The sequence below is a fragment of the Notolepis coatsorum genome (genome assembly GCF_963971535.1).
Source record: "Notolepis coatsorum genome assembly, chromosome: 16".
Classification (NCBI taxonomy): Eukaryota; Metazoa; Chordata; class Actinopteri; order Aulopiformes; family Paralepididae; genus Notolepis; species Notolepis coatsorum.
In genome coordinates this window covers 88687964-88976321 of record NC_140180.1, presented here as the reverse complement: position 1 = coordinate 88976321, position 288358 = coordinate 88687964, and the positions used below count along the sequence as shown (strand labels likewise).

At 43.5% G+C, this 288358-nt stretch overlaps 6 protein-coding genes across 10 annotated transcripts; 2 read left to right on the top strand and 4 right to left on the bottom strand.

The window, feature by feature from the left end:
• Positions 1 to 5571: 5571 nt before the first annotated feature.
• Positions 5572 to 94413, bottom strand: b4galt1l (DP-Gal:betaGlcNAc beta 1,4- galactosyltransferase, polypeptide 1, like). 2 transcript variants are annotated; one of them, XM_084331507.1, is made up of 7 exons: positions 93372 to 94413; positions 70956 to 71191; positions 68266 to 68334; positions 38882 to 39069; positions 16342 to 16464; positions 8103 to 8207; positions 5572 to 6244 (listed from the first exon to the last, which is right to left on the bottom strand). In XM_084331507.1, the coding sequence occupies exons 1-7, from the start codon at positions 93703 to 93705 to the stop codon at positions 6115 to 6117; spliced, it is 1185 nt and encodes a 394-aa protein (XP_084187633.1). In that variant the 5' UTR covers positions 93706 to 94413; the 3' UTR covers positions 5572 to 6114. The 2 variants fall into 2 exon arrangements, with proteins under 2 accessions (XP_084187633.1, XP_084187634.1); XM_084331508.1 differs by lacking the exon at positions 68266 to 68334.
• An 18373-nt stretch (positions 94414 to 112786) lies between these two features.
• On the top strand, positions 112787 to 129503 carry rest (RE1-silencing transcription factor). Of its 4 annotated transcripts, none has more exons than XR_014620620.1 (7): positions 112787 to 112906; positions 114644 to 114956; positions 115782 to 116330; positions 116685 to 116845; positions 120968 to 121051; positions 122413 to 125594; positions 125633 to 129503. XR_014620620.1 is itself a non-coding variant. In XM_084331536.1 (6 exons), exons 2-6 carry the CDS (start codon positions 114709 to 114711, stop codon positions 124563 to 124565), a joined length of 3195 nt encoding a protein of 1064 aa, XP_084187662.1. In that variant the 5' UTR covers positions 112787 to 112906; positions 114644 to 114708; the 3' UTR covers positions 124566 to 129503. The 4 variants fall into 4 exon arrangements, 1 of the variants encoding a protein (XP_084187662.1); XR_014620621.1 differs by having other exon boundaries at positions 122413 to 125757; positions 125802 to 129503; XR_014620622.1 differs by having other exon boundaries at positions 122413 to 126009; positions 126248 to 129503.
• Positions 129504 to 129510: 7 nt separating this feature from the next.
• On the bottom strand, positions 129511 to 147420 carry noa1 (nitric oxide associated 1). The gene is made up of 8 exons (XM_084331537.1): positions 146092 to 147420; positions 142582 to 142746; positions 137119 to 137247; positions 136676 to 136767; positions 135731 to 135862; positions 133051 to 133167; positions 130749 to 130866; positions 129511 to 130196 (listed from the first exon to the last, which is right to left on the bottom strand). Exons 1-8 carry the CDS (start codon positions 147326 to 147328, stop codon positions 129964 to 129966), a joined length of 2223 nt encoding a protein of 740 aa, XP_084187663.1. The 5' UTR covers positions 147329 to 147420; the 3' UTR covers positions 129511 to 129963.
• Positions 147155 to 188098, top strand: polr2b (RNA polymerase II subunit B). The gene is made up of 26 exons (XM_084331535.1): positions 147155 to 147254; positions 147765 to 147880; positions 148387 to 148459; positions 149169 to 149319; positions 150264 to 150376; positions 150624 to 150843; positions 151871 to 152029; positions 153442 to 153606; positions 154350 to 154546; positions 154908 to 155027; positions 155148 to 155334; positions 155536 to 155679; positions 160000 to 160139; positions 162408 to 162519; positions 162786 to 162940; positions 163530 to 163728; positions 164807 to 164975; positions 168143 to 168239; positions 168369 to 168463; positions 169172 to 169422; positions 170758 to 170847; positions 172002 to 172109; positions 173770 to 173883; positions 174348 to 174508; positions 181286 to 181481; positions 187050 to 188098. The coding sequence occupies exons 2-26, from the start codon at positions 147862 to 147864 to the stop codon at positions 187137 to 187139; spliced, it is 3525 nt and encodes a 1174-aa protein (XP_084187661.1). The 5' UTR covers positions 147155 to 147254; positions 147765 to 147861; the 3' UTR covers positions 187140 to 188098.
• A 1063-nt stretch (positions 188099 to 189161) lies between these two features.
• igfbp7 (insulin-like growth factor binding protein 7) lies at positions 189162 to 215782 on the bottom strand. Its single transcript, XM_084331538.1, has 5 exons — positions 215271 to 215782; positions 205086 to 205195; positions 196023 to 196130; positions 193328 to 193454; positions 189162 to 190134 (listed from the first exon to the last, which is right to left on the bottom strand). Exons 1-5 carry the CDS (start codon positions 215752 to 215754, stop codon positions 190112 to 190114), a joined length of 852 nt encoding a protein of 283 aa, XP_084187664.1. The 5' UTR covers positions 215755 to 215782; the 3' UTR covers positions 189162 to 190111.
• A 4042-nt stretch (positions 215783 to 219824) lies between these two features.
• On the bottom strand, positions 219825 to 267900 carry cox18 (cytochrome c oxidase assembly factor COX18). The gene is made up of 7 exons (XM_084331687.1): positions 267761 to 267900; positions 262364 to 262817; positions 252816 to 252916; positions 249809 to 249975; positions 241956 to 242071; positions 229295 to 229402; positions 219825 to 221302 (listed from the first exon to the last, which is right to left on the bottom strand). The coding sequence occupies exons 2-7, from the start codon at positions 262808 to 262810 to the stop codon at positions 221135 to 221137; spliced, it is 1107 nt and encodes a 368-aa protein (XP_084187813.1). The 5' UTR covers positions 262811 to 262817; positions 267761 to 267900; the 3' UTR covers positions 219825 to 221134.
• Positions 267901 to 288358: the final 20458 nt, after the last annotated feature.

Genomic DNA, 288358 nt, shown 5'->3' with positions numbered 1-288358 from the left:
AAACCACACCGCTGCCATTTGCTATTCTTGACCTCAAGAATAAACATGTTAAGATAAAAGATTTTGAAGAGAAGTTAAGCATAAAGGGCCAAACTCCATCATATGTAGCTCAGCCGTCGACTGTTAAGAAAGGTATATGGACCAAGTTAGGGCAGCTTCTAAAAATGTCAAAGTTTTTGTGACCAGAATATTAATTGTAATATCAAAGCAAATGTGAGTTTTAGAACTCTGACTATCTTCAGCATTGTAATATCTGCACAAATATAGAAAAAAAAATAAAAATAAAAATAAAAAAGGCAGCACTGAAATATTCCACATGTTCAGTGACGGTCTGTCATTTAATCCAACCACAACCACTGTACAACATACAACTACATCTCACACTCCCCCATTTCTTTTCCTGTTCATTCAATGTTACACATTTCAAATATGCAACATAACATACGAATACATCAAGCATTAGGATGCGTTTCAATCATCTACAATCCTTCCTTTCCTTGGCTGTATTCCAAATCAACCAGTAGGGACCTGTGGACTGGACTACGGTATAAAAGGAAGATGACCCAAATCCATGACTTCTTTAAAGGGGCACTTCACTTAAAAAAAAACAATGCCAATTACATTTGTACATAATTTCACACATCCAAAAACTCTATTTAGAGTAAATCTTGTTTGAATATGCCCACCAGCAATGTGGTGAGTCCTTGTGTTGTTAATTACAGCTACGTGAATTGATGTAGACAAAATAGCAATACCTTGTCTTATAGGGACTGCTACCTTACTGCTTACCCTTGTTCCCTGGGCCTAGTGTAGCCGACTCACAGTACTGAGGTGTGGAAATACCCTGTATCATCTGTAGGCAGCAACGTGGGCCAAAGGTCCAGCTACACCTGCACCCATGGCCTCCTTAAAAAGGAGAATGTCACCTATTTTAAGAAATCACATGGTGTTCTCCCCGTGCCCCAGGAGTTCATTCAATATGCTTAAACATGCACCACTCTCTGCTAAAGCTAGAAGTCAAAGGGAGAACCCTCAAATTTGTGAGGTCAACCAGCGTGAAATCTGGGGCGGCGTCATAGACCTTGAATGGGGCTCGGATTTTGTCATACAATCTTGGCGTGAACTATTGCACCCAAAAGAGGTTTCAAGTCTGGTTCAGACTTAGACTCAGCGATACCCGATTTGAGTGTGAAACATTCAACGTAATATTTTAGCGCTTCTTAACGTCAAGTTGCCCATTTATTGATATTACATCAAGGTGACATCACATTTCCAGCTTCAGGAGAGAATGGCGCAAGTTCACCAACACAGACCGCCCTGGGGCACAGGAAAAACACATTCTTAAAAATGGGTGGCATTGTCCTTTAATGCAAACCTACTTCTACTTGAAAAGTTATTGTACAACTCGGTTGTTCAGAACCTCCACTGACGCGATGTACACGTTCATCTTCCTTGCGTTCTGGCCGAGAGGACATACAGACATGTTCTTTAACCCTTTCACAACCACACTACAGAAGGTTAACCCTTTCACTACCACACTGCAGACGGTTAACCATCTGTAGTGTGGCAGTGAAAGGGTTAACATTCTGTAGTGTGGTAGTGAAAGGGTTAAGACTCGGAATACAGCCTGGGGTTTCCTGAGAGAGCCCACAGGGCTTACTGCTGGAAGGAAACCCCGAACACGCCACGAACATTCCCCGGTAGTCAGTGGAAAACATATGAAGCTGGCGAATATGGCTGGGGAACGTGAAACGCTCCCAATGTGGACCCAGTGTGAGCAGCCAGCCATGCAGCAGGTGAGCATGTTGGAAAACAGTTCTACCTGGGGGGATTTGGCCCAGCACTCCCTCCTCGCACGTTACAACAAATTTAACTGGTTTAGCTGGTTTATTGCTATTAAGTATTTGTGTTATGATAAGGCAAAGTGGCGCTGGGTTTACAGTTCTTTTGATGGTCTGGTGAAAATGAGAGGGAGACATTTTTTTGGTAACAAATACCTCTAGCTAGTTAAGGGTGACTATTCATGAATCTCAATGGCTTTTTCCACTCCCACATACAAGTTTTGAGTTGTATATTATGTGCAACGTTACGCCACAGTATCCAACATTCATTCTCACTTATTTTCAATAAGTGAATAAAAAAAAAAATAACTACAGAAATCTTTACACAGACGGAAAAAACAAAAACATGTTAAAAATGATTTCAGACAACATGAGTTAAACAGACAAGAGAACCGATACTAGTAGCCACACAGACATCTGAAGAATTTAAGGCATGATTTCTTTAGTTAATTTACATAAAGCCATTTCTGTTGATTTCATTCAAATGATATTCATCCAAACACAAAAAATATATATATTTTTTAAAATGTACATATATATTTTGTTTTACTCTTCGCAGCATTTCCGAATTGGATTGTTTAAAGGCGTGATCAAAGGCCAGGCGGTGTATTCTCTGGAACATACAAACACAATAGAAGACGAGTCTCTCTGAAGAAGGCAGGGAGACGTCAGTACGACCACAAACACAATCACGTCCAGTCATTCATAAATATATATATTTTTTTTAAACAGCATGAAAAAGATTTAATGTGGGACCACGCGGGGACGGACTCAAACAGGCGTCCCTCTCGCGCACACGGCTGAGGTCAATTGACTTCTGCTTCAAATCTATTCAGAAGGTTAAACAGGAACGGCGTGTTCATTCTCAATGGTCTCTCAATAGGCTGGATGTGACAAGCATTCCAAAAATGATTCATTATCAAGAGTAGAAAAATGAAATACACTTTCTGAATCGACCGACAGTGTACTGAACCCTACACTGATCTCGCGAGGCCACACTCTCTAACCGAGAGGTCTGGGAGAGAAATTATCGTCAAATATTTGCCTCGCCAAGAAGTCGGGGGAAGTAATTAGTCGAAAAAGAAAGCGACTGTGGGGTTATCGTCATGAAATCCTAAATCTGGCTTGAGTGAAGCACAGCAGTAAAGAAGAAAGTACCCAAGTGCCTCTTCCAGAGGCATGTGCAAGGTGGGTCACTGTTGAAAATGGCATTTTAATGCCAAATTAACTCGGGACTATTTCGCCATACCTGATAAGAGTCAGAGGTGTGGCCAGCAAGATTACCAACCCTGTTACGTGTGAACACACACTCTCTCTCTCTCGCTCTCACGCACCACTGCCAGGTAAATACATTCAGGCACCTCCACCCCACCAGGGAGAGGCTCCTTACAGGCTACCTGAGACAGTAGTGCGGTTTCACAGGCAAGAGGGGAGAGAGCCGCCCGACTACCGGCTAGCAGGCAGACCTGGGCAAGTACTATGTAGAAAACAAGACCCAGCATGTGCCTGGTATCGGTGGGGCGCCCCCTGTTGGGAGGTGATTGTTGTGCCGGTTTGAGGTTGAGTTGTGCCTATAATTGACCCCATACTGTATATAGTAGATCGGGCTGCGTCTATATTTATCACAGCCGAAGAGTGCCGAAGCCACCAGGGCCCTCCTGCACAGTAACTATTCGCTAGCTAGCAGAATGTGGCTTTGCCAGGAGACGTAACAAACAAGATAAATAATAGATGATCTATTATTAGTTAACTCTTTCAGTGCCACGCCTGGTTTTCCGTTTTACCGCTTGAATGCCACCATCGGCGCCAATGTTAACGTTAATATCGCCTAAACTGTTTTAAATTATGGCTATGTGTCTAATCTGCCCATCGCATTATCAAAGACTATTTTCCAGTCAGTGCTGTGAAGACAGATTGTTTTTTTATCGCGTCGTTTCCATTTCAGAGCAGTTAGAAAAGCCCCCGTTTTGATATAAAAAACAGCTCATTCTGGAGCATTCTATGAAAATCGTCTTTTAGTGGAATATTCCACAAAGTTGATATTCGTCGGCCTTTTTATGAATCGTTTTCAAATAAACGCTAGATGATCAATATTATACGTGCACGCAAGCCCATTACGGCCGCGCACTGATAATCGCTCCGTTGATTACCTCACGGAGTTTTACAGTGAAACCGAAAGAAGACATTTCACAAAACAGCTTATAACTTCATCAAACTTACTCCGATTATCCTAACACTGATAACATAGAGTCCTTACCTGACATCAGATGGTATCCAACTGGTATATTCCAATTCCTGATCACCATTCGAAAAAATCGATACGTGTATGGATCCAACGCGACACAGTAGATCTCTATGATCCGCGGGGATCTGAGGCTCCAGAATGAACTCTGGTAACCCCGGCTGGATCAGTGAACTGGAAAATGTGGAGTACCGGATTTTTTTCCCCATTCATTTTCATTGAGTCCATTCCAAAATCACTTATGTCATCTGGGAGACGACAGGGGGCGCTTTTTTCCACAGTGATCGTCGGTGCCCCTCGGCTATACTCGGGTAGGCTCGGGTGATGCAATAATTTTTCAGATCGCAAAAAAGAAAAAAAAAAAAAATCCGAGAAATCTCGTGAGTGGCTAGCAACCACCTATAAAAAAACACGAGAAATCTCGTGAGTGGCACTGAAAGAGTTAATAGATGGCGAGTTAACTTGATATTGTAGCACTGCGGCCATCTTGAGATAGGGGGCCCTAAACAAGATAAGAGGACTTTAAAACTAGGACTAAGACTTAAATGAAAAGGTAGGTTGAAATTAAATACTGATTTAAAGGTTTAAATCATGGTGAATCAATGACACTGGCAAAGAAATACCAACTTTAGGTCATTGTCTTCATACCGAATGGGGTAGAAAATGGTTTTGAAATTGATCACTTGACATGAGAGTATACCTCTCAAAATTCCAAGGCCTGTGAGAATTGTGAATATCTAAGGTGAGTTTACGCAAGTAATAAAAAATCTTTTTATAAAAATAAATCACATGCAAATTAAGGTAAATCAAGTATTCCTCTTGGTTTTATTTGAAGGGGATTCGTCAGGTCTGCCGGCAAAAGGGCTGAGTGACTAGGGTTTGATTAATTGATTGCCAATGTGATTAGAAATTCAAGCACTCATAACGACACGTGGGAGTCAGGTTTAAGGCCGACGGCCATATATCTTATAGCAGGGGTCGCCAATTAGGTTTGGCCGCGGGCCGCCTATTGCCGATCCCTGTCTTATAGGCTCCTCCGGGAAGCCTAGCCAAGCGAATCAGCTAAGATGAGCTGGTTATTGTTATCAAACTATAATTTGGAGTGATTTGGGTTGCTATGGTTTCAAAACCCTGCTTTGCTAGCAGAGAGAGCTCTCTCTCTCTCTCCTCTCTCTCCTCTCTCTCTCTCTCTCTCTCTCTCTCTCTCTCTCTCTCTCTCTCTCTCTCTCTCTCTCTCTCTTCTCTCCCTCTCTCTCCTCTCTCTCTCACTCTCTCTCTCCTCTCTCTCTCTCTCTCTCTCTCTCTCTCTCATCTCTCTCTCTCATCTCTCTCTCCCTCTCTCTCATCTCTCTCTCTCTCTCTCTCTCTCTCTCTCTCTCTCTCTCTCTCTCTCTCTCTCTCTCTCTCTCTCTCCTCTCTCTTCTCTCTCTCCCTCTCCTCTCTCTCTCTCTCTCCTCTCTCTCTCTCTCTCTCTCTCTCTCTCTCTCTCTCAAAACATAGATCACAAGACACAAAACGCCCTAAATCAAACCCATTACAAACAGAACAAAGAGATCATCAAACCAAAGACCGGACATTGATTTGATATTTCACAACGACATCCGTTAAGGTAAAATGGCTCACGCAGGATGTCTCAAGAGCAGCCACCAAGGGACCGAGAAAGGACACGTACAGTGTCAACAGTAAGATCTAGTAGGGCTCTCCATGAGTTTCAGGATCCAGCAAAAAAAGAAAAGAAAAAAAAAGGTAAAGAAAAACTACAATCCCAGTCGAGTTCGTCCTCGTTGTGCAAAGGCTGAGGAAGAGAAAAGCAAATCGACGAACGTCCTCGCAGATTTTATTAGTCCAGTATTCCTGGTCCAAACGAGACCAAAAGCTAAATAATATAATAATAATTTCAAGTGTCAAGGCACATTTTGGTTTGTATATTGTATCCACAGTAGCAAATTGCTTCTCCAAGCCATTTAGTTATTTGAAAATTGTTCTTCCTCCTTTTCGTTCGTCAACTGGTTCGTCAAGTAATTTGGTTGGTCAAGGTTTCCCCACTTCCACTGATATTTTGGTGAATAGTTGATCCTTTTCTATCTTTGTTACTTTGTATTCAAGGGAGTTGATTCCGTCTTTGCGCATGGTGTCTCTGGTGTGGGAAATGCGGTCGAATCTGGAAACGGAAACAAAGCAAAACAGTTTTAACAAATCTGCCTTCAATAGAATATCGACTGGTCTCCTGGCTGTACTTAGCTGCCTTCAATAGAATATCGACTGCTCCTGGCTGTACTTTGCTGCCTTCAATAGAATATCGACTGCTTCTGGCTGTACTTTGCTGCCTTCAATAGAATATCGACTGCTTCTGGCTGTACTTTGCTGCCTTCAATAGAATATCGACTGCTTCTGGCTGTACTTTGCTGCCTTCAATAGAATATCGACTGCTTTTGGCTGTACTTTGCTGCCTTCAATAGAATATCGACTGCTTCTGGCTGTACTTTGCTGCCTTCAATAGAATATCGACTGCTTCTGGCTGTACTTTGCTGCCTTCAATAGAATATCGACTGCTTCTGGCTGTACTTTGCTGCCTTCAATAGAATATCGACTGGTCTCCTGGCTGTACTTTGCTGCCTTCAATAGAATATCGACTGCTCCTGGCTGTACTTTGCTGCCTTCAATAGAATATCGACTGCTTCTGGCTGTACTTTGCTGCCTTCAATAGAATATCGACTGCTTCTGGCTGTACTTTGCTGCCTTCAATAGAATATCGACTGCTTCTGGCTGTACTTTGCTGCCTTCAATAGAATATCGACTGCTCTCCTGGCTGTACTTTGCTGCCTTCAATAGAATATCGACTGCTTCTGGCTGTACTTTGCTGCCTTCAATAGAATATCGACTGCTTCTGGCTGTACTTTGCTGCCTTCAATAGAATATCGACTGCTTCTGGCTGTACTTTGCTGCCTTCAATAGAATATCGACTGCTTCTGGCTATACTTTGCTGCCTTCAATAGAATATCGACTGCTTCTGGCTGTACTTTGCTGCCTTCAATAGAATATCGACTGCTTCTGGCTATACTTTGCTAAGGCGCTGGTGGTAAAAATAAAATAAAATAATAAATAAATAAATACACACAAACGTAACAGCTTATTTCAGAATATACGAAGCAATACATCATCATACTGAACTGAGACAATTTTTTTTATGTCAAGCTGCATATTTGACCCTTGACATAATTGACTCCTTAATCTCTGTTAATAGACATTAATGTGGAACTGCAGTCTATCAGCTACTCATTCTTCAGAGATGATGAACCATTTCCTTAAGAGGCTGGCGTGCGCAGAAGTGGTTTATGAGAAGAGTTTTATTCGATCATCAATTACAATCATTTCAATTATTTTGAACATTTGCTTTGGCGTGCCTTGGGTACAAGAGAAGGATGACGTTTGAGCAAATCCAATTGGTTCTATTATGTAAGGAAATCAATTCCAGAGAAGTAAGTGAACTCAAGTGAACTCCTATATCCTATGCAGAGTTCCACTTGCGTTCCACTGTCAAACATCTCTGTCCAAAGAGGACGTAAACTAACCAGTGCTACCTATACATTATTTTCTCTTAACATATTTAATAAATAATATATTATTGTCCAATATTTTGTTGTCTCATTTATAAATAAAACCCGAAAATGATCATCGAAAAAGGTAAAAATAATAAAATGTCACTGTGTGTGCAGCCTCGTTTATTCACAGCCTTGTTTATAGTCTGTTTACTTCTTTGATAACAACATCACTGCCTAACTCATAAATGTTCAGCCAAGAACGTTAATAAAGAGAGGGAGGCGGAGAAGGAGAGAGTGAGGCGGAAGGGAGGAGAGAGGGAGGCAGAGGAGGAGAGAGGGAGGCAGAGGAGGAGAGAGGGTTAGCGGAGGAGGAGAGAGGGAGGCGGAGGAGGAGAGAGGGAGGCGGAGGAGAGAGGGAGGCGGAGGAGGAGGAGAGAGGCGGGGGAGGAGAGAGTGAGGCGCAGGCTCCAGCTTTACCTTTGTGGGTTTGGTTCGTTCTTCTTGTCCCGGTCGTGCCGGATCATCCTGCACTTCCCCACCGCTCCGCTGGGCCGTGAGATGGACATGCCTTTGGAAGCCAACCTAGAGAGTCACAGAGAATATGTAGAAACAGGGGTGGTGAATTAATCGTTTTTTTTTTGGTTCACTGAAACTAACCTCTGTAAAAGTCTAAATAAAGTATGATATATCTTTAGTATTGAATACATTAAGTGTTACAAGAGGAATAACTGGATCCCGGGAGAACTGTTTGAAAAACAGGAAATGATCTGATTGGCTGTGGTGCTCCTACCAGGGTTACCACATACATTGCAAAACGAAAATCAAGGACTTCCAAGTACTTTTCCAAGCACAATTTTTCATTTTAACAGGGCATTTAAAAGGATACAATTCACTTTTAAATGCTGTTTTTATAGAAAATAATTGGATACAATATTTATGGCTTAAAACCAAATTCCCAAAAAATACACTTCAAGTAAAAAAATTCAACTTCTTGATTCAAAATTTTTTATCATGGATGAACAAAACTTTCAATGCAAATGGTTGATTTGAATTTCAATGACTTTATAAGCACCTTGTTTAAAAATGGGCTGTTTAAGGAATTCCAGGCCTCGACACTTTAAGCACTTGAGGGATCTTGTGCGAACCCTGTCCTACCCTCTGATTGGCTGTGGTGCTCCTACCCTCCCCACCACCTTTACTACACAAAGAAGCATCCGCTGAGTGCAACGTCGGTTCACTTTGTTTCAAAGGGTGATTTTTGTGGGGGATTTGTGTCAAGATCATAAACAATATTCAAGCATTTGCATCTGTAACAAGCTTTTGTAGGAGGTAACATCTTTCTTCTCAAACTACTTGGTGCAGCTTTAACATCAGCCGCTGGCCAAATGCTCGAAAAATACAATCCACCATGTAGTAAACAAAATAGACAAGTCACCTGGAAAATCTTTTAGAATGACGCTCCTTAACAGCGAGAGTAACTTATCATAGTACTTCTACACCGTCTCTAGACCACTAGACTAATCTAAATCTATTTCATTATTCTTTATTGCACTGTTGTTACGTGTAATGTTAACTGCTGTGTCAAACTAATTCCGATCAACCCATTTAATTTTTTTAGCTGAACACGGATGTCCTTTTTCCGGCTACGCCCCGCTTCACACTGGAATAGGGGAGAGCAGCCCAGTACAACCACAGTCTGACGTCGCTGAAGAAGGACATCCGCGTTCCGCTAATCTTCCCTGGATAAAATGAATGGGGGGCAAAGGGCATCTATTTTAAGTAAAGACAAGACTATCAGCTCTCGGTTGATAGGAATGGATGTTTGTGTTGAACATTAGTTCAATAGTCCATCTGATTAGAGCCTCCCGACAGAGGAGGGAAAGAAAAGGAAATTTTCATCACCAGGCGCCATTTATAGGACTCCATAGAACATAAAATAAGAGATAATTAAATACACATCATGACTGCCGATCCAGCTAACGTCAGGCACAAAGAGAATACATGATGCTAACAGTGAACGTCACCTGAAACTATGGCCGGTTCCCCTCTTAACTCTTATTATTGCTCAGTCTAATCTTGTTTCTCTCTAGTGTGCTGTTCATTGTGGCGAGTCGGAGATAATAATTGTGGCCACCTCTGTGGCTTTAGCAGCATGATGCTTCAACATAACGTTTCTATGAGAAAGTCTACCAGTAAGACGAGTCCACCACTAACATTTGGTTCACAAACACTGAAATGATAAATTAGTTCCACTGTGTAAATACATTAGTGTGGATAAGCAATCTCTTGGTATTGCGCTTTGTTTACATCTCTTGGTCTTTTATGATGCGTTTGTTGGAGTTCAGTGGGTATGGGGGAGGTTATATACTGCTTGGCCACACCTCAGGCTCTGCCAGGAAAGGTCTGGAGAAATTCACAGTATAATAAGTTACTAAACTCCAACCCACACATCAGCCCAGACAAAGCGCAGTACCAACCTTTTGGCTAGAGGTCAGTGTTTTGATGGCATTACTACTTTTAACGTCTATGGAGGGCCCCTACTTAAGTGTTCAGGAGAGGAGAGGGGATAAAGAGCAGCGTTTCTATCATTCAATATAAAGCATAATATTTGCCATCCACGTTTCACTGAATACATTTGATATTATGATCATCACATGAAAACTGTTGTTTGCGAGTATGTTGTGGGAGTGATGAATGAGGTTGTTTACAGTATCCGTAACGGTGTTTTCAGTCACGCACAGACCTTGAACAGGCGGAAAAGGAAACTTCCCGGAGGTTCAGCATAATCTAATCAGACCAAGACGACTTCTAATAGCACCGTGTTGAAAGTGCAGTAAATTAAATGTTCCAATACAATGTACATTTTTCATGATATTGAACACGATTACTCATTGATGTGAGAACATCATATGATGACGAATTAATTTGACCCTTCTTCTCGACCAAAGGCTGCTTCTCTGTCATCTTCTACAAGTTACCAAATATGTTTAAAAATATCTGGAGAAACGTGGCTCCCTCCTCCCTCTCAACATGAGCTGAAACAACCTATAGGCTTGAGGGGGAAGGGGCGGAGAGCAGTGCTGTGAAGGAAGGGCGCGCTGCATTTACAAGACAAATTGAGAGCAACACAGGATGAGGCACAATAATAGTTTTATCTCGATTATCATGTTTTCATGATCGTTGGAACCCAAAATGGTTATTTCAATCGTAATTGAAATTGAAACTCGGTTAATCACCCTGCCCTATGTTGTTGTGTGGATCTTCAGTCAAACTCGTGACCCCTAGGGCGGCTAAGTGGCGCAGTGGGCAAGGCGCTCGCCACTAACACTGGAGATGCTGGGTTCGAGCCCAGCTCTCGGCGTTGCTTCCGGCTTGGCTGGTCGTTCATACTAACACAATTGGCAGTATTAGGGGGTGGGAAAGCCGGTGGGTGGGGATCGGACGTTGTGGACAGCGACTCCTACAGGTCGGTTGGTGCGCCTGTACAGCAGAATCAGGAAGTAGCGGGGGCAGCGTGAGCCTCCGACGCGCTACTCCTCGCCGCTGAGAGATCGCACTGTGCAGGTGAAAAGATGCAATGGTTGCCTCCTCGTGTACCGGAGGGGACACGTGATGCAAGGCTTCGTCCACATTGCAGCCGACCAGTGGGAGGCATGGCCTAACAACGTTCGAGACAGGGGAGGGTAAAATTGGATAATACGAAATTGGGATGGGAGAAAAATGGGGAGAACTCTTGTGACCCTAGACTCTCTGGTAGCCCCTCTTGATTGATTTGAACATGTTCATGCTACTGAATATTTACAGTTTCCAACTGTGAGACAATACTCCTGGCCAGTGTTGTAGTACTCGAGTCCAAGTCCTGGACTGATTTTCAGGACTCGTGACTCGACTTGGACTTGAGCACTGATGACTCAGACTTGGACTTGAGCACTGATGCCTCAGATTCGAGCATTGGCTGCATTCGGACTTGGAAGGAGGACTCAGACTTGTTCATTGATAAATACAGTTATTTATTTTTTGGTAATAGGCCCTAATCATTTGGCATAAGATATTGATGACTAGTGCATTTGTTTGGCTATTGTGTCACTAAGTAAAATAAACTCCCTTCGAAATGTGTCATTTATGTTTAATGTACCCCTTTTTTTATTTGTATGTCAGCTCTTTGACTGCCAGAGTGGAGTGGACTCAACCTTGATGACTTGGACTCGGACTAGAATAGAATAGAATCTTTATTGTCATTGTTGGTACAACGAAATAGCCCGTGGATAGAGGCTGTTGGTCAGTCTGCTAGTTCCGGACTGGATGGCTCTATACCTTCGACCAGCAGTTGAAAAAGATGGTGTGCTGGGTGGTATTGGTCCTGTAAGATGTTATTCACATGACGTAGGCAGCGGGAGGTGAAGACTGTGGAGATATCTGGGAGGCTAGCTCCAGTGATCCTCCTTGCAGCCTTGACCACTCTGTGGAGGGCCTCCTTCTTTGCCCTGGTGCAGCTGGAAAACCACACCAGTAGTCCGTACGTGAGCACACTCTCTACTGCGCAGTGGTAGAAGTTGGCCATCAGTCCCCGTGGGAGTTTAGCCCATTTAAGTTTCCGCAGATAGAAGAGGCGCTGCTGTGCTTTCCCCACAGCAGAGGTAATGTTGATCCCCCAGGACAGGTCATCAGACATTGTCACGCCCAGAAACGTACATTTTGAAACCCTCTCCACCTCCTCATTTCCAATGAGGAGTGGAGAGTGGCTGAGGTCACCAGTCCTGCGGAAATCAATGATCATTTCCTTGGTCTTCGTGGGGTTGAGAGCAAGGTTATGACCATCGCACCACTCCACTAGTCGCTCAACCTCCCTCCTGTATGAGGTCTCATCATTTCCTTTGATGAGGCCAAGTACTGTTGTGTCGTCTGCAAATTTGACTATGAGGTTAGATGGAGAGGAGGAACAACAGTCGTGGGTGAAAAGTGTGTAGAGAAGTGGGCTGAGTACACACCCCTGAGGGGCCCCGGTGCTAATGGGCAGGGTGGGGGATGTGTGCTTGCCAATCCTAACATGTTGTGTGCGATTTGTAAGAAAGTCCAAGATCCAATTGCATAGTGTGGTGTTCAGTCCGAGTTTGTGTAGTTTACTGTGAAGCTAGGGTAATGGGGACTCGACTCGGGCTCTTCTTTGGTGACTCGGACTCGAACACTGGGGTCTCGAGACTCGACTGGGACTCAAGATTTAGTGACTCAACTACAACACTGCTCCTGGCACACATTTGCTGTCATCACTCTCCAATGTTGTCTCATTCCCCCAACATGTGGAAATGACTCGCTGACTCCAGTTGGCTTCCTATATAATCTAATCTTAGCCTGTACTCCAGTCGGCTTCCTATATGATCTAATCTTAGCCTGTACTCCAGTCAGATTCCTATGATCTAATCTTAGCCTGTACTCCAGTCAGATTCCTATGATCTAATCTTAGCCTGTACTCCAGTCAGATTCCTATGATCTAATCTTAGCCTGTACTCCAGTCAGATTCCTATATGATCTAATCTTAGCCTGTACTCCAGTCAGATTCCTATGATCTAATCTTAGCCTATAACTCCAGCGAGACTTGTGCTTTTCACACTCAACCGTATTTTGTAATCTCATAATACAATTTAATAACCAGATTTTTTATCTTACTCCTTCATTCAATACACCGTTGAATCTCTTGTACCGAACCATCCCTCATTTCCATGATATGATCAAAAATGCTATGGCAGCCATCTTTAAATATACTAGTTAATTTGACAAACAGGAATCTTGATTTCAATTAGAAAATCCATTCTATGTTAATAATAGATCAAATTTATATAGCGCCTTTCATAGAACCCAAGGTCGCTTAATGCCTCGTGCAGAGCTGTACAATCCTTTTAAATTAGTATTTGTAAAGCCGAACTCACAAGTTAATGTCCCCATGGGCCGGACAAGTCTTCTTTAAACAAGTCAAGAAGAAACATCACAATAAAGCAAGAACAAAAAAAACCCACCATGAAATCCAAAATAAAATTAAAATAAATAAATGCAACACTCCGAGACATACCCCAGCGAAGGTAAGGAAAAACTCACTAAAAACCTAGCAATAGGAAAAAAGCACCACAGGCAATGTGGAGGAAAGAAACCTTAGAAGGGCCGTGTTGCTATGGATGATCGCACGCTTTTTTTTTTCTTTACAAATGCTTGGACACCCATTCTATCCACTGAAGTTGTGCCTGAACGCCTCTGCCAGGGCTTCAGGGCGACAGGGTTAGGCCGGTCGGCCAAAAAGACGTTAAACAGCCGGTTCTCAGAGGGCAGGTTGTTGAGGTGTGGAGCCAAATCAATAATTCAGACCCTGAAGACAATGTATAGCATGTAACCCTAGATCCGTCTTTCACCGCCGCGTATCGGATGACAGGAGAACCTGTGCCGCCTCTACGTGAGTCTGTCACAAAATCCAACCTTCCTTCTAATGGAACTTGTGTTTTCCGCTGAAGTCCACATGAGCGGCCCACCGTCGTGGTATTTATTCACACGGCTGTGAGTGGAACATCGCCACGCCTCAGTGTCTTCAACAAGCGTTGCCCAGTTGCCTAGCAACAGTGTCCTCACGACCATCGACCCACTTGAAGTCGAGACCACGGACTCACAAGTTCCATTCGAAGGCAGCATTGAACCAGAACTATTTTCATTGTCAAGCATGCGTTTGTGAAGTACCGAGCATATGACGGGTTAAATGAGACTTGGTTGAGGTCCGGTTCAAGGTCCACTGTGGAGACATGCAAAAAAAAAAAAAAAAAAAATCCTTGTGAATCGAATTACGGGGTGGAATTGATATACAAATCATCATTTTGGGGACAAGGTGCTCCTTTAATGACCATAAAGTATCAAACCCCTTCAAAGCCCAATGTATAATGACTTCAAAAACACACAGGTGTCAATCTGAGAATTGGGTCATTTTTCTTAAGTCCCAAGAAGTTTACTCTTCTGGAGACACAATGTTTTCTCCCGACGGCGGCTACGTGTCTCTTTCATTACACATCTCTCCCCACACAGACGCAGGTCAAACATCCTCCCTCGTGTCAGCTAGTCAACATCAGACAGGCTTGTAAAGTCAGCCAGTGAGGACTCGGCTAGAGGGGGGCGTCTCTACCCTCTTCAGAATGATAAAACTCAGGACTCCATTAGGAGGAGAGGAACAGGCTGCTTTTGACAAGAGACTTATAAACAGCCTCACAGGCCAGATAGCAGCCCTGAGAGGACAGAACCGGGGAGGGGAGGGGAGGGGGGGTCTGGAGCGGTGCAGCTTTCCAAGACTGAAACTCAAAACCAGCAAACAAAACATCCCCTTGAGACGGGACTCGATATGGCTGTTATACTATTAAAAGTTGCCCCTGACGATGTCACAAACGGGTTTCCCAAGGAACAGGTTTCTTGAGTTATTACAAGTGTATCACATACACACATTAGGGTTTTTTAGGGCTGACCTCGACTAGTCGAATGTCGACTAATCGATCGTAAGGAGCCGAATAATCCAAATAAGCCAGTCGACTAATCTGCACATTTTGGCTAATCAAAGTCTACTATACAAATCCTTAGTCGGGGACAGGCCTAGTGGCTTTACATATTGTGGTGTGTTGTTGCAGTGACCACATGATCTTCTCCCCTGGGATAATAAAAGTTTGCATCGACATTCCTGATGCTAGCCATTAAAAGATCCGCCCTACAATGGAAAACATGTGTCATTTCTACAATATTGTACAGCTCCGTTTTTATTTCTGAATACATACAAGTCTCTCTTTGAGCTGAATATCAGAGACAAGAGTCTCTAGTGATGATGTCACCAAGAGACTAGTCCTGGAGCTGCTCCATAGACGGTGAATAGTGGAACAACTCCCAGAGCACTGGGGCAGTAACCATGGTGATTTAACTGGGATATGAGGACACTATGACAGTAACCATGGTGATTTAACTGGGATATGAGGACACTGTGACAGTAACCATGGTGATTTAACTGGGATATGAGGACACTGTGACAGTAACCATGGTGATTTGACTGGGATATGAGGACACTATGACAGTAACCATGGTGATTTTACTGGGATATGAGGACACTATGACAGTAACCATGGTGATTTGACTGGGATACAGGTACATTTTCTAATTCAGGGCTATAAGCCCTACATTTAATTTCCTATAAAGCCCCACAAGATTTCCAACTTAGGGAATAGGGAGACAGTTGTCTGTTTATTGATATTGATTGAACCGTCACAGATCATTGGAGTGGTACACTGTGTGTTAGGGCCGTCACAGATCATTGGAGTGGTACACTGTGTGTTAGGGCCGTCACAGATCATTGGAGTGGTACACTGTGTGTTAGGGCCGTCACAGATCATTGGAGTGGTACACTGTGTGTTAGGGCCGTCACAGATCATTGGAGTGGTACACTGTGTGTTAGGGCCGTCACAGATCATTGGAGTGGTACACTGTGTGTTAGGGCCGTCACAGATCATTGGAGTGGTACACTGTGTGTTAGGGCCGTCACAGATCATTGGAGTGGTACACTGTGTGTTAGGGCCGTCACAGATCATTGGAGTGGTACACTGTGTGTTAGGGCCGTCACAGATCATTGGAGTGGTACACTGTGTGTTAGGGCCGTCACAGATCATTGGAGTGGTACACTGTGTGTTAGGGTGAGGATTCTCAAGTATGTTACCTGTTGTAAATGTCGTCGTCCTCTCCACCCCAGCCCCAGTAGTTGTTGGGGAAACCATTGATCTTTAGGAACTGCTCCTTGCTCATGGAGGACACACCTCCAAAATACTGGTTATAAGGTAACCTGGAGTGAGACAGAGACAGAGAGAGACAGAGACAGAGACAGAGACAGAGACAGAGACAGAGAGAGAGAGAGAGAGAGAGAGAGAGAGAGACAGAGAGAGAGAGACAGAGAGAGAGAGACAGAGACAGAGAGACAGAGAGACAGAGAGATGGGAGAGACAAAGAGACAGCGATTTGAGTTTGCATCAACTTTATTGCATCCCTTTATTGCATCACCATCAACAGAACAAACGTTCCTGGCCAAATTCCCAATCAGGTCTCTGACATCAAGGCCACCTAACCATCCCTCCCTCTTAATTGGCTGATATCAATCCCCGTCTCCTGAGCCTCTCAGCCACTATGTAGTCAGTGTGATGTAGTGCCGGGTGCCAGTGACTGGCAGCCATTGAGCCCACTTAGCCAGAGGTTGGTGCTACACAGTGGTGGTGAAGATCATCCAACATGGCCCTCCTGACTGTCCCTCGCACTAAGAGGTGAGACGGATCTTTAAAAAAGTGGATATCAGGAAGGCAGCAGGACCGGACGGCATCCCCGGCCGCGTCCTAAAAGTCTGTGCCGACCAACTGGCCCCGGTATTCACTGACATCTTCAACCTGTCCTTGGAACAGGCCGTCATCCCCACCTGTCTGAAGAAGTCCACCATCATCCCTGTACCCAAAAAATCTACGCCCGCTTGCCTCAACGACTACCGCCCTGTAGCCCTCACCTCCATAGCCATGAAGTGCTTTGAGAAGCTAGTGAAGGGCTACATCTGTTCCTCCCTCCCCATCAACCTGGACCCTCTGCAATTTGCATATCGCCCCAACAGGTCCACGGAGGACGCCATAGCCCATGTGCTGCACACAGCAGCATCACATCTGGACAAGAGGAAGGGGAACTATGTGAGAATGCTGTTCATCGACTACAGCTCAGCATTCAATACCATAGTCCCCTCCAAACTCATAGCCAAGCTCAGGGACCTGGGCTTGAACTATGACCTGTGCCAGTGGGTCCTGGACTTCCTGACGGGCAGACCCCAGGTGGTAAGAGCCGGCAACTGCACCTCCTCATCCATCACGCTCAACATAGGGGCCCCCCAGGGCTGTGTTCTGAGCCCCCTCCTCTACTCCCTGTACACACATGACTGCGTAGCACAGCGGAACAACAACACCATCATCAAATTTGCTGATGACACAGTAGTGGTGGGCCTGATCTCTGCCAACGACGAAAGGGCCTACCTGGAAGAGGTAGAGAACCTGTCACAGTGGTGTCAGGAGAACTGCCTCTCCCTGAACGTCAGCAAAACAAAAGAGATGATTGTGGACTTCAGGAGGTCGGGGGTCAAGGACTACAGCCCCCTCAGCATCGACGGGGCACCAGTTGAGAGAGTGAACAGTTTCAAGTACCTCGGAGCCCACATATCCGAGGACTTGACATGGACCACACACATTGACAGTGTTGTGAAGAAGGCACGACAACGCCTCTACTTCCTCAGGCGCCTAAGGAAGTTCCAAGTCAGTCAGAAGATCCTTAGGAACTTCTACTCATGTACAATAGAGAGCATCCTGACCGGCAACATCACCTCCTGGTTTGGGAATAGCACTGCACAAGACCGTAGCAGACTACAAAGAGTGACACGTTCAGCCGAACGCACAATTAGAGGGGGGCTTCCCACCCTCCAGAACATTTACAACAAGCGGTGCAAGGGGAAGGCTAAGAGAATTATTAAGGACTCGAGCCACCCGAACAACTGCCTCTTTGAACTGCTGCCGTCAGGCAAGCGATACCGGAGTCTTATGGCGAGCACAGAAAGACTCAGAAGGAGCTTCTATCCCCAGGCCATCAGGCTGCTAAACGAACAATAATCGCTAAACGAACAATAATCACTATGCAACAACCATCAAATGCACACAGCACACACACCCACACGCACACACACACTCACTCAAACAAACAACACACTGCAGCACCCACTCTCCACACTTTAGATCACACAAACACACTTACACTTTATATTTATTGATAAAGGATTTGCACTACAACTCGTACACCTACTGTGAATTGTACCTAAACTGCACCTCGTCCATTTATGCCTTGCACTATATAGTATTGTATATTAGTACACTGCACAGTATTGTATATTGTATGGTAACTACGTCTACGAACATTGTACATATGTCTAAACTGAACACTGTGACCTCTTTTTTTTTTCTTCTAATTTTTACTATGTTTTTATTTCATACTTATCTTGTCATGCACAGTCTCTGGAGCGCAACAGTAAGAAGCATTTTGTACAAAAGTATTCTGTACTTCTGTATGACAACTATTAAAGAAACTTGAACTTGAAACTTGAAGACTCGAGGTGACCGCTTGTTTGCAGGCTATGGAATGGTCTTCCCCCAGACATAAGATCTGCTCCCTCTGTGGATGCTTTAAATCCCACCTCGAAACCCACCTCTACTCCATATCATTTGGCTAGGATTAATCCTCGCTCCCTTACCATTCTCTCTACAATATTCTCTGTCAGCCTGGTGCTTATTCTGTCCCCCTGGTGTTGCTGTTCTGTGTTCTGTACAGTGTCCAGTTACTTTATTGTCATTCCCTGTGTCTTATGTCTTACCGTACTGTCTGTTGCATAGTCCTACTCCCATAACATATCATCTAGTCTCCTATGTCTTACCATATTGTATATATTGTATTGTAGTCTTTGTGTCATAACATGTCTACTGTCCTATGTCATACTGTATCGTCTGTTGTATACTCCTAGTGTCTTGTGGTCCTACTGTATTGACTGTCCATCCTGTCTTTTGTCATGTTGTATTGTCCTCTGTTACACTGTGTGACTATGTCTATAGTTTTTTATTCTGTAGTTACTGTACATCTCTGCACTTTGGTCGGCTCTCTGAGCTTTTAAATGCGCTATATAAATAAATTACTTGAAGGAGGCAATTTCCTACATTGTAAAGAGCTTTTGAGTGTCTAGAAAAGCACTATATAATTTAATTCATTCATACTAATCACACAAAGATACATTACAAAAACAAGACTAGGCAAGTCAAGTTAAACCTAGTTAAACCGGACCTGGATACATGCCAGTTACTCCAGTGCCGGTCGCTGCAGAGTGAGTGTAGCGTTGGCCGGTGTCAGAACAGAAGTACACTATACCTACTGTAGGCAGTAAGTCAACGTGACATGCGTCTCACTTTATTCTGCTCAACTGAAGTTGCCGTGTTGTTCATGCAGTCTGCTATTATACACATTATGCTGTTTTCTACAAAGAGTTTGTGGTCTTGAGAGTGGAGACTCACGCATGCGTGTTTCAACAATGGGGCCACTCAGCCTGTCAGTAGGGTAGGCCCCATGATATTATCACGATATTGTAATATATTACCTTTTTTCAACAACAACTTATGTCCCCAACGGAAAACGTCAACATATAAAATAGATAGTGTATACTATATACCTATATATACACATCATCTGTTTTCAAATCACAATTTTGAGCCCTGACCTCGGCCTCTTACATTCCTTGTCATTTTCACGCGACTGTATGAATCTGTATTTGATTATAACTCAGAGGTTGGAAGATCTGACTTCCTACTAGGAAAAATCACAACGGCGCATCAACCCAAGAGTTCCTAGTTGCAAACTCAGGGCTGATCCCTCAACCCCCAGTTCAAGCCTCAGCATCATCATTTCAACATGACCACTCACATCGTATAAACGTTAATGTTGTCATTAGCCGTTTTAAGAGTACATTTTAAAGTGTATTAGCTATATTTAATTGTAAACTATCTTTGTGAGTTGTAGTTCATGGAAGATTATTATTTTTTGTTTCCGACTTTGTAGCTTGAATGCACGTAGGTCGGAGACGACGCGTTTCCCCACCAACCTCCGACCATAAACACATGCAGCATAATTGACTGATCCGTTTGTCCAAGGGAAGCAACAGTTGCGACTGGAGGATCAAGAAAATAGGGCGGGTTTTGAGATATGGATCAAGTGTGGCTGCACACTTAAACATTTTAATTACCGTATGCATCTCATTCCCTCTTACCGTAGCTCGATCTCACATTCTGTTCTCTATTGCACACCGCAATATTTTATATTTGATCGTTTGAAATAAGAACCATGTAGACTCAACTTAATGTGCTGATGAGTTCAAAGGTTCCATCAGTAAGATCTTTTGATCGCTTGGAATGAGAACCACGTAGACGCAAACTAAGTTAAATTTCATGGAATAAGCACATAATTTAATGGAAAGTTAAGAGTCTAAACGGCTTTCAAGTTACATACCCCGGCTGGCCTTGGATCAGATCCCACCAGAATTTATCTTGTGTCTCCTACTCCGTCTCCCTCTCAGCTGTCCTACTGTCTCAATAAAGAAGCTTCTCTCTTGTGTCTCCTACTCTGTCTCCTCGGCCTCTCAGCTTCCTACTGTCTCAATAAAGAAGCTTCTCTCTTGTGTCTCCTACTCTGTCACCCTCTCAGCCTTCCTACTGTCTCAATAAAGAAGCTTCTCTCTTGTGTCTCCTACTCTGTCACCCTCTCAGCCTTCCTACTGTCTCAATAAAGAAGCTTCTCTCTTGTGTCTCCTACTCTGTCTCCCTCTCAGCCTTCCTACTGTCTCAATAAAGAAGCTTCTCTCTTGTGTGTCCTACTCTGTCTCCCTCTCAGCCTTCCTACTGTCTCAATAAAGAAGCTTCTCTCTTGTGTCTCCTACTGTCTCCCTCTCAGCCTTCCTACTGACTCAATAAAGAAATAAAGAAGCTTCTCTCTTGTGTCTCCTACTCTGTCTCCCTCTCAGCCTTCCCACTGACTCAATAAAGAAGCTTCTCTATAATAATAAAGAGGAAAAAAACTAACAAAACAAACAAAAACCAGTTGATGTTTATCCAACCACAGCCTTACAGCGTGAGGGCACAGCACCCCCTGTAAGGCTCAGCAAAGATCAAAGCAAGCTCAACAGGCCCTTTGTCTCAAATACGACTCATACCTACTGCCAGGCAACACCTATGTTGTTGTGTATTGTAGTGTGTGTCTACCCTGAGGCCATGAATACCATAGAACATTTCAATCTGAAGGAGTTGAGTTCAGGTGCGTGCTCATCTACAACTTCTGAACATGTAAAGACTGCTTTTTGTGCTCCCAAAAGAAATGGAAGGAGCTACATTGTATGTAAAAAATCAACACCCTCATTATTTTTTAGACGTGTTAGAAACATAATAATTGTTCTTTAAAATGTTTTAACTGATGACTAGTTTTTTACTTAATTGTGAACTTTCTTTTAATACATCTTTATTTGATATACTTTCTTTTTCTTGCCAAAATGTAAACTTGACTTCACTGTAAATGAGGGCCACCCTCAGTGATTTTACAAAGGTCAGAGAGCAGAGCAGCAAACAATTTATTAGAGCTCTTGATATAAGGACTGACTTGTGATTAGGGCTGTACCGAATGTCATTTTTTAACATTCGAAGCTTCGATTGAAGTATTCGAACGAAGCTTTGAATGTCTATAAAAAAAAAAAATACTTAAAAAAAAGATTAATTTTTATTAATTATTTTTTTTACTGAATCCTCAATTTAAATAAAGTGGTTAATCTGATTAAATTAGTCTTTTTCTTTTATTAAATCAACTTTCTTTAATGAATATAACTAATCAGTTTTGTCAACATAAATAATCCAATAAGGGCACAGTTGGTATGAAAGTGATGGTGACGTCTTATAGTATAATATTAGTGTAGCCTAATCTTTAACTGCAACTGTGAAGAAAACCCCCATTGGTTTAAACAGATTGAATAGACACAAAAGAAATTGATAAAAAGAGAAAAGAAAAAAATTTATTTTATTTAAAATTCGAATGTTGATTTAGAATTCAAATGTCAACATTATGATCGAAGCTTCGAAGCTTCACAGCATTCGGTACAGCCCTACTTGTGTATTTTTAATACTTTTGGAGCGCTAAGGAGACAAGTTGTTAAAGTAGTTGTAAAGGTTTGTCAATAATGGAATAATAATAGACTTTAAAACATGTACTTTCAATAATGATGAAATAAACATGAACATTTCCATTAACAAATCTGATTGTAATTTTTTTTACATCATCAACGGGGAAGGAACACCTCAAAACAACATACATCTCATTTAGTTGAGCATATAGGTGTCAGTTCTCCGGATTGGAAAGAACTGACGAACAACGTCGTGCAGATGCCTGCTTCTGAAGTCCGGTTTTCAGGATCCGTTATGTCCACATTATGCTTGGGGGTAATTTTTCAAAACCACAACACTCTGAGCATGTGATGACAACTCTCTTACGGGTATGAGTTTCTGAAACACGTTCAGGAAACCCGACGACTCCGTTTCTCCCATAGAGATGCATAGTGAGCATTTGTGAAAAGCCCTGTTCCTCAGGGCCTGACCCCATGTGAGTCAGAGGACCTTCTTCTGCAACAACAACAACTGGAGGGGCAAGCGACAGTTCCGATGTGTTGTATACACACAGGAGCGCTTAAGTCCCCCAAGCGCACATTTTTAGGTGTCTACAAGAGCCTTATGCCATTTCAATGATGTATGCTACAAGTTACCAGTGTTAATTCGGAACTTTGGAATACTTTTTGTGCTCCCAAATACACAGAAGGAGCTACAGTGTATCCTGAATTACCCTCATTATTTTTGAACATTCTAGAAACATGATATTATTAAACCTCCCCATTTCAGTCAGCAAATGTTTTTAACCGATTACCCTCACCATTGTTAATTTTATTTAGTTTGTTTATTTAAAACCCCGCTCCTTGTGGCCCGACGCCGTGCGAGGCAGAGGATCTTCTTCTACAACATGTGGTGGCTGACTGCTCATGTGTATAGTATACCGCCACCTAGAGGCTTCCATTTATTCTGTATTGAGGTTACAGATCCACATCACCCTTTCCACGGTAATGGAGAAAATGTAGTGTTCCAAACAACCACTGAATCTCAACACGAGGAAGAAGCAGCGGTGTCTTCTGGGTAGAAAGACCAGCTGAAATTCCCATTATGTGCCCCCTGGAGTCACTTTCAGTCAACCTGTACAGACAGAAACAATCTATTCTGTAGGTTATAGTGATAAAACTGCTTTTTAGTCGGACAAGTTTATAACCCATCTGTTACTGATATCCCACTGTTTGATTAGCCATCTTTAAAAGAGCTCTAGCGGTGCTCTGTGTGAATTATACTGTGGCATCATATGAAACTAGAGATCTTGAGGAATCCAAAGCTACCGAGGCCAGGTCATGCTAGCTTACTGGCAATGGGGGTCGATTTTGCTCCAAAGTTAAATGTGATGTGAGAGGAACATGGCGTGGACATTTTTCAAAAGGGGTCCCGCCTCGACTTCTCACCTCAAGATATCTGAATGGAAATTCTTACGTCTGCAATTTATGCATTGTTTTTTTATTCTGTCAATTGTGTGCCGATTTCTATGCCTATGTTCATTTTATACTATTTGCTGTGGGGAACTCTGGACTGCGATCCATGTGTGAAAAGTGCTATATAGATGGTTATTCATATTTATTATTATTATATTGTAAAAATATATGCATTGAAATGTCCATAAAGTCTTGACAACATTGAAAATGAGAGTGACCTCAATTGTCTTTGATTGATTGAAATGGGCTCAATACATGCACACAAGACCTCTCTTTACAGCCAGGCTAGTTTATGCTAGTCACATGCGGAATTAGACCCAAACCAGGCAGAGTCAAATAGTTTTTGTCATACATCATAGAGTGTAGAAAATAAGCTTTTTCCTTGGAGCAACTTCACGTCTAATGGCCTGGAGCCACAGTGTTCATGAATGAGGCTCTGTTTTAGGATCAAACATCTGGATGTTTCCTCTAATTAGAGGTGCATCCAACCACTTAGCAATTTTTTGGCTTTCGACAAAAAATGAAAAAAGAAAATCCCTTTTTAACTCCATGGGAAGAACCCGCACCTCTCCTCCAAACAAAGGGTGTGACTTTGAATACTGTAAATTGTGGCGCGACATTGATCTATGACTATTGAAACCTATAGAGTTCTAGAATCCCGACAAAAAAACAGTGAAAAATATCGACACCTAAAACATCAACCGAAAGGAAGAAGAGGCCCTGCGTCAGTTCAGTCACTGAGGTCTTAGTCAGCAGTGAGGAAATTACCCAACAAGGTTAAACCAGCCAGGTTCCCTGAGCCACACGTCTGTCAACATCCAGGCTGGTAATGGACTGGCTCAGGAAGAACATCTCTCTCTCTCTCACTCACACACACGCACACTGCATGTCCAGACACAGAAACAGAAACACACACAAATACTGGTAACACTAGATTTGTGAAGACATTCCATTGTAACTACAGACCTTTCCCCAACCACATCCTAGCCACTAGAATCAGGTTTATTTACTTTTGTTTGTTTGTTGTGAGGACTTCTCTACCTTGCAATTCGAGCTAAACTTTGTAAACACACACCCTGAGAGCTTTGTGCTTTACTTGGTCTGAGCTAGGAGCGGCGAGTGCTTTGTGTTGTGCTTTACTTGGTCTGAGCCCTATTTTTCTCTTGTCCATTTATTTTGTTTGCTTTCTAATTTAAAATACCGTTTGAAACCGTCTCTAGTACACAGTAGGCTATGTGTGCTAGCAGAGCTAGTCTCCAGTCGCAAGTCATGGTGCATGTGTGTTTGGTTTGTCCACCAAAAAAGCGCCAAAAGATAGAAAAGAAACTAGCAGAGCCAGAACTGTTCCAACTGCCCTGGAGCCACAGCCTTTTTTTGGTACTTTCGCTTTCAAACCAGCTGCAGCCTGAGAACTGAGTGTAAGGGGCTGTAACACTAAAGATGGCGGCAACGACAAAGAATTGCTGCAAAATAAACATACATTTGTTGTTTAAATAATAATAGTTGTAAAAATAACGTTTATTTTTAATACTAATAAAAATATAGATAATTATCGATATCGAACGATATGACATTTTTTATCGTGATAACATTTTTGGCCATATCGCCCAGCCCTACTTTCAGGTAAAACTATGCTAAAAGAGAACAACACACACACTGATCAAACAACAAACATAAGCAGTACCTGGCCAGCCACACATGATGCCAACAATGTCGACAGAGGGAAAGATTAGTCAATTCCTACTTTGTCATCTATCGAACAAGAACCAACAGCTCTTTCCCACGCACACAGAGAGCCCCTCCCTCTTCAGGCTACTCTTTCACGTGAGTGGGGCAGCTAAAGTCAACGGTGGTTTGCTACCGTACAAAGGTCACTACAGAGACAGACCCCCCCCCACCCCCACACACTCCCTCTAGTATTAGGACAAGGCTTATTGTAAGATTTTGTCCAGGTTTCACACGCTCTTTAGTTTAACTGCTTGTGGCAAAAACAGTCCGCAGAGGAAAAGACTATTGTGTCAGTCTGGGAAATCCCCAATGATATATCCATGTGTGGGAAACAAAACAAGAAGAACGTATCATATCGCTGCTGGCGGGACAAAACCTCATAACTCCAAAAACCCAACTTTTCAGCAGATGAAAAAAAACACAGATTTGAGGGCGAATAGAGTTACGAGGTTCAGACAGATGATTGGTTTAATGCTTTCCCATTGTGTAGACTTTGTAAAACCACACACACATGGAGGATGATCTACTGAGTTGATAAAAAAAAAATATATATATGGAGTTAGGAGGTTTTGTCCCGCCAGCAGCGATATGCTCTCTCACAGGCTTTCCCATCACACGCTCATATGGAAACATAAGAGTTGAGACTTTGATGCAAATGTATCCATTTAAATGTCATCACATCCTAGTCACCCCCCGAAATCCCTCTCAGCCTAAACGAAGTGGTCCAAAATACGCTAAAGAGCTTCGCCACTTCAAACCAAATGCGGATCTGCACATCAAGGCCTCCTTGAGGTTTAAGCACCAAAGCTGCTGCCGAGCCAAATTCTTATAAGAACGTGTACGTTTCTGTCCCCACAATGCTCCCCCTTTCTTTTCTCACCGACTCTTACATGTGTCTCTAAACCAGTCTCTAAACCGGGCCGTGTGTCTGTCTCTAAACCAGTCTCTAAACCAGTCTCTAAACCGGGCCGTGTGTCTGTCTCTAAACCAGTCTCTAAACCAGTCTCTAAACCGGGCCGTGTGTCTCTAAACCAGTCTCTAAACCGGGCCGTGTGTCTCTCTAAACCGATCTCTAAACCGGGCCGTGTGTCTGTCTCTAAACCAGTCTCTAAACCAGTCTCTAAACCGGGCCGTGTGTCTGTCTCTAAACCAGTCTCTAAACCGGGCTGTGTGTCTCTAAACCAGTCTCTAAACCGGGCCGTGTGTCTGTCTCTAAACCAGTCTCTAAACCAGTCTCTAAACCGGGCCGTGTGTCTGTCTCTAAGCCAGTCTCTAAACCGGGCTGTGTCGGTCTCTAAACCAGTCTCTACTCTCTAAACCAGGCCGTGTCGGTCTCTAAACCAGTCTCTACTCTCTAAACTGGGCCGTGTGTCGGTCTCTAAACCAGTCTCTAAACCAGTCTCTAAACCAGGCCGTGTCGGTCTCTAAACCAGTCTCTAAACCGGGCCGTGTGTCGGTCTCTAAACCAGTCTCTAAACCGGGCTGTGTGTCTGTCTCTAAACCAGTCTCTAAACCAGTCTCTAAACCAGTCTCTAAACCAGTCTCTAAACCAGTCTCTAAACCAGGCCGTGTCGGTCTCTAAACCAGTCTCTAAACCGGGCCGTGTGTCGGTCTCTAAACCAGTCTCTAAACCGGGCCGTGTGTCGGTCTCTAAACCAGTCTCTAAACCAGTCTCTAAACCAGTCTCTAAACCAGTCTCTAAACCAGTCTCTAAACCAGTCTCTAAACCAGGCCGTGTCGGTCTCTAAACCAGTTTATACAATGGCATGCAAATTTCTTGATTCTGATTGGCTGAAACACCTCTTTCAGCCGTTGTTATTTCTCGTAACACACTCACGTGATCCCAGAACCCGCCAACAACCGAATTACTTTGTTTCCGAATCACTCCGCCGTTTGTGTTTTTAGGAATGAAACCAAGATGGCGGACAATAATCTTTATGAATGGATGTATTGATATCGTCATAACGACTCATGCAAAAAACGATTCTGTCACGTGGAATGTGTTAGTTGCTTACACAATGTTGGATTATGTAATTGGTTGGTCATGACTCATTGTGAAACAAAATATAAATCGCGGGAAGTGTGGTGTTAGATGGCATTCGTTGTAGAACCTCCCTCTCCTTCAAAAGGACACTGTCATTTCACTGTTAATAAAATGTTCAATCAATCAATCAATCCAATAACAACCGCTAGCTTCACTGTTAGATGGCATGCTTTGAAACAACCTATGTATAGATGTAGCACTGTCTATCTGTATGTCATATGTTATGATGCATTGAAAATGGGGGACCCTGATGTAAACAAGACGAAAGTCTTTTTCTGGGCTCTATTCCCCGTACCTGGTTCAACTAAGTCGATCAAAAGTCCCATTATCCAGATTCAATTAACCCGATGTTTGAATCCGGGCTTTCCCTGTTCCTCGAACGCTGATTCAGTCTCGTTAATTCGAACCAGACTTGATACTCAGGATAATTGCGCGCGGCCGCCTCACCTGAAAAGACAGCAGGTGTCGATCGCAGAAATCCTGATTTTCTAACGGAATTGATTGATTGATTGATTGAAAACTTTATTAACAGATTGCAGAACGGGTACAATACAGTACGGCTCAATAGCCTCGCCGAAAAGTTAAATGCATAATCTATAGGCTAATGTTAAATCCCTCATTACCCCAATCAATCAGATTATATTTCTTTAAATGTGCCTGCTGGCAGTAGGCTTAATGGAATGAATAATCTAATGAGATCTTGCTAGCGAAAATAATTTGTTACTCTTTCAGAATAAGTAGATACAAACAAGCCCAAAGAGTATCTAATTGATACGAAATAATAGATACTTATGAGGATATCTGTACTGTATGTGCTTGGCTTAGGTATCAAGCGGCACGGTGGTGTAGTGGTTAACACTGTCGCCTCACAGCAAGAAGGTCCAGGGTTCGATTCCCGCTTGGGGACCAGGTTTCCATGATGCCAGGTACCCAGGTGGGGTATCTCCCAGGCCTTTCTGTGTGGAGTTTGCATGTTCTCCCCGTGCTCGCAAGGGTTTCCCCCCCGATAAGATAAACCCAATGGAAAAACATGCACAACAACAGATCGCTAACGCTGTGGCGTCCTTGACGAAGACGGACAGGAGCACTTGGATTGGTCCCCTGGCGCGCGGCTCACGTTGACGCCTGTCTGCTCCCGGCTGCCCTTGGGGGGAAGGACGACGGGATGGGTTAATCGCAGAGACGAATCGCATCAGCGATCCTACAGACAATGCATGCGTGTGTGTTCCGGTGTGTGTGTGTGTTGTGGATAATAGCCAATGCCAATTAAAGACCTCTGAGCAGGTCCTGCATTATTATATGTACTTTATATATAAACAACGTTTTCAAGGCGCGACCCCCAAAATAACGGTGTCAGAGAGGCTTGGAGGGAGGCTATACAGTTTCACTATTAATCAGGTTTTAATCTGTTTCGGACATCAGGAAGGAATTGATTAACCTTTGGTTTATACCAGTGACACCTCATGTTCATCATCAGATAACGGTGCTTAAACAGATAAATGCATTTTCTCAAATTCATTCGTCAAAACGTCAACGGCTCATTCAATTTCTCAAATCCGTCAAACAGCGCATCTCAGACATTTTAATCCCAGTTACAATATCACAATAACGTGTGAGTGACAGTGATACAATTCAACAATCCACAGATTCAGATTCCTCGTAATTCATAATCCACAGCTCACGCGGCACGCATAAATACACTTCAATTTATGCTTTAATGAAACACAATCCGGGCGCTCCGTTAAGCAAATACATCAACAGCGGAGAATATGAAACGAATCAGAGTCAAACGCCCGATAGGTTTCATTCATTAAAAATATCCCCGGCGGGATTCACATTTGCAATGCTCCGCGTTATTAAAATAACTACATAGTGTGTGTATCGCACCTCGCAAGCACCGTATATATGACGTGCATTATTTAGGACAAAGTTAATTTATTATCAGCATTTTAGGTCTATTATTTTACATTTCAAAAGCCCCCTCTAGAAGAACGAAGCACAAAAACATAATTCAGAATGGTATAATGGGATCTAGACTGTGAGAATTATTTCAGGAAGGGAGCTAGCATTTCTTTGCGAGGGTGTGGCCATGGTTTATCCAGCTAACTGAACTAAACCCTGCCCTCGACCAGGTTCAAACTTTCTGATATGTTGCCATAGCGATTTAGACAATGCGACGTCGGGGAAAGGTCTGGCTTAAGTCAAGCTATCCTGAAAATTATCCGGCTAACACAGTTAGCCAGGTACGAGGAACAGGGCCCTGGTCTGCATCCCCTTAACAATTGTATGTATTGAGCTGTAGATGCATTCGTTGTAGAACCTCCTCTCCTTCAAAAGGACACTGTCATTTCACTGTTAATAAAACTTTCAATCAATCAATCAAATAACAACCGCTAACTTCACTGTTAGATGGCATGCTTTGAAGCAACCTATGTATAGATGTAGCACTGTCTGTCATATATGTTATGATGTATTGAAAATGGGGGACCCTGATGTAAACAAGACGAAAGTCTTTCTCTGGTCTGCATCCCCTTAACAATTGTGTGTATTGAGCTGTACTGTATTGTACCCATTCTGCAATCTGGTAATAACATTTTCAATCAATCAATCAATCATTCCAATAACAACCGCTAACTTCACTGTTAGATGCCATGCTTTGTAGCAACCTGCCTCTGCAAAGGACACTGTCGCACGATGCGATTTCACTGGATGTCCCGGACACAATGGAAGTATGGATATATTCGTAACAAATAATTTAAAGGTCCCATGCATTATAAATGTCATTTTTCAGTCTCTAGCATTGTATTATAGTAATAGGAGTTCGTATCAATGTGTTTTAGGGTCTAAATACCATATTGGCGAATTGCTCCGTTTCAGCCCAGCCCCTCTGTGCCTCTAGTAAATCGGGTCATTTTGATTTGAAGTCCCGAGTCACGTCACTGGGCGCTGTGGATAGTGCACAGTGATGCGATTGGCTCTGTGGTTGGAGCTAATGCCCGCCCCCATTCTACCTAGACTAGACAGCGAGTGAAGCTGCGGGCCGTGCGCTTTGGAGGGAGAGAGAGGAGCCGAGAGGGAGAGAAAGGAGAGAAAGGAAGAGAGAGGGAGGGAGGGAGAGAGAGGGGGCACTTGGGGGGGGGGGGTACCTGCCGGCCGCGCGCCACACGGGAGATTGAAAGAAAGAAAAGAAAAAAGTTGCCCCGTCTCATCAGCGAGAGCCGAGTGGGAGAGAAAGGAGAGAAAGGAAGAGAGAAGGAGGGAGGGAGAGAGAGGGGGCACTTGGGGGGGGGGGGGGGGTACCTGCCGGCCGCGCGCCACACGGGAGATTGAAAGAAAGAAAAGAAAAAAGTTGCCCCGTCTCATCAGCGAGAGAAAGGAAGAGAGAAGGAGGGAGGGAGAGAGAGGGGGCACTTGGGGGGGGGGGGGACCTGCCGCACGGAGGTCCGTGCGACACACACCTCTGAACGGGAGAGTGATAGAAAGAAAAAAAAGGAAGAGAGAGGGAGGGGCTTTTCTCTCTCTCTCTCTCTCTCTCTCTCTCTCTCTCTCTCTCTCTCTCTCTCTCTCTCTCTCATGGTATAAATGATTATTTGTGTAAATAAGGTTATACGCCGACCATTAAGAAAATACATGTTAGTTTAGGAATAAGGGGCAGGTAACTATAAGATGTATTCTTCTTCCTGCTCCTTTTGTCCATGGAATGACTATTTATGATTTTTTAATGAAGAAACTATGATTGTATTATTCCATGTGGCAAATAAAAACTCTGAACTGAACTCTCTCTCTCTCCCCCCCCCCTCCCTCCCTCCCTCTACCAGTGCAGACTGTGGTCTGACTGTCACTCAAAGTGCTTATGGGCGGAGCCAGGCCATAACAGCCTGATTTCTTGAGGCTGAAAAATGATGGTTTCGAGTACTTGATTAGAAATATAAAACAATGAATTTTTTAAAAAAAAAAATTACATATGTCTTCAATAGACTAACAGGAATTGTGTAAAGTTGCCCAAATAGTGCTAGGAATAGCAGTGCATAGCCCCTTTAAAAAAAGATACCGTTAACTGGAATATGTTAGTTGTTTACACAATGTTGGATTATGTAATTGGTTTTGTTAGATGGCATGCTTTGAAACACCGCACCACAAAGCGATTTCACTGGATGTCCCGGACACAATGGAAGTATGGATATATTCATAACGAATAATTAAAAAAAGATACCGTTAACTGTAATATGTTAGTTGTTTACACAATGTTGGATTATGTAATTGGTTTTGTTAGATGGCATGCTTTGAAACACCGCACCTCCCAGCTGCTTCTAGACACAGAGGCAACTTCACACGGAGGAAACTTTTTTAAATTTTTTTTACCTACTTTTTCTGCGGATGGTTTTGTGAATAAATCTCCATTATGCTTCAATTACTGTGTGTTTATTGTATAGCAATAAGGTTGGATGAATTCGGCCATTGTATAAAAGCACTACATCACGCGACAGAGTGTGTTATAGAAATAAGATCACGCCTATGGGGGCCTAACAACCACTCATAGGCGTGATCTAATTTCTATAACACACTCTGTCGCGTGATGTAATGCTCAACTCTAAACCAGGCTGTGTGTCTGTCTCTAAACCAGGCTGTGTGTCTCTAAACCAGGCCGTGTGTCTGTCTCTAAACCAGGCCGTGTGTCTGTCTCTAAACCAGGCTGTGTCTGTCTCTAAACCAGGCCGTGTGTCTGTCTCTAAACCAGGCTGTGTCTGTCTCTAAACCAGGCCGTGTGTCTGTCTCTAAACCAGGCTGTGTCTGTCTCTAAACCAGGCTGTGTCTGTCTCTAAACCAGGCTGTGTGTCTGTCTCTAAACCAGGTCGTGTGTCTCTAAACCAGGCCGTGTGTCTCTAAACCAGGCCGTGTGTCTGTCTCTAAACCAGGCTGTGTCTGTCTCTAAACCAGGCTGTGTCTGTCTCTAAACCAGGCTGTGTGTCTGTCTCTAAACCAGGCCGTGTGTCTCTAAACCAGGCCGTGTGTCTCTAAACCAGGCCGTGTGTCTCTAAACCAGGCCATGTGTCCGTCTCTAAACCGGGCCGTGTGTCTGTCTCTAAACCAGGCCGTGTGTCGGTCTCTAAACCAGGCCATGTGTCCGTCTCTAAACCGGGCCGTGTGTCTGTCTCTAAACCAGGCCGTGTGTCGGTCTCTAAACCAGGCCGTGTGTCTGTCTCTAAACCAGGCCGTGTGTCGGTCTCTAAACCAGGCCATGTGTCGGTCTCTAAACCAGGCCATGTGTCTGTCTCTAAACCAGGCCGTGTGTCTGTCTCTAAACCAGGCCATGTGTCGGTCTCTAAACCAGGCCGTGTGTCTCTAAACCAGGCCGTGTGTCTCTAAACCAGGCCGTGTGTCTCTAAACCAGGCCGTGTGTCTCTAAACCAGGCCGTGTGTCTCTAAACCAGGCCGTGTGTCTCTAAACCAGGCCGTGTGTCTGTCTCTAAACCGGGCCATGTGTCGGTCTCTAAACCAGGCCGTGTGTCTCTAAACCAGGCCATGCGTCGGTCTCTAAACCAGGCCGTGTGTCTCTAAACCAGGCTGTGTGTCTGTCTCTAAACCAGGCCATGCGTCGGTCTCTAAACCAGGCCGTGTGTCTGTCTCTAAACCAGGCCATGCGTCGGTCTCTAAACCAGGCCGTGTGTCTCTAAACCAGGCCGTGTGTCTGTCTCTAAACCAGGCCGTGTGTCTGTCTCTAAACCAGGCCATGCGTCGGTCTCTAAACCAGGCCGTGTGTCTCTAAACCAGGCCGTGTGTCGGTCTCTAAACCAGGCCGTGTGTCTGTCTCTAAACCAGGCCATGCGTCGGTCTCTAAACCAGGCCGTGTGTCTCTAAACCAGGCCGTGTGTCTCTAAACCAGGCCATGTGTCCGTCTCTAAACCAGGCCGTGTGTCCGTCTCTAAACCAGGCCGTGTGTCCGTCTCTAAACCAGGCTGTGTGTCTGTCTCAAAAACCGGGCCATGTGTCCGTCCCTAAACCAGGCTGTGTTTGCCATAAACAGATTAGCACTCCAAGCTATTCCGACACACCCTCTATGCCAGAGGGGACGTCATGTGAGGGCATTCTAAAAGCCCTCAGCTATTCACCGAGCAGACAATCAAATTAGGTATAAATCAGTGGCATGTGTACAAAGTACTTGACTAAAATAACACGACCGACTTCTCTTTAAGTGAATTTCAGACCTGCCTCCATGTTAAAAGGGTCGTCTGAGCAGCACACTGAGTGTCGAGGCCTGAGAGCTTAATTTTCACCCCACAGTGACCAACAAAAGAATCCAATCATGTGAGCTCCTAACATGAAACCGCTCACAGCGAGGCCTGTGGATTTATCTCCAGTGTAACTGGGTCATCATTTCTGGAAAGAGATGTTGTGCTTTTGAGTTGTTCAATAGGTTTTTGGGTGAACTACTTCTTTAAAAAAAGGTATGGCCCTACAGCTGTTGTTCTCAACGTGGGGTCTGGGAACCCCCAGGGGTCCTCGAGGGGGTTCCAGGGGGTCCCCAGAACTGGGAACTGTTTGATTTGTAAGGCAAATATAACTGAGAGGGCATACATACCCTCATCTTGCACCTTGTTGCCCATATGCGCATGTCCAGAGTTAATTATATTGTTATATTGTTTACACTGCCTTTTTTTATTCTATTAAATTTTTTTACTTCCCTGTACTATAATTCTATAACCTATACCATGTCTTCTACTACCTGTACCTCCCCTCCCCCTCCTGCTATGATGCCTGAATTTTCTGCCAGATCATAAGTTTCACTCCCTCTACTGTCTGACATCTCCTCAACTACAGTAGGGTAGATAGTTATGGAATTTCTAATAATTTCTAAAAACAAATATCTTCTAAGATGGGGTTAACCGAGACTAAATGTTAATGTGAGGGGGGAAATGGAGGTTGGCAGTCTAATGTCTATAATTTTACGGGTGCTTGGCAAGAAAAAGGTTGAGAACCAGCTGTGCACTACAGAGAACGAGGAACGAGGAAGTATAAAGACAAATAATGATAAGGTTACAGGTAATCTGATAGCAGACCATAAAATAACATTTTCAGGTTTGAGCATTTCAAATGGAAGGAAGGATCTCAACATTGTGACACATCAGATGTGGCCTAGGCCTATCCCGGACAGTGTCCCTCTGGGAACCACCACCATCATAACTCCCTCTCAACAGCCAACCGATAAACGGGGAGTGTCACGATACCCCGTCACCACCGGTATTAAGACACCCATCAAGTGTAATCCCATACATAATCAGAGGTTATTTTTTCACTGCTTTGCTGCACTCTCACGTGTGTCCTCGCCTTAAAATAGCAACTCTGGTTGGTAAATTGTGTAAAGTGAAGCCCTGTTCTTAGGTTATGAAGATAAGATGCGCAAAAAGAAAAAGGCGGACGCAGAAGGGCTCTCGTTTGTCAAATATGAGAGGTGTCCCGGAGAAGTCCCAGACGAGACTGAAAGCCACAATCCGTGATACAAATGTAAACAAATGGACTGCCCAGATACCAAAAATAAAACATGTAAACAAATGGACTGCCCAGATACCAAAAATAAAACAATCAGCTAGAGCAGTGGTTCTCAAACTATGGGTCACGACCCAAATTGGGGTCATGCGTAGGAGACAGTGATAAAGAAGTATGTTCTGGCAACATATTTTGGCTAAATATGCCTTGTTTTATAAATGTGTATTGATGATAACATAGTGCTGTAATACAATTTTTTTTATTTTTTTTATTGATATTTTTGCACAAATCTTTCCAATATTCACAAGACATCTTTCCACAGCATAATATGCAACATCCAAGATTTGTCTTTTTCGTAACATCATATAAAACATACAAAAGACTCATACAAACACATTAACAACCGACATGGAAATTAAAAAAGCACTTACAAAAAAAAAAACATTACCGTACTATACATTGTGCATATATATCCCTGATGCACATACGTTACATGTAGACCGATCTACTGTAATACAATTGTATAATAAATATGCATGATCAAGTTCAACAACGTGTGCTTTTATTTTGATATTCCTTAATTCCACATTGAAATTCCACGATACATTAAGTGTGGGGTCGCCAAAAAAATTCCTAAATAAAATGGGGTCGTGGTATAAAAAAGTTTGAGAACCCCTGAGCTAGAGGATGAAAAAAGGTCCCCATTCCTATTTAGTATATTTTGGCGGTGGGGCAACCCAGTTGTTTCACATGGATCTCGGATTGGGCCTTTAACTAAAAAAGACCCTGTCCGGCTGCATTCCTGTTTTTAACAAGAGAACAAAGCTGTCTGCAGGGCATAACTTTGAGGAAGTCGCAGCGTCCATAAGGAGTTTCTTGGAGCATAATGTTGTCTTCGCGATTGTTGCCATTTACCGCATTAACCAATTTCCTCCTGGGGATTATTTAAGTACCTACCTGCCGACAGTTAACGACCTGGCTTTCTTCTGTCGGCTAACGGTTGAAATAACATGACGGCGGCTTTGAAAAGCTCATTCCCTCTGTGAGAGAGAGTGATACAAGCCTCAGGCTGTATGTTTCTGTGAGAGAGAGTGATACAAGCCTCAGGCTGCATGTTTCTGTGAGAGAGTGATACAAGCCTCAGGCTGCATGTTTCTGTGAGAGAGAGTGATACAAGCCTCAGGCTGCATGTTTCTGTGAGAGAGTGATACAAGCCTCAGGCTGCATGTTTCTGTGAGAGAGTGATACAAGCCTCAGGCTGCATGTTTCTGTGAGAGAGAGTGATACAAGCCTCAGGCTGCATGTTTCTGTGAGAGAGAGTGATACAAGCCTCAGGCTGCATGTTTCTGTGAGAGAGAGTGATACAAGCCTCAAGCTGCATGTTTCTGTGAGAGAGAGTGATACAAGCCTCAGGCTGCATGTTTCTGTGAGAGAGAGTGATACAAGCCTCAGGCTGTATGTTTCTGTGAGAGAGAGTGATACAAGCCTCAGGCTGCATGTTTCTGTGAGAGAGAGTGATACAAGCCTCAGGCTGCATGTTTCTGTGAGAGAGTGATACAAGCCTCAGGCTGCATGTTTCTGTGAGAGAGAGAGTGATACAAGCCTCAGGCTGCATGTTTCTGTGAGAGAGAGTGATACAAGCCTCAAGCTGCATGTTTCTGTGAGAGAGAGTGATACAAGCCTCAGGCTGCATGTTTCTGTGAGAGAGAGTGATACAAGGCTCAGGCTGCATGTTTCTGTGAGAGAGAGAGTGATACAAGCCTCAGGCTGCATGTTTTTGTGAGAGAGAGTGATACAAGCCTCAGGCTGCATGTTTCTGTGAGAGAGAGTGATACAAGCCTCAGGCTGCATGTTTCTGTGAGAGAGAGAGAGTGATACAAGCCTCAGGCTGCATGTTTTTGTGAGAGAGAGTGATACAAGCCTTAGGCTGCATGTTTCTGTGAGAGAGAGTGATACAAGCCTCAAGCTGCATGTTTTTGTGAGAGAGAGAGAGATACAAGCCTCAGGCTGCATGTTTCTGTGTGAGAGAGAGAGTGATACAAGCCTCAGGCTGCATGTTTCTGTGAGAGAGAGTGATACAAGCCTCAAGCTGTATGTTTCTGTGAGAGAGAGTGATACAAGCCTCAGGCTGCATGTTTCTGTGAGAGAGAGTGATACAAGCCTCAGGCTGCATGTTTCTGAGAGAGAGAGTGATACAAGCCTCAGGCTGCATGTTTCTGTGAGAGAGAGTGATACAGGCCTCAGGCTGCATGTTTCTGTGAGAGATAGAGAGTGATACAAGCCTCAGGCTGCATGTTTCTGTGAGAGAGAGTGATACAAGCCTCAGGCTGCATGTTTCTGTGAGAGAGAGTGATACAAGCCTCAGGCTGCATGTTTCTGTGAGAGAGAGAGTGATACAAGCCTCAGGCTGCATGTTTCTGTGAGAGAGAGAGATACAAGCCTCAGGCTGCATGTTTCTGTGAGAGAGAGTGATACAAGACTCAAGCTGCATGTTTCTGTGAGAGAGAGTGATACAAGCCTCAGGCTGCATGTTTCTGTGAGAGAGAGTGATACAAGCCTCAGGCTGCATGTTTCTGTGAGAGAGAGTGATACAAGACTCAAGCTGCATGTTTCTGTGAGAGAGAGAGTGATACAAGCCTCAGGCTGCATGTTTCTGTGAGAGAGAGTGATACAAGCCTCAAGCTGCATGTTTCTGTGAGAGAGAGTGATACAAGACTCAAGCTGCATGTTTCTGTGAGAGAGAGTGATACAAGCCTCAGGCTGCATGTTTCTGTGAGAGAGAGTGATACAAGCCTCAGGCTGAATGTTTCTGTGAGAGAGAGAGTGATACAAGCCTCAGGCTGCATGTTTCTGTGATAGAGAGTGATACAAGACTCAAGCTGCATGTTTCTGTGAGAGAGAGAGTGATACAAGCCTCAGGCTGCATGTTTCTGTGAGAGAGAGTGATACAAGCCTCAAGCTGTATGTTTCTGTGAGAGAGAGTGATACAAGCCTCAGGCTGCATGTTTCTGTGAGAGAGAGTGATACAAGCCTCAGGCTGCATGTTTCTGTGAGAGAGAGTGATACAAGCCTCAAGCTGTATGTTTCTGTGAGAGAGTGATACAAGCCTCAAGCTGTATGTTTCTGTGAGAGAGTGATACAAGCCTCAGGCTGCATGTTTCTGTGAGAGAGAGAGAGTGATACAAGCCTCAGGCTGTATGTTTCTGTGAGAGAGAGTGATACAAGCCTCAGGCTGCATGTTTCTGTGAGAGAGAGTGATACAAGCCTCAGGCTGCATGTTTCTGTGAGAGAGAGTGATACAAGCCTCAAGCTGCATGTTTCTGTGAGAGAGTGATACAAGCCTCAGGCTGAATGTTTCTGTGAGAGAGAGAGTGATACAAGCCTCAGGCTGCATGTTTCTGTGAGAGAGTGATACAAGCCTCAAGCTGCATGTTTCTGTGAGAGAGTGATACAAGCCTCAAGCTGCATGTTTCTGTGAGAGAGTGATACAAGCCTCAGGCTGCATGTTTCTGTGAGAGAGTGATACAAGCCTCAGGCTGCATGTTTCTGTGAGAGAGAGAGTGATACAAGCCTCAATGCTGAAACGTATAAAAGGGAACCCGTGTTGAAAAACCATTGTGCCCCCCCGAGAACATTTTATGCCCCCCCACTAATTTGTTTCTGCAGCCTGGTCTGGAGTGATACAAGCCTCAAGCTGCATGTTTCTGTGGGGATAATAAAAAGAATGCAGTCCATTATTCAAAGTAAAAAGTCAGAGAAGCGAGGTGATGATCTTACCTGAAGCCAAACTTGTCCATCGAGACCGAGAGGTGCCGCGGCTGACTGAAGCATCTGTAGGTGTTGCGGTCGTCCATGGGAATGAGGTCCACGTCGCTGAAGACGAAGCAGTCGTAGTCGTACTCCTTCAGAGCCTCTGTGTAGCCAATGTTGAGCAGTTTGGCCCGGTTGAAGATCACATCCCCGTCCTGCTCCAAGCGAGAGAAGGGAATGATTAAAAAACGCCAGTTGAAGACTTTCAAACTATGGGTTGCTTTCATCTGTGCCATTTTAGCAATTTAATTAGCCTCAATGCTTAATTGGAGGGGTGTCAAATGGCAAAAGGCCACATAATGGACACTGAGGCAAGGTCTATAAAATCCAAGGCTGAGTCATGATGTGTTTGAAATTAAAAACACATGGGCCGTCATGATGAGACCAGAGAAGAATCCTGGTCCCAATTCCGGTCATATGGTTGCAGTGCCATCAAGGAAGGGTCCAGATGAAGAACCTTTCAAAAAAAACATGGGTCCCCCAAGAAGAAACCCTTAAAAAAGACAGAGGTCGATCAGAAAAAAAACCTAAACAAAAGACACTGCCCCTCAAGAAGAAACCTTAAAAAAAGAGATGGGTGGCTCAGGAAAATACCCTTAAAAAGACATGGGTGGCTCAAGAAAAGACCCTTAAGAAAACGTGGGTCCCCCAAGAAAAAAACCTTTAAAAAGATGTGGGTCCCCCAAGAAAATACCTAACCGTCTGTCTATAGTGTGGTAGTGAAAGGGTAACTTTCTGTAGTGTGGTAGTGAAAGGGTTAATATACATACATGTTTTCCCCTTTTTATTAGTAATGGTTTCTTTCTCTCAAGGTGCAACTGAAATCCAACAATGTCACCAGTAGTCATAGTCAATATTGAATGATAAGACCTAGTGGTACAATGTGACCACTAAATAGTTATGGCCAATGTGAATGATAGACCTAGTGGTAGGAACTGTGCCAGCTATGACAGGTTGTCATTTTGTTTCTGTATTTATATGACAAAAGGGGAATTCTACACCGTCCAACTGCACAGTAATCATTATGACAAACGGCAAGTTCTACACACAGTAATCATTATGACAAATGGTCCATGTCAAGTGTTAATGGATGAAGTACAGCCTACAGTAAGTCATTATTCAAACTTGGTTAGGAAGAGGACAACAGGGTCTGAAGAGAAGAACGGCTGATTGTTTTGACAAACACAAGTGAGTAGGGTGCAGTTGCCCAAAAAGCAAACCAGACATTTATTAAGACACATCATCTCACAAAACTGTAAAACAGACATGTGCCATATGGCATCATATGGTTTGAGAAGTACTGAGAGTTTGAATTTCCCCTCTTTGAGAGACGCAATCTGGAAGGCAGTATTCCATGTTACAAGCATTTAGGAGCGTAAAACGTTCCTCAGCCCTTCAGAAACTTGGAATATTTGAATCATGAAGAAAAGGCACAAGATCCTGTTGTATCTAAAGCAAAAGGTGCATGGGGAGTGTTTTGAGCATCCTTTACAGCATTATATTGTGCATGGGCTGTGTTTTGAGCATCCTTTACAGCATTATATATTGTGCATGGGCTGTGTTTTGAGCATCCTTTACAGCAGGGGTCAGCAACCTTTTTGACATGGAGTGCCTGTTTGAAATATAGTTGTAACTAGTGTGCCTCAACAATATTCCATGCATCGTAATTTTTTTCTCATAATCAGGTCTTTTTAATGATAATTTTTACATTATTACATCATTATTGTTATTGTTATTATTAACAATATTATTATGATGGTTGTATCAACCCTACATCTGAGTTGGGGGGTGGGGGAATGCAATGCAGACAAACAGCTGCATACAGTGCGACCATTTCACTCACATTTGCCCATTCATTTTTGGACACATCACACACCATCGGTGTGTGTACTGTACGTGTGCTGTCATAGCTCCACCTACAGGCCTAATGGAGAACACCAGGATGTGAATGGAGGGTGAATGTGAGGTATATCGTGTAAATAAGTTTTGATTGATCGCAAGACTACACTGTAAAAAAAAAATTATTAGTTACCAGAACTTAAAAATATTGAGTTCAGTTACTGTGCATTAAGGTTTTCAGTTTTCAATCCATAATAAGTTAACAGAAAAATAAGTACACAACCACATTATTTCAACCTAATAAAACTATGTTTATTGTCATTGTTTTAAGAACACAAGTTGACTTGGTAATACTCACATTTTGAGTAAAAAAATGGCTTTTAACATGTGCAATGTTCAATGAAATAGAAAAATAAATTATACAATTTGTTGATTAATCCCACTGGTCACAATGGTGACCGTAATAATGTTTTTGTTATAAGGCTCTGCAAATGTTACTGAATGATGTAGCAATGTATTTCCAGCTAAATTGAAATAATAAACAAATAAAGGGTCTCAATTAAATATGTGGAAGTAAAAAGAACCTGTGGGAGGATTTCAACAAGATAAATGCGACAACAGTGCAAAATAGTTCACTATTAAAAAAAAATTATTATTTTTAGTGCTGCCCCCTGTGCCTATGCAAATGCCCCCGCGTGCCTATGCAGGCACGCGTGCCTAGGGTTGCCTACCCCTGCTTTACAGCATTATATTGTGCATGGGGGGCGTTTTGAGCATCATTATATTGTGCATGGGGCATGTTTTAAGCATCCTTTACACTTTACAGCATTATATATTGTGCATGGGCTGTGTTTTGAGCATCCTTTACAGCATTATATTGTGCATGGGGCGTGTTTTGAGCATCCTTTACAGCATTATGTTGTGCATGGGACATGTTTTGAGCATCATTTACAGCAGTGTTGCGCATGTGGCACATTTTAAGCATCCTTTCCCTAATTAATACTTCAAGGTTCGTCCCAGTCTCGTCCCTGATCATTTAAAGGAGTATACAGCAATGCAGTATTTATTTTTCTTCAAGATTTCAGAATTTCCTTTAGACATTAGCACTTCCAAGCATAAATCGCCCCAATATTATCGCTCTTTCAGGTCGTTGTGTGCCGTTCCTTGTTTTGTGCGAATCCTCAAATCCTCATCCCTTTGTGAAACCGGTCTCAATACCACCGTAACCTCTTTGGAAAGACAGTGGGGGAAACTCTAACTTGAACCCTCTCAACCAACGAGACTTGGAGCTCTTCCTTCAATGCAGGGCTTATCTGTCCTTCCTCATCTCTCCCTCCTCTCCTGCCCCGTCTGAATGAGCCCAGGGGGCATCAACTGGAGCTGATGCGCTTAGGTGTCTATGGATGTCTCTCGCTGTAAAGAAGCCAATGGGGGCGGGGAGACGGGGCATTTTGTTCCGTCTCAATCAGGACAGAGCGTCTTTCTTTTAGGGAGACATAAAGGCAAGGGGCTCAGGTTTCACCATCTTTATCTGACAGGCAGTTCACCTGACCGGCTCCTCTCGTCCTGCCAGACGACAATCAACTGTGCAATTAGGGCGACGCGGCCTATAAATAATATTGCGATGTGCACCGAGGGATGAGAACACAAGTCAACTGGTCGCCGGGTGAGGTACTAGACACCAATAGAAACTCACCAATTACATTTAACCTGCAGAGGTGCCTGAACAAAGCACATTTCTACAACTCATTATAAATGATAACAAATGACAACTATTGTATCATTTATCGTAACGTTTTATTACATTTACCAAGGCATCACCCAGACCCAGGACTTGGTTTGTGCAGTGTTTATGTGATTTTTTTTTAAACAATATGTTTATTGGATATTTTTTCTTTTTTGTCAGTTTTACAGCATCAGTTCAACAGTTCAACATCAATAAAAAAGGAAATGCTGTCAACTGGCCCCCCTCCCCCCTTCACCCGAGTTGAATTTGACACGCCATCCTAATTTAACTGCCAAAAATAGTCTATTATGTTGGGTTCCATGACTCTTAAATAACAACGTTGGTCAACGGCTCCATTCCAGAGATTAGATAACACAAGTTGCTAGGCTACACATTGATGTGATCAGACCGTCTGAAGCTCACCTTGCTGATTTCATATATAGCTTGCATTCCAGTAGGCAGAGGTTGTTTTGAATGTGGCACATAGACTAAAAGGTAACCCATGTGTGAGATATTATTAGAATATATTTGTTAAAGTCAGAGGAAAGTAATAAACGTGTTCATGAGTGGAACACCACAAGAACATGTGTAATTAATCAGCCAGACAAATATGAATGATTAAAAACTTGAATAACTACTAGGGGTGTAAATGTACACGTACCAATGTACCAAACCATTTCAGTGTGTACCGTACCGTACCAAACGGCTGTGTACCGAATGGTATGTTAACCACTAACGACCGCCCACCGGGGGCTGTTTTTTTCACAATCTAATATAATTATTATTTGATTTTTTTTACAAGTCGATTATTAATTTCAATATAGAATATTCGTTGACAGCCCTACAAGTACAATTAGTTACTGCACACTACATCACCCCTGAGTGGAACATGTACCGAAAACCCGTACCGAACCTTGACTTCAAAACCGAGGTACGTACCGTGGTTTTGGTGTACCGTTACACCCCTAATAACTACTATAAAACACAGCTCATCTGGTTGCTCGGACCATGTATTTGGATTGTGGGGGTGCGGTCACACTTGATCGACAGCTCCCTTTCATCTCAAGTGCCATTTTATTTTTCCTTTTCAAATCACTCAAACGTTTAGCTATAAACTACCAAATCTATCAAATGCATCCTACTTGGTTAGAAAGCTTGACTAACTAGCAAACTAGGTTAGTTTGCTTTTATTTAACTACACCTTCCAGAGTATGGCGCTAATTGTTTTAGCATTTCCCATTCACATACATGAAACGGTTAGCATTAGCTTTGCTATGCTACACCTTAGAGCAGGGGTGGGCAATTATTTTTCCCGGGGGGCCGAATGAGCAACTGAAAATATGTTGGAGGGCCGGGCCAAAATGCCAAACTCAATTATGCATAATATACATTTTATTTCTATATAAAAAGCAGTAAATGGCATTGTTTTGACCCCTGGTAAGAGTGTATGTTATTATTTGGCAATTAAAAGGTGAGGTTAGCTTTCAAAAATATCATTTATTCAAATAGAATTTATTTCCAAAATGATAAACAAAATGTGAAACATTAATAACAAAGGGCATGTATGAAAAAGTGCTATACAAATAAAGTTATTATTTTGAGTTTCATATACTATTGAAACAAGGATTTTCTTAGCTTTCTAAAGACATCACATCATCTTATAGCCAAAATAAACAAGACATGTCACTGAACTGTGTAAAGAAAAGTGTCCCAGTAGCCTTTTTTACTTTACATGCCTATATTAAACATTTAATGTTTTCAGAACTGTGCAAAAAAAAGGGAAAAAAAAGATCAAGTGTCCCATTTCACTTGTTATATTTCCACATTTCAGTGTTCTTCAGCTCTTTTTTTTCATTCAGTGTGATAAATCCAGTCTCTGTTGAGCTTTAACAAGTCCATCAAAGTCAGGTTGCATGTCTGAGGTGGAGATGTGAAGCACAGCTGGCAGATGTTCATCAGTGAGAGAGGATCTGTACCTGGACTTGGTAAACGTCATGACTGAGAATGTCTGTTCACATATAGGTGGATCCAAAGAGAACCAACCTCTTCTGAGCATGTCTCCTCATGTTTGGAAAGTTCTCCTCCTTGAGAGCAGAGTAGAACTCTAGCAGTGATGCTGACTTAAAGTGCTCTTTCAGTAGTGAATCAGACTGCAGGTCAATGAGTTCAAGCTGAACATCAGTGGGTGCACTATCAACACTGCAGGTAAAGGGAGAGGAAACCAGCTGCATTTCATCCTCAACCTTTTTGAAATCTTGAAAACGCCTTGAAAATTCATCATGCAGTGCTCCCAACATGGATGAGTACCTGTGCCGGTGATCAGCTGATGGTTTGACTTCTTTCAGGGTTTTCATGTGTTTGAGATTGTTGCTGCCTAGTTGCCTTGAAATTAATTGCAACTTTGTCATGAAGGCTTTCACATGGCTATGCATTTCATGAGCAAAAATGCCCTTGCCCTGCAGTTGTGTGTTCAGTAGGGATGGGTACCGTTCACATTTGAACCGATACGGTACCGGTACCTGTGAATCGATACCGGTACCCAACGGTACCTTTTTTCTGTACTTTAGTCTCAAAAAATGTAATCTACCTACAGTAGGCCTACCTCAGTTGTGAAAAAAGAAATCCAAACTTCAAATAACCACACTTTCGACCGTTTTCGGCTTGCCCCAACTGCTTTGTTGTTGAATCAAGTCAAATCCTAGGTAAGCGTATATTGTGCGTGTGAACGTTGACATGAAAAAAAAATTAAAAAAAAAAATTAAAAAAAATTAAAAAAAAGATTGGTTTTAATTAAAAAAAAAAAATTATCATGTAATCTTTCGCGGGCCGGTCAGAATCATCCCGCGCGGGCCGTACAATGCCCAGGTCTGCCTTAGAGCTACCATCAACCCTGGGAAAACCATGCTAATGCGCTCTAGTTTGTATAGTGTTAGGGGAGCGGCTATGCTAAGGATGGCTCCAGTGTGTCATCGAACCATGATTTCAGGCCACACCAAAAATCAATAAAAAAATTTTGAAAAACTGTTTAAAGATCTGACTCCACAATGCAGTACTACATAGTTCAGTCTTTTCACACGTTTTCAGCAACTGTTTTCTAACATGTATAATGTGTTTAGAAACAAATATATGAATTTGCTTTACCCAGACTTTAAATGTTGTGATGACAACAGTGCGTACTAGGGCTGCACGATTCTTGCTCAAATGTGAATCACGATTTTTCTCCCCAAGAATTGAGATCACGATTCTCACACGATTCTTATTTTTTCAATAAAAACATTTATTGCACTCTTTCTTAAACAGACAACATAACATATATCAAAGTGCTTGACTTAAACTTAAAAGACTCTTGTAACATACAAAATAACGTCTCTTTTCCTCTCTTACGCGCATGCACGGGTCACGCGTGCGTCGCAGCACTTTGCATTTAACTACACCTTCCGGAGTATGGCGCTAATTGTTTTAGCATTTCCCATTCACATACATGAAACGGTTAGCATTAGCTTTGCTATGCTACACCACTTTGCTCTCGTCAGTCAGCTCCAGGGGTCATTTGACAACCTCTCCTATCTCTCATCTGGAACCCAAAAACAGGAATCTGGCGACAACTAAGTCAACACAAAAGTAAGAAAATATATTGAATGTTGAATTAATAGTGTGTTTTGCTTTACATCGTGTAAGTGTGATTGATATCGCAACTGGGATTGTTCCGAAGCAAATAAGTCAACACGTTAATGCAGCGTGACGTGAATGCATAGGAGCAAGTGTTTTAATGCAACTGATCTCCATTTTGACGCAAATGCAAATACATCAGAATCGGCGTGATTTAGAAATTAGATCGCATAAGTCTATGAATCGAGATCGCGATTTTTTCCCTTGCGCTTAATCGTGCAGCCCTAGTGCGGACGTACATTCAGCGACCGCAGTGAGCTGCTGCTGTTAAGTGTACATATAAACCTAGTCTCCTACCCACCGCTCTAGGAGAAAGGATTTTGGTTTGTGGATGATTAAAGCACAAGAAAGAGCTGCCAAATTACACAGAAGATTGTTACCAATTATTATAACAAAGGTTACAACACGACTGATTTCACTGAGGGGAGAACAATCGGTAGCATCTCGGAAGCAGAAGAGCCCAAAGACATCACTGTGAGTCAGTAAGAGCGGGCTTACACTACAAGACATTTTAACTCATTTTGTGCCAAGTTTGCTGTCCCACACAAATTCTCTAGATCTCACTACCGTCCGTTGAACTGTGACACGATATTTCTCAATTTGTGTGAAAAGCCTAAATGGAGCAAAATCTCGTCAAATGCCCCAACATGTATATCAGCCCTAAGAAAGATGCAAGAAACAAGTCAGGAAAGAGAAAAGAAAGAAGCCCACATTACCAGTAGGAACCCTCTGCCAACGGGTCCCGCTATTGGCCAAGAGCAAGAAAGGGGCGGGCCTCACCTCGTCCAGCGACCACGGCATTGGCCACAAATGCCTGACATGCAAGGGGGGGAGGGGGGTTTGAGCAAGGGAAGCAGGGTCAGGAGGAAATAAAAAAAACAAGGGAGGAAAGGAGAGGAATGGCAAGGAAGGACACAGGAGAGAAGAGAGGAAGAGAGTGAACATAGATAGCCAAACACACACCCAACCATTAAGCCATTAAGGGAATAGGCAAAAGTATTTTTGAAGATGAGGAAAAGCTATTCTCTGTCTTCACTCCACAATGGTGGATAGAACTTCCCACCAGTCAGGAGTCAGGACAGCTGAAACCCTCCCAAAACCTCCGCCGTCGACTAAAAACTCTTCTTCAATCAATACCTGAATACAAAAATGTTTAAACTAACTTACTGTCTTTTACTATTATGTACTTTGCTATTATGTCTATACTACTATGCTATGATGCCTATACTACTACCTACTATGTCTCTACTACTATGCACTCAAGAGTGAAGCACTCAAGTTCGACACCGTTTGACAAACAATACCTCTTACCCTTAGCCACCAGAGGTGTACCCCTCCTGCTGACTTGTTGTACAATTTTTTTTTAAGTTGCTTTGGATAAAAGCATCAGCTGAATGACTAAATGTAAATATAAAGCAGTCCCAAACTCTTCTTCCATCATGTATATTCATGCAGTGTTTCCTCTAGTATACAGTACACACAGTAAGAAGTAAGAACATTACCAGTACGAACATTACCACATCACTGTAAGAACATTACCACCCCACAGCTACATACAATTAATAGAACATTCAAATGTAGCTCAATTTCCCTCATAATGCACAAACAATAATAGGCCTAGTTTATAGAAGTAGTGCTCGGTCCACAATAATAAAAATCTAAATATGAAACATGTTAGTGCTACAACCTGTACTAGAACCAGAACTAGAACAACAGGGATGGAGGAGGAACAGACACGTGGTTCTAGTTAGGGATGGGTACCGAATCACGTCGGTACTACAGAGTACCGATTCACGTGAGATCCGCCGGTGCCACATTTCGGTACTGTAAAATCTTATTTTTTATTGTTTTAACATTTTTTAAATGTTTAAGTCCGATGACGTCAACGTTTCGTTTACAGCTAAACGAAACCTATGAAGTGTGCCTCACGTTCACAATACACGCGTACCTAGGATTTGACTTGATTCAACAAAGCAGTCGGGGGGGTTTGGCAAGCCGAAAACTGTTGCAATTGTTGTTACACTTTACAAAGCTAGATACAGACAACGCTCGCTGCAATATTATTAACAAATTGTTTTAAAAAGAAAATAATCTGCTGAAATACCGCGGACACCCTCTTGACCAAATCACATCTTTTGACAACAATGGTATTGGCATCAAGCCTAACTGATGTCTCTTTATGGAGAACACATCCTGTCTTCATGGGTCTCGTTAGTGTTTATATGCCAGTAAGATGTCTCTTTATGGAGAACCCATCCTGTCTTCATGGGTCTCGTTAGTGTTTATATGCCAGTAAGATGTCTCTTTATGGAGAACACATCCTGTCTTCATGGGTCTCGTTAGTGTTTATATGCCAGTAAGATGTCTCTTTATGGAGAACCCATCCTGTCTTCATGGGTCTCGTTAGTGTTTATATGCCAGTAAGATGTCTCTTTATGGAGAACCCATCCTGTCTTCATGGGTCTCGTTAAGTGTTTATATGCCAGTAAGATGTCTCTTTATGGAGAACACATCCTGTCTTCATGGGTCTCGTTAAGTGTTTATATGCCAGTAAGATGTCTCTTTATGGAGAACCCATCCTGTCTTCATGGGTCTCGTTAGTGTTTATATGCCAGTAAGATGTCTCTTTATGGAGAACACATCCTGTCTTCATGGCCAAAGTCTTCTTGAACCACAGTCACTTCTTCTGTGTAATAAAGAGAAATAAAACAACTCATTAGCCTTTGAACAGTTGTGTCCCTGACAACACCTGGTAGGTTGTTCCTACAGCAACAGCAGGGTGCATTGGCACAACCAAAGGCCTGCCTGTCACAACTGCCTGCCTGCCTGTCCAAGAGTAGAACCCGCCAGAATGCCACTTGTATACTTTCATTAAAAAGGTACAAGTGTTAAATAGCTCTACATTCCAACAGCCATCACTGATATAGAGTGTTTGGTCAGTAACGTGGGTCTCCCAGTCCCTCCACTCTGCAGTAACAGAACATACATTTTCTGGTATCCCTTCCCACTGTATCCAATCAGGAGAGAGAACCCTAGATATTTTTTTACTTATTTCAAGAAATCTTGCCAAGCCAAATTTGCTTACTGCACGGGTAGATTACTTTACTTGTTTCAAGTACATATTTATTTCTTATTTGTGTTCCCTCTCCTGGTGGGAAAGGTTGCCGATTCGATCCCGGCAGCGACTCAAGGGGTCCTTGAGCAAGACACTGAACGGCTAACTGCTCCGAGTGCGCTTGTGGCAGCCCACTGCTGTGGTTAGGATGGGTCAAATGCAGAGCAAATAATTTCCCCTCTGAAAACAATAAAGTACTAATTATCATCATCATTATGTGGGATTAGTGAACCACAATGGTGCGAGATTAGATGGAAGGCAGATATTAAACAAATACCTCAACATTTTACCCAATTGTGGCTTCCTTTGACTGAGCTCACAGAGTATGATATACACACACACAGGCCTGCCACGATAACACATTTTGCTGGGCGATTAATTGCCCCCGAAAATATCGCGATAAGCGATATTATTGCGACCGGTTAGAGAATTTTTTTTGAGAAATTTATTTCCCAAAACTTTTATTTTGAAGCCCACCGCTCCGTCTTTTCCGGTTTTAGACTTTTATTTTGAAGCCCACCGACCGGACCGGAAGTATTGTTGCGATTATCCTAAGCAGAACATATGAGCCGACAACATGTCTCGTCCGGTTGTTTTTGAGCTAATAACAAATGTTGAGATTGTTGGTGAACAACTAACTTTAGGTTAGTTTTAACGTTAGCTACTAACGTTAGATGCAGCTACTACAGGCAATCAACGATGAGGAGGAAGCGTCAAAGCAGTATATAATAGAATAGCTGTGGTGCGTAGGCACTGCAGCACGACTCGAAACTACCGGAGTGTTATAATAAATTAATTCGTGTTTAACTTGTCCCCGTGTCCAGTCCTTTGACCAGCCCCACCCGTTCATTGTAAACAATGATGCATGTAATTGTATTAACGTTATTCTGTGTTGTACTTGTAGCTATGCTATACGTTGTATTTCGTTTGTTAGCTAATGTTAGCATGGAATGAGAATCAAAGCTCTATCTTTCATCTTTATTTAGCAGTCCAGTTTCTCCGGGCAGTAGCGAGTAACTACTTGGGTCTAAAAATAGCTAACGTTACACTACAAATAATGCTACTTGGTTAAAAGGAGCCACACTATTGAGAAATGTAGTTAAGCTGTGGCGTTGCCCCACGGGGCTCCCGTGCTGTACTCTAGTAACGTCAGCGACCCGCCTCCCAACACGGACAGTGACTGACAAGCGGCACTGGTTCCGCCTCATTAAAACAAACGCGCAAATAGCAATTAATCGCGCCCGTCAAAATCATTGCATTCATTTTAATTATCGCAGCAATTAATCGATTTATTGCTTATCGCGGCAGGCCTACACACACACACACAAGTTTTCAGCACCTCTCTCTTTGCACAGTGAATCCATTATTCTACAAATAGGGCTGTTTTTATTTAATCACAATATGGACTAGTACAGTATCCAAATTACAGGGGGCTGCAATATTTTATAGCCTATAGGTAAAATGTGTGTAAAAATAAATCTTAAGTAAAGTATTGTGGGAAGCAACAGTTGTGATTGGAGGATCAAGAAAAGAGGGTGGGGCTTGAAATTAGTGAGATGTAAGAAAACATCTTTGTTTCATACAAATCACATCACAAATGAAAATAATGACACAAAAAATAACATTCCCTCGAATATCGTTAATCATATTGCAATAGACCCATCTCAGAACCCTGCCCTCTTTTCTTGATCCTGTAATCACAACTGTTGCTTCCCTACACACTTTGTTTGACAGGTCAATTGCAACAACTGTCAAAAGAAATATATATATTTTTTACCTTGACTTCTAATTACTAACACAACCAATGACATTTTTTTCAGTGCGAGTAAAATGTAGCCTGTGTTTTTCATAAAATAAGATATTAGACAAATAACCTTAACCACTACTACTAACAATCAATGACCAACTATTCAGAATAATTTAAAACACACTCGTGATTTTGAGCTAAAATAAGATATTATGCAGATTAAGTACTAACAACCAATGACTACTCATATCAGAACACCGCTGTGTCGACTTTTAAGTCCCAGCTCAATGGCTTTTAATGTTTGTTGTTTTTGTGTATTTTATCCCTCTTTTTGTCTTTAGTTTTTGCTATCTTGTGTATTTTTTGTTTACTTCTTTTTGTGCTGCTTGTGAAGTACCTTGTGCTCTTATGCTTGAAAGGTGCCAATATAAATAACATTTACTTAGTTACTCACTTACTATCAACATGAAATAAAATAGCCGGTCTAAACTTCTCGTTTGTCCCGACCTCTATTCTGTCTGCTTTGAACCGGTCAAACCAGTAGATAAGATTCCATGCAAGAGGTCTGAAAATGGCTGCTATGGGCTGGAAACACAAACATGATATGGTTTAATGAACAAGCTTGTACTGTTGACAGACAGACACAGCAGGATGTTGCGCGCCCACAGCCTGAGACAGCTGGTACTTTATCTTATGATAACACATGTCGGCCAGGCCTACACTTAATCAGTGAATATGATGTGTTTTTGTATGCATCTGTACATTAGGTTTGAGGTATTCAGCTTTTACTGCTAAATAAAGAAAAGCACTGGTTACTACTACAGTATTAAAAGATAATAATAATAGTATTAAAACAGTTCTGCACCCTCTACCATTTATACTATGGCTATTATTAAGTACAACTGCTACTAAGTTACATCTGCTGCACCAATTGACCCATCTCAAACCCGCCCTCTTTTCTTGATCCTCCAATCACAACTGCTTCCCTTGTAATTGGAGGATCAAGAAAATATTACTACTTCCTCATATTTCTTGTGAAAATAATCTCTCGAAACCAGCTTGTGACTGGTTTCCATGCGTGTCATCAGGGGGAAAGGCAATTCTACGATGTGGCCACCAGTTCCATCAAAATGTTAGGATAGACGTGCGCTACGATAAAAAGGTGCCCCATCACTGTGTGGAAACCTGTGTTTCTTGGCTCGGGAGCCACAACCACTGTAAATAAAGAGATGGCCTTAGGGTGGGAAATTAACCAAATGCTGGTGAATTTCAGAATTCATACATGTGTATGAATGAGTGTTAAAAGCCAAACTTATGATGTCATCAAGTATAAAGTCTGAAGCTGCTCCATAGACAATGGACTGGGAAAGTTATAGTTAGCCTATTTATAGATGACACAGAGCACAGAGGTACATTTTCTGTTCCAGAACTGAGATCACCATTATAGAATAAACACCATTTGATATAAAAATTATAATAATAATGAATTCTAAAATGTTCTGTGGGTCCACAAAATCAGTCTCTCGTTCATTGTCAATGGAGCAGCTCCAGACTTTATGTCTTTATACAAGTTTGATTCTTACTTCTCTGGTTTCTGGCTTTACGAGAGTAGCTCATGTTCATTGATTGAACCGTCTTAGTCTATGGAAATGTTAATGAGTGGTGTTCCCCCCTTAACTCTGTGTGGCTGTTAAGTTGCTCTACTCTGCTAGAGGATGTTAAGTTGCTCTACTCTTCTCTAGAGGATGTTAAGTTGCTCTACTCTGCTAGAGGACGTTAAGTTGCTCTACTCTGCTAGAGGTTGTTAAGTTGCTCTACTCTGCTAGAGGATGTTAAGTTGCTCTACTCTGCTAGAGGCTGTTAAGTTGCTCTACTCTGCTAGAGGATGTTAAGTTGCTCTACTCTTCTCTAGAGGATGTTAAGTTGCTCTACTCTGCTAGAGGACGTTAAGTTGCTCTACTCTGCTAGAGGCTGTTAAGTAGCTCTACTCTGCTAGAGGCTGTTAAGTTGCTCTACTCTGCTAGAGGCTGTTAAGTTGCTCTACTCTGCTAGAGGCCGTTAAGTTGCTCTACTCTGCTAGAGGCCGTTAAGTTGCTCTACTCTGCTAGAGGCTGTTAAGTTGCTCTACTCTGCTAGAGGATGTTAAGTTGCTCTACTCTGCTAGAGGATGTTAAGTTGCTCTACTCTGCTAGAGGATGTTAAGTTGCTCTACTCTGCTAGAGGGTGTTAAGTTGCTCTACTCTGCTAGATGCCGTTAAGTTGCTCTACTCTGCTAGATGCCGTTAAGTTGCTCTACTCTGCTAGAGGATGTTAAGTTGCTCTACTCTGCTAGAGGCCGTTAAGTTGCTCTACTCTGCTAGAGGCCGTTAAGTTGCTCTACTCTGCTAGAGGCTGTTAAGTTGCTCTACTCTGCTAGAGGATGTTAAGTTGCTCTACTCTTCTAGAGGCTGTTAAGTTGCTCTACTCTGCTAGAGGATGTTAAGTTGCTCTACTCTTCTAGAGGCCGTTAAGTTGCTCTACTCTTCTAGAGGATGTTAAGTTACTCTACTCTGCTAGAGGATGTTAAGTTGCTCTACTCTTCTAGAGGATGTTAAGTTGCTCTACTCTGCTAGAGGATGTTAAGTTGCTCTACTCTTCTAGAGGCCGTTAAGTTGCTCTACTCTTCTAGAGGATGTTAAGTTGCTCTACTCTGCTAGATGATGTTAAGTTGCTCTACTCTGCTAGAGGCCGTTAAGTTGCTCTACTCTTCTATAGGATGTTAAGTTGCTCTACTCTGTTAGAGGATGTTAAGTTGCTCTACTCTGCTAGAGGTTGTTACGTTGCTCTATACTCTGCTAGAGGTTGTTAAGTTGCTCTATACTCTGCTAGAGGTTGTTAAGTTGCTCTACTCTGCTAGAGGCTGTTAAGTTGCTCTACTCTGCTAGAGGATGTTAAGTTGCTCTACTCTGCTAGAGGATGTTAAGTTGCTCTACTCTGCTAGAGGATGTTAAGTTGCTCTACTCTGCTAGAGGTTGTTAAGTTGCTCTAACTCTGCTAGATGATGTTAAGTTGCTCTACTCTGCTAGAGGCTGTTAAGTTGCTCTACTCTTCTAGGGGCTGTTAAGTTGCTCTACTCTTCTAGAGGATGTTAAGTTGCTCTACTCTGCTAGAGGATGTTAAGTTGCTCTACTCTGCTAGAGGCCGTTAAGTTGCTCTACTCTTCTAGAGGATGTTAAGTTGCTCTACTCTTCTAGAGGATGTTAAGTTGCTCTACTCTGCTAGAGGATGTTAAGTTGCTCTACTCTTCTAGAGGATGTTAAGTTGCTCTACTCTGCTAGAGGATGTTAAGTTGCTCTACTCTGCTAGATGCTGTTAAGTTGCTCTATACTCTTCTAGAGGCTGTTAAGTTGCTCTACTCTGCTAGAGGATGTTAAGTTGCTCTACTCTGCTAGAGGATGTTAAGTTGCTCTACTCTTCTAGAGGCTGTTAAGTTGCTCTACTCTGCTAGAGGATGTTAAGTTGCTCTACTCTTCTAGAGGCTATTAAGTTGCTCTACTCTGCTAGGGGCTGTTAACACATTCGGGGCCAACCACGGACATGTCCGTGTTTCGGAACCAACGGTTGAGGACCAACCACGGATATGTCGGTGGTAAGGTTGTTTTGGCTTTTATTCCATTGTAATATCCTACTCAATGTCACCCTGCGGCACTGCAGATTTACCCTACTCTTGGAATTCCTAAAAGTGTATTACCGGCCAGATCCTCATAGGGGCGCTGTCTCGATAATGCAGTGTTCCCTGTTACAGACCAATGTTTTTTTTTTTTTAGTATGCATGGCTTTTTCTGTTAGCCTAAAGCTATGCGTGTAGCCGATGGCCTGGAATAGTTTTTGGGACGCTGAATTCAGTATGCAGTAAAGGAATATATCATCAGCCAATGGCCATATGGATCTACCAGATGGCGATCGATAACTGGGAAATCCTTTTGGGGATCCAACCAGCCACAGGTAAGAGCTTTTTCACGTAAATTACATGATGATCAGGCCTTGTTATCATAGCCAACCAGCCGATCAGCGAATAAGGCTACTGAAGCTAATGCCGTTATTGGTAATCAATAATCAGAAATGACATCCCCTGCCTCCGCCCTTTCATGCATTCATGGTGACCATGATACCGACAATATTCATTTTGAGTTTTAGCTCTAGCTGGTCTATAGCCAAAACGCCATTCGATTTAACGTTATTAGCTTAGCGCCCTATATCTCGCATTCCAGGAAATATACCAGAACATTCCGGTATATAGTTCATATTCACGACGCTATAAAATGGGAACGTATTGATGAAAAAATTATTTGTATAAGGCATATTGAAGGGATGGTTTATAGTGTCAATTGACAATGAGAATGGACAGATAGCAATAATATAAAAGTATAGATTTAGCTCTACAAACAGCCTCACGCACAATGAAAGTTTATTATGAAATGCTGGTCGTATAGAGTGGGATTAGACGGATCCCAATGGCCCTGAATGTGTTAAGTTGCTGTACTCTGCTAGAGGCTGTTAAGTTGCTCTACTCTGCTAGAGGATGTTAAGTTGCTCTACTCTTCTAGAGGATGTTAAGTTGCTCTACTCTTCTAGGGGCTGTTAAGTTGCTCTACTCTGCTAGAGGATGTTAAGTTGCTATACTCTGCTAGAGGCTGTTAAGTTGCTCTACTCTGCTAGAGGATGTTAAGTTGCTCTACTCTGCTAGAGGCTGTTAAGTTGCTCTACTCTTCTAGGGGTTGTTAAGTTGCTCTACTCTGCTAGAGGATGTTAAGTTGCTCTACTCTTCTAGAGGATGTTAAGTTGCTCTACTCTGCTAGAGGCTGTTAAGTTGCTCTACTCTTCTAGAGGATGTTAAGTTGCTCTACTCTGCTAGAGGCTGTTAAGTTGCTCTACTCTTCTAGGGGTTGTTAAGTTGCTCTACTCTGCTAGAGGCTGTTAAGTTGCTCTACTCTTCTAGAGGATGTTAAGTTGCTCTACTCTGCTAGGGGCTGTTAAGTTGCTCTACTCTGCTAGACCCTTTGGCAGGTAGATACCCAGACTCTTTTCCGCTCTTGAAATTCTATTTGGCTGATGGAATAATGAATCGAGCCTTCAAATGCAGGTTCATCTGATACAGGTGCACATGAGAAGAATGTTGAACCCGGATACCAAAAGGTGACTTTTATTTCCCCATCGTTGGCCATTATCTTCAACATGACGCAGCCTAGGGGATGTAAGGTTTATTACCTAACAATAGGTTATATTGACTTTATTCGCCAAGAGGACATTTAGTCTTGGACATGTATATAGTAGCAGGGGCGTCATTTTGGTATGGCAAGTTATACAACGGCATGCAAATTTCTCGATTCTGATTGGCTGAAACAGTCCATTTACACGTCTTTATTGGCAACAATCCACGGTCCTGGGCTCAGGACCCGCCCACAACCGAATCACATAATCACTCCGCCGGCTCACTCCGGGAGAATGTTGATAGCGCCAGAATGTTGATAGCGCCATAACGACTAAATATGAAGCGATTCTGTCAAGGGGAATGTGTTAGTCCTTTAAACAATGTTGGATGATGTAATTGATGGGTCTTGAGTCAATCTAGAACAAAAGAAAAATCGCGGATTGATTGATTGATTAATTGATTGATTTAAATTTCTACTTCCTTCCCACTGACTGCAGCGTTCACTCTCACACTGTCCGACGCTGGCGTACCCACAAACACACACACACACACACACACACACACACACACGCACACACACACACACACACACTCCTGTCTGCAACAGCGGGGGAGTCAGACTGAGAGAGAAGCAGCGCTGTTTTAAGTGAGCATGGTCTATTGAATTGATTGATTGGTTGATTGCTAATTTTATTACTGTACCCCTGGTTTCCAACTGGTTAAGTTTAGGCTAAAAGAAATAAATAAAAAAATAGGGCGAAGAAAACGTTTTTTTCCCTATAGGGCAAAGAAAACTTTTTAATTTGTTTTACCTACTTTATATAGAAGCATCTAAGAATGAAGTTCTATGGAAAGTAGGTCTGCATTCCCTTAACAATTGTGTGTATTGAGCCGTACTGTATTGTACCCATTCTGCATCTGGTAATAAAATTTTCAATCAATCATTCCAATAATACACAGTTGGACGTGTTAGTTGGTTGGATGCACTTCAAGCTGCTTCCACATGAGGCAACTTCTCTCAATCATTCCAATAATACACAGTTGGATGTGTTAGTTTGGTTGGATGCACTTCAAGCTGCTTCCACATGAGGCAACTTCTCTCAATCATTCCAATAATACACAGTTGGATGTGTTAGTTTGGTTGGATGCACTTCAAGCTGCTTCCACATGGAGGCAACTTGTCTTTTTTGTAGTTGTGGGAACTACTTTTTCTGGCGGATGGTTTTTTCAATAAATCTTCGATTAATGTGTGTTTATTGTATAGAAATAAGGTTGGATGAATCTGGCAGTTGTATAAAAGCTTTACACCACTTGCAGTCGTGATTTGTGAACAATAAACCATGCCTAGGGGGGTCTAACGACCACCCCTAGGCATGGTTTATTGTTCACAAACCACTCCTGCGCGTGATGTAATGCTTAAGTATGGCACTCGCCATACCTTGGAAAATTAAAAATAAAATAATGTTTTTTTTTTTTTTTTAATATAATTAAAAATGTTTTATGTTGATTTAGAATTCGAATGTCAACATTATGAACGAAGCTTCGAACTATTCGGTACAGCCCTAGCATGTTTTGATATTGTCAATTATCTCACTTTTACTAGGTGACTTTTACTACTAACTCAAATATGCCACAAAAAAAGGAAAATGGACAGACGTTTTTAATCAAAGGGCAGCAGAGACAAGTGATACAGTCACACAGGTAACGTCTTACAATGGCTTAGTGATTATAACAGTGCAGTTCAGCATTCTGTAACCCATACTTTTTGTGAACGTGTTTTTGATACTACATTCTGTTGAACACACACCTCAAAACCGTACCTAAGGAAAATTGGCTCAATTGCAAGAAAAATAATAGACAGTTATGATATTACATTCTGCATAAATTTTATGCAAAATATTGTGGTTCCCTGCTTTAGTCTGTTGACACATTTCTATACTAAAAATGCTTGTGTAGTCCTGTGTCATACCTAAATGTCATATAAGTGAATTGTATAGAAACAACTCACCAAAAGTGACTATTGCGCAACTGATTTGACAAAAAAAATCTATATATCTGTATGTTGTGTATGTCATAAATGTCATCATTATGAATAAAAAATTGGGGACCCTGATGTAAACAAGACGAAAGTCTTTCTCTAGTCTGCATCCCCTTAACTCATTCTCTGCCACGCTTTTTCCCAGGATATGGCTATGCGCTGCCTGCCACGTAGGCCTGCCGCGATAAGCAATAAATCGATTAATTGCTGCGATAATTAAAATGAATGCAATGATTTTGACGGGCGCGATTAATTGCTATTTGCGCGTTTGTTTTAATGAGGCGGAACCAGTGCCCCTTCAGTCACTGTCCGTGTTGGGAGGCGGGCCGCTGACGTTACTAGAGTACAGCACGGGAGCTCCGTGGGGCAACGCCACATAGACATTTCTCAATAGTGTTGCTCCTTTTAACCAAGTAGCATTATTTGTAGTGTAACGTTAGCTATTTTTAGACCCAAGTAGTTACTCGCTACTGCCCGGAGAAACTGGACTGCTAAATAAAGATGAAAGATAGAGCTTTGATTCTCATTCCATGCTAACAACATTAGCTAAATATCTAACAAACGAAATACAACGTATAGCATAGCTACAAGTACAACACAGAATAACGTTAATACAATTACATGCATCATTGTTTACAATGAACGGGTGGGGCTAGTCAAAGGACTGGACACGGGGACAAGTTAAACATGAATTAATTTATTATAACACTCCGGTAGTTTCGAGTCGTGCTGCAGTGCTTACGCACCACAGCTATTCTATTACTGCTTTGACGCTTCCTCCTCATCGTTGATTGCCTGTAGTAGCTGCATCTAACGTTAGTAGCTAACGTTAAAACTAACCGAAAGGTAGTTGTTCACCAACAATTTGTTTTATCATTAGCTCAAAAACAGAACCGGACGAGACATGTTGTCGGCTCATAGTTTCTGCTTAGGATAATAACAATACTTCCGGTCCGGTCGGTGGGCTTCAAAATAAAAGTCAAACACCGGAAAAGACGGAGCGGTGGGCTTCAAAATAAAAGTTTTGGGAAATAAATTTCTCAAAAAAAATTCTCTAACCGGTCGCAATAATATCGCTTATTGCGATATTTTCGGGGGCAATTAATCGCCCAGCAAAATGTGTTATCGTGGCAGGCCTACTGCCACGCATTAAACCAATGGAGTCAGTCACCTTGTTTGCAGGGCTATAACTATATTCTATATTATAGCTATGGATGCAATACTATGGCCCATTTGACATAGAGTATCTATCGTTCAAGATGTGAAAAAGAAATCGTTTTTCCATCCATACATTCCCGTTTTATACCGTGGTGAATATAAGTATGGTTTTAGAGCGGTTTAGGGTATTTCCTGAGAGGCTAGTAATAGCCCGCAACGTGTATTATATTAAATCCATTGGCATTTCGTCCCTACACAAGCTACAATTAAAATTTCAAATGCATATGATCGGTATTATGTTCCATCATGAATGCATGAAAGGGGGGGCGGTCGTTTCTGATTAATTGATTGTCAATAACGGCATTCGTTAGTACAACAACATACGCTGATCAGGGCGATGGCTATGAAAACAAGGCACAATCAAGCTGAAATTGATGTTAAATTGCTCTTACCTGTGACCGGTGGGATTCCAAAAAGAATATTCCAATTATTTTATTGCCATCTGGTAGATCGTATGTCCATTTGGCCCACGACATAACCCACCACAGCATAATGAATCGGGGGTCCCGAAAAACGATTCAATGCGATCGGGTGAAGCTCTAAGTTCAGGTTATTAGAAATGTCCGCCAGGACCAATATAATCGACGCACAGCCCAATACACAGACTTTCAAAGGAAGTGCAATACCGTCAGCATCCCACCAGGCGGCGGTATTGGACTTTTGCGATCTCAGACTCATTCCCTATGATAACACCAGGCTCCCTGGATAGATAATGAATGGAAATAGCGAATAAAATTAATAACGATCAAATAACGAGTATACTTGTTGTTGGTGTTCAACGATTGGTGGCCAATAACGAGTTTAATCATTGTTGGCAGAGAAAGAGTTAACAATTGTGTGTATTGAGCCGTACTGTATTATACCCATTCTACAATCTGTTAATAACGTTTTCAATCAATCAATCAATGACCGACACACAGAAAGACAAGACAAGTCTTAACTCGGCACTCAACAGAAGAACAAGCCACAGCTGATGCCACAATCGTCCATACATCATTGTGAATCCTGTTGCCCAGCCCAAGGCTTCTTTACATTTGAGAATCACTACTAGTACTTGCTACTTGGTAGAGCAAACAACTAAATAATGACTACTTGGTAGAGCAAACAACTAGATAATGACTACTTGGTAGAGAAAACAACAAAATAATCACTACTGGAAAGCTGGAAATGGTAACAACAGATGAGGTACTCAATAAACTGAGCGCCCTCCAACCTAACAAGGCCACTGGCCATGACAACATCCCCTCCAAATTCCTCAGAGACTCAGCAGCCGCCATCACCCCAATCATCACACACATAATAAACCTCTCCATAAAACAGGGACACGTCCCCAAGGACTTCAAAATTGCGAGGGTGACCCCTCTGCACAAAAAGGGCAGCAAATTAGACCCAGGCAACTACCGCCCTGTTTCTATTCTCACCTCCATCTCGAAAGTCATGGAAAAAATAGTCTACGAACAGGTCGAAAAGTACCTAGCGGAAAAAAATCGAATCTACGAATTCCAATCTGGCTTCAGAACATCCCACTCCACTGACACATGCCTTCTCTATTTGAATGACCACATCAAACAAGAGGTGGACGCAGGCAAATACTGCGGCATGGTCATGCTGGACCTACAAAAGGCCTTTGACACGGTCAACCACTCCATTCTGATTGACAAGCTAAAAGCAATTGGTTTTGATATCAGTGAGCTGGATGCAATCCTACCTTGAGGGGAGGGAACAGATGGTGGAGGTAAACGGTACCCTATCCCCCCCCCTCACAGTGAGCTGTGGTGTTCCACAAGGAAGCATACTAGGACCGCTACTGTTCCTAATTTATGCAAATGACATGTCGTCAGCTTGTGACTGCAACTTGTTCCTGTTTGCGGACGACTCAGCCCTGCTGGTCTCTGACAAGAACAAGTTACAGGTTGAAAAAACCCTCAGCTCGGAACTAGGCAGAATCTGCATATGGCTCGCTGATAACAAACTATCATTACACATGGGCAAAACAGAGTCCATTCTCTTCGGTTCAAATAACAAACTCAGCAAGACCGACGGCTTCTCAGTTACAGTGAGTGACAATATTGTCACAAGGAAAGATGAAATTACCTACCTGGGTTCCATCCTAGAGGCTAATCTCTCCTGTGACAAAATGGCATCCAATGTAATAAAAAAAGTCAACCAACGAACTCGATTCTTGTACCGGATCTCCTCTCTGGTAAACAAGAATACCCTGAAGACTCTGGCAGGAGCACTCATTCAGGGGTACTACGACTATGCTTGCACCTCATGGTACCAAAGCACCTCAAAGGCGCTAAAAACAAAATTACAAACATCTCAAAACAAACTGGTAAGACTACTGCTTGACCTTACTCCTAGAACCCACCTCACCCCTGCCCACTTTGACAACCTAGGATGGCTTAGAGTAGACGACAGAGTACAGCAACTTGCAATGGGCCTGGTCTACAAGATACACTACACGACCAAGGTACCCATGTACATGTCAAAATACTTCCCAAAGGTCAGTGAATACCACGATCACAACACCAGAGGGAGCTCCACAAATCATGTTAAACCCAGATTCGGCTCAAATAAGGGACTAAACACGTTTCGCAATTATGCCACATCAATGTGGAACGCCCTACCCAAAGCTGTAAAGGAATGTGGATCACTACCCACTTTCAAAACCTCTCTCAAGGGACACCTACGGGAGACTGCAATTCAACACTGGCCCCTGTAAATATCCTAACCCAACCCCCTCCAATGTACAGTCATTTACCTAGTATGGTTTTGTCAATAGTCCAATGTACAATTTTGTTTGTTTGTACAGTGTCTCCTCCCCCCCCCCCCTCAATGTACAGTTTTACTTGTTTATACAGTGTGCCCCCCCCCCCCCCCCCCCCCACCTCCAATGTAAATTACCCAGTATGGTTGTCAATATCCCAATGTACCCAACCCCCCCCACCCAACCTCCTCCAATGTACAGTTTCTACGTCAAATGTATATACTCCCTTTTCTTGACTCCTTCTGTATCACAAACAGTACTGTATTTGCAAATCTGGTATGTCATAAATGTATAGATGTAGCAGTACTGACTATCTGTATGTCATGTATGTCATATATGTCCTGATGAATTGAAAATGGGGGACCCTGATATAAACAAGACGAAAGTCTTTCTCTGGTCTGCATCCCCTTAACAATTGTGTGTATTGAGCTATACTGTATTGTACCCATTCTGCAATCTGTTAATAAAGTTTTCAATCAATCAATCAGTAAACAACAAAAGAATCACTACTTGGTAGATTAAACAACAAAATAATCACTACTTGGTAGAGTAAACAACAAAATAATCACTACTTGGTAGAGTAAACAACAAAATAATCACTACTTGCCTTGGTAGAGTAAACAACAAAATAATCACTACTTGGTAGAGCAAACAACATAGTATTTTCTAGTAACGTATACACTATGCTAAGAAAGCTACTGATTATTCCAAGATTAATTTCTGATAAAGTACATATAGACAGATTTACTAGATGGGTGATATCCGAGTTTACTCCCAACAGGAAGAGGTCAAATATATGAGATCTACTGTAGAAAACACTAATCCCTCATACCATGATCTAGGATGTTGCTTAGGCGGCAGAAAATGCATTCCACTTCAAAGAAAACGGATGAAATGGAAAGCAACAATGAACCCTTTTCCTGTACAAGGAAGAATGTTCTTGTCCAGAAGCCTAGGCTATATCCGGACTTAGGCCTACATGGTTTATCAAAGCCTTCCCTGTTGCATAAAAAGAGACACGTCAGACAAACAACGACAATTTGAACTAAGGGGGGAAAGTCAGATAATGACCCCAGAGACGGTTCAGGAGAGACGCCGCAACTCCCGAGTCACTTCCTGTAATTCATCAAGTGAGGAGCTACACAAGGCAAACTAGCTAGCTCTGCTGTCCCCCCCCCCCCCCACCTTAGTAGATCAACAGACATGCAGCAAAGGTCTCCGGGTCCGGGAGTCGAACCTGGGAAGGCTGCGTTGCACTGCAGCGCAGTTATGTGGTGCGCCACGCCACCCTGGCCCCCGCATCTACTATCTTTTGACAATCCCTGAACAAATAAAAGTGCGGTCTCCACTCTCCATAGGGTCACACAATAAGCAAATAGGCCAAGTCTTACTTACTGGCAGAGTGAGTCAATAGCGGCATCATTTAATGTCAACCCGATTTGTCACATGGGGGGGGGGGGGGGGGGGGGGGTTCAATTTCATGACGTTTGAAACCCCAACACGAAGGAGGGACCGAAGGAGGTCTAACATAGGAGAGCTCCTGAAATGAGTGGAATTTCCCCTAACAGCGCAGACACACACTAGCCACGCACGCAGGCACTCGCGGGTTCCTGTGTGACTGTACTCCTGAAAAAGTATAGTAATATGGTTTATTTGTATCGGGAAAGATACAGACACATTAGCTGGTTGAACAACATCTATATGTGTGGTAATAAATAATGGAGATATTGAGTGTATTTCTGTGAAAATGCACATGGCGCACGGCATGGCCGCCTAGTTATAGTTGAAAGTGGGGGTGCATAATATTTTTTTTTTTTTTTTTTTTTATTATTATTATTATTTATTTTTTGACAGGCAAGGGGTGGTCCGGCACGACCCCCTCCACGGCAGATATTTTTTTCATTTAATGAACCTGTACATATATATATATATACTGTATATATACTGTATATTGATTTTTCGCTCTTTTATTTTTATTAAATCAATCTCCTTTCAAATAGTTTTTAATAAGAAAGAGAGAAAAAATACCAACAAGGAACAATAACAGGATCTGCTGTAAATATAGCCTATTTTGTGTCTTAATTTGTTATTGTAACTGAGGGGTACAATTCCCTGACTGTATTGAATAAGTATGGTATCATTAAACCACTACTGACTTATGTACATTACTACTGGCCATACAGTACACAGGTATATGAGATGAACACTTCCACAATAACACGGCTTCACAACAAATACTGTTTAGAAGAATATTTATTAGCAGCACGAAGATTATCTTACATTACTTTACTTATCAAGATTGAGAGTTGCGCTTGTAAGGCGAAGAATGTGCATGAATAGGTCAAGAGCGTAAGTCCATGAGCATATTACGCAGGAGATAATTAATACCACCTGTATCATAAGAATTATATATGGTACACTAGTAGGGCAGCTGGATTCTCCGCTCCATCAGCTACAGGACCAAAGCAAATATAATCCAGCCGAAAAGGGCTCTGTAGTCGCCGGTGTAGGTTATCCAGTGTACATATCCACACGGTTCTCGTCTAGGGCTCCTCGGATGATGGCACCAGGTTAAGCCGCCCAGCCTGGATAAGCACACTAGCTCGGTACGAGGAAGCGTTGGTAATGCTGGTCACTGTAGAACGGTAGCCGCACGATACACTATATATAATAGACTATTACTTAATAATAGAATAGGTCGAACTCGACGATACAGCGTTAAACTCTGACACTTCAGCTATCAATTCGCACGCGGTCTCAAGGCTCTATTTCGGGGCAAAACGGGCCCACTTCACAGCACGTTGTATCGTGGTGTGAGGCTTCAACTTGTTACTAAGATTACTGCTGTATCCACCTGCGCCGTATTTATACGTTAGGTGAACAATCTAGTACAGGGGTGGCCAACCCGTGGCTCGCGAGCCGCATGCGGCTCTTTGCCCGTCAATGTGCGGCTCTTCCATCCATAAAAAAAATAAAAAATAAAAAATATTCAAATTTTTTTTTTTACTTTTTTTTTTTTTTTGTCACTCATTCCACAAGGACGTAGAATAAACATTTAATTTCTTTTTTAAATGGTCCATTTGCATGTTCTTGGTATCTGAATCTAGGGAATTTCTCCACCATTTTTCATCATATTGCAACACCGTTTTTTGCAAGACGTTCACAGAAAGGTAGAGAAACTAACTGCGTTCTGTTTTATGGCAATAACGTTCAGGTTTGTGGGAGATAATCCCAAAAAATAAGAGAAATAAAAAAGTTAATCCAGAAGTCAGATGATTGACAGGGGCTGGTGTGAGCTGGGTAGGGTCGTTTTTCAAAATTTGAAAGCCCTGCGTCTCTTCCTTCAAAAGACTACACTCACTTTTGGATGTGCCACTTCCTCCTGTCAATATGCGCTGGTTTCCGACTCAATGCCCTGAGATTTCTATAATCTTATATTTCACTAATAACAGTTAAAATAATTGGTAAACAAACGTAATGCTGAAAATATACACTTTTACTGTATATCTCGGGCTTAAGAGGTTAACCCTGTGAGGCCCAAATTAAAAAGACATTAGCAACTTCAGAGGCCAGAGGGTGGGACATAATAAACACATTTACTATCAAATAGCATTGTGAGGCTGAACAACAGGACCAATTGACTATACATGTGCTTAAATGGGAACTATCTTATAAATGGCCTTTTCAGCGTTTAGCATTGTTTCCTAGCTATGTGGACTTATATTAATATGATCTATGTCTCTAATTCTCATATTGGCGCATTCTTCCAATTCTCCTCTCACAATATTCACCCTCACTGAACTGAGTCATATGAAAATTTGCATATCTGTGATGTCAGAGATTTCTCAGCTGCATAATAATGTGGCAGTTGATGTGGCAGTTGGCACCAGGCCACACAGTGGTTGGAGCCCAGCCTGAGTCAAAACGGCTTAAGATCTTGAGATAGAAAAATGCGGTTTTTGAGTACTTGATTAGAAATACAAACCGTACGTTAAATCTAGAGGAAGGAAGGACGTGGTACTTACCTCACCATTTGAAAAAAACCTAGGTGTTCCATAGACTCACAGGAATTGTGTAAAAGTGCCCAAATAGTGAAAGAAATAGTCAAATAGTTCCCCTTTAACATTTTTTAAATAAACATTCTTTTTTTAAATGGCTAAAAGTGATTTTGTAATTTTGCAACCGTGGGTCTCACAGGGTACTTTTAACCCTGTGAGGCCCAAATAAAAAAGACATTAGCAACTTCAGAGGCCAGAGGTGGCCATCGGCGTATTTAGACCACTATCAGTAGGGCACGTGCCCTACTGATGATCATCTGTGCCCCACTGATTAAATTTTTATTTTTTTATTTTATTTTTTTTACAAATGTTTTTTATTTCCCCTTTTTTAACATGATCAAATGATCATTTAACATGATCAAATAATTATTATAATATTTTTTACTTCACTTTGAAATATTAGTGAAATATTTTGCAATGTTGTCGCATTTATCTTGTTGAAATCCTCCAACAGGCTCTTTTTTGTAAGTTGACTGGTTTGCACACCAATAATACAGTGCAATAATAGAATAGTAGAATAGATAGTAAAATTATGCAATAGAATGGCCAGAGTAAAATAGTGCTACAGTACAATCAACAGCGGGGTGTATTAGAAGGCTATGGTGAAGAGGTACGTTTTTAGCTTATTTCTGAAAATATTAAGAGATCTAGCTTCCCTAATGTCCATAGGTAGTGTGTTCCATAACTTTGGTGCATAGTTAGCAAAGGCTGCATCCCCGATTTTCTTTAGACTGTGGCTTGGAACCTTCAATAGTAGATGATCGCAATGTTTATACTTTGTATATAAGGAGGAGGACCTTGAAATCAATTCTAAATGTTACCGGAAGCCAGTGTAGGTTATTTACTTGTAACTTTGGGTTTGATCCAAGGAGTAAGTTGCCCCATATTGCTCTGTAACATTTCTCTTTTTGTTATAGGACCGACTAGTAGGATTTCAGTTTTGCCCTCATTTAATTTTAGGAAGTTGTTCGTCATCCATTTGTTTATTGCTAAGAGACAGGCGGAAATGGAGTTTATAGCTGTGTGATAATTTGGTTCAGCGGAGATGTACAATTGTGTGTAATCTGCGTAACTATGGAAACATACATTGTGCTTTCTAATGATGTCTCCTCAATGTTCAATGTTCAATGCAATGTTCAATGCAAGTAAAGCACTTTAAAGTATGACTAAATGCTTTCTTGACTATATATATAGTAACTGTTCCAAAATGCATAGATTTCTATGTATTTTAGGGGTTTGGGGGGCTAGTTCTTTTTAATATAAATGTCAGATTGTTTTATTTATTTCATAGATTTCTATGCATTTCAGGAGTTTGGGGGGCTGGCTCCCCCAAATAATTAAATAACATAACCCTAACCTAACCCTAAAACCGAAATAAAGTTTAAAAAAAATAGTTACAATATCCACCCATTTTCGCCCACTAACCGGCCAAATTTTTTTCGCGGTCGCGCTACGCGCTCCCTCTTCATAGTTTTTGGTGCCCTTCTGTGCCCTACTGAAGTGCTGGGTCGAGATACGCCCCTCACCTATAAACACATGAAGGGTGCCGTGACTGAAAAAAAAGGTTGAGAAACGCTGGTATATGGTGTGGCTCTTTGTGGTACCACAGTAATTTTTGTGGCTCTTAGTCTCTGACTGGTTGGCCACCCCTGATCTAGTACCAGCCTTATTTCTGTCTCGTATTCTTGCGCAGAGCCGGTCATGTCCAGGCATGTCTTGGCGGTGACTTTGAACTAGACATTGGGGGTATGGCCGTGGCGCCTAGGGGATCGCTGTCCAATAGGAGAACGAAATATTATGGTCTGTACTAGGTAAAAGGGATATTCCGTGTATATGTACAAAGAATATACAAAGGATATCAGACGATATTCAAATACTATACAATATATCTCAAGTAATAAATATATATATTCGGTTTAATCTGATCCTTCGTAACAGTTATGTTATCCTACACTTTAAGCTGTCTGATATTTCCATTACCTGTAACTCTTGGGTCTCTTTCTCTCCTTCTCTGCCTCCTCCCTGAGTCTGCACAGTCACCATATCATTCTACATTAAGGAGAGCAATACACTTATGAATACACTGAACATCATTATGAAACATTTCTATTGCACCCTTACTTACAATTCATTATGAATTGAAAATGGGGAACCCTGATGTAAACAAGACGAAAGTCTTTCTCTGGTCTGCATCCCCTTAACAATTGTGTGTATTGAGCTGTACTGTACCCATTCTGCAATCTGTTATTGATTGATTAAAAATGTTATTAACATATTGCAGAATGGGTACAATATAGTACGGCTCAATACACACAATTGTTAAGGGGATGCAGACCAGAGAAAGACTTTTGTTTTGTTTACATCAGGGTCCCCTTATTGCATTATTATTATTATAAAAAAAAAAAAAAATTAAAGTAAAAAAAAATATTATTTTTTTGGGGGGGGCCTCATCACTAAAGGCCCACGGGCCGCGGCCGTCGTTAATCCGGCCCTGCTCGTCTGCCATAGCGAACGTTAAAATTTGCAAACGAAGTCAACGTTATCCAGCTGACGACACCACATATCTAGATATATGACAACGTTAGCTAGCGGCTAGCACTAAAGCTAACGCCAACCAGAGGGAAACTTTGTTATTATTATTATTATTATTGGTATGACCAGATGGCATTTCGGGACGTGAAACACTTTTATTGTATTGCGTGGTAGAACTTCTACCACTCAATAGAAGACATGTCTAACATAAATAATCTTAACAATCATAAACAACTTACTGGAAAATCCTGCCTGCCACCAAATGACACACTTCTGTGGCCTTTATTTACACTCAGCCTACCTGCAGCGCCAGCGCCGTGCGCCGTCTGCTCTGCTGGGGGTGGGAGAGGCACTGGATCAAACCATATGGGGGAGCAGGGGGGGGTGTCGCAATCTTTGGAAACTTAAAAACTTGCTATTAAGTGTCATTGCGTATTATTAATTTGATTGAAATTACGTAGTTATGGTTAGAAATATATATTGGGGGGGGATATATCAAATTTTTCATATGATCAAAAAGTGGTGGAGCAAGAGCATAGCTTTGCTCCCCCAAGTTCAATAGTCGGAGAGCATTTGCTCCGAGTGCTCTTATGGCCAGGCGTCTATGGCGCACGGCACGCCTCTGAATCCAACCAAAGCGTTGAAAACGATCGCTTCCAGCCCCCGAGTCGCGCAGCCGGTGGGCACAGCTATGTCCGTTAACATGGGAGCGAAAGTGAAGCGCTGGTCGGTCGGTCGCCCCACCCCGCCCTGCCCTGCCCGCCTTCGCGCACGGCTGGTGTGTCTGGGCTGTGAGAGCTTATGGGGACTGAACGTTCACCGGTTCATTATGGTCACACCACCTGGTTCACCGGCTCTTCTCAAGGAGTGACACACACCCCGTAAAACAAACTGGGACACGAAGACATGTATTTCAAACAGAGTATCCACTCCCACTCCTTTCAACAGACCAGTTGTGTAACATTAGCCTAAAACTGATTTAGTTTCATATTTGTAATTAAACTAATATTTTTTTTATAGTTTAATTAACTGCTCAAAACAAATACTACCAACTATTTCCATTGCTAGAAATGTCATCATTATCATCATCAAATCAAAACATAGTGGTCAAGTCAAATACTAAAACATTGTTATTTCATGTTATTAACTAATGGCAGAATTTAAGGTTGGCACACTGGTGCGGGTGGGAGAGGCCTGCCTAGTTATTGCTGGATAGATCGTTAGTTCCAACAGCACTGAGAAAACAGCCGCAGTGTGCTCCCAAGCAAGGGCATAATGACCCCCACTAACCTGCTCCAAAAACTGGTATTGAGAATTAGCCAACCAGGGTGGGAAACACCAGCCACCACATGACACCAAGTTCCTCTACTAGACCACACACTTTGCCTTATAAAACAGAAGACTCTTCTACACTAAAATTCAGTCTGAATAGACCAGTGCAAGTATTCTGAAATCATGGGAGAGCGGGGGGAGACAATTAATGAATGTGGATGAGAGCCTTGACATTAAGTGGTTGTAGCTACGGCTGTAGGGGTTCTGGAGACATGATCCAATAGACTTTATTTTCTTAAATTGTTTTACGCCTGGGTCTCCTGAACATGGAGAGACCCAAGTCGATCTGCACTTTCTCGGCCGAGCTATAGTCACTTTTCCACACCTAGTCCCAAACTCCGCAAGCGCAGATTGATAAACCTTGCTCTGGACAATCCAGAGACTCCGTGGGCAATTTGCGCATGTGGAGTTCGGGAGTAGGTGCGGAAAAGTGACTATAGCTCGGCCGAGAAAGTACCGTAGCTTTAGAAGTCTATTGGATCGTGTCTCCAGAACCCCCACAGCCGTAGCTAGAACCACTTAATGTCAAGGCTCTCATCCACATTCATTCATTTTCTCCCCCCGCTCTCTCTCCCATGAGCTCAATGTAACGCAGAAGTGCATTGGTCTATTGTAAAACAGTCAAAGCGTCAGGTCAATGTATGACTCCTCCTGTCACTTTGGCCAGTGGATGGTTAGTGTCCTGCCCTGTTTTAAGTGAACACAAGCTAAAATACTTTGATACAACACACATTTATTTTATATAAATTAACCTCGACTACCAATCTCAATTTCATTGTTACTATGATTATCCATTGCTGCTCTACCTGATTGATGATGTAGACCCCATAGTCCATCTGCTGTCGCTGCAGGATGGGGTGGAGGTAGTACAGCCAGTATTTGAGGTGCTCCTCCCGCTTCCGGAAGGGAATGATGATGGCTACCTTCTGCTGGGCGATGCAGTCTTTGGGCCGGTACCTGCCGCCTGGCTCCACGTTGGGGTTCTCATTGCGGGTCACATCGAGGCTGATCGGAGAGTTGAATTCCACCCGAAGTGGGCCCACTATAGTGCACAGGACGATAGGAAAAAGAAATGGATGAAAAATTAGAAAAAAATGGAAAGTTGATGACTCATCTTGCACGCAGAGGTTTATATGAACTCTGCGTCCAATTAAATACTTTTACAAGTGTTATGTCCCTCCTCCACCGCTATAGATTCGGCCAGGACTTGCAAGCGGTTATGTATCGTCGACGTTGTGTTTTTGGCTGTGCTAATTTTCACAATATTTTCCCCTTTCATTCTAACCATTGGTTAAGAGATAAATGGCTGGAGTTCATACATTTTGAAGAAGGGGGGCTTTGCAATAACCCGCGTATATAAGACAGGCATTTTTCAGAGGACTCCTTCGACAATATGGGAATGTACACTGCAGCAATGGCTAGCTACCTTTCACTGTCGGAAAACTCGATCCCTTCGGTGTACACTGTAAAAGTAAGCACTCTAGTTTTCAGTAATAGGTTGACGCTAATTAGCTAATGCAAGTTCCGTGGTTATGAAATGTATAGCCAGCTACCAGAGATGTTGGATGTCAGTGGGAAGCGGCAAAGAAGAGCGTTTGCTCAGTGTATCTTTTATCATTCCTCAAATATGCCACCATTGCCTCCAGAGATCCCAGTGGAAAAGCCAGCCGTATGTTGGAAACATCCCAGCTGGGAACATACAGCTTCCAGCTGTGGTGGCTTTCAACAGTGCATCATTCATTCAAGTCCACAAGGTAAGTTGAAGTGTAAAAGTCCATTTATACTTTAACATCAAAATGCCACTCGTCATCTCTCTTCAACCAGCTTGGGCTGCAAAAATATAGGCTGATATAAATAACTGCTTCTGTTCTAATCTGTGGAATTGATTACTATACATCTTGGTATAGTGACTGTTTTTCTTGTTGTTCACTTAGACCAGAGCTGGAGGGATGACAGAACCCATTTGTCCAAGGACACATTTTCTCCCCCAAAGAGCCCACCTCCAGCCAACCATCCTTCAGCAGTGGAAGGTGGAGCAGGAAATTACTTTAGGAGGGGACATGAGAGCAGCCTCTCCAGGTTAGTTTAACTGCTTATACCACTCATTCCTTGCTATTTACATATAGACACAAATGCAGTCATTTCATTCTCTCTCTTCCCATTGTATTTATAAAGTATTTATTTACAGGTGCAATTTGCCACCCCCTTTAAAAGGCCTGTCCAAGAAGTTGAAAGCACTCTGGAAGGATCGTGGCAGTGGAGGAAAAAGTGCCATCAACCACCTGTACTGCAGCACATCCTCATGAAAGAGTGAAGAAGCTGTAGCCAAGTGGAATTCCATCACCAACCACGTGCAGAACATTCACCACCACCACCACAACGGGGTCTTCCCCAGCTGTGCTCACCCCCTCCTTGAAGACAGAACCTGGCTTACACCAAGTGAGAAACGTACATTTATAGCACGTAAATGGTGGATGTTTTGTTCCTCACATTTCACCCATTCACACAAAAGGCACAATACAACCATGCAAGGTGCCAACCTGCTCAGTGGGAGCAATTAGGGGTTAAGTGTCTTGGTCAAGGACACTTTGACACGCTGCCCGGGAGGAGCGGGAATCTAAATGGGAACCTTCCGATTACCAGACGACTTCGTGTTGAAGGATAGTCTGTGGAAAGCTCAGTCCCCAGTGACTGACTACCACTTACTTTTTCATACCTGCATCTTTTTATATTTAAATAGCTTTTAGCAGGAAAGCTCGGAACACAGATGGAGGCCACGGTGACAGTCCGGTACCCCAAGTACAAGAAGTAAGTAGCAAGTACTACATAACCTTTGTAAAGAGGAATCCCACATATAGTAAGTTCCAATGAGGGGTGATAACTTATTTTCATGTGCATCAAACATCCAGTTAAAATAATTGGAAAATGGGGGTAAGACTAAACCGTACAGAGAAGGACAGAAAGTCACATCTGAGAATAGAAACAATTTGATGCCTTTAACTTGTACAGCAAGTTCTCTGTTCGGTAGGGATGGGTACCTTTCACATTTTAACCGATACCGGTACCTGTGAATCGATACCGGTACCCAACGGTACCTTTTTTCGGTACTTTAGTCTCAAGAAATTTAATTTACCTACCTCAGTCGTAAAAAAAAAAATTCAAACTTCAAATAACTACAATTTCGACAGTTTTTGGCTCGTCATTGCTCCGACTGCTTTGTTGTTGAATCAAGTCAAATCCTAGGTAAGCATATATTGTGCGTGTGAACGTTGACATGAAAAGAAAAAAGTTACAAAAAAATTTATAAATTTTTTTTTTTTTTTTTTTTTTTATTTTTTTTTTGGTTTCTCACTTGATTCGATACTCGGTAGTACCGACGTGTTTCGGTTCGGTACCTCAAAAGTACCGAATTCGGTACCCATCCCTACTGTTCGGTGTCTCTTCTTTTGCCGTAGACTATGTGAACACTTTATAACAGCTCCTGCAGGAAGTGGCTATCAACCCTGGTCCCTATCAGGAAGAGAGGAAGCACATTCAAGTGCTTTGTGCAGAGTCTGAGAGGGCTGATCTTCAAGAAGCACTGGCATGTCAATGGTCACGGTTTGCATCAGACTAATCATTATAAGTCAGGGATACAAACAGGGAAGGCGTGGTGTCATCCATCCCTTATTATTCTCAACTCGTATTATTATCATCATTATTGAATCTGATGCCGTCTAAATACAACTGGGCCTGAAGACAGAGCTGGGAATGAAAAGTTCTTCCGAGTTGTCAAAATAAACTGTGCCCCCGTCTCAAACTTTGTCTATTAGGAGGATAGAAAACTATTCCAATATGCGTACTGTACATACATACGTCTTCTCCTGTAGTTTTCCTTACATGTATTAATCAGTGTTTCGTAGTTGGTGCCCCACCTATTTTATGTGAAAAAGCCAAGGGGAGCTTTTTTCGTCACATTTTCACTCATGAGTTTGCATCCCTGGTAGATAGTCACTGTACATATTGGGAATAAATAATCATTGTAAATATATAGTGAATAAATATTGTAAACATTGTACATAAAAATGTTATATAGCAAATAATTCTTGTAAATTCATAACATGGACAAATCACAAACACAAGAACCTTATGTAAAGTTATTCTTTAATAGTTAACTAGAGAACATTTTGCAAAAAGATTTTAAATAAATAAAAAGCTCATGAGTTTAGTTATCTTGAAGCCACATAGGCTCCGGAATCTACAGGGAAGGCTGTCTGGATCTTGGTCACAACACAGGATGGAATGACCCTAACATGTCTTCCAGATAACAGATTCCTAACAGGCTCCTTGCCAATCAAAGTCACTTTCCAGGTCTGGTATATCCCTCCTCCAGACAGAGTCTAGTTGGAGGGTTTCATACGAGGACGTTTTATACCGTTTTGAATATGAGTATAGTTTGTGATTCTTAGTAATCCCAGGAAGACGCGATAGCGTTTTAGTGGAATACAGTTATCACGTTGTAATTATTCGCCATGATTATCGAATCTTCCTGAAATCAACGCTAGATTATCATTATTATGGCTCCTCGTGCATACATGAAATGGCCCTCGCTCGGCGGTATTTGCCCTTTTGCGAGCTCAGACCCATTCCCAATGGTAACATCAGGCTGGATGGATGAAAAATTAATGGGTATAGCTAATAAAAGAAATAACGATTAAAACCCAAGTGTTCTCATGATTGGCGCTGAACGGTTGGCGAGTTAACCTGACTTTTCTCGTGACTGGCGCAGAATGCGTTAAGCTCGCTATGGAGAGAATTCCACAACTGGTCTGGTAAGTGTGTGCCAATACTGCCAATACTGCCACTTGAGCAGCAAGACCGTCCTACAGATGATGTGTTTATCTTACAATACAATCTGACATGTGATAATAGATGGTCTGATGCAATAAAACTGGGGTATAATTTAACAATTTGCAATGCAAAATATGACTTGATTATTTATTTTGCCACAAGTATTTATAATGGCATTGGCTTGTTAGGTGGAAATGTCATAGAAATATGATTATTTAATGTTGAGGAAGAGCTTGTGAAATTGTGATGAGTGAGCCGTCTCAATCAATTACTACAGCATGGTAAAATGCATCGAATATCACATAAGATTCAATTCAATTCAAAAAACGTTATTAGTCCCGCAAGGAGCAATTTAAGACATGAATACGTCAAACAGCTGCACTTATACACATCCAAGAACGAACAGGAGACAAGACAAGAGACATACATGACCCTATTAACACTTTGGATGCCACCAACGCTATAAGTCGTTAGTTCATGCCGCCAGTTGAGTGCCTGCCAACGACATATATCGTTTGTTTGCCTTTTATTTTTTATTGGCGATTTTGAATTCATATTTCATCAATCGAGCCTCGAGTTAGTGCTGCAGAGTCTCTCTGAGCTCAATTGGGAAGATACCGCCCCCTATCGTCTGAATGAATGAATGAATGAAAACTTTATTTAACAGATTGCAGAATGGGTACAATACAGTACGGCTCAATACACACAATTGTTAAGGGGATGCAGACCTGAGAAAGACGTTTGTCTTATTTCCATCAGGGTCCCCCTGTTTCCATCCGTCTTTCCCTGTGTAACTGCACCCCATCAGTTCAGACTGATGCAGGGGGAGTGGTTAGTTTCCTCATTTAATTTTTCCCTCAAGGCATCTGAAGTATCGATTGTGCTCACCGGCCCGGAAAACGTGTGGATTATGTATTTACAGGACTCAACACTGTAATCAATAAGCGTGATCGATATTTGGAATGGCGATCAGGAATTGGAATAATCTTTTTGGATAACATCTGATCTCAGGTAAGGAATCTATTTTACCAGTCTTAGGATAATCAGACCTGTTTTCACGGAGATATAAGCTTTTTCCTTATGCGTGTGTGTGTGGCTGTGATCGCTGATGAGGAAATGAGAATATATTTTTCAGCCCGCCTCTATAGCGTGCATAAGTACACATATACTATCGATAATCTAACGTTTATTTGAAAACGATTCATAAATAGGCAGAAGAATTACAACGTTTGTGTATTCTAGAATATTCCAGTAAATGCCTTTTATCACGGAATCTTTATATTTTCCTTGAAAACGAGGGCTTTTCAAAATGCTATAAAACGAACATGAACCAATAAAAAAACAATCCCGTTTCGACAATGTTGACTGCAAACAAGTCATTGATAAACGACTAGAGATTAGACACATAGCCATAATTTAAGAGAGAGAATATGCGTTCACAACGCTATCATTGAAGTCGTGGTGGCATTTAACAGGGTTTTACCATGTTCACCAGTGGTAATCAAAGTGTTAAAGCACAAGAGACATGACACTGTTAGAACAGGATCCTTATATTGTTGATTTGTCAAGTCTAATAAATAAATTCGGTCAGTACAAAGAAAGTGCACTTTCGTCAAATAAAAAAATCAAGGGATCAAAAGGTGCATTAGATTAGATGTTTCTCCCCCCACAATGCATATTATAACACTGTTAGCATGGCATTGCATTGTATTATTACATTTCCATCTTGTACCTTCCCAGTAAACTACTTGTGCCTCTAAGGCTTCTCCTTGAGATGCTGCAGATGCACCACAACATTGTCCAGAGCCAGGGTGCTGCGTGACACCTGTCCAGAGCCAGGGTGCTGCGTGACACCTGTCCAGAGCCAGGGTGCTGCGTGACACCTGTCCAGAGCCAGGGTGCTGCGTGACACCTGTCCAGAGCCAGGGTGCTGCGTGACACCTGTCCAGAGCCAGGGTGCTGCGTGACACCTGTCCAGAGCCAGGGTGCTGCGTGACACCTGTCCAGAGCCAGGGTGCTGCGTGACACCTGTCCAGAGCCAGGGTGCTGCGTGACACCTGTCCAGAGCCAGGGTGCTGCGTGACACCTGTCCAGAGCCAGGGTGCTGTGTGACACCTGTCCAGAGCCAGGGTGCTGCGTGACACCTGTCCAGAGCCAGGGTGCTGCGTGACACCTGTCCAGAGCCAGGGTGCTGCGTGACACCTGTCCAGAGCCAGGGTGCTGCGTGACACCTGTCCAGAGCCAGGGTGCTGTGTGACACCTGTCCAGAACCAGGGTGCTGCGTGACACCTGTCCAGAGCCAGGGTGCTGCGTGACACCTGTCCAGAGCCAGGGTGCTGAGTGACACCTGTCCAGAGCCAGGGTGCTGTGTGACACCTGTCCAGAGCCAGGGTGCTGCGTGACACCTGTCCAGAGCCAGGGTGCTGCGTGACACCTGTCCAGAGCCAGGGTGCTGCGTGACACATGCTGGCAGCGAGTCCACCTGCTCACACTTATCCAGTACCTGTTGGGAACAAAGAGACCAGTCATGGAACAGCTCTTCTGAATCCTAACACTCACCGTAACCATTAGCTAGTGCTGCCTTACAGTCGACAGTTGTGTCATGAACATGCCGCTCATATAATTACATTATAGCAAAGACAATTTATGGTTTCAAACGACCAGTACTCTACTGTAGTGTTTGTTTAGGGTTGTTCATTCGAATATTAGGGTGGATCATTAGAGTAGAATATTTTATCTACTAGAAGTAGACCTGTTGTTCCATCTAACGTTGTGTAAAGGTAAAAAGACAAAAGCATGAGCAGATAATATATAGACACACTCCTACCACTGGGATGCATCAACTCCATCACAGGGATCATCCTCTCCTCCTCCTCCTCCTCCAGCAGCAGCACCGCTGGCTTCAGATCAGCCGTTGGCGCGAACATGTATGGCCTCACTCCAAAAACCACTTCCTCTTGGTCGTCTTCTTCCTCCCGTTTCATTCCAGTCTGATTCGGCCAAAGCTGCCGGTGGAAGTCCTCAACAGCAGGGAGCAGGCTATCCTCTTGGCTGTTGTCTGGCGAGACATCTGGCGAGGGGGGCGTTGCGCATGTTCAGCGCTATTGGCTACTGTAAACGGCAATCAATATCCGAACAAGCTTTGAACAAGTCCCTCCCTAGCTTGCCGTTTCTACAGGAAACACTTTTAGGTCAACTTTAAGTTTTATGACATTATCCAAGAATTATAATTTCAATGTATCAATAATTTACCCAGCAATGCCTTGAATTCATGAAGATCATGCATGTCTGTCTCCACGGTGAACATAGAATCCAAATAATGGTAGAAATACTTGATGAATTGAAGTTAATGGAGATTTGGTTTAACAGCCACAAAACAATCATCTGTTTACAAACTCTCACATTTTTGTGCAGGATAATCCAAGTCTCATTTGTCCAGTTGTATACCCAGTACTTAACTAAATCAAATCAAATCAAAATCAAATCTAATTTATTTGTAAAGGCCGAAATCACAAGGTAATGCCCCCATGGGCTGGACAAGTCTTCTTTAAACAAGTCAAGAAGAAACATCACAATAAATCAAGAATAAAATCCACCATAAATAACTTAACAACTTAACTTTAACAACCGGAGTCTCATTTATCCAGTCGTATGCTCAGTACTTCACAAACGCATGCATTTTAGCTAAAACCTTTCCGGTTAAGTGCTGCATTCAAATGGAACTTGTGAGTTCAATACGTTAGTCAAGTACTGGATAAATGAGACTTGAAGTTGTGAGAGTTTGTAAATTGATGTTTTGATATAATTTTGCTGCACCAAATTTGCATTAACTTCAATAGTATTTCTACTGTTTTTTTTTTTATTCAACGTCCACCGTGGAGACATGCGAGAAGAAAAAAAGGATCTTCATGAATTCAAGGCGTCACAGTGTAAGTGCTCCTTTAAATCTGAAAAAAAAATTGATCTTTTTTGTATTTTTTTACGTTTAAATAAACTAAGATTATGATCCATCTATCCATCTGGGTGTTTTCACATCCTTGCCTCTGAGTATTGTGGCCTTGCACAAGTTGAAAATTACTTTAGTTGCATCAGTTGGGCTGATTGTAAATAGTTTTTGCTTGATTGATTGATTGAACATTTTATTAACAGATTGCAGAATGAGTACAATACAGTACAGCTCAATACACACAATTGTTAAGGGATGCAGACCAGAGAAAGACTTTCGTCTTGTTTACATCAGGGTCCCCCACTTGATGGCAGTGCTGCAGACTCAATCCATTACTAGCTTCACTTTGCTGTCACTCAAACTTGAAAATACAAATCACTATGCTGTCACTCAAACTTGTAGCTGTCTGTTTAAATAACATGTCATAAATCTGGAGCAAGGACGAGGATACAAGTGATGGATAAGATGGATAGACAGGACAGAAGTGAGCACGAGAGGTCCTGTATAACATTCCAAGTCTCAATATGAATTGCAACAACTCAATACCAGCTGGACTGCTGCACCTAAACCTGTACCCTAGGCACAACCACAGGCAGTCTGCAGTAGGACCAGCGATACTGTGTGGAGTTTGCATGTTCTCCCCCCCAGGTAAAGACTCTATATATCCAATAATTGTATTGATCCAGCGTGTGTGTACAGTATAACACATATTCGCCGTGGCACCAAGGTTCCAGAATGAACTCTGGTAGACCCCGGTTACATCAGTGAGAAGTAAAATGTGGAGTCAGAAATCCGTTCTCCCATTCACTTTCATTGAGTCCAATCCAAAAGGGTGATTTACCATCTGGGAGACGATAGGGGGCGCTTTTTTCACATCCGAGCGCCGGCGGTGCCTGGATATCCAACGGTAGGCTCGGGTGATGCAATATGATTTCAGATCGCTAATCATTTTTAAAAAAATTAAAAAAAGAGAAATCTCGTGATGGGCATTCAACGGTCGGGGCGTAAACCCGAGATATCTCGGGCGTGGCATCCAAAGTGTTAAAGACCTCTGCGACAGGTCCTGCATTATTATTATTATTATTATTATTATTATTATTATTATTATTATTATTATTATTATTATTATTATTATTATTATTATTATTATTATTATTATTTGAAAAACAACAAGAACCCAACATGAAATATCTAGACTAGGATACAGGAAATAAATAAAGAGCTTCCCTTCCAGCAAGAGAGAGGGAGTCAGGAAGACTAGAGGATATGATCACGACAATGTGGAGAATCAACAATGTCTCACAAATCTAAAGTGGGCTAAAAACTGCCCAATCAGCTTCATTAGATAGATGTGCAATCTTTCAAGTATTTTACTGCTTTCGGTCCGGTTTTCAAGAGGACCAGAGTTGGGTTGTTTGGGCTGCATCAGAGTTCGAATGAGCTTTCACACCACCCAAAACCAACCAGGGTTCGCTTAAAACGGTCCAAAGAGCTCAGGTGTGAAAGCACGATTAAATTGCCTGTACCGGCTTGAACAATCACATTTATTGTTATTGGGCTAAGGAAGTTAGACAGTTGTAACAGATTGCTACGGACACTGGTCGCCATTTCTAGAGGATCACTTAGCAGTTAACCTACAATACATTTGCAATGAGAAAATGCTAAAAACAGCTAAATGTACAAAGAGGAAGGGATTGAGAAAATGAAGAGTCAAGGTTTCTCCCATGATGGTTGTGCAGAGACCACCACAACAAGACCATGACAACCACAACAAGACCATGAACACGACACCACAACAAGACAATGACGACCACAACAAGACCATGACCACCACAACAAGACCATGGGCAATAAAGTTCAATAATAATTTATGGTATAGATCATAATGATTAAATTATGATATTATTGTTGCGCACAACTCTGTGATCTAGGCTAAATGCATGATAACCACATTATTTGATATATTTTAATTTTGATGTTATTTGAAAACAACATGTTTGATATATCAAACAAATTATTTTCAATTATTACATGGCGTTTTCACATTCCCCGAAATGCTTGCTTGTGATTGGTCAATAGCGCGCGTCAGAGGTCAGTTATCAGACAATAATGACCGCTGTGGCCTGTGGGACAATAATGACCGCTGTGCGCAGCTGTTCGCAATCAAGCCCACAATAATGACCGCTGTGCGCAGCTGTTCGCAATCAAGCCCACTGACATCAGTGCAAACTGCCGGCTGCCGGGGAAGCAGCTGGGGGGCGGAGCGACGAGCACTCAGCGGAGCCAGAACCAGTGTTACTGTTGCGAGTCGATGTAAAATGAATTAGGTATATTGTTAGTAAGTTAGCCATGTAATAAGCGGGATAATGTATAGCTATACTCGATCATTGTGGCAAAATAATTGACCTTCACTGACGTTTAAAACACCTCGCTGAGGCGGCTCGGTATTTTAAACTCCGTGTCGGTCAATTATTTTGCGACAATGACCTCGTAGCTATACATTATCCCTTACATAACATCCAAATTAAAAAATTTTTTAAAATTGATAACTTTACATTATCAGGCAATTATGTGATGAACACCAATTGGATTATTGATTGGACTATTTATCTTGTGATTTTGCATACGTGAACAGATATTGTGATGTACTATATCAATATCAGGGGAAAATCCAGATGATTATTGTGATATGACTTTCTTCACAGCCCTACCACTACAGCTCAAGAATGAATAGTTTTGTTATAATCTGCACTAGATACAAAACTACAAGCTATATATATTATGATGTTAAGTCATGATTTGCCTGAAGTGTGTTATACGATTCATGAACTGACAACGGACCTGTGTTCTACAAGGCAGGACCTGTGTTCTACAACCACTATATATATATAAAAATATATATATCAAAGAGTGAAAAAAACATATAGCACAATAAAGACCTAGATTTTTGGGGGGTAAAGGCCTAACTTATACGCATAAAGAATTATTGACATTTTTGCAATAGAAGTCAGTTCGTTTTTCAATCCGTATTTTGCTAATTCAAGTTCAAGGTCAACTTTGATGAAAAATTAACACAGAGGTTGTATTCAAGAAGGCTCAGTCAGGACTATTCTTCTGAAGGAAGCTTAGATCCTTTTGACATCAACAACATTCTTCATGTTTTTTAATCAGGGGAATCGTAGCTAGCTAGTGTCTCTTTTAAGCTGTTCTATGCTGGGGGGCAGCATCACTGTGTGGATGATAAAAATAAAAACAGGATCAATAAGATGATCAGAAAGGCTGGCTCAGAGAGACTTATTTGAGGTCAATGTAGAAAAGAGAACAAGGGCCAAACTAAATACTGTGTTTTGAAGGCCATCCATCACAGTGTTTTTAACAGACTCCGAAGCTCCTTCAGTGAGCGAATAGCAATGCCTCAATGTTCTACTCAGAAGGTATTTTGTCCTTGTGAGTCGTGTTATGGGCTACTTCTATAAAAAGGTACTATGTCATTTATTTTATACTTGTAGATATATATAAGTATAAAATAAATTATATAGTATATATATGCATGTTGGATATTATGAATTATAATTGTTTGCACATTTGATCCTATTTACAGCCAATCCTCACCCTGTCTTTCGTAACATTTCATTAAGCAGATCATCTGCTTGACTGCTTCCTCTGAAAATGTTGACTTCCTGGATAAATAAAGGTTAAATAAAACATTTGAAATATTAGTCATAATGATGCAACTGCAGAATTTCCCAGTGAATTAAAAAGGGAAGGGGGGGAAAAAATCACAATCGTCCATCGTCCCAACCCTACTACATCAGTCTGAGAAGTGAGAACACTTCTTTTGTTTGGTTAGAGATGTGTCACACAACCATTGGCTACTGGTGGTGGACATTGATCACCAAAGAGCTATCGGAGCCTTTCCTGACGTCTTTGTTGTTAGTAATGTTGCCATAGGGGTAGGTTTTGTAGACTCTTGAAGAGAATACATATTTATAAGCAAACACAATACTCTAAATAGAACACATTCTGAAGCCCCAGTTCAGCATATGAGTCTTTCTATGCCAAGAAAACACACACAATATTTTTGCACGACATCTAGGATTTCAAATGTCTGGAAAATTGTTTTTAGTTTAAATACTTCCTGATGGACTGGTAAATATGCTCATGTTGCCAGGCAACCACCACAAAGGAAATTTGTTTTACCAATACTTCCCAATAGACTCGATATGCTCATGTATATGCTAATATTTTACTATTATATACTATGCTACTATACCTCACAATTTCTAAGTCGCTTTAGATAAAAGCGCCAGCTAAATGACTAAATGCGAGTGTATGTAAATTTGCTATAGGCTACTCTTTTTGACAGGGATTAAGCTCATTCGTTTGAACAATCCCGATTCCTGAGCCTATTTCATGCAAAAGGTTGATATTGATTTACATATATATATATATATATGTGTGCTGGAATGGAGAGATAACACATAATAACACAGATCTACAAAATTATGTAATTCACACCAGGGGTGTAAATGTACACGTATCCGTACCGAACCGAACAGTTTCAGTGTGTACCGTACTGAACGGCTGTGTAGTGTACCGAACGAATACAACGGTATGTTAACCACTGTACCCATTGTTTTTTTCACAATCTACTGTAATATAATTATTATTCTTTTTTTTTTTTTTTTTTTTTAATTTTTTTTATTATTGCAAAACAAAACTTATTAAAAGTCAGTACTCCACACACAATGTATAATGAAACTTTCAGTAAAGGTGGTTAAAATATATGCAAGTACAGAAACAGGATAAAACAAAAATAGTCAATAATAACATTTTAACCGTATACAGTGTATATCCAGCGAAATTACAATTATATAAATGTTAGTATATAATATACCCCTAATACCTATTTTCTAAAACCCTACACACATATGCTCCAGCTCAAACCCCCCCCTCCCGGACCCCCTCTTGGATAGTACCTCCATTATCCCTCACTCCTAACCAGACACTACCATTATAGGCTAGCTTTTATTCTCTCCACCACTTCTAACCACATTGACATTTTGGATTCATTGAGCCCCAGAATTCTTGCTGTAGATATTTCTTGATATATCACATCGAGATATGTAAGAAACCACACTTTCCGGCACATTTTTTCCGGTTGAAACCAACGTGATGCGATCAGTTTTTTAGCTACTGTGATACCCGATAAAACTAATCTTTTTAGTTGTGGATTCACTGCAAACTCAAAAACATCATTCAATAGCAATACCGCGGGGTGTACAGGTATATTCCAAAATACGAGTATTGATAATTGTTGGGACACATCTTTCCAGAATGCCTTAACTGGTGGGCAGTCCCAATACATGTGCATAAATGTTCCTTCGTCCCCATTTGTACATTGGGAGCATTTGGAGTCTTGTATAAGCCCCATTTTGCACAGCCTTATAGGAGTCAAGTATGTCCTGTGAATATAGTTCAGATTGATTTGTTGATGATCCGGGTTCCTTGATGTAAGTCGGACATTTGCCCAGGCTCCTTGCCAATCAAAGTCATTTTCCAGGTCTGGTATATCCCTCCTCCAGACATTGTCTAGTTGAAGGGTTTCATACGAGGACGTTAGTAATTGATAATAAAAACCTGATACAAAACCTCCCAATGTATCTCTTTCATAGAAAAATTTGTGGTATCTGTGGTGTTCAATTGGTATGAGTAATGGAACACCGTGAGATCTCATACAAAGTCGTAACTGTATGTAAAAAAGCCATGTGGACTCGGTGAGGTTAAACTTTATGCATATTTCGACATAACTACAGAGGCCCTTGTTATTAAAAATATCCCCTAATGAGTGTATGCCTCTCTCTTCCCATATAGGGAATCTTATAGGTCGTTTTCCCATTAAGAGAGCATTGTTATTGAATATGGGAGTGTGATTATGCCATACTTGAGGGTTAGGAAATTTCCTTTGTGTTTCCCGCCATGTCCTGATTGCATGGGTAATTATTGGGCCAAATTCTCGCTCACAATGCTTGATTGAAAGTTTAGTGTATGCTATGTCTTTCAATCTCTGTGGGGCTACTATGTTTTCTTCTAATTTTCTCCAAGATACCAAAGCCTCGGGGTCAAACCATATCTTCTTCAATGGTCTTAATGTGAAGGCATTAAAATATTGTAAAAAATCTGGGACTGCCATGCCACCGTCTGCTTTATTTCTCTGTGCGGTGGATCTTTTTATGCGAGGTGGTTTGTTATTCCAAATAAATTTGTATGTGGAGGTTTGTAATCTTTTCCAGTAGCCCTCTGGAGGAGGTAACGGAAGCATTGAGCTGAAGAAATTGATTCTTGGTAATACATCCATCTTAACTATTGATACCCTTGCCTGTACTGAGTTTTTAAGTTTTGCCCACCTGTCCAGGTCGTCTTTGATTTTGTTCTGTATTTTTGTGTAATTGTGCTTCACCGTTTGTCTTATGGTGGGAAATATTTCCACACCCAAGCATCTGAAATGTTTGACCATGGGTATCGCACCTGGGAGGGTTGTCTCTTTTTTTGCACTGGTGTTAAGGGGAAGAAAAGCCGACTTAGGCCAATTTATTTTAAATCCCGATAAATCACCAAAGTTCTCTATCAACTTGAGTATATGCGGCAATGTGTTGTTGGGGTTTTGCATGAACAATATTACGTCGTCCGCATATAAACTAATTTTATGATGTGTGCCCTTGATTACTATTGGTTCTATGTGTTGGGATTGTCTTATAAATTGTGCTAAAGGTTCTAATGATAGATCGAATAGTCCGGGACTAAGAGGGCAACCTTGTCTGGCTGAGCGTGATACCGGAAAGATATCGGAGATGAATGTGCCTGTTGTAATCCTGGCCGATGGGTCCTTGTATAGTACTTTAATCATATCAATGAAACCTTTTCCTAACCCCATCCTTTCCAATACTGCCCATAGAAACGACCATTCCAACCTGTCAAATGCTTTCATAGCATCCAGGGATAGTATCGCCTTAGGTGTGATGTCCTCTTTGTCTGTATCTAGTACGTGCAGTATTCGCCTTATGTTATCATTGATCAGGCGACCTTTTATGAAGCCTGTTTGGTCCGGATGAACTAAAGACGTCATATGCTTTTGCAATCTGATGGCTAATATCTTAGAGTACAGTTTGACATCGGTTCCGAGGAGGCTTAAAGGACGGTAACTACCGCACTCAGTGGGGTCTTTGTCTTTTTTGTGAAGAACTGAAATGAGTGCGGTATTTTGGTGTTCAATGAAGCTTCCCTCTTTGACTGAGTATAAGATCATATTTAGTAATAAGGGTCCAAATATGTCCCAGCAAGAAATGTACATTTCTGATGGGATACCGTCAATTCCCGGAGCTTTGCCGTTTTTCATTCCGGATATGGCCTTCTTGAGTTCTTCTAATGTGATCGGTACTTCTAACTGTTTAGCGTCTTCCTCCGTAAGTTTAGGGAGAGTAATTTGATTAAGATATGTGTCTAATTTGTCTTGATCAAAGGTCGTTTCTGAGTTATATAAATCGGAGTAGAATTCTTTGAATGTATCGTTTATTATTTTGGGTTCTGTTACTAGAGCTTGTTGTTTCCTAATGGCAGTTATATCTGCAAATTTTGCATTAATTCTTAGTCGCATGGCTAATAGGTGACTAGGTTTAGAACCTTGGAAGTACTGCTGTTGTCTTGTGCTGCGTATTTGCAATTCCGATTTTTGTCTGTACATTGCTTTGATCTCTGTCTTTAGAATGTTAACTTGGTTATCTAGTCTAGTAGAGTTGTTGTATTTTAAAGAATTAAAAAGCGTTGAGTAAAGCGTTTCCATTTCAGACAGTTTTGTGTTTTGATTTTTGCGCAATATGGAGGTAAATCTATCCGAGAAATCCTTGATCATATTCTTTACCGACATCCATAATATTCTGGGATCTTGCACCGAGTTAGCATTATCCCGTAGGAATACTGTGAGAGCTTCTTTAATTTGTGTAATGAATTCCTTGTTGTTAAGCAGCATCGAATTAAAACGCCATCTTGGGGCCCGGGCAGATAGTGTACCAAATGTTGCTTTCAGGATTAAGTAGCAGTGATCTGATAGCGCATTGGGTGTCATTTCCACTTCATATTTATCAAATATTCTCGGGGATGCAAAGACGTAATCAATTCTGGATAGTGTGTTGTGTCTCGCCGAACGACAGGAGTACTTGCGGGTCATGGGGTTAAGTGAACGCCATAAATCAGTTACTCCTGTTGATTTCGACCAATCTTTTAATGCTTTAGATGAATTCTTTTGTTCGCTGGAGAAGGAAAGGTAAGTTTTGTCCATCCTTGGGTTCCAAATGGCATTAAAATCCGCACCTATTATATATGAGTACTCGGGATGGTTTAACATTTCTCCTGTTAGTGAAGTGAAGAAACCCACTTCGTACAAATTCGGGGCATATACCGCTGCCAATGCAATTTTCCTGTTATTGTGTATAATCCTAGCTATAGTTATGCGCCCCTCAGCATCCGACCATACCCCTTTCAATTCGATATTTAATTTGCGTCTGACGACTATGGCTACCCCTCTAGTTCTCGTAGCAAAAGAAGAGTGACTAATATTATGGTATATGTTATCCGCTAACGTATTTATGTCTCCCTCTAAAATGTGCGTTTCGCTTAATAGAGCCACGTCCACATGTTCTTTTTTCATCAGTGTGAGCACGCTTTTGCGCTTGTGTTGTTTGTTTATCCCACCGGTGTTCCATACCATTATATTCAAACTAGCCATAGTCTATGCATGTTTTCGTGTAGTTTTTGGTAATGTTTCTGGAGTATGAAGCTACAATAGATGCACATCCAATTAATGAGGTCCCGTTGAGAGCTGAGCTTAAAAACATATATATATACAAATAAAAATCCCCTATTTTCCCCTCACCCAGAAAGTCGAACATGCCTGTGTTCCAAGAACACATCCTCCGCGATTGACTTTCTCCCATGGTCCACCGGATTGCCCAAACTGAGCATTGTAATCCTAATTTTCCTATGCTAATTGCCATAGGATCTAACATTTCCATTCTATTGCAATAGAATGTCGCTTTTGGTCTTGCACCTTCCCTTACTGTAATGAAGTATTGTGATAAATAACATAAAAATAAAAATAAAAAATAAAATAAAAAAAGAGAATAAACCTTTATCGACATATTCCTTTGAACCCTCCACTAACGTGGGGGAAAAAAAGGAAAAGATTGTAGAGCAATATTGACACCTTAATGTGAAGAACATTGGAAAAGAATAATGTAAGTTAAAATATATTTAAAAAATATAGAGTAATATTGACACCTTAATGTGAAGAACATTGGAAAAGAACAATGTAAGTTAAAATATATTTAAAAAATATAGAGTAATGAGAAGAAAAAATTAAATAAAATAAAAATCAATGGAAAGATATAGATAAGGAATAAGAGATAAATAATTATCAACGTGGAGAAGCCACTAGAACCGATTTAACTGATTAGATAAGATAGAAAAGCAGCGCCTTTTAGCGCTTCAATGTGCCTTTAATGGAGTGATTACTTAAATTGTTAGAATAACCTTGCTGTGCTCATACGTTTATGTGTGGTTAAATTTTTAAAGTATTATTAAGGACTGATTGCACTTCATTTAATTTATTATCTGCTATGTGTATACACACCGAATGTTATTGTTAGAGTTGTATGCTTCGTTGTCATGGTGCCTTATATTCTAGAAGGTTGTAGAATATACTAGTGCCTAGACTTTTTTACTTTCCAGAATGATAAAGAGACCCAGGGCATTTGAGCGATAAACCCAGAATATTCCAGATAGATCTTTTTGCAATGATATTTATTTGTCCCCTCAGAGACCAGAGACTGAAATTATAATGTATTATGAATCGTATTATACACAGTACATGATGAACACAACAATGTCATTCCAACACTGGTGGAATGACCTTATTGATGAACACAATAAAGTCATTCCAACACTGGTATATATTGAGAGAGAGGCTTAACTGTTTCCGGCATTTTCGTCATGCTTTGGGTTATTTGCTCCATTTTTTTGATTCAGGAAATCCTCAGCTTCAAAAGGTGTATATGGACCTGACCTGCGGCCGTTATTGCCCAAGAATGATAACAGCGCCGGATATGATAGCCTTGGCTTGTAGCCGGCTTTGTACAGCTTTTGCATCACATCTTTGTATGGTAGACGTCGGATGATGGCCTCTTTGCTCAAATCTTCGTAGATAAATATTGGTTTATCACCATACTTCAGCTTCCCACGTTGGTTGCGAGCATATTTGATGATGTCATCCCTTGTTGTAGTTTTCCGCAGAGTGACAATGATGACTCTCGGCCCGTTGATACTTTGCCCCTGGGAACCGATTCTGTAAACTTGTTCCACTTCTGGCACTTTGTTTGGATCGGTGTTATCCAAAATCGTTGATAACTCTTTTGGAAAGTTGGTATCTTCGCAGTTCACTGCTTCATCAAGCCCCACAATTTTTTTTTTTTAAATACAAGTCGATTATTAATTTCAATATAGAAAATATTCGTTGACAGCCCTACAAGTACAATTAGTTACTTCACACTACATCACCCCTGAGTGGAACATGGAAAGCCAAACTTTCCCCCACTGTACCGAAAACCTGTACCGAACCGTGACTTCAAAACTGAGGTACGTACCGTACCGTGGTTTTTGTGTACCGTTACACCCCTAATTCACACACATAACACTGAAAGTGAACAAACAACTTTCTTTCCTGATGAATCCACATTCTGAAGCCTCAGTAGACCCTGCCCAACAACAGCCAGAGACGATTGATGGGACATGTTGTGAGTCGTTTCTTGCACCAGGATGACAACTCAACCGTCATCAATGGCAAAACAGGGGAAGTCCGCAAGAAAGGACAAGTGTTCAGGAAGAGGGCACTGACTGACACTATGGAGAGACTACATGTTAAATGTCTCAGTCAGCACCCTCGCTACAAACTCTCAAGGGCTCAGTTCTGCAGACTGAAGCCCTTTTGGATCGTGAGACCCAACGTTTCCCAAAGAGAAACCTGTGCCTGCAAAATCCACGAGAATTTCCTATTCAAAATCAAGAAGCTTCACCAGCTTGGGATTGTTGCCACACCATCCACAACTGAAATAGTTGAGTCCTGTGTCTGCAGCTCAAGTGATGTGGAATGCATGTACAGAAGGTGCATTCAATGCCAAGGCAAAACCTTCCCTACAACTATTGATCCATCAACCAAGGGAAACATAATTTCCTGGGACCAGTGGGTTACCCGGACAGGTAAAATCACAAAAAAGGGAAAAGATGGTGCACTGGAGGAGACGAATGTCAAAAACACAGCACTGGAGAAGACACACACATCTATCGACAAACTTGTTGACCTCACTAAGGACCATGTAAATAAACTGGCCATTCATGTGTATAACATCCAGCACCAGTTCCAGAGGCTGAAGTCACTCAAGGAGAACCTTACTGAGAAAGAGGTGGCCGTCCACATTGATTACAGTGAGAACTACAGCTGTAAGTACACCAGGGAAGTGAAAGACACCCACTTTGGTGGCGGGAACCAGCAAGTGACGCTTCATACTGGGGTCCAATACCTGAGTGGGGGACGTGTGGAGTCTTTTGCGTCTCTGTCAGCGTCCCTAAAACATGATGCTGTTGCAACGTGGGCTCATCTTAATCCAGTGCTCAAGTCCATCCGGGAGGAACATCCAGAAGTGAAGCACATCCATTTTATTTCAGATGGACCCACCTCCCAAAAATTCAGGTTTCCATGAAATATCACAAAAATGAGGTTGTCGACTGCAGAAGATGTTGCGGTAATGAGAGTAATATGACAAACTATTCTAAAAATGATTATTTAAAAATATATATTATTTCATAGTTTCAGGTATGTGTCTATGACTGTTAATAATCAATTCTTAAAACTTTGAAAATGTATACACTTTTCTTATTGTCTTGAAGTTTTAAGACTGTTGCGGTAATGCAAATTTGAAGGACTTATTTTGGAAAATGTGTTCAAAAAGGTGTTAAATTGTAAATAAATATTTTCTAATTATTATTCACATATACTCTAGACCTGGCTTATAGTGCTTGAAAAGGAAATTTGTTGATGCAAGTTTGTTAAAGAAAATTATGTTTGAAATTCTGAAATCAAGATTTCTTTCTATGCCAAGAAAACACACAATATGTTTGCAGTTGAGAGATAACACAGAGATATACAAAAAGCTATTCATATTTTTTTTTTTTTTTTTAATCTACCAGCCACCTTAGCTGATAAACCAAAAGGTTACTTTTGTTCCCTGGCCTGTAGGTGACCTGGAATTCAGCCTTGGCGAGTTATTATGTAATTTACACACATAACACTGTTTAACAAGCACTTGTCTTTCCTGATCAATCCAGCACCCTCTTTCCATCTCTTTTTTGGTTGAGCTCTAGGTAGAAATAGGCTGTTAAAAAATTGGGGGGGGGGTCACTGATAAGAGCACACACACACACACACACACACACACACACACACACACACACACACACACACACCAAACAGCAAGAGCTACAGCTGAGGAAACATCTCAACATCTGAAAAAAGAGGAGCACTAATAATAAACAAGCCTGCGTATAAACAAGCCTATGCTCAGGCTAGGATGGAACACACAGACCGTCCATTAGAAACAGGGTGGGAGAAGAACTTGGCCACTAGCCAAATGCTGGCACATTTTGGCTATGGCTGGTCTAGTTCATCTACACACAAAAAAACTGTGGCAGGTAACAAACCATTAATTTGGAGGCCAGCCAGAGCATAAAAACAAACTTCCAAGAATAAAATAGATTACAATTTTTTTTTGTATCCATCCAGTTTTGCTGCATAGGACTCCTGAATGTCCCTAACATCATGAATCTCTCTCTCCCTGAGCACTGCAGCAGGGAGTGAGTGGTTGCTTGGTGGGTCCCCAAGCTGTCCACGCCCCCCAAACAGATCTGTGCATGACCCCCATGGACAGTTCATGTTGATTTGGTCCGAGCCAGCACTGCTTAGAGCTTCTCTTTGTGTGCCAATATCGAAAGTGAATTAACTAGCAGTGACATTAAGCAGTATTTCTCTCTTCGCTGGGGCCCCTGTGGGTCCCACACATTGGGAAGCACTTTAGTTTACAGGCGTGTCGAAACATTGTCTGGGTGGAAGCCTTTTCCCCTGTCAATTTCCTTGTCCTACCCATTTGTTGTTGTTGCTGTTGGCAAATTCAAAACCAAATTTAACCCATGACAGGGAAATTTACCAACACACTATTTCTACCCCTCTTACGATCATACATACAGGCACACACACATAGCCTTCACTCCCAGACATCTATCTATCTAGGATCTACACACACTACCCTCTACCCCCCTCTCTCTACACATAGCCCTCAACTTGTACACATGCACAGTGCACCCACAGCTGTCTCATAAGTATACGTCATTATCCAGATATCTCTGTAGTGTCTGTACATATCTATCATTCGTATTAGGTATGTCAGTCAGTGGTCCATTTGTTTTGTCTACTCTCCTGTATACTTTGTTAGCTCACCATTCTTTAGATATCTAGGCTATAGGGCCATTGCTGTATTAAACCTAGGTCTCTCGTCTCAATGTTGCAACATGTCACTCTGTCAGTAAACTCTATCAGAGTAAACTCTATCCATAATCAAAGAGTGTGTTGTCCGCCACCATGAATCATATCTGGTCAAATTATTCCACATCACCTGTACCTTGATATGTATCGTAATGTATTGTAGTGCCAGATTAATGCCAATACACACAGCCCTGGTTCAGACATCAGGAGGAGATCACAGCCAGTCAGATCTTAGATGAAATCAATCATACTTGTTGTGGTGCAAGACGGTATAGCCAGCCTTTCAAACCTGTGATAAACTCAACTCTTGCATGACCAGTCATGTGACAAGTGACAACACTACACAACAAGTACTTTAGTAGGCTACACTTAGCAGTGGTTGCTAGCGGGGTCCACAAGCCGTTTGATGTGCCCCCCCCCCATATAGAAATGTAATGTTGCTTTGGTGCCAGGCCAGGTACCCTCCACCTGGACTGGAGTGACTTTTAATGTTATATAATGATTCATCAGAGCTGCTTCACTGTCTCTACTGCAGGGATGAGATGAAAGCAGGAATAGATTATCACTTTTCAGATAGGCTTTTCAGATAGGCTAAGTTGTATCAGTGTGCCAACAATGTCCAATAGTGAATTAACTAGCAGTGACATTACTTCTCTGGGGGGCCCGTGGCGCCTGAGGGTCCCACACATTGGGAAGCACTTTAAAGTTTCAGTCTTGTTGAAACATTGTCTGGGTGGAAGCCTTTCCCCTGTCAGTCACACAAGGAACATTATGTACAGTTACAGTAGAGATCGGACAACTTACCCAACAATGGCGATGTTTCCGGGCATTTCTCGAGTCTTTTGGGAACCGCTTCCACTCCAGTGGCAGTGCCACTCCAGGAAAAAGAGTTTTTTTCAATATGTTCCTCCTGTCGTTTTGTGGTTATTCTATGTCCTTCGTTCGGGCTGGTGATGGTGACGTCCTCCTTCGACCTAAACGGAACTGTAACCTGCTGATCGTGCACAAAGGCTAATCGAATGTCCAAAGACCTCACGTAGAAAATCAAAGTGACCGAAATGTGAAGAAAACACAGAAGCACGACCAATTTACACGTTCTGTTAAGAACATTAAAGTTGACAACCGAATCTCCCGGCATTGTTGTATGTATGTTGTTGACCTAATTCAAACCCCCAACCCGTGTAAAGAATATAGTTGACCTAATCTGGCCAATTTAAACCAACGAAACTTAAAAACACAGTTATTCCAGAGACGTCAGTCAGCGGGTCGGCCCTCCTCTGCTCGCCGCCCCGCTAGCTGCTGGTCGCGGGTTCCATGTTCGGCTCCAACGGTCTCTTCTATAGAAGCAGCAGCGAGGAGCCACGTTATACAAATGTGACCTTTTCTTCTAGGAGGAACTGGAACTGGAAGCGGAGCAGCTACTTCACCTTTCAGAATATATTCTCCCCTAAAGTATTCCGTCCGAGGAAATATAATAAACTTTGAGGCAAAAACTTTAACCTCTCACTACTTCAGCCCCCTATCTGTCTGTCACCCGCAGCCACAGCCAGGTCCAGCTAGCCGGTCGTGGGTCGGTGGCTGTCGGTCGGTTGGTGGCTGCTCTCGACTCACCGACACACCGACCGACCGACCGAGCGAGTTCAGTTCAGCAACACGTTGACTCGTCGCGTCTAACGGTACAGTACAGTTGAAAAATCATAAATTTTTTAAATTAAAATAAAAAATTAAGTCAAGATGCTTTAAGTTGCATTTGGAAAATGAAGTGTGTCCCGATATGGATATTGTTCGAAATAATAAACCGCGATATCTCACTATTGATGACTGACTACACTTTAGTCTCGGACTCTTGCCGTTGGCTCTACTAGCGGAGCAGCGGAGGCATCTTCCGGGTGTGTGCCAGGCCAGGCAATAGTATCCAGCTGCAGAGCCGCAGCGCGGCGCTCTCAGGTTTTCGCTGCAATACTCTTAACCAAGTCCAGTCGGGTGGGTGGCGCTGCTGAGCGGTCCTCAGACGAGTAGGGTATATCTGCAGAGCTGCAAGCCCAGAGACAACACCATTCTTTAGTCCAAATAATACCCTACTTTATACTATTTTATTGTCATTCGTTTAATGTAAAGTCAGTCTTACATTGGCACTGCTTTAACGTTGCATTTACCCATAATCCATTACTGTATTAGACCCATGTGCCAGTATAACTTTTGTAATATGAATGAAGAGCAAATGTAAAGTTAATCAATACACAATGAAACAATATCTTTATCTATATCACATGTCAAAACTACTTTAATAAAAGAAGATTTCCGTTTTTCATTTCTACTCATTAATCCAAAACAAGACATCAATTCTACTTCTGCATGCACCGGGAGAATTGAGCTCATAGCACAGATTTGGAGTTGATAGAATGGACATTGCTGTTCTTAGGAAATGTTGCACATGGTGGAAATAATGGAAATTAACATTTCTAACATTAACATTTAGTGTATGTTTAAAGTTGATACATTGAGGCATGGTAGAATTTCACTTTATATTACAGCAGTATCCGTTTTTAACATTACAATTAGTGTCTGACACTATAGACACCAGTGGCGGACTCAGGCTGTTTGAAGGGCAGGGGCGAAAATAAAAAAGGGCACCTACTGCACAACATGGGACCCCATCAGTAAGCAAAAAGCTATGATGCGTCATGTATGATGAAATAGTCTTCATCCTTGATTAAGATTAACATTAGAATAACATAGACAATCCAGATTAATAGTATAACCACACCTCTATGATAAAAACACACAGGGAACAATACACCTTTAACATTTTTATTTCATAAAACAGTTTAACAGTTAAAGTTAATTCGAGTGCCGTTGAGCTTCTTCCTTTCTCTCTCCTCTCATTCTCTCCTCCTGTCCTCTCCTCCCCTTCTCTCCTCCTATACTCCCCTACTCTCCTCCTGTACTCCCCTTCTCTCCTCCTATACTCCCCTTCTCTCCTCCTGTCCACGCCTTCTCTCCTCCTGTCCTCTCCTCTCCGTCTCTCCTCCTGTCCTTTACTCTCCTTCTCTCATCCTGTCCTCTCCTCCTGTCCTCTCATTCTCTATCTCTCTTTCTCTCCCTCCCCCTCCATATCTTCCCCATTCTCTCCATTAAACTTACTATATTGTACCACCTGACTCCTCCCTCCTGCCATCCTCTGTCCTCTCCTCTATCACCTCTAATGAAAATATGTTGGTTATTTTCATGGACAGATTTGTATGTGCTGGCTCTCCATTACTGCAATGGAAGGGAGATGGTGGGTGGGGGAGTCATAGCAGAATTCGTCTTTTGGTCCTCTGTTTATATATGTCAATGACCTCATTATGATCAATTGGGATATCCCTCTCAATTGAAAGCAGCATAAGATCAGAGAGCCTTTTTTTCCCCACATCGGTTTCTGAGCTGGGTTTTGATCAGCTTCAGTTTAGAGAATGATCGCTCTACTGAAGCAGTTGTCACTGGTATTGTAGCATATGTTTTGAGGAGCATGGTTATATTTGGGAAAACAGATTCCACATCATTGTCTTTAAGGCACTTAAGCGCATCTTTGACATTGTTGGAGGGGAGAGCATATGAAGAGTGGAATACCTTGAGTTCGGTGACAACATTCTCTTCCTCTACATCATAAAACTGGCACACATCTCTGACAGATACAGCAGCTGTGTTGTTTGTCATGCCCTTCCAGTGACTTGAGATGGTAAGGCAGTGAAGACCTGATAGGATTGACCCAGTAGGCGTGTCATCCTTCCCTTTGAATCTTCGGTGTAGCTCATGGGAGAGTATGTCAAGAAAGGTAAAGAACACCTTTCCCTGGTAGTGCTCCTATAGTCTTGGACTTGGTAGTCCTCCGTAGCAGATTGAGAGCTATACCTGTACCTTTGAGGTACCTTCCTGCGTCTTGTTTGTCCAGGTATTTCTTCTGGCACCTCAATGCCTGCTGCCTCTGCTTGCCCTTTTGCTTTTGAGAAAAGGACCTTGAACTCCTCATCCTTCCTCATTGCTTTCACTATTTGTATGACTCCCTCCACAATGGTGTATGATGCTGACAAGTCAAGGTCTTTTCTCTGAAGTGAAGCAGATGCGATGGCAGTCTCATTGAAGACAGGTGTGGCAATCTCCATGCATAGCATACATTCAAAATCTATGCTACGCAAGAGCATCCGGGCATCACCTGCTGCAGAGTCTGGTGGATCACTATCAGCCATATTCTGAAGCAGCTTCACCACAGCAGAAAGGACCTTCTTCAGGGATCTCAGAGCATCTTCTCTACACGCCCACCATGTGTCAGACAGCCTTTTCAGTTCACAGAGTCTTTGGCCAGGGTACATGGTCTGTTGCATTTTCACAAACGCAGCGTGGCGTTTTGGAGATCTGGATATGAAAGTGTACAGATTTTCAACTAAATTGAAAAACCGAACAAAATGCTGGCTTGATTTGGCACTCTCCACCAAGACCAGGTTGAGACAGTGGGCATGGCAGTGCACGTATAAAGCTTTCTCATTGTGGCTCTGAATTCGCGACTGCAGACCGTTGTAGCTTCCGCTCATATTTGCGGCTCCATCGTAGCTTTGGCCCCTGATGTCTTCCACTTTTAATCCATTCTCCTCAAGGAATGTCATCACAACATTCTCCAATTATTTTGCTGTTGTTCCACTCACATCACAAACTTGTAAAAATCTCTCCTTGATTTCCATCTGATGGACAAAGCGAACAACAAAGGACACTTGTTCGACATGAGAAACATCAGTTGTCTCATCCAAGAGAATGGAGAATATTTTGGAATCTTCCATTTCTTTGAGAATTACTCTTCTGACATAGGTGGCAAGGGCACTGATTATGTCATTCTGTGTCTTGTAGGACAACAGTGATGTCTGTGGTTTTTTCTGTTGAGACTGGATGTGATTGATTTTTATCAAGGTGCATTTTGATGGTGGAGTCATATTTTGCAAGTAGCTGTACAAGTTCAAGGAAATTCCCTTTGTTCAAAGATGTACCACTTTCATCATGACCCCTGAACACCCCATCTTGCCGTGCAAGATACAATGTGATGTCTACCAGTCTTGTCATTAGCTCCCTGGTTCTTTGTCGTTCATGTTCTCTTTTGGCTTGGCCTTCTACGTCTGCCCTCCTGAAAGCCTCTTCCAGTGGTCTCTGTTTGAAGTTGCTCCATCTTACCATGCTTACCATATGTGCTTCTGTTTGTTTATGCTCCTTAATTTTCTCTGAGCCTTTTCTCCAATTATTAATTTACCCTTAAAATGAAGATAACAGTGTATAACGTTTTATATATAGTTATCCCCAAGCATACCCCATATTTAGCATAAATGTTCACGTTTAACCATTAGAGGGGCACCAATAGGGCATGTCCTCTAATTTTCTCCACTCAAAAGGGCACTTTTGCGTGACATTATTTAACCGTCGGGGCACATGGTCAAGTTTAGACCATTGGAAGGGCACCAATGGGCACGTCCTCTCATTTTCAACACTCAAAAAGGGCATTTTAGCGCAATGTTTTCAACTGTGGGGGCACATGGTCACGTTTAACCATTAGAGGGGCACCAATAGGGCACGTCCTCTAATTTCTTTCACTCAAAAGGGCACTTTTGCGTGATATTATTTAACCATGGGGCACATGGTCAAGTTTAGACCATTGGAAGAGCACCAATAGGGCACACCTTCAAATTTTTCGCCACTCAAAAGGGCACTTTAGCGTGCATTTTTCAACCGTGGGGGCACCAATAGGGCACATCCTCTAATTTCTTTCACTCAAAAGGGCACTTTAGCGCACGTTTTTCAACCGTGGGGGCACCAATAGGGCACATCCTCTAATTTCTTTCACTCAAAAGGGCACTTAAGCACGCGTTTTTCAACCGTGGGGGCACCAATAGGGCACATCCTCTCATTTCTTTCACTCAAAAGGGCACTTAAGCGCACGTTTTTCGACCGTGGGGGCACCAGGGGGGGCGGTTGCCCCCCCTGCCCCCCCCTGAGTCCGCCAGTGATAGACACATGTTAAAAGTCAAAGTCAACTTTGTCATTTTCCAATTTGTGAAAGACATACAGAAAAATTCAATTACGTGCCCCCCTTCCCACGGTGTATATAGAAAGAGACAATAAACAAAAGTAACATAGGACACAATATACAACACACAGGACTATGTACAATATAAACAGTGCCTACAATTAAATTAATGAAGGAATTAAATAAGAGGTAAAAGAGAACTTAGTGTAAATATTCTTTAATTTGTGTCAACGTTATAAAAATCCGTTATACGTTATACACGTTATAAAAAAAAGAGTTACAATTGTATAGGAACCAGTTTTTCAGGAACTTGGCATGTATTTTTTTATCATGCATATCTTGTGTTACCTATTTTTTCTATGCCTATTTTTATTGTATTTTGCACAATCAATGCAGGCGTGACCACCCGCATTTCACTGTATGTATGTGACAAATAAACCTCTTGATTCTTCTTGAGTTGTAGTATTAATATGTAGCCTACAGTGATGAAGGTATAAAGATACTATGGTAATACATTGATTGATTGCTAACTTTAACAGATTGCAGAATGGGTACAATACAGTATGGCGCAATACACAATTGTTAAGGGGATGCAGACCAGAGAAGGACTTCTTCCCCCATTTCAATTCATCATAACATTTATGTATGAATTGTATGATTTCTATAAATATGAACATGTTAATGCTATACTACTACATAAAGTGAATTTATACTGAATTTGTCTTCATTTAATGCAGATGTTCACAGCATTTCACTTTCAACCAGGTATCTGATTAATTTAATGTAGCAACTAGTAGTTCACCCAGTCCTTGTTGGACTGATAAGTGGTTGCCTAGTGGAGGGGGGGGGGGGGGGGGGCAAATTAATGGATGTGGATGAGAGCCTTGACATTAAGTGATTGCAGATACGGCTGTGGGGGTGCTAGAGACATGATCGAATAGACTTGTATGCGCCTGAATCTCCTGAACATGGCGCGAGACATTCCTAATCGATCAGAACTAAATTGGCAGCGAAAAAGACCGCTTTTAAGCATCGATTCCCCATGCACATGCGCAGATTGGCCACGGAGTGTGACGCAACGCACATCCACCCTGGAATGTTCCATTAGAGGGGGTGTTGTGTTGTGAGAATGATAAGATAGAATTAAATATACAGTAAAAGGAATACAGTACAAATATACAGAAGTCTACAGTAAGTGTAATATTGCACAGTGTTGTGCATTTATAATCAGTAGCTTAGGCTACATAGTAGGCTAATGACAGCCTATTCTAGTCTAGCAGGTGCTGGTATAGATGTATAATATATGACACATATGACATATATGAAATTTTTTGCCTAGATATAAAAATGTCATAGATGACTGAAAATCAACATTACTAGGGGAATCGATGCTTAAAAACGGTCTTTTTCGCTGCCAATTTAGTTCTGATCGATTAGGAATGTCTCGCGCCGTGTTCAGGAGATTCAGGCGCATACAAGTCTATTCGATCATGTCTCTAGCACCCCCACAGCCGTATCTGCAATCACAGCCTAATGTCAAGGCTCTCATCCACATTCATTCATTTGCCCCCCCCGCAATCTCCTCCCCGATTTCAGAATCCCGGAAGTGTTGCGGTGGTCTATGTTTGACTGTGCGTGGGCGGGGCGTCGTGGCTTGTACCTTGTTTTGTTTCCTGTAAAACCCGGAAGTAGTCAGTTTGTGCTGTTTATTTTTAACCCTAACCTTAACCCTAACCCTAACCCTAACCCTAACCTTAACCTTAACCCTAACCTGCAACACGGAACACAGAAATGCAAATGCAGTTGAGTCTTCACTGCTTGTAAAAATAAACAGCACAAACTGACTACTGCACAGTCAAACCGAGTACAAGCTCAAATGCACAGTCAAACCGAGTACAAGCCACGAAGCCCCGCCCACGCACAGTCAAACTAGTCCAAGCCACGAATACCCGCCTCAAACCTAGTCCAAGCCACGAAGCCCCGCCCAGACATTGGACTTGCGGCTCTGCAGATATCCCTTATTGTCTCAGACCGTATGAGGTCCTCGCTTGGTTCAGGGCCCGCGTCCACCTGGCTCACAAAAACACTGATAGTGCGCCGGCAGTGCTGGCATGAAGCGCATCTTGTAGATGACAGAAAGAAATCTACAGCCATCCTTTTATCGTTTTTTCATGCCGCGGTTTTGCACATATTATAGCATATTTTAATAACTTTATTGTATATTAATTATATATATAGTTATTGCCTGACACCACAGTTCGCCCTTTGCTTTTTATTAGCTTTTTAGTAGTGTATTCGTGTAGTTATTATTATTAGTGTATTTGTGTTTTGTCGCGAATCTCAATGGCCCGTCTACTGTGGGAGACAGCCAAGACAGGCAGGCAGCTCCGGTGTCAGGTTACAAACAGAGTGGTAGATATGAATGGCTGTGATTGGTTGTCTGAAAATGAGCTCAGCGCATCGCTCTGAAAAGTTAAAAAAGTTTCAACTTTCGGCCGCACAAAAAAGCTGAAAAAAGAAGCCGACTGCAGCGCACTTCCTATAGGCGGCGCATGCGGCCGCACACGCTCTCTCCCCATTGGGATACATTGAAAAAAGACGCGTGCGGTCATAAATATGAGGCAGGTGGACGCGAGCCCTCAGACGCCCCATTCAACACGGTTAATCACACATGATGCCAGAACGCGCCGCATTAAAGCCTTTGGTTCATATTAGCAACGCTGGTCGCAACGTTCATATATGTGTCTACGCCTTCTTGCTGTCATTACATCCACATGTGCATCTTCTGTGTTTGTTTCCTTATTTGATCAATTGCAGGTATGAAAAGTACAGGTACATTGAGCGCCTCTACAGTCGCAGAGAGTGCTGGGCACTCAGTTACCTGGGCGCTGGGCACTCAGTTACCGGGGCGCTGGGCACTCAGTTACCGGGGCGCTGGGCACTCAGTTACCGGGGCGCTGGGCACTCAGTTACCGGGGCGCTGGGCACTCAGTTACCGGGGCGCTGGGCACTCCGTTACCGGGGCGCTGGGCACTCCGTTACCGGGGCGCTGGGCACTCAGTTACCGGGGCGCGCGCGGTCTCCTCACCCCGAGAAATAACACAAACAATTATGCTGAAGCAGCGATGCGGTTATGCGGTCCTCGTTTGGATAATATGTAAAGTACAGTTGACAGCTGCGTTGTGTTAACGTTGCAATGTACAGGGAAATAACGTCATGGCTCCCCGGTGAGTGCCCAGCGCCCCGGTAACTGAGTGCCCAGCGCCCAGGTAACTGAGTGCCCAGCACTCTCTGCGACTGTAGAGGCGCTCAATGTACCTGTACTTTTCATACCTGCAATTGATCAAATAAGGAAACAAATACAGAAGATGCACATACATGGATGTAATGACAGCAAGAAGGCGTAGACACATATATGAACGTGAATGAATGAATGAATGAATGAAAACTTTATTTAACAGATTGCAGAATGGGTACAATACAGTACGGCTCAATACATACAATTGTTAAGGGGATGCAGACCTGAGAAAGACGTTTGTCTTGTTTCCATCAGGGTCCCCCATTTTCAATTCATATACGTTGCGACCAGCGTTGCTAATATGAACCAAAGGCTTTAATGCGGCGCGTTCTGGCATGTGTGATTAACCGTGTTGAATGGGGCGTCTGAACCAAGCGAGGACATCATGCGCATGCGCAGCGAGGAATGCGGAAGCGCTCTTGCACTCTTTGGCTGGGATTAATATAGACGCCGCCGGACCTAAGAGCTCTGCGGCTCTGCAGTTGGATGCTTCTCGGCAGAGGGGAGGGTGGGGTGGGGGCGGGGCAGCACCTTTGGACACTACTGCTCCACTATACACTACACAGCCATGTGTCATGTGTCCTCCATGGTGTTCGATCGCAGACATATTGGTCGCAAACAACAGGTGATTGTTGATCAAATAGGCGATTATCATTCAATTACAACTGTCGAATCCTGATGAATTGAAAATGGGGGACCCTGATGTAAACAAGACGAAAGTCTTTCTCTTGTCTGCATCCCCTTAACAATTGTGTGTATTGAGCTGTACTGTATTGTACCCATTCTGCAATCTGTTAATAAAATGTTCAGTCAATCAATCAATCGCTCTGCGCCATATTGCATTGCAAAACGACGTCTACGAATTTGTACCCTCAAAGAAAGGTGTGTTTGTCATCATTTCAAGAAATTATATTTTCCGTACAGTTGCAAGGAACACGTTGAATTAATCAATTAACTACCTTGGAGTGAATTATTTCAGACAACATATTGGATGCAGTCATTCATTCGTTTAATGGTGTATCTGTTATAGATTCGATAAAGTTGGCGTTTCGTTTTTACAGCTTTGTCCCTACAGGTCAGGGGTAAGCATTGTGTTCATGAAGTAACATAAGAACGCCCCCTTGTGACACAATGGAAACATTGAGATTAAAGGGTGAATTCAGATTTATTAATGTTTTAGCCCTTTTCTAATAGACAACATAAACATTCTACGGTTGAATGAATGAAAACTTTATTTAACAGATTGCAGAATGGGTACAATTGATTGATTGATTGATTGATTGAAAAGTTTATTAACAGATTGCAGAATGGGTACAGTACAGTACAGCTCAATACATACAATTGTTAAGGGGATGCAGACCAGAGAAAGACTTTCGTCTTGTTTACATCAGGGTCCCCCATTTTCAATTCATCATAACATATATGACATACATGACATACAGATAGACAGTACTGCTACATCTATACATTTATGACATATCAGATTTGCAAATACAGTACTGTTTGTGATACAAAAGTGTCCAGAAAAGGAGTGTATATACATTTGGCATAGAAACTGTACATTGGAGGAGGTTGGTTGGGTGGGGTGGGGTTGGGTGGGTTGGGTGAGGGCTGTACATTGGAGGTGGGGGGGGGGGGGGTGGTTGGGAAGGGGACACACACACATTTTACACTGTACATTGGAATATTGACAAAGCCTTACTTGGTCATTTACTGTACAACTAGGTTATGACATTTGTAGGGGCCAGTTTCGAATTGCAGTCTCACGTAGGTGTTTTTTGAGAGTGTTTTTGAAGGTGGGTAGTGATTCACATTCCTTTACAGCTTTAGGTAGGGCGTTCCACATTGATGTGGCATAATTGCGAAACGTGTTTAGTCCCTTGTTTGAGCCGAATCTGGGTTTTACATGATTTGTGGAGCTCCCTCTGGTGTTGTGATCGTGGTATTCACTGACCTTTGGGAAGTATTTTGACATGTACATGGGTACCTTGGTCGCGTAGTGTATCTTGTAGACCAGGCCCATTGCAAGTTGCTGTACTCTGTCGTCTACTCTAAGCCATCCTAGGTTGTCAAAGTGGGCAGGGGTGAGGTGGGTTCTAGGAGTCAGGTCAAGTAGTAGTCTGACTAGCTTGTTTTGAGATGTTTGTAATTTGTTTTTTAGTGCCTTTGAGGTGCTTTGGTACCATGAGGTGCAAGCATAGTCGTAGTACCCTTGAATGAGTGCTCCTGCTAGAGTCTTCAGGGTATTCTTGTTTACCAGAGAGGAGATCCGGTACAAGAATCGCGTTCGTTGGTTGACTTTTTTTATTACATTGGATGCCATTTTGTCACAGGAAAGATTAGCCTCTAGGATGGAACCCAGGTAGGTAATTTCATCTTTCCTTGTGATAATATTGTCACCCACTGTAACCGAGAAGCCGTCGGTCTTGCTGAGTTTGTTATTTGAACCGAAGAGAATGGACTCTGTTTTGCCCATGTGTAATGATAGTTTGTTGTCGGCGAGCCATATGCAGATTTTGCCTAGTTCCGAGCTGAGGGCTTTTTCAACCTGTAACTTGTTCTTGTCAGAGACCAGCAGGGCTGAGTCGTCCGCAAACAGGAACAAGTTGCAGTCACAAGCTGACGACATGTCATTTGCATAAATTAGGAATAGTAGCGGTCCTAGTATGCTTCCTTGTGGAACACCACAGCTCACTGTGAGGGGGGGGGATAGGGTACCGTTTACTTCCACCATCTGTTCCCTCCCCTCCAGGTAGGATTGTATCCAGCTCACTGATAAACTATCAAAACCAATTGCTTTTAGCTTGTCAATCAGAATGGTGTGATTGACAGTGTCGAAGGCCTTTTGTAGGTCCAGCATGACCATGCCGCAGTATTTGCCCGCGTCCACCTCTTGTTTGATGTGGTCGTTCAAGTAGAGAAGGCATGTGTCAGTGGAGTGGGATGTTCTGAAGCCAGATTGGAATTCGTAGATTAGATTTTTTTCCGCGAGGTACTTTTCGATCTGTTCGTATACTATTTTTTCCATGACTTTCGAGATGGATGTAAGGATAGAAACAGGGCGGTAGTTACCCGGGTCTAATTTGCTGCCCTTTTTGTGCAGGGGTGTTACTCTCGCAATTTTGAAGTCCTTGGGGACGTGTCCCTGTTTTATGGAGAGGTTTATTATGTGTGTGATGACTGGGGTGATGGCTGCTGCTGAGTCTCTGAGGAATTTGGAGGGGATGTTGTCATGGCCAGTGGCCTTGTTTGGTTGGAGGGCGCTCAGTTTTTTGAGTACCTCATCTGTAGTTACTATTTCCAGTTTGAAGTCGTCTTTGTGGACGCCTAGGTTCATGTAGTATGCTACTATGTGTTCTACCCCATACTGCCCTGAGTGGGAGGGTAGTTTGTTTACCAGTGTTGTGGCTATGTTTGTGAAGAAACTATTTAAGTAATTGGCTACATCCAGCTTTTCTGTGATGAGCGTGTTGTCCGTCTTTATGTTTATGTTTGAGAATCTGGTTTTAAGTTTTTTACTGCAGCCTAGTTGGTTATTGAGTAATTTCCAAAGTTCACGCGGTTTGTTTTTGTTTTCCTCGGTTTTGTCATTGATGAATTTTTTCTTTGCTGTTTTGATCATGGAGTTTACATCATTTCTTAGTCTGTTTCTTTCCAGTTTGAGTTCAGTCACGTGGGCTTGGAGTTCACTGCTCGTGCTTATGTTAAGCTTTGACTGACTTTTACGAAACTCAGAGCATTTTTTGTCTCTGGTTTTCATAGCGGTCAGTATTTCAGCGTGCATCCACGGCTCAGCGCGATTTTTTACCCTGGTGGTTCTTAGGGGGGCCATGTTGTTTAGTATCGTTGAAAATTTGGTTTTGAAGCCAATTGTTAAAGGAAAACTCCAACATTTTGGGAAATTAGCTTATTTGCCATCTACCCTGGAGTTAGACAAGAAGATTTTTCTTCTCTCTGCATGCAGTAGGAGTAGGAAGACGTCACGTTGGAAACTAGGCTAATGGAGGAACCTACTTCCAGTGACTGGCGCTAAGCTATAGGCTAACGGTGCGCGTCTTCCTACTCCTACTGCATGCACAGAGAAGAAAAAAGGTATGTATCTTCTTGTCTAACTCCAGGGTAGATGGCAAATAAGCTAATTTCCCAAAATGTTGGAGTTTTCCTTTAAGGGGATGCAGACCAGAGAAAGACGTTTGTCTTGTTTACATCAGGGTCCCCCATTTTCAAATCATAGTGTAAATTAAAGTTAAAGGGGCTAAAGTAAATTTCCTGTTGCAATGTTTGCTAATGCTGACATGAAACAACAGTTGCTATGTGTTGATATGAGAAATATATCAACTAAAATGTAATACATTTGTGTTTTTATTACTGGATCTTATAAACAAGTCACAGTGTGGAACAGTAATAGCATGCTTTTCCATTGTTTGACATACTCTACCTGCACTAGTCTCACGTAGCCATACCTCTCTCCAGACTACATTATTTTATTTAACCTTTATTTTACCAGGTAGTCACTTGAGATCAAAGATCTCTTTTTCGAGCACCAATGCACAGACTGTAGTAGTCTGTTCTCTGTAGTCTGTGTGCACGGTTTGTTTTCGGAAGCAGATGCTGTGCTTAATACTGGATACCCAGTTCCTCCTTTCTTAGCCACAAAATAATGTAAAGTTAATGGGGCCACACACACATACTTTAATCATTAATTAGTCTTTAGGTTCATATTCAACCTCTGCTGTGTGGTCCCCTCCTGCTTCAAGTCATCCACCATTGTCACTACTACTAGAAACGAACAAGGTAACATGCTTAAATGGCAGTGAAATACTGCTCAAATTGGACCCTCACCAATTTGCTTAACGGCAAAACAGATCCACAAACAACTAGCCACAACACTCCACAAAGCCCTCACCCACCCCATATTGAAAGAATTTCAATATATATAACACCAAGCTCAGGGACCTAGGACTCAACCCCAGCCTGTGGGTTCTGGACTTTCTGTCTGACCATCACCAGGTGGGGAGGATGCAGAATGGGCAGCGACACCTCTGCCCCCCTGACCCTCAACGCAGGAGCCCCCCAGGGCTGTGTCCTGAGCCCCCTCCTCTACTCCCTGCATATCCATGATTGCATAGCCACGCACAGCTACAACATGGTGATTAACTGTGATTATCTGTCTGATCAAGTGATGTTTGGTGAAAGTTAGATTTGCACTTTATTAATCCCAATAGGGAAATTCATTCTTGTTTGATGATCAAGAGGCACCTTTTATTTGTTTTAAGTGAAGTTTGGTGAAAAAGCAAGTTATTGCACTATTAATCCCAATAGGGACATTCATCTTTGTTTGATCAAGAGTAACCTTACTATATATATATATAATACAATTTTTTAAGTGAAGATTGGTGAGAGTTAGGTTTGCACTTCAATCCCAATAGGGAAAATCATCTTGGTTTGATAATTTTTGTGTCAAATAAAAACAAAGCTTATTTGAATGATTTCCTTGGTGTTTCTAGTTTTTAAGAGAAAAAATCGATTAAAATCGTAAATCGGATGTGGTGTGAAAAAATCGGAGATTAAATTTTTAGGCCATATCACCCAGCCCTACCAGAGAGGAGATCCGGTACAAGAATCTTGTTTTTTGATTACTTTGGTTGCCATTTTGTCACAGGAAAGATTTGCCTCTAGGATGGAACCCAGGTATATAATTTCATTAGTCAGAGACTACTTGCCTACTTGCTCATATGCGCATACTCAGAGTTAATTATGTTTACACTGCCTATTTTTATTTTTACTTTTTCAATGTACTATAATTGTATGACCTGTATCATGTCTTCTACTATTACCATGTACCTGTATCTCCCCTCCTCCCCCCATGCTGCTATGATGCCTGAATTTCCCCAAGGGGATCAATAAAGGAATATCTTATCTTATCTCCACAGACATAACAACAGTGATAGGTAATAGTGAATGAGGAGACGGCCTACAGGAGAGAGGTCAATGTTGTTGGCAGCGGATCTTCTACTACTTTCAGAATATTCTCCCCAGTATTCCGTCAGAGAAAATAAAAACATTGAGGCAAACATCTCCAAAACTTTAACCTCTTAGTCTCACTTCAGCCCTATCTGTCACTCACAGCCAAGTCTAGCTAACCGGTCAGTCAGTCGTTGGCTGTCAGCCTTTACAGTAAAGAAGTCATGTTGGCTAATTGCTGCTGCAGAACTCACCCGACAGACCGACCAAGCGAGTTCAGCAAACGTTGACTTGTGTCTAATAGTACAGCTGATATCAAGTTCTCCCAAGTATTCTGGTCCCTTTAAAGGAACATGCCAACATTTTGGGAAATTAGCTTCTCGTCTTCTCCAGAGAGAGCCAAGAAGATATACCAGTTCTCTCTCTGTGTGTTCAGTAGAAAGCTATCTGGCTGCTTATGAATACGATACATGTTAGCCTAGCTTAGCACAATGAATGGAAGTGGACATGACCGCTTAGCCTAGGCATTGTCCAACTCACACCTCTCCCGAAGGCTAACCGGTCATGTTCGCTTCCATTCATTGTGCTAAGCTAGGCTAACATGTATCGTATTCTATTACGATTATTTATTCATAAGATGAAAATGGAAGGAAGTAAACCTCCTTTATCTGTAATTTATGTAGGTTAAAGAAAAGTATGCAGGCATTATTGCGAGCACAGGGAGAACATGCAAACTCCACACAGAAAGACCTGGGTACCTGGCAACGCGGAAACTTGGTCCCCAAGCGGGAATCGAACCCTGGACCTTCTTGCTGTGAGGCGACAGTGTTAACCACTACACCACCATGCAGTGAATATGGTTCAGCCACTGTAATTGGTGGATGAACATTTCAATATCGGTTTCCTATCCTGGTAGCAGTGGTGGTGCAGGGGGGGGGGGTCCAGTAGGCTACTGTCTCAAGCCTTGGACTCAGAAGTCCACAAACAGACCTGTGTAAAATTATATATGTTGAAGACCTTATTTTCATAAATTATAATTTAGGGCTCATGGTCAAACTTTGTCTTGGGCGCTGGGATAGTGCTAGGATATGCAACGAAAAGATGCACCCGTCTTCAAGTCCTTCAGTAGGTTTTGTGATCTGCACGGCTTCAGCCAGCTAATCACCCAACCCACACGAGTATGTGAATCAACACAGACTTCCATTGATCTCATTCTGACCTCTGACAATTCCAGGATCTCCAATAAAGGGGTTATAGCATGCAGGTTAAGCGATCATTATATGATATTCTGTATGCTCAAAAAGCTAAAATAAAAGGCCGGCTGTCACAAAACAGTCACATATAGAGATCTCAAAACCTACTCTAGCGAGGCCTTTAACCTAGAACTGGAGAGTCTGGACTGGTCAGAAGAGCTCAGTGGTACACTGGTTGAAGAAACATGGCTAGGTTTCAAAACCAAATTCTCAACAATACTTTTTTTTTCATCCACTTTTTCTCCCATTTTCTATATTTTCTCCCATCCCAATTTCGTATCATCCAATTCAACCCTCCCCTGTCACGAACGCTGTTTCTTGCCTCCCACAAGCCGGCTGCAATGTGGACTAAGTCATACATAGCACAAGTCCCCTCCGGTACTTGAGGTAACAGCAGTCGCATCTTTTCACCTGCGCAGCTCGATCTCTCAGTGGCGAGGAGTAACGTGTGGGAGGCTCACGCTGCCCCCGACACTTCCTGATTCTACTGCGCAGGCGCACCAACCGACCTGTAGGAGTCGCTGTCCACAACGCCCGATCCCCACCCATCAGTTTCCCACCCCCTAATACGGCCAATGTGTATTAGTATGAACGACCAGCTAAACTGAAAGCAATGTGGAGCGCTGGGCTCGAACAGGCGAGCCCAGCGTCTCCGCATTCGTGGCGAGCGCCTTGCCCACTACGCCAAGTAGCCGCCCTAATTCTCAACAATACTAAACAACATGGCCCCCTTAAGAACCACCAGGGTAAAAAAATCGCGCTGAGCCGTGGATGCACTCCGAAATAATGACCACTATGAAAACCAGAGACAAAAAAATGCACTGAGTTTCGTAAAAGTCAGTCAAAGCTTACCAAGGATCTCCTCTCTGGTAAACAAGAATACCCTGAAGACTCTGGCAGGAGCACTCATTCAAGGGTACTACGACTATGCTTGCACCTCATGGTACCAAAGCACCTCAAAGGCGCTAAAAACTAAATTACAAACATCTCAAAACAAACTGGTCAGACTACTGCTTGACCTTACTCCAAGAACCAACCTCACCCCTGCCCACTTTGACAACCTAGGATGGCTTAGAGTAGACGACAGAGTACAGCAACTTGCAATGGGCCTGGTCTACAAGATACACTACACCACTAAGGTACTCATGTACATGTCAAAATACTTCCCAAAGGTCAGTGAATACCACGACCACAACACCAGAGGGATCTCCAGAAATCATGTTAAACCCAGATTCGTACCAGCTGGTCAACTCCGATACCTTCCTTGGCCACGGGGGTTCCCAGTATTTGTATCTGCTCTGGGTGTCCTAAACCAAATATCTGCTGGGCTTACCTGGAAAAGAGAGATGAAAGTAGCGGTGTATATATATATAGGGTATATATAATGCCAATCTACCTGATGACCATCCCCCATTTTTTTAACAAATAATCCACTAAAGCATGAGAGGAAATTAGAACTCTTTGAAGCAAACACCTAAGTATCACACGTCTCAGCAGATGCAGTAAAATGCAAATGAGAAGAACTTCAGGTGCAAATAGTGGTGGCAAGAATAGTGTCAAGGAAGCGGATACAGTGACAACTGTTGGCCAAAAACACTTCCCCCCAGAGCTAGGCTAGTGGTCCGTATCTGCTTCCATTCAGTTGTGCTAAGCTAGGCTAGCTTGCAGCCGGATAGCTTTCTACTGTACACACAGAGGAAATAGGTATCTATCTACTGTAGTTATCTGACTCTGGAGAAGATGGTAAGTGCTTTTCCCATGATGTTGGCGTGTCCCTTTAACTCTTTTCTATAATTAACTAGTTAATAGAGGCTTTTTTAAATCGTTTTATTTGTCACCCCATCTCTAAAGAGTACCTTCTACAACTTTCTGGAGTACTTCTGGACATGTTGCTGTTGGCCCGGGATCCTAACACAATTTCCCCCTTGGGACCAAGAAGCCATGAGACGTGATAATGTTACCCAGTGATTTAGTGTAGAGGGAGAAGAGAAGGGGTCCTAGGACCGAGCCCTGGGAGACACCTGTCCGCAGGGGGGCGGGTGGCCGACAGGGTCCCTCTCCATGACACTTGGTAGGAGCAGTCATTGAGGTATGATGTCAGCCATGTCAGCGCAGAGCCAGCCACTCCCATTCCTCCCCATTCCCCATCCCTGTGGGGAAATATTCATCTGCATTTGACCCATCCTAACCATTTAGTAGCAGTGGGCAGCCACAGACACCCTCTGGGGCCAACTAGTACTAATGCCAGGCTCAAGGGCAATGGCAACGCAAACATTAAGTAAGCAGTAAGAAGCATTTTGTACAAAAGTATTCTGTACTTCTGTATGACAACTATTAAAGAAACTTGAAACTTGAAACAAGGGAGGACATGCAAACTCCACACAGAAAGGCCCCCCGTCAGGTTCAAACCAAGGACCGATGTGAGGCAACACATGCCGCCATGCTGTGGCTGGTATCAGTTTGTCTTGTCTACTAGCCAAGGTAACCAACCAGGCTCTTTTCTATTCTGTCACTCCGTTTCTCTGGTCAAGTACTGAAAGTGGCTGTAAAATGTTGGAATTCACCAGCGTAACTGGTGGATGTAAATTGACTGTCCGGCCCTGTCAATAAACCTGCCTAACCACCATTTCAGTTTCTCTCTGTCACCTATTAAACCCAGATGTGAGTACCCCCCCCCCTCCCCCTGCAGCTTTCTGTGAAAAAATTATTTATCCTTTAACTTTCAACCTGGTTAAAAGCCCTTAGACTCTGGTGCTCTTGTCACATCTGCCTTACCTCTGCCCCAAAGATTTATATTTTAAAGGCTGAGTAATCTAAAATAGCTATATTTTAGCATGCAAGATAAACCTTTAAACCTTTTGCCCCAAAATCACAGAGATAAAAATGTCAAGAGGGTCCCCCCCAAAAGCAATTAAGCAAACATATAAGCACAGGTAACAAAACTGACAGAGGAAAGACAGGCCATTACATTAGAAAATGCTCTCACACACACACACACACACACACACACACACACACACACACACACACACACACACACACACACACACACACACACACACACACACACACACACACACACACGCATGGGCAAGATAACAAAATATCATAGCAGATCTATAGTAAAATGTTCCAATAAAGTGTTGTACAGTGTTCTGCTTAGACAGCCCCAGGCATTATTTTAAACGTATACATATTCCATTATATTACAATAGGTACACACAGGCGCATCGACAATACCTTTTAAAAAGACCACAAAAAACAAAGATTGCATAATGCTGCATAGATATGACACAAACTGGCATTATAACATGTAATCTTTGTTTTTTTTGTGGTATTTTTAAAAGGTATTGTCGATGCGTATTATATTTGCTTAATCATTTAAAGTAAAGGCATATATTATATCAAATTGTGCTATATTGTTTAGATTCATTAATAAAGTACAGGAAAGTTGCCTTTGTCCCTGACAATTTTTTTGTGTCATGAATATGAATTTTCTATATTCATTCCATATATATACAGTTTACATCATGCTATTTGAGCTTGGCTAAAAAAATATATAGCATTACAGATCAAACACATCTGTCTCAACATTCACCTCAGCCCCAGGCAGACAGAGGGACAGGCCGGTGACGTCACGGTCACAGTCCCTGACTACGCAACAGACACATAACCCGATGTGGAGGAATGTGCGGAAACTTCTCTCCTGAACACTTTCTCATTGTTCGTCCTAAACAACACAGCGAAACACAACCGAGTGTGGATTCAGATAGAGAGGGTAAGTCCTGGACTCGACTGTTAAATCATATTCGCCGATGTTTTGTCGTTTGATGACGATCACACGAAACTATAACTTTGTAAAAAAGAGTTTGGAAAATGGACGACAGTTGGTGTGGTGGTGGGGGTCGTTGGGAAGGAAGAGGCGCTGTCCAGCACACAAGCTGCTTCAGGACCATGGCTAACACTCGCCGAACAAATACTTTTAATGGACACATGACGGACGTTTATGTACATGTCACATACATGTTGCAAACCGACAGCGAGTACGATCCCTGCGTGTTTGGAGAATCTACGAGTCTGAACTGAAGTGTTTCATTCGAGGTTTGTGCTTCTTGCTGCGGGATAAGTTTCAGACTCGCTAGAGGCGAGGCGGGCCTCCTCGTGCTGCCGGACGGCTATCTGCTTTTCGGTCACTTCAATTCATCACAGTAAACGGGTTTTTTCTTTAACAAAATGTTTGCCTTGATATCCTCCCTATCAAATCAAAACAACGAGTTGTAAATCACCTAATAATAGGCGAAGCTTCATCGCCAACAATGCAAAACATGCAGACGTTCTATCAAACTCACTGCACCAATGTGACATTATTTGGCGTGCAATAAATAGTATAATCATCAGAAAGCAGTTTACTTATTTTTTTGGGCGAAAAGGAATATTTTGTAAATGTTGTTTTGACTGAAAGTCCATTGCCCAGGAAGGTCAAAATACCTATTCAATAACTTTGTTACCATTTTTTTTTTTTTTTAATATACATACAAACAAGCTTGCATGGAAAGTCTTTACATTATTCGCCCGTGTTAGGCGTTGTATAATACTTGTAACCGTATAGGTCTCTAACTATGTGTATATATTATTCATTGTTTTGGAGTGGAATGTACTTGAGTTGTTGGGCGCTGTCGAATAAGTTGTGGTGCTGTTTCAAAATGGCCGAATGCAAAATGTCTGAGCATGCAAACACAGTCCTGGAGAGTTGGTGAAGTTAGTTAGTGTGCATGGATACAGTAGGCGTACGCTTTGTATAACCAGAACATTGTCATATATTGGCGTTAATCTATTAGTGTTAAACATCGTTACTTATTCCATGGCATGCACATTTGAATGAATGCATTAATGTATTTGATGATTAGGAAAAACACATAACTCTGCAGTCATCATTACATACATATTTGATGTACTTAAGCAAATATTAATAGACTGATCAAAACTAAACGTGATCAAAAAAGTTTGACATATGTATGCTCACTAATCTGATTAGCCTAATAAACCAGCTGGTTGAGAGAAAGTGACAGATCAGATTACGTCAACTCTGATTCAGCCCAGGTCAGTTTCCTTGTTGTGTGTAGGCCTAGTAGTTACTCCCATTACAAACGTAAAATATATTTACTTTATATTTGAGCCAGATTTTTGGCATTTAATTCAGCCACACTATTTAACTAGGGTAATGAGCGCTGTAAAACGACCTGTAGAATACTAGTAAACCGGTAAAGGTACAAATGCATTACGTGGCCCATAATGAATAAAATAAGAATAAAATGTCTCCCTGGTTCTAGACAGCCCATCCCATTCGCCTACTTATATCATTTGGTCATAGGGGATGTTGCGGCCTTCAAACTTTTGTTAATAAATACATTTCCGATACATTCATGACAAAAGTGTTAATTTTCAAAGAGACCCTCCACTTGTGTGTTTTAGCGCTCAGTAACATTTAGTTCTTCTAACTGGTTTTCTCCTGCAGTGGAGGCGTTCTTCATGCCGTGGCAGCCCACCTGCTGAATAAACCTAAAGGAGACTGCACTCAGAATGGCTACTCAGACAATGTTTGCAATGGGGTCGTACCCCGTCGGTGTGCCCATGGTGGTGGAGGTGCCCCAGAGTCTGAGCGAACTGGCCCACAGCGACCTGCCGGCCCCTCAGCTGGTGATGCTGGCCAACGTGGCGGCGGCAGAGGGCGGGGGCTGCGACGGCAGCATGGCGGACGAGAAGGAGATGATGGAGCTGAAGACGGTCGGCTGCAGCTACTCTGACAGCGAGGATGAAAATGTCATCAGGTAATTACTACTATGACGACGACTACTACCACAACTACTACTACCACTTCTACAGTACTATTACTAGTACCACTACTACTAACACTACTATTAACTACTACAACAACAACTACAGAGTACTACAGAGGCATTTGTTTAGTTTTTACTACTACTAATATTACCACTACTACCATTACCACCACCACTAGTACTGTGCTGTCCCTATCAAATAAACTAAACTAAACTACTATTACTACTACCATTACCACCACCACTAGTACTGTGCTGTCCCTATCAAATAAACTAAACTACTATTACTACTACCATTACCACCACCACTAGTACTGTGCTGTCCCTATCAAATAAACTAAACTACTATTACTACTACCATTACCACCACCACTAGTACTGTGCTGTCCCTATCAAATAAACTAAACTACTATTACTACTACCATTACCACCACCACTAGTACTGTGCTGTCCCTATCAAATAAACTAAACTAAACTACTATTACTACTACCATTACCACCACCACTAGTACTGTGCTGTCCCTATCAAATAAACTAAACTACTATTACTACTACCATTACCACCACCACTAGTACTACTATTACTACTAATTTCTGACCCTATCTTAGGGGTGGATAGGTACAGATTACAGAATACTAATGGAGGAGCCCAGTAGAAAGTAGAAACCTCATAGTTAACCCTCTGTGAATAGATTGTTACCATCCCAGAGTCTTGTACTTATTATTATTATTATTATTATTATTATAAGAAAGACAAATATACCGTGATATACATTTTAGGCCACCCACCCATACTAAAGTGTTCTTCTTCCTCAGGTACAGCTATGACAAGGACAGGGACCTCTGTATCATCGAGTATCCCGAGTGTCCGCCGGGGGTCCGGGCCGTGGTTGTCGGGGAGCACGAGAGAATGGAGGAGGAAGACCAGGAACCCCAGGAGGAGGAGGAGGAAAACCTCACTGACCTGTCCAGCCCCGCCGAGCCACGGCCCGCGGCCGGCCCAGAGCGCCCGCGACTCCAGATCAGCCACTTGATCACGAGGACGGCCAAGAAAAAGAAGCCCTTTCACTGTAAGCCCTGCCACTACCAGGCAGAGTGCGAGCAGGAGTTCGTGGAGCATCTGGGAACCCACAAGACGATGAGGGTGAACCACGCCGAGGGGAAGAACGGGCTGACGGGCAAGGAGGACGGCCTCGCCGGACCGCAGGCCGCCAAGGGGGGCGCGGCGGAGAACGGCAGGGACGCGGCGGTGAAGACGGAGAGCAAAGGGGTGATACACTGCCAGAGGTGCGGGTATAACACCAACCGCTACGACCATTACATCGCTCACCTCAAGCACCACAGCAAGGAGGGAGACGACCACAGGTATGGACATGATTGACGTCAGAATTGACTGTTATTTGTGTAGCACTTTATTTAAAAAAATTAAATTCAAGGAATTAAATAAAGGAAATGTCAGAAATATTCTAGGATGTGATTACTTTACCACCTCAGCCCAAGCCTGCAGGAACGCCATGGAAACATCAGAACCATGATTATTTCAAGTAATGCAGAAATCAACAAGCAAATATTTTTTTCTTTTGTTTGTTATGATTTAAACTATAACAGGCTCATATGTAATTTTTTTCTCTTTATAAACTATTCCTCTCTAATATCTAGATAGATATAATAAAACTTGGTTTATTTTTTTTTAAATAAAATGTTTTGCTCTTTTCACAGGGTCTTCAAGTGCACGCTGTGTCCCTACACCACAGTGAGTCAGTACCACTGGAGAAAACACCTGAGGAACCACTTCCCCAGCAAGCTCTACACCTGCACCCAGTGCTGCTACTTCTCCGATCGCAAGAACAACTACATCCAGCACGTCCGCACACACACAGGTAGGTCCCACGGTGCATGACCTTGGCATCGCAAGGTTCCATCTGACATTTTGAATGAATGAAAGAATCGTTGCCTTTCCATGGTGCTTTTGTAGACACTCTTGTGTTCATTTATAAGTTAATTAATCCCATCCGTGGGGAAATCATTCCTCTGCATTGAACCCCTCCTAACCACTTAGGAGCAGCGGGCAGACAGGCACCCGGGGACCGACTCCCACCTGTATTGCCAGTGCCAGGCAGCAGTGTGCTTAGCATGCATGTCTTTTGGATATCTTTCTGCAATGTGTAGCGGAAACTTCCTCCTTCACCACCCATGTGTTGCAGGGCAATCAACTTTGGGCTAGGCAAGCTCAATGGCTGTTATTTCAATATTTTATTGACCATATTTTTACTAACTGTATGAATGATTGAATATATATCTTTTTCTTTTTTGTTTACACTGTTATCCCAGACTGAGGCAGCACTGATATTCCTAGTAAATTTTCCCCTCTGTGACAATAACGTTTATTCTTGTCTTATCTTATCTTAGATTCACAATGCAGCCACTTTGCTCTTATGTCATGCTCAGGTTGGGATAAACTAAGAAGAATACATTGTTATTTAACCAGGCAGGTTAACAAAGAACACATTGTTATTTCGCCAGATAATCTAACAAAGAACACATTGTTATTTCGCCAGATAATCTAACAAAGAACACATTGTTATTTCGCCAGATAATCTAACAAAGAACACATTGTTATTTCGCCAGATAATCTAACAAAGAACACAGTTATTTCGCCAGCCAGATAAGTTGATTTAAGAACACATTGTTATTTAACCAGATAAGTTAATTAATAACGCATTGTTATTTAGCTAGTCAAGTTAACTAAGAACTAGTGGTGGGACTCGATAAAAAAATAATACGAATAACGTATTCGTACGTATTAACTTCGTATGTAATAAACAAATTAATTTGATACTTTATAGTTAATTAATCTAAATGTATTGCATTTTAAACGCATATCAATATTTTATGCGAAAAGCAAACATTTTCAATTCAAATGGATTTTGGTATACGAGTGAATAGTAGTAGTAGTTTATTCAGTCACAATACAATATACACAATCATTTAACCATTTAACAATATTTGATTCAGGCAGAATCAATGAGTATACATGTGTTTAAGCAGCAACATCTTGTTTATTAGCTACTACACAGATCAATGCAATTTTTAACAAAGTGCAGCAATTTTAAGAATATATATATATAGCGCAAAGGACCTTTTGTAAACTCTTCGCTTCAGAGGATGAAGAGGGGGCTAACAGTGCTCTGGTCCTCTACAGCTTCTGTATTTTTGTGGTCTACAGTCTAGGGCTGAATGATTAATCGATTTTAAATTGAAATCGCGATTTGAAATGATGCAATTAGCAAGTCGCAAATACATATTTACATTTATTTTTTTAACCAGGAAGTCCCATTGAGATACAAGATCTCATTTGCAAGTTGTTGTTATTGTTGTAGGAATGGTTTGGGAGAGGGAGGTAAGGGGTTTTAGATTGTGTGTTGTGAAGTTTAGACTTCAGAGAGGGAGAGTAAAGTACAGAAAAAAGGTACCGTTGGTTACCGGTATCGATTCCCAGGTAATAATAAACATTTTCAGGCTCGGTGTCCCGAACAGACCCACCGTGTAGGCCAGATGCAAGCCGCATTTTACAATAAACCTCTGTGGAGTTGCTTAAAAAATAATTATTATAATCGCAAATTTAATCGCAATCGCAATATCTGTCAGAAAAATCGCAATTCGATTATTTCCCAAAATCGTGCAGCCCTACTACAGTCCACGGCAATCCAGCGAGCCAGTGTGTTTGTTACTTCATTAGCCATGGTCTGACTCGTCTTGGCTCTGAACCCCGTCATCTGGTCTAGTGTGCAGGTTGGCGACCCTGCTTGCTCATACTAGGGCTAACATTAGCCTGACCAGCATTAGCTCTAGCATCCATGGTAGCTGCAACATGCTTAGCATTGAGGTGACACCATAGGCTTGAAATGCTCCGGTGATATGCAAAGTCTTTGCAAACACAACCGCTCTCGTATCAAAACTTCCATCTGTTTTTTTTATAAATATCTAAATCTCCCACGGGCCAAGCAACGCAGTCTGAACTTTTCCCATGTAGTCTACAACTGTCTGACGTCATCCAATGCACGCTGTGCAACTGTATAAACGGTATGCCTGGAACTCATCCACTGAGAAACTTTCTGCGTGCAAACAAATTATAAAGTGCGATAAAATGCGTCATTCTTTTTAACGTAAAACATTTTCTGTAGTTAATTAATTGAAATGAACGCCATAAAGTCCCAGCCCTACTAAGAACACATTGTTATTTAGCCAGATAAGTTGATTAAGGCCATGTCCAGACGAAACCGATTCCGATCGTATCAGTCAAAGTATTTGATCGTATGCACCTTTCATCCACACGGGTCCCAGAGTGGGAAATTCTGAAGACGCTCCCCTTGCGTCGCTGTCTTTACAAGCAATACAAGTCTTTTCCTGAACCGATTACGTGATATCCCACCTCTCCCTTAACCCGCATGTGCAAACTCAGCCAAACATCACAACAACAATGGCATGTACAGAGTAGTTGCGTTCGTGTTACAGAAGCTATTGAGCTTGATTTGGCTTTTACAGCTAAATGTACTGCGCCTGTACTACCACCGTCGACAACAGATTGACATCTCCCTTAACACATTGGGTGCCATGCAGTATGCCCATCTTTACCACTCTCTGCCAGTGCTGTAAGCCTATGGAGTGCATGCAAACCCAGCCAACAAAAAAAGAAACATGATACATATATGTCTTATGTCCAGATATGTCCTGGCTAGAAGTGTTTATTAAACACCGGGAGGCTACTGTGATGAAATACACGTTACTAGCTAGCGATTAGCGTCACATAGTGGGCCTTTTTCTGAAAACCCAAATAGTAGCCAAGCACATACTGTTCCATAGCATACGCCTTCTGTTGATCATGACAAATCCTCTCTTAACTTGATGATTAAAAAGCCTCCATAATTTAGTAAATAGTATTCCCATGGCTGGTGTTGAGCTGTAGCCAGCCAGCTAGCGTTGATGCTATTCAATGCTATCAACATTAGCTAAATAGCCAACCAACTAAATACAATAGACAGTGGTATCCTGAGGTAACGTTAAATACAGACAACTTTTGCTACAATAAGACAGTGGTATCCTGAGGTAACGTTAAATACAGACAACGTTTGCTAGTCGAAAGGACTGGACACAGGGACAAGTTAAACATCAATCAATTAATTTAATACAACGGGTAGTTTGAGCTGCGCGCACCATATTATATACGGCTTTGAAACGTTCTCTCTCTCCTGCCGATTAAAATCCTCATCATCGATTGCTGTAGGCTGTAGCTGCATTTTGTGCATGTGAGCCGCGGTCTCTCTCTCCACTCCTTTGGAAACTAGCGTTACGTTAGCTCAAAACCACAGAACCGGACGACAAAAAGTTATTCTGCTAGCAACAAAACAACGATAACACTTCCGGTCAGGGGGTTTCAAAATAAAAGAGCGCAGTCTAAAACAGGAAAGACATTTATTTTGTAAATTTGTGGCACGCACTTATTTCTCAAGGCAATTCCGTTTTTACGGAAACCTTTTTTTAAATGAAAACTAAATGAAAACGGAAAAAGATCAAAATCGTTTTCGTCTGGACATGGCCTAAGAACACATTGTTATATAAATCCATTGTATTATTATTATTATTATTGATCAAGGGAGAAGGCTAGACAGAACTTGAGTATTGGAGAACAATAGTCGGTGTGGGGGGATAACAAATGGGAGGGGAGGACAACATACAAAAGGGTTGATCAAGGGAGAAGGGTAAACAGAACTTGAGTATTGGAGCTTATAGTAGGTGTGTGGGGGGATAACAAATGGGTGGGGGGGGGGGGGGGGTGGGGGGTGACGACATCAATTTCTCCCACAGGGAAAAAAGAAAAAAACAAAGCATTACAATTTTGATTTAGGCATCGATTCCTAATCCTATGGCTGCGATTTAAGCTTAAATGCATTGGAGTCAGACAGAGCTATTTGTAACCATATCTGTTTTATTGTTTATATCAGGAGAGCGTCCTTTCCGATGTGCTTACTGCGACTACTCCAGCTCTCAGAAGACACATCTCACCAGACACATGAGAACACATTCAGGTGAGTGAGTCGGCCCCATCAGTTGTGTGTATTGATGAATAGTATAGAATATTTATAGGCCTGTAGCCAAACAGATTTCTTTAGAATAAGCTACTAGATTCTGTATGATACCAGTTGATTGATTGAATGTAATAGAATAGACAGTATCCTGTATAAAAGCTAATTGATTGTAAGAATAGAATATAATTAAATAGAGTTGTCTTAATTGACCCACCATTTGAAAAGCCATTAAAGTAAATGTGTAGGTAGCTATTAATAACAGCATCATGAGTTGGCAGCAGCAGCCAATGGTCAGTTGTAGATAATTTGACTCATTTCAGATAAAACCAACACAAAGACTTCTACAAAACATATCATAGCAGTGGTAGACACACTGTAATAGGAGAAGGACTAGTAGTCATAGCAGTGGTAGACATACTGTAATAGTAGGAGAAGGAGTAGTAGTCATAGCAGTAGTAGACATACTGTAATAGGAGAAGAAGTGGGCGGCTAGGTGGCGCAGTGGGCAAGGCACTCGCCACCAACGCAGGATATGCTGGGTTCGAGCCCAGCTCTCGGCGTTGCTACCAGCTTGGCTGGTCGTTCATACTAATACAATTGGCAGTATTAGGGGGTGGGAAGCTGGTGGGTGGGGATCGGACATTGTGGACAGCGACTCCTACAGGTCGGTTGGTGCGCCTGCGCAGTAGAATCAGGAAGCGACGAGGGCGGCGTGTCCCTCCCACGCAGACCCTCGCCGCTGAGAGATCGCGCTGTGCAGGTGAAAAGATGCGACGGCTGCCTCCTCGAGTACCGGAGGGGACACGTGATGTAAGGCTTCGTCCACATTGCAGCCGGCTTGTGGGAGGCATGGCCTAACAACGTTCGAGACAGGGGAGGGTAGAATTGGACAATGTGAAATCGGGGACAGGGGGAAAAATGGGAGAAAAAGTAGATACAAAAATAATTATAGGAGAAGGAGTAGTAGTCATAGCAGTGGTAGACATACTGAGTAGGAGATGGAGGAGTAGTGGTGGTGGTAGTAGTAGTTGTAATAGTAACAACAACAATAACTAAATAACACATAATGATACTTTATTTACTTCTTGTGGCTTGCCTACCACTCACTCAAACATGCAACTTTCTGTCCTTTGCTGCACTTTCTGGAGCAGTCTGTGGGATAAGTATGGTAAAGTGGTTTGCAATAGGCCTAAGTGTTGTGCATTGCCTTGTGCTCCACTGCCTGTGTGGTGTTGTTTCGTTTTGTATTGTCCTCATTTCCCCTGCATGAAATACAATAGTCTCCCTACTTACTGTAAGGTAATATTCAATTGACTATATCCTATGTGTTCATTGTATCCTGCATCATCTTTTCCTTACAGGCGAAAGACCTTTCAAATGCGAGAGCTGCAATTACTTGGCGGCTAACCAGCACGAGGTCACTCGTCACTCCAGGCAAGTCCACAACGGGCCCAAGCCTCTAGTCTGCCCCTACTGCCATTACAAGACTGCAGATCGCAGCAATTACAAAAAGCATGTGGAGCTCCACCTCAACCCCCGTCAGTTCCTCTGTCCGGTCTGCAAGTACGCAGCTTCAAAGAAGTGCAATCTTCAGTACCACATAAAGTCCAGGCACCCGGGTTGCGACATCGCCATCGACGTGTCGAAGGTGAAACTCCGCGTTAAGAAGATCGGTATACGTATCGTAAACGTATCGTCCAACTTTGAAGAGGATGATTATGATGATGATGATAATGATGACATGGAAGAAGACGAAGGGCTGGAGTCTCCCTATAAACAGTCACGTCCCATCAATCTGTCGATCAAGAAGGGCAGCGAGCTGAACCCTGGTGAAGCTGTAGAAAGTGAACCAGTCAAGACTCCAACCCAGTGTGAGGCTACTCCTGTCAAAGAGAAAGCTACAAAGGCAAAGGACAAAGCGGAGAAAAAGATGACACCCAAACAGAAGAAGAATCAGAAGATCAGTGAGAATGCGAAGGAGAACTCTACCGTGAAAGACCGCGAGATGGAGACTGCAGCTGCTGTCGAAAGCACCGTAAACAACAAAGCAAAGAAACGTTCCAAAAAGCAGCCTGCCGAGAAAACGGCAGTGCAGGACAAGACTATAGCTGTACCGGACAAGATAACGCTTCTACAGGAAAAGACGACAAGTGGCAAGGCACACAAGGCTACATGTATGGAATCGGTGGAGAAAGTCCAACAGTCAAGTTTGGAAAAAGACCAAGTAAAGAGAGAGAAATCCGATCCAAACCAAGACGGGACAGAGAAAGAAAGTGCTGAGAGCAAGAAAGAGGGAGAGAAAGAAACAGCCAGACTTCAGAAGAACAAAGAACAGCCAAGGAACGAGAGCAGCGGAAAGGAGAACAAAATCGTTAAGAAGCCAAGGAATGGTGGTTCTAAAAACACTGAGAAGGTTACTGAAACTGTCAGGGAGGCTCCACGGAAACAAGAAAGTCAGGCGAAAAATCAAGTGGATAAGGTGGTCAAGACGAAGGCTGTGAAGAGGAAAGTGGTGGAGGCCTTGGACTTGTCAACGAAGACATCGGCTGCCACAATGTGTCAGTGTGCTACCAAAGCAAAACGGTCGAAAGCCAAGGTTGTTGCCAAGCCACCGTCTAGTACCACCAGCAGTTCCAGGACAGTTGAGCCTTGCCCGGCCGTGCAGAACAACCAGGCGGACGAGACGGCGCCTGCTCCGGTAAAGCTGAAGAAAGCCAAAAAGACCAACAAGAAAACCCCAGACCCTAAAGAGACTGTGGTTCTCACTGACGTCAAGAAGGCTTCAGTTGGTGTGGACACTCCTAGTTCTCTTGAACGCAAAAAGGGCCCTGGCACAGAGCTACCCAGGAGAGCTTCCCCTCCGAAGGTCATCCCAACACCCGACAACACCAGCACTGAGCAGAATTCTCCAGAAATACACGTCACGCCGCAAAACACCCCCACAGATAAAACGTCAACTTCCACAACGCCAGAGAAGATTTCAGACAAAAGCGAGGAGAAGCAGGCAGTCAACTGCAGCTCAGGTGAGGAGACCCCGTCTCCTGTTGAGGACGGCCCGTCTCCAACCTTCAGACGCCCGCTGGCGAAACCCACAACGCCCTCTCTGGAGCTCAAACCCACAACGCCCTCTCTGGAGCTCAAACCCACAACGCCCTCTCTGGAGCTCAAACCCACAACGCCCTCTCTGGAGCTCCCCGGGCAACGTGGGAAACCCGCAGACACAGACGAGGACGAGGGCGTCCACAGCAGCCATGAAGGAGGAAGTGACATCAGCGACAGTGCCTCCGAGGGCAGCGACGACTCCGGCCTGAATGGCACGGCACCCGGCACGGGGAAGATGCCGAATGACCCCGAAACCCCCACGGACGAAATCCCGACTCCGACCGAACTCAAGAGTCACATGTGTGTCTTCTGTGACCGTACGTTCCCCTTGGAAGTAGAGTACCGTCGCCATCTGAACCGACACCTGGTGAATGTCTATTACATGGACACTGTAGCCAAAGGGGACAAGTAAGCGCCTACAGGAAGCATAATAGACTATTCCCCTCTTTTTTAAGTGCCAGAATTGCCCTGATGATTTATTCTATACTATAAATGGAAGAACGATTAAGGCCCGGATGCCTATATTTTTAGACACATTAACAATGAATTGCCTGTCTCATAACGGTGGTCAGACACAGTGATGTAGAGAAGAGTCGATGTAGAGAAGAGTCCCTTCTTTTTTGAAGGCCTTGCCCAATTTCTGCCAATTTAGCTGAGATCTAATGTCAAGTTTATCCAGGCTCTCAGTTGTGGCAGGCTACATCAAGGAGAAGTTGTGAAATATTCTTTGCTTGGTATGATAAAAATGTATTGAAGTCCATCTGTAGGATGTGTGAAGTTTGACAGCCACATTTAGCTCCAAATGACTACTTGGTTAAGCCAATTATAATATCTCCCTAATTCTTATTTGTTCTTTTTAAGTTCAATAACACATATATTTGAACCCTTTCAGGTGCAAGTTAACAATAGCCAGTATGCCATCATCATCAGAATGTTCAGTTCTCACAATTCCAATCGCATATGTGAGATCATACAGCTGAAAGGGTTAAAGGATCAATAGGCGGCTGCCACTTGTTATTATATCTCGACAGTAATCGTAGAGGGCCGTGGCTTTGGAGGCATTCTGATCGGGAAGGGTGATGTCGAATTCTGTTCATGGATTTGAAAACATTTCCAGATTCTGCCCATAATCAATGGCCGCCTGTTGCTCCTTTTAATATGTAAATAATACTGTGACACAGGTTATATTTCCCTCTTTTGAGAAACGGTAACATCCACCGCTCTAGACTCCACTGCCAATGCCACCGCTTCTCCATCCGTCAGCCCTGGCGAGGAGCAACGTTAGCAAATCCCACCATGAAAGGAAGGGTGACACTGAACCAAAGAAAACCCCCTCGGTTCCCGCAGGGAGATGAGATCAGAAGGACTCAGGTGGTTCAGAGTGTAATGGAGCTCTCACTCATTGCATGCCAATTCACTCCATTAGAAGTGGCTTATGCAGGTTAGTGTGTATAGGGTTATTAGAAGTGGCTAATGCAGGTAGTGTGTATAGGGTTAGGGTTATTAGAAGTGGCTGATGCAGGTTAGTGTGTATAGGGTTAGGGTTATTAGAAGTGGCTGATGCAGGTTAGTGTGTATAGGGTTATTATAAGTGGCTGATGCAGGTTAGTGTGTATAGGGTTAGGGTTATTAGAAGTGGCTGATGCAGGGAGTGTGTATAAGGTTTAGGGTTATAAGAAGTGGCTGATGCAGGTTAGTGTGTATAGGGTTATAAGAAGTGGCTGATGCAGGTTAGTGTGTATAGGGTTAGGGTTATTAGAAGTGGCTGATGCAGGTTAGTGTGTATAGGGTTATTAGAAGTGGCTGATGCAGGGAGTGTGTATAAGGTTTAGGGTTATAAGAAGTGGCTGATGCAGGTTAGTGTGTATAGGGTTATAAGAAGTGGCTGATGCAGGTTAGTGTGTGTATAGGGTTATAAGAAGTGGCTGATGCAGGTTAGTGTGTGTATAGGGTTATAAGAAGTGGCTGATGCAGGTTAGTGTGTGTATAGGGTTATAAGAAGTGGCTGATGCAGGTTAGTGTGTGTATAGGGTTATAAGAAGTGGCTGATGCAGGTTAGTGTGTGTATAGGGTTATAAGAAGTGGCTGATGCAGGTTAGTGTGTGTATAGGGTTATAAGAAGTGGCTGATGCAGGTTAGTGTGTATAGGGTTATAAGAAGTGGCTGATGCAGGTTAGTGTGTGTATAGGGTTATAAGAAGTGGCTGATGCAGGTTAGTGTGTATAGGGTTATAAGAAGTGGCTGATGCAGGTTAGTGTGTATAGGGTTAGGGTTATTAGAAGTGGCTGATGCAGGGAGTGTGTTTAGGGTTATGTGTATAGGGAGGGAGTGGGTCATAAAACTCAATTACTAGTAGGGATGCACTGACCGGGCCAATGTCAGACTAAAATAGGGTATTGGTATTCTGAAAATGTCCCCAAATATAAAAATCTGATGCCAACAAAATGTAAAAAATTTATTTCTGTGCGATTGACTCAGAAATCTCTAGTGGTGAAAAAGCGATTATATTAATGTTTCGATTGAATCGGTATCTTCAGTGGAGAAAGTGGTAGGCCTACTAGTAATGATCAGAATCGATATCAGCAGTGGAGAAAGTGGTAGGCCTAATAGTAATTAGTCAAGCAACTACAGTACAGAGGCTACGGGATTTAGAATTGCAACAAGCCAGTTAAATCTTTTGGCTGCCTACTGGCTGGTAGAACTGATGAGTGTTCCCTGATGGGTGGGAACAGGGTGGAAAGGAATCTCAACGTGAGCGTGACATAAGAGCAAAATGGCCACCGTGTGAATATGGCCAATATGTTTTTTGGGAGTTGCCATCTTCCCATCATGTGGATCTTCTCCTTTTGGAAAGGAACTGCTATCCCATCAAAGCCTTGTAGATTAGTAGCATCAACAGACTTCTCTTTTCAGAAATCATCCCAATTTCAGAGTAGTCCAGTCAGCTATGTTGGGAGATCTTGTAATATTTTGTTTTGTATTACAAGCATTGTAGCTAAAAGCCTTGTGATCGTCACTTGGCATGGATCCTTTATAATGAACTGAGGTCAAAATTACTTTATTCACAGCGCATATTGAACAGAGACTTTATCTTTTGCAGTGGGATTGTAAATATGATTTTGCCCAGGGTGCTCTGGTGTCAACATGCAACCAAATGAAAGTGAGTTGGGCTTTCATTATCTTGTCATAAATGATGGTAAACTAGCCATGAACTAATTGGCCCATATTAACATATGTCTGTTACTTGGACTATGTGAGAATTATACACTGGGATTATCTTTGGGCTCAATGTCTGAAAGATTTTAAATATTATTGCTCATATAAACAGTAATGTGGGACCTAAAGTTTGTTAAAAAAAAAAAAAAAAAAATTGGCTGTTTATTCATCTACAATGTAATACAAATGGAATGTAAGCGAAATAAACGTAGATGTATATAGACAAAAAACAACCAACTCACCCCAATACAGACTACATCTTCTAGCTTCAGAGAGAACATTGTGCTTAACGTACCCTAGACAGTGTCAGAAAGGTTGCCTTGATCAGAGAGCATTTTCTAGGTGACGTCAAGGCCAAAGATTATTTTATACAATTAGTCGTTTTATTTTCTTTTCTTTTTTATTCTACAGTGCCTTCGACTTTGTTCTGTAATGTAACTGTTTTGTCATGTTTATGTATAATTTTTTCTGAGTAGGCTTACTTAAGTGAATGGAGACATTCCCTTTGTAAGTGTATGAGTTCCTCTGCTCATTTATTCTATTCTGTTGAATTATATATGCATCTGTATGACCATTCCTTGAGGTTTAGTAGTAATTTTTTTTGAGTACATTGGGTGTGTTTCTGTGGTTTCAGCTGCTTTAGTGAATAATGCGGAAATGGACCCCAGGACCAGTCTCAGTACAAACTGTTTGAATCCCAAGGTGGTTATACTCCTCTAGCAGGCCGTCATTTAAAATTACGAGGCACAAAGTATAACCTTCGACAGCCTGCTAGAACAGCCTTGGGATTCAAATAGTTGGCTTTTAAAATATTTTCTTTGAAAATACATCTTGACAAAAAACCCATTCAACTAAAACTGTTCCTGGGTCCGCTACCTGGAATTCCCTAATGCATTTCCTTGAAAGGTTGTTATGGTGTATATTAGGAAAGATATCTGGAACTAATTACAAAGATCTGATCATTCGCACAAAAAATATATCAAAGTGATACATTGTCATTTTTAATATTACCACCTAGAAAATTTGAAATGTCAAGGTATCTCTTAAAACGCAACCCAACACCAGTGTAAACCTGTTTCCATAACAATCTTGTGCACCCAAAACAAACTTATTTTTGTGACATCAAGACAGCGAACACCTCTGCTGGTTTAGCTGTGTTAATTGGATTCAGATGATAGTTGAGAATTGTGAATTCAAATATTGTATGTGTCCCTGACCCTATAGATCAATTCTGTGCAATATTGCCTTTTAGTTGTGATGCCAAAGTGAGAATATCAAGCTAAAAGTACTTTTGAACTCTTGTATAAATGCACTCTTGTTTAGGTGGTTATATCCCCTATAATTGTACATATTCCTTAAATGAACTCTTGATTTGAAGTGTATTGTGTTGTGAGGCATCATTAGCACAATGTAAGCATATTGTATATGCATTATTATATTAACATAACATAACATGGATGCTTTTAACCAAAGCGCCTTATAGTACCATGAGTCCATACTTTTTCTTTTTTAATGGCTGTTCAGTCATTCCGGGAAGTAAGCGATTCATTTTTGCACGTTGTGTATTATAGTGTATCCTATCAGGTTCTACTTATGATGCACTCATAATATGCCTATATTAACCTATGATGCCTTCCAAGCAACACTTTAAGTTAAGGGTTACCCATCTTTTACATTCTACATTCATTGATCTATTTTCTTTGTCCACATCATTTTATGATTTCCTGAAGTGGGTTCACATTGTAATCATCTTAGTATTATAATCAACTATAGCCTTGACCCGTCATGGGTTGTTTGCAGTTAGTGAAAAACGATGTCCGTTTCTTCCATTCATTATTTTCAACAATCCACAGACTAATATAGTTGGGTGCAACTCCCCAATCCTTCTGTCCACACAAAGTTTAATCAATGAGATGTAGATTCAACTATTCTGTGTTTCAAAAGTAAAAAATCCTGTATCATAGTTTTATTCTGCTCTGTACATTTTTAAATAAAAATTGCAAAAATACAGACCTTTGTTGTGCTCCTGTCATTAAACGGTCTCAGCGGTTAAATTAATATATTGTCTTAACTCGGTTTTGTACTCTATGGATAATGAATACAAGTTATTGAGTCAAGTCTGGAATTTATATAATAACTGAATCACTGGAACATATTTTTTAATAACAGGATATACAGGAGTCTTACTTGCAGACTTTACAAGAGACTTGTCCAACTATGTGGCATGACAAAAGCTTTGAGCTTACACAAACATGATTGAAACATTCTATAATGTATATTATACATAAAATGTTCTTCGATGGATGGATATAGTCAAGATGTGGGGAAATAATGTCTAGTTAATGAATTCATATGGTCACTCCTGTGTCCTAGGACAGTCCAAGCGATATCTGTGAACATGAACAACTCGTCCACACCCAGTGATGAGACATCACTGCAATCTCGTCCTTGACTTGAAACTCAGCGTGATGTCAATCAGAAGTGAAATTGACCCATCTCGAACATAGTTGATTGGAGGATCAACTCCAAGTCCATTGGGAGCGGCTCCATAGAGAAGGCATCGGGAAAGACAGTGAAGGTCGATTTGCAAGTCTTCACTTCCTCTTCTTCACCCGGAGCCTGTCGGCTCCTCTGTGGGACATGGTGGTGTCGACCAGGGCGGAGGGTTTCCTGGGCTTGTAGGCCACAGACTTCTTGATGCGCTCCCCCTTCAGAGTGACGATGTGTGGGAGCAGCGGCGGACTCCTCAGGGAGAGGCCGGCTCCCTCCGGGGCGTGAGCCCGCAGGACGATCTGATCCCCCTCCACTCCCGTCACCGCTACCCAACCTGCAGGGATTGATTGATTGATTGAAAACTTTATTAACAGATTGCAGAATGGGTACAATACAGTACGGCTTAATACACACAATTGTTAAGGGGATGCAGACCAGAGAAAGACTTTCGCCTTGTTTACATCAGGGTCCCCCATTTTCAATTCATAACATTTATGACATACACGACATACAGATATACAGTACTGTTACATCCAGACATTTATGACATACAAGATATACAAATATACAGTACTGTTTAAGAGACAGAGATCCTAAAAGAAAATATATACATTCGAGGGGGAAGAAACTGTACATTGGAGGGGGTTGGTTGGGTGGGTGGGTTTGGACATTTACCGGGGCCAGTTTCGAATTGAGGGAGGGTAAAGGAGTTTGAGTACACGCCTTTAAAAGGAGCCTTTCTGATCTGTCACATTATTGGGAGGTCCTTTCAGTTGATTCAAAAGGCACTGGCACCAGTGTTTTAGTTTCAGAGACGTTGGAGGCATCGTAATAAGCATGTAGTGGAAGTCAACGGAGGGCACAAACTTGACTTCCGGTGAGTTACCTGCGGAGGACAGTTTGACGTCAGCGGAAGCCTTGAGGTATCCCTGGCCCTCCAGCTTGAAGTCCTGAGAAACCAGCGGTGGAAACTCCTTCATTCGTTCCTCTCCACCCATTGGTACCTGTACAGTCACAGGTGACACTTTTAACTCATCTTACTCATTCTATGTCGGCACGTTATGCATTGCTTTTATTTGGTCAGATACCTGCTAATAGTCCTTTTAATGTCAGAAATCTATCATAATCAATGACAAATCTATAAAAATAATAATAATTGTAATTCCATAATTATGCTCATTTTATGACTACATCACTGCTGTGAAGCACTCTAGGCTGTAATTATTGTAAGAAAGGTGCTATATAAATAAATATTATTATTTTTCACTACAGTTGTCAAAATCTTACTTTAGTCTTTTGTGAAATGGTCCTGGGCAACAAATTGGCCGTAGCCAATTATTATGCATGAACTGAAATTAACATTTATGTATAAATGAATGTGAAAACAAACACTTATTTTTTGGTTGTTTCCAAAAACCAGTGCAGTCCACAGACCTCATCTTCTCATATCAAATGTGCAGGCGCCTTACAGGCAAGGGTGTGTGTAGCAGGGCTCCAGACTAACTTTTTTCACCACCGTCCCAGAACCGTCCCGAAATACATTTTTAACCGTCCCAAAGTGAATGTAACCGTCCCAAAAATCAAATGTAGTTTCTTTACTTTGGTTTTGTCGTCTATAGTTGTTATTACCATTCAGAGAAGGGGAGAATACATTGATTTAGTCAAAAGGCTCCCATGGTGGAAAGATTTCACAAGAATAATTATGATTAAAAATAAATGTAAAAAAAAGTGTTTAACAAGGTGCTATGGGATATTTGGTCAAGGTGCTGTTATAGTCAACCAATTGGAGCCATCTTGATTATTCCTTCCATAGGAAAATATATTTAAATGTATTTGTATTTTATTTCGTTTTAGTTTTTTTTGTTATTACAAATGTGTGTTTATGGTTGAAAATGTTAGAGATAAATAAAGATCAAATCTAACTGAATAAGTTATCCCTCTTCTAACAAGAAAGAAAAACGTAGTTTAGCTTTAAACTATATAATGTCATTGCGTCCAGAGATTCCACCTTTGATAACTAAAGTAATGACACTTGACTAGTAATGAAACATGTCCCTTAGATCGCGCTGTCCTCCTGAGTCCTGGTCGATATTGATAACTGCTGCAAAATTCCAGCGGGCCCTCCTCACTGAATATGGATTCATTGTGTAGCTGCAGAGTGAAGTTTGCCTATAGCCTGTCGTCTATTTCTCCTCGTTCGTTTAGATAAATGTAACGTTATGCCAATTAACTCGCAATGGTAGTAACATTACGTGTTAGTATAGAATCGAATAGAAATCCTTTAATAATCAGTGGCAGTCTGCACGTTAGTCAGTAACGTTAGCTAGCAATAAGCAGCTATAACTAGAACGCGTCGATAACTGTATACAGTTCCAATAGACTAACATTACACTTCTGTGATTTAAATGTGTCCTCACCTTAGACTCAGGGGTAGTATTGCATTTGCTGGATGCAGTTCCCTGTTGGTCATTTTGGGTCTGTGTTTATCCTCTTCAAATAGCGCAGCATGTTTGCGGTGCTCTCGTCACTGAGAGGATGCCACAGTATAGCGCGCGTTTTTTTAATTTTTTTATAACATTCTGATCTTTCCGCGGTTCTTGTACAGTGGTCTCGTGCCGTGCAACTGTCAATTACCAGCTGTCATTCACTGTGTCAACCAGGGTTAAATACCAGTGGAGAAAGCCTAGGTAAGAGAGATTTCCCTCACCTGTTAACACGTTTTTCTTTTTTGATGCGAGATTCATTTGGGGTGTGACGCTGCTGCAGCGCGACTGGCTGATGAGAGGTGGGTAGGAGTTTGATGCTGGATTAGCGTATGGCTGCATTGGGAGGCGGAGATAGTCATTGGATTTGGCAAATCACGCTACGTTTAGACTTCAGTGAACTTAGTCAGCACGAGACATTCACCATTTGACAGCAATATATGCGCGCACTGACAGTCCGCCAATTGACATTTCCTGTGAAAAAAAAAATCCTCTCCGTCCCGGTTGCGTCCCAGCAAAGATTTCTGTTCGTCCCAAATCAATATTTGATCGTCCCCGGGACGACGGGACATCATTAGTCTCGAGCCCTGGTGTGTAGACGATGAATCAGGCGGTGTAGCTTTTCAACTGCAATTAACTGTGTGACTAAGAAAGTTATCAAGCAAACGCACACACTGGCAGTTGATGAAAAAGACAATAACTCACACCCAGTAGAGTATCCCCAGCGTGCTTCTGGTAGAGGGCGTCTGCTTTGTCCAGACTAGTGATGTGAACTGGGAGCTGGTTGGAGGCGATGACTGAAAACCAACAGGACTTCTCGCCCTGTAGGGAAGGTTATTCTGTATCATAAAGCTGCTTTTCTTCTGTTTAATAGAAAACGGAATGACAATAAATCATACATATCTCCTAGTGCTGTTTTGCACAGAATGTTTGTGCTCTCAGACTACACAGACCCCTCTCAGCTGATTAAAGGGCCACTCTGCAGATTTTCAACCTTAACACTTTGAGTGCCAGCAGGGGGCGCATGATTTATCGCTTGAATGCCAGCCGTTTGAGACTGATTTTCCGATATTTCACTATTTTCGCGGAGCTATTTCTATATTCTGGCTATGTGTCTAATACGCCCGTCGCTTATCAATGACTTGCTTGCAGTCAACATGTACGAAACGGATTGTTTTTTCATCGGTACATTTCCGTTTTATACCGTTTTGAAAAAAAGTTTTGGGAAATTTCTAGGGAAAAAAAAGATTCCATGATAATAGCTCTTTAGTGGAATACACAAAACACGTTGTCATTTTCCGGCTGATTTATGAATCGTTTTCAAATAAACGCTAGATTTATCGATAGTATATGTGTACTTATGCACGCTAGAGGAGCGGGCTGAAAAATCGATTATCTATTTCCTGGTCAGCGCTAACGCCACACACAGCCACACACACACACGTTGAGATATGTGAAAAATACATCGGATTACCCCAAGACTGGTAACATAGATTCCTTACCTCACATCAGATGTTCTGCAAAAAGATTATTCCAATTACTGATCGCCATTCCAAATATCGATCGTGTTTATTGATCCAACGTTAGGTACTTGAAACACATATTCCACGCTGTTCTGAGGGTCCACAATGAATCCGATTGTCTCTGGTTACATGCCTGAGAAGTAAAATGTGGAATCCGGAGTTTTTTTTCTCATCCATTTCCATTGAGTCCAATCCAATGGGTGCATTACCATCCGGGAGACGATAGGGGGCGGTATTTTCCCTGTTCGAGCTCATAGACAGTCCCAATGGTAACGTGAGGCTAGATTGATGAAAAATGAATAGATATCGCTAATAAAAGCAATAACGATTAAATAACGAGATTTCTCGTCCCTGGCACTCAACGCATTGCATGAAATAACGAGATTTCGGGTGCTCCAGTAGCACACCATGTACCGCGCTGCGTCGCGGAGTACCGTGCTGCGTCACGGATCGGTTGACTCCGAGTTCGATTCCCGGACCCGCCGTCATTTGCCAAATGTCTTCCCCTGCTCTCTCTCCCGTTTCACCCTGCATCTGTCGGTCATGCTTGACCAGGAAAAAGCGATAAACGCTAAAAAATGAAGTTTAAAAAAAAGAAATAACGAGATTTCTCGTGGCTGGCACTCAATGTGTTAATGCTATCGTTCTGTCGTGAGGAGGACATGTGATAATTGGACATAAAACGTGTCTTGTGGCACCCCAATAAACTGGCGGAGGGCAGAGCTCGACTGAACCGTAGGCTCAACTCCAGGAACCTTGGGGGGGAGGGTTGAGGAGATAGTGTCTGCAGTTCACTAGAGCAGTGGTTCCCAAAGTCGGGGTCGCGACCCAAAGGTGGGCCGCGAGCAGCCACGGGTGGGCCGCGAGATGATTTAAAAAAAAAAAAAAAAAAAAAATTTTTTTTTATTTTTAATTTTTTAATTTTTAATTTTTTAATTTAATTTTTTTTTGTCAGGCCACTGAACTTAGAAGCAGGCCAGGACAGTGTTTCTAGTTGTATTCTAAAATTCTATTCTATTGTATTCTAAAATGTGACTATATGGTTTTATATTAACTTAATAAATAAACAAAAACGAAAAATCTACTTATTTCAACCAACATTTCAAACTAAATAACAGATTATGCACATAAAACGCTGAAAACAACCGAAGCAACAATAGTATTTTAATGAGGCTATTATTATTATCATTATTATTTTGCAACAAGTTAGCCCTCTCATAAATAGCACATATAAATGAATAACTAACTTGAACTAACTTAATAGGATTGAAGTGATATTTGGCTTAAAAAATCGGTCGCCTGGCAAAAAAAAAAAAAAAAAAAACGCCAGACGATGTGCATTGGGCCGCGGCTCTCTGACGCCTTATTTTCTGGGCCCCGGCCTGAAAAGTTTGGGAACCCCTGCACTAGAGGTCTGCTCTCTGCCGTGTGACATTATCCGGAGTTTCTCTGGGGAGCTCTCGAGACGCTGAACACATTGGTGAGTTTCAAGAGTTTGTTTTAGTCAATTAGTTTGACTAAAACAATGCTGAATGAGTTATTTCCTGAGAAATTATAAGCACATCTCTGGTGACTAAATTTGTATTTAAATGTAGGAAACAATTTTACAGATTTGTTGATTAAATCAACTACTACTGGTAATCGATCAATCGACAAAGACCTATGACTATTAGTCAAATGAGTATTTATTTGGTCAAGGACAACCCTAGATCAGACACCATTAGTACTGCAATTTAAGTGCACTTAACCAATCAAGGGATCGAATTTCACACCAAACTGAACAAATGCTTACAACTGTCCTTTAAATTGCCTTTCGTTTAAGACGACGGGCCTCTACGTCATCAGGGACACAGGGAGTTTACCTGAAGATAGTCGATTCTTCCCAACGCGCCCAGGAAGAGGACCATGCCGGGCTTGAGTATAAACGTCCTGGGAACAATAGCGTGTGTGGGCACGACCAGCTTCACTTCCCGCTCGCTCAGCAGATCCAGAATCTTGATAATCACCAGAGGGAGAGATGATTAGACCGCAGAGGGGAGGGGAGGAGGGAGGGGAGGGAGAGAGAACTGCGCCACACAGGAGACCAGCGCATTGAGATGAGAGCATTGGGGGATGAATAGTGGATCTGTTTACAAGTCTGTCCTCGTAACCTTTCCTTTTAACGTTTTACAAGAGGGAATAAGAATGAAGTTACAAGCCAGTTGCACAACCAATCTTAATCTTAGAAATGCAGGTAATGTTTAAATTGGATCCATTGTTGGGTGACTTGTATATCATAAGAGCATTTTGGTCATGCTAATACTGTCCTATAATAATAATAATAATAATAATAATAATAATAATAATAATAATAATAATAATAATAATAAAGGCACAGGAAGTCCTTCCTTCCAACAGCCATCAGACTATATAACACATCACTGTGCCTCACTGAGAGCAGAGTGACAGTACAAAATCTGGCATATCTTACTGGACTTTTTTACCTATACGTCGACATTTAAATCTTTTTTTACACTTATTACAACAGTACATTTTACAGTGTATATTACTGTATATTTTGGCTGTATATTTTAGAATGTATATACATATTTTAGAATGTATATCCCTAACTGTATTTTTATTCTTATTTGTAATTTGTGATTTTTGACTACCTAAATGTTTATTGTGAGCGATCTGTAGTGCTGAATTTCCCTCGGGATCAATAAAGTACTTCTATTATATTCTATTCTATTCTAGAGCAACAGAATAAAGTTTTTCAAAACTCAATCCAAATCTTAGGAGAGTTGACTGGAGAAGAAGAGTCTTACATCGTGGTCTTTCATGATACCAGGGGTGTCGTAGAGCCAGTGGGCGTCTTTCAGCTCATTGTGGGTGAAGTCGATCTCTGTCTGGCTGGAATCTGGCATTGGATCAGATTAGAAAACGCTTGAGTGAAAATCCATCGTCAAAAAGAATCGGCTGAGTACAGAGATGTATCTTGGTGACATTAGTGCAGTACATCACATTTAATTACTTTCTTTGAATACGTTCGTTTTGTTGTCGCCGCCGCCTTTAGTGTTACGGATTTCCCCATTCAAAACGGGGACTCCCTAAAAATCCAGGCATTTCATGTATAGACCCTGTCCCTACCTTAACCTCACTGGACCTCACACCCCAACTTAAGCGCCCATTGGTGCAATACACGAGATGCCTGGTTTTTAGTGAATCCCACTCAAAACGACCACAGTGATCCGTCTCCTCATTATCATACCTTCTCGGGTCTTATCTTCTTCCATCTCTTCTCCCGCTACATACTCCCCATAGGCCAGACTGTCTGGGTCAAAGTGTATCAAGTCCCGTTTGGGTCCAGCCTCGACCCGGAACGTTCTCCCGACGCGCCCTGCAGCAAAACAGAATAAATAGCAACACGATCACTCCAACAGAAGTAGGCCCACGAGCCGTCTTGGGTCTCGACCCGGAGTTTAGGACAGCAGGCTGTAGGACTATGAACCATTTAGACCTATGGCAAAGTGCAAGATATTAAAAGGACATTATGCTCAGTTCTATAATGCACCTTAGAACGGGGGAAAAGACCTATTAGAAAGACATACGGCTCGGACAGAACTAAACATCTAAAATACTGCTGTGCTGAAGTGTATCAGTGACAATCAAACAGTAAACAAAGAGGCATATTAAATGGTAAATGGCTGCATTTATATAGCAGCTTTTATCCAAAGCACTTTACATTTTGTTCCTCACATTTTACCCATTCACTCACACATTCACACACTGACGGCGGAGGCAACCATGCAAGGTGCCAACCTGAACCTGCTCATCAGGAGCAATTAGGGGTCAAGTGTCTTGCTCAAGGACACTTCGACACGCTGCCCGGGAGGAGTGGGAATCGAACCAGGAGTCCAGGAACCTCTGGATTACCAGACGACTGCTCTACCTTCCGAGCCACTGTATTAAGACGTTAGATCCCAATATGAAAAGCTATGCGATTTAATGTTCTATGCCTTACCTTGACTTTGTCTATTTTGCTGCCGTCTATTTTATGCACACAAAAAAAACAAGCCTAATTTTACGTCTGCACTTGCACTGCATTGCTCTTGATCTGCCTATTTTGTGCTCATTTTATGCCCATCTTTTTTTACTGCTGTGAAGCACTTTGAGCTGCAATTCTTGTATGAAAGGTGCTACAAATACAGTTTATTATATTATTACTATTATATTATTCGCTGTTTTCATTACCTGAATCCTATCGTGCTGTTGTGAGGACATAATTGGACATACAACTTTCAAGACATAAAGTGGTAATCTGCAAGATCCTCATTTTTGTTTGTTTAGACGACATCTATTGATGATAAGCCATCATTGCTGTTGTGTTTTTCCACTTGTGCTAAATACTGAGTTAGTCTTCTATTCATTCCAAACAAACTGCTGTTGCTGTGTCACTCCCTGTGTGCCAGATTCCCAGGAATGTCCTACCAGACACCAGTGCTTAGAACAGCCAAGGACAGCAAATGTAAAAGCATTCATGAACTGGGTATAGGTATCAACTGGTGATAGAGAGTAAAATAGACCTTTATTTACGTGAAACTGTTTGAGATTACTTTAATTTATTTATCCATTTCACAGTGGCGTCGCGTGGGTAAAATAACAGGGGAAGCCAAAAAAAAATTATAAAAAAAAAAATTATTAAATATTTTTATTAATATATATATTTTTTTTAAGTCAAGCAGTCACCATGTACACTACAGTATGGCTCGGCGGCCAGTCAAACTTTCTTTTTATTTATTTAACAGATTGCAGAATGGGTACAATACAGTACGGCTCAATACACACAATTGTATAAGGGGATGCAGACCAGAGAAAGACGTTTGTCTTGTTTACATCAGGGTCATTAATACTGCTGGAGCATTGGTTAATTTTTGGTCCGATTTTTCCTTGCACGATTTTGCGCGCCGCGTGGAAGCAAATTCGAGACACATATTCGGTTGCAAAAAGGTGTCCCACGGTCTCCTCTATGGCTGTGAATATTTTCACGCGGATCGGAATCACGGCGCGCCCGTGGGACACTTTTCCGTTTCGGCGAGTTTATTCCACGCTTTCTGTTTTCCTTTTCTAAGCATTTTCGGGGCTACATGTGAATGAGTAAAAGTTGCGGGACGCCCAGATGTTTCCACGATAGAAAGCTCGCGTGGATCCCATAATAGGCTCACTTAATACAGCGTTTTTAAAATCACGCGACATTTTCAGGGTCGCGAGCCGACCTTTTCCCCTCGTTTTCGATGATGGAAGTGATTTAGGAAAAGCTTCGGCACGCCGAGAGGTCCCCGTGGATTTAATCTCGCGAGGATCGGGGCAATATTCGGCCCGTGGGAACAGTTACGGGTTAATACAATGTTCAGAGTGCAGAGGGGAAAATATGCTGAGTGTCTTCCTCTCAGCCCCGTTTTAAACTTTTAGGGTGTGGCAGTCAGCTCGAATCTGATTGGCTAGGATCGGATTTGGACTCTATAATGCTGGAAGCCTGGAGAAAGAGACCTACCCCCTGCCTCTCTCCTATACTAGCTGCAGTGAGCACAGTGAGTCTGACAGTGTGTTAGAGGGAGTGAGAAGGAGAAGAGGGAGACATTTAAAAAAAAATAAAAAATTATAACACAGATGCACAGATGAAAAAGAATGTAAACTATATTAAAAAAAATTATATATATATATATATTTTTTTTCATATTTCATATTTGATATTAATTCATATTTTAATATTAGGGAGGCATGGCTTCCGTTGGCTTCCATAAGGATTCGCCACTGTCCATTCATCCATCCATCTACCCATCCAGAACCATGAAGCGTGCAGGTAAGATTGTGTCCGACCCCTACCACCCCGGTCACAACCTGTTTGAGACACTCCCCTCTGGCAGTAGGCTGCGGTCCATCAGGGCCAAAACCTCACACCACAAGAACAGTTTCTTCCCCTCTGCAATGAGGCTCAGGACCCTCACTGACACCCCCCCCACTGTGTTACATTAACCCCCCCCCCCCCCCCCCCACTGGACTATATACTTGCCCACTGTATTGTAATTGACCACATCTGCCCAGTTGTACAGCCCTGGCCGGCCTATTCCTATTTTTTTTTAACTTATAATTGTACTATATTCTATTGTGCTATATTTAATTTAGTTTATATCCCATATAATTTTATTCAACCTCTTATTTACAGTTGTACAGCCCTGGCCTATATTTTATTTCATAATTATATTATTCTATCGTGCTTAACACTTTCAGCGCCAGAGGGCGCTGTTTACTGTTACTGTTGAAAGGCCACCGCTTTAAAGTATGGGGATACATGGCGGTGTTTGCAGGGCTCAAACTATATTATATATCATAGCTATGGATATAATACTATTGCCCATTTGACATCGAGTATCTATCTTTCAATTTGTGGAAAAGAAATAATTTTTTAATCCATACATTCCCGTTTTATACCGTGGTGAATATGAGTATAGTTTTAGAGTAATCCTGTCTAATCCCAGAAAATGACGCTATGCAGCGTTTAGTGCATTTCACTAAAAACCATGGCGTTTCTCGCCTGTATCAACAATCAATCTGAAATCAACGGAATACGTTACACACACACATTACACACATATGGTCGGATCGCAGTGAATGGATTCTTGGATCAACGCAAGATTGATACCATATGGCGGCTGGGTGGTGTAGCGGAGATTGCGCTCGTCACCAATGCAAGAGACTCCAGTATCGAATCCCAGTCTCAGCATTGCCTTCGGCTTGGTCCGGCCGTCGTACTGGCTCATTTGGCAGAGTCAGCGGGTGGAAGTCGATGGGTGGGGATTGGACGTTGTGGACAGCGACCCCTATAGGTCGGTTGGGAGACGCTTGCACAGCAGAGACAGGAAGTGGCGAGGGTAGTGTGAGCCTCCCATGCGTTACACCTCGCCAATGAGAGTCCGCACTGGCAGGCGAAAAGATGTGACAGGCTGCCTCCTCGTGTGCCGGAGGGAACACGTGATGCAAGGCTTCTATCCTCTCTACAACCGACCAGTGGGGGGCATAGTCGAGCAACGTTCAAGACAGGGGAGGGGAGAATTGGATACACGAAATTGGGATGGGAGAAAAATAGAAAACAAGGAGAAAAAGTGGATCAAACAAAAAAGATTGATACCATATATAGCCCTAGGCCTGCCACGATAACACATTTTGCTGGGCGATTAATTGCCCCCGAAAATATCGCGATAAGCGATATTATTGCGACCGGTTAGAGAATTTTTTTTGAGAAATTTATTTCCCAAAACTTTTATTTTGAAGCCCACCGCTCCGTCTTTTCCGGTGTTTTAGACTTTTATTTTGAAGCCCACCGACCGGACTGGAAGTATTGTTGTGATTATCCTAAGCAGAACCTATGAGCCGACAACTTGTCTCGTCCGGTTCAGTTTTTGAGCTAATGATAAAACAAATTGTTGGTGAACAACTAACTTTAGGTTAGTTTTAACGTTAGCTACTAACGTTAGATGCAGCTACTACAGGCAATCAACGATGAGGAGGAAGCGTCAAAGCAGTATATAATAGAATAGCTGTGGTGCGTAAGCACTGCAGCACGACTCGAAACTACCGGAGTGTTATAATAAATTAATTCATGTTTAACTTGTCCCCGTGTCCAGTCCTTTGACTAGCCCCACCCGTTCATTGTAAACAATGATGCATGTAATTGTATTAACGTTATTCTGTGTTGTACTTGTAGCTATGCTATACGTTGTATTTCGTTTGTTAGCTATTTAGCTAATGTTGTTAGCATGGAATGAGAATCAAAGCTCTATCTTTCATCTTTATTTAGCAGTCCAGTTTCTCCGGGCAGTAGCGAGTAACTACTTGGGTCTAAAAATAGCTAACGTTACACTACAAATAATGCTACTTGGTTAAAAGGAGCAACACTATTGAGAAATGTAGTTAAGCTATGTGGTGTTGCCCCACGGAGCTCCCGTGCTGTACTCTAGTAACGTCAGCGGCCCGCCTCCCAACACGGACAGTGACTGACAAGGGGCACTGGTTCCGCCTCATTAAAACAAACGCGCAAATAGCAATTAATCGCGCCCGTCAAAATCATTGCATTCATTTTAATTATCGCAGCAATTAATCGATTTATTGCTTATCGCGGCAGGCCTATATAGCCCTTACCTTGACTAGGATGTACTCCAAAAATAATATTCCAATTATCTGATCGCCATTCCAAGTATTGATGTCGATCGTGTTGCCAACATAATCCACCAAAGACCATGAACCGGGAGTGCTTGATTCTCCTCAATCCATGCGTTATAAACGCTTGTCCTGCCCGATGAGGAAAACCCGGCGGCGGTATTGGACGTTTGCAATCTCAGACCCATTCCCAATGATAACATCAGGCTCCCTGGATGGATAATCAATGGAAATAGCGAATAAAAGAAATAACGACCAAAACCAGACTATATTCGGGTCTGGCGCCGAACGTTCGGCGAGTTAACCCGACTATACTCGGGTCCGGCGCGGAATGAGTTGGCTCATATTTCATTTTATTTTACTCCACCTCTTTATTGTATATTATCTGTCCATTAATGTCTGTCCGCTAATGTCGCACCAGTAACGTCCAAAGCAAATTCCTTGTATGTGAAAACTACTTGGCAAATAAAGACCTTTCTTCTTCTTCCTCTGATCCTCCACCCCTCCTCCCTCTTACCCACTAAGTAGCCCTGCTTGCTGAAGTGCTGCAGCCTCTTCAGCTCCTCGGGGGAGAGGTCGCTCTCCGTCTGCCTGGAGGCCGTGTCCAGACGCTCCGACCGCCTGAACATGCGGAGCGGCGTCGGGTTGATGACGGGGAACTTCAACAGGTTCAGAGTGGTACCTGCAGGTCACAGAAGAGGCATTACATTATATATTTATTAGTTAAGTTATTATCGAGCTACTAGCTGATCATAGGCCATTAGCTATTCATTCTATGCATTCGTCGTAGCCAGAAACCATTCATGCTTTCCACGATATATCTCTCAATTATTATTCATTTCAATTACATGTTATGTTATATTCATTACCATTAGGCTGTTTGTTGGTCCTGTGCAAGCATGCATTTAGGGTAAATCATGTCTATTGGGATAATTACATGCAATGGATGCATACATCCATTATCAAACAATTACAATATGTATCACTCAAATATAACCTTGTGGTCTAGCTACTAGTAGCAGCATGCCACATACAATTTGATCTCATCAGCCTGTAACTTGGGCTAATTCCAAATCTGTTCCTCACCGACCACTGAAACACAGCTCAGCGGACATGTTGGACCGGCAGTAATATGCCTACACAAGGAGCGTGTTTACCACAGTCAGCGTCTCCATCCTATTCATAGTTTGCGTCATGACGTCAACAAAATAAATAGCTCCTTTGTTGGATGCAGACAGTGAATCAATGTCTTAAATGTTCCTCTGTGAAAACTATGGATGAGGAACTGAGGAGCCTTGTGGACATGAATTGATTCAAACCGCTATGTCTGTGGAACACAGATGGGATCACTAGATGGAATCCGTTTGGTGAAATACTCATTAACGCAGCCTATAGGCCTCATGGCATGCAAACGTCCCAGTGTAAATATGACCTAATTTAAAGGAACACGCCAACATTTGGGGAAATTAGCTTACCGTCTTCTCCAGAGAGAGAGACAAGAAGATAGATACAAGTTTCCTCTCTGTGCGTTCAGTAGAAAGCTATCTGGCTGCACGTTAGCCTAGCTTAGCACAATGAATCGAAGCGGACAGTGCCGGTTAGCCTAGGCATTGCCCAACTAACACCTCTCCCGAAGGCTAACTGACACTGTCCGCTTCCATTCATTGTGCTAAGCTAGGCTAACGTGCAGCCAGGCTCGCTGATAACAAACTATCATTACACATGGGCAAAACAGAGAGTCCATTCTCTTCGGTTCAAATAACAAACTCAACAAGACCGACGGCTTCTCAGTTACAGTGGGTGACAATATTGTCACAAGGAAAGACGAAATGACCTACCTGGGTTCCATCCTAGAGGCAAATCTTTCCTGTGACAAAATGGCATCCAATGTAATAAAAAAAGTCAACCAACGAACTAGATTCCTGTACCGGATCTCCTCTCTGGTAAACAAGAATACCCTGAAGACTCTGGCAGGAGCACTCATTCAAGGGTACTATGACTATGCGTGCACCTCATGGTACCAAAGCACCTCAAAGGCGCTTATAAAACAAAATTACAAACATCACAAAACAAACTGGTCAGACTACTACTTGACCTGAACCCCAGAACCCACCTCACCCCTGCCCACTTTGACAACCTAGGATGGCTTAGAGTAGACAACAGAGTACAGCAACTTGCAATGGGCCTGGTCTACAAGATACACTATACGACCGGGGTGCCCATGTACATGTCAAAATACTTCCCAAAGGTCAGTGAATACCACAACCACTACACCAGAGGAAGCTCAACAAATCATGTACAGTTAAACCCAGATTCGGCTCAAACAAGGGACTAAACACGTTTCGCAATTATGCCACAACAATGTGGAACGCCCTACCCAAAGCTGTAAAGGAATGTGAATCCCTGCCCACATTCAAAACCGCTCTTAAAGAGCACCTACGGGAGGCTGCAATTCGAAACTGGCCACCGTAAATGCCCAAAACCCCCACCACCTCCTAATAGACAGTCTCCTCCCCACCGCATGTATATATTCCCTCCCCGCCGTATGTATATTTCTCTCCCACCCACCCACCCCCCCCTAATGTACAGTCCCCTCCCCATCATATGTATACTCTGTCAGGATCTAGGGGTAACAGTACTGTATATTGGAATACCGTTTATGTCACAAATGTATCAGTACTAAATACCTATATGTCCCTATGCCATAAATGTCATGTATGTTGTGTATGTCATAAATGTCTATATGAATTGAAAATGGGGGACCCTGATGGAAACAAGACAAACGTCTTTCTCAGGTCTGCATCCCCTTAACAATTGTATGTATTGAGCCGTACTGTATTGTACCCATTCTGCAATCTGTTAAATAAAGTTTTCATTCATTCATTCATTCTACTGAACGCACAGAGAGGAAACTGGTATCTATCTTCGTGTCTCTCTCTGGAGAAGACGGTAAGCTAATTTCCCAAAATATTGGCGTGTTCCTTTAAGAAGGTGAGTTAACAGAAAGTGGTGTCAGTCATTTATGGAAGATGACAAACTTATCTGAAATTTCAAAAATGTACCTGGTGGGTGAAAACTTAGAGTATGGTGATTGGAAAATGTATGGTGATTGGAAAATGTCCCCCTTTATTACATTCCACAGATGTCAGTAATACATTTCTAATTTCTAATCTAATTCCTTGCATAAACCTCTTCAATGACTTCCACTTTGCCCTGTGTCTTTTCCTACTAGCTTGAGAAGACTTGTGAATTGTGTCCAATAGCCTTGTGTATTTACTCCTCCTGACAGAAGCACTTACCAACCAACGAAAAGCCCAGTGCACTGGCAATGCTACCATCAAAGCCTCTCTTTAGCAGTAGAGGAAATCAGTGCAACACTGCCATCTTGCAACCAGGGCTGGCTGGGTGATATGGAGGAAATTAATATCACAATAAGGGGGATTTTCTTTTTGAATATTGTGTATAATGTGCTTGTTATCATTAATTTAAATAAAATGATAAAATAATAGTGTACCGCAATATGATGACAATATCACAATTTCCTCACAAAATGATCCCAGTGAATGATGCTAAATGATCATTTTGAATTATTGTCCAGATGTACCTGCAAAACTACAGTATTTCAGTGATGTGGTTGTACTGGGCAGCACCTAGTGGCCAACAGTGTCAGATGATGATCGTGGTTGTACTGGGCAGCTTCCAGGTGTGACTGTATGTATCAGTGTTTAAAGTTTAGGTTTTTTTTTACCCAGGGACAGTGCACATAAATCAACATCTTCAGTTTCCACATCAATGTAAATGTGCCAGAGTTAGCTAATGTCGAGCTAGTCTTCATCTGTAGTCCCTGCCTAACATGCATGTATTTATGCTCCCACTCTGTGAAGGAAGGGTGTGCTGCGTTTACAACACAAGACTAAATGTGGCACATGATCGTGGGGAGTCAAAATCATAATACAAGTTTTAACTCGATTAATCACCCAGCCCTAGACTAGCTTCCAGCCTTGATCTCTCCCTGCATTCATCTTACCAGGCCATGGAGATATAGTGGCTTTGTGGATGACATCGGTAGCCTTGGATTTACAGTAGTCCGAGTCCAGCAGTGTGTTGAACAGCGTGGACTTCCCGGCGTTGGCCGTCCCCACCAGATACACATCCCCCTTGTACTTCCAAGACCTCTGAAGGCTGGAGATGAGGTTCTCGACGCCGTATCCCGTCTTGGCGCTGATCAGGTGGACGTCCTTGACGTTGTCTCCGATGCCGGCGTCGGCACAGTACTGAGAGAGTTGCCGCTTGATCCGCGGTAAGTAATTGTCAGCATCTCCAGGTAACAAGTCGATCTTATTCCCCAGGACCACAACGTGCTTGTTCTTCCCTATCAGACCCAGTAGGTCTGGCACTATGGAGTCCGGGACGTCCAAGAGGTCCACTATCAAGAGAACCAAAGCGGTGTGGGGCTTAATTCCACTTACAACGTTCCTGTATTCCTCTTTGGACATCTTGACCGTCAGTGCCTTTTGGTGGTGCGTCAGGAGGTAACACCGTTGGCAAATCGCCTTCTTCATCCGGTCCTGCTCCAGGAGAACTTTATACTTCTCACTGGGTACGTATCCCGCTATATCGGAGGCCGTGCAGTGTAGAACAGCGCCGCATCCCGAGCAGCAGGTGTCACTCACCGGCTCGTCCGCGTCCGGGGTGCCGTAGACCCTATGCTGGCCCGGGGGTCTCTTCTTCTTTTTCGCCCTGACGATGCTCTCGTCGAGGGGAAAGTCGACGTCGTGAAACTCGATGAAGGATGCTGGGTTGATCTCATCGCTGGCTGTGGCTTTCAATGACTTCAGCTGTTGCTCCAGAGCTCTTTGCTGTTGTTTCTCATCAGCTGACCTCGCAGGTGATCTTTCTTCTCTGGGGGCGAGGTTTGCCTGAAGCTGCCTGTGAAGGAGAAGTTCCTCTGGGTCCTCCCTCTCCACTGGCTCTGCATATTCAAGGAACACAAACTCCTCTTCTTTGTCTGGGTCTATGGTGTACCTGTACCTGTCTGGGTGTTCACCCCTCGCCCCTCTTCGAGCGCTGTAGAACCTGGACATTGTCTGTGTGTTCAGTTCGTGTCTCAAAGCCCTCCCTGGCACAGGAGGCAGCAGCCCTGGAGGGAGACACACTGGAGGAGCCCATCTATGCTTCACAGACAGACAGGTGACAGAAAGATGTCGGGAGGAGCATTTGAAAGATGTGAATTCCCGCAACGGCACTTGTAATAATTTATACATCTCTTCACTAATAACGACTCAAACGGGTCGTGGCTATATGTGTAAAAGAAACAGACAATAATAAACACTTAACCTTGGATGAAAACACACGTGAGTTGCTGCTGCTGATAGCATCCATTGATTTCCGTATCGGATGTGACGTAGGACAATTCCGTGTGTACAAAACGAAACGATCAAAAGTTAGATTCGTATTAGATACATTTTTATGTTTTGGAGACAGTTATTTGTAGGATTTCTGTGAGATCAATATCGTGAAATCTTATAAAAAATAATAATGTATTGTTTACCAAAGAAAATAACCATACAGGAAGTCACGTTCTTTATTGTTTGCTGGGATGGACAGTAGGTGGCGGTATGTGGTCGCGACCCGCCATTAAACCCATTGAAGAAGAAGAAGAAGTGACGTCACGTGGTTTTTGTGTTCATTTTTTTGCAGTGTGTTCAATGTCGGACGGCGTTGAGCTACAACACCGACTTGTTGACCAGTATTCTTTCTTATTTTGGTCTATTACGCGACCGGCAAGATTGAGGCCATGTATGACCAAGATGAGGGTAGGTGCTTGTTTGATTTGTGTGATGATTAAAAGCTAAGTCGTTCTGAAAGCGTAGAATATATAACATACCGGTTTGCTAATGCTAGCCAGCTAACGTTCACTTGGCCAACGTTTTAATGGCGCCACTGTATTGGTCTGGCTCGAAGTGTAGCTAACTAGCTATTGGAGCTAAGAGGCGTTTGAAGCTAACTAGCTATAGCTATTTAGTTAGCCAAATGTCAGTACCTCCGACGCAGGCAGACTAATCTAATTGATTGATTGAAAATTGTATTAACAGATTGCAGAATGGGTACAATACAGTACGGCTCAATACACAATTGTTAAGGGGATGCAGACCAGAGAAAGACTTTCGTCTTGTTTACATCAGGGTCCCCCATTTTCAATTCATCATAACATTATGACATACATGACATACAGATAGACATTAGACAGTACTGAGTGCAAGATCAAAAGTACTTATCAGTACGTTGTTTTTGAATGCCTCATATTATATCTTATTTACAGATATTCAATACGATGAGGACGAAGATGAAATCACCCCAGATCTGTGGCAGGAGGCCTGTTGGATTGTCATCAGGTAAGATGACGATGATGCCTATATCTCCTCCTGAGCATTGACACAATGTCGACTATGTATTATTTAAAAGTAGACCATCTTTTATTATCAACTCTCAAAACTGTAGCCAAATATTTAAAACTCTAGGCGGGCTATCCTCGACTAAAGAAATTAGACGAATGGTCGTAGTTGGCTAATTTAATCGATAGATCAGAAAATTATGTTTCACACATGCAAGCAAAGAAAATATCTTCCTCCGCATGGTGGAAAAACATAAAAATAGACTAGTAATCAACTAGTGAAGTCTTGGTCAACTAAGACCAAACTGACTGATTAATCAACTATTCTAAGACTCAATCTATGACATCTTAGAAACCTTTTCTTGAGGTGTGTCATTCATTGTTTCTCATATACAGAATACCAGTGGTCAGTAGATCAAGTAGTGTACCCAAACTGATAAAATACCGTCGGTAGTGTCATAGTAAAGGGTTAACCTTCTGTAGTGTGGCAGTGAAACGGTTAACATTCTGTATATTGTCGCAGTGAAAGGGTTAACCGTTTGGTAGTGCGGCAGTGAAAGGGTTAAAAGTCCACAATGCAGATCCACGTGACACACACTTTTTTTGCCCTACTTTGTACCATTTGAATGGTGGTTATTCCTACAAAGGAAATATGCTTTTCCTTGACAAATTCTTCTTTGACTAAACAAGCATTGCATCCCCCCTGTTAGCTCCTACTTTGACGAGAAGGGCCTGGTGCGACAGCAGCTGGACTCCTTCGATGAGTTCATCCAGATGTCTGTGCAGAGGATCGTGGAGGACGCCCCTCCCATCGACCTGCAGGCTGAGGCCCAGCACACCTCTGGGGAGGTGGAGGATCCGGTGAGGAGAGAGAGACTTTATAGCACAATGTGTTGTTTCTTAAACCTTTTCAGCCAGATATGAGAAAGGTGTCTCTGTCTTTGCCTGTGGGTTTGTGCTTGTGGTTGTCAAACTTTTATGGCTTGTGTGTGCACTGCAGCGCACTCTTAGGATTCGTTTTTTCAACCACTTGACAGTTAGGTTCGTTTTGAGAACTAAATAGAAAAATAACATTAATATACTTGTGATTAGGCAATGTGTGAAAGGTATGTGAACTTGAAAGATGACGCAAAGGTGTATGGATAATATCCGGCAGCTCCGGGGCTCATGATTGGAAGACTGCTGTTTCGAGCCCCGGTCAGGCCGTTGTTGGAAAGTGGTGGTGGTGGTGGTGGTGGTGGTGTCCAGCAGGGAGCACCCCGCCCTCTGGACTTGGCAGTAACAACTTCAAGGCCCCTGTCACAGTGACAAGGACAGGGTACAGTTGGGAGTGCTATCCTTCGGATGAGACGTTAAACCAGGACACCTATCGCAAAGAGGGGTTCCTGGTCAAATTCCTAATCAGGTTTCTGACATCAAATGGCCACCTAATCATCGCTTCCCTTAATTGGCTGGTATCAATCCTTGTCTCCTGAGCCTTGCAGCCATTGTGTAGTGTGTTGTGTGCCTGGTGACAGTGTATGGCAGCCATTGAGCCCACATGGCCCAATGTTTGGGTGCTACACATTGGTAGTGGAGGAAGCAATTTCTCAACACTGTAAGATTATATAAATGCAATGATTCATTCATTCATTATAATAGAATGTCCTTTGTTGGTATGTACTAGTTTATACTATATAAATGCAGTAAGGATTCACGGCATGTTGCTACAACTTAATTTTTTTTAGATGTCTTCCTGTGTACCACTTGTAATCCTGCTTTAAACTATCATAGATAACCTTTTCCATCTTTGCGCCTCTCCACAGCCACGCTATCTGCTGAAGTTTGAACAGATCTACCTGTCAAAGCCCACCCACTGGGAGAGAGACGGTGCTCCGTCTCCCATGATGCCCAACGAAGCCAGACTCCGGAACCTCACGTGAGTTGCCTTTTCTTATTAACCTTGCTATGCTAGTACATTTTGAGATGTTTTGTTGAAGCTGATGTTAATAAGAAGTGACCGTAAAGCTGTTCTCACCTGGTTGTTTTCGTATTGGACCTGTTTCCATTTATTCTACAGTTAACTGTGAATTTCCAGTTGCTCCGTAATCGTACATTTAAACAGTAATTAAAACTAAAGGGTTTGGTCACCGATGCGGAAGTAAACAACCACTGGTTCTCTCCAGGTACTCGGCCCCTCTGTATGTGGACATCACCAAGACCATCATCAAGGAAGGAGAGGATCAGCTGCAGACCCAACACCAGAAGACCTTCATCGGTAAAATTCCCATCATGCTTCGCTCCACGTACTGCCTGCTCAGTGGCCTGACTGATCGTGATCTCTGTGAGCTCAACGAGTGCCCGCTGGACCCCGGCGGATACTTCATCATCAACGGCTCAGAGAAGGTAAAGGAACGGCGGGCTTGGGATGTTTGACGTGCCTGATAGGCTGTGGTGGTTACTTGTCTGATAGGCTGTGGTGGTTACTCACCTGATAGGCTGTGGTGGTTACTCACCTGATAGGCTGTGGTCGTGGTTACCTGCCTGATAGGCTGTGGTGGTTACTTGTCTGATAGGCTGTGGTGGTTACCTGCCTGATAGGCCTGTGGTGGTTACTTGTCTGATAGGCTGTGGTGGTTACTTGTCTGATAGGCTGTGGTGGTTACTTGTCTGATAGGCTGTGGTGGTTACTTGTCTGATAGGCTGTGGTGGTTACCTGCCTGATAGGCCTGTGGTGGTTACTTGTCTGATAGGCTGTGGTGGTTACCTGCCTGATAGGCCTGTGGTGGTTACTTGTCTGATAGGCTGTGGTGGTTACTTGTCTGATAGGCCTGTGGTGGTTACCTGCCTGATAGGCTGTGGTGGTTACTTGTCTGATAGGCTGTGGTGGTTACTTGTCTGATAGGCTGTGGTGGTTACTTGTCTGATAGGCTGTGGTGGTTACTCACCTGATAGGCTGTGGTGGTTACTTACTGATAGGCTGTGGTGGTTACCTGCCTGATAGGCTGTGGTGGTTACTTGTCTGATAGGCTGTGGTGGTTACTTACTGATAGGCTGTGGTGGTTACTTGTCTGATAGGCTGTGGTGGTTACTTGTCTGATAGGCTGTGGTGGTTACTTCACTTACTTGCCTGATATGGAGATTCTGGGAAGCCAATGGTATATTGTATCTAATATCTTCAGTATATTTTCAAAATAAGTTATAAACATTTAATTGCTGAAGTTACAAAACAAGGATTCACTTTTTTATGTTTCATAGCCTGCTAATCATTTATCCTCTGGGATTATTATACAAAGTTGAACAGAAATATATACCGTGTTTGAATGGAATAATTGACCTGAGGACGGGGGTTAATTACTGTCTGTTACTTGCGCTGGTTATGTTCAGTGTTATGATATAAGATTGATAACTTTCTGCATATTGTTTTTTCCAGGTCTTGATTGCCCAAGAGAAGATGGCCACCAACACGGTGTACGTATTCGCTAAGAAGGACTCTAAGTACGCCTACACGGGGGAGTGTCGCTCCTGCCTGGAGAACTCCTCCCGTCCCACCAGCTCCATCTGGGTCAGCATGATGGCCAGGGGAGGACAGGTGAGCGCTTTCACTGGCTTACACCGCCAGTTACTTAAAACATACATAAATAAAGTACTAATCGACCACAGGGAAAAAGGTACATAATGTACTAGGAATGGGCATGAGTAATCGATTACTCGCCGTTTCAATTGAACTGGAATGGTTTTTGCAGGAACTGCATTTTTATTTGTTTAATTTTGTTACCAAGTACATCCACTGAAAGTGCTTGTTTTTGCCACTGAAACAGAAACTTCACTCTGAAATCCTGCAAGGTGTGAGTTGTTGCAGGAAGACGGCAGTGGAAGCCTGAGTTGGAGAGGAGTAACGTTGTTGGCGCAAAACGTTTGTTGCATTGGAATACAGATGACTAAAACAGATAAAAACAGTGGTTCATGTTGGTGCATTTTCAAATTGTCACCCACTTTGCATAGCGCTCATAGACTATTGATACAGACATGCTGGAGTTGTGGCTAGCTAACTGTTTTAATTTAACGTTACATGGACCCAAACAAAATCTGCATTTCCATGAGTGGAGAGACCCTCTGCAGACAGAGTGGTGGTCATGTAATTATTACAAATGGTAACTGACTGATAATAAGCATTAAGCATCGCTGTGCATTGTTATTGCTGCCAAAAATATATTTGCATAACTCGTTACTCGGTTACTTTTTTTTTTTTTTTTTAAACTTTGACCAGTCACCTGGTTCTTTTAGCGTTTATCGCTTTTTCTTCGCATTCATACTTGGTCAAGTTCGACCGACAGAAGCAGGCTGAAAGGGTTCAGATGGGGGGGAAAGACACTCTGGGAAAGGCACGGCTGCCGTCCGGGATTCGAACGCGCTCAGCCCCAGATCCGCGCGAGCGCGGTTGTCCACGGCGCTGAAATAGCACTCGCGGTACGTGGTGAGCTACTGGAGCTCCCCTACTCGATTACTTTTAATTCAGTATAGAAATTAATGCAAGTACTCTATCTTGGAAAATATTACTCATGCCCATCCCTGATAATGTAGGTTATGGTATAGCCATAAGTAATATATTTACGTATTGTATTGAAAATGTGTACGTACTACAAATTACAAGTGTTGTAATTTTACATTTTCAGAAAACCTTTTAAGTTTTCTTCTAACCTTAACCCTAACTTCATGTCTTAAACATAACCGCTAGGCGAATGTTAAAATTAACCCTAACTATAATCATAGTTAATAAATAGTGGTGTTCCTTGGAAAGAATATACCCATAGAGCCCTAACATAATTTACCATATTCACATGGCGGCCATTTTGAATCCGGTTGGGATTCCTTTCCGCCCTGTTCTCTGGAAAGGAATCCCAACCGAGCATGGACATAAGAGCAAAATGGCCACCGTGTGAATATGGTCAATAGCGTTGTCTTGATTGATTGATTGACGTGTGCTGTCCTCGTGTCTCCCAGGGGGTGAAGAAGAGTGCCATCGGACAGAGGATCGTCTCCACGCTGCCCTACATCAGACAGGAAGTGCCCATCATCATCGTGTTCCGCGCGCTGGGCTTCGTGTCCGACAGAGACATCCTGGAACACATCATCTATGACTTTGATGATCCTGAGATGATGGAGATGGTAAACGTTGCTCCCCCCCCAAAAAAATTCAGCAGTTCTCAGAAATTAACGACTGTAATGTTGCACAGGCTGATGCACTGAAGGCCAGTATTGGTGTAGCTCAGGGGTGAAGTTTGACAGTGGGTGTAAGGGTTCAAGGAGGTTTGATTTTCTTTTCTGCCACCTGTACTAAAAGACGCACTAATTGTACTACAAGTTACTTTTTTCCATACCTTTTCCATAGATATAGTATTTTTTTCAAATCCTCAAAAGACAATTTACATAGAATATATTAAAGTTAGTGCTGTCAGGCGATAAAAAAAATTTATCTAATTAATTACAGGATTTGTAATTAATTAATCGCATTTTAATCGCATAACCATTTTAGGCCTGATATTTTATATTCTATAATCGTATTTCAAATTGCATGTGTCCGGATGGCAGAATTCAGTACTGTATCTACAAAACCTTCTGTTTAATCATCTTCCTTTTATTCATTTGCTTAGATCTTTCGATCAGGTCTGGTCAATTTTAGGATGGTGTTATTCAGTCAAATTCTTTTTATAAAAAAAAAATTGAATTGATATTCTCATTTGGTTCATTACAATTTACTCAAGCCTAGTAACAGACACTGTATTTCTGACACTGGGAATACATTCCCTGAGATCCATAGATGTCCCTAGAATCAGATACCAAGAACATGCAAATGAAAACGTCTGAAGTGCATCCGTTTAACCCACGGTCTGTGACCCTCTGGGCCTCAGGTGAAGCCCTCGCTGGACGAGGCCTTTGTCATCCAGGAGCAGAACGTGGCTCTGAACTTCATCGGATCCAGAGGAGCGAAGCCCGGCGTCACCAAGGAGAGGAGGATCAAATACGCCAAGGAGGTGCTGCAGAAGGAGGTGCTGCCCCACGTGGGAGTCAGTGACTTCTGTGAGACCAAAAAGGCCTACTTCTTAGGGTAAGGATCAACATTCAACAGCTATGTATGTTAGTATACTACTTCCTAGGGTAAGGATCAACATTCAACAGCCATGTATGTTAATATGCTACTTCTTAAGGTAAGGATCAACCTTCAATGTTGCTATGTTATTAAAACAAGCGTGTAGGTTCCTTTTCTTAATACTGTAGTATTAGGATATATCACATTAATTTAGTTTGTTTTATATTCTGTTAGTGAAGAAAGCTGTGTGCCATGTTTTCTACAGTTATATTCTTGCATTCTATGATTCATGGTCATCTCCGAATCAAGATGTCTTTTTAGTCACTATTCCCCATTGAAGAGTGTGTTTTCCCTGACATGTTATTGTGGGCGTGTCCAGGTACATGGTGCACAGACTCCTATTGGCCGCCCTGGGCAGAAGAGAGCTGGATGACAGGGATCACTATGGCAACAAGAGGTTGGATCTGGCTGGGCCACTGCTGGCTTTCCTCTTCAGGGGGTGAGGCTTCACATGATCACGTCACAACAGTGAACGACTTCTCTTTTCAATGCTATTCTCTTTTTATTTTACAACAGAAAATAATCCAACACTCCTTTAAAAAAATAAATAAATCTTTAGCATGTTCAAGAACCTGCTGAAAGAGATCAGGATCTACGCCCAGAAGTTCATCGACAGAGGGAAGGACTTCAACCTGGAGCTGGCCATCAAGACCCGCATCATCTCTGACGGGCTGAAGTACTCTCTGGCCACGGGGAACTGGGGCGACGTGAAGAAGGCTCACCAGGCCCGGGCCGGAGTGTCTCAGGTGAAGTTTGAAGACTGCCCCAGGACAGTCCAGTCAGTATTTGTCAGTATTTGAATGTGCACCACTCTCTCCTAAAGCTGGAAATCGGAGCCCACCAATTGGTGATGTCGCTGCGATGTAAAAGTCTGCCAGCACCATAGTAGTGAGTGTTTGTGTTATTTTACATACTGACAGACGTTTCTTCTCTCCTTCCGTCTGCAGGTGTTGAACCGCCTGACCTTCGCCTCCACCCTGTCCCACCTCCGACGTCTCAACTCCCCCATCGGCAGAGACGGCAAGCTGGCCAAGCCCAGGCAGCTCCACAACACGCTGTGGGGCATGGTGTGTCCTGCTGAGACCCCCGAGGTATACAGGATGGATGGATGGGGGAGATGGATGCGCTGAGTTCAAGAAAAGAGGGCAGGGTTTGAGATTGGTTCACATATGGAGTAATTGAATGCAATACAAGATACAAGATTTCTTTATTGCCACACAACCAGGTTGGTGGTATTCTTGATCGGTACAGAGTGTAATAGCTCTACAATACATGAAACTGGAACATAGATACAAATAAATACATGATACGGCACAACATGACACAATAAATACATAAATACAGCACAGCACGACACAGCACAACATAAACACACAGAAGAATCTAGTCCATCGGTTAGGAGCTTGGTTAGTGTAGGGGTGGGAGGGGGAGAGGGGGGCCAAGGGAGTTCAGGGTCCGAATGGCGGTTGGGATGAAGCTGTCCTTGAAGCGGGTGGTTTTTGAAAAGATGGACTTGAAGCGCCTACCTGAGGGCAGGGGCTGAAACAGGGGGTGTGCTGGGTGTGAGGGGTCCTTAGCAATTTTTCTGGCGCGGGTGGTTGTGCGGGAGGTGAAGATGGAGTCCAGGGAGGGAAGGTCACATCCTATGATTTTGGAGGCCTTGTTGATGATGCGCTGACGTTTTTGAATGGAGAGTTTTTGTGCAGAACCGTACCAGACTGTGATTGAAGAGGTGAGTATGCTTTGTATGAAGGCGGTATAGAATTGGACCAGCAGGTGGCGTTTGACCCTGTACTTCCTCAGTTGCCTTTATTGGGGGAGATGGTGTTAAAGGCTGAACTAAAGTCGATAAACAGGATGCGTGCTTATGTGTTGGGGGTTTCTAGGTGTAGGAGTGTGTGGTGGAGTACTAGGCTAATGGCGTCCTCTACTGACCTGTTGGCACGGTAGGCGAATTGATATGGGTCTAGTTGAGATGATATGGCGGTTTTTAGGTAATCTAGGACCAGGTGCTCAAATGATTTCATTGCCGAATGAAATGCTTGTTCACAGCATCAACGGAATGCAATAGAACAATTGGAATTCATTATGTTTCAGTCTTTCAGTACATCCAGAAAATGTATTTAGAGAGAGAGAGAGAGAAATGGGAGAGAGCTACTGGCAGGCACTTCACAATTACAAACACTCTATGGAACGCTAATTTCTGGCGAAATAGTTGATTCATATGATGATGGACATCCTTTTATTCATAATGGTGGATATAAGATGTGTGAGCCCGCTCTCTGCATTTTGTCAGACCCTGGTGTCCATCATGTATCCTGTCTAGCATATCTGCTTTCAAAACATCCGGAATTATCATACGGCTTCCTCTTGTAACAATTCCAGTGTATTCAGACCGTTCACCTTTGATGGGAAAATACTCTCAGACTGTTGTTGGTACATTACTGAAACTGACATCCTCTGGCCACCTGAACTTGATATACTGCAGCACCATCTGTAGCTTACTGTCAGCTGCTGTAGCTGCCCTTGTCTAGCATATGTGGGTTAGCAGCAGGCATATTATCCACAATGGCTGCAATGTAACACTGCACATCTGAGTGAGTGTCAGTCTCCTGTCCCATACACAGTAGTGGACTTCGTGAGAGGGTGTCGGCACATTGTCCAAGTCCTTTTTGTTCATGAGTGGCACTAAAGGCTTGTGATCGGTAACCAAGTTTTCTAGGCCAATCAGGCATTTTTCAAACCTCTCGCAGGCCCAGGCACACATAGAGCCCAAAGGGTGCTTGAGCACCTGCCCTTTTGTGCCTCATTAAAAAAAAAAGTGACCTTTTTATGCCAATTTAAAAAGAAAATGTGCTTGTAGATCCACTTTACACCAAAAACGAAATACTGTATATACAAATATGTTCGGTTTGTACAATTATGCTAATAACAAATAATAAACAATACAGTCAACTCATGAAGTCAAAACTATTTGAGGCACTCATCACTTCCCAGTGCAATACCGGCTTCCAACATCTGTGTGGCGCTGTGGCGCATACAGTTGAATGCTGGTATTACACTCACTGAGGGACACGAAGAAGTCAAGTCCGATGGGATTTGGGAATCTCAAATACAAATCGGGATTGGAATAAAAAATGCATTTATATTAAACAATACAGAATATACAGCACTTCTTGGGGTCTGTAGGGTAAGCATTTATTCCCTCCCCCCTGAACATTTATGGAGATGTATGGGCCTTTTAAGTCAGTGATAAAAGTGTCTTTCAAGGATAAGTGAGCTCCTGCACTGATTATTATAGTTCAATATTTGATCACCAAAACCCCCCAAAAAGCATAAAAAAGGCCTAGTGCCATTTTCACCCTTTGAGCACCTGCCCCTCTAAAGTCCTGTGCACCTCCCTGGCCCAGACACTTGCAAGAAATTCCTTTTCGATCTGGGCGTATCTCGTTTTAGCCTCAGATAGACGACGTGAACAGTATGCCACCGGTTTCCAATCCCCGTCATGCAGCTGCAGCAGTACGCCGCCTATGCCATAACTGCTGGCGTCGGCTGAAACGGCAGTAGGTCGATTCACATCGTAGAATGTCAGGACCGGAGAGGTGGACAGAATGTCCTTGATGCCCTGGAACGCCTCCTGCTGTGCGGGATCCCAAGTCCAAACAGTTTTTGATCTCAATATTTCATACAGTGGCTGTCCCACTGTTGACAGGTTTGGATGTAATTGAACATGCCCAGGACACGTTTCAGCTCCTGCACATTCTGTGGCAGTGGGAGCTCACGGATTGCTCTGACCTTTTCAAGATCAGGCCTCACGCCTGATTTGTCGATCACTTGGCCCAGGAAATTAACTTGTTCTTTTCTGAAAACACACTTATCTCTGTTCAACTTCAAGCCGGCTGACTCAACCCTCTCCAACACCTTGCTACGGCGCTGGTCATGCTGTTCTGGAGTGTGAGTCCATACACCAGTATATCATCCATGTAAACGGCTGTTCCTTCCAGGCCGTTTAGAGTTTCAGCCATTTTCCATCGGAAAATCTCCGGAGCGCTTGTGATTCCAAAATTGGAGACATTTGAAACAGTATCTCCCAAAAGGTGTTATGAAGGTGGTTAACTTGCTTCTTTCTGGGTGTAGAGGTATCTGTCAAAACCCTGAGGCTGCATCCAACGATGGAAACATGGTTGCAACACTCAGTTTTGCAGTGATTTCCTCTGCAGTAGGAAGGATGTACCTCTCTCTCCTTACAGCTTCATTTAACCTCTTCAAGTCCACGCAGATGCACACTTTTCCATTTTTCCTTGGAACAGGCACCAGTCAGTGGGCTCTTGTCACCTGTTCTATGACACCGTTCTCCATGCACTCTATCTCCTCTACTTTTTTCACGATTCGGTTTTTAAAGAACATTTGTACCTTAGGTAAACCAATTGTATTCTATGCTTTTATCCACCAATGATGGACATGACCATAATACCAGACATGCTTCAAGTAGTCTCTTTACCCTACCTCTGCCTAGAACCAATGCTCTAAAGAAAACTGCAATGTATAGAGCCATAACATATAGGAATAGGATCCCATTACATATCATACGGACGGAAAACAAGGACAGTTAAAAGAAATTACTTAAAGGAGCCATAATCCGGAAGGAAATCAATATGTCATGCAGGGGCGGCTAGGTGGTGTAGTGGGCAAGGCACTCGCCACCAATGTGGAGACGCTGGGTTCGCGTGTTCGAATCCAGCTCTCCACATTGTTTTCAGTTTGGCTGGTCGTCCGTACTAATACAATTGGCAGTATTAGAGGGTGGGAAAACTGATGGGTGGGTCCTGGGCGTTGTAAACAGAAAAATACTCCTACAGTTCGGTCGGGGCGCCTGCTCAGCGAAGGTAGGATCTGGAGGGAGGTAGTGTGACCTTCCACACGTTACACTGAGAATCTGAGCTGCCAGTCTGGCTGCCGGCTGACTGCACATGTGTCAGAGGAAAGCATGTGACAGTCTCCGGCCTCCCGGACCAACAGTAGGGGGGAGTGCGCAACAACCAGGAAGGGAGTTGGGAATTGGCATAACGACTAACGGTGGGATGGGAGAAAATTCGGAAAAAAAACAACACAAAAAAGAATGTGTCATGCATGGGTGTAGCTGCAGCCATGTTATCCAAACTTCTTCTGTTTACTTTGTGTGGGTTTTTTTTTTTCTTTTTTTTTAAGGTATGGTAAAATGGATTCACCTATGACCTTTTTGTTTTATTTTCTATTGATTATGTATGTGATATATGTCTGATTTATACTGTTTTTAAATGTTTCATATTTGTATGTGTATATCTGTGAGGACCCCAGGAAGAATAGTCAACACGTTGATGATGACTAATGGGGATCTTAATAAACATAAACATAATAAACTTCTTCCCCAGGGTCACGCTGTCGGTCTGGTGAAGAACCTGGCCCTGATGGCCTACATCTCTGTGGGATCGCAGCCTTCTCCCATCCTGGAGTTCTTGGAGGAGTGGAGCATGGAGAACCTGGAGGAAATCTCACCAGCCGCCATCTCAGAGTGAGTCACACGTGGCATTAATATCCACATATCCATATTAGAATAATAAACAAAGCTAGTTCCCTTTAATCGACAAATCCATTATTCATAAAGTCCTGCACATAAAGATTTGTAGATATGGTGTACATAAAAACCTTGGAAATAATTTTTCGTGCTAAGAGTAAAAGCCTACCAGTTTGTATTCAATGTCTCTTTCAACCAAGAGAAGGAAAGTATAATTTAAGAGGGTTGTGTATTCTTAAAACATGTAAAAAGGTAAGAACTAATGTAAAAGCTAGATGTGTTTTAATTTTGGGAGTTAAATGATGGAATAGCCTTAGTGACAGGTTGAAGTTGTGTACTTCTCAGGGGAGATTTAAAAAAGCCTTAAAGGATAAAATAATTCAAGAGTACAGTTTTGAGTAAAACATCAAAAAAATTTTTTTCTTAAAACATTTTCTTTATATCTTGCAGCATATTTAAAGTTTTTCTTTCTTATATTAAAATATATTTAGTTTTTAAGAATTTGTAAAGGATAGGCAAAAATAAGTGTGCTTCAGCCTATTCCTTTTTTTCGGTCGTTGATTTTGGATGTTGTGTGTGTGAGCTTGCCTTGTATATGTACATTTGTGATTTTCTATATTCATTATTTTTTTTTGCCAGTCCACACAGGTGTTTTTTGATTTGTCTGTAAACAAGACCGTAAAATAAAAAACATCATTCACATATTATAGTATTTCAAGTAGTGAATTACCACTGAAATGCTGTCATAAATCAAGAGGGTACTACTAAGTCAGTATACGCTAGACTAGATTAGAAGACTAGAAGCTTTCAAATCTGGGTCCATATTCATGCAGCTTCCCAGAGTGGGAGTGTTGATCTGGGGTCAGTGTCCAGCAAGACTTTTTAATTTTTTTGATGCACTTTTTCTCCTCCTGTTTTTCTGTATTTTCCTCCCATCCCAATTTAGTCATTATGCCAATTCCCCCCTCCCCTTCCTGGTCGTTGCGCGCATGTGCCCCCCACTGGTCGGTCTAGGGAGCCCTGAAGTCTTATCAGATGCTTCCTCCGATACATAGGAGACAGCCAGCAGCCTCTTTTCACGGACTCTCATTGGTGAAGTGTAACGTGTGGGAGGTCACACTACCTTCACCATTTCCCTCCCTCGCTGTGCAGGCTCCCTGACCGACCAGTAGGAGTCGCTGTTTACAACGACCAGGATACACACCCCACCGGCTTCCCTCCCGCTGACACCGCCAATTGTGTCTCTTGCGGTGGTGACGAGCGCTTAGTCCGCTGCGCCACCCAGCCGCCCCAGCAACACTTGTCTTAATGACCTTATTCAAACAGAGAAAACATTTATAAAATGTTGTCTGTAGATGCATGTGTTTATGCAGCCTCTACTAATAGGACCTATATTGTCTGTTTCCAGCAGATGGCAGCACTGTCTTTTTAAATTTTCCCTGACAGAAGTGTAATAGCACATACTTCACTCTTTCTATCACTATAATGAGAAACATATAATGAATTCTAATTAACCACACTTGTCTCTGTGCGGCACAGCCATGACTGGAGGCATTGTGTTTTCTTCCATTCGTCTGTCCCATTTTTTTGAACACGTTATCTCAGGGACGCCTTGAGGGAACAAAAAAAATTGGCACAAAAGTCCACTTTGACTCAAGGATGAATTGAAAAGATTTTGACTGTGACCTCCCGTGAACTTATCTCAAGAACCCTTTCATATCTCACAAATTGTTTGTTGTAAAGACTAATGGGAGGTGTCAATGAATTCAGTACAGACTACTAGGTTAACCACGCCCAATGCGTAAGCCCCTCCCCCTTTGCGTAGCTTGAACCGTTTGTCGTACGGACTCGCGGGTCGCATCAGTGGGTACATTCGCTCACACTGGTCTATGTTTGCCCCACTCCCTACACTTTCCCCTTTCATATCTCATGAACCGTGTCATTCCCACTGGCTACTGTTTGACGGGAGGCATGCAACCACCAGGCTGTATTTCTACTTTACTTTAGAATGATGGTATCTTGTGTGTGATCCGTGTATTTCTGCTAGATCCTATTCTAGTATTTGTACCGCTAAGTAGTTTTATTTATGGTACAATCTGCACTTTAACAACATTTGCAAACCATTTCATTTATTTTATTGTTTTTCTTATGTTTATTTCATTGAGAAATGTTTCGGTCTCATTGAATCAGACAGTTTGATCTGAAGACTAATAGACCAGCAGTGGCCCTGTCTGATATGTACGTATGTTTTCCTCTTCCTTCTAGTGCCACGAAGATCTTTGTGAACGGCTGCTGGGTGGGCATCCATAAAGACCCTGAACAGCTGATGAACACCCTGAGGAAGCTGAGGAGACAGATGGACATCATCGTGTCGGAGGTAACTGTGTTTTCATATCAATATAGTATATGGCCTAATGCTAAAACGTTTTCCACATTTCATCACTAATATATGATAATATATGTGTATGCATACGCCTTACTGGACAGTGTAATGCAGTTGCAACTGAGGGGAAACACATTGACTTACTGCAGGCGGCGATTACTCAATCTGTAATGCAACCGCTAGCAGACACTAATTACAGCATTGCAGTGTGAAGTTGTATCGCTAGGGTTGAATAATCATATATGTCTTAATGATCCTAGGTGTCGATGATCAGGGACATCCGTGAGCGAGAGATCAGGATCTACACGGACGCGGGCAGGATCTGTCGCCCCCTGCTGATCGTAGAGAAACAGAAGCTGCTTCTGAAGAGGAGACACATCGACCAGCTCAAAGAGAGAGAGTATAACAACTACAGGTGGGTCGGCCGAGGAACCTAAACATGAATAAGCCTTTCATTCAACCGACCATGGATATTCTTACTTAGGAAAACATCCCCCAAAACTTGGAAGATGCTGTTATGGACGTATTTACCATTTTGTGGCGTAACACAAACGATCGAAAAGCAGGTGTTGGTTAGACATCATGGCCAATAGACTTTTTGCTGGACTTTCTTTCTCTTTCTCCTTTGTCCTGTATGTCTCACTCTCTTTATACGCCAGGGATTCTTAATATTTTCGGCCCATGACCCAAAACTGTAGCCTCGCCCTGAGACCCAGTGTAATGAGACCACTGGTCATCTTTGACCTTCCTGTGTCCTGCGCCCCAGTGTCAGTGATATGTATATATTATATTATACATGCCTATTACTATCCTTATTCATTAATTAATCAATTGTTTACACTGCCTGTGTTGTCTTTTACTACCTGTATACTGTGTTGTTTTACTACCTGTACCCCTCCCCCCCATGCTGCTATGATGCCTGAATTTCCCCAAGGGGATCAATAAAGGAATATCTTATCTTATCTTATCTTATTACCATGAGCTTTCTGTTTGCTGTTGTCCAGTTGGCAGGATCTGGTGGCGAGTGGAGTGGTAGAATACATAGACACCCTGGAGGAGGAGACCGTGATGTTGGCCATGACACCTGATGACCTGCAGGAGAAGGGCGTGGCCTATTGCTCCACCTACACCCACTGTGAGATCCACCCCTCCATGATCCTGGGGGTCTGCGCCTCCATCATCCCCTTCCCCGATCACAACCAGGTACTGTTAAAGCCTCCATCATCCCCTTCCCCGATCACAACCAGGTACTGTTAAAGCCTCTGTCATCCCCTTCCCCGATTACAACCAGGTACTGTTAAAGCCTCCATCATCCCCCTCACAACCAGGTACTATTTAAGCCTCCATCATCCCCTTCCCCGATCACAACCAGGTACTGTTAAAGCCTCCATCATCCCCTTCCCCGATCACAACCAGGTACTGTTAAAGCCTCTGTCATCCCCTTCCCCGATCACAACCAGGTACTATTTAAGCCTCCATCATCCCCTTCACAACCAGGTACTATTTAAGCCTCCATCATCCCCTTCACAACCAGGTACTATTTAAGCCTCCATCATCCCCTTCACAACCAGGTACTATTTAAGCCTCCATCACCGCCTACCCCAACCACAACTAGATACTATTAAAGGGATACTTAGACATTTTTAAATTGTAGTTGCTTGTTTTGTCAGGGGGGGGCAACACTGCACAACAACTGTCATGTAACTCAGAAAGCACTGGACAAGTGTTAGTATTTACTTAGTATTTCCCATTGCAAATTGTAACACTGCGTGCGTGGACATTTAGTTTTCAGGTTCCAAAGCCTGGGTTTCAGGATTCAGTAGCATAAAATGACAGCGTTAACCCTAGGGCTGAGTTTTTAACCCCTCGCGTTCCACACCTCTTTTGATCTCCTGCCCTGGGGGGGGGGGGGGGGGGGGGGGGCTTGCACTTGCACTTGCAATTAACTTCATTACAACTAAAAGGACAGAGTGCAGGAGTTCTTCTCTTTTCTTGCCTGGAGACATTTTCTCCTATGCACCTGTCTGCAAAAAAACTGAATGTGTGCATGAGCCAGATCTATTCACTACATTACCCCTCGCATCTTGTTTTTAACTGTTTCATCAGACTCCTTTTTAGTGGTGCTCGTTCTGATCGCCGTCTGTTGTGTTGTCGACGAGAAGAAAAATGTCCTCTGTGTGCTGCTCGCCATAATGAACAATACATTTTTCTTGAATGCTCACGGATAAACCCACCCCCTGGTGTCACCGTGACTGACGGAAGCCTCTCTCCCCTGCTGCAGTCTCCCAGGAACACCTACCAGTCTGCTATGGGGAAACAAGCCATGGGGGTGTACATCACCAACTTCCACGTGCGCATGGACACCCTGGCCCACGTGCTCTACTACCCCCAGAAACCCCTGGTCACCACCAGGTCCATGGAGTACCTGCGCTTCAGGGAACTGCCTGCAGGTAGGACTTTTGCTGTTCAGGGAGCCTGTATTGATCCAAGTGCTGACCTGAGACCAGTCCAAAGTGACGTGTGTCAGGGCCAGGATTTTCAAACATGATAGTGCTGAGTCTCAGCTAGGGATCCGTCCGTCCGGAAGACAGAAACATTTGCAATAAAGAAAGCCATTCGCTGTAATTTCCTGCAACTTAAAAACATTATTTCAATAAAATAGCAAACACAAGTTCCAAATAAGTTATTTATTTAAGTACAGTGTACTACACATAGGGATGCCCCCCGGACCCCGGTTTTAAACGGGAACCGGTACTATATTAGAAAATACCGGAGTATTTATAAGCTCCGACGTCCTCGGTACTGCTATCGATACTCTAGAGAAATTATTATTATTATTATTATTATTATTATTATTATTATTATTTAAAAGTTGCGAACGATCTCTCCTCTCTCTGTCTCTGCACGAGAAGCGAGTCGCAGCGAGTCATTATTACACACACTCCTCGCGAGTCGCGCTACACATACATACGGGTACTCCTTAATGAAAGCGCTGTCAATAGTATGCAGCTGCAGCACGTCAGACCGCAGCGCTTACAAGCCCCGCACATACAAGCCCCGCACACCTGATGTGCTGCAGCTGGAAGCATCTCAGCGCTGTCTCCGTGCTGACGCGCGCTGCACACAGACACAGACAGCTCTGCATGGACTGAGTCGTGATGGCGGATAGAGCGAAGCGTTCACAAGTGCAACAAAACATTTGCCAGTAAGGGTGGCAATACGAGCAATCTATCAACATTTGTTTGCAAAACACTATATTAGTTTGCAGAAATGCGCCGTATTCGACTGCCTTGCGCGCAGTGGTCCATCTGCATCCACGTCCACTGCAGCCGGTAAGCCAAGATACAGAGTTTCCTAGGCTAATAACGAATTATTACAAATAGGCTAATAAACAAAATAATTGTTTAGCTACAAATTAGGGGTGGACGGTATGGTCTAAAATTTATATCACGGTATAATTTGAAGCATAGACGGTAACGGTATATATCACGGTATCATCGTTTTTGATAAAAAAATTTTTTTTAATTTTATATAATTTTCTTTTTTTTTTTATATAAAATATATATATTATATAATTAGACTTGTACTTGTATTATCTGCGAGACATCGCCACCACGCAACAAGCTCCACTGTCTGTGTGTACATTAGTAGCCTCCAGCTACGGCCAGTATTCTCCGGAGCTGCAGCTGGACCTATACTCGAGTAGCCTCGAGCTACGGCCAGGATTCACCGGCGCTGCAGCTGGGCCCTAGTATTGGTATAACGTTAAATCACATTCACAAGCCCTCAGCTCGAATACGCATCGAATCAGTGTTATAAGACATTGATATCAGGAGCTATCTGTAGCTACTGCTAGCCGGATATATAACGTTAATACAACGCCTCAGTGAATTATTTAGTTCAATGGGACATTTCGTTTTGAACGGTGAACCAACTTGCGTTAACGTGAGCTAACGGCTAACGGAGCTATCATACACGTCTACTCTATACTAGACTTGATGGAGCGTTTGTTGATGTCAGGAGCTATCGGTAGCTGGCCGACTAGATACCGTTCGGTTAGACAATGCCTCATCATGTATTAAACTAAAAGTGAATAGTTGACTGGGTCATTTTGTAACGGTAGCTAAGCTAACGTTAGCTCAGGGAGACGTCCCGTCCCACTAGACTACTGAGTAGGGGGTATCTAGTAGACCCGTGTTTACATGCGTGCGGGAGGGGCTGGCACGCCCACTGCGCGAAGCCTCCTAAATAACTTTTTCCAGTTCGCACATATCTATTATCTATGACTAATTCTATCTATTTTTAGGGGCAAATGCGAGTGAAATAGTCGCGCTGTGGTTACATGACGTCATTGCTATTTTAGAGCTGCACTACCGGTTACACGGTATAGGCAAAATCCATACCGTAGAGCAAATTCATACCGTTTATACCGTATACCGTTTATACCGTCCACCCCTACTACAAATACTACAATCTAAAAACTTTTTATAGATCGTCAAGCTGAGGTCAGCCACCAATGTGTCCCAGTGAGCCCACCACACATCCTCCCTCTACCTCCACCACCCAAAGTCCTTTCTCCCTAGCAGCTAGAGGAAAGATGACAGAGGATAGGGTGAACGAGTGTCACAGGGCTGTGACAAAGTTTGTTGTCAAAGGCCTGCACCCGTTCTCTACAGTGGAGTCCAAGGACTTTAGGTAACAACTAATCATTCAGTGTATATCGTTTTTTTTGTATACATAGTTGTCTAACTTGTCTGTTGTTGTTATAAGTTATTATTGAAGCAGCTATTCCCACCACTCCACACAAATTTACAATAATTCAATCATTTCTAATCTTTACTGTAGGGAGATGACCAATGCTCTCAACTGCAAATATAAAAATCATAAAAAAATTAGCAAAAAGAACCGATAAGAGTATCGATAAAGTACCGAACCGTTAAGCAGTATCGATAGGAGTAGTAGTATCGATAAAATCCTAACGATACCCATCCCTAACTACACAATAGTTTAACGTTGAACACGAAAACATACACATGCACGCACACAGTGGAACAGGAACAAGAGCAATCACATATTAGACAATGATGCATTTGTTTCTAAGCAAGCCTCGTGTGTGTGTGTGTGTGGTCGTGTGTGTGTGTGACCTGGGAAGTCTGATCCTAGGTCAGTTATCCTGTTCTTGGATATTTGATGAATATACACCAGGGGTAATGAAGTTTACCTTGAAACTAGGTTAAAGGCGTACTGAGTCATTTCAGCCACTAGGTGTCACTAGAGCATCACCAAATCAATGGCTATTTACATAGCTATACCATTGAACGCTGTTCAGATCAAACGGTCAAATTAGGCATTGCAGATCAAATATGACTCCAGATCCAGCAATACCATATCAAACCTTAGCCTACCACTAAAAACATTGGCAGAAACATATTGTAGGTTCAACTTGGCGAACAAGCCGCCATTTTCTTTTTGACTGCACGGACTCCCCACTAGCAGCGCATTTATCCAATCAGGTGCGTTCCACGTGGAGACATGGCAAGTAGGGAGGGGATATGTGCACGCAGCGTGCACATAACAAAATTCCAATTTTATCTTACAAGTGACATGTCTGTTGCAGGTATCAACTCTATCGTGGCCATCGCGGCCTACACTGGGTACAACCAGGAGGATTCTGTCATCATGAACAGATCGGCCGTGGATAGAGGATTCTTCAGGTACTTAGGTCATCCTTCGCTCCCCCTAAACTCCCAGGCTTCAGTTCTATGTTTACATCATGTGAAAGTTGTTTTGGGTTGTCCTCCTATAGGCTTGCAGAGATCTTAAACCCCCATCTTATCTCCCAGGTCTGTGTTTTACCGCTCCTACAAAGAGCAGGAGTCTAAGAAAGGCTTTGATCAGGAGGAGATCTTTGAGAAACCCACACGTGAGACCTGTCAGGGTACGTATGCAGCCTCTCTGTTTGTCTGAAGATAAGAGTCGGACTGTAATCGCTGCAGCCTTTCCCTCCTCCTCCTCGTCCTTCCACATTTTCTTGCATTTCTTCTCTCTTCCATTGAAAGTTGAGTTGAGGAATCATATTAGCAGGGCGGCTAGGTGGCGCAGTGGGCAAGGCGCTCGCCACCAACGCAGGAGATGCTGGGTTCGAGCCCAGCTCTCTGCGTTGCTACCAGCTTGGCTGGTCGTTCATACTAATACAATTAGCAGTATTAGGGGGTGGGAAGCTGGTGGGTGGGGATCGGACGTTGTGTACAGCGACTCCTACAGGTCGGTTGGTGCGCCTACGCAGTAGAATCAGGAAGCAACGGGGCCGGCGTGTCCCTCCCACGCAGACCCCCGCCGCTGAGAGATCGCGCTGTTCAGGTGAAAAGATGCGACGGCTGCCTCCTCGTGTACCGGAGGGGACACGTGATGCAAGGCTTCGTCCACATTGCAGCCGGCTTGTGGGAGGCATGGCCTAACAGCGTTCGAGACAGGGGATGGTAGAATTGGACAATACGAAATTGGGGAAGGGAGAAAAATAGAAAAATGGGGAGAAAAAGTAGATAAAATAAAAAATTAGTCACCAAATGCATCGTTACACACCATCAATGATGCTAGGAGTCAGAATATTCAAGTAAAAGATCACAACTCTCCAACCCGCTACCAGGCATGAGGCACGCCATTTACGAGAAGCTGGACGACGACGGCCTCATCGCACCGGGCGTGCGTGTCTCCGGCGAGGACGTGATTATTGGCAAAACGGTGACACTCCCGGAGAACGACGACGAGCTGGACAGCGTCAACCGGCGCTACACCAAGAGAGACTGCAGCACCTTCCTCAGAACCAGCGAGACCGGGATCGTAGACCAGGTCATGGTCACGCTCAACCAGGAGGGATACAAGTTCTGCAAGATCAGGGTGAGTCTCCCAACGAGGCGGGGTGTCGGGCTGAGGGCCGGGTAGAAATACTGAGGATGAAAAACTATATGGAAATACTGAGGATGAAAAACGATATAGAAATACTGAGGACGAACAACTATATAGAAATATTGAGGACGAACAACTATATAGAAATACTGAGGATGAACAACTATATAGAAATACTGAGGACGAACAACTATATAGAAATACTGAGGATGAACAACTATAGAAATACTGAGGACGAACAACTATATTGAAATACTGAGGACGAACAACTATATAGAAATACTGAGGACTAACAACTATATAGAAATACTGAGGACGAAAGACTATAGAAATACTGAGGATGAAAAACTATATAGAAATACTGAGGACAAAAGACTATATAGAAATACTGAGGACGAAAGACTATAGAAATACTGAGGACGAAAAACTATATACGGTAGAAATACTGAGGACGAAAAACTAGAAATACTGAGGATGAACAACTATATAGAAATATGGAGGACGAACAACTATATAGAATAGTTTTATTTTGAATGATGCAATATTGATTCTTAAAATCCCAAGATATATCTTTTTAATCTATATGCCTTTTTTCAGTGCATGTGTGAAGATTTGACATTACGTACGACGCATATACATTACGGCACATATACAGTACAACGCATATACAGTACAACGCATTTACTAATCGCGGCTCATCCTTCCCTGTAGAAGAAGAAAAAACAGCAGGTAGTAAAGTCACTGTTTGCAAAACGGCTTTGGACTAGTCCAGAGTCCAAACTAGTATCCCCATCTTGCTGTGTTGACAACATCTTTGCACGTGAGCAGCGGGAGGTGAAAGCCAAGTACACAAAGTGAACAGACCTACCTTCCCGTTGATGGATTAATACCCCCGGTTGTCAGCTAGAGAATGAGCGGCTATTAAACACCCAGTAGAGACACGTTGGAATTCCTCAGCCTCTTAAGCCTCCAGTGCACTGCCCCCGGGGAGTGATACCATCATCCCAGAGCTGCATGGCCTGCTAAATAGTGATCTTTTGTTTGGCAATAGTGACAGGGTTGAAGTGATGCTAAATAGTAGTTTCGTAAGTAGTGCTTTTAATAGTTTGACTGAATGCCAAGTGGTGAGCCGTCAAGTGGCGTGTTTGACACACTCATTGGATGCCAAATAACGCTCAGTCGTCATGGAGAGGGGATGACTGATTGATCGATGCGATGACCACATATTTCCCGTTGAGTCTCTTACAGCATGTAGCATCTGCGCTCTGCCTGCTTCGTGTCTTGACCTGACGGGAACGCTCGTGTTTTTACTTCTTTCTTCCGCAGGTTCGCTCGGTTCGCATCCCACAGATTGGAGACAAGTTTGCCAGTCGACACGGGCAGAAGGGTACCTGTGGAATCCAGTACAGACAGGAGGTACCTGGAGGGGAAGGAGTGGGAGGGGAAGAAGGAGGAGAGTGGGAGGGGAAGAAGGAGGAGAGTGGGAGGGGAAGGAGGAGGAGAGTGGGAGGGGAAGAAGGAGGAGAGTGGGAGGGGAAGGAGGAGGAAGGTTGGAGGGGAAGGAGGAGGGTGGGACAGAGGGGCAAGTGGGAGGGAGAGGAGGAGGAGGAGGTTGGGAGGGGAAGGAGGAGCGGGGGAGGATGGGAGGGTGGAAGGAAGGAAGGGAAAGGAGGAGGGTGGGAGGGAGGGAAAGGACAGGGGTGAGTGGGAAGGAGATGAGGATGTGGGAGAAGAGGAGGAGGAGGGTGGGAGGGGAAGGACGGAGTGAAGGGTGGGCAGGTATCTGTGGATTAAACATACAAACAGGAGGCGATATATAACAACAAGAGTTGAGTGTCTAACAGGTCCCCTTTTCTAGGCTACTGGATTCCTTCTGAAGCAGTACTGAAAGATTAAGACACCGTTTTCTGGGTTCAGGTTTTCCTTTTTAAGTGGTGGGGAAAACACTTAGAGGATGGCCTGACAGTTTAACATGTTAATATTTATAAGTAGCGTACACTGTTAGGCATTGATCACAGAGATAAAAACTGTTTATACAGGGACCGTCCTTGCATCCAAACAGGAAATACTAAGTCGGCAAAGAATGCTTCAGGCTATGGCCTGTATTCTTAAAACATCCCAGAGTAGGAGTGCTGACCTCTGACCAGGGTCACATGACTTGAGGATGCACTGATACTGGTATGAGATATTGGCAAAAACAGGGTATGGCGAGAATTTGCCCAATTTGTCCAATGAACTAATGGTCTAGTTAGTATATACTGTTGGATCGGTATTTAAAGTTTAATATTCAGAATCTGTAGTGGCAGTGAAAAGGTGATATCACACTACCTTAGAAAACGAAACTAAGCTCAGCTTGTTTAAAAAAAAAAAAAGTTTTGCAATGTGATCCTGAATTAGCCGCAACCCTTCTTTGATGTTTCCTGGAGACGGGCCCAGAACTTGTTTTGTACAGATTAGACGGTGTGGCATCGTCCAGATCACGTTTCATGAAGAGTTATATGCCTCTGTGTCTCACAAAGCCCATGGAGCAAGTGTCCTGATGGTATTGTTCCCTCCACTCTCTTTCCCAGGACATGCCCTTCACGTGTGAGGGGATCACCCCCGACATCATCATCAACCCCCACGCCATCCCCTCTCGTATGACAGTCGGTCACTTGATCGAGTGTTTGCAGGGAAAGGTACAGTTACAGTACAACACCTCTTATGTTCCTTATGAAGTTATTCTTCTGAAATCATTGTGACATGCATGACATGAAAAGATGCGACAGGCATGACATGAAAAGACGTGACCGGTATGATTTATGATATAAAATAACATAAAAGCTAGCAAGAGAGTAAAAACAAGAACATAAAATAACATAAAACTAGTAAAGGAGTAAAAAGAACCTGGAATGTGAAGGGCTAAAACTAGTAGAAGACTAAAGAACATAAAATAAGAAGGGCTAAAACTAGTAAAAGAGTCAAAAGAACATAAAATGTGTATAGCTAAAACTAGTATATATATACTGTACGTAGTCATTGGTCACATACTGTTAACGTAAAGAAGACTTGCTGCATTTTCTAAAATTCTTGTGCTTCTTCAAATCCTCCCATGACGGGCTGCTAAAGAAAGAAAATTCTCTGTGGAAGGTTCAGGAATAGTTGATGCATTCTGAAAGGATTATCCATACAGTCTGAGTCACTAGATGATCTGATTTAAACCTTACCAAAGATACATTTTGCAATTCAGTGGCTGTTTACAAGATACAGCCCAAGTCTACAGTGTCTTACCTGAATTAAATCTGATGCATATTCGAGTTTAGCAGGGATGTGTGTTTCTCCACCGCTACGCTATCTGTAGTCACGGGAACCACAAAACACTTCCCCCATTCAAGTGTGATGCACATTCCCTTGTCCAGTTTGAAGGAGTCGACATGTAACATCGGCTAACTTCATCCACAGTTTTAGTTGCGAACTGCTTTTTTAAATAGGTGTTAACGGCAACTAGATGAGACTTAATTGAACAGTTTGAAATACATGTTCAGGTTTAGCTGTGATATATTGCCAGTTTTTGTATCAATATCTCAGTCAATCAATTTGAGAATAAATAAAATCCTCCATGATGCAGGATTGGGCTTTTAAATATTGTTTACTCTGAAGTAGATCATGGCCTTTCTGTGATTTTCATGTTGACACTAAAATTTATGATTTAGTTTATTCCTTAGAACCGTTTTAGATGTAGTTGTCTAGATGTTGAGTAGAGGCTGTTTTCCCTGCTATTAGGGATGTCCCGATCAAATTTCTTTGCTCCCGATCCGATCCCGATCATGTGATTTTGAGTATCTACCGATACCGATCTTTCCCGATCCGATCAATATGTGTATATATATATATATATATATATATATATATATATTTTTTTTTATATATTATTATTATTATAATTTTTTTTATCCCAATTTCTCACATTACATTCACCCTGAATGTTGACGTTATCCAGGTGAAAAGTTAACTTCATTCAAGCGAGGCATTTCAATCCTTGACATAAATCATTTGATGTATAATTAAATCAAAGGAAATGCGTTTGGGTCTGAGAGTGTGGCTGGTCTGCCGTTCTGCAGCTGGATACTATTGGTTTGTTTTGGCAAAATTCTTCTGCTCTGTGTGACAATAAATAAATGAATGATGATATGCAATTTAAAACCAAAATTAAGGCCTCAGTATGAGTTTAAGACGTGAACATGGTCATGTTTGTTGAATCCCGATCCCGATCTTCGGAAAATCACGTGATCGGATCGGGACATCCCTACCTGCTATGTGACTGAGTGAATCCAGAACTCTCTCTCTCTCTCTCTGCAGGTCTCTGCAAACAAAGGGGAGATTGGTGACGCCACACCCTTCAACGACGCAGTGAATGTGCAGAAGGTCTCCAACCTGCTGTCAGAATATGGCTATCACCTGAGAGGAAACGAGGTCAGTGTCTTACACCTCGTCGCCCGGAAGGACCTTTCTACATTGCACTACTTTTATTGTCTTTTATGCCTATTCTTATGTCTGCACTTTCTACATTGCACTACTTTTATTGTCTTTTATGCCTATTCTTATGTCTGCACTTTCTACATTGCACTACTTTTATTGTCTTTTATGCCTATTCTTATGTCTGCACTTTATGCATTGCTTTTATTCTGTATGCAAATGTTATGCCCATGTTCATTTTATGCCATTTGCTGTGAAGCACTTTGAGCTGCAATCCATGTATGAAAGGTGCATAAAGGTGCTTAGCTGCAAACCTGTGGCTCATTTGAACCATAGCCACTCCCACCACCTAAAGTAAATGTACACCAATGTCCTTCCTGGCCATTGGATCTGTTCTACAGTGTAATGCGTTTCATACAGACTGGGTCTTGAATAACCATTTCTCCGCCCTCTCTCCTCAGGTGTTGTATAATGGTTTCACAGGCCATAAGCTGACCTCTCAGATCTTCATCGGCCCTACATACTACCAGCGCCTTAAGCACATGGTGGACGACAAGATCCACTCCAGAGCCCGCGGGCCGGTCCAGATCCTCAACAGACAGCCCATGGAGGGTAGATCACGGTGAGGGGCCGCCCCCACAGACAGTTCGTTTCAAGAGAACGCGAGTGTAGTGGAAACCTTTCAAAAGGACATGAGCTCTCCGGTGTGCGCCTTGCAGCCCCTGTCGGCCACTAGTAGACAATGAGGCAGCACTCTTAGACAATGAGGCAGCACTCGTAGACAATGAGGCAGCACTCTTAGACAATGAGGCAGCACTCTTAGACAATGAGGCAGCACTAGTAGACAATGAGGCAGCACTAGTAGACAATGAGGCAGCACTAGTAGACAATGAGGCAGCACTAGTAGACAATGAGGCAGCACTCGTAGACAATGAGGCAGCACTCGTAGACAATGAGGCAGCACTCGTAGACAATGAGGCAGCACTCTTAGACAATGAGGCAGCACTCTTAGACAATGAGGCAGCACTAGTAGACAATGAGGCAGCACTAGTAGACAATGAGGCAGCACTATTAGACAATGAGGCAGCACTAGTAGACAATGAGGCAGCACTCTTAGACAATGAGGCAGCACTCTTAGACAATGAGGCAGCACTAGTAGACAATGAGGCAGCACTAGTAGACAATGAGGCAGCACTAGTAGACAATGAGGCAGCACTCGTAGACAATGAGGCAGCACTCTTAGACAATGAGGCAGCACTAGTAGACAATGAGGCAGCACTATTAGACAATGAGGCAGCACTAGTAGACAATGAGGCAGCACTATTAGACAATGAGGCAGCACTAGTAGACAATGAGGCAGCACTCTTAGACAATGAGGCAGCACTCTTAGACAATGAGGCAGCACTAGTAGACAATGAGGCAGCACTAGTAGACAATGAGGCAGCACTAGTAGACAATGAGGCAGCACTCGTAGACAATGAGGCAGCACTCTTAGACAATGAGGCAGCACTAGTAGACAATGAGGCAGCACTATTAGACAATGAGGCAGCACTATTAGACAATGAGGCAGCACTCGTAGACAATGAGGCAGCACTAGTAGACAATGAGGCAGCACTAGTAGACAATGAGGCAGCACTAGTAGACAATGAGGCAGCACTAGTAGACAATGAGGCAGCACTATTAGACAATGAGGCAGCACTAGTAGACAATGAGGCAGCACTATTAGACAATGAGGCAGCACTAGTAGACAATGAGGCAGCACTCTTAGACAATGAGGCAGCACTAGTAGACAATGAGGCAGCACTCTTAGACAATGAGGCAGCACTAGTAGACAATGAGGCAGCACTCGTAGACAATGAGGCAGCACTCTTAGACAATGAGGCAGCACTCTTAGACAATGAGGCAGCACTAGTAGACAATGAGGCAGCACTAGTAGACAATGAGGCAGCACTATTAGACAATGAGGCAGCACTAGTAGACAATGAGGCAGCACTCGTAGACAATGAGGCAGCACTCTTAGACAATGAGGCAGCACTAGTAGACAATGAGGCAGCACTATTAGACAATGAGGCAGCACTATTAGACAATGAGGCAGCACTCGTAGACAATGAGGCAGCACTAGTAGACAATGAGGCAGCACTAGTAGACAATGAGGCAGCACTAGTAGACAATGAGGCAGCACTAGTAGACAATGAGGCAGCACTATTAGACAATGAGGCAGCACTAGTAGACAATGAGGCAGCACTATTAGACAATGAGGCAGCACTAGTAGACAATGAGGCAGCACTCTTAGACAATGAGGCAGCACTAGTAGACAATGAGGCAGCACTCTTAGACAATGAGGCAGCACTAGTAGACAATGAGGCAGCACTCGTAGACAATGAGGCAGCACTCTTAGACAATGAGGCAGCACTCTTAGACAATGAGGCAGCACTAGTAGACAATGAGGCAGCACTAGTAGACAATGAGGCAGCACTATTAGACAATGAGGCAGCACTAGTAGACAATGAGGCAGCACTCTTAGACAATGAGGCAGCACTAGTAGACAATGAGGCAGCACTAGTAGACAATGAGGCAGCACTAGTAGACAATGAGGCAGCACTAGTAGACAATGAGGCAGCACTAGTAGACAATGAGGCAGCACTAGTAGACAATGAGGCAGCACTCGTAGACAATGAGGCAGCACTCGTAGACAATGAGGCAGCACTAGTAGACAATGAGGCAGCACTAGTAGACAATGAGGCAGCACTAGTAGACAATGAGGCAGCACTCGTAGACAATGAGGCAGCACTCTTAGACAATGAGGCAGCACTAGTAGACAATGAGGCAGCACTATTAGACAATGAGGCAGCACTATTAGACAATGAGGCAGCACTCGTAGACAATGAGGCAGCACTAGTAGACAATGAGGCAGCACTAGTAGACAATGAGGCAGCACTAGTAGACAATGAGGCAGCACTAGTAGACAATGAGGCAGCACTATTAGACAATGAGGCAGCACTAGTAGACAATGAGGCAGCACTATTAGACAATGAGGCAGCACTAGTAGACAATGAGGCAGCACTCTTAGACAATGAGGCAGCACTAGTAGACAATGAGGCAGCACTCTTAGACAATGAGGCAGCACTAGTAGACAATGAGGCAGCACTCTTAGACAATGAGGCAGCACTAGTAGACAATGAGGTAGCACTCTTAGACAATGAGGCAGCACTAGTAGACAATGAGGCAGCACTATTGGACAATGAGGCAGCACTATTAGACAATGAGGCAGCACTCGTAGACAATGAGGCAGCACTAGTAGACAATGAGGCAGCACTAGTAGACAATGAGGCAGCACTAGTAGACAATGAGGCAGCACTATTAGACAATGAGGCAGCACTCTTAGACAATGAGGCAGCACTAGTAGACAATGAGGCAGCACTCTTAGACAATGAGGCAGCACTAGTAGACAATGAGGCAGCACTCTTAGACAATGAGGCAGCACTAGTAGACAATGAGGCAGCACTAGTAGACAATGAGGCAGCACTAGTAGACAATGAGGCAGCACTAGTAGACAATGAGGCAGCACTAGTAGACAATGAGGCAGCACTAGTAGACAATGAGGCAGCACTATTAGACAATGAGGCAGCACTAGTAGACAATGAGGCAGCACTATTAGACAATGAGGCAGCACTAGTAGACAATGAGGCAGCACTCTTAGACAATGAGGCAGCACTAGTAGACAATGAGGCAGCACTCTTAGACAATGAGGCAGCACTAGTAGACAATGAGGCAGCACTCTTAGACAATGAGGCAGCACTAGTAGACAATGAGGCAGCACTAGTAGACAATGAGGCAGCACTAGTAGACAATGAGGCAGCACTCTTAGACAATGAGGCAGCACTAGTAGACAATGAGGCAGCACTAGTAGACAATGAGGCAGCACTCTTAGACAATGAGGCAGCACTATTAGACAATGAGGCAGCACTAGTAGACAATGAGGCAGCACTCGTAGACAATGAGGCAGCACTAGTAGACAATGAGGCAGCACTAGTAGACAATGAGGCAGCACTCTTAGACAATGAGGCAGCACTAGTAGACAATGAGGCAGCACTAGTAGACAATGAGGCAGCACTCTTAGACAATGAGGCAGCACTAGTAGACAATGAGGCAGCACTATTGGACAATGAGGCAGCACTATTAGACAATGAGGCAGCACTATTAGACAATGAGGCAGCACTCGTAGACAATGAGGCAGCACTAGTAGACAATGAGGCAGCACTCTTAGACAATGAGGCAGCACTAGTAGACAATGAGGCAGCACTAGTAGACAATGAGGCAGCACTAGTAGACAATGAGGCAGCACTAGTAGACAATGAGGCAGCACTATTGGACAATGAGGCAGCACTATTAGACAATGAGGCAGCACTCGTAGACAATGAGGCAGCACTAGTAGACAATGAGGCAGCACTAGTAGACAATGAGGCAGCACTAGTAGACAATGAGGCAGCACTATTAGACAATGAGGCAGCACTCTTAGACAATGAGGCAGCACTAGTAGACAATGAGGCAGCACTCTTAGACAATGAGGCAGCACTAGTAGACAATGAGGCAGCACTCTTAGACAATGAGGCAGCACTAGTAGACAATGAGGCAGCACTAGTAGACAATGAGGCAGCACTAGTAGACAATGAGGCAGCACTAGTAGACAATGAGGCAGCACTATTAGACAATGAGGCAGCACTAGTAGACAATGAGGCAGCACTATTAGACAATGAGGCAGCACTCGTAGACAATGAGGCAGCACTCGTAGACAATGAGGCAGCACTAGTAGACAATGAGGCAGCACTAGTAGACAATGAGGCAGCACTATTAGACAATGAGGCAGCACTCTTAGACAATGAGGCAGCACTAGTAGACAATGAGGCAGCACTCTTAGACAATGAGGCAGCACTCGTAGACAATGAGGCAGCACTCTTAGACAATGAGGCAGCACTAGTAGACAATGAGGCAGCACTCTTAGACAATGAGGCAGCACTAGTAGACAATGAGGCAGCACTCTTAGACAATGAGGCAGCACTAGTAGACAATGAGGCAGCACTATTGGACAATGAGGCAGCACTAGTAGACAATGAGGCAGCACTAGTAGACAATGAGGCAGCACTAGTAGACAATGAGGCAGCACTAGTAGACAATGAGGCAGCACTATTAGACAATGAGGCAGCACTTTTAGACAATGAGGCAGCACTTTTAGAAAATGAGGCAGCACTTTTAGACAATGAGGCAGCACTATTAGACAATGAGGCAGCACTAGTAGACAATGAGGCAGCACTTTTAGACAATGAGGCAGCACTATTAGACAATGAGGCAGCACTATTAGAAAATGAGGCAGCACTTTTAGAAAATGAGGGAGCACTATTAGAAAATGAGGCAGCACTTAAAAAGAGAAGCTTCTCACAATTTTGTTAACAATGGATAAGGAGTGAAAACGTCACAAATAGAATCAAAAACCTTTTTGACGCACATACGAAGCCTAACCGTAATAAAGAACTAACAGGCATAACCTTGAAGTTGAATGGTGGAGTGTTGTGCTGAGTGCAGCGGAGCGTATCTGAGAGGGCCTATCTGTCTGTTTACACCCACGTTCTGCCTTACGTTGTTTTCCACATATTCTCTTATGTATTCATAAAGAATTAAAAGTCCATTGGAAAAATCTATTTTGTTCTGGGTTTCCAAAGACAGACCTTATAAGGCTCTATTTCTGTGCCTATTTAGCTCCTGAGAAAATGTGTAATTTATTATCGTACGGCAGATGAGATGTTTAATTTAGTTAGAGTACTTGGCCTGTAAAGATAGTGACAGCATTTTTGTCTCTCGCTAACTCCCAAATGATCAGTACGGCTCTGTCACTTTTAATAGTTTCTTGAGTTCTTTGACTTCTGTATAATGTGCTATAATCTGTAGAAGAAATTCATTGTTGCTTTTGGTATTTTTGTAGGTTATGTTGACGATAAGAAAACAAATAGAAATACACCTGCGTTTTCCTTTTTAATTAATGTCTCGTAAAATATCTATCTTAACCCTTTCACTACCACACTACCAAATGGTTAACCCTTTCACAACCACACTACAGAAGGTTAACCTTTCACTACCACACTACAGAAGGTTAACCTTTCACTACCACACTACAGACGGTTAACCTTTCACTACCACACTACAGAAGGTTAACCTGTTAAGCGTCTGTAGTGTGGTAGTGAAAGGTTAACCGTCTGTAGTGTGGTAGTGAAAGGTTAACCTTCTGTAGTGTGGTAGTGAAAGGTTAACCTTCTGTAGTGTGGTAGTGAAAGGTTAACCTTCTGTAGTGTGGTAGTGAAAAAGTTAACAGTCTGTAGTGTGGTAGTGAAAGGTTAACCGTCTGTAGTGTGGTAGTGAAAGGTTAACTGTCTGTAGTGTGGTAGTGAAAGGTTAACCTTCTGTAGTGTGGTAGTGAAAGGTTAACCTTCTGTAGTGTGGTAGTGAAAGGTTAACCGTCTGTAGTGTGGTAGTGAAAGGTTAACCTTCTGTAGTGTGGTAGTGAAAGGTTAACCTTCTGTAGTGTGGTAGTGAAAGGTTAACCTTCTGTAGTGTGGTAGTGAAAGGTTAACCGTCTGTAGTGTGGTAGTGAAAGGTTAACCTTCTGTAGTGTGGTAGTGAAAGGTTAACCGTCTGTAGTGTGGTAGTGAAAGGTTAACAGTCTGTAGTGTGGTAGTGAAAGGTTAACCTTCTGTAGTGTGGTAGTGAAAGGTTAACCTTCTGTAGTGTGGTAGTGAAAGGTTAACCGTCTGTAGTGTGGTAGTGAAAGGTTAACCTTCTGTAGTGTGGTAGTGAAAGGTTAACCTTCTCTAGTGTGGTAGTGAAAGGTTAACCTTCTGTAGTGTGGTAGTGAAAAAGTTAACCTTCTGTAGTGTGGTAGTGAAAGCTTAACCTTCTGTAGTGTGGTAGTGAACGGGTTAACCTTCTGTAGTGTGGTAGTGAAAGCTTAACCTTCTGTAGTGTGGTAGTGAAAGCTTAACCTTCTGTAGTGTGGTAGTGAAAGCTTAACCTTCTGTAGTGTGGTAGTGAAAGGTTAACCTTCTGTAGTGTGGTAGTGAAAGGTTAACCTTCTGTAGTGTGGTAGTGAAAGCTTAACCTTCTGTAGTGTGGTAGTGAAAGGTTAACCTTCTGTAGTGTGGTAGTGAAAGGTTAACCTTCTGTAGTGTGGTAGTGAAAGGTTAACCTTCTGTAGTGTGGTAGTGAAAGGTTAACCTTCTGTAGTGTGGTAGTGAAAGGTTAACCTTCTGTAGTGTGGTAGTGAAAGGTTAACCTTCTGTAGTGTGGTAGTGAAAGGGTTATAACACTCCACATTTTCATGTTCCTCGCCTCCCTTCCTTCTGGCCCGCAGTGACGGCGGTCTGCGTTTCGGCGAGATGGAGCGTGATTGTCAGATCGCCCACGGAGCCGCCCAGTTCCTCCGCGAGAGGCTGTTCGAGGCGTCCGACCCCTACCAGGTCCACGTCTGCAACCTGTGCGGCCTCATGGCCATCGCCAACACGCGCACGCACACCTACGAGTGCCGCGGCTGCCGCAACAAGACACAGGTATGTGCTCCCGGCTCTCGACTTCACCTTGTAGCCGCTCTGCAGAGCGCTGTCGCAACACGTACACCAGTAGAGTGAAGCTCCAGTTCTAGTATCGCCTACTAAGCAAGTAGCTAAAAACGGGGCGACAGTGGCTCAGGAGGTAGAGCGGTCGTCTGGTAATCTGGAGGTTCCCGGTTCGATTCCCGCTCCTCCCGGGGCCGCGTGTCTGAAGTGTCCCTGAGCAAGACACTTAAACCCCTAATTGCTCCCGATGTGCAGGTTGGCACCTTGCATGGTTGCCTCTTCCATCAACAACAAATTGTAAAGCGCTTTGGATAAAAGCTCTATATAAATGCACCATTTACCAAAACAACAGCACTAAGGGCAAGTAAACAATGCCTGTTTAAAGGTGCTATAGATAACATTCAGACACTAGATGTCGCACTAGAGCACCAGTATGTCATTTATCCAATCGGGTGCATTCTACGTGGGGAAATGGGAAGTAGGGCGGGCAACATGTAAACAACATTCATTTTGGACCCGCAAATTTTTTTTAAATGATCGATTCATTAATCAATACATTTTGGGGGAGGGGGTAATACTTTTCAAAATTACCTTTCTAAAAGCTCTCTGGGTGTATTATTTAAAAAAGATAATTATTACTCTACATAGAAATGTTATCTAGCACCTTTAGACCTCTTTCCCAACATTATGGGAAATGCGCTTGCAGCTTTCTTCAGAGTCAGACAAAAAGATGGACCCATTATGAATTGAAAATGGGGGACCCTGAGAGACGAAAGTCTTTCTCTGGTCTGCATCCCCTTAGCAGTTGTGTGTATTGAGCCGTACTGTATTGTACCCATTCTGCAATCTGTTCATACAATTTTCAATCAATCAATCAAACCATGCGAATGTGCGTTCAGTAGAAAGCTATCCGGCTGCAAGCTAGCTAGCCTAGCATAGCATAAATGACTGGAAGCAGATACGGACCACTAGCCTTTGCTAGCTGGTCCGTATCTGCTTCCATTCATTTGTGCAAAATTATGCTAGCTTGCAGCCGGATAGCTTTCTACTGAACACAGAGAGGAAATGGGTATCGTATCTCCTTGTCTGACCCTGCAGAAGACGGTAAGCACACTATCCTATAATGTTGGTGTGTTCCTTTTTAAAGGTGGACTGTAATGTCGTCAAGCAGCATCCTCTACGCAAAAGATAACGACGCGGTACTGCGCTTTGTTTATTGTTTTATGTCTGACGTTTGTGGATTGGATTTCAGTGGGTATATAGGGGGAGGGGCCACACCTCAGGCTCTACCAAGAGAGGTCTGGAGAGTTTCACAGTATAATAACCCACACGTCGGATCAAAACAAAAAGAAGTAAACAAAGTGCAATACCAAGTGGGCCTCTTTTGCCTAGAGGTCGCTTTTTGACGGCATTCCATACGATACCTTTAATATCCCGAGAATAAGAAGCTAAACACATAGGTGACCTACAATGAATAAGGCCATGGAATAAGCAAAGCTTTTTGTTTTTAGTTTTTCTCCTGACGAATCATGTTAGCGCACCCTCCTCTGAGCTTTCTGTCACAGCATGTTCCAGCCTCTGTTCCGCTGCGAAGGAATTTGATCTCCTGCATATCCAGCCTCATGGCTGCACACTCTCTAAACAGTCTCACACCTTATCTCCCCACAGACTGTTTCCTCAACAGAGGCTTATTTACGCCTGGCCCACCACATCAAGACAGACCCACCACAAATAGATTTCACAAACTAAAATAGCACCATTGTGTCTTTCCTTTGCATGCGCACGCCGGCCCTTTCAACCATGTGGTCCTTCCTGGCTATAGCGCCACCACCACGAATAATCTTAAGATGATGTGGAAAACACTGGGTCATAAATCATACCCAGCAGATTGTTGGTTCTGGTCTGATAAGCGGTCCCAAGGTGAAGGGGGCCCTGCAGTAGCTTGTTCTGCTCTAGCACAGCTCTTTACTTTTCTTTACTGGGGCTTATTCCTATGTTGGTTTATTCTACTGTATTTTATTTTGTTACTTTGTTTCGTGCTTTATCTTTTTATCTTCACGTAATTTCCATCTTTTTTACATTTCTATAATATTATTTAAATTGTTTTTATTGTTTTTTTTTAAGGTTCAACAAGAACATTATATACATACATACATACATAAAAACGTACATACAATACATGACTACATATAACCACACAATACCTAAAATAAATGAAAAATACAGTAGACAAAAAGAGTAAAAGAAAAGTAATAATAATAATAAAAGAAGATTGCATCGTTCTTATACAGGTTGTCACTTGCCATACAGAAATTACCTATATAATAAATCACCGTTTTATGCCTAAGCATCCTCAGCCGGGAATTTTAGATTAAAATAATCTAAAAATGGCTGCCAAACTTGGAAACATTTCTGTGTAGAGCCACTGGTGGAGTATTTAAGTTTCAAGTTTTAGGTGTGCCATCACATCTTCAACCCAGCGTCGATGTGATGGAGGAATGGCTGACTTCCAGTTAAGCAAAATAAGGTGTCTAGCCAACAAAGAGGAGAAGGCCACAGCATCTGATTGAGCGACAGATACCCTAATTTCGCCAGGGAGCACTCTAAAGACTGCAACCAAGTGGTTAGGGCTGATGAAGCCCTTTACAGATGAAGGAAAAGGTTTAAAAAACAGAAGGCCAGAATCGGGATAGTGATGGGCATGACCAGAACATATGGCAGAGAGTGGCTGGAGCCTGATGGCACCTGGGGCAGGTCGGATCCACATCCGGGTAGATCTCGGCAAGTCTGCTCTTAGAGAGGTGTAGTCTATGAAATACCTTGAATTGGAGTAATCCATGTCTGATGCAGACAGATGATGAATGTATTCTTTTAATTGCCAATTGCCAAGAATCGTCAGGGATTTCAAGTCCCATATCATTACCCCATGACTCCCTGATGCGGTCCAGTGATGGGGATGCCATCTCTTGGATATCACTGTATAGTGAACTCACTATCCTCTTCTGTTTTGGGTCTCCCTCCAGCCACTTATCAAGCCACCTATCCGGTTGAAGTACAGGAAAAGAAGCAAAATATTTCTTAACAAAACCCTGCACCTGTAAATATCTGAAAAAATGTGAGCGGGGAATGTCATACCCGCCTACCAACTGTTCAAAGGACATAAACAGCCCTTCTTTAAACAGGTCCTTCACCTTCTTTAGCCCCTTTCCGGCCCATGTTTTGAATGCTGCATCCATGAGTGAGGGCGTAAAAAGTGCATTGGATGCAATTGGTGAGGCTTGTTTATATTTGAAGTGAGTCCTAAACTGTGCCCATATGCGGAGTGAGCCAATCACCATGGGGTTATTTGTGAGGCGCTTTTTACTGAGTGGCAGTGGAGCACACACTAGTGAGACCGGGTGAGTGGAGTGTTGTTCCATGTCAACCCACACCATTCTGCCTCCCCAGTGTGATCCATCCAGCCATCCAATATGTCAGTTTATGGAGGTTTGCCGCCCAATAGTATTGCAAAAATTTGAGAGTGCTAATCCTCCATCCTCTTTCGGTCTTTCCAAGAATGCCCTTTTAATACGCAGTGTGGTCTTATTCCAGATAAAGGTTGAGATGAATTTGTCTAATTCTTTGAAAAAGGATTTAGGGATAAAAACGGGCACCGTTTGAAACAAAAATAGGAACCTTGGCATAATTGTCATCTTGATTGAGTTAATCCTGCCAGCTAGTGATGGGGGAAGTGTTGACCAGCGAGCAAGATCTTGTTTAGCTTAAATAAGTCACTATACGTGCACTCCCAGGTATGTGAAAGACTCAGAGTGGGTCAGTGGATACGCCCCGAACGACATCCTTCGAGCTAAATCATTAACCGGAAACGACAAGCTCTTAGAGAGGTTAATTTTGTATCCTGAGAACTTGCCAAAATTTGAGATAATATCCAGTGCCTTCGGGATGGAAACATGGTGATCGGACACGTACAGGATCAGGTCATCTGCATAAAGTGATAGTGTATGTGTTTGGCCGCCCCTAGCAATACCTGCAAGGCCCGCATCGCTCCTACATTTCTATAATAATATTCCTATATATTGTCATGTAAAAGTAGTTCAGTTGACCACGATATAGACCTGGGGCGTCACGTGATACTTGACCCTACATTTTTGCCTCCGTTTTATTTATTTGAGCATAATTAAATGAGATCTGTGTTCTTACATTTGAGTAAAAGGTAATGGGAACAAGTACTGTGTTCCTAATGCAAAACAATGTTTTTCCAGGAAAGGGTTAAAGGTCCCCTATCTTATAAATGGCATTTTCCAGTGGTTTGCATTGTTTTCTAGCAATGTGGGGTTGTACCAACATTGACTAGATGTGAAATCTCTACCCAGTCCTGTTTCTTCAGTTCAGCTGACACACAAAAAAAACACTGAAACGAGCCATTCTGATTTGACTCGCTCGCTGACGTGAATAGGCGCTGATCTGCCACCGCCCGCCCACAATCAACTGTGATACGTTTATATGAGCAGCGAGTGGAAATAATGCAGAAGCGGCATCGACAGCAGAGACCTTCAGCTGTTCCACACTCAGCATTTCCTCAAAAGTGTTGACAACATAGCTCCAGATTGCTTATAAATCCCAGCTTTACCCCCCTGCGCTGTTTCTATGTGCAGTGAAAACTTCAATGCCTATAAATAAGCTTTGCAATGCACCCTCGTAACGTTAGCCGCTAGCTAGCCAACCCAATCACACACAGAGCAGCCTCACTAGATAAAATGGGTGGGAGGGATTCAGGGTCTGGGGGGGGGGGGGGGGGGGGGGGGGTGACTGTCACTCAAAGCTCATTGCGAGTATGGGCGGAACAGCTAGGACATTGGAAGGGCAGAGAGTGGTGCTCCACAGTACTTGATTAAAAATACAAAACAATGACATTTATTGAAAAAAAAGTACAGATGTGTTCCATAGACTCACCGGAATTGTGTAAAATTGCCCAAAAAGTGATTTTATTTACTTTCCATGGGACCTTTAATTGCATTTGAAGACCAGTCTTGAGCGAACGCTGTGGAGCTGAGAGGACGACGTTAGGAAACCAACACAGTCAAAACAACCGACGCAATACTAGAATATTAATATCAGAATAATCTACTCATGTTTTGCTGACTTGTTTGTTTTTAAACACCATAGTTTTCATGTTTCTAACTTTTTATTGATGGCTAAAATGGCAAATGCAGCGATAACCAACAAGAATGTCAGGGGGGGGGGGGGGGGGGGGGGGTCACAGGTGGAACCTCACTCCCCAGGTTTCGCAGACTGTTGATTGACATGGTAATCCACCACCAATCCCAACAGTTTTTCACTCGCTACCTCCTCAGTCATCAGGGCTCTGACACCACAGTTGTCAGTTTGACAGTTTGTCGGACATAGCCACAGTAACTGAGAGGCGAGAGACATTTCCTCATTAAAAATCCATCAAGTCCTTATTTTACTTCACTGGTTCCTGCCTGACCTCTCCTGTCGCTCTCCTCGGCTCTCTCTCGTTCCTGCCTGACCTAACCTGACCTCTCCTGTCGCTCTCCTCAGATCTCTCTGGTGCGGTTGCCCTACGCCTGCAAGCTGCTCTTCCAGGAGCTAATGTCCATGAGCATCGCCCCGCGCATGATGACCAGCTAGGAGCACTTCCTGCCCCCTTCCCTCTCCGTGGCAGCCGGGGTTGGGGGAGCAATGGCTTACATGAAACGGAGTGACAGTAATCGGATGACAAAACAAAATGGGGTAACTGTGAACTTGGTACAGTTACTGAGGGGAAGGAAAACAAAACTGTAAATCATCTTCATATTGCTGAGATGGAGTAATCTGATTACAGTGTTGAGCAGGTAATCAGCAGTCTGTAATGATATGGGATGCACTGATATCACCTTTTCACTTCCTTTTACTGAAGAGTATAGACATGGACCATCCGTTTGGGGTCATTGAACAAAACATATTGAGATAACTAACATGCTTCTGTAGCCGTTTACACAGGACTAGTATAACCTGGGGACTCAAATGACCCCTGGACTCATATTATCTGTGTTTGGCGAAATATGGTAGGTAACCTGCGCTGGAATTCTGACTTCACAAATTACAAACATGGCAGATTCGCACAGGATTCATATCACAGACGTCCCCCGCAATTATTACAAATGACTAGAGGTCCCCAGTTAAAACTAGTCCTGTGCGAATAGGGCTCTGTAGACGTGTTTCTTTTAATCGTGCGTTAGTATCTGGGAAATTCTTCTTGGTATCGGTGCGTCCCTAGTAACGATTACATTCTGAGGGTAATCTCTCCAACCCTGCTGGGAACCCAAGTGTGCTTTCTGCAGCAATGTCCAGGACATGATGCCTTTATAACGTCTACAGAGGAAGAGAGTGTGAGAGAGAAAGCAGAGTTGAGGAGAGGGTGCTGAAGGACCTGCCAGTAAAATGAACCTTGACAAACCTTTTGATGTTTAGTAAGCTCTCTGAAAGCCCGGCTCTTTGTATTCTGACAGTTCCCGATGATGGTGTTTTGGAACTGCAGTAACATCTCTGTGGTGGTTGTTGTTTTTTTTGTAAAGATAGAATAAATAAATTTTTGATTTTTAATGGTTGTCATTGCTTTCTTCTCTTCTCTTCTCAAAGGTATTGATTATACTATTTCTGCAGAGAACAGTCCTACATAGTAGAAAATGCAGTACATACCCAATCCAAATAGTGAACTTTTATTCATTAGTGATATACAGCTTGTGTCACGTTATTGTAACAGCATATTAGTAATCCAAGTGAACACAACAATTACATACAATACACACATGAAATACTAGAAACATTTTGGTAAAAGCAACAATTCTTGGTTTTGCTACCGTGCAGAAACCCTTTCTCCAGAAGAGCCTGTACTCGATAGAAGACAAGTCCGTAATATAGCACCATTAATGAGTCCACATTCCAACGCAAATCCCGTTGTAAGACCATTTCATACCCAGTGGCTCCGTACATGCCTTGGCTTACAGTACCTCTGATACGCCGTACCCTTGTTTGGACAGGGAGCTAAGCCTGTGGTATTTGAGCCGTGGGAGTGAACGACGGCGAGAGAGAGCGAGCGCTCGCTGTAGTGTTGGGGTTTTTCCTGCCTGTCATTCCACATCTCTCAGTGCGATGGCTTTTGAAAAAGAGGCGCATCTGTATGGTTTGTCGGGCCTTGTTTGAAGGAAAGGATGAAATCTCTGCTGCTGTCAGACTAAAACCTAATAACTCCATGCTTTAGTGGTTTTTATTTTAAAAAAATGTTTTGATTTGAAGATTCATATGGTCCTTTATCCGCTAAGGAATTTTCACGAGGGCCAGTTAAACCCGTTTTGTTTTATGTTACATTTATAATTACAAAAGTGCATTAGTCAATAAAAATAAAAAAAAAACTAGGCCACTTTGTTACAGAAAGGTTTGTTTATATTTTGTAGCTACACGTTTTTTTCTCTCCTGTCAGCAGCTCTGCTTTCTATAAAGGAGGCCAAAAGAAACAATTGCACATAAAGACTTTACAAAAGTGAATCCCAAAAAATATTGGTTTTCTTTCTATTTATTTTCCCACACATTCTTTTCTTGAGACAAACGGCATTTTAGCACTGGTTGCTAGATGGTCGACAAAAAGGGGTTTGTAAGAAATATTCAAGCAAGTGGCTAGAAAGCTTTTATTGTATAGAGACAATTTAGCAACCAGATTGAAACTGTTTGAGTTTCAAAACAAAGAAATAATTCACAAAAGACTACGTACGAAACTACATAGAAAGTTAAAAGATGTTTTGGAAGAGGGGTAAAAGTGAGGCAGCAATGTGAAATACTTGGTTGGTGGGCTTGGGATGAACATACACATGTCCAGCGGCCTCGTATACGCTTATTAAAACAGTCAACTGATGATTTCTGCAGTTAAAAACAAAACTAAATAGATTTTTAATCTTTGTGTCACAGATCAATCATCAACGACTATATAAACCAGGGAGAAACAGAAACATCTCTCCACAGAACCAAAATTAGACGTAGATTGGTCACTTCCTGGCGTTGTCATGGTAATCTCCGTCAGGTTCGCCGTAAGATGGCTGCCTTAGAAATGGAGACGGGACCATTTCATGTGGACAGAACCAAGAGATTTCACACGAAATTTGGAATGTTTGACGGAACTGCCGCTGGAATGTTCATTCAAATCACGCTGTTGCCGTGGCAACAAGCCATCATTGAAATAAAATTTATATTCTACCAATATTCTGCTTGTATGGTCCCATGGCACCAAATCTATGTTAATTCCAACATAATCAAATTTGCTATGGTGTCCATTTTGACACATACACAACGTTTTGACTGGGAATTACCTTTCTATCAATTCAAGTTCTGCCGGTTTATCTTACTATGAACAGCCATGAGAAAATCTGATCTGTGGCACAAACAGTTAAAATCAGATCTTTGGTGTCTGTGTAAATCCAGTCTTGTATTAATCTGATTCTGAATATATGATTCATCTGTATAATTCTGAACGTTGATATGGTGGGTCCTCCTCTTGCATGGATTTTATCTGTGTAGTTGGTACATCTAGGGGGCGCTGTTGTTGCCTCCTGATCCTGCCAGCAGCCGCCTCACAGCTCATCGTCCTTGGCCACTGGAAGAAGAAGAAGAAAAACGAATGAATGGGAGGCCATAAGTAGACAGAAAGGAAACTCCTGTTTAAATCGGTATTTCTTTAATGGTGTTATGATACACAAGGAAGTATCCTTCCTATCTCCTCAACAGTTAAAAGGAACACGCCGATATTGTGGGAAGTGCCCTTACCGTCTTCTCCAGAGTCTGACAAGAAGATAAATACCAATTTCCTCCCTGTGCGTTCAGTCGACGGCTATCCGGCTGCAAGCTAGCCTAGCTTAGCACAAATGAATGGAAGTGGATATGAATCAGCTAGCCTAGCTGTTGGCCAAAAACACCTTTCACAGAGTTTTAAGCAAGGCTAGTGGTCCGTATCCGCTTCCATTAATTTGTGCTAAGCTAAGATGGCTTTCTACTGAACGCACAGAGAGGGAAATTCATATTTATTCTATTGGTATCTATCCTTTAAGCTGATGAATATATACATTGTCTGTAATGATGGCCAGGCCAGCAGTATTTATTTATTATACTGTATACAGTATGTATCCCACTCCACATTGACTTCGCTTCCCCCTGCCCATCCACATTCACGCTGAAGACAACATTGTCTTTGCTTCTTTGCATCAAGAAGTTGACCCTGTAGTAGGCTGTCACCGTCTCTAGTCTCCTTGGAGGAACTCAGGGAATCTCAGTTTGTTGTTGTTAAAGACAACTTCCTGAACGTGCTACATAATACAGTATATTCATATGCCAGAGTTTAAAAACAACCTAAAGAGTTAAGGTCTGCCAGGCGCGTAGAAGAGGTATGTCTGTTACGACTAGGGCTGGGTATGGTTTTAAAACGTTCGATACTGGTGCCAATATACAGATACCTGGGATTCGATACAGATACAAAAAAACGATACCATAAAAATTTGATCGATACCATAAATGTATCGAGCTTCGGGACGGTACGCAGCCCCCAGTTACGCCAAACTTAACCTGACCAGTCATGAATCTCAGCATGGGAGCTCCCATTCCTTTGAGGTTTTCTGTCCAGGGTTCTTTATTCTCAGATCAGTGATGTAAAAAAAATAAGAGTAATACAGAGACATCTATAGATTAGATAGATCTAGCGAGACAGAGAGAGCCCATCCAGGAGAATGTTTGTAACTGAATATAATCCCGCACTGAGGATCACTGGATGGGAAGATCCCCTGAAGCGCCTTAACCTTTGTCATATTTACAGGACGCCGTTCAGCTCAGCTAAAGAGTTCATCCCTGGTTCCCTGGAGCGAAGCTTTTATGGACTATGTGTCAACGCTTGTATGGGTGACTGAGGCATGAGTGATGCCCCGTGACACGCGTCTAGTCACGCCAACCGCCAGGGGTTGACAGGAGAGTGTGTGCGTGTGTGTGTGTGTGCCAAGGAACTCCTAGACATGCTGGGACAGGACGGGCCTTTCTGCCAAACACAGAACTGAATTCCAAAAACACTATGTATACACATGCACACACACACACACACACACACACACACACACACAGACAGACAGAAATACAGAGAGATGCACTCATGCAAGCACTCCTATTCATGCATGCACACAAAAACACACATACACACCGCAGACAACACACACAACTCACCCATGCACGTACGTACATATGCATGCACACACACACAATCACGCGTAATGTAGATGAACAGACGCGTGCACAGTTGCACACATACGAAGCGATGCACAAATGGGGATCTAGCTGGGTATTTCATGGCCTCTGTGGTGTCCTGGTGTTGGTTCCAACATGTCGGAGGAGTGGAGGAAAATTCTGGAGCAAGACACGTTTATGCCTCATGGAAACAAGCTCTATAACTTAGTTACAAGGTTGAGTCACTATCGCTGGGCTTTCAGGGGAAACCAATGGGCTTTCAGGGGGAAACCAGTGAGCGTTCATGGGGAAACACCGGCAGAGGCAGGTGTTCGTGACTGAGATTATTGGCTGTTTTATCCCCCGCCGGACCAGCAGGAAATAACAGGAAATGAATGAATAACTCTCTCCCCTTCCTCAACACCCAGCGTTGTGAGGTGCCCTTGAACAAGGCACCTGACTCCAAACTGCACCAGTGGAGGACCGTGGTTGTACTGGGAAGCTCTCCGGTGGGAATGTGAGGAACTCTACCATTATTTGGTCGAGGGACTATTTGGTGGAACTGTGGGGGCTGAGTGAGAAGCAGGGCGTTTCTGAACAAGAGCCGAGAAGGAAGGAAGAAGAGAGGGAGAGTTCTCCCACGCTGAGAGTTGGACGACATTCCACTGTCAAACATCTCTGCCCAAACAGGAAGTAAACTAATCGGTGTTACCTATACTATACTATACTGTTATTCCCCTTAACATATGAAATAAATAATATTATATTATTGTTGCCCCCCATATATTTTTTGTCTCTTTTATAAATAAGTAACCATTAAATAATAAAATTTCACAGCGACTGTGCAACCTTGTTTATTCATTGTGTCCATGGAAACGACAATGAACTCAGACATAGGTAGGGTTTCCTTACACAGAAAAGACAATAGAACTATAGTCCATTTACCTTTCTGACAACTAACGTTACATGACAGCACAATGCCTAAATGTTCACTCAGGCTTAGTTTTGGTTATTTGTGATGCCCAATTCAAAGTTATAGCCACATTTTCTTCCAAACTAATTTGGTTGCGGATGTCCGGATTTGGTACAAATGTAATCTCTCTTGGGCAGAGGTGTTTAGCAGGCTGTGAAGTACACCGGCGTAGAGGCGGCTCTGTGTGGGAGTTATGGCTCTGTGTAGGAGTTATGGTTCTGTGTAGGAGTTATGGTTCTGACACCACGTGGCTCTGTGTAGGAGTTATGGTTCTGTGTAGGAGTTATGGTTCTGACACCACGTGGCTCTGTGTAGGAGTTATGGTTCTGACACCACGTGGGGTAGAGGAGTTATGGTTCTGACACCACGTGGGGTAAAGGAGTTATGGTTCTGACACCACGTGGCTCTCTGTAGGAGTTATGGTTCTGACACCACGTGGCGTAGAGGAGTTATGGTTCTGACACCACGTGGGGTAGAGGAGTTATGGTTCTGACACCACGTGGGGTAGAGGAGTTATGGTTCTGACACCACGTGGCGTAGAGGAGTTATGGTTCTGACACCACGTGGCTCTCTGTAGGAGTTATGGTTCTGACACGTGGAGGTGCTTCAGTACCTTTCTTGACGGGGATGTCATCGAGGGAGTCCACCACATGGATGGTTCCCACCGCGGAGGCCTCTCCCTTGGCGTTGGCCGCGTGGCACTCGTAGCTGCCCGCCTCGGCCTTGGTGAGTGGTGAGATCTGAGGGGGGGGAAAAACAGTTTTTTAATTACAATGTTGGCCTGTCAGGATCATGAAAACAAGATAATCGAGATAAAGCTATTATTGTGCCGCATGCCGTGTTGCTCTCGTTTAGTCCTGTGTTGTAAATGCAGCGCACCCTTCCTAAAGGTGAAACCATTATGAGCCCTACCTACGTCTCTCTTCCTGACCCTCCAATCACAACTGTTGCATTCCTCTGACAAACTTTACTTTCCACAGACAAACTTGGAGGATCGAGGAGAGAGGGCAGAGCTTGAGATAAAGAGGTACATGATTGGCTTATCTCCACATGTGGAGATACTGATGCTATGCTGGCGATAAACGTGGAGATGGGAGACCGTCTCCTCCTCCATCGCCCCAGCTGCAGCCTCAGATCGCTTCCTCAGATGCTCCGTTGTTGATAAACAAGCAAACGCATGGAGATCGACAGGAATCTCCCTCCAGAGACCTGCCTCCATCACATCTCCAGCCAAACGGAGCTTTATTGCCACAGATGCTACCTCGTGTGTGAAAAAGCGATTGTTTACACGGTTGCTTAACTGCTGTCCAGTGCTGGCTTGCACCTGTGCAGATGTTTAGATATCGTTCTCTGGCAAAGCACAAGTATGTAGAGGCGAGCCGGGGAGGATAACACGGCAGCAGGAACGAATGACTTTGCTGTTTGGAAAACTCAAATGTCGAGAGGAAACGTAGGCAATGTTGTGTTTGTGAACTGTGATGATGATGATGATGATGATGATGGTAGAGGGTGGTGATGATGGTAGAGGGTGGTGCTGATGATGATGATGATGATGGTAGAGGGTGGTGCTGATGATGATGATGATGGTAGAGGGTGATGATGATGATGGTAGAGGGTGGTGATGATGATGATGATGATGGTGGTAGAGGGTGATGATGATGATGATGGTAGAGGGTGATGATGATGATTATGGTGGTGGTAGAGGGTGATGATGATGATGGTAGAGGGTGATGATGATGATGGTGGTAGAGGGTGATGATGATGATGATGTAGAGGGTGATGATGATGATGATGGTAGAGGGTGATGATGATGATTATGGTGGTGGTAGAGGGTGATGATGATGATGGTAGAGGGTGATGATGATGATGGTAGCTGGTGATGATGATGGTAGAGGGTGGTGCTGATGGTGATGATGATGGCAGAGGGTGGTGCTGATGATGATGGTAGAGAGTGATGATGATGATGATGATGGTAGAGGGTGGTGCTGATGATGATGATGGTAGAGAGTGATGATGATGATGATGATGATGATGGTAGATGGTGATGATGGTAGAGGGTGGTGCTGATGATGATGATGGTAGAGGGTGGTGATGATGGTAGATGGTGATGATGATGATGATGATGGTAGATGGTGATGATGATGATGATGATGATGATGGTAGAGGGTGGTGCTGATGATGATGATGGTAGAGGGTGGTGATGATGGTGATGATGGTAGAGGGTGCTGCTGATGATGATGATGGTAGAGGGTGGTGATGATGGTGATGATGGTAGATGGTGATGATGATGGTAGAGGGTGGTGATGATGGTAGAGGGTGCTGCTGATGATGATGATGGTAGAGGGTGGTGATGATGGTGATGATGGTAGATGGTGATGATGATGATGATGATGGTAGAGGGTGGTGATGATGGTGATGATGGTAGAGGGTGCTGCTGATGATGATGATGGTAGAGGGTGGTGCTGATGATGATGATGGTAGAAGGTGGTGATGATGGTGATGATGGTAGATGGTGATGATGATGATGATGGTAGAGGGTGGTGATGATGGTGATGATGGTAGAGGGTGCTGCTGATGATGATGATGATGATGGTAGAGGGTGGTGATGATGGTGATGATGGTAGATGGTGATGATGATGATGATGATGGTGATGATGGTAGAGGGTGCTGCTGATGATGATGATGGTAGAGGGTGGTGATGATGATGATGATGGTAGAGGGTGGTGCTGATGATGATGATGATAGAGGGTGGTGCTGCTGATGATGATGATGGTAGAGGGTGCTGCTGCTGATGAATGGTTTCCATGTCAAAATATCAAAATACCATGCTGGGAAAAATTAAGCTAGGTTTAAACATTTTCAAATAATAGATCACTTGTTTTGTGAATAATAATAATAATAATAATATTACAATTTAAAAAATGATCTGTACTGAATCGGTCCTTTGTTTTATACCAGGAAGTATAGTAATATGTCAACCAATTATCCTTTACTTCAAAGGGGGTCCAAAATTGTGAACATTCAACCCTTCAAAATGGAGGATGAAGGCAATTTTCTGTCTGAACAGTAGAACAAGTCATTCAGCAATGATATAATGGATTACTGTGGAATGTGTGTGTGTGTGTGTGTGTGTGTGTGCACATGTGTGTGTGTGCACATGTGTGTGTGTCTGTGTTTGTTGGTCTGTCTGTCTGTCTGTCTGTCTGTGTGTGTGTGTATGGATGTGTGTGTCTGTGCGTGCGTGCGTGTGTGAGCGTGTGTGTGTCTGTGCGTGCGTGTGTGAGCGTGTGTGTGTGTGTGTCACTCACCAGAACCCAGCCAGTGACCTCGTGTTTCTCAGGTCCTCCTCTGGTCTGGATGGCCAGGTTGTCTCGGTCTCCTGGAAGCAGCTCCATCCTTCCCTTCCCAGAGATGATCTATCAGGAGGAACCACATATTCACAGCTGATGAAGAAGTTAAGTTGAAATTAGGGATGTCCGATATTATCGCCAATATTGGCATTAAAATGTCGGAAAATATATTTTTTTTAATATTTTATTTTTTTATTTTTTTAACCTTTACTTACCCAGGCAAGCAAGTAAGAACTAATTCTTATTTTATTTATTGTCAAAAGTATGCATAATCTTAATTCCACAACAAGAGATATGTAATGTTAATTACCTGAAATTGAAATTATTCCGTTTTGGGGGGGGGGGGGGGGGGGGACCCTGCATATATCGGTATCGGTTGATATCGGTATCGAAAATTAAGAGTTGGACAATATCGGTATATCGGATATCGGTAAAAAAGCCAATATTGAACATCCCTAGTTGAAAGGATAGATTCAAGTCAAATCACTTGGACTTTGAATTATCTACTGCAAGTATACAACTTCTAGTGTCTTCTACTGCAAGTATACAACTTCTACTGTCTTCTACTGCAAGTATACAACTTCTACTGTCTTCTACTACAAGTATACAACTTCTACTGTCTTCTACTACAAGTATACAACTTCTACTGTCTTGCCAGGGGTTCCCAAACTTTTCAGGCCGCGACCCAAAAATAACGGGGTCAGAGAGCCGCGACCCCCACTATTATAGGAGGTAAAAAAAACTTTAAAAATAAAATAAAAAATGTATGGTTGAAACATGCACACGTTCAAACGCACACACACTAATAAGCATTGGAGGCTTTTTTTTTTTTATATTGATCTTTTTTTCCCCTCCTTTTTCCTCCGATTTTCTCCCATCCCAAAGTTAGTCGTTATGCCAATTCCCAATCCCCTTCCTGGTCGCTGCGCACTTACCCCCCACAGTCGGTCTGGGAGAGTGGAGGCTACCACGTGCTTCCTCCGACACACGTCCAGCCAATCAACCGCTTCTTTTCACCTGGCAGCGCGGATTCTCACTGAGAGGGCGTAGCGTGTGGAAGGATCACACTATCCCACTTAGATCCTATCCGCGCTTAGCAGGCGCCCCGACCGAACTGTAGGAGTCGCTGTTTACAACGACCCGGACCCACCCCGCCAGCTTCTCCCACCCTCTAATACTGCCAATTGTATTAGTGTGAACGGCCAGCCAAGCTGGTGACAACCCCGGAGCTGTGAGCTGGATTCGAACAGGCGAATCCAGCCGCTCCGGGGTTGGTGACGAACGCAATCTCCGTTACGCCACCTGACCGCCCATAGCATTGGAGGCTTTTAACCAGGGCCGGACTGGGGAAATCATTCAGGCCAGGAAATATAGTGCAAAATATAGCCCCAGTCAGGCCACTTTTTAAGCAGGGGGTCAAGGGGTCAGGGGGTCTGGGGGTCCCCCACCAGGACATTTCTTGTTACAAAGACTTCATTTCCTGCATTCTGGTGCAGGCATTTTTTTTATTTGTACCCTTTAAATGCCAGTGTTTGTGATGGCATCACAAATTATTGTTAAAAAACAGGCTAGCATATGTATGATTAGCAACAACACTGATTTTGATGGATTTTCAGTTTTTTTGTAATGTCAGATTGAAAATAATACAATCTTTTATTCAACTTCAGCCCTGATCATAACACCACATATTAATTTTATAATTCTAACCCTTTAAATGCCAGTGTGTGTGATGGCATATATTTGCAATATATCAAATGCAAAGTAGATTTTTCTGGGGGGGATTATTACAGGCTAGCATGTGTCAATGATTAGCAACAACAGTTTTTTGTAAGGGTCCCGCCTCCACCAATCACATGCGGCTCCTTTTGTGTGTGTGTGTGAGAGCAAGAGAGAGAGAGAGGGAGTTGCAGTGATCTCCTGGTTGTTCCCCACATAGGTTATCTAACTATTGCGCTGCTGCAACTAGAAACACTGTCCTGGCCTGCTTCTAAGTTCAGTGGCCTGACTGCATAAAAAAAATATATATATATTTTTTTGTTTTTCTTTTCTTTTTTCTTTTTGGTAATCATCTGGCGACCTCTACTTCTACTGTCTTATACAGCAAGTATACAACTTCTACTGTCTTATACAGCAAGTATACAACTTCTACTGTCTTCTACTGCATGTATACAACTTCTACTGTCTTCTACTGCAAGTATACAACTTCTACTGCCTTTTGCTTCAAGTGGAGGATCCTTCAGGCATCCAAGCCTTGCCGTATCTTTCTAGGAAGACACTTCTCTGGAACGAGAGGCTCCTCTCTCGGCCTCTGGATTCCACAGGCAGATAAACAGACTCAATCATTATTCTAGTGTGCGGCAACAAAAATTGCCACGTTATTTTAATCTTAGATCACATTCTCAGAGTGACCCAGGCACACGCTCTGACGTTAGATCACATTCTCAGAGTGACCCAGGCTCACATTCGTTCACAAGCTATAAGGTCAGCCGTCCACAGAAAGATGGATGTTGACCCATTAGGTCCCTCTCAGTTTTCAGTATGGGTGATATTATCACGATACTAGATAAAGATACGGTTTTCAGTCTGTTCACTCAATCACTTTTATTGCAGCAAAATGGGATTGTCAAGAAAAAAGTAAAACAAAAACATATATTTTTATATCGATACTTGGCGTCAGTGTATCAATATAATATCGGCACACGAGATATCACTGTATTGATTATGGCCCCCACCCCTAGTTTTCAGATCATTGTTTTCATGTATTGTTTGGATGCATTTGTTCTGCGGTTTTCTTTTTGTCTTTGCTGTTGATTATTACATGCATTTTGCTATGTGGGTGTTGTGTGTAATATTTCTGTGTGAGTGTTGTGTGTAATATTTCTATGTGGAACTTTACTTTAAATACATTTGTATTTCAAATCCATTTTAACACTTTGAGTGCCAGCCACGATAAACTCGTTATTTCATGCCATGCGTTGAGTGCCAATGACGAGAAGTCTCGTTTTTTAATCGTTGTTGCTTTTATTAGCGATATCCATTCATTTTTCATCAATCTAGCCTCACGTTACCATTGGGACTGTCTATGAGCTTGAACAGGGGAAATATCGCCCCCTATCATCTCCCGGATGGTAATGCATCCATTGGATTGGACTCAATGGAAATGGATGAGAAAAGAAAACTCGGGAATCCACATTTTACTTATCAGGCATGTAACCCGAGCCGATCCCATTCATTGTAGACACTCAGAACAGCGTGGAATATGTGTTTCGAGTACCTAACGTTGGATCAATAAACGCGATCGATATTTGGAATGGCGATCAGGAATTGGAATAATCTTTTTGCAGAACATCTGATGTGAGGTAAGGTAAGGAATCTATTTGACCAGTCTTGGGGTAATCAGAGTTTTTTTCACATATATCTCAATGTGTGCCCTATCTGTGTATGTGTGTGTGTGTGTTTGTGTGTGTGTGCTGACCAGGAAATAGATAATCGATTTTTCAGCCCACTTCTCTAGCGTGCGTAAGTACACATATACTATCGATAATCTAGCGTTATTTGAAAACGATTCATAAATAGGCCGAAAAATGACAACGTGTTTTGTGTATTCCACTAAAGGGCGTTTATCACAGAATATTTTCTGGAAATTTCCAAAAACAAGCGTTTTTCAAAATGGTATAAAACGGAAATGTACCGTTGACAAAACAATCCGTTTCGTACATGTTGACTGCAAGCAAGTCATTGATAAGCGACGGGCGTATTAGACACATAGCCATAATATAGAATATAGAAATAGCTCCATGAAAATCATGAAATATCGGAAAATCAGTCTAAAAAGGCTGGCATTCAAGCGAAAGTTCTGGCGCCCCCCTGCTGGCACTCAAAGTGTTAATGGAATTTAAATTGAGATGGGATTTTGTGAAATCCCAATTTATTTCTGTGTTTCTCTCCATAAATCCCAATTTATTTCTGTGTTTCTCTCCATGGAGAGAGAGATGTTTCCTAACGTCCAGACCTCAGCTGTTTCTGGGTGGTTCCTCCCCACATGACTAGAGTAGGGACATGTTGGCGTGAGCTCCCGGAGGGAGAGACTACACTTCTCATTTGAGGTTTAAATGCTGTGGAGTTGTGAGGGTTTAATGGAGGGAGGAAACCTCACAAGAGTTATTGTTCTAATAAATCTTCCTCTATTTCTCCCGTTGTGAACTCCTTCTAACATATATGACCTTCCCTGCTCCCTCCTTCCTCACTCTCTTTCAGTCTCTTTCTTTCCAGTCTCCCACGCTGATTTCCTCCCTCGCATTAGCTTTTAACCCCCCTCTCTCTCTCTTTCTCTCTCTATCTTCCTCTCTTCCACACACTAGTTTTCTAGTTGTCTTTGCTCTCCTCCCCACCTTCCTCCCTCTTCTCTCCTTCACCTCTCCTCCTCTCCCCACCTCTCCTCCTCCTCTCCTCACCTCTCCTCCTTCTCCTCTCCTCCCCCTCTCCCCACCTCTCCTTCACCTCTCCTCCTCCGCTCCCCACCTCTCCTCCTCCGCTCCCCACCTCTCCTTGACCTCTCCCCACCTCTTCTCCCCTCCCCCCAACCTCTCCTCCTCCGCTCCCCACCTCTCCTTCCCTCTCCTCCTCCTCTCCTCACCTCTCCTCCTCCTCTCCCCACCTCTCCTCCACCTCTCCCGACCTCTCCCCACCTCTCCTTCTCCTCTCCTTCTCCTCTCCTCCCCCTCTCCCCACCTCTCCTCCTCCTCTCCTCACCTCTCCTCCTCCGCTCCCCACCTCTCCTCCACCTCTCCTTCCCTCTCCCCACCTCTACTCCTCCTCTCCCCACCTCTCCTCCTTTCCTCCTCCTCACCCCACCTCTCCTCCACCTCTCCCCACCTCTCCTCCTCCTCTCCTCACCTCTCCTCCTCCTCTCCTCTCCCCACCTCTCCTCCACCTCTCCCGACCCCTCCCCACCTCTCCTCCTCCTCTCCTCACCTCTCCTCCTCTCCTCTCCCCACCTCTCCTTCCCTCTCCTTCACCTCTCCTCCTCCGCTCCCCACCTCTCCTCCTCCGCTCCCCACCTCTCCTTGACCTCTCCCCACCTCTTCTCCCCTCCCCCCAACCTCTCCTCCTCCGCTCCCCACCTCTCCTTGACCTCTCCCCACCTCTTCTCCCCTCCCCCCAACCTCTCCTCCTCCGCTCCCCACCTCTCCTTCCCTCTCCTCCTCCTCTCCTCCTCCTCTCCCCACCGCTCCCCACCTCTCCTTCCCTCTCCCCACCTCTCCTCCTCCGCTCCCCACCTCTCCTTGACCTCTCCCCACCTCTTCTCCCCTCCCCCCCACCTCTCCTCCTCCGCTCCCCACCTCTCCTTGACCGCTCCCCACCTCTCCTTCCCTCTCCCCACCTCTCCTCCTCCGCTCCCCACCTCTCCTCCTCCGCTCCCCACCTCTCCTTGACCTCTCCCCACCTCTTCTCCCCTCCCCCCAACCTCTCCTCCTCCGCCCCGTGCTCCTCCTCTATGAGACCGCCCCCTCTGCTCTCTCCTCCCTTTCTCCTTCCCCCAAAACGTTCCCTCTTTCTTTCTTTCTTTCACACTCACTCACCCGCCCTCCCCCTCCTCTCTTCTTATGCCTCTTTGTGAGACAAGCTGTGAGTTGTCTCTCTGAACCCAGGTCTATTCTAAGATAAAACAACACAAAGAAACATACACATGAAAGGGTTAATCGTGTCCCTCCGCAATCAGTTTTTACTTCTACTTAAAAGTTGCATGACTGAGCTAGCCAGTCCCCTACTCTGGTCTGCATTGATCTGCTATATAGGTCAACACTTCCAGGTCATGAGGCCTGCACCCTATGGGCCACGGAAGAACAAGAAAGGCATTCTGGACCAGCGCCGTGTGTGGCGTTGGTTTGTGGGGCCCGGCTACTCCACCAGAGAGGTATGTGCACCGAGTAACAACAGAGGATAACACTATCCGGGTCATCGTCACTTGTTGGCCATAAGTTTCACCTAAAAGCTTGTTTATGAACCTAACCCTACACCTAAACATCAACCCTAAACATAACCTTAGTGGAGACCTCGCTATCCCACCTGAACTTAGAGATAGAGATGAGAATTATTCTGTGATCATAGGTTTTTCTCGAAGATTTTCGACTGTACAGCTCGGCTGTTCAGTGACTGCGGTTCATCCAATCTTACATTCTTACATATAACAGAAATGTTGTCCTCTGCATTTAACCCGTCTTAACTGTGTAAGAGAGCAGTGGGCAGCATGGCCGCAATCCAGTTTCTAACAGTCTCATTTTCACGTCTACTTAAGGCTTCATTGTCCTCATTACCAAAAGTAAAAGAAAAAAGACGTTTGGAGATCATGAGAGAGAAAACGTGAGTGAAATGTGCTGCATTTTCTACCTGGGTGAATGCTTTGGACAGTGTGTACCGGAGGACACGAGATCTCAATCTACCGCGTCCTCTTATGTGCGTGTACCCCTGGACAAAACCCTTCCACGGTTAAATTAAACCTTCCGAATTGTAAAGAAATACCAGGACATAGGCAACTCTTCCCGTCTGACACATCCTCTATTTCCTGTGTTGTTGTTGCACGGAGGAGGAGGAGGAGGAGGAGGAGGAGGGGGTTCAACAATAGCCTGGTTCACATCCCCTACAGCTACGCACACGGTCTCCGAGGGCGACGAGGTGGGCAGATCAACAATTGGAGGAAGTGGCAGCATGGATGACAGCATGGATGAGTAGCCCTGGGAGACAGCAACACTGTACTGTATCGACATGGATGAGTAGCCCTGAGAGACAGCAACACTGTACTGTATCGACATGGATGAGTAGCCCTGGGAGACAGGAACGCTGTACTGTGTCTACATGGATGAGTAGCCCTGGGAGACAGGAACACTGTACTGTATCTACATGGATGAGTAGCCCTGGGAGACAGGAACGCTGTACTGTGTCTACATGGATGAGTAGCCCTGGGAGACAGGAACCCTGTACTGTATCTACATGGATGAGTAGCCCTGGGAGACAGGAACCCTGTACTGTATCTACATGGATGAGTAGCCCTGGGAGACAGGAACGCTGTACTGTATCTACATGGATGACTAGCCCTGGGAGACAGCAACGCTGTACTGTGTCTACATGGATGAGTAGCCCTGGGAGACAGGAACCCTGTACTGTATCTACATGGATGAGTAGCCCTGGGAGACAGCAACGCTGTACTGTATCTACATGGATGACAGCATGGATGAGTAGCCCTGGGAGACAGGAACGCTGTACTGTGTCTACATGGATGAGTAGCCCTGGGAGACAGGAACCCTGTACTGTATCTACATGGATGAGTAGCCCTGGGAGACAGGAACCCTGTACTGTATCTACATGGATGAGTAGCCCTGGGAGACAGGAACCCTGTACTGTATCTACATGGATGAGTAGCCCTGGGAGACAGGAACGCTGTACTGTATCTACATGGATGAGTAGCCCTGGGAGACAGGAACCCTGTACTGTGTCTACATGGATGAGTAGCCCTGGGGGACAGGAACCCTGTACTGTATCTACATGGATGAGTAGCCCTGGGAGACAGGAACCCTGTACTGTATCTACATGGATGAGTAGCCCTGGGAGACAGGAACCCTGTACTGTATCTACATGGATGAGTAGCCCTGGGAGACAGGAACCCTGTACTGTGTCTACAGCATCCGGACATAATGAGATCTCCAAATAATCGACCCCAGACTAGAGTCTACCATTATAATAACTCTGTATGATAGCATGTACAATAATCCCTTACCTCCTCTTACTAGTTATACCGCTGGCCAGTATGACTTACACAAGAGGTGGGTTACATTTACATTTAGTCATTTAGCTGACGCTTTTATCTTTTTTTATCCACTTTTTCTCCTTATTTTCTATTTTTCCCCCATCCCAATTTCGTATCACCAATTCTCCCCTTCAATTCTCCCCTCCCCTGTCTTGAACGTTGCTAGACTATGCCTCCCACTGGTCGGCTGTAGTGAGGATAGAAGCCTTGCATCATGTGTCCCCTCCGGTACACGAGGAGGCAGCCTGTCGCATCTTTTCACCAGACAGTGCGGACTCTCAGTGGCGAGGAGTAACGCGTGGGAGGCTCACGCTGCCCCTGATACTTCCTGTCTCTGCTGTACAGGCGTCACCCAACCGACCTGTAGAAGTCGCTGTCCACAACGTCCAATCCCCACCCATCGACTTTCCACCCTCTACCTCTGCCAATTGAGATAGTATGACGACTGGCCCAAGCCGCAGGCAATGCTGACTCGGGGAGTCGAGACCGGAGTCTCTTGCATTGGTGACGAGCGCAATCTCCGCTACGCCACCCAGCCGCCTTAGCTGACGCTTTTATCCAAAGCGACTTACAAGTTCTGTACGACAAGTCATCAGGAAGGGCACAACTCTATCAGCTGAGTAACAATGTTCATCAAAGTGTTGAGTGCTACAGTGTAGGTTAGTTTATTAGGAGTTTATTAGTGCATGACGGTAAGGTTAGTTAGGGTATTTTTTCATTTAAAATTTAAAATTTAAAATTATTTCAGATAATGGTTGAAGAAGTGCGTCTTTAGTCGACAGCGAAAGATTGGACGGGTTTCGGCTGTCCTAACTGGGGTGGGGTTAGGGGGTCTGGGAGGTGGGTTAGGGGGTCTGTGAGGTGGGTTAGGGTTAGGCGGTCTGGTGTGTGGGGGTCTGGGAGGTGGGTTAGGGGGTCTGTGAGGTGGGTCAGGGTTAGGTGGTCTGGTGTGTGGGGGTCTGGGAGGTGGGTTAGGGGGTCTGGGAGGTGGGTTAGAGGGTCTGGTGTGTGGGGGTCTGGGAGGTGGGTTAGGGGGTCTGGGAGGTGGGTTAGAGGGTCTGGTGTGTGGGGGTCTGGGAGGTGGGTTAGGGGGTCTGGGAGGTGGGTTAGAGGGTCTGGTGTGTGGGGGTCTGGGAGGTGGGTCAGGGTTAGGGGGTCTGGGAGGTGGGTCAGGGTTAGGGGGTCTGGCATGGGGGGGGGGGGGGGGGTGAAGGTACCTTCTTCCAGGTGACCACGGGGGTGGGGATCCCTATGGCCTCACAGCTGAGGAACACCTGGGAGCCGGTCACATTGTACACCTCGCCTGGAGCTGTCACTATCACTGGGGCTGTGGAGAGGAGAGAGAGAGAGAGAAATCAGAAAAAAACAAAAAAGAGCATTTAAATTCTACAATCACCTAAAAGAAAGTGACCCAGACACACTCCACAACAAAGCCCTCACCTACAGTGAGACCATTGAGCGATGCCCACTCAGCCAGATGGTTCTGGGACTCTGCTCACAAACACAAGCAGAGCCACCAGACAGAAACCACACTGGACTAAACCAAATTATAAGAAAACAAAAAGAAAACTATCTGACACATTGGAAAGAATCAACCCAAAACCAGAGCAAATTGAAATGCTATTTGGCCCTAAACAGAGAGTACACAGTGGCAGAATACCTGAGCACTGTGACTGACCCAATACTAAGAAGATCCTTGACTAGGTAGTAGGTACAGACTCAGCGAGCACAGCCTAGCCATCGAGAAAGGCCGCCATAGGCAGTCCTGGCTCCCAAGAAGACAGACTATGCACCCACTGCACACAAGATGAGGTGGAAACCGAGCTCCACTTCTTAACAACCTGCCCACTATACCAAGAGATCAGAGACATATACTTCCCACAAATTGCAAACACCCAAAGAGACTTTGAAAACATGGAAAACAACTCAAAACTCCCATACCTACTGGGAGAAATACGTGCAAAGAGCAGCAAGATTTGTGACAAGAAAATGACATCCAACGGAATACAACCACCATAAAGACTGTCAACCATACAAGAAATTCCTTCTGTAATGTACTGATTTCTTTTGTTTTCTGTTTGATTGTTTTGTTTTGTTTGGCTTTGGCAATGTAAACATATGTTTCCCATGTCAATAAAGCCCATTTGAATTTAATTGAATAGAGAGAGAGAGAGAGAGAGAGAGAGAGAGAGAGAGAGAGAGAGAGAGAGATAGAGAGAGAGAGAGGAAAGAATAGAGAGGAGAAGAGAGGGGGAACAGAGAGAGGTGAAGAGAAATACAGAAGAGATAAAAAGAGAGAGAGAGGTAAAGGAGAAACATTAAAGAAAAGGAAGGTAAAGAGGGGAGGGTGTAGAGATGTAAAGAAAGTATGGAAAAAAGAAGGGAAGAAGAAAAGAGGGGCGAGGAGAGAGGAGAGTCACAAAGAAGAGTAGAAAAAAAATATGAGATTAGATAATTGAGCACTTTTTAATAGCTGCTCCAAAATTAACCTGTAAAATCCTATCTTCCCCCTCAGGGAGTGGAATGTTCTAGAGCTAGATGGTACACGCCGAAATGTCAACACGCGACAGGAATCCACCGCTGGGAAGACGCGTGGAGTGTTGATGATTGACAGTAAATGTGAAAAGTTAGCTGAGACGACAGGCGCAGCCCTCCAAGGTGACCTGCAAGGAATTTGTTGCACTCTCGGGGCAAATAAGTCCTCCTCCACTTCATCCGCTAGAGTGGAATTCCATTAAGAATGGAATTTAGTCAAATATTAAGCATACTTTGTCCCCTGCGGCTATGTTTTCCCCTCACCTCGCTATGTAGTTAGCGGGATATCAACAGGGCTGACCAACTATGGACATTCCTGGTATTCATGTTTTGATGTTTTACTTGACAATCAAAATAGAATACTGCACAGTCAGCAGTAATTACTGTACATCTGTTCAAATGTGAGACATTGTAAATGCCCTGAAGAAAGTCTGTCGACCGAAATGTTGGTTTGAATTATTTCCACATAAACACCGGTAACCCAAGGAAATCCACTAGCTTTGTGCAAGAATTGTATGGGTTTTTAACTCAAGTTTTAATCCGGAAAACCCCCTGTGAAAATTGAGTTTCAGTCGATCTGATTAGCCCAGATGGTGTTTTTATAGGTCACAAGAACAGAGCGGAGGAATGACATCACATGCTACCTCTCGTATAAATGATCCCTGAATTCTATTCACTCAAAACACACTACATCAGGCGGCTGGGTGGCGCAGCGGAGATTGCGCTCGTCACCAATGCAAGAGACTCCGGTCTCGAATCCGGGTGTCAGCATTGCCTCCGGCCAGCCGTCATACTAACTCATTGGCAGAGTTAGAGGGTGGAAAGTTGATGGGTGGGGATTTGGACGTTGTGGACAGCGACTCCTACAGGACGCCTGCACAGCAGAGACAGGAAGTAGCGGGGGTAGTGTGAGCCTCCCATGCGTTACACCTCGCCACTGAGAGTCCGTGCTGGCAGGTGAAAAGATGTGACAGGCTGCCTCCTCATGTACCGGAGGGGACACATGATGCAAGGCTTCTATCCTCCCTACAACCGACCAGTGGGGGGCATAGTCGAGCAACGTTCAAGACAGGGGAGGGGAAAATTGGAAACTCGGAATTGGGATGGGAGAAAAATAGAAAAATAAGGAGAAAAAGTGGATAAAAAAAACAACAGAGTTCCCACTTGCAATGGTACGACCTCAGATGAGAATACTTTTTTCATTACACAAATAACCTGTGCCAAATACCCCATATGGACACATAGAATTCTGCCCTCTGAATGTTTGATAAGAAACATAATAGTGAGCCACATAAAAGAGCTCCCGGTCAATGAATATCAAAAAAGGAAGTAAAACAATTCAAAACGAAATAAAAAGTGAAGATTCGAGGACAAAAGAAAGAAGGAAGAATGAACATGAGGACAAATGAAAGAAAAGCAACCCCAGATGAAGTAAATACACTAATGGAAAAGACTCAACACGAGGCAATGATGCAACAGGTAGAACAAGCTAGCGGGACGCTGAATGTCAGTGCAGAAGAGCTACAGGCAAACATACAAACTAGCTTACAAGCTAACATAGAGGCTAACCAGGCCACCACGCAGATTGGATTAGGAGCAATGCAGAGCATACAATGTAACACAAAAAAAATCCAACGGTGGTGGCAATGAAGCGTCGGAGCTATGTAGAAATAAAGAAAATTCAGAAAAAGAAAGGAACCAGGTCTCGACGGCGTGCGGGGGGCGGTGAGGGACACGGCGCGGAGAGGATGAAAGGAGCCGGGAGGGGAAGGAGATGCAGAGGATGGAGAGGCTCAGAGGGCGCGCAGGTGGACCAGAACCGAGAGACGAGGACGAGGAGGACGGGAGGAGGAAAAGAGGGGACCTGAACCGATTCAAAGCAGATCAACTATGAAGAACGACAAAGGGACACGAGAAAGGGGCATGAAGGGACACAGTGATCCAAGGAAAGATACAAGATTAAATCGACGTGGAAGAGTACCCAATACAAACATACACACGGGGGACCTGGGGATGAGAATAGATGCAACAGAGGAAAGATAATTGAACAGTTACCCCAAGAAGTATAAAACTATAACAGCAGAATTTAGAATAATTAACACTATGATTTACAATACACACGTTATAGACAAACTATTTTAAATTTATAGGGGGAGGGGGGCCATCGTTTCCGCTGTTTGGCCCGGGAGAGTGGGGCCTTGCATGTTGTGGGGTCGTTGTGCGTTGGGTGGGGTGCTTGGTGACATGGGAGGTAGCGGGCTTGGCTCGGTGGGGGGGAGTACCACCCCTCGCTCCTCTACTGAGCCTGGCCCAATTAAATTCAAGGGACCCCGTGTCGCCGAGTGCTCGGCCCCGCGTGGGACGGACCTGGGATGTGGGGAGCCCTATTTCTAGGGGTGGATGGCGGGAGGGGGGGGTCCCTCTTATGGGGGTCTGGGCGGCTGAGCGCAGCCGTATTACAGTAATTCAAGGGGCCGATGTCTGTATACTGTTGTGTTATTGATGTTATTGTAGGTAATGTCTAAGTGTTGTATGTCTGTAAAAGTAAATAAAAATTTGTTTAAAAAAAAGAAAACATAGTTTCTGCCTTCAGAAATCATTACATACTCATTTCATCAATGTTTTTTTACACTATTATATTTTAGATTACTGGTTACCCAGACATACAGTATATGGAAGATTCTCTTAATGTTTTACTTCCAATTATTTGCAGATTTTTATTATGTGCAGATTTGTTTACTTCTTCTCCATATGGAGCTGCACATGATCATAATACATAACAGGGTTGTAGAGAGATGCACCTGTATTATTAGAGCATTATGTGCTGCTCAGGCAAAGTCACCTGGATAAATACATATATATATATAATCTAGTAGAATCTAAATAAATTTAAACATGGCCCATTTCATGACTATTTTGTTGGGGCGAGGGGGGGGGGGGGGGGGCCCAAGATATTTTGGTCCGCCAAAGGGGGGCCTGACAGAAAAAGTTTGAGAAGCACTGTAGTAGATCATCATCATTATATAAATTGCTATACATCATGAGTGGACAGATCCCTGATTAGGCGTTGTAACCCTTTCACTACCAGACTACAGACGGAACCGTCTGAAGCAGTGTGGCAGTGAAAGGGTTAACCTTATGTAGTGTGGTTGTGGAAGGGTTAACCCTTTGTTGTGTGGCAGTGAAAGGGTTAACCTGTATTGGCACAGTGAAAGGGTTAACCCTTTGGTAGTGTGGTAGTGAAAGGGTTTTAACCCTTTGTCGTGTGGCAGTGAAACTGTATTGTCAGTGAAAGGGTTAACCATTTGGTAGTGTGGTAGTGAAAGGGATAATGTAGTGTTTAGTTCAATGGTTTGCTGTCACGACTCCCAGCACGAGGTTGGAGCATTAAGACCCGGAATCCAAAGCTTCAAGTGACTCCGAGGACTTGAACTTGACCTCAATGTTGACCCCCAACGAGGTCGCCACTGGGTCAGTTAGAGTCGCAGTTGACATCGGGTTGCCCTTTGACCCTTCCCCGCTGGAGATGGATAAATTAGCAGTTCTGTCTGATCCGGTTCAGGGGGCCGATCGTGTGGTGTAACATAGTCTGCCAGCAGCCACTGACCTCTCTCTTTTTTTTTGTTTTCTCTGTTCCGCACCACAACCCTTCCTCTCTTACACACACATTAAAAAACACACACTTCCGAGAACACACACACACACACTCTCAAGAACACACACTTCCGAACACACACACACACACACACACACACACACACACACACACACACACACACACACACACACACTATACGTACACTACACGGCTGCTATCACAGCACTGACTGGGGTCTAATCCAGAGCCGGCATGCAGTTATAATTGACGATGTGAAGGTTCACTGAACTAAACACTGAACCGGCTCTGCTCTAAACCAACAGGGTGCGTCTGTGTGTTGCTAACGGAGGCCCCTGTGTTTGATGGAGGGCCGTCTCCCTCTGCCAGCCTCCTGCTCCGCGACAGGCAGGAATGTCAGACATGTCTGTTCAGTGGAGGAAAGGCTAAAAGGCACCCGTGAAACCGTCCGGTTAACCGCCAGTACTGTTCCCAAGTGCTGCTGTCGTATAGGCTTAAATATTGGTCAATGCTGATTATTACCAGTGCAAACTAGTACTTTAACTGAACGGTGTAGAATTAGAACATTGATTTTTGATTGAGACCTTTTGAATTTCAGACATGAGTGTTAATGGGACCATAATTGCATTCATACAAGAGTAAAAAAAAAAAAGGTTTTTAAAAGGTTTCTGGGTGACTTCGCAATTATGCCACATCAATGTGGAACACCCTACCCACAGCTGTAAAGGAATGTGAATCACTACCCACTTTCAAAACCACTCTCAAAGAGCACCTACGAGAGACTGCAATTCGAAACTGGCCCCTGTAAATACACTGTATCCAAAATCCAATGTACAGTTTCCCCCCCCACCCCACCTACCAACCTCCTACCTACCAACCTCCTCCAATGTACAGTTTCTTCGTCAAATGTATACACTCTCTTTTTTAGACTCTTCTTGTATCAAAAACAGTACTGTATTTGTAAATCTGGTATGTCATAAATGTATAGATGTAGCAGTACTGTCTATTTGTATGTCATGTATGTCATATATGTTATGATGAATTGAAAATGGGGGACCCTGATGTAAACAAGACGAAAGTCTTTCTCTGGTCTGCATCCCCTTAACCCATTCTCCGCCAATCACGTGTTAAGGCGGCTTTCTCCGCCATGCGTTGTCTGCCAATAACGCCGTAAGGCGTGTTTGAGATCAATATTTCATATTTTCGTCATGGTATTCATATTTCACCCACGGAGTCTTGGCTGATGCTGTAGGACTCCGCACAACTCTGCAACGCTTCAATACTGCCACCTGGTGGCCGATCGGCGAGTTGCAACCGGAAGTCGATAATTGTGACCCCGGTGTGTCTCCCTATTCCGTCCGGCCACTCGTTTATCGTCCCGGGACTCAATCCACACACCGTGGACAATGGATCGTTGCCATAACTCAATAAACGACATGATCGCGATAAATTATTTCCTCGAAATAAACATGAAACGTGGTCGCAAAGTTTCGATATATCGATTTTCCCAGCTTGGATATGAGCACACGCACTAACAACCAATCAGTGAAGGAGATGGCGACAGCGAAGGAGACCCGCGGTGCACCTCTGGGAGTCTGGGTAGTAAACAAGGCTGGCTAGGATCATTAGCTTGCACGCTGCTATTTTATAGTTTACGTGCCGAGTGGGTGTGTGGCATGAATTCTGAGGCCACGGTTAGAGTAGTGTGGGGTATGCGGTGGACGTTGTTGCAATGTATTGGGGCGGAACGGAGTATTTTAGGGTGATAGTTAGTACATTGTCGTGGGATACACCGCTTGCTCTGGCTAACTGTTAGTTCCATTCTTATAATGCATATGATCCAGTGGCGGTAGGTTGCCCCCTGGTGGAATATAATAATCTATGCACTGGTGCGTAGAAGAACGTGCGCGGACTGATGACGACATCAACTCAAGACATTCGCAGCAGCAAAACAAGTGAGTCTATTAATAGCACGTCCGTCGGCGCCGGGCATAAGAAGTTAATTAAACTTGACAAAAATTATATCGACGATAATTATCGATATCGAGTGATATGAAAATAATTTTATAATTTTATCGCGATAACGTTTTTGGCCATATCGCCCAGCCCTAATTTGGGCGTATATTAGTATTATACAAACCGGAACTGGATCGCCTCGATCAACATCACATAATTGGGATCTGTTTGCTCCACTCTCATCGCCCAATGCTACGAGGAGACTGACGTGAGTTTCAGCGTTTTTCTTTATCATTTTCGATACAAACTGCTCTGATCAATATATCACCCATACTACATAAATCATTTAACGTCGGTCATTGAATTATAAACGACCCCCCCCCCCCTCCGTTCACCCGCAGATGATCAGTCATGACGTTTAGGACCATGTACAGTTGAAATTTTTAATATAGCATGGATCGGTATCAAACTGCATTTGATAATCTAATATATGCATTTATGCCTATATCTCACGTTCTATGAAATACTGCAGAAAACGATAAAAACATATTTATACTCTAGACGGTATTTTAGTATGAATGTGTGAATGAAAAAGTTAAACGTTCCTACATCCTGAACGATAGATAATTGATGTTGAATGGGCCATAGTAATGTCAATTTAGCAATACAATTTAAAAAATGATAGCCCTGCAAAGAAGGTGAACATCTCCATAGACAAATAGCGCTGGCAGAGGATGGTTTAGGATGATCAAAGTGGTGGCAATTGTGTGTATTGAGCTGTACTGTATTGTACCCATTCTGCAATCTATTAATAACATTTTCAATCAATCAATCAAACACTTTACTTAGGCACGATGTTAATGACAGAGTAGGCTACCTAGGAACTAATGAGCAACTATACAAATCATTGATTAACCATCAGTTACTCTAGTCTCACACCTGATGGCTCAGTGCAGGGAAATCCTTCCAGAATGGCTTCTATACTTCACTTCCCACAGACACATTCAGTAAAGAACCATCCGGTTGACTCTCAGATCCACATTTTCTACCTGCTTACCTCTAATCCTAAAAGTCGACTATCAGTTCAAATTGCATTTGTTCCTACACTTTGCTTGTCAACATATAGTTCTTTGTTAGTTCCTTGATGGTTCCTAAAGTGTTAACAGTTTCCATGGAACATGGCTGCGTAAATCCAGCCGTCACAGGGAGGGGACGGTGACATGGTGCCTCCCAGCATGGAAACAACTGCCTCCAGCTTGTTGACCGGCTATATATGGCTTTAGAGGAGGGGGGGGGGTGTTTAGAAGAAACTGAGAGAGATGGGTGAGAAGACATGAACCCCTCTCCTCCATCCGCAACCTTCTCCCTTCTCACAAATTGTGTTTACTTAAAAGGGGGACACTTTATACTTTCATTGAACCAAATTAATATGCTGTTTAGTAGTTTAGTGATCAGTAGTGCTGTGTAGTTCAGTGAACAGAGCATGGTACAAAACACAATGAGTAGCATGACACTAACACTGTTAAGGGTTGTGGGTTCTATTCCCTGTGTAGCTCAATGGGTAGAGCATGGCACTAACACTGTTAAGGGTTAGGGGTTCTATTCCCTATGTAGCTCAATGGGTAGAGCAAGGCACCAGCACTGCATGTTAGGGTGTCCCCACTGAAGCCACCCATACTAAAACATATACACTTATGGTACAATAATATTTGCATGTGCTTTGGGTTTTATTGAGGGACTCAATTGAGGGAGTTTGTCTCTCCTCAGTCATTTCTCAGCACCATTAATGTTGTTATTCACACTGGATATCCGCAGCACCAGCTAGTTAGCCACACAGCTGATGTAAAGTCAATGGGGCCACGCTCCAGTCAGTACAACCACATGATCTTAAAGTAGGAAATAGGGCTCCAAGGGGGTCCAGAATGGTGAACTTACCCTTTAACAGTAATAGTACAGTGTCACACATTTCACCAAGGACATTGACTAACAGCAACCGAACAAATGAGTGTGTGTGTGTGTGTGTGTGTGTGTGTGTGTGTGTGTGTGTGTGTGTGTGTGTGTGTATGTGTATGTGTGTGTGTGTGTGTGTGTGTGTGTGTGTGTGTGTGTGTGTGTGTGTGTGTGTGTGTGTGTGTGTGTGTGTGTGTGTGTGAGAGAAAGAGAGAGCGAGAGCGAGAGAGGAGAGAATCTTGGCGAAATTGATATTAGCCAAAGTAAACCTTTAGAATGTTGAAACCGTCTATAATAACCCCTGATGCTATTTAAGGTGTTGAAGTTGCAAATTACAGGATATAGGATCAGCCATTATGATTATTCTAGAAAGTAGGCCTATAGCTGGATTATTAACCGTTATTTTCTAACGGCACAAGGTGAACAGTTATTTCTGCAGTCTGACATGACATGTAACATTCTCCACAACAGTCGGAGAGTAATGTCACTACATGTAATTAAATTAGTACTTTAACTACATTTTGCAGTAGCATGCTAGTAGTTAAACACGCATAGTGCTTGCAGTTGACTACTTTCTGCTAGTTTGAGGTGTAGGTAACTATAGGCTACTGGAACTACACATTATTTTATGTCTATAAAAGGAAGGAACTAGAATTTTGAGATAAGATATTCTGCTCCGACATTGTATGATTAAGTTGGTAAATGGTCTAAAAAAATTAAAAAAATTAAAATGTTTTGTTCCTTGCACTTTCCCCCGTGAAGAACCCATGCAGACTATTTGGTGTTGTTTCATGTATGAAAGTACATTATTAAAGTGAGAAGCGTGATCTTTGCAATAAACCCAGTTGAGTGGTATGGTATATTATTTCATTATAAGTCTGACAATAAAACGAGCAGTTAGTAAAGTATGAATTAGTAAAGTTACTAAAGTATGATCTGATGATGAGTAAAAATGGGTGGGATTAAATAAGTGTACTTATACTTCTTCCCACTCATTTTAAAATATGTAAATGACAAAAATTAAATAAAACATTTTATTTGATTTTTTTTTTATATATACATTTATTATTTGAATGGCTTAAGGCTATATCTGTACTTGATGTTTGTTGTTGTTGCATATTTGAAATAAACTTCTATCAAATCAAATCAAATTATGCATTATCAAATGACACTTTGTTATCATTTGGATTTGCAATCATTATGGGGATTCGATTTTTTTTCCCATGTAACTGGTTAGTGAAATTATATTTCTGTTGAGGGTAGCTTTTCTATAGTTTAACTCCTTGAGGTAATTGGTAATTAACTTGCAAAACTACGCTTTCACAGAGTTGATCCAGACGCCCACCTGTTGCGCATCTCCCCTTGTTCTGGACCTTGATCTCCGGCTTCTCCGCGCCGACAGCCTTCGCGCTGGCAGCCTTCAGGTCGCATCCCGTCTTGTATGTCACTCCGTCGGTGCCGCACACCTCGTAGTTGGTCTTGCAGGCGCAAACTCCGAGTTTCGTCTTCGTCTTCTTATCGGTCTTGCACTCCAGGCCCGAGGCACAGCGCTTGGTCGCGGCTCCGCGACCCCCGCACAGCTCCCCCTCTCCGGCGGCGCACAGCGTGCAGCACCCGCACGGGTCGAGCACCGTGCCGGCGGAGCACCCGTCGGCGGGCAGAGGGTCGCACAGGCTGGGCTCGCAGGTGCCACAGCTGCGCGCGACGCGGTCCGCGGAGACGGAGAAAATGGAGAGCGACACAACGACGGCGTAAAGCACCAACATGTTTGCAGCGGACCTGTCTCTGTCTCTGGTGGCGATTGTGTTGTTATCTCGACAGTCTCTCATTCACTATGCGACGCCGTACAATCCTCACTGGAGGTTTTGTTGAAGGTTTATCATCACGCCCCCTCAGTCAGAACCCCTCCAGACGGTGTATTACTGTACTGTACTGTATTGGAGGGAGGCATCAGTGCGTAATTTTACCCCAATGCTTTACATGTAAATGGAATGGGGTTTATTAATGGCGTGGCTCATTGAGTTTTATTGGATGAGGTGGATAAACTGGATCGATTTTTTTCTCTCAGGCTAGCTGCTCCATTAATTATTGAACAAATAACACATTTGGTCATCATGTATAGTTACAAGTATCTGGGAAATAGCTCATGTTCTTCCATTGATTGATTGATTGAAAACCGTATTAACAGATTGCAGAATGGGTAGGGCCTACAGTACAGTACAGCTCAATACATACAATTGTTAAGGGGATGCAGACCAGAGAAAGACTTTCGTCTTGTTTACATCAGGGTCCCCCATTTTCAATTCATCATAACATATATGACACACACGACATACAGAGACAGTACTGCTACAACTACATCTATACATTTATGACATACCAGATGTGCAAATACAGTACCATTGCATAAAGGTGGAGATAAAAGTAATTTAGATAACTATCGACCGATATCCAAGCTATCCTGTCTAGCAGAAATCCTGGAATCACTGGCAACTAGGGCTGCAACTAATGACTATTTTGGTAGTCGACTAATTTGTCGATTCTTTTTTCGATTAGTCGAATAATCGAAAAACAATTATATTAAAAAAAGATATAATTTTTTTTTCACTACCTATCTTTGTGAAAGTGGCTTCTCAGCTCTGGTCCAGCTGAAGACAGAGCAGAGGAACAGATTGGACATTGAGCATGACCTCAGAGAGTTGCTTTGAGACTCTTGTCAGGACCAAACAACATCCAGTTATCCCATTAGTTCCCCCAAACTTACTGTCGGTCTGTTATGTTAAGCTAAGAAGTCTTCAGCTGGCTGGACCAGAGCTGAGAAGCCACTTTCACAAAGATAGGTAGTGCAAAAAATAATAATATATATATATATATATATATATATATATATATTTTTTTTTAATGACTAATCGACGCAACAATATCTTGTCGACGATTTTTCATAATCGACGTCGACTAATCGTTGCAGCCCTACTGGCAACTCATAACTTTTGACTCCTGGGGCCAGTCTTATTTACTGAATGATATTGTCTCCTCTTTGAGGGCTTGTCTCTATGCACATGACACTATTGTCTATTGTGTTGCTGATTCTGTACAACTAGCCATTGGAAAATTACAACTCTCATTTAATAGTTTGCAGGATGCCCTTGTTTATCTTAAAGGGGAACTATCTTATAAATGGCCTTTTTGAGTGTTTAGCATTGTTTCCTAGCTATGTGAACTTATATTAATATGATCTATGTCTCTAATTCTCATATTGGCGCATTCTTCCAATTCTCCTCTCACAATATTCACCCTCACTGAACTGAGTCATCTGAAAATGTGCTGATTTGTGATGTCAGAAAGACACCGCTGCATGATAATGGAGAGGTACAAGATGAGCTGCACACAGTGGTTGCAGCCCAGGCTCAAAACGGCTTAAGATCTTAAGGTAGAAAAATGCTGTTTTTGAGGACTTGATTAGAAATACAAAACAATGAATAAAAAAAAATAAAAAATTACAGAGGTGTTCCATAGACTCACAGGAATTGTGTAAAAGTGCCCAAAATAGTGAAATAAATAGTAAAATAGTTCCCCTTTAAACTGGTACTCAAGGCAAACAAAACAAAGAGCCAAAGGGGTCTGAGATGTACATTTAAATGCCATGTAGGCTAACCTTGCAAATAGACTGTCTGTGACAGAACTGAAGGTTGGCTTTTTTGTACAGAAACAAACCCTATTTTCCTATGCTTATAGCAGGAGGGTTGTTGAAGCAATCTTTCTGTCTGTCTTGGATTATGGAGATGTAGTTTATGTGGTTCCACTTTAAAGCCTCTGGACTCTGTATATTATTCTGCCCTTAGATGTATCACTGGTGACAGTTATGGTGCCCAACTGCCCATCATTGTATCCTGTATGATAAGGTGGGGTGGTCCTCTCTGGTAGAGAGACAGTTATGGTGCCCATCATTGTATCCTGTATGATAAGGTTGGGTCAGTGGTCCTCTCTGGTAGAGAGACATAGCATTGGTATCAGTCTCTGTATAAAGCCAATATTGATGATTGATTATTGAAAATTGTATTAACAGATTGCAGAATGGGTACAATACAGTACAACTCAATACACACAATTGTTAACTGCCAACAACGAGTATACTCGTTATTTGATCGTTATTTATTTTATTCGCAAAAGTCCAATACCGCCGCCTGGTGGTATGCGGCCGATGTTGCACTTCCTTTGAGACTCTGTGTATGGGGCTGTGCGTTGATGAAATGCCTCCGGGTGGACTTTTCTAGTAACCTGGACCAAGGGCTTCACCCGATCGCATTGAATCGCTTTCGGGACCCCCGATTCATTATGCTGTGGTGGGTTATGTCGTGGCCCAAATGGACATACGATCTACCAGATGGCAATCAAATAATTGGAATATTCTTTTTGGAATCCCACCGGCCACAGGTAAGAACAATTTAACGTCAATTTCAGCTTGATTGTGCCTTGTTTTCGTAGCCATCGCCCTGATCAGCGTACGTTGTTGTACTAATGAATGCCGTTATTGACAATCAATTCATCAGAAACGACCCCCCCCACCCCTTTCATGCATTCATGATGGAACATTATATACTGATCATATGCATTTTAATTTTTAATTGTAGCGTGTATAGGGACGAAATGCCAATGGATTAAGTATAATATACATCGCAGGCTATTACTAGCCTCCCAGGAATTACCCTAAACCGCTCTAAAACCATACTTATATTCACCACGGTATAAAACGGGAATGTATGGATGGAAAAATTATTTCTTTTTCACATCTTGAACGATAGATAATCGATGTCAAATGGGCCATAGTATTGCATCCATAGCTATTAATAGAATATAGTTATAGCCCTGCAAACAAGGTGACCAACCCCATTGGTTTAATGCGTGGCAGCACATAATATAATATATAATTATATATATTATATCCCGTTCCCAGTGTGGCAGAGAATGAGTTAAGGGGATGCAGACCAGAGAAAGACTTTCGTCTTCCCCCATTTTCAACTCATGACATTTATGACATACACAATACAGATATAAAAATCTAATCTACTCATCTAATCTGACATTTATGACATACAGATATACAGTAGTTACATTTGTGACATACAAGCTATGCAAATATACAGATGTACAGTACTGTTAAACAGAGACCGTAACAGTAAATATATACATACGAGGGGGAGGGAAATGTACATTAGGAGGGGGTGGGTGTTCGGACATTTACGACAGTTTCGAATTGCAGCCTCCCGTAGGTGCTCTTTGAGAGCGGTTTTGAAGGTGGGTAGGGATTCACATTTTCTTTTACGGCTGTGGGCGTTCCACATTGATGTGGCATAATTGCGAAACGTGTTTAAATGTGATGTTCCACCCTACATCACTTCATTATTGGACTTGAACTCTGGACCTCATCATACTCTCTCTGATGATTGTCTTACACTCAAGGTCCCCAGAGTTTGCACTGAATTAGGAAAATCTGCTTTTAGCTTCTATGCTGACACATGGAATGTTTTGCAAAACATCATAAAACTCAATACTTTAATATCCATGAGTCAGTTTAGATCTATAATGGCCAACCATTCTGTAATTGTTTAGAATTTTCTGTTTTTATATTGTTTTTGCATTGTGTATTGTTCCTCTCAACGGCATTGTAAATGAAAGCCTGTTCTCTTTCGAGATTAAAGTAAAGTAAATGTAAAAAGGAAAGGAAAAAGAAAAAAGGAAAAAAAGAAAAAGGAAAGTACAAATAAATTAAAATGGAACATCTAATGCTGTGTCAATGAGTGGATATAAGGTAATAAGTGAGATATAAGTCAGGAGACTGAACAACAAGGAGGATTTTATTACCCGTTTTTGAACATGCACAATCAGTAAGTTACAGCAATTTCATGATAAAATAAAAGAGGATTTCTTTTAATTTTTTTATTAGAATAGTTTCTAAAAAGCTACACATAGGTCAAGATCAGCACACCACCACAACATCATTATCTCAAGTAATACAACATGCATTGACTATTTACACCCATATAAACACACATGCATACAGCTCTACACCTCAGCCATCCGCCTGAACCATGTTGAAAAGAGCCAGATTGTACTACGCTCTCACCGCAATTCCAAAGACAAACATGTCCCACGTTAAGTGGCAAACCATTACATAACATAACAAAACCATTTAGCGGATGCTTTCATCCAAAGTGTCTTACAGTAGCACAAGTGCATATATATATTTTACCCTGGGTGGCCCCGGTGAGAATCAAACCCCTAACCCACGGCACGGTGGCACAGTGGTTCTGTGTCGAGTTTGCATGTTCTCCCTGTGTTCGCGTGAGTATTCCTCGGCCGGGGTACTCTGGTTTCTTCCCACACCATAAAGACATGCATGGTAGGCAGGGACTACAGATGGAAACAAGCTCATTAGCAAAGATCTGGCACATTTACATTGATGTGGAAACTGAAGATGTTCATTAATGTGCACTGTCCCTGGGTAAAAAATAAAAATAAACAAACACACAAACCCCGGCATGATGCTCTCTACACATTGACCAAGTGATTACATCTACATTACCAGTACTTTTAATGTATTAACACAGGGCAATATACATGATAAATAACCCCCCTTTCCCCCAATAGAAAAATCACTTATCTCCCCAATAAAGCCAACACGTCCTTCTCTGAGTGAAAAGGTCTGAAGATACAGTAGTTTTGCTTTGCAACATGTTACACATGACTCCAGGTATCACATTTGACCCTGATGCTGACCCCCCTCCCTTTCCCCCTATATCCCTCCTATCCAATACAATACCAGGGTCAGTGCATCCCTAAAATACAGTATTTGATTTAAAGTACCATACTTAAATTACTCTTGTGGCACTAAGCGGATAGCATATCCATTATTTGGTGCACTGCCTCACACCAATCACTGCCATGGATTTTACCCCACAATTTGACCAAAAACATCCTTCATTTGAAGCTCTAATCCCTGCACGGAGTGTCAAAGTCAGTCACAAAGTTACCACCCAGTCATGTAGCGTAACGAGACATGAGAACGTCCAGGTGACCCCCGTCTCCTTTATTATACACGTCATGGTCACAAAATTATAGAAACAGATAAATTGTTCTCCCTTTCCCCTTCATGTTGAATCCTGGGCTAACAAGATACCGCTCCCCCGCCGGTGAAGGTCTGTTCGTCCTTCACTTGAAGTACTTGGCCACAAAGGCCGCGGCGATGTCTCTGTACGGCGTGTCCGAGTCGGAGTGACTGGGCGGGATGCGGCACAGCCTGCGGAAGCGGACGGAGCGCAGGAGCAGATTGTGACCCAGGCCCACACAGCTGGAGCTCAGCCAGTACAGAGCCAGGGACTGGAGGTATGGAGAGGCAGAAAGAGAGAGAGAGAGAGAGAGAGAGAGAGAGAGAGAGGTATGGAGAGGCAGAGGAAGAGATGGAGAGAGAGAGGTATGGAGAGGCAGAGAGAGACATAGAGGCAGAGAAAGAAGTATGGAGAGGAAGAGGAAGAGAGAGGTAGAGAGAGGTATGGAGAGGCAGAGAGAGACAGAGAGAGGGGTATGGAGAAGAAGAGGAAGACATGGGATGGGGTGAGGTAGGGGTACAGGAGGAGAGGGGGATGACGAGAAGGAAAGGAGGTATGGAGGGAAGATGGTGGCAGGAATAAAGGGGAGGTTTTCAGAAATGGGGAAAAGTGAGGTGGGGAAGAGAGAGAGAGAGAAAGAGTGTTCAATGCACACTGCGTACAATGGAGCCATTGTGAAGAGAACTAAACAACTCTGACAAATCAACGCAGGTCAAAGGGAGCACTGCCTCAGAATGAAAAGCACAACACGCTATAACACGGCACTAGTCTCTAACATGAGCTAGACATGTGATTCACATCCTGAAAAACACATCTGAAGACTACACTCAATGTTCAACCCTGGCTGTTCCGACGCCGTGGATAGCGTCCCATTTCTCTCTCCCTCTTTTCCTCTCTGCTGTTCCTCCCCAAGAGTCTGATCACATGGAGGTTAGGGATACAGAGATCTATCGTCAGACCTGGTAAAGCACAATTGGTATCAGTCCAATACATATTTTACAGCTGATATTTAGCTAATAGTAGAGTTGTTTTTGCTTAACTTAACGCGTCAAGTGGTTCTGAGTGGTTCTGTCCTTTAATTTGTTGTAAACCTTCCCTCCAAAACATAGGATACCAATTCATTATCTGAAGGGAATAAAATCCGATATCGGTTATCAGGCTGGGGAAAAAACATAACTGTGGAGTAGAATGACGCACACGTCACACAACTCAACAGGTGCTGGACAGAAGGCCAAACATGCTCCCCAGCTGTGTTAGTTTATTAAAAGGTGCTATAGATAACATTCAGCCACTAGATGTCGCACTAGAGCACCAGCACGTCAGACCAAAACAATGGTGTGCTTATATAGGATTACACAGGGTACGATAGTTATTGTAATTATCGTATGCTGTACCATTGAACTAAGTCCAGATGAAACTGTTTTTATTTTTTTTATTATTTATCTTTCTTCCCCTCCTTTTTCCCGATTTTTTCTCCCATCCCACCCTTCCTGGTTGTTGCGTACTGTCCCCTACTGTTGGTCCGGGAGACCGGAGACTGTCACATGCTTTCCTCCGACGCATGTGCAGCCTGGGGCAGGCCAACCTGGCCGCGCAGGTTCTCACCGGGGAGAGTGTAGCGTGTGGGAGGCCACACTATCTCTCCTCAGATCCAACCCTCGCTGAGCTGGCGCCCCGACCGAACTGTAGGGGTCGCTGTCCACAACGCCCAGGACCCACCCTTCAGCTTCCCACCCCCTGATACAGCCAATTGTATCAGCGTGAGAGGACAGCCAAGCTGATAGCAACGCCGGGAGCTGGATTCGAACAGGCGAATCCTAGTGTCTCCCGGTGTTGGTGACGAACGTAATCTCCGTGCGCCACCTGCCCCCCTAGATGAAACTGTTAAACTAGGCGTTGCAGGTCAAATATATGAATCTAGTTCCTGCAAATGTATACCCTATTTCCTGCATAAAATCTTGTCAGATCATGTGAAACCCAGATTCGGCTCAAACAAGGGACAAAACACGTTTCGCAATTATGCCACAACAATGTGGAACGCCCTACCCACAGCTGTAAAGGAATGTAAATCACTACCCACTTTCAAAACCTTTCTCAAAGAGCACCTACGGGAGACTGCAATTCGAAACTGGCCCCTGTAAATGTCCTAACCCAACCCCCTCCAATGTACAGTAAATGTCCTAACCCAATAATACACGAGACCCTCTTCTTGGGACCAAGTCAGATTTTGTGGATAATCCAATGTACAGTTACCCCACCCCGCCTACCCCCCCCCACCCCACCTACCCAGCCCCCCCCTCCACCCCACCTACCCAACCTCCTCCAATGTACAGTTTCTTCGTCAAATGTATATACTCTCTTTTTTAGACTCTCTTTTGTATCACAAACAGTACTGTATTTGTAAATCTGGTATGTCATAAATGTACTGTATTTGTACTGTATTGTATTTGTAAATCTGGTATGTCATAAATGTATAGATGTAGCAGTACTGTCTATCTGTATGTCATGTATGTCATATGTTATGATGAATTGAAAATGGGGGACCCTGATGTAAACAAGACAAAAGTCTTTCTCTGGTCTGCATCCCCTTAACAATTGTGTGTATTGAGCTGTACTGTATTGTACCCATTCTGCAATGTTAATACAATTTTCAATCAATCAATCAGAAACATATTTTCGGTTCAACTTTAGGTTGAGAAAGAGAAAGTTGAGTGAGCGAGCGAGCCACCATTTTCTTTCAACCTCTCTAACTAGCAGCGCATTTATTCAATCAGGTGCATTCCACATGGGGAAATGGGAAGTAGGGAGGGATACATGCATGCAACATGCACGCAACATGCATATGACAACATTCATTTTGGATCCTGTCCGAACTTTTAATTAAAATGATAAATCCATAATCAAAACAAATACTTTTATAAAAAATGTTGGTCTACATAAATGTATCTATAGCACCTTTAACATCACATGTAACATTTCCAGCAACGTGTAGAGAGCATGTACACATTACAACGTTACACTCTGTTAATAAAACAAGACACCTCTGGGGCAGCAGAGTCTGCGGTAGGGCGAGCAGCTGTACCATATCTGGAGGTATACTGTCATGGATCCAGGCACAGGTCTGCAGGTCTGTTTGCAATACCATCATCAGCAACGTACAGAACATTGCACACTGCAGCAGTGTTACGAATAATGTGTGATGGGAATTGGATGAGAAAAGGCCATTTTGAATAAAGTAGCAATATGACAATTGTATTACAAGAGAAATACATAAGATATGTCATATTACTGTATTCAAAACTAATAAAAAAATACCAGAACTGTATCCTCTGTATTTAACCATCCTAACTATTTACATATACCAATAATGTCTCTTCTGTATTTAACCATCTTAACTATTTACATAAACCAATAATGTCTCTTCTGTATTTAACCATCTTAACTATTTACATAAACCAGGAATATATCCTCTATATTTAATCATCCTAACTATTTATATATACCAGGAATGTTCCCTCTATATTTAATCATCCTAACTATTTACATAAACAAGGAATAATATCCTCTATATTTAATCATCCTAACTATTTATATATACCAGGAATGTCCCCTCTATATTTAATCATCCTAACTATTTACATATATCAGGAATGTGTCTGCATTTAACTCATCCTAACTATTTAGAAGCAGTGAGCACTGCAGCCACAGTCCAGCGCCCGGGGACCAACTCCAGTTGTAATGCCAGTACCTTGGTCAAGGATAGTGGCAGGAGTTTGTACCTGGGAAGGCATGTGTTTTATGGTGTGGGAGGAAACCAAAGTACCTGGAGGCAACCCACGTGAACACAGGGAGAACATACATAAAGGCCACACAGAAAAGCCTCTAGCTGGGGTTCGAACCCAGGACCGGGTTAACCACAGCGCCACCATCCTTGAGTGCAGACTCTACCTCTACCCTCGTCACGTGCAGCAGTCTGTTGACCGTCTCCGGCAGATAGCTTTCATTATGTAACCAGCATGGTGTTCACAGACAGACAGACACAACAACCTGCTGCAGATTATCACCAGAGATGGGGGAGTCTCTGCGTGGAGGAGGCTGTCCTGAGAGTGTCCTGTACCGAGAGCAGGAGATAAGTCTGAAGGAGAGCACTTTCAAAACAGATGAGGGGTTTGTGAATGTGTGTGTGTGTGTGTGTGTGTGTGTGTGTGTGTGTGTGTGTGTGTGTGTGTGTGTGTGTGTGTGAGAGAGAGAGAGAGAGAGAGAGAGGGGGAGAGAGAGAGTGTGTGTGTGTAAGGGAGAGAGTTTTTGTTTGTCAAATAAGACAGAATAGATGATGATGAGTGATGATGATGAGATATGTGAGAGAGAGTATATGTGAGAGAGAGTGGGAGAGAGAGAGTGTGTGTGTGTGTGTGTGTGTGTGTGTGTGTGTATGAGAGTGTTAATCAAGAATGACAGAAGAGATGACTATCACAGGTGGACGACGGTTTTGCGTGTGTGTGTATGTATGTATGTATGTATGTATGTATGTATGTATGTATGTATGTATGTATGTATGTATGTATGTATGTATGTATGTATGTATGTATGTATGTATGTATGTATGTGTGTCTGTGCGTGTGTGTGTGTGTGTGTCACTACAGTAGACTGTTAAGATAGCGGCTAAAGAGAGGGCTTTCAGAGCTAGCATAGTGAACCCAGCACGAGTGTATTACTACACTGATTGAATGGGATGTTTACGTCTGTGTGACTGTGCTGCATACAACTCCTGTGTGTGTGTGTGTGTGTGTGTGTGTGTGTGTGTGTGTGTGTGTGTGTGTGTGTGTGTGTGTGTGCGCGTGTGTGTGTACCTACCTCCATCTGACTATGTAAGCACATGTGAGTGAGTGAATACATAAGTCTGATTAGAGGAATGTGTGTGTGAGGGAGTGTCTCTCTCTCTCTCTCACTCCCTCTCACTCTCTCTCTCTCTCACTCTCACACACTCTCACATGCCCAGACAGATATGACCTCCATTGCCCTGACCAGGCCTATACACTTCACCTTACAATACATACAGGTGTGTATGTGTGCATTTATTTTAATGCAAAGTCTGTGTGTGTGTGTGTGTGTGTGTGTGTGTGTGTGTGTGTGTGTGTGTGTGTGTGTGTGTGTGTGTGTGTGTGTGTGTGTGTGTGTGTGTGTGTGTGTGTGTGTGTGTGTGTGTGTGTGTGTGTGTGAGAGAGAGATATAGAGAGATAAATAGAGATAAATAATGTGTGTTACTGTGTTTGCACGTGTTTGAAGTATGTGGGGCTACTACCTGATTACATGTTTGTGGAGAGGAGAGAGGGAGAGGAAGAGAGAGATGAGAGGAGAGAGGGAGGAAGAGAGATGAGAGGAGAAGAGAGGAGATGAAAGAGGGAGAGGAAGAGAGAGATGAGAGGAGAGAGGGAGGAAGAGAGATGAGAGGAGAAGAGAGGAGATGAAAGAGGGAGAGGAAGAGAGAGATGAGAGGAGAGGGAGGAAGAGATGAGAGAAGAGAGGAGATGAGAGAGGGAGAGGAAGAGAGAGATGAGAGGAGATGAGAGATGGAGAGGAAAAGAGAGAAGAGAGGAGAGGAAGAGAGAGATGAGAGAAGAGAGGAGAGATGGAGAAGAGATAAGAGAAGAGAGGTGAGGAGAGGAGAGAGAAGAAGAGAGGTGAGAACAGGAGAAGAGAGGAGAGAGGGAGAAGAAGAGATAAGAGAAGAGAGGTGAGAACAGGAGAAGAGAGGAGAGAGGGAGAAGAAGAGATAAGAGAAGAGAGGTGAGGACAGGAGAAGAGAGGAGAGAGGGAGAAGAAGAGAAGAGAAGAGAGGTGAGGACGGGAGAAGAGAGGAGAGAGGGAGAATAAGAGAGAAGAGAAGAGAGGTGAGAACAGAAGAGAGGAGAGAGGGAGAAGAAGAGAGAAGAGAAGAGAGGTGAGGACGGGAAAAGAGAGGAGAGAGGGAGAAGAAGAGAGAAGAGAGGTGAGGTGAGGATTGGAGAAGAGAGGAGAGGGAGAAGAAGAGAGGTGAGGAAGAGGGGAGGACAGGAGAAGAAAATACAGGAGAGAGAGGGAGGAGAGGAGAGTGTGTAGGTAGGGGGGACCAGTACCTGAGTATGTGTTTGTTTCTGCATGCTTGCATGTGTATGTGCATGCAGCATGTGTGTGTGAAGCATTGCGTACATGTGTGTGTGTGTGTGTGTGTGCGTGTGTGTGTGTGTGTGTATAGGTGTGTGTGTGTGTGCAAGGCTGTGTGTGTGTGAGGTAGGCAGGCAGACTAAATGTCCACTGCTGAAATGAGGATGTTTTCTTTTCCATATTTACAGATAGTTCCACCAAGTCCACAGGTCCGTGGACAGGGGCGCCTCCTCCTTATCACTGTGTGTGTGTGTGTGTGTGTGTGTGTGTGTGTGTGTGTGTGTGTGTGTGTGTGTGTATGTATCTATGAATGTGTGTGTGTGTGTGTCTGTATGTATGTATCTATGGATGTGTGTGTGTCTGTATGTGTATGTATGTATCTATGAACGTGTGTGTGTGTGTGTGTGTGTGTGTGTGTGTGTGTGTGTGTGTGTGTATGTATGTATCTATGAATGTGTGTGTGTGTCTGTATGTGTATGTATCTATGAATGTGTGAACATGTAAGGGAGCAGAGGGAAAGTGGTTTTGTTTTCTTCAGAATTTATTTTAAAATAGACAATATTAGAACCAAACTTTTGGTTATCTTAGAGCTCCGGACAGACAGACAGACCTGCTCTAAGAGGACAGACAGACCTGCTCTAAGAGGACAGACAGACCTGCTCTAAGAGGACAGACAGACCTGCTCTAAGAGGACAGACAGACCTGCTCTAAGAGGACAGACAGACCTGCTCTAAGAGGACAGACAGACCTGCTCTAAGAAGACAGACAGACCTGCTCTAAGAGGACAGACAGACCTGCCCTAAGAGGACAGACAGACCTGCCCTAAGAGGACAGACAGGCCTGCTCTAAAAGGACAGACAGACCTGCTCTAAGAGGACAGACCTGCTCTAAGAGGACAGACCTGCTCTAAGAGGACAGACAGGTTGGTGGAACATGTTGACATGTTGTGGAAAAAAAGCCAGTTTGATTTTAAATCCTCTCTTTGGTCCTCTGAGGCCTTCTGACTGGACCAAACACAGAACTGAAAACTGGTGAAAAACCCCGGAAGTGTGGAACAGTATTACCATAATTTACACCCGTCTATCCCTACGTCAGATTCGCTGGACATTTTTAGAAAGGATTTGAAATCTGACATCTGTTTAAACTAGCTTTTAAATAGAAACATTACTAAATCCAACCACAACTCCTGTGGTGGAAAAATATAATAAGAGCAGATAAGTGAGCGGCAGTAAACAATTTCTGAGTCCAAAGTTGAATAAAAATGATCATAGATTTATTCCCTGAATGGCCATACAAGGAAATGCTCAGTTCACAATCAGAAACAGTGTAACACAAATGTCTGACCAAGAAGTGAGAGCGAGCTCTGGTCAGCCATACAATTAAATACATGAAAATGACGTCTATGAAGGAAAAGGACAAAATGGCTGGTTAGAATAATCAATAATACGACTATGTTATGGCTATATCCTGGAAGGAAAACAGCTTCGTTTAACAGTTCCCATAACCTTGGGTTATGGCTCTGTAGAGACACACATCCTGTGACCTATAGTCTGGGCCTCTATGATAGAATACTATTTGTAACACAGATGTATAATGACATGATAATAATTCTACCACACTCCCCCATTCTTTTTTATTCTATTCTATTTTAGTCTTTGATAAGTTTAGCTATGCTTAAGATTTTTACCATGTTGTGTATCTTTTTATTCAGAATGTCCTTATTACCATTTCTAGATGTGTTTTTGTGCAGCACTTTGAGCCGCTATAGAGGTTTCAACTCGACAACATAAACATTCTGAATTGACCCAAGTTTATTTCCGGTTGCAATGTTTGCTAATACAATAACTGACAGGAAATACACTTGGGTCCAAAGTGTTGCCTAGAAACAGAACTCCAGTGAAACCGTCTATATAAATAGAAAATGCACGCACGCACACTCACTCACTCACTCACTCACTCACTCACTCACTCACTCACTCACTCACTCACTCACTCACTCACTCACTCACTCACTCACTCACTCACTCACTCACTCACTCACTCACTCACTCACTCACTCACTCACTCACTCACTCACTCACTCACTCACTCACTCACACACTCACTCTCTCTCTCTTACCGAGGGCACTGTGGAGGCTATGGGGATCATGAGTACCGAGAACACTCTGATGAGGTTGGTCACGTTCTTCTGAAACTTGGACACTTCCAGCCTCCTCAAGGCAAATATCTGAGAGAGAGATTTAGAGGAGAGAAAGGAGGGAACGGAGACGAGAACACAGGAGTAGAGAGGAGAGAGAGGGAAGATATGTGGAATAGAGGAGGAGGGAGGAGGAGAGAAGAACAGTGCAGGATAAAAGGGAGGAAAGAAGGCAGAGCAGTGGACAGGAGAGGGGGAAGAAGAGGGGGAGAGAAGACAATATCGCCAGAGAGAAAAAAGGAGGAGAGGAATAGGCAGAGTAGAGGACAGAAGAGAGGGAGGAAAATAGAGGAGAGGAGACAAGATAAGTACATAAATAACGATACCACCTTTTCACTGCCGATACAAGTTCTGAGAACTAGACTTCCAGTATCGTCCAGATACCAAGTACTGATCCGATCCATCGCTTTTACCCAACAGTACAGACTTCCGTTTGGGGTCATTGGACAAAGATGATCGACATATAATAAATGTTCTCCATTAGAGGGATCTAACATGCATTTATGTCTCCAAAGAAATGTAGCAAAGAAATATTAAAAAAAAATTATCCTAGTATCATTGATTTTAGTATTGGGTAAATTCTCTGATACTGATATCCTGATAGCCTGGTATTGGACTGATATCCAAGTATCAGTATCTGCACATTCCTATAACACACAGCTCCTTGCTTTTGTAGGGAAAAGTTGATGGCCAAAAAACAATTCCTTCCATGAGAAAATGGCTCTCATCATTAAGGACTGTTAGGAGGTTGCTTGTAATCAAATCCGAGACAGAATGTTTCTCACACACATATCAAAGCATTGAATTAATATACAGTATCATTCAACCAGTGTGGTTCAGGGTCAGCATGGTTCAGTGTGGTTCAGTGTCAGCATGGTTCAGTGTCAGCATGGTTCAGTGTCAGCATGGTTCAGTGTCAGCATGGTTCAGTGTCAGCATGGTTCAGTGTGGTTCAGTGTCAGCATGGTTCAGTGTGGTTCAGTGTCAGCATGGTTCAGTGTCAGCATGGTTCAGTGTCAGTGTGGTTCAGTGTCAGCCTGGTTCAGTGTCAGCGTGGTTCAGTGTCAGCCTGGTTCAGTGTCAGCATGGTTCAGTGTCAGCCTGGTTCAGGGTCAGCGTGGTTCAGTGTGGTTCAGTGTCAGCGTGGTTCAGTGTGGTTCAGGGTCAGCATGGTTCAGTGTGGTTCAGGGTCAGCATGGTTCAGTGTGGTTCAGGGTCAGCGTGGTTCAGTGTGGTTCAGTGTCAGCCTGGTTCAGTGTGGTTCAGTGTCAGCGTGGTTCAGTGTGGTTCAGTGTCAGCGTGGTTCAGTGTCAGCCTGGTTCAGGGTCAGCGTGGTTCAGTGTGGTTCAGTGTCAGCGTGGTTCAGTGTGGTTCAGTGTCAGCCTGGTTCAGGGTCAGCATGGTTCAGTGTGGTTCAGTGTCAGCGTGGTTCAGTGTCAGCGTGGTTCAGTGTCAGCATGGTTCAGTGTCAGCATGGTTCAGTGTCAGCGTGGTTCAGTGTGGTTCAGTGTCAGCGTGGTTCAGTGTCAGCGTGGTTCAGTGTGGTTCAGTGTCAGCGTGGTTCAGTGTGGTTCAGTGTCAGCGTGGTTCAGTGTGGTTCAGTGTCAGCGTGGTTCAGTGTCAGCGTGGTTCAGTGTCAGCCTGGTTCAGGGTCAGTGTGGTTCAGGGTCAGCATGGTTCAGTGTCAGCCTGGTTCAGTGTCAGCATGGTTCAGTGTGGTTCAGGGTCAGCATGGTTCAGTGTGGTTCAGTGTCAGTGTGGTTCAGTGTGGTTCAGGGTCAGTGTGGTTCAGTGTGGTTCAGTGTCAGTGTGGTTCAGGGTCAGCATGGTTCAGTGTGGTTCAGGGTCAGTGTGGTTCAGTGTGGTTCAGTGTCAGTGTGGTTCAGGGTCAGCATGGTTCAGTGTGGTTCAGTGTCAGCCTGGTTCAGTGTGGTTCAGTGTCAGTGTGGTTCAGGGTCAGTGTGGTTCAGTGTGGTTCAGTGTCAGTGTGGTTCAGGGTCAGTGTGGTTCAGGGTCAGCATGGTTCAGGGTCAGTGTGGTTCAGGGTCAGTGTGGTTCAGTGTGGTTCAGTGTCAGTGTGGTTCAGGGTCAGTGTGGTTCAGGGTCAGCATGGTTCAGTGTGGTTCAGGGTCAGTGTGGTTCAGTGTCAGCGTGGTTCAGTGTGGTTCAGTGTGGTTCAGTGTCAGCATGGTTCAGTGTCAGCATGGTTCAGTGTCAGCATGGTTCAGTGTCAGCCTGGTTCAGTGTCAGCGTGGTTCAGGGTGGTTCAGTGTCAGCATGGTTCAGTGTCAGCATGGTTCAGTGTCAGCATGGTTCAGTGTCAGCCTGGTTCAGTGTCAGCGTGGTTCAGTGTCAGCGTGGTTCAGTGTCAGCGTGGTTCAGTGTCAGTGTGGTTCAGTGTCAGCCTGGTTCAGTGTCAGCATGGTTCAGTGTCAGCATGGTTCAGTGTCAGCGTGGTTCAGTGTCAGCCTGGTTCAGTGTCAGCGTGGTTCAGTGTCAGTGTGGTTCAGTGTCAGTGTGGTTCAGTGTCAGCGTGGTTCAGTGTCAGTGTGGTTCAGTGTCAGTGTGGTTCAGTGTCAGCATGGTTCAGTGTCAGCATGGTTCAGTGTCAGCGTGGTTCAGTGTCAGCATGGTTCAGTGTCAGCATGGTTCAGTGTCAGCATGGTTCAGTGTCAGCATGGTTCAGCGTGGTTCAGTGTCAGCGTGGTTCAGTGTCAGCGTGGTTCAGTGTCAGCATGGTTCAGTGTCAGCATGGTTCAGGGTCAGCATGGTTCAGTGTCAGCATGGTTCAGTGTCAGCATGGTTCAGTGTCAGCGTGGTTCAGTGTCAGTGTGGGGAAATGGGAAGTATGATTTTTATTTTGCAACTTTCTAAAAGCTCTTTTTATTTTATTTTAACTATAGCACCTTTAACACGATATCTGCCACGCAATATCAGCATCTTATAGCTCTACCGCCAACGCTGTAAACGGTGGGAGTTGCTCACCTTGTTTGCAGGGCTATAACTATTTAAATATTATAGCTATATCTGCAATACTATGGCCCATTCGACATCGGGTATCTATCGTTCAAGATGTGGGAAAGTTATATTTTTCCCATTCATACATTGTCGTTTTATACCGTGGTGAATATAAGTATAGTTTTAGAGTGGTCTGGGGTAATTCCTAGAACGCTAGTTCTAGGCCGCGATGCATATTATACTTAATCGATTGACATTTCGTCCCTATACACACTACAATAAAAAATTCAAATGCATATGATCGGTATATATTATGTCCCATCATGCATGCAGGAAATGGGGGGGGGGGGTCGTTTATGATTAATTGATTGTCAATAACAGCTTTCTTTAGTACAACTGCATACGTTGATCAGATGGATTGCAATGATAGAAATGGACAATCAAGCTGGCTGGAATTAACGTTAGATTGCTCTTACCTCCAGCCAATTATTTGATTGCCATCTGCTAGATCCTTTTTCCGTTTGGCCGACGCCATAAACTCCAAAAGCATATTGATTCTTGCGTCTCGAAGGCGATTCAATGCACTCGACTGTTCATTTGGATCCACGTTACAAGATAACTGCGCCCGGACAACATTCACGACGCACAGAGCCATGCTTCCTGCAGAAAGTAAGTGCAACATCGGCCGAATACCACCAGGCGGCGGTATCGGGCCGTTGCGATCTCAGACAGAGTGCCAGAGTTTCCCAGAGCCTTGCTGAATGAATTATGAATGGAAATAGCGAATAAAAGAAATAACGATCATAACAACGAGTTAACTCGTCATTGGCGCTCAACGATTGGCGGGTAACAACGAGTTTACTCATCTTTGGCGGGGAATGTGTTAAGCAAGGTAACTTTGGGCACGGTTTTACATACATGTGTTCGCTGTCGGAAGTGTTTTCTGTTGTTCAGCCTAACTCGACTCCACTCTGTGATTTATCTCGCTAACGAAGCAATCTTCTTTCATGAAGAAAGTTCCATAGTGCACGTTTAAGTACATTTTAGGTAAATGTACAGTAAACACAGAGATTTTACCCGGTGGTTGGTGCGAACAAATACATTCACACATACAAGCAAAAATACTAAATCTACTAAAGGTACACATGATATTATATACAGAACATAAATCTCAGTAGTATTAAGAATACAAGTAGTTTTTCACACAAGGAGTTTTGTGCTGGTGTTGTTGGAGAGGTGGTCAGGGTGTTCCATTACAACCCATGACTCATCACGCCCACCAGTCTATTGTCAAGGGACTTGTGGAGCCTGGAGCCACACTCCTACGCAAACAGTCCCACTGTCTGTTCCAACATCTCTGCCCAAAGCAGTGTTGTCATGATACCAACATTTTAACTTCGATACCGATACCAGCCTAAGTATCATGATACCGATTCGAAAACGATGCCAGGGCAAAAACCATCAGGAAAAGTAATGTTTTTTTTTTTTATCCACTTTTTCTCCCATTTTCTATATTTTCTCCCATCCCAATTTCGTATCATCCAATTCAACCCTCCCCTGTCACGAACGCTGTTTCTTGCCTCCCACAAGCTGGCTGCAATGTGGACTAAGTCATACATAGCACAAGTCCCCTCCGGTACTTGAGGTAACAGCAGTTGCATCTTTTCACCTGCGCAGCTCGATCTCTCAGTGGCGAGGAGTAACGCGTGGGAGGCTCACGCTGCCCCCGACACTTCCTGATTCTACTGCGCAGGTGCACCAACCGACCTGTAGGAGTCGCTGTCCACAACGCCCGATCCCCACCCATCAGTTTCCCACCCCCTAATACGGCCAATGTGTATTAGTACGGACGACCAGCTAAACTGAAAGCAAATGTGGAGCGCTGGGCTCGAACAGGCAAGCCCAGCGTCTCCAGATTCCGTGGCGAGCGCCTTGCCCACTACGCCACGTAGCCGCCCCAGGAAAAGTAATGTTACAGCTGCTGAGCTATATACTATAGCTAATCTCCATGTGTTATTATGTGTAGTATGTGTTATCTCTCCAATCAACGTTATGTTAGTGCTTGTGCAGCACAGGAGATAAGATTATATCAGATCCATTCTGTTTTGGAATCGGCTTGGTTGGTATTAGCAGCTAACGTTAGTTTAGGTCATGAAACTGTCAGCTTGTAGGATATAATCTTTACTCACATGTGATCTTAAAATAATATTTATGGTTCGCACACATCTATTTTAGTCGCAAATACGCGTGAAACGTTCGCACTGTCGAGCCCTGGCTGTAGGTAGAATCACGTAATGGACAATATGGGAAATGCCTTGGTGTGTGTTCAGCCGACACCATTGACCCGACCACTACGCAAAGCCTGCGCTCTCACACACGGCTCCGGTCATGCATCTACTCAACTCTTAGGAAATACGGCATCAGGCTATTATTTTTTATTATTATTATAATTTTTTAACCCTTTAATCGCTGTTGACGCTGAAACACGTCATTCCCCGCTCATTCTGCCGTTGACGCTGGACAGCGTCTTTGATATCAATATTTCAAAAATCTGTGATCGAAATCATATTTCTTCCCCGGAGACATGAGATGTACTGGTGAGCCCCTATCAACTCTCTAACGGTTCAAGAGCGCCATCTGGTGGCCGATCGGCCTGATCGCCCAGGGAAGAAACAGGAAGTGGAAGCTGGTGCTCATTTCAATTTGGTCCGATCACTCGCTCTAGGTCCCGGGACTCGATCTCGACACAATGGATAGCGATCCGTTGCCAATAACTCAATAAACAACATGATTTGGAAGTATATACTATTATACAACCTGGAAATGGATCGGGTATTTCTACATCCCATAATAGGAAAAATTCTGTTCCACGCTCATCTCCCAACGGCGAGAGGAAGCTACGGTGAGTTTCAGCGTTGTTTTTTAATGTCTTCTATACTAACTGCTCTAATGATCATATCACCCACACTAGATGAATGATATAACGTTGCCCACGGAATTATAAACGACCCCCCGCCCATCCGGTCAACATCAGCTCATACGTAGTAACTTCTAGAAGTACGTGCAGTTGAATTTTTTTATCTCGCGCCGATTGCTATCAAACTGTATACAATCATCAATATAATGCATTTAGGGCTATAAATCACGTTCTGGAGAAAGCTGCAGAAAACGATAAAAACATACTTATACTTTAGACCGTATTTTAGTATGAATATGTGAATGAAAAAGTATAACGTTGCTACACCCTGAACAATAGATATAGGACTTTGAATGGGCCATGGTAATGTCAATTTAGCAATACAATTTAAAAAGTTATAGCCCTGCAAAGAAGGGGAACTTCTCCATGTTAAATAGGGCTGGCGAGGGATGGTAAATTATGAATTTAACCCCGGCGATCAAAGTGTTAATATGAGTGTAAGTAGCACCGGTTTGTTTACTTCCTCTTTGGGCTACGGTTGCATGATACACCGATACTAGAGAAGTATTGCACTACCCTGCCGTTAAAAATTGTCCAATACTCCATTTCATTAGTATCGATACTTTTAGAATAATAGCCTGATGCCTTTGAATTGGTATTTTTACTTTTACATTTTTATTTAGTATTTTTAGTCTAGGTTTATATATAACACATATTTCTTATTTCTTATTGTTGTATCATTATTATTATTATTGTTGGTGTGTTATTATTGATATTGTTGATGTTGTGTTTTTGTTTTGTTGAATTTTAACACATTCTGCGCCAGACCCGAGATTAGTCGGGTTAACTCGCCATGCGTATTCATTATTCATCCACTGACCTCGGTGTTGCCATAGGAAAGGATTTTGAGATCGCCAAAGTGCAATACCGGCCGCATCCTACTAGATGGCAGTGTCACCCACCCTTTGAAACCGTATATATCACCCTGTGTTACGGTTAAATCCCTCCGGGCACTAAATTTAGACGGAGCCGAGTAAATTGCTTCATCTGACCACTTTGAAACGCATCTGGCACACTTGATCCTTAACACTTTGGATGCCAGCGACGTCATAACTCGTTTTATCAGACCCCCCATTGAGTGCCGACCGATGCAAAATGTCGTTTGTTTGCTGTATTTTTTTTATTGGCGATTTTAATTCATATTTCATCAATCGAGCCATGGGTTAGTGCTGCAGTCTCTCTGAGCTCAATTGGGAAGATACCGCCCCCTATTCTCTCCCTGTGTAACTGCACCCCATCAGCTCAGACTGATACAGGGGGAGTGGTCAGTTTGCTCATTTTATTTTTCCGTCAAGGCATCTGAAGAGACCAAGTGATCGCCGGCCCTCAGAACAGCGACGATTATGTATTTACAGTACCAACACTGTAATCAATAAGCGCAGGGGTGTACAGTGCGACATATATATCGCACGTGCTACAGCAACAGCTGTCTGTGCGATGGATGGATTTACTTCAGTAGCACTGGTGCGATAGGGATTCGGTTCATATAGATACTCTTATTTTGAAAATCCTGTAGCAGGTCTCATTTCTGCCCACGCTCAGCTCCAGCTAGGCTCCGAAAGCTAGCAACGTTCAGGTGCATTTGATACTCTTATTTTGAAAAAACTCTTGTGACAACTCGACGAGTCGTATCCGCCCTATCCGTGCTTCTGCTTGCAGAGCAGCGCGTTGGTCGGTTGGTGCGCACTGCTGCGTTAACACAGCAGTGCGCCTACACGTCCCGAAATAAATCCGTGGTGTTTTTTCTTTCTCGCAACGGGTCAAATGCATCTACATGCTTTGCACCGTCGCCATTCCTTTATGCGCACATCGCCCGAAATTAACGTTTATGTACCATTACAATCACTACAACGTTAGCAAGCTAACAAGCTAATCCTGATCAGAGGCGCAGAGCCAGCAGACACAGTGTGGAAAGGGAAATGGGGGGGCACTCTCTCCCCTTCCCTGTGTGTGTGTGCGTGCGTGCGTTTGGAAAGACGATGAAGTCACTATAGTCAGGACTCAGGACAGGAGTATTATAGTAAACTGAGGATGGACAGATAACGATGATATTCAAATATAAACAAGTTTCGAGAGGAGTGGAAGTTTGAAGACAGACTAGACTACAATATGATGCGGGGGTGGTGAGTTGAAACAGTGTGTGTGAATGAATGAATGAAAACTTTATTTAACAGATTGCAGAATGGGTACAGTACGGCTCAATACACACAATTGTTAAGGGGATGCAGACCAGAGAAAGACGTTTGTCTTGTTTACATCAGGGTCCCCCATTGTGTGTGTGTGTGTGTGTGTCCCAACCGACCCCACTTCTATGTTTCAATAAATTATTTGCATTTAAAACTATTAACGCTGACTCATTCCTTCAGTCCACTCAAAATGATGCTAATATTCCTTATGTTGTTTATGATATTAATTGAAAATAGCATATGAGAGTATCATAGTAATAATAACACATGGCGATATACTAAATGACAGCCAAACATGGCACTGCAACTAAATAACACAAATACAATAGGCACATTTGTGACTGTTACAAATATAACACGTTTTATACTTGTGCTACAAGATTTTGGCCTGTGCTACAAAACTATCAACCTCTGTAGCACCAGTGCTATGTGCAAAAAACAATTTGTTTCGACAATGTTGACTGCAAACAAGTCATTGATAAGCGACGGGCAGATTAGACACATAGCCATAATTAAAACGCCAACAACGGCGTAAGCCGTTTTTGAAATCAATATTTACATTTTTCGCCATGGCATTCATAATTCATCCAGCCAACCTCCGGTGCTGCAGCGGGACCCTGAATGAAATTGCAACGCCTCAATACCGCCACCTGGTGGATGGTAGGGCGAGTTACATTCACCGTCAAACCCGAAGTGGCGGTCGGTGCGTCGAGGAAATCCCTCCGGCAGTCATATCTTGTTACGGGACTCCAGACAAACACTGGAGTGCATTTGGATCCCTTCCATAACGCAATAATCTATATGATTTCGGCGTTTATTGTGCCATACAAACCGGAAATGGATCTAGGAGATCGGCGTCAAATAATTGGGATCTTTTTCCTCCAGTCTCATCGGCGAACGGTAAGAGGACACTAACGTTATTTCCAGCCCGATTGTGCATTTCTTTGTTTGCAATCAGTCTGATCAATATATCAACCCATACTAAATAAAGCCGTTACTGACGATCAAGGAATTATAAACGACCCCCCCCCCTTTCCTTCATGCATGATGAAGCATAATGTATACCGATCATATACATTTGAATTTTTTAATATAGCGTGTATTGGAAAGAAACGCCAATCGATAATCTATCATATGCTTCAGGACCTATAACTACTGTTTTTGGAATTACACCAGAAAAGATTAAAAACATACTTATATTCTCGACGCTATTAACACAACAATGTATGAATGAAATATATAACGTTCCCACATCCTGAACGATAGATAATCGATGTTGAATGGGCCATAGTAATGCAGATATACCTATAATATTTAAAAAGTTATAGCCCTGCAAAGAAGGTAAACATCTCCATAGGCTTACAGTGGTGGCAGAGAGGGCATATTGATGGGTATAACCCATGGCGCCCAATGTGTTAAAAAAATAAATAAAAATTGCCGTAGATTTTGTATTTGTATTTTTTTTAGATTTGATTGATTGATTGATTGAAAATGTTATTAAAAAGCACAGTGAAGTTACCGGTTGTTATTTAATTGATTGATTGAAAATGTTATTAAAAAGCACAGTGAAGTTACCGGTTATTTGATTGATTGATTGATTGAACATTTTATTAAGAAGCACAGTGAAGTTACCGGTTGTTATTTGATTGATTGATTGATTGATTGATTGATTGATTGAACATTTTATTAAGAAGCACAGTGAAGTTACCGGTTGTTATTTGATTGATTGATTGATTGATTGATTGATTGATTGATTGAACATTTTATTAAGAAGCACAGTGAAGTTACCGGTTGTTATTTGATTGATTGATTGAAAATTGTATTAACAGATTGCAGAATGGGTACAATACAGTACAGCTCAATACACACAATTGTTAAGGGGATGCAGACCAGAGAAAGACTTTCGTCTTGTTTACATCAGGGTCCCCCATTTTCAATGCATCATAACATATATGACATACAGATAGACAGTACTGCTACATCTATACATTTATGACATACCAGATTTACAAATACAGTACTGTTTGTGATACAAGAAGAGTCTAAAAAAGAGAGTATATACATTTGACAAAGAAACTGTACATTGGAGGAGGTTGGTAGGTAGGAGATTGGTAGGTGGGGTGGAGGGGGGTATTTCGTATAACACACTCCACGTGACCCCAGAACCTCAATGTAAATAAACCATAATCACCCTACAAAAACAGTACTGTATTTGTAAATCTGGTATGTCATAAATGTATAGATGTAGCAGTACTGTCTATCTGTATGTCATATATGTTATGATGAATTGAAAATGGGGGACCCTGATGTAAACAAGACGAAAGTCTTTCTCTGGTCTGCATCCCCTTAACAATTGTGTGTATTGAGCTGTACTGTATTGTACCCATTCTGCAATCTGGTAATAAAATGTTCAATCAATCAATCAATCAATCAATCAATCAATCAATCAAATAACAACCGGTAACTTCACTGTTAGATGGCATGCTTTGTAGCAACCTCCCTCTGCAAAAGGACACTGTCGCACAAAGCGATTTCACTGGATGTCCCGGACACAATGGAGGTATGGATATATTCGTAACAAATAAGTTAAAAAAGATACAGTTAACTGGAATATGTTAGTTGTTTACACAATGTTGGATTATGTAATTGGTTTGTCATGACCCATTGTCAAAACAATAATACATCGCAGGATTCATGAAGTTTGTTGTTAGATGGCATGCTTTGAAGCACCGCACCTCCCTCTGCTTCTAGACACGGAGGCAACCTTTTTTTCTTTTTTTTTACCTACTTTTTCTGCGGATGGTTTTGTGAATAAATCTCCATTATGCTTCAATTACTGTGTGTTTATTCTATAGCAATAAGGTTGGGTGAATTCGGCCATTGTATAAAAGAGATTACACCACTTGTAGTCGTGTTATAGGAATTAGATCATGCCTAGGGGGGTCTAACGACCCTCCGCTGCGCGTCGGGCCTAACAACCACCCCTAGGCATGATCTAATTCCTATAACACATTCCTGCGCGTGATGTAATGCTTAATTATATACATTTGATTTGGAAATAGTAGCGTGTCCAGGCAAGAAACGCCAACGCTTATAGTAGAATACACGTAGCGCCCTATAACTCAGCGTTTCAGGAATTATCCTGATCACTCCTAAACTATACTTATATTCAAGTATAATTGAAGAAATTATCTCTTTTTTGCATGTTCGACGGAAGAAAGTCACTGTCCATAGCTATAATATAGAATATAGATATATAGCTCTCCAAACATAGTGACGCACAGTGAAAATATGTTATGGAAACGTGTCACGTTAGCCACAAGGACCAGGCTAACGGCTGGCGCCCAATGTGTTAACATATTAAATGAATAATATTACATTCATTAATTGTTATTATAATATTTTAACCTACTTTACTAATAAGAACTGAAAATCTGTTGAAAAAAAGTGAAATAATTTGCAGCATCTGTGCAATTATGTTTATTCACTGTGTCCATGGAAACGACGATGAACGCAGCAGCCATAAAGGTATGGTTTCTTTAAGCAGATAACTATATCGCCATCTATATTGCAGCTAAGCTCTAAACTCCTCTAGCTAAACTGTCCCAAACAAAGGAAACTGGGAGATAAAAACATGTTTCCCCCCCAGACTTGTTTCTTCCCAAAGCATCCTGATTTAGAGACGTGGAGTTGGATGACAACTTGAAGTCACATTGGTATGAGATTTAACAAGCATTAGTGTAGTATGTGTTTTGACACAGTTTTGCCTTTCTCTGGTATTTGAACTGATGTTCAACACTTTTACGTTTAATTTCTTTGCACATATTCAAACCATAAGGTCAGATTTCTGTCTTTTTGTTTTGTTTGAAAAATATGATATTACTGTTCTACTGTGACTTGTTTACAAGATCCAGTAATAATATGACACCAAATTGTAATGTTTTTGTTGATATATTTCTCATAAATCCTCAACACATAGCAACCGTTGTTTAGCCCATAGCAACCGTTGTCTCTTGCATTGCCATGCGATTTACCAAACAGTGGTTGCTATGTTACAGACACAATGTTGGAAGAAAGAGAACTACACAAACATTCCATGCAAGGCGTCTTATCGTGAACACAAACATAAAGACATTTATCACCCATGGCACATGTGATGTAAAAGATGAAACTGTTGTACCAACGTCTAATTAGTATCACTCTGTCTAACTGGGTTGATACATCCCTAGGCGTGGAACTGGCAACTTTTAGAAGCACTGAATCAACGTCTTGATATGGAGACAAACCTCCTCATTGTCAGGGTGATGCAGGTCTTAATCTGATGTGATTAAGATACTTTACAACAGCTTTTATACACATAAACACACACACACACACACACACACAGACACACACATAAACACACACACACAGACACACACAGACACACACACACACAGACACAACACACACACATCCTCACCTCTACGATGAGCAGGTTGATGAGGCCCAGGGAGACAGGCATGATCCAGGTAGAGTCAGGTAAGGTCAGGTCAGAGAACCACAGAGCGCCCCCTGTTGCCAGCTCAGACTGCAGCGCTGAAACACATACAGAATCATAACGGTACATGAAGTCACCGACAAGCATGGTTTTCCTGATGGACATTATCTCTACTTAATGGGAATGCGACATTGTGCACAATGTGCGACAATGCACATTTCCATGTTCCTCTGCCATTGTGTTGTACAGAGGCAGTTTTCCCGCCAGTCAGAGCCATGCATGGACCGATCCTCTGACGTGGAAAGGTTAACTATCTTATTACTACTATTATTACTACTACTACTACTACTACTACTACTACTACTACTACTACTACTACTACTACTACTACTACTATTACTGCTACTGCTGCTACTATTACTACTACTACTATTACTACTGCTATTACTACTACTACTACTATTACTACTACTACTATTACTACTACTACTACTACTACTACTACTACTACTACTACTACTACTACTACTACTACTATTACTGCTACTGCTGCTACTATTACTACTACTACTATTACTACTGCTATTACTACTACTACTACTATTACTACTACTATTACTACTACTAGTACTACTACTATTACTACTACTACTACTACTACTACTACTATTACTGCTACTGCTGCTACTATTACTACTTCTACTATTACTACTGCTATTACTACTACTACTACTATTACTACTACTATTATTACTACTAGTACTACTACTACTACTACTACTACTATTACTACTACTGCTGCTACTATTACTACTATTACTATTACTACTACTACTACTACTACTACTACTACTACTACTACTACTACTACTACTACTATTATTACTACTAGTACTACTACTATTACTACTATTACTACTGCTACTATTACTACTACTACTGCTACTATTACTACTAATATTACTACTATTGCACTTTACTTTACACTTTATATATATATATATTTATTAAAATGATTAATCCTTCTCTGCACTGTATTTGTCCTGTGTCTGTTGTTGCTGTTGTTATTTGAAAAAAGATTTATGGAAAAATGCATACACTGTAATGCCGAAACAATTACCAATGTGTTTACACATAGGCTTATTAAAGGAATCTGAATCTGAATTACTACTACTACTACTACTACTACTACTACTACTACTACTACTACTACTACTTGTGAGGTTTTGCCCGCTGCTCACTACCTTTTCTCTGTCTTCTTTAAGCCTACTGTTAGGAATTCCCTATTCTCTGTCTTCTTTAAGCCTACTGTTAGGAATTCCCTACTCACTCTCTCTAGCCCCCACCCTCTCGTTCTTTACCCTTAGTGGCCACACCTGTTTGATATTCTATTATCTCTCGCACCTGTGGTGGCAGGCTAATTAGTCCCCCTGTGGGCTTTAAATACCAGGGCGCTTCCCCTCGTTTTGGCGTGGGGTCGTGTTGTATTCATGCCGAGTCATATTCCTAACATCTAGACTCTTTTCGGGAGATCCTCTGGTCTACCAATGCTGTAAGATGGACCTCTCCAGCCTTGAGATGTTTGCTCCAGCCTTCGTCTGCTGTCGCCGTAGCCTGTGGAGGAGACTGTTCTGCGCTCCCTGTAACTTCCACGGGAGGCACCTCAGCGTTCCACTGCAGACCCCAGCGCAGCTGTTCGTCCTGACGCACATCTAGACTGACGCGCATCTCCCGGACCCTCGAGCTTGGCACGCTCCTCCGTTCCAGCGCACTGACGCGCATCTCCCGGACCCTCGAGCTTGGCACGCTCCTCCGTTCCAGCGCACTGACGCGCATCTCCCGGACCCTCGAGCTTGGCACGCTCCTCCGTTCCAGCGCACTGACGCGAATCTCCCGGACCCTCGAGCTTGGCACGCTCCTCCGTTCCAGCGCACTGACGCGCATCTCCCGGACCCTCGAGCTTGGCACGCTCCTCCGTTCCAGCGCACTGACGCGCATCTCCCGGACCCTCGAGCTTGGCACGCTCCTCCGTTCCAGCGCACAGACGCGCATCTTCCAGACCTTCGAGCTTGGCACACTCCTCCTCGCAGACGCACCCCGAGGCGTCTCTCGGTTCCGACAGCGGCTACCCGGTGGACGACGCTCTCGCCACCGCCACTGTCCCGACGCGCACACCAAGGTGTGGCGCGCACTCTGTTCCTCGGCTCCGACAGCGGCTACCCGGTGGACGACGCTCTCGCCACCGCCACTGTCCCGACGCGCACACCAAGGTGTGGCGCGCACTCTGTTCCTCGGCTCCGACAGCGGCTACCCGGTGGACGACGTTCTCGCCACCGCCACTGTTCCGACGCGCACACCAAGGTGTGGCGCGCACTCTGTTCCTCGCTCCGACAGTGGCTACCCGGTGGACGACATCCTCGCCACCGCCACTGTTCCAGCTCCCTGTTCCGACGCGCACACCAAGGTGTGGCGCGCACTCTGTTCCTCGGCTCCGACAGCGGCTACCCGGTGGACGATGCCCTCGTCACCGCCACTGTTCCAGCACTCTGTCCCTCGGCTCGGACAGCCTGCCACCCGGTGGCGATGCCCTCGCCCCGTTGCTGTCCCCGTACCATTACGCACACGCCTGGGTGAGTTTTGATTGTGATGTCACTCACCCAGCGTAGTGTCCTTGCCCCCGTTCCCGTTGCTGTCCCCGTACCATTACGCACACGCCTGGGTGAGTTTTGATTGTGATGTCACTCACCCAGCGTAGTGTCCTTGCCCCCGTTCCCGTTGCTGTCCCCGTACCATTACGCACACGCCTGGGTGAGTTTTGATTGTGATGTCACTCACCCAGCGTAGTGTCCTTGCCCCCGTTCCCGCTGCTGTTCCTGTACCTTTACGCATACGCCTGGGTGAGTTTTGATTGTGATGTCACTCTCCCAGCGTATTGCCTCTGTTAGTTTGTTTGGACATTTCATCTCCCAGCGTATTGCCTCTGTTAGTTAGTTTGGACATTTCATCTCCCAGCGTAATGCCTCTGTTTTTGGTTCTCACTTAGAATAGTATTTTTGGACTTTACATCTCCCCCTGTGTGTTTGTCACACGAAGATATTATTACTTTGTTCACTTTGTTATTTGGACTGTTCTGCACCTGCTCTGTTTTTTCCCTTTGTGCATTAACTATTCTCCTCTGTCCTGCAGAGCGGCCCAGATGATTTCCACCAGTCCTCCCAGTTCCTCCCTGTTTCCCAGCCCGCCTCCGCGGGCCTCAGTCCCCTTTCTAGTTCCACCTAGTTCCTGTTCCCTAGTTCTCCCCTTTCTAGTTCCACCTAGTTCCTGTTCCCTAGTTCTCCCCTTCTAGTTCCACCTAGTTCCTGTTCCCTAGTTCTCCCCTTCTAGTTCCACCTAGTTCCTGTTCCCTAGTTCTCCCCTTCTAGTTCCACCTAGTTCCTGGTCCCAAGTTCTCCCCTTCTAGTTCCACCTAGTTCCTGTTCCCTAGTTCTCCCCTTTCTAGTTCCACCTAGTTCCTGGTCCCAAGTTCTCCCCTACTAGTTCCACCTAGTTCTTTGTCCCTAGCTCCCCTAGTCCCCGTTTCTCCTGTTCCCTAGCTCTCCTAGTCCCTAGTCCTCTCTCCCTAGTTCTCCTTGTCCCTGGTTACCTAGTCTCTAGTTCCTCTGTCCCAAGGCGTTCCCTTAACCTTCCCTTAGGCGTTCCCTTACCTTCCCTTAGTGTTTCCTTTCCTGCCCGCCTCTTAAAGGCACCTTCCTTCCCCTCATATTATATTCCTGTATTTGTGTTTCTCCCTTAAAGGGACAGTGCCCTTTTTCCTGTATTTCCCTGTTGTTCAATAAATATCTGTTTCTTGGCAAACCATCATACCTGTCTTGTGTTGTGCGATTGGGGTCGGTTACAAACCATAACAGTACGACCCCACCAAGTCTACGACCCCAGCCAGCACAGACTGTGTATGTTGAGTTTGCCTCTTTTTTTTCTTGTTCCCTCTAGCTCCCCTGTTAGCCCTGTTAGCTTCCCTGTTAGCCCAGTTTAGCTTCCTTGTTAGTCCTGTTTAGCTCCCTTGTTAGCCTGTTACTCCCCTGTTTAGCTTGTTAGTCTCCCCGGTTAGCTCCCCTGTTTGCTTCCCGTTTTGCCCTGTTTGACCCCCCTGTAGCTAGCCATGCCCTGGCGGCTAACCCAGTTTCCCTCTGCATGGCCCCGGCCTGCTAGCTTGGCCCCGGCTGTTAGCACAGCCTCTATGTTAATGCAGCCTTGCAGCTGGCATAGGCCCTGTAGCTAGCCAGGCCCAAGCAGCTAACCTGGTCCCTCTGCATGGCCTCCACTTTTTTTGTGTAGTTTATCTCACACAGCTAGGACTGTCCTTCCAGCTAGCTTGTTCTCTCATGCTGGTCCAGCCCTGTCTGCCAGCCTAGCTCCGGCAGCTAGCGCAGCCTCTATGTTGATGTAGCAGTACAGCTAGCATAGGCCCTGTAGCTATCAGTGCCCTGGCAGCTACCCTTTCCCTCTGCTAGCCTAGCTCCGGCAGCTTGCGCAGCCTCTATGTTGATGTAGCAGTACAGCTAGCATAGGCCCTGTAGCTGTCAGTGCCCTGGCAGCTAACCTTCCCTCTGCTAGCCCTTTTCCCGGTGCTACCATGGTTACCCCTTTTGCTACCCTGCTTGCCCCTCAGTTCTCTAGACCCAGTTCCTCTAGACCAGTTCTCTAGACCAGTTCTCTAAACCAGTTCTCTAGACCAGTTCTCTAGCCCGGTTCTCTAGCCCAGTTCTCTAGACCAGTTCTCTAGACCAGTTCTCTAGACCCAGTTCCTCTAGACCAGTTCCCCCAGTTGCCCCTCTGCTACCCTAGTTACCCCTCGGCGACCCTGTTTCTTTTGCTAGCCCCACTCTTGTGGTGGCTTCCCCTGCTGGCTTGGCCAGTACCGTCTTGTTTTGCCCCTGCCACTCTGTCTGTATTTGTTTTGGGTCGCCGGGTGGCTCCCGTTGGAGGGGGGGATACTGTGAGGTTTTGCCCGCTGCTCACTACCTTTTCTCTGTCTTCTTTAAGCCTACTGTTAGGAATTCCCTATTCTCTGTCTTCTTTAAGCCTACTGTTAGGAATTCCCTACTCACTCTCTCTAGCCCCCACCCTCTCGTTCTTTACCCTTAGTGGCCACACCTGTTTGATATTCTATTATCTCTCGCACCTGTGGTGGCAGGCTAATTAGTCCCCCTGTGGGCTTTAAATACCAGGGCGCTTCCCCTCGTTTTGGCGTGGGGTCGTGTTGTATTCATGCCGAGTCATATTCCTAACATCTAGACTCTTTTCGGGAGATCCTCTGGTCTACCAATGCTGTAAGATGGACCTCTCCAGCCTTGAGATGTTTGCTCCAGCCTTCGTCTGCTGTCGCCGTAGCCTGTGGAGGAGACTGTTCTGCGCTCCCTGTAACTTCCACGGGAGGCACCTCAGCGTTCCACTGCAGACCCCAGCGCAGCTGTTCGTCCTGACGCACATCTAGACTGACGCGCATCTCCCGGACCCTCGAGCTTGGCACGCTCCTCCGTTCCAGCGCACTGACGCGCATCTCCCGGACCCTCGAGCTTGGCACGCTCCTCCGTTCCAGCGCACTGACGCGCATCTCCCGGACCCTCGAGCTTGGCACGCTCCTCCGTTCCAGCGCACTGACGCGCATCTCCCGGACCCTCGAGCTTGGCACGCTCCTCCGTTCCAGTGCACTGACGCGCATCTCCCGGACCCTCGAGCTTGGCACGCTCCTCCGTTCCAGCGCACTGACGCGCATCTCCCGGACCCTCGAGCTTGGCACGCTCCTCCGTTCCAGCGCACAGACGCGCATCTTCCAGACCTTCGAGCTTGGCACACTCCTCCTCGCAGACGCACCCCGAGGCGTCTCTCGGTTCCGACAGCGGCTACCCGGTGGACGACGCTCTCGCCACCGCCACTGTCCCGACGCGCACACCAAGGTGTGGCGCGCACTCTGTTCCTCGGCTCCGACAGCGGCTACCCGGTGGACGACGCTCTCGCCACCGCCACTGTCCCGACGCGCACACCAAGGTGTGGCGCGCACTCTGTTCCTCGGCTCCGACAGCGGCTACCCGGTGGACGACGTTCTCGCCACCGCCACTGTTCCGACGCGCACACCAAGGTGTGGCGCGCACTCTGTTCCTCGCTCCGACAGTGGCTACCCGGTGGACGACATCCTCGCCACCGCCACTGTTCCAGCTCCCTGTTCCGACGCGCACACCAAGGTGTGGCGCGCACTCTGTTCCTCGGCTCCGACAGCGGCTACCCGGTGGACGATGCCCTCGTCACCGCCACTGTTCCAGCACTCTGTTCCTCGGCTCCGACAGCGGCTACCCGGTGGACGATGCCCTCGTCACCGCCACTGTTCCAGCACTCTGTCCCTCGGCTCGGACAGCCTGCCACCCGGTGGCGATGCCCTCGCCCCGTTGCTGTCCCCGTACCATTACGCACACGCCTGGGTGAGTTTTGATTGTGATGTCACTCACCCAGCGTAGTGTCCTTGCCCCCGTTCCCGTTGCTGTCCCCGTACCATTACGCACACGCCTGGGTGAGTTTTGATTGTGATGTCACTCACCCAGCGTAGTGTCCTTGCCCCCGTTCCCGTTGCTGTCCCCGTACCATTACGCACACGCCTGGGTGAGTTTTGATTGTGATGTCACTCACCCAGCGTAGTGTCCTTGCCCCCGTTCCCGCTGCTGTTCCTGTACATTTACGCATACGCCTGGGTGAGTTTTGATTGTGATGTCACTCTCCCAGCGTATTGCCTCTGTTAGTTTGTTTGGACATTTCATCTCCCAGCGTATTGCCTCTGTTAGTTAGTTTGGACATTTCATCTCCCAGCGTAATGCCTCTGTTTTTGGTTCTCACTTAGAATAGTATTTTTGGACTTTACATCTCCCCCTGTGTGTTTGTCACACGAAGATATTATTACTTTGTTCACTTTGTTATTTGGACTGTTCTGCACCTGCTCTGTTTTTTCCCTTTGTGCATTAACTATTCTCCTCTGTCCTGCAGAGCGGCCCAGATGATTTCCACCAGTCCTCCCAGTTCCTCCCTGTTTCCCAGCCCGCCTCCGCGGGCCTCAGTCCCCTTTCTAGTTCCACCTAGTTCCTGTTCCCTAGTTCTCCCCTTTCTAGTTCCACCTAGTTCCTGTTCCCTAGTTCTCCCCTTCTAGTTCCACCTAGTTCCTGTTCCCTAGTTCTCCCCTTCTAGTTCCACCTAGTTCCTGTTCCCTAGTTCTCCCCTTCTAGTTCCACCTAGTTCCTGGTCCCAAGTTCTCCCCTTCTAGTTCCACCTAGTTCCTGTTCCCTAGTTCTCCCCTTTCTAGTTCCACCTAGTTCCTGGTCCCAAGTTCTCCCCTACTAGTTCCACCTAGTTCTTTGTCCCTAGCTCCCCTAGTCCCCGTTTCTCCTGTTCCCTAGCTCTCCTAGTCCCTAGTCCTCTCTCCCTAGTTCTCCTTGTCCCTGGTTACCTAGTCTCTAGTTCCTCTGTCCCAAGGCGTTCCCTTAACCTTCCCTTAGGCGTTCCCTTACCTTCCCTTAGTGTTTCCTTTCCTGCCCGCCTCTTAAAGGCACCTTCCTTCCCCTCATATTATATTCCTGTATTTGTGTTTCTCCCTTAAAGGGACAGTGCCCTTTTTCCTGTATTTCCCTGTTGTTCAATAAATATCTGTTTCTTGGCAAACCATCATACCTGTCTTGTGTTGTGCGATTGGGGTCGGTTACAAACCATAACACTACTACTATTACTATTACTACTACTATTACTACCACTATTACTACTACTTATACACAGAGTTCTAGTGTTGTATAGCCTACCAGCAGCAGTCTCCGACACGCCCAGGCTGAGGTTGCGCAGAGCCAGAGACACACAGACCCACATGGGCAGCTGAACCCAGACCAGTACACTGCCTTTGAGCGGGTGGCAGTTGTCCCTGACGTACAGCTCCGACACGATCCGGCGCATGTTCTTCTTAAACTGGTACCTGGCAGAAACAAACCACAGCTGCAGTCAGAGGCACTACTGGTTAGAAGGTGCCGTGGGAAGTTTCCTTTTGGAGCAAGGACCGTGTGGACTGGACTGTGTGGACTCCACTGCAGACAGTTATGTTCAATAAGGACGTCATTTAAGTCTAAATGGTTCTTATTGACAGTCACTTCAAAATCAACTTTGTATTCAGAATCACACTGTGTAAAAAAAAAACGAAACAAAAACAAACATAGTATAATCACACTATCAATTGAAAAACCTTCATTTCAATATAATCTTTTGTTTTCAAAGACAGATTTCATTATTATTATTATTATTATTATTATTATTATTATTATTATTATTATTATTATTTTATTATTATTATTATTATTATTATTATTATTATTATTATTATTATTATTATTATTATTATTATTATTATTATTATTATTATTATTATTATTATTATTATTATTATTATTATTATTTATACTTCACATGACTCCCCTGACCATAGAAGTGTTTCCAGATCCTCCCCAAGCTATCAAGAGTAAAAGGATGCTTTTGTTTGGATTCCTTTTATTCATGGGTCGTGGGCCTGACGCCAGACCCCTGCCGGCCCCTTCCTCAGAGGACCTAAGAGGTCAGAGGTCATGACATCAGAATAAATTGGGAGTGAGCTTCTGCCGAGCTTGTAATAAATTAAAGAGAACGGTGCTGCTAACTCCAGGCCTTAAAAGGACTTCGACTTAAAGACTCCTTCCCCCGGATACACTGGATGGGACTATCTTTGGAAACTGAACAGATCAATCGATTGCCTGCATTGTTTACCCACTCAACTCAACTCTTAAAGTCTAAGTTTACCCAGTCTACTCAACTCTTAGTCTAAGTTTACCCAGTCAACTCAACTCTTAAAGTCTAAGTTTACCCAGTTTACTCAACTCTTAGTCTAAGTTGACCCAGTCTACTCAACTCTTAGTCTAAGTTGACCCAGTCTACTCAACTCTTAAAGTCTAAGTTGACCCAGTCTACTCAACTCTTAGTTTAAGTTGACCCAGTCTACTCAACTCTTAGTCTAAGTTGACCCAGTCTACTCAACTCTTAGTCTAAGTCGACCCAGTCTACTCAACTCTTAGTTTAAGTTGACCCAGTCTACTCAACTCTTAAAGTCTAAGTTTACCCAGTCTACTCAACTCTTAAAGTCTAAGTTTACCCAGTCTACTTAACTCTTAAAGTCTAATAAAGTCTAAGTTGACCCAGTCAACTCAACTCTTAAAGTCTAAGTTTACCCAGTCTACTCAACTCTTAAAGTCTAAGTTGACCCAGTCTACTCAACTCTTAAAGTCTAATAAAGTCTAAGTTGACCCAGTCAACTCAACTCTTAAAGTCTAAGTTTACCCAGTCTACTCAACTCTTAAAGTCTAAGTTGACCCAGTCTACTCAACTCTTAAAGTCTAAGTTTACCCAGTCTACTCAACTCTTAGTCTAAGTTGACCCAGTCTACTCAACTCTTAAAGTCTAAGTTTACCCAGTCTACTCAACTCTTAAAGTCTAAGTTGACCCAGTCTACTCAACTCTTAAAGTCTAAGTTTACCCAGTCTACTCAACTCTTAGTCTAAGTTGACCCAGTCTACTCAACTCTTAAAGTCTAAGTTTACCCAGTCTACTCAACTCTTAAAGTCTAAGTTGACCCAGTCTACTCAACTCTTAGTTTAAGTTGACCCAGTCTACTCAACTCTTAGTCTAAGTTGACCCAGTCTACTCAACTCTTAGTCTAAGTCGACCCAGTCTACTCAACTCTTAGTTTAAGTTGACCCAGTCTACTCAACTCTTAAAGTCTAAGTTTACCCAGTCTACTCAACTCTTAAAGTCTAAGTTTACCCAGTCTACTTAACTCTTAAAGTCTAATAAAGTCTAAGTTGACCCAGTCAACTCAACTCTTAAAGTCTAAGTTTACCCAGTCTACTCAACTCTTAAAGTCTAAGTTGACCCAGTCTACTCAACTCTTAAAGTCTAAGTTTACCCAGTCTACTCAACTCTTAGTCTAAGTTGACCCAGTCTACTCAACTCTTAAAGTCTAAGTTTACCCAGTCTACTCAACTCTTAAAGTCTAAGTTGACCCAGTCTACTCAACTCTTAAAGTCTAAGTTTACCCAGTCTACTCAACTCTTAGTCTAAGTTGACCCAGTCTACTCAACTCTTAAAGTCTAAGTTTACCCAGTCTACTCAACTCTTAAAGTCTAAGTTGACCCAGTCTACTCAACTCTTAAAGTCTAAGTTTACCCAGTCTACTCAACTCTTAAAGTCTAAGGGCTAGATCCACAAAGAATGGATTGCACGGTGCTAGTTGCTCCCTTACTTACAATTCATTCATCTGCGCAGTGATTGATTGAATGAAAATGTTATTAACAGATTGCAGAATGGGCTCAATACACACAATTGTTAAGGGGATGCAGACCAGAGAAAGACTTTTGTCTTGTTTACATCAGGGGCCCCCATTTTCAATTCATAATTAATTGTAAGTAAGGGAGCAACTAGCACCGTGCAATCCATTCTTTGTGGATCTAGCCCTAAGTTTACCCAGTCTACTCAACTCTTAAAGTTTACCCATTGTTCGTCAAACAGTGTCGAACTTGAGTGCATAGTAGTAAAGACATATTAGCATTAGCATATTAACATTAGCACGTATGCTTGTGTTGTAAGAGGTCTTTGTTGCTAACTATGCTGCATGTAGCCTACTTGTTGTGGTGTTTATTAATACTGACCTCACCAAACCAAATTCCATGCACTGTGTTGCTATGGCAGCTAAGTATTATCGAGTCTTGAATCCTAAGGTCAAAGGTCACTCCATACCGGCAGTGTTTCTCGGTCCAACCTTTCTGCTTGGCTCGCACGGACACCTCGAAGCTCAGCCTCTTAGCCAGCCCCGCTATCTCCGCCTGGAGGGCCTCGACCTAGCTGAGGACAACCGGGAGAAGGGGGTTACCATGGAGACTTAACAGTCTTACAAAAATATGTATCACCGTGGATACAAGTCCAATACAAGTGCTTTCGACTTGGTGGGGGTCCAATGTCATTTAATGTTATGTTATAATAATGTTATATCAGGAAGCTTAAAGTAGGCACTTTGTAAATATCATTACAAAATGTCTCCGAAATGCCTCAATAATGGAGAATAACAATAACTGTGGTATAAAACACAATCAATGCAAGAATGACACAGGACCCAGACATCATAAACACTGGCAGTGTTCTTTAAATATTTAAATATGATATTACCCATAGAAACAACTGACCAAGGTGGAGACAAGAAAAGGCTGTGTGTGTGTGTCTGTGTGTGCATGTGTGGGGGGGACTTTCAGTTCAGTTCTGTTTTCTTCTGATCTGGTCGTTGATCTGACCTCTAGACATAGTTAAATTGTTATATGACATAAAAGATGACCAAGCTTACAGCGGGATATGATGCGAAACCAGATTTGTAATTGTCCACTTTCACTAGCATACGTGTTTATGTGTTACTATGGAAACAGAAAGCGTTCTGCCGTCAGGCGAGCAGGGAGTGTCACTTGTTGTCGTTGGAAAAAACCAGAGCTGTGACATTACTTTGTAAATGGACAATTCATGACACACTATCTTTGTTTCAGTTGTAGTGACTCAAAAAACACCTTAGTCAAATAAGGCGATACAATAAACTAAATCCTGAACCTAGGTACACACTCTCATACAGGTCCTGTATAATCATCCATATCCATATTCAGATGAAGGATGAACAGATCGGGTCACATGACAGCAGAGGCACATTTGAGCGGCCAGTGTAAACTGAACCATAGGGGGATGTTTTATGTCTTTCTTTGATGTGAATGCCAATTGGTTCTCCTGGATGACACAGGCCTGACATCAGTAACCCAAACCGGGACGCGGTCGTAGGCCAGGAGGCCACAGGGAGCAGCCTGGAGGAGACAACCAGTCACGAGAGAGAGAGAGAGCGAGAGAGGGGGGGGGGGGAGAGAGAGATGGGAGAGAGAGAGAGGGAGAGAGAGAGGGGGGGGAGGGAGAGAGAGATGGGAGAGAGAGGAGAGAGGGAGAGAGAGAGAGAGGGGGGGGAGGGAGAGAGAGATGGGAGAAGGAGAGAGAGAGATGGGAGAGAGAGAGAGAGGGGGGGGGGGGGAGAGGGAGAGAGAGAGAGGGGGGGGGAGAGAGGGAGAGAGAGGGGGGGGGAGGGAGAGAGAGAGAGGAGAGAGGGAGAGAGAGAGAGAGAGGGAGAGGGAGAGAGAGGAGAGAGGGAGAGAGAGAGAGAGAGTGGGAGAGAGGGAGAGGGAGGTCTCTTAAGTCTCTGAGTTGTTATGTCAACAGAACAGACGCTTCTCAATGCAGTCCGGACCGATACAGGGTTCTTTAATCCGACACCAATATCCTGGTGGGACATGTTTAGGCGGAGGCTGGCGAGACCTTTCTGGCAGGTAGCCGACCAGAACTCGTCAGGGAGCGGATCACTTTGATCCGTTTGGCTGTTGAACCGGTCAGAGGTTTGGTGAATTCTGTGATCCAACAGCATTTGGCTGGAGCCTGCTACTACCTCCCACCCTGGACAGTGACCTCCCATATAGATATATAAGGAGCAATGTCTATCTACTGATAGTAGGCATTGTACAAATTTTTTTATAATAAAAAAACATATTATAGGCTATAATAGAATATCTAAAATAATATCTAATATAATATCGGTGTGGCGGTTTATCTGTCTGGAGTACTTCTTGACCGAGGCTCGTCTCTTGAGATAATGGGATGTGCTTCCAGACAAAACAGCTATGTGGGACGTGGGTTTTCCCAGGCTGAGCGAGTGGAGGACGTCACTCAGGAATAAACAAACCCTGGAAGACATTTGTAACAGTAATAGAATGTGACTGGCTTCCTGTGTCAGACATATATACTGTGAGGAGGACATACTGGACTGTTTACATGTATTACTGTGTAACATACTGCACTGTTTACATGTATTACTGTGTAACATACTGCACTGTTTACATGTATTACTGTGTAACATACTGCACTGTTTACATGTATTACTGTGTAACATACTGTACTGTTTACATGTATTACTGTGTAACATACTGCACTGTTTACATGTATTACTGTGTAACAATCATGCTGTACTGTTTACATGCATTACTGTGTAACATACTGGTCTGTTTACATGTATTACTGTGTAACATACTGCACTGTTTACATGTATTACTGTGTAACATACTGCACTGTTTACATGTATTACTGTGTAACAATCATGCTGTACTGTTTACATGTATTACTGTGTAACATACTGTACTGTTTACATGTATAACATGCTGCACTGTTTACATGTATTACTGTGTAACATACTGCACTGTTTACATGTATTACTGTGTAACATACTGTACTGTTTACATGTATAACATGCTGCACTGTTTACATGTATTACTGTGTAACATACTGCACTGTTTACATGTATTACTGTGTAACAATCATGCTGTACTGTTTACATGTATTACTGTGTAACATGCTGCACTGTTTACATGCATTACTGTGTAACATACTGGTCTGTTTACATGTATTACTGTGTAACATACTGCACTGTTTACATGTATTACTGTGTAATATACTGTACTGTTTACATATATTACTGTGTAACATACTGCACTGTTTACATGTATTACTGTGTAACATGCTGGTCTGTTTACATGTATTACTGTGTAACATACTGCACTGTTTACATGTATTACTGTGTAACATGCTGGTCTGTTTACATGTATTACTGTGTAACATACTGCACTGTTTACATGTATTACTGTGTAACATACTGTACTGTTTACATGTATTACTGTGTAACATACTGTACTGTTTACATGTATTACTGTGTAACATGCTGGTCTGTTTACATGTATTACTGTGTAACATACTGTACTGTTTACATGTATTACTGTGTAACATACTGTACTGTTTACATGTATTACTGTGTAATATGCTGGTCTGTTTACATATATTACTGTGTAACATACTGGTCTGTTTACATGTATTACTGTGTAACATGCTGGTCTGTTTACATGTATTACTGTGTAACATACTGGTCTGTTTACATGTATTACTGTGTAACATGCTGGTCTGTTTACATGTATTACTGTGTAACATGCTGCACTGTTTACATGTATTACTGTGTAACATACTGTACTGTTTACATGTATTACTGTGTAACATACTGTACTGTTTACATGTATTACTGTGTAACATACTGGTCTGTTTACATGTATTACTGTGTAACATGCTGGTCTGTTTACATGTATTACTGTGTAACATACTGGTCTGTTTACATGTATTACTGTGTAACATGCTGGTCTGTTTACATGTATTACTGTGTAACATGCTGGTCTGTTTACATGTATTACTGTGTAACATACTGGTCTGTTTACATGTTTACTGTGACTGTTGTCATGTATACTGTCTGTGTGGACATACTGCACTGTATGGCTGGACACTTTATTTAAGGGAAATGGCTGTGTTTGTGTCTGTCATCATTATAGTATTGACTGAGTTTTATCAAGTCTGAGGAACCTTCTCCCTCACACAGTATGAGAGGGGGAGAGAGAGAGAGAGAGAGAGAGAGAGAGATAGAGAGAGAGACAGACAGACAGAGAGGGAAAGAGAGCGAGAAAGAAAGAAGAGAGGGAAGGAGACAGAGAAGGAGAGAGCGAGAAAGAAAGAGAGTGAGAAAGAAAGAAAGAAAGAAAGAAAGAAAGAAAGAAAGAAAGAAAGAAAGAAAGAAAGAAAGAAAGAAAGAAAGAAAGAAAGAAAGAAAGAAAGAAAGAGAGAAAGGGGGGACAAACAGAGAAGGAAAGAGAGCGAGAAAGAAAGAGAGAGAAGGGGACAAACAGAGAAGGAAAGAGAGCGAGAAAGAAACAATGAAATTAGAAAATGAAAAGAGAGGAGGGGGGGGGGGGGGGGGGGCAGTAGAGAAACAGGAAGCCCAGCTGGACAGGCGAGTGGAGAGGAACCAGAAGAAAGCTTGATAAGACAAATAAGAGCAGAGCCTGGGTCAGTGTTTGTCCACAGAGGGGTTACTGTCCTCTGGATGCCAGGCATAGTTTCACAGGCTCTGTGGGTTAATGTGATAAGCTCTGTTCCGACATCCGTCTCAAAGGAGGCCTTCAAATAGGCGGATGACATCAGAGATGGATGATAAGAAGTGTGCTTTGGGGGCATAAGGAATGGTTGGGGGCAGACGGCTGCAAACTTCTAAAGCATAAAAATGCTGCCAAATCTGTACAAGGCGACGGGACATGGGGCCATTCTCTACCAGCTCCCAGTCTCAAGCTCACCCTCTAGTGGTGATGCATTTAAAGCACCTCTCACACACACACATCTGATGTGTACATTTGTCATTATTTATAAAGCAAATGTGAAATTGCACTGAAAAGAGTAGCCAAGCTGTATTAAGGATCCCAAGTTCTGTGTTATAGGCTACAGAGTTTTCATGTCAAGGTCCCCAGAAAGGCGTTTGGCCATGGAACCCATCGCGCTACATGGGGAATAGAACCACCAACCCTGGCAGAGCTCCAGGGACAGGAACCCCTTACCTTTAAAAAGGAACATGCCAACTATTTGGGGAAATTAGCTTATTTGCCATCTACCCCAGAGTTTAGACAAGCAGATACATACCCTTTTCTTCTCTGTGCATGCATTACAAACACTCACCTTACCACTAACTTTACTCACTTTAGACACTTTAACACACTTTATATGTATCTATTATTAAAGAGAATGAGATGTGCACTACATTCATACCTCATTTGCACCCTACCCTAAGTTTTGTACCTCATCTCATTTCTGCATTGTACCTCACTGTTACTCTGTATTGTATATAATATATGTATATGTTGACTGAACATTCCTTTACTTACTTTTTTTACTGTATGTAGCACACTCTCAGGGGCTCATACAGAAACAAGCATTTCATCATAAAGTATTCTGTATTTTGTTGTGACAAATATCAAATAATAAACAAACTTGAAACTTAGGGAACAGCTTAGTTTGGCCTAGCTTTAGCGTCATTCACTGAAGTTGGTTAGTCCAGCTAGCCTAGTTCCCAACAGTCACGAAATACACTCCAAAACCTTCCTGTAAACATGTTGTGACCTGTGTATTTACCACGTGGAGAAATAAAACAATTTTATTCTACATTTTTGTTTTCTAAGCAGATACACACGCGTTTCCTGGTAAACAGAGCTTTTCAGGTGATGCGTGAAATCATGTGAAATCAAGTTTTGGAGTTGTATTTGGAGTGTATTTCGTGACTGTTGGGAACTAGGCTAGCTGGACTAACCTACTTCCAGTGAATGACGCTAAGCTAACGGTGCGGGTCTTCCTACTCCTACTACAGGCACAGAGAAGAAAAGGGTATGTATCTGCTTGTCTAACTCTGGGGTAGATGGCAAATGAGCTCATTTCCCAAAAAGTTGGCGTGTTCCTTTAAGACTCTGTTTTTAATTATTTTTCAATGAGGAGTATCAGTTTGTTGGACAGGGCTGATGGCGAGTCCGTCTCTGCCAGATTTGTATCCGCTTTGACGGACAGAAAGGTTCAGAGAGGATTAACTTGTAGAGAACTGACAGATACGCCACCGTCCGTAGCAACGGTGTGGTTTCTACAAATGCACAGCCAGGTACTGTAGGTTCTAAAAACAAACCCACTTAACAGCAATACCTTCTGTCTGTTCTATCTCTGTTTTGTGATGGATCAGTGTGGCCACTACCTTACACTAGTAATACTCCTGCAAGCAATTCTCAACCAATAGCGGCCTTGCATTGAATGTTTGTGTGTAGTTCTCTTTCTTCCAGTATGGCTGCCTGTAACTAATCAAGCACGCCTTTCAAAAGGCCACTGTCCAGTGGAAGAGTAGGTAAAACACTGGGAAAGCATGAGATTACTGTTCTACAGTGACTTGTTTACAAGATCCAGTAAACTGAAAATGATTATGTTTTTGTTGATATAGTTCTCATATATCAACACAGCAACCATTATTTTGCACATAGCAACCATTGTTAGTGATAAACTGATTAATCAGGCCAATATTTGTAATTTTGAGATAATCGACACCAGTATCCTGAGCTCACGAGGCCAATAAGCAAAACATGTCTGCAGACACATCTTGCACTTGTGTGCTTGCTTTTCTCTCTCCCTCTGTGTGTCTGTGTGTGGCAGTGTTGTAGTTGAGTCACTAAATCTGGAGTCATTGTTAAGTCTTGAGGTTGTCCCGGTCTTCTTTTCAATGGTTCGTTTACATATCGAACATCTAGCAAGCAAAGCGTGGCGTCTCTTTAGGCATCTTAAGTACTGAACATGAGGGTATCGACGTGAATCTGCATGTAGGTGGAACAGACGTGTCTGCCATTGCACAAAATTAAATAATGTTACGGTATTAATATAGCCATCAATATCTTATGCCAAATGATTAGGGCCTATTACAAATTTTTTTTTATAAATAACTGTACTTATCAATTAACAAGTCGGAGTCCTCGTCTGCACCTTCCGAGTCCGAATGCTCAAGTCCATGTCGAGTCACGAGCCCTGAACATCAGTCCAGGACTCGAACTCGAGTCAGAGTCCTGGGCCCTCATTCATCAACGTGTTCTACGCACAGATCTGTGCTTACCCTGTGCGTACGATCATTTCTAAGCAAAGAGTGGGATTCATCAATTTCGATTTGAACTTGACTCCGTGCTTACATCTACGCACAGGTCAGACCAGGCGTACCTGACGCCCAGTGGTAGAATATATTATTACAACAAGGAAATGAGCTTCTGTGCATAATAACACCGGCATGTTCTGTACGAACCGTAGTTCATTATAGTTCATTGTAAAATAGCAACAGTAGTGTAATTATGGTCAAAACCCTATAAATAGCATTTGGAATAATAGATCTTTCTCTCAGAATGAATGCAGCATGGTTTATATAGCGTTATCGGAATATACGGGGTGTAGGCTACTGACTGACTGCGCTCCGCGTAGCTTGATTGATTGATTGATTGAAAAGTTTATTAACAGATTGCAGAATGGGTACAGTACAGTACAGCTCAGTACATACAATTGTTAATTGGGGATGCAGACCAACTTTCGTCTTGTTTACATCAGGGTCCCCCATTTTCAATTCATCATAAATCATAAAGCTCAACTCGTTATTATTTTGCGCACAGACCGCCGAAACACGGGAACGTTTCGATTATATTTAAAAGGCTTTACGTTAAACGAAACAAGTGGAATTTCGAAGCTGTAAGCAGAATAAGTCATATGAATATAGTGTTCTTCCCCCTTTTTACTGTATAAGAAAGAATAGAAAACGCATTGCAATGACACCATGCAGATAGTGGACAGACTATATGATGGGATTCAAGTTCGCGTTTTTGTTGCTCATAGGCATGCTGTCAGAGTATGATATCTTAATCAAACATTCTAGAACATTTGTCGTCACAGATCATGTCCTAATAGAACATAGGCTATGGCATGGATCGTGATATTGTGTGGACTGTTATTATTACTGTACACTGCGGCGGTACCACCCATTGTGACAACAGCCTTGTGAGTCCCGCACACAAACATGATGGAATTCAAGTTCATGTATTGAAAGGCAGTCATATACCAGCGCGGTCTTTATTAGCCGACAACAAAATAGATGCCTCTAAAAATCATATAGCCAATCGAACACAACTAATAAAGGCATTCATATTACAGCACGGTTATAATGACACACAACCAACGCCAAACAGTGGTCAACGAACGGTCTTTATTAGTATTTTGAGCTGTCCAGGCAGAATTGCAGCAATGGTCTTAGGGAGCCGTTGATATCTGACATCACCGTTTACAAATCCGCATTTTATTTATCCCATAATACGCGATAGTGTCTTCTTGGTTCGACAGCAGTGAATTCTCCGTGGAGTTTCTCAGGGTTCCGCTCGGGTCAGTCCATTATTTCACATCCCATGGGGGGTGTTTCCTCACTTTCATGACCATATATGGATAATCATGCACGAGCATTGACGGTAGAACAAAGTGGTATTCATCAACACGGAGGAGCATAGAGCCTGCGTACGCAGTGTGTGATGAATCCCGACTTCCCTGTGCGTACACTAGTTCTACATTCCGTGCTTACGTGTGGAAATAGAAATGTTCTACGCACACTATTGATGAATGAGGGCCCTGGACTTGAGTACTACAACACTGGTGTGTGTGTGTGTGTGCGTGTGCGTGTGCGTGTGCGTGCGTGTGTGCGTGCGTGCACGCGTGTGTGTGTGTGTCTGTCTGTGCTTCAATACACCAAGCTAACTTGGCACAGTGTTTAATGAGAGATTGTAGTGAATTCCTATCACATTGTTGTCACCTCTAACGTCAGTCACTCAGTAGATGTGTGAGTGGACAATTTAAAATAGGTGCCCTGCAGAGACAGAGTGCAGATCTACTTAACCCTTTCACTACCACGCTACAGAAGGTTAACCCTTTCACTACCACACCAGACGGTTACCGTGAAAGGGTTAACCTTCTGTAGTGTGGTTGTGAAAGGTTTAACCCTTTGTCACGTGGCAGTGAAAGGGTTAACCTTCTGTATTGTCACAGTGAAAGGGTTAACCATTTGGTAGTGTGTGGTAGTGAAAGGGTTAAGCAAACAGAGACAAAGCAGACAGACAATGACATATCTGCATTATATATCGGGCATCGGCTATTGGAAAACCCATATCGGTTGACCAAATGTACAAAACAATGTATGTTACAGGCAGCCACGTTGGAAAATAGAGAACTACATAAACATTCCGTGCAAAGGCCTCTATTGTAGTGTTGTCAAAAATATCGATTTTTCTATACATATCGATTCTGAATATTTAAAACGGTTTCAATACTCATTTCCCGCAATATCGATATTAAATTATTCATACAAAGAAAATTGTGCATTCAGTTAAGTTGGAATATGACTGTAATACAAACAGTTCAGTTTGTCAGGTACATGCAACACAGATTACAGTGTTTACTTAATTTCTAAGATTATATCATTTAGTTATTTTTAAATGTGTGATCTAAAGATAAACAAAGGGTTTTAAAAGTGTTATATTTATCTTCTCTTATAGTACCAGAGAGAAGCTGAGGAGAATCAACCAGCAACAAAAGCAAAATTTATTTAAAATATATATATATTCATCTTTTTTTTTCTTTATTTTTTTTTACATTTTAAGATTGAACCTTTTTCCCTGTGGTATCGAAAATGGTATCGAATATCGATACTTTTCAAGGTATCGTATCGAAGTTCGAAATTCCAGTATCGTGACAACACTACTCTATTGAACCACACAGGACAAATAACGCCTACTGCATCCAGGTGTGACACAGACCTTTGCGATGATGACCATCTGGTAGGTTCCCAGGGGCAGCGTGATGACGGTCCTCAGCGCCAAGGTGGTGCATGCGATACTGGCCCACCACGGCAGCCCCGTCACCTCATGGGCTCTCGCCAGCAGCTGCTCGGTCAGGTGGACAGGTGTGGAGTTTGACATGCTCTCGTACCAGCCGGGGCCGGTGGAGGCTAGTCTGTGTGGATGATGCATAGCCAGATTCGGCGTGTGCGGTGAGTTAGGAGGGCAGAAGCCAGGCAGTGGCGTGACGGCGGCGGCGGCGTGACATCTGATGCGGCTCCGTTGCGCTTTGCGGTGGTTGCTGGTAAAAGAGGCGTAGGAGAGGCTTCGGCTGAGAGGCTGGAGAGAGGAGAGGCCGAGGTGATGTGAGGTGCAGAGTGACGCAGGTCTCACCGACACCGCTGCCACCCGACACAGCATTGTCATCTCAGAGCTGGGGAAAGATAATAATAATAACTTTATTTGAATAGCACCTTTCATACAAGAATTGCAGCTCAAAGTGCTTTACAGCAGAAAAAAGGCACAAAATGAGCACATAAAGTGCAGACATATAAAATCACAGTTTTTCACATTAGCATCCCAATAGGCCACTTTGTTTATAGTTTGATTCCATGGCATAAAATGACATAAACACAAAAACGAGCATAAAAAAGATAGCAGCAAGGTAAGGCAAATCACAGTTTTAAAATGACATAAAAACATTATAAAACGAGCATAAAAAAGATAGCAGCAAGGTAAGGCAAATCACAGTTTTTCATATTAGGATCTAACATCCCAATGGGCCTCTCTGTTTATGGTTTGATTCTGTTTTAAAATAGGCAGTAATAATAAGAATAAAAATAGAATAGACAAAGAGTAAAAAGTGCAGTAAAAGATGAGGGGGAAAGAGTCAGACCATACTCTACCCGTACCATTTTGTTCTTGTGTCATGCTCAGGTTGGGATTCCTTTACACCCTGTTCCCAACCTGAGCATGACATAAGAGCAAGATGCCCACTGTGTGAATATGGTGGAATGGGCTGTTTTGCTTTATTTACAATTATTATCTGTGTCTTTGTCAGGGTCCTAGAAATGGATATGCATTGATTAGGCCAGGGAGGGGCAACTGGCGGCCCTCACCGACGTTCCATGCGGCCCCAGGCCAATATAAAAAAAATATATATATATTTTTTTTTTATTTATTTATTTTTTATTTTTTTATTTATTTATTTTTTTGTATTGTATTCGACTAAGAAGAGTTGGCAGTCGACTATGGCTCCTTTCGATCGATTAGTCGACTATTTGACTAATAGGGGTCAGCCCTAGTGTGGACATATGAAACGCTGTTGAAAGTGCCGTGCAGCAATATGGGGGTTTTGATACTGTCGGCTGTTGTTACCGATGGAGCACCGGCAATGAAAGGAAAACACACAGGATTCGCCAGGCTTCTAAGGCAGAGTGGCGTTGAGTGTCCAATGCTGCACTGCATTATACATCAGGTAAGTTCGCTAACATAATTTCCATCTATTGTGGGTCACTATAATGACCAATGCGAGTCGAGTGTAGTCAAATTATATGCGAGAGTCGTTAAATAGTTTTTCTTTTTTTTTATCTGATATAGGAGGCTCTCTGTGCCAAGAAGCTTGACTACTACAGCCATGTTATGGATTTGGTTACCAAGGTTACCAATCTAATTCGTGGAGGCAACAGGTCACTAAACCATAGAAAGTTTGTCTCCTTTTTGGAAGAGATGGACACTGATTATGGCGACTTGCAGCTACACACAGAAATCCGATGGCTGAGCCGTCGGAAAGTACAGGAGCGACATTGAAACACTGCAAATGCAATTCAATGATCGGTTTGAAGATTTCAACGGCATGCAGTCACGGATAGCGCTGTTTGCCGGCCCCCTCACCGCTACGGTGTCAGAGCAGCCCCCACCGTTGCAGCTTGAACTGTGCGAGCTACAGTCAGATCCTTTTTTTCAAGCAAAGAGAAATGAGAGGGGAATTTCGTTTTGGAAACTACCTGAGCCCCGCTTCCCACTCCTCAGGGACTTTGCCCTCTCTATGGCCAGTATGTTTGGGAGCACATACATATGTGAGAGCAATTTCTCAAACATGAAGCACATCAAGTCAAAGTAGAGAAACAGGCTGTCGGATGAAACATTATTTCATCTGATGCAGATTGCATGCACAAACATTGAAGTTGACATTCCTGCTATTGTGCGCCAAATGGAGAGACCACAAGTGTCTCATTAAAGACAGGGGGGAGGAGGAGATGATGAAGAGGTGTAGAGGGGGGGAAGGAGATGATGAAGAGGTGTAGAGAGGGGGGAAGAGATGATGAAGAGATGTAGAGAGGGGGGGGAGATGATGGAGAGGTGTAGAGAGGGGACCATTATTATTATTATTATTATTATTATTATTATTATTATTATTATTATAACCATTATTGACCCACTGTGGGGCGAGGGTGAATGTCATGCCAGTTTGATAAAGGGTCAATGGGAGGCATGTAGTATTGCACTTTACTTTACTTGCACTTTACTTGTTTACTTTTGTAGTGTTCAGATAACACTAATAACACAAACACAAAGCAGCATTCCTGCTGCATTTCACTACAACAGTAAATCAAAAGTGCAATAATAAATGATTTTGTTAAATGTATACACTTTTATCCTGCTACTAAACAAAACATTCCTGAGTGCTTCATATCCATAACATGCATTTCAGTGTTATAATGTTTTGTTTAGTAGCAGGATAAAAGTTTATACATTTAACAAAATCATTTATTATTGCACTTTTGATTTACTGTTGTAGTGAAATGCAGCAGGAATGCTGCTTTGTGTTTGTTGAGCAGTGGGCTTTAAGTTCATACATTTATTTTATTAGAAGCCTTAATTATAATTGATAAGTTTTGTATATATTTGGGGTTACACAGCAATACTTTTAAATTCAGCTGTTTATAAATTCATAAAGTTGAAATTGCATTACTAAATGCATTTGAAATGGAATAAAAACAAAGTTACAACAAATTATAATTGTTTATATACCTTGTGACTATTAGGGCTATTTGAGTGATGGGGTACTACTGGCGGCCCCCCAGATTGATTGTGGACATTTTGTGGCCCTCACCATATACAAAGTTGCCCACCCCTGGATTAGGCCATAGTCATAGATGTTGTTTTGTTGTTCTTTTTACTATGGTTATTGTTCTTGTTTATTTTCATCTGATATGTGCTCATTGTTTGCTCCTGTTGTTTTATTATCTTTTTATTATTATTATTATTATTATTATTATTATTATTATTATTATTATTATTATTATTATTATTATTATTAGTTAGTTTGCTGGTCAAAAGGTGTAATGAAAATAAGGTTTATTATCATCATTATTACTATAACTAAATGGTAGTTATTTTGGTATAACTAAACTGCAATTCGAAACTGGTCCCTGTAAATGTCCTAACGCAACCCCCTCCAATGTACAATAAATGTCCTATTAAACCCAATAATACACGTGACGAGACCCTCTTCTTGGGACCAAGTAAGGTTTCGTCGATAATCCAATGTACAGTTACCCCCCCCCCACACCTCCAATGTACAGTTTCCCCCCCCCCCCCCTCCACCCCCACCTATAAACCTCCTCCAATGTACAGTTTCTTCGTCAAATATATACTCTCTTTTTTAGACTCTTCTTGTATCAAAAACAGTACTGTATTTGTAAATCTGGTATGTCATAAATGTATAGATGTAGCAGTACTGTCTATCTGTATGTCATGTTCCATGACAAACAGCTCCACAAATCATGTAAAACCCAGATTCGGCTCAAACAAGGGACTAAACACGTTTCGCAATTATGCCAACGCCCTACCTAAAGCTGTAAAGGAATGTGAATCACTACCCACTTTCAAAAAACACCTACGTGAGACTGCAATTCGAAACTGGCCCCTACAAATGTCCTAACCTAGTTGTACAGTAAATGACCAAGTAAGGCTTTGTCAGTATTCCAATGTACAGTGTAAAATGTGTGTGTGTCCCCTACCGAACCCCCCCCCCCTCCCACCTCCAATGTACAGTTTCTACGCCAAATGTATATACACTCTTTTTCTGGACACTTTTGTATCACAAACAGTACTGTATTTGCAGATCTGATGTCATAAATGTATAGATGTAGCAGTACTGTCTATCTGTATGTCATGTATGTCATATATGTTATGATGAATTGAAAATGGGGGACCCTGATGTAAACAAGACGAAAGTCTTTCTCTGGTCTGCATCCCCTTAACAATTGTATGTATTGAGCTGTACTGTACTGTACCCATTCTGCAATCTGTTAATAAACTTTTCAATCAATCAATCAATGTATGTTATGATGAATTGAAAATGGGGGACCCTGATGTAAACAAGACAAAAGTCTTTCTCTGGTCTGCATCCCTTTAACAATTGTGTGTATTGAGCTGTACTGTATTGTACCCATTCTGCAATCTGTTAATAAAATGTTCAATCAATCAATCAATCAATCAATTAATCAATAGTTCACCACAGACAGAAGAGACAAACTAGCTAGTTCTACTGGACAGCATGGTGGCGTGGTATGATGGCCCAGAGGGCCAGAGGTAAAGAGACCGACCAGAGAAAGGTTGCTGGTTTGATCCCCAGCACCAACAGGAGGGTGGTGTGTTCCAGCTGTGAGCTGGAGGTGGTTAGCAGCGTCTACCATCTCCGTCCAAATGCCCTTGAGCAAGACACTGAGCCCCCATCATATTATTTAACCTGACCGCCAGATGAAGCCAGGTTACCATACTGAGTAGCATTATGCAACTTCAGTCCAAAGCTTTGCCATGTATATTATTGAGGAAGAATGAATGAATGAATGAAAACTTTATTTAACAGATTGCAGAATGGGTACAATACAACAGTACGGCTCAATACATACACTTGTTAAGGGGATGCAGACCAGAGAAAGACGCTTGTCTTGTTTACATCAGGCCCAGGGTCCTCCATTTTCAATTCATAGTGACATTTATGACATACACAACATACATGACATTTATGGCATAGGGACATACATGACATACAGGTATATAGTACTGTTACATTTGTGACATATATGAAGGTCAGTAACAGTTACCTTTGACTCCGCAATAAGAGTCAAATGAGCCTTTTCTATTTGAGTTAGCAGGCTGGCACTTGACAAGTGACAATCGAATGTTAAAAGACTGCAATATGCGTGCGAGCAACACAACACCATGCAGGCAGGGGCGTCCTCAGTCACACACGATCTATAGAACAACACAACGTCCCTCAATGAGAGGCGAGTCCATGTTAACCGTGGCGAAATGACAGCTAGCCTTTCGCAAACTGTTATGAATGAATGCGTGTCGCATACTTACTAAGGTGGCGAAACGAAATCGGAAAGTCAGTTTACGCGAGTGCTATATCTGTACGCTGTAGCCACTTCACAATTTCTCGAGCAATCTGAACAACACCATAATTATACATTTAATATTTCTGGTAGACACCTCCATCTGCAAAGTCGTGTTGTCTTGTCGAGCAAATATGACGCCATCGCCTCCTTGGCTTGACCAGACGCAACCAAGGTCGCCCTCCACAGGTTCGTTTAGTTATTACAGACGATAGTATCAACTCAGTTGTCTTCATCTAACTCATTTTGCAGTGACAGCGAGGGATTCTCCTTGCCTGAATGAACAAACCAATCCCCTCTGTTCTTTGGATTTCTATTTAGTTCCCTCTTGATGAAAAATGTAATTGTGCATGCATTCGCATTGTCTGTCAGTGTCGACCAATGTTTTTATTATTTAAATTGTATTTATTTGCATCTGGGAGGAGAGCTGAGATTAGATACAGAACAGTGTGTGTGTGTGTGTGTGTGTGTGTGTGTGTGTGTGTGTGTGTGTGTGTGTGTGTGTGTGTGTGTGTGTGTGTGTGTGTGTGTGTGCGTGACGTGTGTGTGTGTGTGCGTGTGCGTGTGTGTGTGCGTGTGTGTGTGCGTGTGTGTGTGAGAGTTCCCTCTAGTCTAGTGGATCGTTCAAGTCATTGCGAGATACTCATCTTGTTCATAAAAATAGGCCCTACAACTTTCTAATGCACTCGCCCGTCGAAATAGGCCCGCAAGCCAGTCAAATTAAATGTCAAAGTGTAGGCTTTGATGAATTGAAAATGGGGGACCCTGATGTAAACAAGACGAAAGTCTTTCTCTGGTCTGCATCCCCTTAACAATTGTGTACTGAGGCCCATAGGGCATAAAAAGACAGGACATGTTGGGAGCTATTCAACACATATGTAGCGGAGTGAAGTGGTTATGCTAGTATCATGGACAGAAACTGGTCTCTTTTATCTTAAATATGTGGGTCAAAACAGAAACACTCTTATTTTGAAGGAACAAAAGTGGATCAACGTGGACCAACCTGCACCGAGTCCATTCTAGGTTTTGGAGGGGTGTCTGGTTTACTACTGTATATTAATTCCCTCACATTGAGTTACCAATTCCACAAACGAAATACCGTTTGGGTCCTTTATAATGGGTTTAGAGAAGATAAGATATCTTTCCATTGAACAATTGTTGTATTGTAAATACGTTCAACTAATGTATAAAATGGTTTCGCCGGTTTGTCGACGAGAGACACGCCGGTGGGAGGTGCTCGCTCTCTTTGTGTATGTGCAGCATGAGAGCCAGAGGTATGAGCGTTCGTTTACTTAATATGGGATTTAAATGCTTTGTATAACTTGTTTTGCTATTGAAATACCTTGTTGTGCAATGACATTAATTCGCCTGTGTAAAACAGCAACAGTACGTTCGTGTACTAAACTCGGCATTCTGTTTGACAATATCAGGTGGAGTGCACGCTGATAATGGCCAATAATGCCGTCGTGTCTTGTGTGCGTGCTGTTGTGATTAACAGGTATGAACCGCTGTTTTTGTATTTACTTTGGTTTAACTAATGTTTACACACTGTCTTTTATTTCATGTTGTTTCATATGTTGTTACTGAAGCTAACTTGCACGGAGCAAATGTATATAATGGTTGTAACTGTAGCCGGCGCGCTGTTCTAAATGTGCGCGTGCGGCTTCTCTTTGTGTATGTGCAGCATGAGAGCCAGAGGTGGAGTGCACGCTGATAATGGCCAATAACGCCGTCGTGTCTTGTGTGCGTGCTGTTGTGATTAACAGGAAATAAACAACCAAACTGGGTACCATTGTCTGAGTGTCTACGTCCACCTCACACCAGACACAACGCAGAATTCATCACGCTACAACTGGTGCCGAGACAACCGGATCAACGGGTCAGCAGAGGCCGACCACCGGTGTAGCTGGGGAGACGTGGAGGCTTCAGGTGCGGCCTAGACGCGTGGTGCTGCTGGCGCGACCTAGCCACGGGGACGCTGCATTCGCCGCCGAGTCCTGAGGTCTGTTCCTGAGGGGGCTGGAGAGCACTGAATCCTTTAAAAAAAGTCTCTAATCAAGTTTAGTTATTTCAAGTGTGTTACCCAGAACACACTGAAGAGAAAAAAAGGTGAAAGCACCATTTGAAGATTGAAAATGACTTTGAATGAAGGAAACACTCCTACAAGGGACTTGAATGTGGGGAGAGGGAGAGGGGTTCTCGACTACACACCGGTTATGCAGTCTACCCCGGGGAGTCAAAATGGTTCGGGCTCCTCTAGCCCTGAAAGGAGGAGGGAAGAGGGTCACGTAGAGGGAACTGCCCAACAGTTACTTTTCACGCCGGTTGTTCCCTCAACTAGTGAAATCAACAACACTAGTGTTGAGACATCCCCCAGTCAAATGGCCAATTTGATAAGATCCATTGGGTCCGAAATAGGGGAAGCTATTAGAGTGACGTTAATGCAGAACACAATTACGGGGATTTCACCTGTTTTAGCTTCTCAAAATCTCCGACAGACGTTCCAACCTGACCAATGTGGGAATACTGTGATTGATGCATCCAAAATGAATCTTGTGTTACGTTCAGATGCAAATGCCCCACCCTATTTTAGAGGTGATAGCACAGATAAGTACTCTGTTTTTGAGTGGGAGGAACTCATGAGGACGTATCTCAGAAAGAAAAATAACTGTACTGGAGCTGAACAAGTTGAAGAGGTTATGAACAAGCTAATGGGGAGGGCCCGGGACGTTACCAAAGTATGGCTGCGTAGCAACTCAACTGACAGTGAAGTGGGTGTTATCTTTAGCATTTTGAGACAACATTTTGGTGATATTATTCATTCAGAACTTCCATTAGCTGACTTTTATGCAGTCAAACCATATGCAAGCGAGAATCCTCTTGACTATTGGATTAGGCTTAACAAAGCAGCAGAAGCCACAGAGCAGTGTCTTCTTAGCACGGGGGAATCCCAGACTAGCCTGAGCAAGCATCTAGTTCTCATGTTCATCCGTCACTGCCCCGATAAGGAGCTGTCCTTAGTGTTCAAAAGTAAGCCATCTCGTGAGTGGACAGCAGGTGAGGTGCAGGGACATTTGGATGAATACTTGAGAGAACATAGAGCGAGTCGAGGTCGGTTGACACAACAAGTGGTCGCCATTGAGTCATCACAGGAGGGGGTGGTTGTTAATCACGAACAAAGCGCGCCCCCAGTGGCTGTCAGTAGCCCAGAGCTAGAGCAGCTGACGCCTGTAGCTGAGAATAACACAATGGAGAGGGTGCTGAGAGTGTTAGAAATGGCGTTAGGCAACAACACTCAGTCGGTACAAAATGGTCCTTACGTACCAAATGGTCCTTATGTACAAAATGGCCCCCGGAGACAGTTCCCCAGACCTTCTCAACAATGTCAGGTTTGTGGCAGTTCGGAGCACGATACTAGGACGCATTGTAGGACGGACAGGCTGTGTTTCAAGTGTCTGAGTCCAGGGCATATTGGTATCTATTGTGGGCAGACCACTCCTAGACAGCCCCCTGGTCAGAGACAGGCTGGTCCTTCTCAGGAAAACTAGCCGGCCCTCGTTCAAAGGAGGACAATGTGGGCCCCTATGGTTTTTCCTCCAATGGCAATGATGATATCCAGTCTGTATATACGTCTGTTTGTGAAGCAGCACCCAAGGACAAGACAGTAATTATGCAGAATGTGACCAGAACATCCCAAAGTGACAGTTTATTTTTCACCACTGTATTGACGGGAGACAAGGTTGAGTTACAGGGGATGTTAGATAGTGGATCCATGGCTACGTCTCTGCGCGCTGATGTGGTTCCTCGGCTGAGGGAGGCAGGGGTAGTGACGGGTGATCTAATCTCGACTACCAATGTTGTTCTTGTGGGGTGTGGTGGGAAACAAACTAGCCCGGTGGGAACATGTGAGCTGAAACTTAAGCTTTACGGGTTTGAATACATAGTACCAGTATTGATAGTGGAGGGTCAGGTAGATGAGCTCATTATAGGCACCAATGTAATGAAGCCCTTAATTAGACAATTCAAATCCACGGGAGCCTACTGGCGCATATTGGGAAAAGCTGAGTCACCATGTCCGGACGAAAACAGTCAGTTTATCAGGTTCATGGCCAATCTTGAGAGATGGAGGGGGGAGGAAATTCCTGACAAAGTGGGAACAGTCAAGTTGAAACAGGCCGTAACTCTTGAGCCGATGAGTGAGCATGTAGTGTGGGGTCGTCTCCCACCCAAGACAAAACTGTCTATGGGAAGTACTGTTATTGTTGAGCCCAGCGCCGCTCGTTGTGTACACCGTAACATACTAGTTGGCAGGGTAGTTACACCTCTCTGGGGGGATGGGTGGCTTCCTGTCAAGATTATAAACCCGACTAACAAGGCTATCACCTTGAGAAGAAATGCAAAAGTGGCTGACGTATATCCATGCATTGCATTAGAAGATTTTGACAATGATACGGACACGTCAGTACACCAGAATGCCGGTAGAGTGAGTAGTGACAGCTCTCTCGGCAGTCTGACAGCTAGGAGTTGTGATAGCAACAATGTAGCTAGGGGGAACGATAGACTGGCTAGTCTAGGGCTACAGAACCTGTCAGTTGATGACTGTCAGGTTTCACCAGTCTGGAAAGATAGACTGACTGATCTGATTGAGAACTATGAAGATGTGTTTTCTAGACACCGGTTGGATTGTGGGGAGGCTGGTGGCTTCTGTCACCGTATCCGACTGACAGACGATCGGCCCTTTCGGTTACCCTACCGGAGGCTCTCTCCCGCCCATTACCAAAAGTTGAGAGAGACTCTGAACGAGATGGAGGACAGGGAGATAATTAGGAAGTCGAGTAGCGAGTATGCATCTCCCCTTGTTCTCTGTTGGAAAAAGAATGGGGAATTGAGACTGTGCACAGATTTCAGGTGGTTAAACGCTCGTACTGTGAAAGATGCACATCCATTACCCCATCAAGCAGATGTACTTGCAGCGCTGGGAGGTAATGCCTTTTTCAGTTCCATGGATTTGACATCCGGGTATTACAATGTCCCACTGCATGAGGATGATAAGAAATACACTGCGTTTTCCTCTCCTCTCGGTTTACATGAATATAACCGTATGCCCCAGGGGCTGTGTAACAGTCCAGCTACGTTCATGAGAATGATGCTCACAATCTTTGGTGATCAGAACTCGCTGAGTCTTCTTTGTTACTTAGATGACCTTCTGGTCTTTGGCAAGTCGGAGGAAGAGAGCTTGCAGAGGCTGGAGATGGTATTCCAGCGTTTACGAGAACACAACCTGAAGTTGTCTCCATCTAAGTGTCAGTTTCTGAGAAAGTCACTGAAGTTTTTGGGACACATTGTTTCTCGGGAGGGGATAGCCACAGACCCCGATAAGGTGCAGGCGATAGTGGGTGTGACGGAGAGCGATATTATGGAGTCGGATGGGGTCACCCCGTCTGCCAATAAGATCCGGTCATTTTTAGGAATGATGGTGTATTATCAGCATTACATTGAGAACTGCTCTGTAGTTGCAAGACCACTGTTTCAGTTGACCACGGGTGTGAAAAAGCCACGGAGAGGCAAAGTAAAAAGCCAGAGAGCTGCCCCCCTTCGTAGGCTTAGTGCAGCAGACTGGACTGAGGAGTGTAGGGAGGCCTTTGAGGCGTTAAAGGCCGCATTAGTGGGACAAACGCTATTGGCTCACCCTGACTTTTCTCAGCCATTTTTATTGTCTGTAGATGCATCCACTAGCGGACTGGGAGCTGTGCTTTCACAGGTGCAGGAGGGGTGTAGCACAGCCAGGCCCATAGCTTTTGCTAGTAAATCTTTGAATCATGCTCAGTCTAAATATCCCGCTCATAGGCTTGAGTTTCTCGCCATGAAATGGGCTATACACGACAAGTTTAGCCATTGGCTGCGAGGACATAAATTTACAGTGTGGACAGACAATAATCCCCTTAAGTACATCCTCACAAAGCCAAAACTCGATGCATGCGAGCAGAGATGGGTGGCTAAGCTGGCACCTTTTGATTTTGACATCCAGTACATCCCTGGGCCTAAGAATACAGTAGCTGATGCACTGAGCAGGGAGCCGTTTGCTAAACCTAGAGTGATGCACAGGCTGACAAGGACCTCGTATGATGTCTTGTTGAGGGAGGCTAGAGGTTTAGAAGTGGATGACGTGCAGAACATGTTCCGTCTTACCTGTGAGGAACCAGAGGTGAGGAGGAAGGGTCTAGGACTGTCAACTCAGAGTTCCTTTAAGGCCAGTGGTGAGGTGGGTAGTGACAGTGGGAGCATATCTCGTGAAGAGGTATCTGCTGTACTCCACACACATCGCTGTTGGGAGGATGGCGCAGCAATGAGAGCAGTCTCTCACGTGCAGCAGCTAGAGAGGTTGGTGTCCATGGGACAGAGCCCATTGCCTGTTCTCACTCACGAGGAATTGTACAACAGACAGTGCCAGGACCCTGTTACTGGTAGAGTCAAATTCTTTGTAGATAGAGGCCGCCGCCCATCTCGAAGAGAGAGAGTTCATGAGTCGAAAGAAACAAACCGCACATTGAGACAGTGGGGAAAACTCACAACAAAATTGGGAGTGTTGTACCGTGTTTCAAAACACGTTGTGAGTGGGAAGAAGGTCTTTCAATATGTTGTACCGAGCGCTCTGAGAGGACAGGTGCTAAAAGGGGTACATGACGAGGCTGGGCACCAGGGCCAGCAGCGCACATTGTGGCTCACTAGACAACGTTTCTATTGGGACTCCATGGAAAAGGATGTCAAAGAATATGTGAGTCATTGTAAGAGGTGTGTACTGAGCAAAGCACCTGAGCCGGAGGCTAAGGCTCCGCTGGTATCTATAGTCACCACTGCACCACTGGAGTTGGTGTGTATTGACTTTTGGTCGGCTGAGGATGCCAATAATAAGTCCATTGATGTGCTTGTTATAACTGACCATTTTACCAAACTAGCGTGTGCTTATCCGTGTCCCAATCAAACTGCAAAGACGGTGGCCAGAGTGCTCTGGAATAACTTTTTTTCTGTTTATGGTTTTGCAGCCTGCATTCATAGCGACAGAGGAGCTAATTTTGAGAGTGCACTCATAGCAGAAATGCTTCAGATGGCAGGGGTTGAAAAATCCCATACCACGCCATACCATCCTATGGGAAATGGACAAGTAGAACGTCTAAACCGCACTTTAGGTAGTATGATCCGTGCTTTGCCACCTCGTTCCAAGGTGAAATGGCCTCAGATGTTGAACACTTTGACGTTTGCTTATAATTGCACAGTGCATGAGACCACGGGGGTCCCACCCTTCTTTTTGATGTTTGGCCGCACTCCAAGATTACCTGTCGATGTCATGTTTCAGAGTGTCCTTTTAGATGGAGATACGGTGGATGTGGATAAGTATGTCCAGTCACTGGGAAAGGATCTAAGGGAAGCGATGGCACTTGCTCAAAAGCATGCTGAGAAGCAACAGACCAGGCAAGCTGAGGTGTATAACAGACAGTTAAAGGGACATGCGGTAGAGAAGGGGGATCGGGTCTTACTGGCAAATAAGGGGGAGCGAGGCAAGAAAAAGCTAGCTGACCGCTGGGAGAGTGCCGTCTATACTGTAGTGTGTAAAAACAGTGGGCTGAATGTATACAGTATCCGTCATCCTGTCACAGGGAGGATTAAGACTGTTCATAGGAACTTGATTATGCCCGTCAATTTCCTGCCTCTGCCGTCGTGGGACGAGCCAGAGATTGAGGTGTCTATTCCTGGCACTGCTCCGAGTGAGGAAATGACAGATGATTCTGATCAGGATGAGCTGAGAACTGCCCGGTGGGTTGCTCATCTTCCTGAGTCCAGTGTGGAGGGGGTAGTAGATACCACGACACCAATGGGTGTATCAGAGCCAGCAGGGGAGCAGGCAGGGAGCATGAGTAGTGATCAACATCATAGAATTACACTTGAGACACATAGTGGTGAGGAGCAGGAGTGTAAACTGAAGAAACCACGCCACTTTTGGGAGGAGGGACCAGATGCAGATGTTGAGTCAGAGGAGTCATACTCTGTAATTGTTTATCAGGATAGTGATCAGTCGTCAGACACGACAACTGTGGAATCATTTACTGGAGACATGATTGCTTCGGAGGAGGCCCCTTGTAATGCATCCTTATTGGTACCAGTGAGTGAACCTGAATCGGCCATTGTCGATGTCACACCAAGTGTAGTTGAGCCACCTCAAGGGGTTTACACTAGGCGGGGGAGACTAATCAGGCCAGTTAACAGGCTCATTCAGACGATGGCAGTACAAGTCAGGGCTCTGCTGTCATCCTAGAAGATGATACAATTTTTTTTGTTTTCTTTTAAGTAATTATTTTTATTACTGGAATTTTTTTTTTTCTTTTCTTTCATTGATTTTGCTGTTTGATTTTCTTTGAGTCATACTGGTAGTTACGGTTGTCTATTGCACTAGACATGATTTGGTAATTTTGGTGTATTCCGTGGTATAAATATGTACATGGCATGTTTTTTTGCCTGTGGTTGGATAAGGGATTAGCTACCCTTTATTTTTCCTGATCCTTTATCGGATAGCTTTTGAGCTGGTCGACCTGTTTTCTAGGTCTGGAATGAAGGGAATACATTGAGTTACAGGTGACACGTTGACTTGTTGTAATTTTTTATTTTATTTTCTGTTTCTTTGGTTTATACTTACGCTGTTGAGCTGATTGAAGGGAACACTGTCCATGATCTGGCATAAGTCAGTGGGGGAGTATGTAGCGGAGTGAAGTGGTTATGCTAGTATCATGGACAGAAACTGGTCTCTTTTATCTTAAATATGTGGGTCAAAACAGAAACACTCTTATTTTGAAGGAACAAAAGTGGATCAACGTGGACCAACCTGCACCGAGTCCATTCTAGGTTTTGGAGGGGTGTCTGGTTTACTACTGTATATTAATTCCCTCACATTGAGTTACCAATTCCACAAACGAAATACCGTTTGGGTCCTTTATAATGGGTTTAGAGAAGATAAGATATCTTTCCATTGAACAATTGTTGTATTGTAAATACGTTCAACTAATGTATAAAATGGTTTCGCCGGTTTGTCGACGAGAGACACGCCGGTGGGAGGTGCTCGCTCTCTTTGTGTATGTGCAGCATGAGAGCCAGAGGTATGAGCGTTCGTTTACTTAATATGGGATTTAAATGCTTTGTATAACTTGTTTTGCTATTGAAATACCTTGTTGTGCAATGACATTAATTCGCCTGTGTAAAACAGCAACAGTACGTTCGTGTACTAAACTCGGCATTCTGTTTGACAATATCAGGTGGAGTGCACGCTGATAATGGCCAATAATGCCGTCGTGTCTTGTGTGCGTGCTGTTGTGATTAACAGGTATGAACCGCTGTTTTTGTATTTACTTTGGTTTAACTAATGTTTACACACTGTCTTTTATTTCATGTTGTTTCATATGTTGTTACTGAAGCTAACTTGCACGGAGCAAATGTATATAATGGTTGTAACTGTAGCCGGCGCGCTGTTCTAAATGTGCGCGTGCGGCTTCTCTTTGTGTATGTGCAGCATGAGAGCCAGAGGTGGAGTGCACGCTGATAATGGCCAATAACGCCGTCGTGTCTTGTGTGCGTGCTGTTGTGATTAACAGGAAATAAACAACCAAACTGGGTACCATTGTCTGAGTGTCTACGTCCACCTCACACCAGACACAACGCAGAATTCATCACGCTACACATACAGTAAGATAATGGTAATGATGACCATCAGCGTATTTAGACCACTATCAGTGGGGCACCGGCTGTGTTGATCAGCTGTGCCCCAGTGATTGCCCCAGTGATTATTATTATATTTTTTTTACTTCGCTTTGAAATATAGTGAAATATTTCGCATTTATCTTGTTGAAATCCTCCAACAGGCTCTTTTTTGTAAGTTGACTGGTTTGCACATGACAGCTAATACATGGTACATCCCATGGTGCTCAGGTGTCAGCAGGCAGCTGGCCTCGCGCAGTTCACAGGTATCACACAGGCAGGCTGCGTTGCATTCTGTCATGATGCACAGCTAAGAAAGTTAAAGCAAACGAAATTCGGGCATTCCAGCGCTCGTGGACAGACTACTACGGGTTTGTGTGTCAGAAGGACCGTGCTGTGTGTACTTATGTTGAAGGCTTGCCAAACAAAGAGACAATCAAATCAAGGATAAAAGATATCCCCATGTCAGCTCGAAGTGTCGAGCGACGCATCAACGAAATGTCCGAAAATATCAGAGAACAGCAAACAGCTGGATTAAAAGATGCTCCGGTGTGCAGCTTAAAGGGACCGACCAACCAACTATTACCCCAGATAACGCTCAGTAAAGCAAAACAATGCCAGGGATTTCAGGTAGGCAGCGGAAGTGTGTACCTTCACTGTCTGCCCCCACCATGTTTCATTCATACGTTTTTGTTATGGTTTGTAACCGACCCCAATCGCACAACACAAGACAGGTATGATGGTTTGCCAAGAAACAGATATTTATTTAGAACAGGGAAAAAGGGCACTGTCCCTTTAAGGGAGAAAACACAAAACACTGGAATAACACAAGAGGGGAAGGTAAAGTGCCTTTAAGAGGCGGGCAGGAAAAGGGAACACTATGGAAAGGTAAGGGAACGCCTAAGGGAAAGTTAAGGGAACGCCTAGGGAACAGAGGAACTAGAGACTAGGAGAACTAGGGAAAGAGGACTAGGGACTAGGAGGACTAGGGATAGAGGACTAGGGACTAGGTGGAAACAAGAAGGGGAGAACTTGGGACAGAGGGGACTGAGACCCGCGGAGGCGGGCTGGGGAACAGGGAGGAACTGGGGACAGAGAACCGCGGAGGCGGGCTGGGGACAGGGAGGAACTGGGGACTGGTGGGAAAACATCTGGGCCGCTCTGCAGAACAGAGGAGAGGGTTAATATTCAAAGGGAACAAACAGAGCAGATGCAGAACAGTCCAAATAACAAAGTAACAAAGTAAATACTATCTTCGTGTGAACAAACACACAGTGGGAGATGAAATGTCCAAAATAATATCCACGAGAGAACAAAACAGAGTGGGAGATGAAATGTCCAAACTAATAACTAAGTGAGAACTAAAGGAGGCAATACGCTGGGTGAGTGACATCACAATCAAAACTCACCCAGGCGTATGCGTAATGGTGCAGGAACAGCAGCGGGACGAGGGCAAGGGGCATTACGCTGAGTGAGTGACATCACAATCAAAACTCACCCAGGCGTATGCGTAAAGGTACAGGGACAGCAGCGGGAACGGGGGCAAGAGGCATTACGCTGAGTGAGTGACATCACAATCAAAACTCACCCAGGCGTATGCGTAAAGGTACAGGGACAGCAGCGGGAACGGGGGCAAGAGGCATTACGCTGAGTGAGTGACATCACAATCAAAACTCACCCAGGCGTATGCGTAAAGGTACAGGGACAGCAGCGGGAACGGGGGCAAGGGCACTACGCTGAGTGAGTGACATCACAATCAAAACTCACCCAGGCGTATGCGTAATGGTACAGGGACAGCAGCGGGGCGAGGGCATCGCCACCGGGTGGCTGGCTGTCCGAGCCGAGGGGCAGGGTGCTGGAACAGTGGCGGTGGCGAGGGTGTCGTCCACCGGGTAGCCGACTGTCGGAGCCGAGGAACAGAGTGCTGGAACAGTGGCGGTGGCGAGGGTGTCGTCCACCGGGTAGCCGCTGTCGGAGCCGAGGAACAGAGTGCGCGCCACACCTTGGTGTGCGCGTCGGAACAGTGGCGGTGGCGAGGGTGTCGTCCACCGGGTAGCCGCTGTCGGAGCCGAGGAACAGAGTGCGCGCCACACCTTGGTGTGCGCGTCGGAACAGTGGCGGTGGCGAGGGTGTCGTCCACCGGGTAGCCGCTGTCGGAGCCGAGGAACAGAGTGCGCGCCACACCTTGGTGTGCGCGTCGGAACAGTGGCGGTGGCGAGGGTGTCGTCCACCGGGTAGCCGCTGTCGGAGCCGAGAGACGCATCGGGGTGCGTCTGCGAGGAGGAGTGTGCCAAGCACGAAGGTCTGGAAGATGCGCGTCGGCGCGCTGAGGTCTGGAGAGCGTGCCAAGCTCGAAGGTCTGGAAGATGCGCGTCTGTGCGCTGGTACGGAGGAGCGTGCCAAGCTCGAAGGTCTGGAAGATGCGCGTCTGTGCGCTGGTACGGAGGAGCGTGCCAAGCTCGAAGGTCTGGAAGATGCGCGTCTGTGCGCTGGTACGGAGGAGCGTGCCAAGCTCGAAGGTCTGAAGTGGAACACTGGAATACCTCCCGTAGAGGATTAGAGAGCGCAGTACAGTGTCTCCCTCCAGGCAAACGGCGGCAGGTGGCGAAGGCTTGAGCGCATCTGGCGCGCTGGTCTGGAGTGGAACACTGGAATACCTCCCGTAGAGAATTAGAGAGCGCAGTACAATGTCTCCCTCCAGGCAAACGGCGACAGGTGGCCAAAGCCCTTGAAGATGCGCGTTGCGCGCTGGTGACTGGAGAGCGTGCCAAGCCCTTGCAGATGCGCGTTGCGCGCTGGTGACTGGAGAGCGTGCCAAGCCCGAGGGTCCGGGAGATGCGCGTTGGTCTAGATGTGCGTCAGGACGAACAGCTGCGCAGGGGTCTGCAGTGGAACGCTGGGGTGCCTCCCGTGGAAGTTACAGGGAGCGCAGAACAGTCTCCTCCACAGGCTACGGCGACAGCAGACGAAGGCTGGAGCAAAACATCTCAAGGCTGGAGAAATCCATATACAGCATTGGTAGACCAGAGGATCTCCCGAAAGAGTCTAGATGTTAGAGAATATGACTCAGCATGAATACAACACGACCCCACGCCGAAACGAGGGGAAGAGCCCTCGTATTTAAAGCCCACAGGGGAACTAAATAGCCTGCCACCACAGGTGCGAGAGGTAATTGATAATAGTCCAGGTGTGGCCACTGAGAGTAAACGAGAGTAAAGAACGAGAGGGTGGGGGCTAGAGAGAGTGAGTGAGAAGGGAATTTCTAACAGTAGGCTTAAAGAAAACAGAGAAAAGGTGGTGAGCAGCGGGCAAAACCTCACAGTACCCCCCCCTCAACGGGAGCCACCCGGCGACCCAAAACAAATACAGACAGAGTGGCAGGGGGCAAAACAAGAGGTACTGGCCAAGCCAGCAGGGGAAGCCACCACAAGAGTGGGGCTAGCAAAAGAAACAGGGTCGCCGAGGGGTAGCAGAGGGGCAACTGGGGGAACTGGTCTAGAGGAACTGGTCTAGAGGAACTGGGTCTAGAGAACTAGTCTAGAGGAACTGGTCTAGAGAACTGGTCTAGAGAACTGGTCTAGAGAACTGGGCTAGAGAACCGGGCTAGAGAACTGGTCTAGGGAACTGGTTTAGAGAACTGGTCTAGAGAACTGGTCTAGAGGAACTGGGTCTAGAGAACTGAGGGGAAAGCAGGGTAGCTGCCAGGGCACTGATAGCTACAGGGCCTATGCTAGCTGTACTGCTACATCAACATAGAGGCTGCGCTAGCTGCCGAGCTAGGCTAGCAGGGGGAAAGGGTAGCTGCCAAGGCACTGATAGCTACAGGGCCTATGCCAGCTGTACTGCTACATTAACATAGAGGCTGCGCTAGCTGCCGGAGCTAGGCTGGCAGACAGGGCTGGACCAGCATGAGAGAACAAGCTAGCTGGAAGGACAGTCCTAGCTGTGTGAGATAAACTGACCTTGCTAGCTGAAAGGGCAGTCCTAGCAGTGGGAGATAAACTACACAAAAAAGTGGAGGCCATGCAGAGGGACCGGGTTAGCTGCTTGGGCCTGGCTAGCTACAGGGCCTATGCCAGCAGCAAGGGCTGCATAAACATAGAGGCTGTGCTAGCAGCCGGGGCCAAGCTAGCAGACTGGGGCTCTGCTGAGGGACTGGGTTAGCTGCCAGGGCATGGCTAGCTACAGGGCCTATGCCAGCAGTAAGGGCTGCATTAACATAGAGGCTGTGCTAGCCGCCGAGGCAAAGCTAGCAGACAGGGCCATGCTGGTAGTAGAGGCCTAACAAGCTGCAGGGGGGTCAAACAGGGCAAAACGGGAAGCAAACAGGGGAGCTAACCGGGGAGACTAACAAGCTAAACAGGGGAGTAACAGGCTAACAAGGGAGCTAAACAGGACTAACAAGGAAGCTAAACTGGGCTAACAGGGAAGCTAACAGGGCTAACAGGGGAGCTAGAGGGGACAAGAAAAAAAAAGGCAAACTCAACATACACAGTCTGTGCTGGCTGGGGTCGTAGACTTGGTGGGGTCGTACTGTTATGGTTTGTAACCGACCCCAATCGCACAACACAAGACAGGTATGATGGTTTGCCAAGAAACAGATATTTATTTAGAACAGGGAAAAAGGGCACTGTCCCTTTAAGGGAGAAAACACAAAACACTGGAATAACACAAGAGGGGAAGGTAAAGTGCCTTTAAGAGGCGGGCAGGAAAAGGGAACACTATGGAAAGGTAAGGGAACGCCTAAGGGAAAGTTAAGGGAACGCCTAGGGAACAGAGGAACTAGAGACTAGGAGAACTAGGGAAAGAGGACTAGGGACTAGGAGGACTAGGGATAGAGGACTAGGGACTAGGTGGAAACAAGAAGGGGAGAACTTGGGACAGAGGGGACTGAGACCCGCGGAGGCGGGCTGGGGAACAGGGAGGAACTGGGGACAGAGAACCGCGGAGGCGGGCTGGGGACAGGGAGGAACTGGGGACTGGTGGGAAAACATCTGGGCCGCTCTGCAGAACAGAGGAGAGGGTTAATATTCAAAGGGAACAAACAGAGCAGATGCAGAACAGTCCAAATAACAAAGTAACAAAGTAAATACTATCTTCGTGTGAACAAACACACAGTGGGAGATGAAATGTCCAAAATAATATCCACGAGAGAACAAAACAGAGTGGGAGATGAAATGTCCAAACTAATAACTAAGTGAGAACTAAAGGAGGCAATACGCTGGGTGAGTGACATCACAATCAAAACTCACCCAGGCGTATGCGTAATGGTGCAGGAACAGCAGCGGGACGAGGGCAAGGGGCATTACGCTGAGTGAGTGACATCACAATCAAAACTCACCCAGGCGTATGCGTAAAGGTACAGGGACAGCAGCGGGAACGGGGGCAAGAGGCATTACGCTGAGTGAGTGACATCACAATCAAAACTCACCCAGGCGTATGCGTAAAGGTACAGGGACAGCAGCGGGAACGGGGGCAAGAGGCATTACGCTGAGTGAGTGACATCACAATCAAAACTCACCCAGGCGTATGCGTAAAGGTACAGGGACAGCAGCGGGAACGGGGGCAAGGGCACTACGCTGAGTGAGTGACATCACAATCAAAACTCACCCAGGCGTATGCGTAATGGTACAGGGACAGCAGCGGGGCGAGGGCATCGCCACCGGGTGGCTGGCTGTCCGAGCCGAGGGGCAGGGTGCTGGAACAGTGGCGGTGGCGAGGGTGTCGTCCACCGGGTAGCCGACTGTCGGAGCCGAGGAACAGAGTGCTGGAACAGTGGCGGTGGCGAGGGTGTCGTCCACCGGGTAGCCGCTGTCGGAGCCGAGGAACAGAGTGCGCGCCACACCTTGGTGTGCGCGTCGGAACAGTGGCGGTGGCGAGGGTGTCGTCCACCGGGTAGCCGCTGTCGGAGCCGAGGAACAGAGTGCGCGCCACACCTTGGTGTGCGCGTCGGAACAGTGGCGGTGGCGAGGGTGTCGTCCACCGGGTAGCCGCTGTCGGAGCCGAGGAACAGAGTGCGCGCCACACCTTGGTGTGCGCGTCGGAACAGTGGCGGTGGCGAGGGTGTCGTCCACCGGGTAGCCGCTGTCGGAGCCGAGAGACGCATCGGGGTGCGTCTGCGAGGAGGAGTGTGCCAAGCACGAAGGTCTGGAAGATGCGCGTCGGCGCGCTGAGGTCTGGAGAGCGTGCCAAGCTCGAAGGTCTGGAAGATGCGCGTCTGTGCGCTGGTACGGAGGAGCGTGCCAAGCTCGAAGGTCTGGAAGATGCGCGTCTGTGCGCTGGTACGGAGGAGCGTGCCAAGCTCGAAGGTCTGGAAGATGCGCGTCTGTGCGCTGGTACGGAGGAGCGTGCCAAGCTCGAAGGTCTGAAGTGGAACACTGGAATACCTCCCGTAGAGGATTAGAGAGCGCAGTACAGTGTCTCCCTCCAGGCAAACGGCGGCAGGTGGCGAAGGCTTGAGCGCATCTGGCGCGCTGGTCTGGAGTGGAACACTGGAATACCTCCCGTAGAGAATTAGAGAGCGCAGTACAATGTCTCCCTCCAGGCAAACGGCGACAGGTGGCCAAAGCCCTTGAAGATGCGCGTTGCGCGCTGGTGACTGGAGAGCGTGCCAAGCCCTTGCAGATGCGCGTTGCGCGCTGGTGACTGGAGAGCGTGCCAAGCCCGAGGGTCCGGGAGATGCGCGTTGGTCTAGATGTGCGTCAGGACGAACAGCTGCGCAGGGGTCTGCAGTGGAACGCTGGGGTGCCTCCCGTGGAAGTTACAGGGAGCGCAGAACAGTCTCCTCCACAGGCTACGGCGACAGCAGACGAAGGCTGGAGCAAAACATCTCAAGGCTGGAGAAATCCATATACAGCATTGGTAGACCAGAGGATCTCCCGAAAGAGTCTAGATGTTAGAGAATATGACTCAGCATGAATACAACACGACCCCACGCCGAAACGAGGGGAAGAGCCCTCGTATTTAAAGCCCACAGGGGAACTAAATAGCCTGCCACCACAGGTGCGAGAGGTAATTGATAATAGTCCAGGTGTGGCCACTGAGAGTAAACGAGAGTAAAGAACGAGAGGGTGGGGGCTAGAGAGAGTGAGTGAGAAGGGAATTTCTAACAGTAGGCTTAAAGAAAACAGAGAAAAGGTGGTGAGCAGCGGGCAAAACCTCACAGTTTTAAATTTTTTATCACACAAAACAAATAGCACTTGTATTTATAAATGTGATCTAGCTGAGATAAATGGCTAATATTAACCATACTGTTTATGCTGTCTATATTGGTTGTACTTGAGATAACAGTTAACATAATTATGTTAAGTATTAAGTATTTTTACATAAATGGTTATGGCTTTATTGTTTTAAAATCCCAATAATGTTGTGGGTTCACCAGACACACACATATTGGGTGAGTAACCAAAACGCGTACACCACACAAGTATGAATATTACTTGTACAACATCAGACAAACCCCTCCCATTCTCCATACAGACGGATTAGGGTGACCAAACGTCTCGATTTGTGTGGGACAGTCCCGCATTTCAGCCCTCTGTCCCGCATGCCGCAAGAGAAGAACAATGTCCCGCATTTCAATAAGTGTCCCGCAATTCAATAAACTATTATTATTATTATTATTATTATTATTATTATTATTATTATTATTATTATTATTATTATTATTATTATTATTATTATTATTATTATTATTATTATTATTATTATTATTATTAATAATTATTGTTTTTGTCCTCTCATTAATCCCCAAAACATGCACTAATGCACGCACCGCAAGTACTACATACGTAACGTCAAGTTGCGCGGCAATAAACAGCTTGCGCCAGGTACATATGCAAGCTGTTATTGGCTATTGGTTATTGGTTATTGGGGGATGACGTGAGTGTATGCGAGGTCTACCCCATCCTCTCTACCCTGCGTGGGAAACTCCAGCAAAGGCTCACGGATTCCTTCTTTGGAACAGAGGCCAGTGTCCTTCTCCATGCGAGAGCGACAAAGACAAGAGCAGACTTCACATCATTCTACAGGTCTGCCATCATCTACCTCGAGAAGTGGTTCGATTTCTCCAATGAGAATGATCTGAAGGCTCTTTCTGTCATGTCTCTAAAGAGAAACGTCAGCTTCACTGACCTGTGCGCTACAGCTGAAGCCCTTATTGTTAGACATGGATGCGCTCTCAAGGAGTTTTGTTTAATCGTTCCACATCAGAAGGAAGTGGTGGAGATGGAGGCGACTGTTGGAGTGAAGTGGGGGCTGCTGTTGAAGGACATCCAGACCCCCAACATGACCCAGCTGGCTTCTTTCTTCCTGAGCATCCCGGTCACGAATGCGTTCATAGAGAGGTTGTTCTCCCTCATGACTGGCGCGTGGACGGACCAGAGAAATAGATTCAGTGTGGAGCTCGTGAAGAGAGAAATACAAGTCAAAACTATTTTCTCTCTCACATGTGCAGCTTTTTATAAATATGCTCTTGGTCAGAAGGCTCTACTAGAAGCTGCACAATCCAGTAATAAATATAAATTCCTCAAGCACTAACATGGTGCTCTCCATGGTGCTGAAACTTTCAGAGGCACATTTCTATGTTCGAGACGCAAATCGCGCATGTTACAGCCATTTGCTTAGCATCAGTGGTGCAGTCGTAATATGGGAACTGGTGACACGCCACGTGCACGCGCGCTCCCGCGCACGCGCATACATGTTCCCTCAGTTGCACACAGAACAGATGATTATTATGCATAACAATGGAGATCAAGCAGCCCCCCACCTTCTCGTAGGTATCCTATTATTATGCAAAGTCTAGGTTAGAAGTGCCGGCCGCCGGCCGGGTAGCTTTCTACAACGGCCGGGTACTTATCATTGCGCGCACTTCTGCCCTGAGTGACCTACTAATAACACACCGTGTAACCACGTGTGTGCACGACTGCACCCCTGCTTAGCATAGCCTATTGTTCCCCATAGGATATATTTTGTATATATAGTTGTTTGCTGTTGTTCACTGCTGTTTTCATTAGTATATGTATTTCACTTAGAGGATAACACTCTAGGGCCTAGGCCATAACACAGGCCTACTAATACTCATGTTATTATATTCATCCTGTATCCCATTTACATTTAACCTGTTAATTAAAGTTTAAAACAATTAAATGTATATGATAAAAAAAAGTATTAAAAGTATTATCATTTTAATAATTGTACAATTTTGTCAGATTATCATTGAATGATAAATTAAATGTTTGTAGTGTTCTGCACAGGTTTAGAATCAAGGAAGCCACTACCAGTGTAGACAATGTAATACATGTATGCACTTCAGTATCACATTACAAGAGAGATCACAGCGTTCATGTATCTTAACTCTATAGCCATATAACCGCTAGGAGTCGGTAGGTAATTTAACAGCATGTTGGATTGTGGTATTCTTCTATACAGTGATTATGAGTATAATAAGCAATTAAGACACAACACTATTGTGTTTTTAATACATTAAATGCTTATATTTTGATCAAAATGAATACATTATGTAAACATGATTATTGTATACATATTCATTACTGTCCCGCAATTTCAACAAATGTCCCGCAAAATCGACACGCTGTCCTGCATTTGGATCATATGGATTTGGTCACCCTAGACCAGGGGTCGGCAATTAGGTTTGCCCATGGGCCAAATTTTCCCCAAGCCATTGTGTGGCGGGCCAATGATAGTGACATTTTTTTAACTCTGTCAAAAAAAACGACATACATGTTTGCACTGTCTTTTTTCTATTATAAAGTGCCTCTCACACAGTGCATAACACATGAACAGATCAGTCATTTGATTTTAATGCAGGTGCTCGCATTATAAATCGAATGTATTATTATTAGTATAACACATGAACAGATCAGTAGGGTGCATTTGATTTGAAGCACCACGGCGGGTGTATTATACATCGAATGTATTATTATTATTATTATTATTATTATTATTATTATTATTATTATTATTATTATTATTATTATTATTATTATTATTATTATAACACATGAACAGATCTGTAAGGTTTTGTCCGTTGCTCACCTACTCGCTCTGTTCCTTTAAGCCTACTCGCTCTGTTCCTTTAGTTTTCTGTTAATCAATTGCATTCTCCTCACCTCACTAGCCCCCACCCTCGCGTTCGTTTGCTCTTCAGCAGCCACACCCTTGGACTACCTGTCATTATGTGTTTGATTGGTCTGGTGCCGAACACACACTTCTAGTTCTAGTATCAATTACCTTCACGCACCTGATGGGGATTCTAATTAGTTCCCCTGTGGGCTTTAAGTACCTCGCTCTTCCCCTCTAGCCTGGTCGGGTCGTTCCGTATCATATCTCTATCACCTAACTCCTTCGGGAGGTTCTCTGTCTGTTATGCTGTTTTCATCTCCGGCGTGAGATGCGCTCTAGCCTTCGCCTCCTGTCGCCGTTTGCCTGGAAGGAGACACTGGACTGCGCTCTCTAAACTTCCACGGGAGGTATTCCAGTGTTCCACTTCAGACCTCCGCGCAGCAGACGTCCAGACGCGCATCCAGACCTCCGCGCCAGATGCACTCAAGCCTTCGCCACCTGTCGCCATTTGCCTGGAAGGAGACACCGCACTGCGCTCTCTAAACCTCTACGGGAGGTATTCCGGTGTTCCACTCCAGACCTCCGCGCAGCAGATGCGCTCTCCGTACCGGCGCATACTCAAAGCAGACGCGCATCATCCAGACCTCCGGGCCTGGCGCGCTCTTCCGCGCAGACGCGCTCTTCACTCCAGACGCTCATTCAGACGCACTCCAGATGCGTCCTCCGTACCGGCGCGTACTCC

Excerpts from the sequence above, each read along its gene's own strand:
- noa1 (XM_084331537.1), bottom strand. The coding sequence starts at position 147,328 with ATGTATAAATTATTACAAGTGCCGTTGCGGGAATTCACATCTTTCAAA. Across the intron at positions 142,747-146,091 it reads CACTATATCTCCATGGCCTG|GTACCACTCTGAACCTGTTG; the intron begins GTAAGATGAATG and ends TGTGACCTGCAG. Across the intron at positions 133,168-135,730 it reads GAAGAATCGACTATCTTCAG|GGCGAGAAGTCCTGTTGGTT; the intron begins GTAAACTCCCTG and ends CCTTCCCTACAG.
- b4galt1l (XM_084331507.1), bottom strand. The coding sequence starts at position 93,705 with ATGCCGGGAGATTCGGTTGTCAACTTTAATGTTCTTAACAGAACGTGT. Across the intron at positions 8,208-16,341 it reads GACGACGACATTTACAACAG|GTTGGCTTCCAAAGGCATGT; the intron begins GTAACATACTTG and ends GTGACTCTCTAG. Across the intron at positions 6,245-8,102 it reads AACGAACCAAACCCACAAAG|ATTCGACCGCATTTCCCACA; the intron begins GTAAAGCTGGAG and ends TTCCGTTTCCAG.
- cox18 (XM_084331687.1), bottom strand. The coding sequence starts at position 262,810 with ATGACAATGCTGTGTCGGGTGGCAGCGGTGTCGGTGAGACCTGCGTCA. Across the intron at positions 252,917-262,363 it reads AGATGGTCATCATCGCAAAG|GTCGAGGCCCTCCAGGCGGA; the intron begins GTCTGTGTCACA and ends GTCCTCAGCTAG. Across the intron at positions 249,976-252,815 it reads TGGACCGAGAAACACTGCCG|GTACCAGTTTAAGAAGAACA; the intron begins GTATGGAGTGAC and ends TGTTTCTGCCAG.
- polr2b (XM_084331535.1), top strand. Across the intron at positions 163,729-164,806 it reads CCTTCCCCGATCACAACCAG|TCTCCCAGGAACACCTACCA; the intron begins GTACTGTTAAAG and ends CCCCTGCTGCAG. Across the intron at positions 168,240-168,368 it reads GTGGATAGAGGATTCTTCAG|GTCTGTGTTTTACCGCTCCT; the intron begins GTACTTAGGTCA and ends CTTATCTCCCAG.
- rest (XM_084331536.1), top strand. The coding sequence starts at position 114,709 with ATGGCTACTCAGACAATGTTTGCAATGGGGTCGTACCCCGTCGGTGTG. Across the intron at positions 116,331-116,684 it reads AAGGAGGGAGACGACCACAG|GGTCTTCAAGTGCACGCTGT; the intron begins GTATGGACATGA and ends CTCTTTTCACAG. Across the intron at positions 121,052-122,412 it reads ACACATGAGAACACATTCAG|GCGAAAGACCTTTCAAATGC; the intron begins GTGAGTGAGTCG and ends TTTTCCTTACAG.
- igfbp7 (XM_084331538.1), bottom strand. The coding sequence starts at position 215,754 with ATGAGAGACTGTCGAGATAACAACACAATCGCCACCAGAGACAGAGAC. Across the intron at positions 193,455-196,022 it reads AGGTCACTGGCTGGGTTCTG|ATCTCACCACTCACCAAGGC; the intron begins GTGAGTGACACA and ends CCCCCCCCTCAG. Across the intron at positions 190,135-193,327 it reads TGACATCCCCGTCAAGAAAG|TGGCCAAGGACGATGAGCTG; the intron begins GTACTGAAGCAC and ends TTCTTCTTCCAG.